This window comes from Schistocerca nitens, chromosome 1, assembly GCF_023898315.1.
Source record: "Schistocerca nitens isolate TAMUIC-IGC-003100 chromosome 1, iqSchNite1.1, whole genome shotgun sequence".
Lineage (NCBI taxonomy): Eukaryota > Metazoa > Arthropoda > Insecta > Orthoptera > Acrididae > Schistocerca > Schistocerca nitens.
In genome coordinates this window covers 550,442,943-550,731,300 of record NC_064614.1, presented here as the reverse complement: position 1 = coordinate 550,731,300, position 288,358 = coordinate 550,442,943, and the positions used below count along the sequence as shown (strand labels likewise).

Below are 288,358 nucleotides of genomic sequence, written 5' to 3'. Positions count from 1 at the left end.
ATTTGTGGATATTGACAGACCCTTAACGCAATTACTGAAGGAAGGTTCAAAATTTGTGTGGACAGAGGATTGTCATCGTACTTGTGAAAAACTGAAAGAAGCATTCACACCTAGTCCAATCTTAGTCCTTAAAGTCAGTACCGCCATTAGACTGTTGTTTATTTACGGTGTTACATTTACACTTACACAATCGTGTTTTCGGCTTCAAAGTGCCACTATCAAGTGTTTTAAGTGTTATAAATTGCCTAAGATGGCAAAATGTCGTATTAAAATACACTATTAGACACGCTATCTAAGAGTCGATATTTCTGGCAGAGCCTACTGCTTTGTTTAATTACTGAGTACACCCTCAGTAATGAAGCAAAGCAGTAGGCTCTGCCAGAAATATCGACTCTTAGACAATGTGTCTTATAGTGTATTTTAATATGACAATATGCCATCTTAGGCAACTTATAACACTTAAAACACTTGATAATGGCACGTTGAAGCCGAAATCGTGATTATGTAAGTGTAAATATAACACTGTAAATAAACAACAGTTTAATGGCGGTACTGACTTTAAAGAAATATATTATGACTGTGGCTCCGCATTATGAAACAATTATACAATCTTAGTGCTTGCAAATTTCAATAGGGAATTAATACGGTCATGTGAGGCATCGAATCATGCACTTGGTTGTGTGTTGTCTCAAGAGTCGAGGACACAGATCGAGGGAGTAGAACATTCAGTGGCCTATGCATCAAAGCAAATAGCAGAATTACTCTATGACAGAAAAGCATACGTCGAGCCTTATCCATGAAACCACCTACTTCAAGTGTTATCTCTATGGGAAAAAAATTTCGAGTGATAATAGATCATGCACCGTTGAAATGATTGATGGGGTTGAAGGATCCATCTAGCAGGTTGACACGATCAGCAGTAAGACTGAGTGAATTTGATTTTCAGGTCATACACTACTCGGAAAGAAACACAGAAAAGCGGATGGATTTGCAGGAAAGTAGTCGTATTACAAATAGAAGATAATGAGCTTAAGGGATGGAAGACAGTACAGAGAACAGATGGCGAATGTAAGCAGTTTTGTGTGAAGTCACAGTTTTGTGTACAGGATGGCTTGCCGTGCAAGAAAACTGTGAGCGCAACTGGTGATGCCAGCAAAGCTGAGAGATAGAGTATTACAGGAGGCACATGATCACGTGTTAGGCATGTCATGAGGGATGTAGCTCTACCAACAGAAGAGTAGCAGGGAGATACTAGTGGAGGAATTGGAAGGCAGACATGGACCAATATCTGTGAAAATGCTTACAGTGTGCAGAGAGCAGATTTGTGTCAGACAAGAGTGCCATGGCAGCGGTTATCTGGAACGTTAACACTGTTTCAATTGCTCGGGACTAGCGTCTTTGGTCCATTTAAGGATACAGGGTACTTATAAATGGTGCAAAATCGAAATTTTTTTATGACTATTAAATTATATAGTCTTTCCTGACTACAATGATATAAACATTATAGGGTTTCAAATGAAAAATGACCTATATGTATCAAATTTTAAAGTTACGATCATGTATGCCGCCACGCCCCCTTTCTTTCTGTTACAGAAACCAGTATTATTTCGAAAAGAACTGTGAACTTTCTGTTTGCAACAGTTATACGTATGATACATTGTGTATGTTGGTAACAGTGCAGGTTTCTAGTGTCTGTAAATGATTATCTTTGCTAGTATTTACTTTTGTTTCGCTGAAGCAATTTGTTCACTTGTTACTGAATGTTTGTTGCCCAAGTGCTACATATACACTCCTGGAAATGGAAAAAAGAACACATTGACACCGGTGTGTCAGACCCACCATACTTGCTCCGGACACTGCGAGAGGGCTGTACAAGCAATGATCACACGCACGGCACAGCGGACACACCAGGAACCGCGGTGTTGGCCGTCGAATGGCGCTAGCTGCGCAGCATTTGTGCACCGCCGCCGTCAGTGTCAGCCAGTTTGCCGTGGCATACGGAGCTCCATCGCAGTCTTTAACACTGGTAGCATGCCGCGACAGCGTGGACGTGAACCGTATGTGCAGTTGACGGACTTTGAGCGAGGGCGTATAGTGGGCATGCGGGAGGCCGGGTGGACGTACCGCCGAATTGCTCAACACGTGGGGCGTGAGGTCTCCACAGTACATCGATGTTGTCACCAGTGGTCGGCGGAAGGTGCACGTGCCCGTCGACCTGGGACCGGACCGCAGCGACGCACGGATGCACGCCAAGACCGTAGGATCCTACGCAGTGCCGTAGGGGACCGCACCGCCACTTCCCAGCAAATTAGGGACGCTGTTGCTCCTGGGGTATCGGCGAGGACCATTCGCAACCGTCTCCATGAAGCTGTGCTACGGTCCCGCACACCGTTAGGCCGTCTTCCGCTCACGCCCCAACATCGTGCAGCCCGCCTCCAGTGGTGTCGCGACAGGCGTGAATGGAGGGACGATTGGAGACGTGTTATCTTCAGTGATGAGAGTCTCTTCTGCCTTGGTGCCAATGATGGTCGTATGCGTGTTTGGCGCCGTGCAGGTGAGCGCCACAATCAGGACTGCATACGACCGAGGCACACAGGGCCAACACCCGGCATCATGGTGTGGGGAGCGATCTCCTACACTGGCCGTACACCACTGGTGATCGTCGAGGGGACACTGAATAGTGCACGGTACATCCAAACCGTCATCGAACCCATCGTTCTACCATTCCTAGACCGGCAAGGGAACTTGCTGTTCCAACAGGACAATGCACGTCCGCATGTATCCCGTGCCACCCAACGTGCTCTAGAAGGTGTAAGTCAACTACCCTGGCCAGCAAGCTCTCCGGATCTGTCCCCCATTGAGCATGTTTGGGACTGGATGAAGCGTCGTCTCACGCGGTCTGCACGTCCAGCACGAACGCTGGTCCAACTGAGGCGCCAGGTGGAAATGGCATGGCAAGCCGTTCCACAGGACTACATCCAGCATCTCTACGATCGTCTCCATGGGAGAATAGCAGCCTGCATTGCTGCGAAAGGTGGATATACACTGTACTAGTTCCGACATTGTGCATGCTCTGTTGCCTGTGTCTATGTGCCTGTGGTTCTGTCAGTGTGATCATATGATGTATATGACCCCAGGAATGTGTCAATAAAGTTTCCCCTTCCTGGGACAATGAATTCACAGTGTTCTTATTTCAATTTCCAGGAGTGTATTTGTGGAAGTACATATCTTTCAGTGTGCAATAAATACGAAGTATGGCATGCATCAAGAAATTCAATAAAAGGAAATTCCGTGGTAACCAGTTCACAAACAAAGCAAGCCACACTGTTGAAAGTAACCTATGTATCAGTTCTTCTAGGAAGAAACTCCCACATGGCACCCCTCCTGGTGATTCAAATTTTTGTGTTAACAATGAGGCTGTTTGCAGTGGGTTTGTTGTTGTTGATGTGGACATCTTATCTTCTTTGATAAAGGAAGTGGCGAAATGTAAACAATGTGATGGTGTAGGCTGTCTGGAAATAACTGAACAACACAGTAGCAGGAAGGGTTTAGCGTAAAAATTAGTTGTTCTGTGTAGAGCCTGCAATAAATCTACCTCGAAAATGACTTCGAACATTGTGCATCATTCATATGATGTGAATTTGAAGTAAGTGTATGCAATGCATGAAATAGGAAATCGAAAAAAGGCTGCTCAAACGTTTTGTGGTTTGATGGACATTCCTCCTCCTCGCGGTAGGTTCAGCAAGTACATAAAAATACTTTTAGGTGCCTTGACGGTTGCGTCTAAAGTATCAATAAAACGTGCAGTAGATGAAACTGTAAATATTAGTGGAATCATGGACATTGCTGTTGCACTTGATGGGATATAGCAACGTAGAGGACATCGTTTCTTGAATGGTGTTGTAAGTGCTACTTCTCTGTATAATGGAAAAGTTGTTGATGCTGAGTGCTTATCTAAGTACTGCCACACCTCCCATGGTAACACTGAAGGACATATTGAACATCAGTGTTCTAAGAATTATGATGGTTACATGGAGGTATGGAGTGTGATGGAGCTCTACAAATATTTCAGAAGTCTATGCCCGTTAATAACGTTAGATACATGAAGTACCTAGGCGATGGGGGCTCTAAAGCTTTCAATAAAATTAATGAGTTCAATGTTTATGGTGATACCTTGGTAGCAAAACTGGAGTGTTGTGGACGTGTGCAAAAGAGGATGGTTGCTAGATGAGGAAGCTACGAAGAGAAATGAAAGAAAAATTGCTGTCTGATGCAAAATCTCTGTCTGGCCGAGGCAGATTGACAGAAACTGAAATAGACCTTCTTCAGAGTTATTATGGACTGGGCATTAGACGAACTGCACCTCTGAATGATGTTACAGCAGTAAGAAAAGCTGTATGGGCCACCTACATCCATAAGTTGTCCACAGGTGACCACCCAGTTCACGGACTTCGCCCTAAAGGAGCAGATTCTGGGTGTGATTACCAAAAAGCAAAAGAAAGTGGTCAAATACACCATCATAAGCATTCTCTTCCTGAACCTCTTATGAATGAAACAAAACCAATTTTTAGAGACCTGAGTGACCCTGTTTTGCTTAGTAAATGTTTTCATGGGGGCACTCAGAATGCAGATGAAAGTTTCAAGCCGGCCGAAGTGGCCGTGCGGTTAAAGGCGCTGCAGTCTGGAACCGCAAGACCGCTACGGTCGCAGGTTCGAATCCTGCCTCGGGCATGGATGTTTGTGATGTCCTTAGGTTAGTTAGGTTTAACTAGTTGTAAGTTCTAGGGGACTAATGACCTCAGCAGTTGAGTCCCATAGTGCTCAGAGCCATTTGAACCATTTTTTTTGAAAGTTTCAACCATTGCATATGGGTAAGATTACCCAATAATGTTTTTGTAGGACTAAATACATTAAAAGTTGGTGCACTAGGTGCAGTGATGTGTTTCAATGATGGAATGATAGGAAGGTTGGAAGTCCTGAGAAATTTAGGCATAAAATGTGGCTCTAATATGGAAGATCAATTGTTTGTGTGTGACAGACAATGGGTGCATGAAGCTGAAAGATTAGCTCTTCAGGTTACCAAAGAAGCAAGAAGTGCTAAAAGAAATGCCAGGAAGAAGCCTGAAGATGAAGAAATGCTGAAGGATGAAGACTATGCTTGAGGAATGTTCTGAGGCACAGTTTAATTGGACTCATATCTTCATTCGCAATTTGCACAAGTTGTATTTTTCAAAATTCAGGTACAAATATTTCCTAAAGTTTATAACGCATTGCACTAATTTTTGCTGTAACTTGCAATAGTCCTTACTTATGTAGTAGACCTAAGCTTTATTGCAGAATCAAGTAAATTATAGAAAAAATAACATTTTTATTAGGAAAAATATTATAAAAATTACAATGTAAGCTGTGATATTTTTTATCCTTGTAATATACATAATAGGTAAAATTAAATAGGTCTAGTACCTCAGCCATCATGTCATGCATATCTCGTAAAAATTTGGTCTTCTTCAAATGTATAACATTGGATTAAATGGTACCTTAATTTGAGGAAGCATTTTGGAAAAATTGCATCAATTTCTTTGTAATTTTTTAATAACCCTAAGTAGTTTCAAAAATATTCAAAATACTTCTAATTTGTTTAGAAAGTGTGCTGCATTACCTGATATCAACAAAAAATCTGTAAAACATATACATTATAAACAGCGCCTGAAAGAAATAGGTGTTGATTTTTACATAATATTGAGCCAGAAAAGTACCCTGTATCCTTAACAAAATAAATGCAAGGAATAAATATGTGCTCGTGATTATAGATAGTTTTTCGAGATACATGGAAATGGTCGCAACGCCCAACCGACAGGCAGCAAGAGTAGGGCAAGGTGTAGTAAACAACTGCGTATTGAAGTCTGAAATACGTGAGATGATAGTGACGGGTCAGCAAACAAACGTTATGATGGAGTCATTCAAGGAATTGAATGAGTTGTTGTGATTGAGGAAAAATCTGAGAGTTCATATAACTATAACATATAACTATAGGGAAGACGATAGGTTGCTATGTGGAAGCACACCATACCAATTTGGATGTTTATTTAAGGTATGCGGTCTCAACGTGCAACTTGAAGCTGAAAAAAAACAAAAAGAAGTGAGTAAGACAGCAAGAATGTCACATTACAAAATTGGACAGTAGATAATGTTATCGACTTTTTTACTCCGAAGAGAAGGACGAAGAAATTTTTCACAAATTATCAAGGGGCATATCAAGTTGTGGAAACTACTTCACCAGTAAACGTCAATATCCAATTTCTGATGAGGACAAGGACCGTACACGTGGGACATTTGAAACCATTTAATTGAGTCCGGAAGTTATCCCAGGAATTGTGGGTTTGGAATAGAAGGAACATGTTAAAAAGAAGGTGCAAAGGAATGAGTGAGAAGTTTTAGATGGAACAATAAGAAGGCGTCCGTACGAGTCAAGACCTAGGAGATAAGAGTAGATTTACGTTTTGTTTTTGTTAGGTATGAGTATAGTGTAGACAGGATGAATTGGTGGGGGACGGCATGGGACATAAGGCGGAGGAAGTGTAATGGGTATGCCTGTCCTCGCGCTGGATATGTCAAGAGACAAGATGAAGAGGATGCAGACCATAATTGTGTTACTGGTCATCGTCAGAGTAAATGCAAGGTGGAGTGATGTTGGCGAAGCAGGAAGATGTGGGGACTACTAGTCATCACTGAGTAGCACAGGTGGTATTTGAAGCATGGGTAACGTGGAACGAGTTGAGACAACTATAGGAAGCATTCGACAGTTTCTTGCAGGGTGTGGAGATTCACAGTGTTCAAGGAATTTAAGGGGGTATGTATGAAAATATATGGGACTTATGAGAAACTGAGAGGCGAGATGACACAAGTTCTGGGGATTATGTCGGATACAAGGAGGAGAAGAGATTGGATCACCGAGGGATGCCGACGTCTGAAAATTGTTTTTGGGACAACTGACAAAGAGGAGACGGTGGAAGTAGTAATGCAATGGGTAAAAGAAAAGAAGCGCAAAAGTGAGTGGCACACAACACAAATCGAAATTTCGAGAAAACAATACACCAGCTGTCTGAGGAAGTGATGAACTACACGAAGACTGTGGAAGAAACAATGCACTGGTACATTGAGATGGTACTAGCCGAAGCAGAAATATTGGATAGGGAACTAGTGATAATGAAGTAGTTACAGTTCTTGCAGAAAAGTGTGTGGGGGATATGCAGAGAGGCATCGGAATTGCGGGAAACTATGCAACAGGCTGTGTGAGGATTTTTTTTTTTGTGGGGTTTAAAGGCGCTCAACTACTGAGGTCATTAGCGCTCAGTCACTGTTGTTAGAGCACATGGAATCTAGTAAAACTCAAGGGGAGGGGGGACACCAGAAAGACCTGACAAAGATGTAGATAAAATAAGTAAAAAGGTTAGATGTCTTTGGACAAGCCAGTCAAAGTTATAAAACGCAGAACACGAGCAGCTGCTCGAGCGTCATCAACTAAAATATCCGGTAAAGTAGATGGCAGGGACAGGACAACACGAGATTCACTAAAGCGGGGACACGACAATAAAACATGGCGCACTGTTAATGCCTGACCACAAGGGCACTGCGGGGCTGGGTCACCAGAGAGCAGGTAGCGGTGGCTAAACCGGCAATGCCCAATCCGCAACCTGGTCAGAAGGACCTCCTCTCGCCGAGATGGTCGGGAGGAGGTTGTCCAAGCAGTTGGGAGCGGTTTTACTGCCCGGAGCTTGTTTCCTTGGAGGGATGACCAAGCATCCCACCACAACGACACAAGCCTCTTACAAACATCCCCACGAACGTCAGATGACGGGACACAATGGGAGGCTGGCCGAGGCAGGAGGACTGCAGCCTTGGCTGCAGCATCCGCAGCCTCATTCCCAGGCACTCCTACATGTCCGGGAATCCACAGAAAGCTGACAGGAGAACCATTATCAGCGAAAGAATGGAGGGACTGCTGTATCCGTTGAACCAAGGGATGGACCGGATAGGGAGCTCCAAGGCTCTGAAGAGCGCTGAGTGAGTCAGAGCAGAGTACATACGATGAATGGCGGTGGCGGCGGGCATACTGAACGGCCTGATGGAGAGCAAAAAGCTCGGCCGTAAAGCTCGAACATTGGTCGAGGAGCCGGTATTTAAAGGTGGCGGCCCCGACGACAAAGGCACAGCCGACACCATCGTCAGTTTTGGAGCCATCGGTGTAAATAAAGGTGTGACCGGCAAGTCGAGCACGAAGTTCGACAAACCGTGAGCAATACACTGCAGCCGGAGTACCCTCCTTCGGGAGTGAGCTGAGGTCGAGATAAATATGAACCGGAGCCTGGAGCCAAGGTGGTGTCGGGCTCTCACCCTCTCTGAAGGTGGTACGGAGGGCAAAATCCAATTGTCGAAGCAGGCGACGGAAGCGGACTCCGGGGGGGGGGGGGGGGGGGGGGGAGCAGCAGGGTAGACACATACAACCCGTACTGACGGTCGAGAGAATCGGCGAAGAAGGACTGGTAAGAGGGGTGGTCGGGCATAGACAACAGCCGGCAGGAATACCGACACAGCAGTACGTCGCGCCGGTAGGTCAATGGTAATTCGGCAGCTTCAGCATAAAGACTCTCGACAGGACTAGTGTAGAAGGCTCTGGTCGCAAGACGTAACCCCCGATGGTGGATGGAGTTGAGACGGCGTAAGAGGGATGGCCGAGCAGACGATTAGACGAAGCTCCCATAATCCAGCTTCGATCGGACTATGGACCGATACAAGCGAAGCAGGACAGTGCGATCCGCTCCCCAAGATGAACCATGAACCACTAAGAACTCTGAGGACATTAAGGGAACGTGTACAACGGGCCGCCAAATAAGAGACATGCGGAGACCAACACAGTTTCCTGTCCAACGTGAGCCCTAGAAACTTAGTTGTTTCCATGAATGGGAGAACAACGGGACCGAGATGTAAGGATGGCGGAAGGAACGCTTTATATCGCCAAAAGTTAATACAAACCGTCTTCTCTTCAGAGAACCGGAAGCCATTTGCCATGCTCCATGAGTATAGGCTGTCTAGACAACACTGAAGGCAGCGCTCCAGGAGGCATGTTCTCTGGGCACTGCAGTAGATCGCGAAGTCATCGACAAAGAGAGAGCCTGAGACATTAGGTGGAATGCAATCCATAATTGGATTGATCGTGATGGCAAAAAGGGCTACGCTCAAGACGGAGCCCTGAGGCACTCCGTTCTCCTGGAGGAAGACGTCGGACAATACGGAACCCACACGTACCCTAAACTTTCGATCCGTTAAAAAGGAATCAATAAAAAGGGGCAGGCGACCGCGTAGGTCCCACCTGTGCATAGTGCGGAGGATACCTCCTCTCCAACAGGTATCATAAGCCTTCTTCAAATCGAAGAACACGGCTACCGTTTGGCGCCTTCGCAAAAAGTTGTTCATGATGAATGTCGACAAGGTCACAAGGTGGTCAACAGCGGAGCGGCGGCGACGAAAGCCGCATTGGACATTGGTAAGTAGCCGTCGAGATTCAAGAATCCAAACTAACCGAGCATGAACCATGCGCTCCATCACCTTACAGACACAGCTTGTAAGAGAAATGGGGCGGTAACTAGAAGGAAGGTGTCTATCCTTCCCGGGTTTGGGTATAGGAACAACGACGGCGTAACGCCAACGCATGGGGACCTGACCTTCGGTCCAGACGCGATTGTAGGTACGGAGAAGGAAGCTTTTGCCCGCCGGTGAAAGGTGTGCCAGCATCTGAACGTGAATGGCATCTGGCCCCGGAGCAGAGGACCGGGACAGTGCAAGCGCACGTTCGAGTTCTCGCATAGTAGAGGGGGCATTATAAGTTTCCAGATTCAGCGAGTGGAAGGAAGGTCGCTGAGCCTCTTCTGCCTCTTTCCTGGGAAGGAAGGCAGGGTGGTAATGGGCGGAGCTTGGAACCTTCGCGAAAAACCGGCCGAAGGCGTTGGAGACAGCCACAGGATCAACGAGGACCTCATTACCTGAGGTCAGGCCAGGTACCGAGGAGTGGGCCTTAATGCCCGACAGCCGGCGCAGGCCACCCCAGACGACAGAAGAGCGAGTAAAACTGTTAAAGGAGCTGGTGAAAGAGGCCCAACAAGCTTTTTTGCTGTCTTTGATGACTCTACGGCATTGCGCTCGGAGTCGTTTGTATCCAATACAATTCGCCAACGTAGGATGGCGGCGAAAGGTGGGTAAAGCACGTCGTCGAGCACGGATAGCGTCTCTACAAGCCTCGTTCCACCAGGGGACGGAAACGCGACGTGAAGAAGAGGTAGTACGAGGAATGGAACGTTCGGCAGCATTGATGATAACAGCCGCGAGGTATTCGACCTGACTGTCTTAACTGAGAAAATCGTGGTCTGGAAAGGTCGCCAGGGAGGAGTAAAGTCCCCAGTCAGCTTTCGGTATGTTCCAGCTCGAAGGACGTGGGGATGGGGTGCGGTGCAGGAGACGAACGACACAGGGGAAGTGGTCGCTCGAATAGGTGTCAGAAAGGACATACCACTCGAACCGACGGGCAAGAGTGGTAGAACAGATCGAGAGGTCCAAGTGGGAGTAGGTATGAGTAGAGTCCGAGAGGAAAGTTGGGGCGCCAGTATTGAGGCAGAGAAGATTGAGATGGTTGAAGACATCCGCCAAGAGTGAGCCTCTTTGACAGGATGCAGGAAAGCCCCAAAGGGGATGATGGGCATTGAAGTCGCCAAACAATAAAAACGGCGGGGGAAGCTGAACAATCAGGTGCATCATGTCAGCCCGACTAACAGCGGATGACGATGGAGTGTAGATGGTACAAACGGAAAAAGTAAAAGCAGAAAGAGTAATACGGGCAGCTATTGCTTGGAGTGGGGTGGTCAATGGGATGGGATGGTAATAGACATCGTCCCAAACGAGCAACATGACCCCACCATGAGCTGGGATACCGTCCACAGGGGTAAGGTCATACCGCTCCGAGGTATAGTGGGTAAAGGCAATACGGTCAGTCGGGCGCAACTTGGTTTCCTGGAGACCAAGGACGAGCGGACAGTGCAGGCGGAGGAGCAGTTGTAATTCCTCCCGATTAGATCGAATACCTCTTATGTTCCAATGTAACAAGGCCATCGCTAGTCAAAAAAGAGGGGGAACGAGATGGGGGAAGAGCTGGTCACCTCGACGGACGCGGAGGGCCAGGTTTCGAGGGAACTACGCTACAACCGGCGGGAGGCGGATCCTGTTCCATCGAGTCGTCGCCAGCTGCGGCCGCTGTCCCTGGTGGTGTAGGAGGGGCAGCATCATTTGCCGACGAGAGGCCAGCTGAGCGCCTAGCAGCAGAGCGTCCCGGCGAAACTGAGGACGGCCGGGAGCAGCGACTCACGGATGGAGCGTCAGACGAAATGCGCCGGGGTGGAGAGGGGGATAGAGACTAATTCTTGGAGGACTTCTTGGAAGTCCGAGGAGGCACAGGGGTGGTGGGCTGGACCTGAAGAAGGTCCTCACGCGCGGGGTCCGTTTTGGAACGCCGGACCTCAGAAGCTGGGGTCCGGAATGTTTCCCCGATGGACGCCTGAGAAGAGGATCGCTTCTCAGGCGGCGGGGGGGGGGGGGAGGAGGAGGAGGAGGAATGGTGGCCCCTGGGGCAGAGGGGCCGGGGGCCACGGGGGAGGAGGATTTGGAAGGGAGGGATTTGGGAGACGGAGGCAGAGACCCCGGATGGGGGGAGGAGGCGGAGGGGGGACAGGATAGGGGTGAGGATACCGCGGAAGGAGGGGACACAACTGAGGCAAACGAAGTGGTCAACGGCACGGGATGGAGGCGGTCATACTTCTTCCTGGCCTCAGAATAAGAGAGCCGATCCAAAGTTTTGAGTTCTTGTATCTTCTTCTCCTTCTGATATGCGGGGCAGTGAGGATCTAGGCGAGTGGATGCCAGGACAATTAACACACCGATGTGGTGGGGTGCATGTATGTTCCTCACGAAGAGGACGTCCACAATCGCCACAAAGGGGCTCGGCCTCACACCGTGACGACATGTGCCCAAAGCGCAAACACCGAAAACAGCGCATAGGAGGCGGGACGTAAGGTCGCACGTCGCACCAGTAGCACACATCACCTTTACCTTCTCCGGGAGAACGTCCCCCTCGAAGGCGACGATAAAGGCCCCGGTGTCGATGCGACGGTCTTTGGAGCAGCGCTGGACTCGCCGGACGAAATGCACGCCACTGCGCTCCAGGTTGGCCCTGAGCTCCTCATCAGATTGCAGCAGGAGGTCCCGATGAAAAATAACCCCCTGCGTCCTATTTAGTGCCAGATGCGGGACAATGGACACTGGGATATCCCCTAGGCGGCCGCACGCCTGGAGCGCCGCCGACTGTGTGGCGGAGGTGGTCTTTATAAGAACGGACCCCGAACGCATCTTACTGAGAGCCTCGATTTCCCCGAAGATGTCCTCAATGTGCTGAACAAAGAACATGGGCTTGGAGGTGGCGAACGTCCCCCCATCGGTTCGAGAACAGACCAAATAGCGGGGGAAGTACTTCGCCCCAAGCCGGCGGGCCTGTACCTCCTCCCAGGGAGTGGCCAAGGGGGAAAGGGCAGGAGAACCAGAACTAGAGACAGTACCTTTCCTTTTGAAAGACTCGGCCGCAGAGCGACCTGATACGTGTTGACGTTTCATCTGCGAAACGTCCGCCCCGATACCACCCACTTCGACTAGGGGCTCTCCCCACGGGCGCCACCCAGCCTCAGCAAGGGCCACCTGGCAGGATGACCGTTGCCGGGAGTCCTGATGCCCCAAGGAGATGGGCATCTACTCTTTGGCCGGCGTGGGGAGAGTGCAGCTCAGGTATCGGCAGTACGATCCCTGTGTTGTCAGGGGGCTACAACCTAGAGGGTACATGACGACCCCACCACAACGGGCTGGCTACCGTGCTGGATTTCTGGTGCCATGGAATGTCCATCATGATCGTAGGTGCAGATGGGGACGCACTATGGCGTAACTTGTACAACCCATCAGGTGTTTAGGCCCAATTTGAGGAATAGTGGGTATGGTTACAACACCAGTACAATGCTGAGTGCCAAGGTCTTAGTGCACTGAGGACCAGTGGTACACCACGTAAGGCGTCCTTCCCCAAAAGGCTCGTACTTCTGTAGAATTTTGAAAAATGAGGTCAAACCCCAAGGGGGACCATCACATGGAAGGCCGAAACGGTTGAAACTCCTTTTAGTCACCTCTTACGACAGGCAGGAATACCTCGGGCCTATTCTTACCCCGGACCCGCAGGGGGTACTGTGTGAGGATGATTGCGAGTAAACTTGTCATCAGATCAGTACCCAGAGGAGCTACATCTTCATCTATCTACATCTACATTTACGTGATTACTCTGCTATTCACAATAAAGTGTCTGGCAAAGGGCACAGAAAGTGCAAAAAAAAAAAAAATCGAAAATAAAGTTGGTCTTGGAATCTAGACATAAAAGGATTACCTTTCTATTTTAACTTAGCTAGATTGGAAGCAAGGAACGGAGTAAAAGTCAACATTTCAGTTTTCTTTCCAGTGGCAGGCACTATACCAAAGTGGTGTAGTCTACACGTATCCTGTTAAGTGAGGAGGAGGAGGAAGTTTAGCCGGCCGAAGTGGCCGTGCGGTTAAAGGCGCTGCAGTCTGGAACCGCAAGACCGCTACGGTCGCAGGTTCGAATCCTGCCTCGGGCATGGATGTTTGTGATGTCCTTAGGTTAGTTAGGTTTAACTAGTTCTAAGTTCTAGGGGACTAATGACCTCAGAAGTTGAGTCCCATAGTGCTCAGAGCCACTTGAGGAGGAAGTTTATCAGGGTTAGAATGCAGCAGCTGTTACTAGTTGCAGATGACAAGAACTGGCATGTGGAAATGGTGGGAGAGGAGTTACAGAAGTATTACACGGTTGAGCTTACGGTTTGTCCAAACAGAGTAATGAGAGAGAGTCAAAAATCTTGTGCAATAAAGTTACTTCTGGGTCAGGAAACGGATTGCAAGAAAGAGGTGATTAGGCCGGAGGTGTACTACCAGCAGGTTGAGGAACATTGGTTGTACTCTACTTCGATAAAATGATAGTAGCAGCCAGTTGCTACGAACAGGAGAAGCTCACGGCAGAAAAGGCTAGGGCTAGATGGAAGTGAGTTCTACCTGCCACAGTTTCGAGAATAACCCATTTGAGCATTTTGCCTTCTCGGTTGTACTGGCCAGAGGAACCCATGGAAGTTTTACCAGCCGAGAATCTGAACATATTAAACCATATTTAGTACCTGAAAATTCGTTAACGAGCAGGATGGACGAATCTCCATGGAGACGTTGATGCAGCATGTGGATCAGTACAGGGAGAACCAGTGCCAGAGAGAAACGATCTTGACCATTGTCATACCAGGTACCACTGGCACTTCACGTGTACAAGAAGCGAAACACAAGGTAAAGTTCAGTGAACACAATTTCCAGAGCCTAAGAGGCAATAGCAAGACCTATAACTGTATTTTAAGCTAAGCTAAAACGGAACTAATGGAGTGTAGGATACATAAAGCATAAGGAAACGTAGTGGTAAGAGCAATCTGGAGTAAAGAGCGGACTAGTGCCAACTGGGCCAGTCACCAGGAAAATTGTCACCCTAGTCTGCATTCAGGTAATCTAGTTTAAGCTGACCAAGGGACAGGGTCTTGTTAAGGAGGAGGGCAGTGTAGCTTAGGAACTATATTGGGTCAGAAATGAGCATAGTAGGAAGTGGTTTGCAGCAGCGCCAAGCGTAGCCAAGCGTGAGTGTTATGCCTTACAAAGTATAACACAACCGTCCCAGTGCTGTGAGGTAAGCCAGTCTGGCAGTGTAAATAATTGACACAGAAGTACCTAAGCGGAAGAGGGTGGAAGCCTTTCCACACCGGAAACCGCCGAAATGTTTAGTATTCATACCACAATACATACCAAAACCCAAGCAAGCGCAGCTCGAAAGCTTATAAATACCAAGCCAGTTTACAGTAAAGTCACTTCCGTTAGTATCGCAGCACCGTCACCACAGGGCTATGACGCTTGAGCACCGCCCAGACTGCTGTTCGTGGGCCACAGTTCACTTCTTTTATCAAGCCAGTCCACCCCGAAACCACGAGACGTGCAGCCACCACCTCATCGGACAGCACCGGCCCTTGGAAGCAGCTGGCCGGCCATCAACATGGGTCAGTGAGTCACTGCCGTTGCATCAACTTCTTGCCACCTGCTGGACAGTGCAGGGTGTAGGAGCCGTGCCACAATATACGCCGTCACAGCTAGCCGAGTCCGCCTGGACCCAGACTTAGAGTTGCAGCTGACAGGGCAGCTGCCTCACGAGCCACTGCATGATCGACACTGCGCTCTCTCAGATTGTGGGGCGACAAATACAAAGGAGGCTGCTGGATGCTTTAGCCACACTGCTGCTTCCTTTATTGAGCCACAGCAGGGAGCTGTAATAAAGCATGCTGGAATTTCAAGAGGTTTGATTGGCGTTACACGGCGTTCCCCTACACCCCCAGCTATTCACTACCTACTACAGGTATTTCAGGTAGAGACATACTTGTCATTTATATAGCTGCCTGTCAGTTCGTGAGACAGTTTTTATGTTGGCAATGCTTATTACAGTCATACCGGGTTTTCAAAAAAGAAAAAAAAAATGTTCAAATGGTTCTGAGCACTATGCGACTTAACTTCTGAGGTCACCAGTCGCCTAGAACTTAGAACTACTTACACCTAACTATCCTAAGGACATCACACACATCCATGCCCGAGGCAGGATTCGAACCTGCGACCGTAGGGGTCGCTCGGCTCCAGACTGTAGCGCCTAGAACCGCTTGGCCGGCCCGGGTTTTCAACCAATACCAAGGTTATCATCTGTTTTGTCTGGAAAGGGTAAGTAAACAAACATATTACGCAAGATTATCATTTATTCATTGGCCATACTAACAAAAACAAGTTTAAAAGTGAAGGGGCACTGTGGGTAGTGACGTGAAAAAGTAAAGCGATACGTAGTTTTCGTCGATGTACATATTTACACTACTGGACATTAAAATTGCTACACCACGAAGATGACGTGCTACAGACGCGAAATTTAACCGACAGGAAGAAGATGCTGTAATAGCAAATGATTGGCTTTTCAGAGTATTCACACAAGGTTGGCGCCGGTGGCGACACCTACAACGTGCTGACATGAGGAAAGTTTCCAACCGATTTCTCATACACAAACACCAGCTGACCGGCGTTGCCTGGTGAAACGTTGTTGTGATGCCTCGTGTAAGGAGGAGAAATGCGAACTATCCGACTTTGATAAAGGTCGGATTGTAGCCTATCGCGACTGCGGTTTATCGTATCGCGACATTGCTGCTTGCGTTGGTCGAGATCCAATGACTGTTAGCAGAATATGGAATCGGTGGATTCAGGGGGGTAATACGGAACGTCGTGCTGGATCCCAACGGCCTTGTATCACTAGCAGTCGAGATGACAGGCATCTTATCCGCTTGGCTGTAACGGATCGTGCAGCCACGTCTCGATCCCTGAGTCAGCAGATGGGGACGTTTGCAAGACAACAACCACCTGCACGAACAGTTCGACGACGTTTGCAGCAGCATGGACAATCAGCTCGGAGACCATGGCTGTGGTTACCCTTGACGCTGCATCACAGACAGGAGCGCCTGCGATGGTGTACTCAACGACGAACCTAGGTGCACGAATGGCAAAATGTCATATTTTCGGATGAATCCAGGTTCTGTTTACAGCATCATGATGGTCACATCCGTGTTTGGCGACATCGCGGTGAACGCACATTAGAAGCGTGTATTCGTCATCGCCATACTGGCGTGATGGTATGGGGTGCCACTGGTTACACCTCTTGTTCGCATTGACGGCACTTTAAAAAGTGGACGTTACATTTCAGATGTGGTACGACCTGTGGCTCTACCCGTCATTCGATCCCTGCGAAACCCTACATTTCAGCAGGATAATGCACAACCGCATGTTGCAGGTCCTGTACAGGCCTTTCTGGATACAGAAAAAGTTCGACTGCTGTCCTGGCCGGTACATTCTCCAGATCTCTCACCAATTGAAAACGTCTGGTCAATGGTGGCCGAGCAACTGGCTCGTCACAATACGCCAGTCACTACTCTTGATGTACTGTGGTATCGTGTTGAAGCTGCATGGGCAGTTGAGCTGGCCGCGGTGTCCGTGCGGTTCTAGGCGCTGCAGTCCGGAACCGCGGGACTGCTACTGTCGCAGGTTCGAATCCTGCGTCGGACATGGATGTGTGTGATGTCCTTAGGTTAGTTACGTTTAAGTAGTTCTAAGTTCTAGGGGACTGATGACCTAAGATGTTAAGTCCCGCCGGCCGAAGTGGCCGTGCGGTTAAAGGCGCTGCAGTCTGGAACCGCAAGACCGCTACGGTCGCAGGTTCGAATCCTGCCTCGGGCATGGATATTTGTGATGTCCTTAGGTTAGTTAGGTTTAACTAGTTCTAAGTTCTAGGGGACTAATGACCTCAGCAGTTGAGTCCCATAGTGCTCAGAGCCATTTGAACCATTTTTTGTTAAGTCCAATAGTGCTCAGAACCTTTTTTTTTTTTTGGGCAGCTGTATCGGGTACACGCCATCCAAGCTCTGTTTGACTCAATGCCTTGGCGTATCAAGGCCGTTATTACGGCCAGAGGTGGTTGTTCTGGGTACTGATTTCTCAGGATCTATGCACCCAAACTGCGTGAAAATGTAATCACATGTCAGTTCTAGTATTATATTTGTCCAATGAATACCCGTTTATCATCTGCATTTCTTTTTGGTGTAGCAATTTCAATAGCCAGTAGTGTATATTCATGAGAGCATGAAAAACTTTACAAGGAACAGTAAAAGTTAAGGCAACAGTTTATTTGAACACATGTTCTACATCTAGAACTACATGTGACAGTGGTACTATATATTTATTTTCGTCTAATCCGCCATTTCTTTAATTTCTGTCTGCGAGAAAGAGCTTACAATGTGATGCCTGCTGCCACTATCACTGCACGCAACACAATTTAAGAGGTACAATATTCTGAATGGTCTGCACAGCTCTACTCGATAGGGTTGCCAGATTGGAATCGAGGCAGCTCGGATCCAACAAATGTGCCGCGGACATTTGTGTGATTGGGGACAGAATTTGTTAAACAGACGTTTGTTTATTATTGTGGTCACAATTTTTACTAACATAACAAAATTAACTGCTATTACTGTAACTACTAATCATCTACTAATGCCGGCATTACTAATAACCGAACCTACACCAGACCAAATAGAAATAATATTCCAGAACGAAATTTTCACTCTGCAGCGGAGCGTGCGCTGATCTGAAACTTCCAGGCCAGTTTGTCGGACAGACACTCGAACTCGGGAACTTTAACGTTTGCGGGCAAGGGCTCTACTGACTGATTTACCCAAGCAATACTCACGAATCTTCCTCATGGCTTTACTTCCGCCGGTACATCATTCCTACCTTCCAAACTTCATAGAAGTTGTCCTCTGAACCTTGCAATACTAGCAACTATTTTTATATCAGCGCACACTCCATGGCAGAGCGAAAATTTCATTCTCGAAACATCCCCCCCCCCCCCCCTCCCAGGCTGTGACTAAGCCATTCTCCGCTACATCCTTCCTTCCATGGGTGCTAGTCTTGCAAGGTTCGCAGGAGAACTTCTGTGGCGTTTGGAAAGTAGGAAACGAGGTACAGGCGGAAGTCATTGAAGAAGAGCTACGCCTGGACTCACAAGAGGTAATATATATTCACTTCTCTCTCACAGGCAGCGTCGTCTACATTAAAATGATGACGGAGGGAGGATGCACTGACGTAGATCGAAAACACGCACACGGACAGAAGTTTAGACATTCTGACGGGCCTACTAGCGAGGTGACGGTAGACCACGGTCGTTTCAGTCTTCGAACAATTCGGGTGTTTTAGCTGTCTTTTGAGTGTCACAAGACATGGTCGCTGAAGCCCTCCGAACCTACGGCAACGTTATTGGTCACATCGTGGAAAAATGGCAGACGTTAACAACATACCACGTGATAAATGGTGTCCGACAGATCAAGGTTGATCTGTCCAAATACGTACCATCTTATCTGCTGATAGGTGGTGTGTAAGCCATCGTAATGTATGATGGTCATCCATGGACATATCTAGGATGTATACAAGAGGGCCAGGTCAGGTCCACTGTCCCTGTCACTTCTCTAGATCCCTAATGGTGACGCAACGCCCAAAGCGATGGTCAGAAATCTATACCTCAGCCATTAGCAACCTGGATATGTCACTTCAGAAAGTGCCTGTTCTCTGCTGGAACACCCTCTCTGGAATGACAATGCGGATGGGCCTCACTGGTGCCACGTCCTCTAATGGCAACGACGCCAACAACTCTCCAGAGCTTGACGAATGATCAGCACAACGCAATGAACTTCGAACCGAGTGTGGCGCCTACCTCTGCTTTCCTTCAGATGGGCACGACTTCAGACGACAAACGACCACATCCCAACACGGAACAGCACTTCTGAAAGCAGCCAAAACGGAAGAAGTGAAGTTGAATGTCCTCCGACGCACACTCCTTCATATGGCCTCATGGGTAGTGGGGCATATACCAGACTGTGATCTCCTTTCAAGCGCTCTGACAAAAGGAGTGGCCACTCCCGAGGTTTCATCTGGGAAGCGTCATTTCCACAACCTTTGATCCCGCCCAACAACTATGGATCCCAATGAGGGATGTTCTCGAGATCTCACAGTGGCACTGTCACCACCCCCAGCCACTGATAGAGGCAACAGTCGACTGCCACCATTTCTAATCTGTTGGCCTGACGATATGGACGACGGAACAGATCGGGATGGTTGAAATGGCTCTGAGCACTATGGGACTCAACTGCTGTGGTCATAAGTCCCCTAGAACTTAGAACTACTTAAACCTAACTAACCTAAGGACAGCACACAACACCCAGCCATCACGAGGCAGAGAAAATCCCTGACCCCGCCGGGAATCGAACCCGGGAACCCGGGCGTGGGAAGCGAGAACGCTACCGCACGACCACGAGATGCGGGCAACAGATCGGGATACTAGCCCACCCACTGGGGAGTGCCCCACGGTGGTACCCAACCCAGCTTCCACCGAGTGGCTGGGGCCCCCGAGGCTTTTAATGCTTACATTTTGTTTGCTACACTGTTGTGACAGACCCTTAAAGTAGTAATTACTTTCCAGACAAAATAATCATCCTTTATGCAATTCCAAGTCTACGGTAATGTATCCATGTTTTTATATACTTTTAATTTTATAGCTCTAAAGACAGAGCGAAGCTATTGGGGTTCTGATCCACTGTGCAGTCAGGGTCTTTACAGGCAAATACCAGTCGTATTGTTAACGGGGCAAAGGCTGTCGCAATAAGGAATATTTTGGATGAGATTTTCAGTTTTCAGCATTTGCCTTACAATCTAGGGAAATCTGCCGAAAATCTTGGTCATGACCAGGTTATTTTTGGCTTAATGCTGTGACAATATGCCCCAGACAAAAAATACGGAAGTCTGATGTCTATGTAAGCATATTTGTTTACGTATATAGAGAGCGCAGATGATGATGTGAGTTATATCTATGGTCCGAACGACGAAATTATTCGTGTTTTCCTGTAATATTAATATTTAACGACTCCTAAGGATGCGTATGAGAGAGTGAAAATCACACTTCGCTTGCTCGGGTACCCAGAATGCAGGTGACTCCGATTAGTTAATTTTGTGTGTAAAGACAGCATAACTCGCTGTTCCGTGATCCAAACCTAGAATATGAATGAAGTGTCAGCAACAAGATGTTTCTTTCCAGGTTGCAACGTACAAATTTTGGTATGGCTCCCCCTACGTCAGTGGCACGCATTCAACGATATTAATTCGAGACTTAAATAATTAATGATTTTCAAAATATTATTTTAGTTTAACAGTCGGCTTCTTATCTCAAATTGAATGCAGCATTGGTCCTTGTAAACTCAGTGTAGATACTGTAATGCTTTATTCTTTAATTTGATGTGAAATTTCTAGTCCTACGGTGCCCGAAAGAAATACTGCAACGAAAATGTTCAGTTCATATGAAATTTCTTCCAGCATGAGTAACGAAGTTTACTTTCGCTAACTCGCCTTGTATTACTGACTCGTGAGTAACATAGCGTATTATTTATTGAAAGGGAATCACAAATGTTAGCTGGCAGAAACAAAATTTAAGTTGCTATGAATGTAAATCATGTAGGGCGTACTGCTTAGCCGGAAACGGAGAAACTTAATGGCTTTATAGGTATGTCTATAGATCGGTTTTTCCTTAGTTCTCCATTACTTTCGTTCACCCAATCAAATCTACCACCTGTAATCGATATACTCTGCAGTTTAGAAGTGCAGAGACTACTCAATTCAATGCTATGGCGGGTGTGGTGGCATCAGAGTTGTCGACAACACCGGGGACTCTCATTCAGGTAACTGCGGTGACTTCCTCTCGTGTCCCGACGCTGCCACCCATGGCGCTGCACAGAGCTGCAGCGCCAGGATTGGATTCCACAGGTTGCCTACACACAGCAGACTAACTCCAAGCAGTGCTTTACTGCGGCTTATACAAAATGTGCTCTAAACCTTAATTTTCACTCCATGCTCATACATCTGCCCCTCCTCATAGCCGGACGGAGCGGCCGTGCGGTTCTAGGCACTTCAAAAATGGCTCTGACCACTAGAACTTAGAACTACTTAAACCTAACTAACCTAAGGACATCACACACATCCATGCCCGAGGCAGGATTCGAACCTGCGACCGTAGCAGTCCCGCGGTTCCGGACTGCAGCGCCTAGAACCGCACGGACACCGCGGCCGGCTCAGCTGCCCATGCAGCTTCAACACGATACTACAGTTCATCAAGAGTAGTGACTGGCGTATTGTGACGAGCCAGTTGCTCGGCCACCATTGACCAGGCGTTTTCAGTTGGTGAGAGATCTGGAGAATGTACCGGCCAGGACAGCAGTCGAACTTTTTCTGTATCCAGAAAGGCCTGTACAGGACCTGCAACATGCGGTTGTGCATTATCCTGCTGAAATGTAGGGTTTCGCAGGGATCGAATGACGGTTAGAGCCACAGGTCGTACCACATCTGAAATGTAACGTCCATTTTTCAAAGTGCCGTCAATGCGAACAAGAGGTGTAACCAGTGGCACCCCATACCGTCACGCTGGGTGATACGCCAGTATGGTCGGAGTGGCCGAGCGGTTCTAGGCGCTTCAGTCTGGAACCGCGCGACCGCTACGGTCGCAGGTTCGAATCCTGCCTCGAGCATGGATGTGTGTGATGTCCTTAGGTTAATGCAATTTTGTCATATGATGACATGATTGAGACCGTGGCTGTTGTTTGAAGACAAATGGTTCAAATGGTTCAAATGGCTCTGAGCACTATGGGACCTAACATCTGAGGTCATCAGTCCCCTAGAACTTAGAACTACTTAAACCTAACTAACCGAAGGACATCACACACGTCCATGCCCGAGGCAGGATTCGAACCTGCGACCGTAGCGGCCACCCGGTTCCAGACTGAAATGCCTAGAACCGTACGGCCACAAAGGCCGGCTTGAAGACAAATGTTGATGATGTTGGGACAGCAACCAGCCACAAATTTACTTTCAGATCCTTTATTGAAATGAGAAAAATTTACGTGTGCTACAATAAGAATGCAGTGGAAATGTATTTACATCTGTTGGACGAATGTTATGAAAACAAACACTCCAAACGGACATTTCACGTAACTCACATGCAACGAAAATCTGTGACGCAACCATCTGTGTGTGGCGTGTTTATAATTATGTATTATTTATATTTTAGGACAAATAATCTGTAAAAAACACACCACCATCAACATTTGTCCTTAGGTTAGTTGGGTTTAAGTAGCTCTAAGTTCTAGGGGACTGATGACCTTAGATGTTAAGTCCCATAGTGCTCAGAGCCATTTTGAACCCTCCTCATACACACACAAAAATAAAATGGCGTCCCCTGACTTTTCACTGGGAAGTTCTAACAATAAACAACTTAGAGGTATTATGAGTCAGATAATCATAGATTTTTTATTCCTTGAATAAACAAGATGGGAACTTGCTCTCCGGTTGACCTTCTGCAAACAGTCAGTTACAGAAAGTTTAAAAAAAAAGATCAAATAAACACATTCTGTACGTACTACATCGGTATCGTGCAGCAAAAAAGACTGGTAAAGTTATAGAGTTCGGGTGGTTAAAATCTCGTATCGGCATTACATACAATGAAACAGCACATCAACTAGCGAAAGGTGCAGTCAGGAGCGAAAGACACTTTAACATCAATCTCCCACACACAGCCTACTTTCTGAAAATCAAACAACAAACGATTCTGTCGCGGCAGGAGGGATATAACGAAAGTCAGAAAACAAGAGGTAAAAGCTGTGCAAGTCTACAACCTTTGATAACAAGACAGCCATTGTCTGCAAACTCTAACGTATCAAGGGAAACAACAGCGTCCATTGTTAGAATACCTCTCAGTCACGACTCTTTCTACGTCCACATGCATAAAATTGGCGTATTGTTAATGTGGGGCGTAGCAATATGTGACGCAGGTCCCAGCGTCTTTCGGTACAAACGCTATGAGAAAAGCGGCGTCAAATTTTTAAAGGAGTTCCCGAGACTCGGTCACTGCCTCTCTCTTGGAGATATAACCCGGGGTGCATATTATGACGCCATAGTCATGTTTACAGCATAAGAAGATAACAGTGTAAAAGGAAATACAGGTGTTGAATTTAGTGAAAGGACTGAATTAAATATTTTTAATACATTCAAATGGTTAACTATCAATTTATTTCTAGCAGTATAATTGTTTTCCATAATAATTACGACATAATGCTAAATTGAAGAATGTGTATTCTAATATTAACGTATGAAGCCAAATGTTATTTTTTTATGTTCATTCAAGCTCTTAACTTGTGATGGCTAAAAGGAATGCATCTTATGAGGCAATAATAAACAAATAGGTGCTAGGTATTTCATTTTTATTGAGATACACTTTAATGGTGATGCTATAACGAGTGTTTGTAATTTACTATTTCAGAATTTTTTTAGGATAAACAAGTTGGCATAGGCCTACAGCTTCTTTCAAAGCGTGATGTAAGAGTTCGAGCTTAGGTAATTGCCAGTTAATTGTGGTTTGTAGTTTATTTTTTGTGTTTTTTCCTTAACCTAGAAACTCATCTGACATTTCTCTGGCTGACTCGTATTATATGATATGGAATTCAAGAAGTAACAGAGACAATTGCACAATATCAGTAGGAATGCCTCTCTTATCTCTGTCTTTCCGCTGTTGAATCTCCCGGAAGAGGGAGCGCAGGTACAATTTTTATTCATCGTTAAAAAAGGAAATATGTTTCCATTTGCTAACTAAATGGATGATTTTATCTAGGAACTGGCTTGGGCTTAATTAAGGGCAGCATGCGGCCTTTGTGGAGTAACACCGATGGGAACGTTTTCTTTTCCCACGGGCGGGGACACGTAATGGATTCCTCCCATGCGTGAATTCTGTAAAACGACGACGCAAGAACGACCAAAGTCCGCGAAGTCGCAGACAGGGTCCATGCTTCGCTGTGAAGTATGCGCTCCGGAAACAAAACACTGATAGTCCGCCTAGTCTCCTCTTGTGTGTACGAAAGGACTCGTCAGTGACAAATATGGGAATTGTTTACGTGGTGGTACGCCGAGACGAACCGGCGCCCCGATGCTCCTTACTGGCCAATTCTCCGTTATTGTGAAGACTCGCCGGCCCTGGTGACCGAGCGGTTCTAGGCGCTACAGTCTGGAACCGCGTGACTGCTAGGGTCGCAGATTCGAATTCTGCCTCGGGCATGGATGTGTTTGATGTCCTTAGGTTAGTTAGGTTTAACTAGTTCTAAGTTCTAGGGGACTGATGACCTCAGAAGTTAAGTCCCATAGTGCTCAGAGCCATTTGAACCTCTCTCTCTCTCTCTCTCTCTCTCTCTCTCTCTCTCTCTCTCTCCCTCCCTCTCTCCCGCCCTCTCCCTATCCCTCTCTCCTTCCTTATGTGCAAATTTCCACAGAGACATTTTTTCTCAAAATTTAGCTACAAGGGGGCTTTGAACTTCCTATCTCTAATCGTCATTGACTGACCACGAGTTAGCAGTCTTGATTGGCTGAGGAAGTTTCTGATTCAGCTGCTTTCTTGGTGGAATGCCCGGGACGAACGAGGAGCGAAATTCTGCAGTCACTCTGGTAGTAGTTTGTGACAAGACAAGACTTCGGGCTCTGGTAGTAGTCTCCTTGAAGAGAACACTTCCAACACCTGGGTGCTACATTCCAGCGGAGGCAGATATTTGCTCTAAAGTGCCAGACTTCGATGGGAGCGGACTTCACCTCCAGTGCGGGTTCTTGATGGACGCAGAGTTGCCTTCAGACTTCTGATGGCTTCTCTTCATTTGTGAGCATGCTCAGCCCTGTGATCGATATACATTCAGAAAAGAATTAGGAATTTGGTCGAAGTTCGTGCTGGAAATTTCTTGAGGGTTTTATAGGGATCGGTGATTGTTTGTAATCTTACGCTAATGATTGTATTTTAACATTTTAATTTCTGACTGAACTTATCCCAGTGGACCGTTGTCTGCTCATTTCTTGGTAAAGTAGTTCTTACAGTGCCGGCCGGAGTGGCCGTGCGGTTCTAGGCGCTACGGTTTGGAACCGCGTGACCGTTACGGTCGCAGGTTCGAATCCTGCCTCGGGCATGGATGTGTGTGATGTCCTTAGGATAGTTAGGTGTAAGTAGTTCTAAGTTCTAGGGGACTGATGACCACAGCAGTTCAGTCCCATAGTGCTCAGAGCCATTTGAACCACTTTTGAGCTCTTACAGTGCCCAGTCCGAACTGTAAACTCCTTGCAGGATTGATTCATATTATCATATAGCATGATCGGTGCAGTTTTTTCTTTGAGGATTGAATCGGTGATGTAATGGACGCTATGAAAAGCATGGAAGTCATTATTAGATTAATCAAGGTTAGTGTGAACACCTCATACAGACATACAGAGACATGAATCACATCCATGAGAAAATGGGATCTTATGGATAAGATACAAGATTCCAAACCTATGTGTGAAGTGTTTACCTTAATCTTGGTTGATCTGATGATGATGCATGCATCTAAATGCGTCATTGAAGAAAGTAGTTGAGCTATGGAGGGGTAGCTGGCGTCGCCTTTCGAATTCCTGGCGCCACTAATTCGATCTGTCGCGTGATGTCCCTCTGGTTTCAGGCCACTAATATCTTTGCTCGACGTTGTTGATGGGGACGGGGCGTGTTATGGAGTGGCGAGTTGAGGAGTGCCAACGGAGCGAGGAGGACGGCGTGAGAGGTCCGCCCGGCGAGTAAGGCGAGCACTTGCGCAACACTCTTGGCACAGAGTCCCATGTACCATCATGTGCCATTTCCTGTTACAGCCTTATTGATATAAATACCTTTGGGTCAGGTAGGCCTTTGGCAATCACAATTTCAGTTAACAACACAGATTGAGTAAGAGATCAGATAATAATAGGGCAATAAAACAGGTAGGACTTGATTAATAAGATTTTCAGCTAACGCAAATTATGAACCAGCTCTTAATTTAATTAAAGGGGAACAGGAAAGCCTTCAATAATAACAGCTTCAATTAAGTAAACCAAATAGAAAACAGGCAGGCCTTCTATAATAACATCTTCAGTTAAATAAAATTACGAAACAAAAAACGGGCAGGTTCTCTTTAATAGCAGCTTCAGTTAAGTAAACTTAACAAATTGAAAACAAGCAGGCCTTCTTTAATCACAGCTTCAATTAAATACAATTACCAAACAGAAAACAGGAGGCCTTCAATGATAATAGCTTGAGTTAAGTAAAATTACCAAATAGAAAACAGGGAAGCCTTCAATAATAACAGCTGCAGTTACGTAAAATAACCAAATAGAAAACAGGCAAGCTTTCAGTAATAACAGCTTCAATAAGTAAAATTACCAAATAGATAACAGGCAGGTCTTCTTTAAAAGCAACTTCAGTTAAGTAAAATTACCAAATAGAAAAAGGCCGTCCTGCAATAATAACAGCTTCAGTTAAGTAAAATCACTGATTACAAAGCCGACCGGAGTGGTCGAGCGATTCTAGGCGCTACAGCCTGGAACCGCGCGACCACTACGGTCGCAGGTTCGAATCCTGATTCGGGCATTGATGTGTGTGATGTCCTTAGGTTGGTTAGGTTTAAGTAGTTCTAAGTTCTAGGGGACGGATGACCTCAGAAGTTAAGTCCCATAGTGCTCAGAGCCATTTGAACCATTGAACTAATTACAAAACAGGCAGGCCTTCAATGACAACAGATTCAGTTAATTGACGTTACCAAATAGAAAACAGGCTAGCCTACTTTAATAACAGCTTCAGTTATGTAAAACTACCAAATAGGAAACAGGTAAGCCTTCATGAATAATTGCTTCAGTTAAGGAACCAAGAGTTTGCATTGCCTCCTCACAAGGGATGCACCAGAAGGCTTCTATGTAAGGAACATAAGACTATGCCAAATAGGAAGGCTAAGATAGGTTACAATGAGAGGACAGGCCTTACAAGTGCCTTTTCGTCGGGTCCAGACCAGCAAAAGAAATATTAAGACAGCGAGGTTAATTACTTGAAAGCGCCAATAACTAGCCAAACGGTAAAAATGCGTCACTGCCAGAGGAAGAATTGGAAACTTGTGGTAAGTTCTATGGGACCTAGCTACTGAGGTCATCGGTCCCTAAGGTTACACACTACTTAATCTAACTTAAACTAACTTACGCTAAGGACAACACACACACACACACACACACACACACACACACACACACACACACCCATGCCCGAGGGAGGACTCGAACTTCCGACGGGGGGGAGCCGCACGAACCGTAGCAAGGTGCCTAAGACCGCAAGGCTACTCCAAGAGGAGCTGGTGGTGAAATAGATCAGCTAAGAAATCGTAATCATCGCAATAGACCTATAGGTATCAATAACAAAATAACAATAATGATCGGAGCAGACGAAATGAATCAAAATTTTTGCTGCGGTCGGGACTCAAACCCGTGTCTTCTTGGTTGCTAGGCAGAAATGCTAACCATAACACCACCGCAGTATGGTGAGCAACATTACTGCACGAACTACCTAAGCCGAGTGCCTTCCTCAACACTCACTTCATTTTTCCCTTACATATTGTCACTGCTGCCAGGGCCCTCCGATATTGGCAAGCACTCCAGCATTGGACGTAATGGGACGTCCTTGTACCACTGATGATCTTATAGATCTTATAATTAAATGTTTCTGTGAGACATTTAATTCATTTTGTCTGCTTCGATCATTATCGTAAATAATAAAAAGAGACTTAAATGTCTCAGGAAAACATTTAATTATAACAAAATAACAGTTAAGTCCTCAAAATCCAAAACTTAACTGAAGTTCATGAATCGAAGTTGAAGCTTGCCGGTTCCAAAGGAGTCTCAGCACAGTGAAACTGGCTTCAACTCTCTCATCGGTGTGTCACGTCCCAGAGCTGGCTGGCCAGGCTATGTACGAAGACGGCACTCGAAGTCATCCATGGATTCAAATCGACCCACAAATATGCCCAGCGACCTACTCACCGGACTCCATGCCCAAGACTCTTGTGGAAGTGCCTGCCTTACTCGATGTACGGACGTTTCACACCGTCCTCCTCACTCCGTTGCCACTCACCAAATCGCCACGTCACAACATGCACCGTCCCTATCAACAACCTCGAGCAAAGATCTTAGTGGCCTCAAACCAGAGGGACATCACATGACAGATCGAGCTAGTGGCGCCAGGAATTCGAAAGACGACAGCCGCGCGGGATTAGCCGAGTCGTCTTAGGCGCTGCAGTCATGGACTGTGCGGCTGGTCCCGGCAGAGGTTCGAGTCCTCCCTCGGGCATGGGTGTGTGTGTGTTTGTGCTTCGGATAATTTAGGTTGAGTGGTGAGTAAGCTTAGGGACTGATGACCTTAGCAGTTAAGTCCCATAAGATTTCACAAACATTTGAACATTTTTTTTGAAAGGCGACGCCAGCAACCCCAGTAAAGTATACCTCCCCCCCCCTCCCCCTTAAACCAATGGATCCCAGTCCAGCCTACGGAAGCAGAAGGGGAAGGTTGATTAAGGTAAGCTCTGAGGACCTTACCAGTGGTCAGATGCCTGACAAGCAATTTAACCAGCCCCAGAACTTTGATGATAGAGCATGGGCATATGAAACGATAAATGAACTTCCCGAACTTTCGCCTTATATGCTTATTCAACGTGGACCAAATGAGGTGAGCCTTAACCTTTTCCAAGGTTTTACAGAGGCCCAGATGTCCTTCCACTAGAAAATTATGAAAATAATGGAAAACGAGAGGCACCAGCTTCTGAGCCAAACAAATTTTAAAGTCCTGAGCTTCGTTAACTCGTTTACAAAGTATGCAATTCCTGATGGAGTCGTCGCTAGCCTCACCACCGGATAAGAGCTGCTTTCTTAACGGACACTAGAACGGATCTTGAGCGTGTTCGGTTTTAAGGTCCTTAAACAACTAGGAAACTGCAGCTAAAGTGGTACACACAACCAGGTGAGACTCACTAACGCCCTTACTCTGCCAGCTCCTCCTTCTGAAACATGCGACTTGGGGCGTCGGCGACTTTGTTTTCAGTGTAGTCATCACACATCCTGTGACATCCTGCATCTTTTATAGTGCCTACTATGGCACTGATACAGCCTTCAAATTACATAAAAATGGGCGCATTCCTCTTGCGTGACTTCACGTCACACCTGTTGGCAGTTGTTTCTGTCCCATAGCCGAGGGGTGGTTTGAGCAAGGTCTTTAGAGATGATGATTTTGCCTATCTATTTTCCCAGTCCGATGGAGCCCACTTGACAGCAGCATTTAAAGCGTATTGAAGTAAATTCTCCTTGTGATTATTACTGGATCATTTATTCTCTCTGCCGGCCAGTGTGGCCGAGCGGTTCTAGGCACTTCAGTCTGGAATCGCATGACCGTTACGGTCGCAGGTTCGAATCCTGCCTCTGGCATGGATGTGTGTGATGTCCTTAGGTTAGTTAGATTTAAGTAGTTCTAAGTTCTAGGGGACTGATGACCTCAGATGTTAAGTCCCATAGTGCTCAGAGCCTTTGACCATTTATTCTCTCTGTTTTGTTCAACGTATAAGTACCTTTCATGTGGCTTCTTACTTGTGTGCTCATGAGAGCAAATAAATTGGAGAATCTGGACCTATTGTGTCTTTTCGTAGCTTAGACAAATTTTGCCTCCTTTCTTATTTAAATGATTGTGCAAGACCAGCGTTCATGATTCATTTGCGAAGGCTTTTGCATTATTCATTGCGGTACTTATTTCCAGTAAAGTCCGGAGGCGACCAGTTGCAGAACTGACTAGTTTAAGTCCACGACCAGCTTCTTCCAACCCGACTTGGTATCACCAGCATCTAGAAAACTATTCATTCACGGCATCATCAGCTCAGTAAAATTTGTGTTGATGAGGTACTTATCGTGATTTTCGGTTGTCCAGTCAGACGTGGAAACACTGTCTGATGTGGAAACATTATCTATGAGGACTACGCATGTACACGATGCCGCGTAGGTCTGCACAAAACTCCAGTCTGTGACAGAATTCATCCCATTGTTCTTGATCTGTGTATGTCCGATAGATCACACTCATGCCTAAATGATTAGCATCACTTGCTACTGATCCTCAGGTAAAGTGATCGAGTCCCAGAGACTATGGCTCATTTTGCTTGCGTGGGAAAATTGGTAGAGGTATCTACACAGCCATTTCAGGCCAAATAAGAAATTTTTAGAGTAAGTAAACAATGTTACTGACACCCAAGTCGTCGAAGTAGCGTCATATTGGAAACTTGCATCAGCCTGAGAGTAACAAAAAGTTTGTTTACATTTTACACCTACATTTACATCTACATGACTACTCTGCAATTCACATTTAAGTGCTTGGCAGAGGGTTCATCGAACCACAATCATACTATCTCTCTACCATTCAACTCCCGAACAGCGCGCGGGAAAAACGAACACCTATACCTTTCTGTTCGAGCTCTGATTTCTCTTATTTTATTTTGATGATCATTCCTACCTATGTAGGTTGGGCTCAACAAAATATTTTCGCATTCTGAAGAGAATGTTGGTGACTGAAATTTCGTAAATAGATCTCGCCGCGACGAAAAACGTCTTTGCTTTAATGACTTCCATCCCAATTCGCGTATCATATCTGCCACACTCTCTCCCCTATTACGTGATAATACAAAATGAGCTGCCCTTTTTTGCACCCTTTCGATGTCCTCTGTCAATCCCACCTGGTAAGGATCCCACACCGCGCAGCAATATTCTAACAGAGGACGAACGAGTGTAGTGTAAGCTGTCTCTTTAGTGGACTTGTTGCATCTTCTAAGTGCCCTGCCAATGAAACGCAACCTTTGGCTCGCCTTCCCCAAAATATTATCTATGTGGTCTTTCCAACTGAAGTTGTTCGTAATTTTAACACCCAGGTACTTAGTTGAATTGACAGCCTTGAGAATTGTACTATTTATCGAGTAATCGAATCCCAACGGATTTCGTTTGGAACTCATGTGGATCTCCTCGCACTTTTCGTTATTTAGCGTCAACTGCCACCTGCCACACCATACAGCAATCTTTTCTAAATCGCTTTGCAACTGACACTGGTCTTCGGATGACCTTACTAGACAGTAAATTACAGCATCATCTGCGAAGAACCTAAGAGGACTGCTCAGATTGTCACCCAGGTCATTTATATAGATCAGGAACAGCAGAGGTCCCAGGACGCTTCCCTGGGGAACACCTGATATCACTTCAGTTTTACTCGATGATTTGCCGTCTATTACTACGAACTGCGACCTTCCTGACAGGAAATCACGAATCCAGTCGCACAACTGAGACGATACCCCACAGGCCCGCAGCTTGATTAGAAGTCGCTTGTGAGGAACGGTGTCAAAAGCTCTCCGGAAATCTAGAAATACGGAATCAACTTGAGATCTCCTGTCGATAGCGGCCATTACTTCGTGCGAATAAAGAGCTAGCTGCGTTGCACAAGAACGATGTTTTCTGAAACCATGCTGATTACGTATCAATAGATCGTTCCCTTCGATGTGATTCATAATGTTTGAATACAGTATATGCTCCAAAACCTACTGCAAACCAACGTCAATGATATAGGTCTGTAGTTCGATGGATTACTCCTACTACCCTTCTTAAACACTGGTGCGACCTGCGCAATTTTCCAATCTGTAGGTACAGATCTATCGGTGAGCGAGCGGTTGTATATGATTGCTAAGTAGGGAGCTATTGTATCAGCGTAATCTGAAAGGAACCTAATCGGTATACAATCTGGACCTGAAGACTTGCCCGTATCAAGCGATTTGCGTTGCTTCGCAACCCCTAAGGTATCTACTTCTAAGAAACTCATGCTAGCAGCTGTCCGTGTTTTCAAATTCTGGAATATTCCATTCGTCTTCCCTGGTGAAAATTTCGGAAAACTGCGTTCAATAACTCCGCTTTAGCGGCACAGTCGTCGGTAACAGTACCATCGGCACTGCGCAGCGAAGGTATTGACTGCGTCTTGCCGCTTGTGTACTTTACATACGACCAGAATTTCTTCGGATTTTCTACCAAATTTCGAGACAATGTTTCGTTGTGGAACCTATTAAAGGCATCTCGCATTGAAGTCCGTGCCAAATTTTGCGCGTCTGTAAATTTTAGCCAATCTTCGGGATTTCGCGTTCTTCTGAACTTCGCATGCTTTTTCCGTTGCCTGTGCAACAGCGTTCGGACCTGTTTTGTGTACCACGGGGGATCAGTTCCATCTCTTACCAATTTATTCGGTTTGAATCTCTCAATTGCTGTTGCTACTATATCTTTGAATTTGAGCCACATCTCGTCTACATTTGCATAGTCAGTTCGGAAGGAATTTAGATTGTCTCTTAGGAAGGCTTCTAGTGACACTTTATCCGCTTTTTTAAATAAAATTATTTTGCGTTTGTTTCTGGTGGATTTGGAAGAAATGGTATTGAGCCTAGCTACAACGACCTTGTGATCACTAATCTCTGTATCAGTCATGATGCTCTGTATCAGCTCTGGATTGTCTGTGGCTAAGAGGTCAAGTGTGTTTTCGCAACCATTTACCATTCGCGTGGGTTCGTGGACTAGCTGCTCGAAATAATTTTCGGAGAAAGGATTTAGGACAATCTCGGAAGACGTTTTCTGCCTACCACCGGTTTTGAACAAATATTTTTGCCAGCATACCGAGGGAAGGTTGAAGTCCCCACCAACTATAACCGTATGAGTGGGGTATTTATTTGTTACGAGACTCAAATTTTCTCTGAACTGTTCAGTAACTATATCATCGGAGTCTGGGGGTCGGTAGAAGGAGCCAATTATTAACGTAGTTCGGCTGTTAAGTATAACCTCCACCCATACCAATTCGCACGGAGTATCTACTTCGACTTCACTACAAGATAAACCACTACTGACAGACACAAACACTCCACCACCAATTCTGCCTAATCTATCTTTCCTGAACACCGTCTGAGACTTCGTAAAAATTTCTGCAGAACTTATTTCAGGCTTTAGCCAGCTTTCTGTACCTATAACGATTTCAGCTTCTGTGCTTTCTATTAGCGCTTGTAGCTCAGGGACTTTCCCAGCACAACTACAACAATTTGCAACTACAATTCCGACTGTTCCTTGATCCAAGCACGTCCTGTATTAGCCATGCACCCTTTGAGATTGCAGCCCACCGCGTACTTTCCCGAGGCCTTCTAACCTAAAAAACAGCCCAGTCCACGCCACGCAGCCTCCGCAACACGTGTAGCCACCAGCTGAGTGCAGTGAACTCCTGGCCTATTCAGCGGAACCCGAAACCCCACCACCCTATGGCGCAAGTCAAGGAATCTGCAGCCAACACGGTTGCAAAACCGTCTGAGCCTCTGATTCAGACCCTCCACCCGGCTCTCCACCAAAGGTCCGCAGTCGGTTCTGTCAACGATGCTGCAGATGGTGAGCTCTGCCTTCATCTCGTAAGCAAGACCGGCAGCCTTCACCAAATCAGATAGCCGCTGGAATCCAGAGAGAATTTCCTCATATCCAAAGCGACACACGTCATTAGTGCCGACATGTGCCACCACCTGCAGCTGGCTGCACCCTGTGCTCTTCATGGTATCCGGAAGGACCCTTTCCACATCAGGAGTGACTCCACCCGGAATGCACACGGAGTGCACACTGGATTTCTTCCCCTCTTTAGCCGCCATATCCCTAAGGGGCCCCATTACGCGCCTAACATTGAAGCTCCCAACTACCAATAAGCCCACCTTCTGTGATTGCCCGGACCTTGAAGGTTGAGAATCATCCTCTGAAACAGGGCAGGCAGCTGCATCTGGCTCAGCCAGAGACAGTGCCTGAAACCTGTTTGTCAGACGCACCGGGGAGGCTTTCTGATCAGCCTCCGGGGATGTCTTTCGCTGCCTGCCACGCCTTGGAACGACCTCCCAATCAACCACAGGCGAGGGCTCAGCCCCACTGCGGGCAGCAACCGGGGCAACCACAGCGGCAGACCGATCTGGGGACAGACGGGACGAGGTTGACATCCCCGTGATACCCAAGTCCGGCTCCCCACAGTGGTGCTCATTGGCAACAGCCTCAAGCTGCGCGACCGAAGTCAGCGCCGCTTGCAGCTGTGAGCGAAGGGATGCCAACTCAGCCCTCATCCGAACACAGCAATCACAGTCCCTGCCCATTCTAACAACAGTTACTGAAACACGAGTCCGTGCCTAGAAAACGCAAGGGAAACACGCAAAGAATGTAATAACTAACCTGTACAAATGCCTAACGACTGCGCTACAATCTGCCTGAATTTACGATTACAGTAACTAAAACTCGAAATTACACCTCCTATACGAAACTCACACGCAATTTAAGTAATAATCTACGAAGTAAACATTAAAGCGCGTTGCTAGAACTCTCAAATACTACAATACGTCCGAAATTTATGAATTAAACAATGCAAGTACCCAAAAACACGCAAAGAAATTAAGAATTGAACTATGTAACAAATAAGTAAGCACGGGGTATACGACTTGCTGCTGCAGCTGCTTATCCAACGGCGGCAGGGAGCATCAACGAGAAAAATAATATGTTCCCAGAAAATACAAACAAAATTTAAGAAAAAAAATCCAATTGTAACACATTAACTCAATGTGTGTATATTCCCGTACCTTTCCTTAGTGTATTATTTTGACTTGTGTAAAGATGAAAGTCGCACAGCCCTGATCCCAAGTCCACATACCTCGTAGTCAACACCTGTTTACTACATACACATTCTACTACACACACCAAAAAAAGTTTTGCATTACCTCGGATCCAAGAGTTCTGGAACCTGTATAGAAAATTGGAATAGAGATCAACATAAACATCATTTCCACCTTCAATAAAATTCTTCAGGGTATCAGACCGCATCGTCATAATTTTAAAATGCGCCAACGTTTCGGCCAGCGTTGCAGCTAGCCTTCATCAGGGCCTTACGTTGAACGTAAGGCCCTGATGAAGGCTAGCTGCAACGCTGGCCGAAACGTTGGCGCATTTTAAAATTATGACGATGCGGTCTGATACCCTGAAGAATTTTATTGAAGAAGACAACGGCCGCGGAAGCCTACGCTTACATCATTTCCACCCTTTTTATTGCTCATGAAAACCACACATTACATGTTGTACCACCATACAGCGAGACCTTCAGAGGTGGTGGTCCAGATTGCTGTACACACTGGTACCTCTAATACCCAGTAGCACATCCTCTTGCATTGATGCATGCCTGTATTCGTCGTGGCATTCCACCATTTCATCAAGGCACTGTTGGTCCAGATTATCCCACTCCTCAACGACGATTGGGCGTAGATCCCTCAGAGTGGTTGGTGGGTCACGTCGTCCATAAACATTTTTCAATCTATCCCAGGCATGTTCGATAGGGTTCAAGTCTGGAGAACATGCTGGCCATTCTAGTCGAGCGATGTCGTTATCCTGAATGAAGTCATTCACAAGACGTGCACGATGGGGGCGCGAATTGTCGTCCATGAAGACGAATGTCTCGCCAATAGGCTGCCGATATGGTCCCACTATCGGACGGAGGATGGCATTCACGTATCGTACAGCCGTTACGGTGCCTTCCTTGATCACCAGCGGCGTACGTCGGCCCCACATAATGTCACCCCAAAACAGCAGGGATCCTCCACCTTGCTGCACTCGCTGGATAGTGTGTCTAAGGTGTTCAGCCTGACCGGGTTGCCTCCAAACGTCTCCGATCAGAGAAGAAGATACTAACCCCTGTCTCACACATCTCCCAGAATTACAACGACGGGAAAATCAGAGATATGAGAGGTGAAACAGAGGCATGCCGACATTCTTTTTTCCCACGTATTGTTCGTGAATGGAATAGCCATGAGCGGAAATGTTAGTGGTACCAGAAATATCCTTTGCCTCATGCCGTAATGTAGGTTTTGCTAAATCTTTCCAACCGATGTTTGCGGATCCTTGGTGACTATGCTGAAAAGTAGTGTCATGTATCTGTGTAATGCAGCATTCAATAAAAGTTATCTGTCATGCCATAATTATGAGTAACTTACTTTAAGAACTTTCCTAGTATATCACATCTTACGGATGGTTATCCAAAACTGTTTATTCCAGTACGTAAACTTGTAGAACTACTGACACTTCTACAGCTTTCTTACATATCTGGCAAATTTTTGCACCTGTAAGAAAAGCCAGTTGATATTGTGGTTCAGAAATCACGTTAAACTGTAGATCCCTCAACAATTATCTGAATAAGTTAGTTCGCAGATCGGAGGAAATTCCCAGCTAATCCTGGTAAAGTACTGTGGTATTATAACCCACCTCTCCACTGTCTACATCTACATCTACATACATACTCCGCAATCCACCATATGGTACGTGGCGGAGGGTACCTCGTACCACAACTAGCATCTTCTCTCCCTGTTCCACTCCCAAACAGAACGAGGGAAAAATGACTGCCTACATGCCTCTGTAGGAGCCCTAATCTCTCTTATCTTATCTTTGTGGTCTTTCCGCGAAATGTAAGTTGGCGGCAGTAAAATTGTACTGCAGTCAGCCTCAAATGCTGGTTCTCTAAATTTCCTAAGTAGCGATTCACGAAAAGAACGCCTCCTTTCCTCCAGAGACTCCTACCCGAGTTCCTGAAGCATTTCCGTAACACTCGCGTGATGATCAAACCTACCAGTAACAAATCTAGCAGCCCGCCTCTGAATTGCTTCTATGTCCTCCCTCAATCCGACCTGATAGGGATCCCAAACGCTCGAGCAGTACTCAAGAATAGGTCGTATTAGTGTTTTATAAGCGGTCTCCTTTACAGATGAACCACATCTTCCCAAAATTCTACCAATGAACCGAAGACGACTATCCGCCTTCCCCACAACTGCCATTACATGCTTGTCCCACTTCATATTGCTCTGCAATGTTACGCCCAAATATTTAATCGACGTGACTGTGTCAAGCGCTACACTACTAGTGGAGTATTCAAACATTACGAGATTCTTTTTCCTATTCATCTGCATTAATTTGCATTTGTCTATATTTAGAGTTAGCTGCCATTCTTTATACCAATCACAAATCCTGTCCAAGTCATCTTGTATCCTCCTACAGTCACTCAACGACGACACCTTCCCGTACACCACAGCATCATCAGCAAACAGCCGCACATTGCTATCCACCCTGTCCAAAATATCATTTATGTAGATAGAAAACAACAGCGGACCTACCACACTTCCCTGGGGCACTCCAGATGAGAAGCTCACCTCCGATGAACACTCACCATCGAGGACAACGTACTGGGTTCTATTACTTAAGAAGTCTTCGAGCCACTCACATATTTGGGAACCAATCCCATATGCTCGTACCTTAGGAGTCTGCAGTGGGGCACCGAGTCAAACGCTTTCCGGAAGTCAAGGAATATGGCATCCGTCTGATACCCTTCATCCATGGTTCGTAAGATATCATGTGAAAACAGGGCGAGTTGCGTTTCGTAGGAGCGATGCTTTCTAAAGCCATGCTGATGCATGGACAGCAACTTCTCTGTCTCAAGGAAATTCATTATATTCGAACTGAGAATATGTTCGAGAATCCTGCAACAAATCGATGTTAAGGATATTGGTCTGTAATTTTGAGGATCTGTCCTTCTACCCTTCTTATATACAGGCGTCACCAGCGCTTTTTTCCAGTCGCTCGGGACTTTACGTTGGGCATGAGATACGCGATAAATGCAAGCTAAGTAAGGAGCCAATGTAGTAGAGTACTCTCTGTAAAACCGAATTGGAATACCATTAGGACCTGGCGATTTATTTGTTTTCAACCCACTCAGCTGCTTCACAACCCCAGGAATGTCTATAACTCTGAAAATTTACTGCTAATATCTTGATAGCTGAAGTGTCTTTACACTGAGCGCGTCCTGATTTTCCTGCCTGCACGTCGACTGGTGAGTGTTCATCAGGACACCTCGCACTACTGCCTAGCCTAAAAAACCCCCATGTGCACGCCACAAGTACTCTGCTACCCGAGTAGCTACTTCCTTTGTGTAGTGCACCCTTGACCTATCTAGGGGAGTCCTACAATTCCCCACCCAATAGCGCGTCTAGAAATCTGCAGCCAAGACCGTCACAGAGTCGACGAAGCCTCTGGTTGAGACCCTCCACTCGGCTCCAAACCAAAGGACCCCGATTCACTGTGGGAACGATGCTGCAAATAGTGAGCTCTGCTTGCACCCCGTGTGCGAGGCTAGTGGTCTTTACCAAATCCGCCAGCCGCCTGTACGAACTAAGGATCGCCTCAGAACCCAAGCGACAGGCATCATTGGTGCCGACGTGGGCAACTACTTGCAGACGACTGCACCCCGTACGCTCGATAGCCGCAGGCAAGGTCGCCTCCACATCTTGGATGAGGGCCCCCGGCAGACAAACCGGGTGAACGTTGGAATTCTTTCCAGCCCTGTACGCTGTTTCCCTAAGGGGCTCCATCACCCGCCTAACGTTGGAGCTCCCAATAACCAGCAAGCCTTTGCCCCCATCTGCCTGCTGGGCCCCTGCTGAAGGAGCGGCCACCTGCCCACTGACAGGATGAACGGGCGAGGCCAGCCGGCCAGCCTCCACATTGACCATCGGCCTCGAGCGACGCGAAGGCGTTGCAGTCCACCACTCACCCTGAGGTGAGGGCGGCCCCAACGCGCCGGGTACACTAGAAGGTGCCTCGGCGGCTGAGTCAGCGGACGCAGCAAGTGACACCTGGGGTGTCTCAAGCGACGCGCCAGACCCTCCCCCGTCGCTGCACCTCGAGGCAGCAGCCTGAAGGCGGCTGACCGTGGCCAACAGCACGCTCAGCTGCTCGCGAACCGAGGCCAGTTCCTCCTGCGCCCACACACAGCACGCACACACCATATCCATCCTACTGCTAATATCTGGACGTATAGAGTTGCGACAAATAAAACAGCAATATGCGACTGCACCGTTCCATCACCAGCGCCAGATTGAGTTCCGATATATGAACAATTACTTATGAACTAAGCAATCAAATGAGCACGACCACGCCACTATACAGATATTACAGTGCGATCCTACCCCTGTCTTAGTACAGCATCACTTATGCGAGAAAGACATGATATCATCTCTCGTATTAGATATATACACATTATGTTTTCTATTCAAGCTAGCTGCGACTTCTAAGTCACTAAGAAAAATAAAAACATTGACTACTCTGCGAAAGTATGCTTAATACTTCCGCCCAGTACGAATCGCAGCTATGTCTCGTTGAATTAATTCTAGTCGTCTCAACGCTCCATGCCATAGATATGCGCTGACTTTGGTCACTTTAAGCTCAGGAAAACCACCACGTCCGGCAGGAGAAACAATGATGTGGACCACATCATCGACACCAATAGTTACCCAAACCAGTTCAAATGGTTCAAATGGCTCTGAGCACTACAGGACTTATCTTCTGAGGTCATCAGTCCCCTAGAACTTAGAACTACTTAAACCTAACTAACCTAAGGACATCACACACATCCATGCGCGAGGCAGGATTCGAACCTGCGACCGTAGCGGTCGCACGTTTCCAGACTATAGCGCCTAGAACCGCACGGCCACCTCGGCCAGCGCAAACTAGTCCTCCTTGTTTTTGGATGGGACGCATTGCCTGATAAATAAAAATGTTCAACCTTCTGTTTAGATCAAGGTTTTTCACAGATTTGCCTCTGTCGTGATCCCAACTGGGATCCATGCTGGCCCGCTACCCGCTCACCTGGTACTCCGTTGAAAAGATTTAGTCGCTAGTACGAGGACGGCCACAAGCAGTCTATTTTAACTTTCTGTGATAGAGGAAAGAAAGACGGTCACATGCTACACTAATAGGAAATGCACATCCCTGATCTGTTCCAAGTTTACGTCACGAAAACGATGGAACACAACATTCAGGATTCTACTGCAACATCATGCCACCCTGGCCTCAATCGATCAAACTCCTTGGCTTGTAGTGGAGGCTGCCTATTCCTTAACTGATTCTTGTTCATAATACGTGCCATTAACATATCTGCGGGCACTGTAAAGTTTTCAAAGGGCCGTTGCATGGCAGCACCGCACTGCATCACTCAGTGAGGCGGTGGTAGCTTCCACGTGATGAACTTTCATGATATGATGTTCGTTTTTTGAACGGTATTCCTGGTACGCATCTCCAGTCTTGACACTGAGAGTGGTGCTCGAAGCCAGTTGCCTATGAAGGCACACTAAAGGACAGTTCAACAGACGAGAGCTTAGGTAATAAAGTATTCGCAGCAGTATTTATCAACGGCCTGCACGCACAACGTTATCCTTATGTTGCTTCAATAATTCCCTGTCGAGGGACGGGTTGATCTTTGGCTAAAGCCCTTTGGCTTTGCACTTCGTTTTGTGTGTGTGTGTTTACAAAAATTATGGGAATTTAGGTGACGTGTAATATACATACGGCCAATGGCCTTGCCGCAGTGGTAACACCGATTCCCGTCAGATCACCGAAGTTTACCACTGTCGCGCTTAGGTAGCGCTTGGTTGGGTCTCCGTGCAGGTCTGCCGAGTACTGTTGGCCAGCGGGGTGCACTCAGCCCTTGTGAGGCCAATGTAGGAGCTACTTTATTGAGAAGTAGCAGCTCCGGTCATGGAAACTGACAACGGCCAGGAGAGCTACCTGCTGACCATTTGCTCCTACGTTTCCGTATCCAGTGACGTCCATGGCTGAAGATGACGCGGCGGACGATCGGTATCCAGAGGGACTTCTGAGACCTGTTCGAACGGGATTTAGTTTTAGTTGGTATTATTTATACAGTGTACGTGGACATGTTATGAGGCCCTCACACGTTCAATACCATTGTCATTATATTGAGCATCTGTGGGTGAGTATTGACGTATTGTCGATAATGGAAATATTGACAGAGCAAAAATATTCTCTGGTTTGACATTATTTGACGTTCAGTTGTTTACAGTGTTTCGTGCAACAGCCTCAGGGCGCTAGCGTGTATCACATAACCACTGTTCACACTTGCATTTCCTAACAGACTTGAATCCACATAGAATGTTAGGTAGAGAAACGAACACACAGTTAACATTGCACGTTATTGAATATTACTGAATTAATCCTTGTCTATGGAATCAAAGGTCACCAGATTAATTCGACAGGAGCGGAAACCTTGATGGGTGTCAGCAGTTATTAGACATTTATCGCTTGCAATATCCGGAAGCGGAGACAGATGGTATGAAAAAGAAAATTAATAGACTGCGAACAAGTTTCTAAAAGGAGCTGAAAGAAGCGACGAATAGAAAGTGCTTAGGTGCTGGAACGTCAGACATTTATACACCGAAGTGCTGAACATTCAGCGAGCTTGGTTATTTATTTTTTCCCATGTAGTCATAAGTTATTTGTCGTATAGTTTAAGGAATCATCGGCTCAATGGTTCGGATTTCTGTCAACAGATTCACATGTGGAAAGTCACTCCTTTTTTCTTAACCACTCACGAACCAATTTCATCTATTTCATTGTTTCCTCTTGTTTGTTTTTACCAACCAGTGGCAATACAATTATAGCACACTATTTCTCTTGGTTCGACATGTCTTCACGAAATCGTATCGCCAACTGAAAATAATGACAATATTATTGATGGTGTGAGGCTCACTAAAATATGTTGAAGGTTTGACATTATATTGTTGACAATATTATAGTCAGTAAATATTGAGGGTCCCTTAATTTTCACCTCAAATAACTTTTTATTCGTTAAAGATATTTCAAATCTCTTTTTACTTTGACGAATAGTGACCTGGGGCTCATGAAATCACCAATATTTAGCCAGAATGAGATTTTCACTCTGCAGCGGAGTGTGCGCTGATATGAAACTTCCTAGCAGAGAGCTTCTGTAAAGTTTGGAAGGTAGGAGACGAGGTACTGGCAGAAGTAAAGCTGTGAGTAGCCGGCCTGAGTCGTGCTTCGGTAGCTCAGTTGGTAGAGCACTCGCCCGCGAAAGGCAAAGGTCCCGAGTTCGAGTCCCGGTTGGGCACACAGTTTTAATCTGCTAGGAAGTTTCATACCAATATTTAGTTTCGCAAAAACGTTGATTACCAAGATCCAGATATGAACTTCTTAAAATGGAACGATGAAATTTTTTGCTCCTGAATAGCTCTCCGGAAACTATTGCAAACGGTACACGATGTTAACGCCTCGCTCAGCGGAGTTTGGAGGACGGAGGTAAACTTCCAAGCGACGCTCCATACAAACAGCCGCAACTTCAGCACAAAGATCCCCGCAAATTCTCGGTGATCCTAGGAAAGGGTTGTGGCACTACATCCGACTCAACAGGTTTGCTGTTATGTCGTAAAAATATCATATTTCCATTTTTTAAATATCTCTATCTCAGTGAGTAATAGAATTGAGCAAACTCGTTTTGTTTCTTGAGCTCTTGGTCGCTATTCAAGCGGGTGAAACGTTATTACGTTATCATGTGTAACTCTTCAGATTTTATCCAAGGTGTAAAAGTTAGTAGCATAGCACTGTGTATTTCGAAACAAACATAAAAAATTAAAATTAAAAAATGTAAACTACACGATATGTCCGCTGCAAATCTGAAGGATAGGTTAAGTCGATTAATGGGCAATGTATCCTCTCATCGTAGACATTAATGAATGTAGCATAGTACGTATATGATTTGACTGAAGATGTGTAGTGTCGTGGGCCCACTTATACGGGACGTCGAAATGGCCGATAGATCGCGGGTCACGTTGCAGAAGGGTATTGGTTCAAATGGCTCTGAGCACTATGGGACTTAACTTCTGTGGTCATCAGTCCCCTAGAACTTAGAACTACTTAAACCTAACTAACCTAAGGACATCACACACATACATGCCCGAAGCAGGATTCGAACCTGCGACCGTAGCGGTCACGCGGTTCCAGACTGAAGCGCCTTTAACCGCACGGCCACAACGGCCGGCGTAGAAGGATATTGTAAGGTTCTTTCGCTCACCACTATCGCAGTTTCTTCGCTGAGGACCGGCTGGACAGAGCACGACTAGCAGACGTGCTCCGAGAAATGCCAGCGGCCGAGCATCCCAGCGAAGTGGCTGAAATCACCATAGATGATCTGGACGCTGCCCTAAAGTTAAACAAATCTCATGGGCCGGATAGACTCCCTCTTGAGTTCTACAGCACTTCTGCTCCTTTTGTGGGACCGACGTGGGTACAGATGTACAAAAAACTCTTAACACCTACCTCACGGGTCTCAACCGATTTTACAGAGGGTATCATGATACCCATTCCAAAACCAAGTGGTGGTCGTAGACCACAAGACTACCGGCCTTTGACGTTACTGAACGGAGACTACAAAATCTTTGCACATAGGCTTCGTGCCCGGCTTCAAGTGGCGATAAAGGACACAATACATCTAGATCAAACGTGTTTAGGTGGGAAGAACAAGATACACATGGAGCTAGGAAATATAGGGATGTCATAGCAATGACGTCAGCATATAGATTACGAGGAGGCCTGGTGGCAGTGGATTTCTATCACGCTTTCGATCGAGAGGACCATGTGTTTCTACGCGTGGTCATGGAACGTGTGGGAATCTACCTTACATTTGTGGACACGATCTTGCCTTTGGCTCATGGCGTGCATTCGAGAGTGGACGGTGGTAGCTCATAACTTATCACGATCCAGCACTCATTGCGACAAGATTGGCCCCTTTCGGCCATATTATTGGCAGTCGCTCTTGAACCTGCACTACACGGCTGCCGACGGTACCTTCAAGGCGTCCAACTACGGAACGCATCTTCCCAATGCCGCGCATACGCCGACGCTGTCGTTCTTTTGGTCAAGGCGAAATCGAGGCGGCGCTGAGATGGCTTCATCTGTGTGGAACAGTTGCGGGCAGTGTCACTGACCTACGAAAGACCCGATGTATGGAAGTGGGCAGAGAGCTGCTACCAGGGGCAGAAGTGCACATCACCAAGGTCTCCACTCTCAAATGTTTGGGAGTGGAGCTCTATGGAAACATATGACGTACCGCGGCGGATAATTATCGACAGCTACTACGACAGATTCTCACATTAGTCCGGCAAAACGCGTTTTGCGCCACAGATAAGTTCCAGCGCTCACATTGTGAACGTCTATTTGGCGCCAGAAATAGGTCACTAGGCGCACATACTGCCGCTGCCTACCACGATCGCACCAAGACTACAGTCGGCCTTCGGACATTTCGTGACTGCTGACCTCCTCTTTAAAATCCGCTACGACAATTTGACGCTGCCACTGAGAGGAGGACGCATCGGACAATGCGCTTGTGATATTTCTTAGTACAATACAACGCTATCGGAGTACCCAGCTCGTAACCTTAATGGGCGCTGTGGTCAACGAAGTGGGCCCCCATTCGCTCCGTCCAGCAGTCAACGTTGGCACATTACGGCACCACTCGCACACCGTCAATTGCCGTTACGTTCAGGGCAATTTGTCGGAGACCAGGCTGCCCACAACGAAAGATGCATATCTAAGCTTCCTTCGATAACAATCTCGCAGTTTATTCGAACAGAAGTACGCAGCGATACGGTGACAGAGAATAAGGAGAGCAGTGGTACGTGCATTCTGGTACGCAGTGGTCAACGGCAAATTCCCAAACCATCAACGACTGGACACTCACCTAGTGGACACGCCGGTGTGTCCCCAGTGCGCGATCGTCGACTCCGACGTGCATCGTTTGCTTTGTGGCAGGGCAATCGACTTTTTCTCTCTCACGAAGTAATTGCTGGCCCTTTTATTGCGTGCGGCGCACACGGCGATCAAAGCTGACGACCTACTGTTCTCGGACAAAGTATACTTTCCCACCGCCAAGACAAACGCAGTAATCTGGGTAAAGGGGATAGTGACGTATTACCTGTATCACGCCGATGACAAGGACGTCATAGACTGCTGCTACATACGGCAAGAGCAACATGTGGTCTTGCGGCGGCTCGCGAAATACAGAACATGTTTTTCCAATTACTTGGGTTCGTTATTCACGGAACCTCTGACTAGCTGGGGTGTTCTGGGAGAGAGAAGTGAAATGAGAAGATAGATCAACGTTCAGGAACTTACGTTCATACCTTATGTACTCAGGGGACTATATATTTTCTTAAGTTAGCGAGAAGCCGACCTGGATACATATGAACTGGACCATTGCAGGGTACCGTTTTTCTCTTGAATTCTTTAAATCTAGAGGCGTGTTGGGAGCCGTTTTACGTTTGGCTGTGTTGAGCGACTCCACTGGTTTCTGTATGTTGTGTTGTGCCCTATAAAAGGAACAAAATAAATAAATAAAAAATAAAATAAAAATAAAAATAAAAAAAACACCATTTCACCCCTTGGACGACATCCTCAGGAACGGGAGGGAGGGAACATTGTGGCCAGCACTAGGGTTGCGACCCTGCCTTCGCCAACCCAGGAATGGATCCCGTTTTTTATACATATATATAAAATAAACAAAAAACTTAAAAGGAAAGAAATAAAAAGTATAGAGTTATGCTTCGGATCCTCGACAGGTTCCTTCTCTTATTTTATAGATAAACGTTACCCATTTCTCTTAGTTTATAAGTAGGTCATTATTTTGTTACACGACAATAGCCTGTCACACGGCAGTAGGATCATTAATTAAACTGCATACAAGTGTCTACTAACCATGCAGTGCACAACGGTAACAGGTCCGGTCTAGTTCATGTAGTCTTGCTCAGGGGTCGCGGTCGCAAGAGAAAGTAGTTGCAGCATGGCTGGTAGAGTATGTTTCATGACTATCATCTGCTATGGAATAAATGTCACACGGAAGTGAAAAGGTTTTGTGAAAGCTCCTTGCACATTCGCTCACTTTCAGATCTGTAACTTCTTATAATAGTGACTATGAATTTAATTTAAACCTGTAGAAGAGTTCAAATATGCATACACTTGCAGCAGTGTGAAGCAATAAGATGTCTATCTTTAGCGACTGCTTTAGCGACTCGGAATGCGATTCGCTAGCTAGCTAGTAATGCTTTCTTGTTGACACTGGCTACCTAAAATTAGATAAAAAATATTGTTAAATCAGAAAAACTATTAAAAAATCAGAAACATTAATACTATTTTAAATCAACAAATGATCATAGTAGTTTGCTGCTGGCTAAGTGTTTTTAGTTTCCTTTCGAAGAAATCCAACGGTTTATCAGTTTCCTTGGAATTTTTAGCGAGAGGTGACGCAGAAGCTTTGATTGTTTCATACTCTCACTTGACAATACTTCGCCGAAAATTACACATTGAGTAATAAATGAAAAGCACCAGTTTGATTTTGTTCTACAATATTATTTTTATTGCTAACCGGTTTTCGGCTTACTCAGTAAATGTCTGAAGATGGCCTTGTAAGCCGAAAACCGGTTAGCAATAAAAATAATATTGTAGAAGAAAAGCAAACTGGTGCTTTTCATTTATTATTATAATGTTATTCTACCAAGAACCGACGGGAGATTCTATTAATATGATTACACATTGAGGTTTATTGTTCATGTCAGTAAAACTATACTTCAGATAACTGTCGTCGTGAAGTCTATTTTTTTTTCGATTTTGATTCGCTTCCGTCACTGGACAACTGATTGTAGTGACCGAAACCGCGCGACTATGCCCCCGCTGACCCCTTCTCACCCCCACGACTTTACTGCGGTAAAGGATAGAATTATATCTCTGCCCACAGAGCACTGCAACTTCTCTTCACATTGTACTTGAATTCTCGATCAGTATAGTATCAATAGAAAGAAACTTAAATACATAGCCTTTGAAATCGTTGGCATACTTTTATTATGGTTCTAGGGGTCGCAAGAATATTTTTACTTCGAAAGGGGGTCGTAAAATCAAAAAGGTTGAAACACACTGGCGTACACGAACGATGAATACGTCAATATGCTTTTGTGCTGAGTGCATCCAATAACCAAGCTGCTGCTGCTACTGCTTCTGCTCGTGTGTATGCTGCACGGTACCCTCAAAAGGCGCCATCCCGATAACAATGGTTTTTGTCGCCTGGAGAAAATCCTTCGGGAAACCGGTAACTTCGTCCATAGGTAATGGGCAGAGGCCCTCTAAGAACTAGACGTACTCCACAAACAAAGACGCGATTCTTGAAACCTCGGCGAAGTACTGCATTCATATCATTATACATTAACTCAACACCAACTGTCAGAAGACCGCATTCGACGAGTACAGTTGCACCAAATGGAAGATAACGAAAATTTTATAAATAACATGATATGGACTGAGGAATCAAACTTCACTCGTGGAGACATTTTCACCCTTCAAAACGGCCATAATTGGTCGGGACAGAGCCCACGTGTCACCCATGAACGTGGCTTTCATGTCCTTTGGTATAGACGTGTGGGCTGGAATCGTGGTAGGAGTGCTTTTGGGCCTTTACCTATTGCGGGAAATTTGAACTCATCCCTGCATCATACTTTTCTTTGGATAACTTTTCCTGACGCATTAGAAAACGTTGCACTGGCTGTTCGGTGACAGCTATGGTTTCAGCACCATGGCGTACCGCCACACTTCGGAATGAATGTGGATAACCGTTTAAATAAAGGTAAATGGTTTGGTCATGGAGGTTGAATGTTCTGGTCTCCACGTTCCCCAGGCCTTAATACACCAAATTTTTATTTGTGGGGCCACTTAAAGGAACACGTTTACAGTACTCTACCCATGAATGTACACCACCTAATAGCTCAAGCGTATGCCGCTTTGGCAATTGCGGATGAAAGTGTATTGCGTAGGTTTCAGCAGGATATGGTGAAGTGAATGGCGACGTGTCTGCAAATGCAAGGTGATCCTTTGAACATCTTCTCTGAAGTGAACGTTGCTCGTACATGTAATGTACATACGGGCTCTGTGAAGATAAGCCTCGACGTCAGACGAACAGAATGTAATTATTGTGTGTAGCATAATGAGCAGCCGGCCGGTGTGGCCGATCGGTTCTAGGCGCTTCAGTCTGGAACCGCGCGACCGCTACGGTCGCAGGTTCGAATCCTGCCTCGGGCTTGGATGTGTGTGATGTCCTTAGGTTTGTTACGTTTAAGTAGTTCTGGGGGACTGATGACCTCAGATGTTAAGTCCCATAGTGCTCAGAGCCATTTGAACCATTTTTGAACTATAATGAGCAATCTAGTGTAGCCTACCTACTGTGTTTTTTGTACCTTATTGAATACGGACGATGTTATTGAATTTTCTGTTGGCTTAATTTGTGTCGTGGACGAAACAAGGTGGCCATTTACGCCGGTAAGAAGTTCATATCACGTCTTAATGTTTAAATAGCGGTAACAGTACCAGAAAGAATTTCACAAGTTATCTTATTTTTCAGGTGTAAACTGAATACAATTTGATTTTTTAAGTGAAAAAAAAGTTTGACATGAACGCGACTCGAACGTCGGTGAGTCTGCATTTTTGTTTGTGCCGGCATTGCCTTTTTCTCCATTTTTGATCTCATTTTGTTCGTTATTGTTTGTTCAATTTGTTTCGGGCGGACGTCCCATGATGCATGTTCAAGTTCATCGTGGATCCATTAACTCAGTTTTTATTATAGAAGGCATCTAATTCTCTTTTTCATTTTTTTTATAGATTTGAATGTAGTGTTAAGACCTACTTCAGGCGTTGGCTCCTATCATCCATACTACCCCCAAAAACCTATCTAACCTAAAACAAAACAAAGCTATGCCACCGCCACTTTCACCCTGAAGCTAACTAGGACGGTCGTACGCCACCACTTCAGGCTCCGCCCACGAACAAAAATTAAATATGCCTCTGAACATTTTATTAAAAAAAGGGTAAAGGAAGGGTTGAAATACTTTATTATATTTTATTTGCTGTTCATTTTGTTCTTATGTTTTTATTTGTAATTCTTTTTTATTCCATGTTTTCTTTCCGCGGTTATCCTCAGCAGCCAGACGGCGGAATGTACTGGGCGACTTCTCGTTCAGCGAGGGTGAAACACCCTATAATTACCGTTGAGGTCTCTCATCAGTCCATCATGTGCAGTATCTCAGTCTCTTCTCACACCCGGTACACCCCAATGGTCTGGAGGTCCGCGTAAACAACGACTCCAAGTAATTCGCAAAGAGCGTGCCACACGACGCTTTGCACCATAAAATCGTGTAGTTACTCGTTAAATAATGCCAGAAATCTAACAACCCTGAAACGCTCTCATTAAAAAAGTAAGACAATGCCATACCCTTAACCCACACCGTGGCGTAATGACGAGTAGCAGGTAAGTAAGTGACGTCGGGATGGATCAGTTGGGTGGGCTCTTAAGTCTCTGACCAAACACGCTGAGCTACCGTGCCGGCAGCCTCGTATCACTGAGCTAATGGGACAGCTCCGGCAGAGCACTGCGTTTATTCTACCTATTCTTGGTCACGCTGCACGCAGAGCCATGCCAGAGACTCGTTTTTTAAAGCCCATTTCTGTTAAGCTTATTGGCGGGACTATGTTTTGCTAGACACACTTTTGTCTTGAATTGTGATGAGGAATGTCATACCGACGGCCAAGTGACGCGTTATTTCTTTACCCTGTATACGATGACATGCTGAAAAGTAATGCCTCTATTTTTTTTCTATTCTCAGTATTATTTGAGGTATTACATGTCATTACTTGGCCGCGTTTTGCTCTTCGTTGATGCAAGTTGAAGCCTTCTCCCGCTAGTGGGCTCCGAATTGTAGCATTTGACATGGCGGTGTGTAACGTAACTACGCCGAGGTGTACAGACTGCAGGAGTTCGTCCACACAGGGAGCAGCCTCTCTCTCAGCACTACAACGTCAGACCACACACGAGCGCTGCGACATATGTAACAACCCAACGCCTTGGGTTATCTGTCAACGATCATCAGTCATTCGACCCATCTGATTATAATCTGTTTCCGAACTTAAAGAACGCCTTCGAGAACTTCACTTTGATAGTCATGAAGCGTTACAAGCTGAAGTGAGATTGTGGCTCCGTCAACGAAGTTAAACATTCTACACTGACAGTATCAAGAAACTGGTCTCTCGTTTGGAGAAAAATGATGGTCGCCAGGGTGATTACGTTGGGAAATAAATATGTAAACATGAAGAATGAAGACAGAGAATGATAACAACGTTTGTTTTATTTAAAAAGCTTTAAGAACTTTGACATAAAAAACTCGGAAGCATTACTTTTCAGCACGACTTTGCAGCTCAAGTGTATTTTCCGGTACTAGCTTCGATTTATAGCTTAGATTTATTGATAAATATATTTTTTTAGTTCGTACCGTGTATCATGGTCTCGACTACGGCTGTAGATCTATTTTCACGGTACTCGATTTAGTTTCTTCCCTACAAGTAGTTAACTTCTTTTCGTTGAACTGAAATGAAAAAAAAAAAGATCGATGGCATTGATGGCCGGGAGCCCCACGTGGGAAATATGGGTGACCGAGTTGCAAGTCTTCTCCGGTGAAGCCACAGAGGGCGACGTGTGTTGAAAATAGCTCTGAGCACTATGGGACTTAACATCTGTGATCATCAGTCCCCTAGAACTTAGAACTACTTAAACCTAACTAACCTAAGGACATCACACACATCCATGCCCGAAGCAGGATTCGAACCTGCGACCGTAGCAGTCGCGCGGTTCCGGACTGAGCGCCTAGAACCGCTAGACCACCGCGGCCGGCGGGCGACGTGTGTGTCGATGATAATTTTCGAGTTCTTACTGTGTGTCTCGATGTCCATTACATTGTCATTATGTTTTTTACAAACCTCGCATTGTTTTATTTTGAAGTATAGTTTATTCAATTTTTATGTGATTGATCATGAGAGTTGTAATTCGAACTATCTTGTCCCTCTGTAACAAAATTCCATAACCAGTACTACCTATACTTTTTAGCTTCCAACATAATGCCAATGATACGGCCTTGTATTAGTCATGTTGTTTAAGACGTTTGTCGCACTGGTCTACGCCTATGATTAGTATCGCAATTTACTCTTTATTTATTTTTTATTTATTTATTTATTTTTTTTTTTGAGTCATCGATCGTCTGACCGGTTTGGTGCGGCCCTTCCTCTACAGTTCTTTCCATCTACAGGCCCCTCTAATACCATGAGAGTTACAACCTGATGTCTTAACGGATGTCCTATCACGCTGTTCCTTCTTCTTGACAGTGTTTTCCACATATTCCTTTCCTCGCCGATTCTACAGACCCTCCTCATTTCTTACCTTACTAGTACCTTCTGTAGCCCCACATCTCAAATGCTTCAATTATTTTGTGTTCTGGTTTCCCCATAGTCCATGTCTCACTGTCAAGCTGTGCTGCAAACGTACATTCTCAGAAATTCCTTTCTCAAATTAAGACCTATGTTTGATACCTGCAGACTTCTCTTGACCAAAAATCCCCTTTTTGCTAGCGCTAGTCTGCTTTTTATGTCTTGCTCGCTCTGTCCGTCACGGGTCATTTTGCTGCTTAGCTATCAGAATTCCCTAACTTTACCTACTTTGTGATCACCAATACTGATGTAAGTTTATCGCTGTTATCACTTCTGCTGCTTCTCATTACTTTCGTCTTTCTTGTATTTACTCTCAATCCATATTTTGTACTCATTAGACTGTTCATTCCATTCAACAGATCCTGCAATTTTTCATCACTTTCACTGAGGATAGCAATGTCATCAGTGAATGTTATGATTGATATCCTTTCACCCTGAATTTTAATCCCACTCATGAATCTTCCTTTTATTGCCTTCATTGTTTCTTCAATGTACAGACTGAATAGTAGGGGCAAACGTTCAGCCCCTGTCTTACACTCTTAATAATATGAGCACATCGATCTTAGTTTTTCAGTCTTACAGGGTGTTTGAAAAATAACTTCCTAATTTTACGTATAAATTTAATGTGGTGATTAATGAAAAATTACATCAGTATGCATATACCTTGAAAGAGGATTCCTTCAAGTTTTGTTTAATGTTAGTAGACGTCAACGTGGGATCCATTTGTTGCTCTGCACACGTCGACTCGATACTTCACTTCTCGCCTCGTATTCACCAACATTTCAGTTGTAACTGTCCCAACCGCCTCGACGATTCTTTCCCGTAAATGTTTGATGTCTCTGATCTTTTCACTGTACGCAACACTTTGTATGTGGCCCCAAAAGAAAAAGTCCGGTGGGGTTACGTTTGGGCTTCGTGGTGGCCGAAGTATTGAGCCATCCCTGCCTCTCCACGTTCTTAGAAAACGAGTGTCAACAGCCGCACACACATGGTTACTGCAATGAGGTGGGGCGCCATCTTGTTGCAAGAACACAAGCCCCTTCTACGCCTCAATATCGTCCATTTGGGGAAAGATGTATTCTGTCAACATGTCACAGTAAACGTAACCGTTTATTGGTTGTTCTACAAAAATGAAAGGACCAATCACACGATCCTCCATCAAAGTGCTCCAGACATTAACTTTGGGAGAGTCACGCTGATGCTGAATAACTTCATGTAGATGCTCTGCGCCGCCCCCCCCCCCCCGCCCCCAAATTCTGCAGTTATGACCATATGACTATTAACTGTTCCACTGACATGAAATGTAGCCTCATAGAAAAGAGAATCTTTTTTAAAAAATTTACATCATCATCAATTCTGTGTAGAAAAGAGCAAACTCATACCTTAAGATTTTGTCAGTAGGTTAGCAGACCTGCCAACTGCAGGGGAGCCTAGCTTGGAGAGTTGATGAACGAAACACCACAATCTAGAATAGTGTATGTCACTTTGTACAGATTCTAGGACACATTAAAATTACTGAGTTGTTTTTCAAACACACTGTATAATATATTACCCCATCTGAGGATGGTCATTACAGACTGAAACCGGTCATTGTCTAAAGAATTCATATTGTGATCAGAGACTGGAATAAAAAAAGCATTTTACCGATCTTTCCCTATAGCTTACCCCCTTTGTCTCAGAATTTAGAATATCTTGCACTATTTGAGATTGTTGAACGGTTTGTCCAGGTCGACAGATCCGGTGAACGTGTCTTGGTTTTTCTTTAGTCTTGCTTCCATTATCAACTGCAACGTCAGAACTCTTCGTAAAGCCAAACTGGTCGACATTTAGTAACTCCTCAATTTTCTTTTTCATTCTTCTTTGTGTTATTCTTATCAGCAACTTTGATGCAACAGTTGTTAAGCTGATTGCGCGATAATTCTCGCTCTTGTCGGCTCTTGCTGTCTTCGGAACTGTGTGAATGATTTTTTTCCGACAGTCTGTTGGTATACCGCCAGTCTACACACCAATGTTCAAATGGCTCTGAGCACTATGGGACTTGACTTCTGAGGTCATCAGTCCCCTAGAACTTAGAACTACTTAAACCTAACTAACCTAAGGACATCACACACATCCATGTCCGAGGCAGGATTCGAACCTGCGACCGTAGCGGTCGCGCGTTTCCAGACTGTAGCGCCTAGAACCGCTCAGCCACTCCGGCCGGCCACACCAATGTGAATAGTCGTTTTGTTACCACTTCTGCCAATGAGTTTAGAAATTCCGAAGGAGTGTTATCTATCCGTATAGCGAGTGCAGTCATAATGGCGATGTGACAAGAAAGGAGAGGAAGATACACGGTTTAGACACACAGCCTACTCCACCGGAATAACGCTGAGGAGCCACCGAGCGTCATCCCTAGCCAATGGAAGGGTTCACATCGACAGTATCTGTAGCGGGACTTTGAATTTGGCCCGCTACACTCGTTCCCTCAGATATAAATTATACCGTCGCAGCTGTATGAGCGCTCGACGGCAGTGAAAATATATAAGAAAATGAAGGTACTAAAATTGTAACTCTTTTTGTTTTCTACCCGCTTTTGTCTTTGAGAGCGGAAGCTTAACTTACTTATTAGCTAGACTTGATCGGATGAAGACGAAAAAACTTATTGATGTGCAGACGTATTGTGGAAGTTGGAGGATGGATGCAGCAACGTAAATTACATTGCATTCAACACCAAGATGATTTTAATTTGTATACCTTAGTAATTCCTGGACAATGAAATTTATTGCAAAATTTCGGAGCAGCTACGACTTTTCACGCAGAAACGAAGCACGAGATTTTTGGATAACAGGACCTGGACGCCGCACGAGAGAAGCCATGTTAACATGGTAAAGGACGGACTCTTATCTATGCCATTTCCCCCTGTTAATCACATTTTGTTACTCTCTGTTCTCTTTCAAATAATTTTTGTAGTGGAAATTGGTTTGACTTTTGCTCAGAAACGCCACAAGGACCACCCCAACAATAGCTTTTCCGAATCACGAAGTCCGATAACTTTTCTGTAATACGAAGTCCGATTTGCATTTCATTCTTTCCCTTTTTCACGCTCATTAACGATTTTAAAACCCCCTTTTTATTCACCATTTCGTCCCACATTTTCAATCTTTTCTTTTCTTCTCTTCTCTTTGTCTTTTTTATTAGCCACCACATCTCTTCTCTTTTTCTTTTTTATTAACCACTACATATCGTACGCCCTCGCTCCAAAGGGCACCGTGGACAAGTCTGCGATTGTAGCCAGTGGCATGGTCCGCCATTTCACGATCAGGAACTGCAAGCTACCACTTCTCCAAGCAGCAGCGTGGAGAGACGAGCTCGGAAGTCACCGGCTACGGCCGCACAACGCCGCGTCAGGTGTTGCACCGCCTGCGTCAGCGGCCGTGTGAGCGGAAGCGCACTCCTCAGCTTTCCGACCGGCGTCGCCGTCTCTCCGGCCGGTCATCAGTCGGCCGCAGCCGAAGCGTGGCGCCCGCGTCGCCGCCGCTGCGCGCTCCTCACGTAGCGCCAGTGCCGCCCAGAGCTCATGGTGCGCGCCTAGCAGAGCAGTCCGCGCACGATGGTGGCCGCCAGCAAGCCGGTGCTGGAGCTGCTGGCCAGCCGCGACTGCCGCCACATCGTCCACCCGTGGACGCCCAGCTGCTGGAGGGCGTCGCTGCGCGTCTTCACCATCTTCCTGTTCGGCTCATCGCGCCTCATGCTGCCCGCCTACGCCGTGAGTACACGTGGCACATGTATTGAACGTACCGATACCACCAGTCTGCGGCGAGCCCTAAGTTCTCAAAACGGCGGTCGTAGGCCACCCATGGAAATCAATTATGCCCTGGCGAATTATAGTGGGAATATTGAAACTACCAATGCTACACATCTGCTTTGATCCATGACGTCCCGAAAACTGCAGGTGGAAACCACTCATTTAAATCAAACACGCGTAGAATACTCGCAGTAATTAGAATGTCGAGGGATATGAAAGGCAAGCAGTGGTTGGGAAGGGAGTGACACAGGGTTGTAGCCTCTCCCCGTTGCTATTCAATCTGTATATAGAGCAAGCAGTAAAGGAAACGAAAGAAAAGTTTAAAGTAGGTATTAAAATCCATGGAGAACAAATAAAAACTTTGAGGTTCGCCGATGACATTGTAATTCTGTCAGAGACAGCAAAGGACTTGGAAGAGCAGTTGAACGGAATGGACAGTGTCTTGAAAGGAGGATACAAGAGGAACATCAACAAAAGCAAAACGAGGATAATGGAATGTAGTCGAATTAAGTCGGGTGATGCTGAGGGAATTAGATTAGGAAATGAGACACTTCAAGTAGTAAAGGAGTTTTGCTATTTGGGACCAAAATAACTGTGATGATGGTCGAAGTAGAGAGGACATAAAATGTAGACTGGCAATGGCAAGGAAAGCGTTTCTGAAGAAGAGAAATTTGTCAACATCGAGTATTGATTTAAGTGTCAGGAAGTCGTTTCTGAAAGTATTTGTATGGAGTGTAGCCATGTATGGAAGTGAAACGTGGACGATAAATAGTTTAGACAAGAAGAGAATAGAAGCTTTCGAAATGTGGTGCTACAGAAGAATGCTGAAGATTAGATGGGTAGATCATATAACTAATGAGGAGGTATTGAATAGAATTGGGGAGAAGAGGAGTTTGTGGCACAACTTGACTAGTAGAAGGGATCGGTTGGTAGGACATGTTCTGAGGCATCAAGGGATCACCAATTTAGTACTGGAGGGCAGCGTGGAGGGTAAAAATCGTAGAGGGAGACCAAGAGATGAATACACTAAGCAGATTCAGAAGGATGTAGGCTGCAGTAGGTACTGGGAGATGAAGAGGCTTGCACAGGATAGAGTAGCATGGAGAGCTGCATCAACCAGTCTCAGGAATGAAGACCACAACAACAACAACAACAACTAGAATTACAGTTACGCTCATGACGTCACATTTGTTGGTGACTTCAAATCACCACCAAGCTGTCACATTCCAACCTAATCTACATTGGAAATACTGAATCTACCAATGCCCCCATTCTGCATTAATCTATGACGTCCTTAAATGATGGACATACGCCACCCACTCTGTTGTATGGCTCATATACTACAACCCTTTTCTAATTGAAATTCGCATTGAGGCGGTTAGCCAACAACAAATGAAAAAAAAAAAGATTTTCCTCTGTTTTTGCTACAAGCCGATGTGCAATGGCTTGCGCAACCTTTCGATTATTTTGAGAAAGACTTTATTTACTTGAAATTTTTCAGTGGATATTCATATTCGTAGCTAGGCTCACCATATGTTTGAAATCGATACGTTTTGAAATTGCGTACACACACGATAACAAAATGATATTCTCTGGAAATTAATTTAAACTGAAAGGCAGGCGGACTTCTTTTGCAAAATATGGCAGGTTCTATTTCGTGCGTACTAATAATGTGAAATTGGAGCAAAATAGTGCTGAATAATGACTTATTATGAATTGATGCCGTTTATGAAAGACGGTGACTTTTACATTTATTCAGAAAACCATTGCACTGACGGGGAAGGGTAACTGTAGATCAGTAACGCGACACATATTTAAAAAAAAATATTATTTCAATAATGTTAATCACTTACACACAGGATGACACCCGAGACAATACAAGAGTCTAATCAGCTTTACAGTCAGAGTCGGAGAGACGTCAACGCTGATAATGTTATCGGTTTTATAGACCAAAATAAAACTCATTTTCGTGGTTTAGATACATGTACTATGCTTGTCCGTTATCGCTTTGGGTTTATTACATTGATTACTCTCCTATGACATTTATATTACATAATATATATGTTAATACGAAAAAAGGGACGCTAGACCATCGAAATCGAATACGTGTAAAATACGCACCGTAACCAGAATTACAGATATTCTCATGACACTAGATTGGTTAGATTCGCTAAATCACCAAGTCAGCTGTCAACTTAATCTTGAGCGAAAGTATCGAACCTACGGATACAACACGTCTATACTAACCCACGACGAATATAAACCACTCATCGATATTCAATATGCATAAAATGCGTGCAATAACAAGGGTTACTGTTTTTAAAACTTTCCATCGAGATGAAAGGCGGGACGCAGTTGAGTGCTGAGTAGAAACCTCTATATACATACGTATATGTATAAAAGGAAGTGTCTTGCCTGACTCATCATCGCCCAGACCAAGCGGCTAGGGACAGAAACTTGAAACTTGGGGACGGTTTCGATCTTCCACTGTAGGTTTCGTATCGTTTAAGAAGGGATTTTTCGAAATTCCACTCCTAAGAGGGCGAAATAAGGGATGAAAGGTTAGTTATAGCTATATCACTATGCAGGCAATTTTGAAGCTGTAACTACGAAAATTGATATTTGGTATCTCGGTCAGAACTAAAACAATGTGTGTTCCAGCGTTTTTTTTAAATTCAGCTTCTAACAGGGTGAGTAGTGGGTGAAAGTTTTTTGAAAATAAATAATTACTAAAGAACTACTAAAGCATTTTTAAAGCTACATCTATGAAAATTGCTATGACTTCTCACTTGGAAATAAAAAACTTTTGTCTGTGTTCCTGGAAATTGAAGCCTTGGGGGGGGGGGGGGGTTAGAGGATGAAAAGTTCTATGAAAGTATTTCATTATGCAAGCATTTTTGAAGCTAAATCTATGAAAATTTGTATTTGGCTCCTCCGTTAGAAATTAAAAGAAATTACGCATTATTCGAAATTCCACCACTAACAGGGTGAAATAGGAGATTAAAGATTCTTTGGAAACATGGAATAGGGGATGAAAATTTTTATGAAAATATTTCGTTATGTTAAATCATTTACAAAGCTAAATCTATGAAAATTAGTATTTGACTTCTCGACTAAAAATAAAGAAATATGTGTAAGGGATGAAAGTTATGTATGGAAACGTCATCATTAGAGATCAAAAGGCAGGATTAACAAAAACCTCCGACTGTAGCTACCAGAATCGTTTTTTGGTCAGAAATAAGTTTAGAAGAGACCATACTTTTATGGCAATGATTAGCGTGAAAAGTTTTTGTTTTGGAAATTTGTGGGAAGTTCCTATGGGACCAAACTGCTAAGGTTATCGGCCCCTAGGCTTCCACACTACTTAATCTAACTTAAACTAACTTATGCTAAGGACAACACACATACATCCATATCCGAGGGAGGACTAGAACCTCCGACGGGGGCAGCAGCGCGGACCGTGGCAAGGCGCCCTAGACCGCACTGCTACCCCGCCCGGCGCCAAAAGTTTAGAAGGTGTTGTAGTATATGAGCTGAAGTGGCTTAATGTATGTTTATACAATTATTTTTGTTGTAACTGCTACGTAGACAAATCATTACGGTGACAATATATAGATACCACTGTGTGTAGATACACTATGTGATCAAAAGTATTCGAACACACCCAAAGACATACGTTTCTCATATTAGGTGCATTGTGCTGCCCCCTGCAGCCAGGTACTCCATATGAGTGACCTCAGCAGTCATTAGAAGTTGTGAGAGAGCAGAATGGATCGCTCTGCGGAACTCATGGACTTTGAACGTGGTCAGGTCATTGGTTGTCACTTGTGTCATACGTCTGTGCGTGACATTTCCACACTCCTAAACATCCCTAGGGCCACTGTTTCCCATGTGATAGTGAAGTGGAAACGTGAAGGGAGACGTACAGCACAAAAGCATATAGGCCGACCTCATCTGTTGACTGACAGAGACAGCCGACAGTTGCAGAGGGTCGTAATGTTTAATAGGCAGACATCTATCCAGACCATCAGACAGGAATTCCAAACTGCATCAAGATCCACTGCAAGTACTATGAAAGTTAGGCGAGAGGTGAGAAAACTTGGATTTCATGGTCGAGGCTCTGCCTCGTGATGACTGGGTGTTGTGTGATGTCCTTAGGTTAGTTAGCTTTAAGTAGTTCTAATTTCTAGGGGACTGATGACCATAGATGTTAAGTCCCATAGTGCTCAGAGCCATTTGAACCATTTGAACCATCATGGTCGAGGCGGTGGTGTTATGGTGTGGTCGTGTTTTTCATGAGGAGGCTTGCACCCCTCGTTGTTTTGCGTGTCAGTATGACAGCACAGGCATATACTGATGTTTTAAGCACCTTCTTGCTTCCCACTGTTGAGGAAGAATTCTGGATTGGCGATTGTATTCATAATGCACGGCCTGTGGCGGAGTGGTTACACGACAATAACATCCATGTAATGGACCTCTCTTCAGTGCAGCACTCCTTGAAGAATGGGCTGCCATTCCCCAAGAAATCTTCGAGCAACTGATTGAACGTATGCCTGCGAGAGTGGAAGCTGCCATCAAGGCTAAGGGTGGGCCAACACCATAATGAATTCCAACATTACCGATGGAGGGCGCCACGAACTTGTAAGTCATTTTCAGCCAGGTGCCCGGATGCGTCACATAGTGTACCACATCTAAAAGCGATTTCGTGTACAAGAATATCCGTTTGAAATGAGAGAATTTGGCACTGGGTGTAGGACTGGTGGTAATAACCATAGAAACACTTATCCGATTTGTCTCTTTTTTTTAACTCTCTATATTAAAACCTGTTGGAACGCTTCAGTTATCTAAGGACTGGCAGTCACCAACACTTTTCTTAAATTCTGATACACTTTCGGCACGATGTGAAGATTTTCACGAGAGCAATAGCCATAACAGTGCACAAATTCGATTCAAGAAAAAACAAAAAATATCTGCAGACTATGCAGTCTATGCGAGTGAAGCAACGGGTGTTAAGCTAGCTATAAAAAGTTTGCCTCTGGCTTCAAGGATGGTTTTTAGTTCTTTTTTAGTGTCGGTTTCGGGACTGCCGCCCTGTCTTCAGATGCACCTGTTCCATTTAAAAAAATATTTTACAAAATTACGTTACAGCAGTGTATATGCAAAATGACAGCAATACTCACAGAAGACGTGTCACTATTAGTCGTGAGATCAGATGATGTTCTTACTCTCGGTCAAACTGTACGTGAAATCACAGTTGCTGATAGTCATGCGCAAAACATTAATACAGCATATGGACCTGGATTTGAACCCTGGTCTCCTACTAATGTCCGACATAAATTTTCAATTTTCTCAATTGATTTCAGTCAACGCCCCTTCGCAGTCAATGCCTGAAATTGCTTCGTGTTTTAATTAATACAATAATATTTTCTGCCTTACGTATGTTAAGTGTCGTCATATAATGTTGGCATAAAATTTAGATCTGAACTGAGAAGTTTGCATTGGAAAGGTTTATATCACACTATCATTATGAACGATTTATGGCGTTAAGAACGAAGTGTGATGACCTTGTGATGACAGCGATGACTTTGTTTTTAAAGCTGTACATGGGTGATGATAGTCGAGAATGATATTACACGCCCACTGTAAAATGTCTGTAATTCAAATGTAAACTGTTTACTGGCGTTGTATGGTGACACTTAACATGCAGAAGTTAGCAAATATCACTATATTAGTGCTTTTCACATGTGTATGAATAATTTCACGTACAGCTGTACCGAGCATAAGAACATTAATCTGATCTCACGATCATATAGTCTACGAGTAATACTGTTAATACGTATACGTTCTCCTGTGATGTAAAAAAAAAAAAAAATGATAATGTGAGTAGCTGCATCTGAAGACCCCGGTAGTTCCGAAATCGATAACGCAATAATTTATTGATAATTAGAGTCAAACCCGGCATTGTCCGTGTATTCAACCAGCCAGTTTTCTATTGCAAACGAAACATTAACGGTACGCCTGCAGTAGACTCGATGTGAGATGATACTGGATAGTTTCTGTAGGCCGGATGCAGCTGCTTCCCATGTCTACAGCGCGATTTTTTAAACGTCTGTGTGACAATCCCTGTTCGAATCTCTATAGCCGGCATTTGTTTTCGGTTACAAACGTTTGCGCTTCGCAGTTGAATCCTGTCAACACTACTGCCACGTGCCAAGGATTTCCTTAATTTGACTCGACTCTAGGAGTGCCTTAGCAGTGAAGAATAAACGTGTTAAAACTTCATACATTATGCAATATTTTTTCAAGTATCTCAGCGTTTATGACGTCACATCTCTTGAATTGTGTGTCTTGCAATAATACACTGAAGCGCCAAAGAAGCTGGTGTAGGCACTCGTATTCAAATACAGAGATACGTAGACAGGCAGAATACGTCGCCGCAGTCGGAAACGCTTATATAAGACAAGCTTTCTGGCGCAATTGTTAGATTGGTTACTGCTGCTACAATAGTAGGTTATCAAGATTTAATTGAGTTTGAACGTGATGTTATAGTCGGCGCACGAGCGGTGCGACACATCATCTTCAAGGTAGTGATGAAGTCGGGATTTTCTCGTGCGACCATTTCACAAGTGTGTTGTGAATATCAGGAATCCGGTAAAACATCAAATCTCCGACATCGCTGCGGCCGGAAAAAGATCCTGCAAGGACGGGACAAACGACGACTGAACAGATTCGTTCACCGTCACAGAGATACACCTTTCCGAAAATTGCTGCAGATTTCAATGCGGGCCATCAACAAGTGTCAGCCTGCGAGCCATTCAACGAGAAATCATCGATATGAGCTTTCGGAGCCGAAGGCCCACGCGTGTACCCTTAATGACTGCACGACACAAGACATTACGCCTCGCCTGGGCCCGTCAACGCCGACATTGGACTGTTGATGATTGGAAACGTGTTGCGTGGTCGGACGAGCCTCGTTTCAAATTGTATCGAGCGGCTGGACATGTACGGCTATGGAGACAGTCTCATGAATCCATGGAACCCCATGTCAGCAGGGGACTGTTCAAGCTAGTAGAGGCTCTGTAATGGTGTGCGGCGTGTACAGATGGAGTGATATGGGAGCCTTGATACGTCTAGATATGACTCTGATAGATGACAAGTACGTAAGCATCCGGTCTGATCACCTGCATCCATTCATGTCCATTGTGCTTTCCGGCGGACTTGGACAATTCCAGCAGGACAACGTGACACCCCACATGTCAAGAATTGCTACAGAGTGGCTCCAGGAACACTCCTCTGAGTTTAAAGACTTCCACTGGCCATCAAACTCCATTATTGAACATATCTGGGATGCCTTGCAACGTGATGTTCAGAAGAGATCTCCAGTCCCTTGTACTCTTACGGATTTATGGACAGCCCTGCAGGATTCATGATATCATTTCCCTCGAGCACTACTTCAGACATTCGTCGAGTCCATGCCATGTCACGTAGCGGCACTTCTGCGTGCTCGCTGGGGCCCCACACGATATTAGGCAGATATACATTTGTGTAGGTACATTCAGCTGCATATATGGAGACTGTCTGCGAAATATGTTGCGAATAGAGTTAGTAACAAAACGGTAATTTAAACGTTATGCATTATTGGGCAGTTTTTCACGCATCTTAGTGTTTATGAAGTCTTGTTTCCTGATCTATCTGTCATACAATGATGTAATTTAGTAGGTACATTCGCCGCGTGGAATGACCGCGTGGTTTGAGGCGCCATGTCACGGATTGCACGGCCCCTCCTACCGGAGGTACGAGTCCTCCCTCGGGCATGGGTGTGAGTGTGTTGTTCTTAGCATAAGTTAGCTTAAGTTAGTTTAAATAGAGTGTAAGTCTAGCAAACGTAGACCTCAGCATTTTTTTTTTTTTTTTGAGTATGTACATTCAACGATATATGTGACTACTTTCTGCAAAGTGTGATGCGAATGGAGTTAGAAGCAAAGATGTAATAAATGTGAACGCCATAGACAATGTGGCAGTTTTCCACGCATCTCATTGTTCATGACGTCATATCTTCTGCACTATGATAGGTAGATGGTTATTAGCCCCACATCGATTGTTGCCTATGTGTACGAATTTTAGTTGAAAACGGTGTAGTGCTTTAGGAGAAGATGTGGAAAACACACACACACACACAAACACACACGTGCATAGACCCAGTTTTATAATATGTGTAGATTATTTATAGCTCAGACAGTTATTCTCGCGGCCTCATACTTTCTGACTTTGCCGATTCATACGAAAGTGTCAGCTTCCAGCCTTAGCTACAGATCAATCTTCAACCGCAGCCTATAGTCCTAAAATTAATATAGTAACAAAATATGTTTGCAGTGTTACGTTTTATCTCTGTTTTCGAACGTATAACATCACACGCCACAACATTATTATGTCCCGCTCAAAATTAAGTTGCAGTATCGGTAGGTCCAAGCCGCCCCACGGAACATTACCACTGAGCGCCCAACCGCGCACTCCTTTCTTCCTCACTTCATCCCGTTTCCAGCACAGTCTTGTTCACTGAAATTGAGGCACTCGCTTCTGTGGACGTGTGCCCTCACAAGCGACGTCAGCCGGCAGACTGCGAAACTGAGGAAAACATAAACTAGTTTGGTCGGATTCGTTCGCCGTTTGTGCCCAATAGGAGGCCAGTGATTAGATTAGTTTTTCGTTCCATAGATCCGTGCTGAGGAGATCTTCGTGGATGTGGAACATCTCAATATACAGGGTGATTCAAAAAGAATACCACAAATTTAGGAATTTAAAACTCTGCAACGACAAAAGGCAGAGCTAAGCACTATCTGTCGGCGAATTAAGGGAGCTATAAAGTTTCATTTAGTTGTACATTTGTTCGCCATTTCAGCCGATAAAGTTTTTGGTCCCTTTTTCTTCGAAGGTGCTACTGTAACTGGACTACAGTATCTGGAGATGTTAGAGAATTGGCTGTTCCCTCAGCTCGAACAAGAAGCACAACAATTCATATTTCAGCAGGATGGAGCGCCACAACATTGGCACTTATCTGTCCGTAACTACCTGAACGTCAACTACCCGAGGCGATGGATCGGCCGCCAGGCAGCCCGTGACAGAGCACTTCATCACTGGCCTCCAAGAAGCCCTGATCTTACCCCCTGCGATTTTTTCTTATGGGGGTATGTTAAGGATATGGTGTTTCGGCCACCTCTCCCAGCCACCATTGATGATTTGAAAAGAGAAATAACAGCAGCTATCCAAACTGTTACGCCTGATATGCTACAGAGAGTGTGCAACGAGTTGGAGTATCGGGTTGATATTGCTCGTGTGTCTGGAGGGGGCCATATTGAACATCTCTGAACTTGTTTTTGAGTGAAAAAAACCTTTTTAAATACTCTTTGTAATGATGTATAACAGAAGGTTATATTATGTTTCTTTCATTAAATACACATTTTTAAAGTTGTGGTATTCTTTTTGAATCACCCTGTATTTTTTTAAGCTGAAATAACAATACTAATAGTATCAATATATACATCATTTGTTTCTATTAAAAAATTCGTCAATGGAGTAGAAGGAGTTGGCCACTAGTAAGTCTTTCAGGCTCCTTTTAAACTGATCTTTATTTGTAACTAAATTTTTTATGTTTGCTGGCAAATTATTGGAGATGAGTGTTCCTGAGTAGTGGACCCATTTTGAACTAAAGTAAGTGCCTCTGTAGGATCTGGCTTCTCACTTCTGTCACAATGGATTCGCTCTACGATATACGAGCAGGGAGTGACGGAACATCAAGTTAAAACTGTGTTTCGAAACGGTACTCGAACCTAAACCCTTGACATTTCCATACATTATTAGTATAATAACAGAGATGGACGAGCGTAGTACACGTCTTGCGGAGTGTCCAGTCGCCTGAAACGGAAGAGTACTCATAACCCACACATATTACAAAACTGGGTGTATGTAAGTTCCACATCTCATCCTAAACCACTGGACCGGTTTCAACCAAAAGTTGTACACACATCACTTAATGTAAGGCAACAACCGCTGTGTCTGTAATAACCACGTATCTCCAAAGGGTTGAGGGTGGCGGTGGCGGTGAAAAACAAGTGCAGTACGACGAGCGAGTGCCCAGATTTTATTCATCCAGTACCTAAAAATGAGAGCGCTTTGTGACTTGCAACAAGCTTTACATACAATTTCAAACCTTTACGAAACTTTTTCTCGCTAACAGCCCCCACAAAATGATGTAAGGCGAAAAGTTTATCGCTTATGGACACACAGTCAACACGCATTTAGAAAACATCGTTCTTGTGAAACACAACTAGCTCTTTACTCGTATGAAGTGTTGAGTGCTGTTAACAAGGCATTTCAGATTGATTCCGTATTTCTGGATTTCCGGAAGGCTTTTGACACTGTAACACACAAGCGCCTTGTAGTGAAACTGCTTGATTATGGAATTTCGTCTCAGTTATGTAACTGGATTCGTGATTTCCTGTCAGAGAGGTCACAGTTCGTAGTAATTAACGGAAAGTCATCGAGTAAAACAGAAGTGATTTCTGGCGTTCCACAAGGTAGTGTCATAGGCCATTTGTTGTTTCTTATCTATATAAACGATTTGGGAGACAATCTGAGCAGCCGTCTTAGGTTGTTTGCAGATGACACTGTCGTTTATCGATTTATGAAGTCATCAGAAGATTAAAACAAATTGCAAAACGATTTAGAAAAAAATATATGAATGATGCGAAAATTGGCAGTTGACCTTGAATAACGAAAGGTGTGAGGTCATACACTTAAGTGCTAAAAGGAATTCGTTAAACTTCTGTTACAAGATAAAGCAGTCTAATCTAAAAGCCGTAAATTCAACTAAATACCTAGATATTACAATTACGAACAACTTAAATTGGAAGGAACACATAGAAAATGTAGTGGGGAAAGCTAGCCAAAGACTGCGATTCATTAGCAGGACACTTAGAAAGTGTAACAGATCTACTAAGGAGACTGCCTACACTATGCTTGTGCGTCCTCTTTTAGAATACTGCTGCGTGGTGTGGGATCCTTACCAGACAGGACTGACGGAGTACATCGAAAAAGTTCAAAGAAGGGCAGCACGTTTTGTATTATCGCGAAATAGGGGAGAGAGCGTCACTGAAATGATACAGTATTTGGGCTGGACATCATTAGAAAATGGCGTTTTTCATTGTGGCGGAATCTTCTCACGAAATTCCAATCACCAACTTTCTCCTCCGAATGCGAAAATATTTTGCTGACGCCGATCTACGTAGGGAGAAATGATCACCATGATAAAATAAGGTAAACCAGTGCTCGTAAGGAAAGATATAGGTGTTCGTTCTTCCCGCGTGCTATACGAGATTTAAATAATAGAGAATTGTAAACGTGGTTCGATGAACCCTCGCCAGGCACTTAAATGTAATTTGCAGTGTCCATGTAGACGTAGCTGTACATGTGCTACATTTTCACTGTTCATGCAGTAAAACTGCTGCATGACGGATTAATTTATTATTTCTTTACTACTAACTGAGTTCGCGACGCATTTTTCAGACAGTATACACATATACCACTGAATGTACCTGCACAATTATTCACCGTACGACACACGATTCAGGAGATATGACGTCTTAAAAACTGAGCTATGTGAAAAACTGCCTCACCATGCATATCGTTTTAATTTATTACGTCTTTGGTGAAAACTCTGTCTGCAACACATTTCGCAGACAGTACTCAAATATAGCACTGAATGTATCTGCAAAATTATGTCATTGTAGGTCACATTGTTTAGTAGATATGACGTCATAATGTAAGCTGCGTGAAAACGAAACTGCAGGGCGAATTGCTCTACAGATACAGGTCAAATATGTGTGAAACGGGCTGAATATACGTAAAATACATGTGACACGTGCGTACTGTAACATAGCCGCGGGGGTCCGCAGCTCGTGGTCGTGCGGTAGCGTTCTCGCTTCCCGCGCCCGGGTTCCCGGGTTCGATTCCCGGCGGGGTCAGGGATTTTCTCTGCTTCGTGATGACTGGGTGTTGTGTGCTGTCCTTAGGTTAGTTAGGTTTAAGTTCTAGGGGACTGATGACCATAGATGTTAAGTCTCATAGTGCTCAGAGCCATTTGAACCATAGCCGCGGGTAAAAAGCTCCTCCTAAGCCCCAATCAAACTTGTTGCACATATTACTAACTGTCTGGAAAGAAATCCAGTGGAGGCAAGAACCACCAGTCTGTTACTTGGGTGGGGGTGATGACTTGTGATGGAGAGAGAAGGTGCGGAGGAGAATAAGCGTAGATAGGGGGAAGCAGGAGACACAAATAGGAGGGAGAAGAACGTGGACAGGGTGAGGAGGAGGAAAGCAAGGAGGATGAGACGGGAAAGGATAAACATAGAGATAAAGGGGAAGAACAGATAGAGTGAGGAAATGAGAAGATGGATAGAGGGAAAAGGAGGTAATAATCTAACAGAAGACTGGAAAAAATACGTCCCCGGGCGACGCTAATACTGAACTAGTAATTACACACATGAGAAAAAGTTTTTCGTCACCTCGGTTCCGAGAGTTACGGAACCTGCACAGAAACTTGGAATAGAGATCAACATAAACATCATTTCCGCCCATTTTATTGCTCATGAAAAACCACACATTGCATGTTGTACCACCATAGAGCGAGAGCTTCAGAGGTGGTGGTCCAGATTTCTGTACATACCGGTACCTCTAATACCCGGTAGCACGTCCTCTTGCATTGATGCATGCCTGTATTCGTCGTGGCATACTATCCACAAGTTCATCAAGGCACTGTTGGCCCAGATTGTCCCACTCCTCAACGGCGATTTGGCGTAGATCCCTCAGAGTGGTTGGTGTGTCACGTCGTTCATAAACAGCTATTTTCAATCTATCCCAGGCATGTTCGATAGGGTTCATGTCTGGAGAACATGCTCGCCACTCTAGTCGAGTGATGTCGTTATCCTGAAGGAAGTCTTTCACAAGATGCTGCCAATGTAGTTGCACTATCGGTCGGAGGATGGCATTCACGTATCGTACAGCCGTTACGGCACCTTCCATGACCACCAGTGGCCTACGTCTGCCCATATAATGCCACCCCAAAACAGCAGGAACCTCCATCTTGCTGCACTCGCTGGACAGTGTGTCTAAGGCCCCAACGATTGTCTGGTTGAAGGCATATGCGACATTCCTCGGCGAAGAGAACGTGATGTCAATCCTGAGCGATCCATATGGCATATGGCCACACGGCAGCGACACGCTGCAGCAGTTCGTTGAACATTTAAATGGTGTACATCCAAACATAAAATTTACATTGGAGGTAGAGAAGGAAGGGAAGTTACCTTTTTTAGATGTGTTGGTGGAGCGAAAGCCGGATGGACGACTGGGCCATTCTGTGTACAGGAAGCCAACCCATACAGACTTATATCTGCATAGCCACAGCTTCCATCATCCGTCTCAGAAGAGAGCTATGCTGAATACTTTAGTACACAGAGCCAGGACTATTTCCGACAAGGAGCACCTCGGTCCCGAGATTAACCATTTCACTACTGTTTTCAAGAGGAATGGTTATTCTGCCGGTGAAATTAAATCAGTATTGTCCAAGAAAGTAAGGCACGATGCCGGCCATATACAAGAAGAGGACCAACACATAGCGCGGCTTCCTTTTTGCGGTGCTACAACGAGCAAGATAGTCAGAGTCCTGAAGGGGCAAGGAATAAAACCAGTTTTCCGACCACCTAGGAAAATTAAGGAAATGTTGAGATCAGTCGAAGATAGTCTCGGCTTAAGAGTGCCGGGAATTTATACTATTCCTTGCAAATGCGGCAAGAATTACGTGGGCCAGTCTGTAAGAACCGTTGCCGATCGCTGCATCGAGCACCAGCGCCACCTGAAATACAGGTATTTGGAAAAATCAGCGGTGGATGAACACAGCCTTCTTAACAAGCATAAGACTTTATTTGAAGAAACCAGAGTAACAGCCCACGCATCGAATTACTGGGACTCTGTGATCCGGGAAGCAGTCGAAATTAGACTTAGCGATAATAACTTTAACAGAGACAACGGCTATGCACTTAGCAACACTTGGAAGAGTGCACTGGATAAAGGAAAATCGCAGAGAAAGACTTCCCGCACATTACCTCCTGATTCAAGGGATGGCGCTGCAAGCAACGCGGGATAGAAACTACATCAATGGAAGTAGAGGGCACTACTTCACTACGCGCCATATCGCTGTTGCTATGACGTATTCCAGCCAATCAGAAGCCGTCCTTCGCATATAAAAGTGGGAACCTCGATAGTTCACGACAGTCAGTTTTAGCCCTGACGGCGACCATGGAGGTAGTGGTCGAAAGCTTGAAGTTTTATCCTGAATTGACGCGGAATGTACACCGAGAGATTTTTATTCATATGGCATATTGTTGGGCCCATCTGTACCGCGCTGCATGGTGTCGTGGTTGTAAAGATGCATGGACGTCGGGAGTGAAGTTGCGCATCATGTAACCTATTTCGCACAGTTTGAGCCGTAACACGACGTCCTGTGGTTTAAATGGCTCTAGGCACTATGGGACAACATCTGAGGTCATCAGTCTCCTAGACTTAGAACTACTTAAATCTAACTAACCTAAGGACATCACACACACCCATGCCCGAGGCAGGATTCGAACCTGCGACCGTAGCAGCTGCGCGGTTCCTGACTGAAGCGTCGAGAACCGCTCGGGCACAACGGCCGGCTGTGGTTGCAAGAAAAGCATTATTCAACATGGTGGTGTTGCTATAAGTGTTCCTCCGAGCCATAATCCGTAGGTAGCGGTCATCCACTGTAGTAGTAGCCCTTGGGCGGCCTGAGCGAGGAATGTCATCGACAGTTCCTGTCTCTCTGTATCTCCTCCATGTCGGAACAACATCGCTCTGGTTCACTCCGAGACGCCTGGACACTCCCCTTATTGAGAGCCCTTCCTGGCACAAAGTAACAATGCGGGCGCAATCGAACCGCGGTATTGACCGTCTAGGCAAGGTTGAACTACAGACAACACGAGCCGTTTACCTTCTTCCTGAGGAATGACTAGTTCTGATCGGCTGTCGCACCCCCTCCGTCTAATAGACGCTGCTAGTGCATGGTAGTTTACATCTTTCGGGGGCTTTAGCAGCAGCTCTGAACAGTCAAAGGGACTGTGTCTGTGATACAATATCCACAGTCAACGTCTATATTCTGGTGTTCTGGGAACCGGGATGATGCAAAACTGTTTTGATGTGTGTGTATGAAGCAGAGACCTGAGTTAACGGCTAATTCCAATAAACTTGATCTTCCACGAAGTTTTAACCAAATGGACAATGATATGTAAAAAAAAAAAAAAAACATTATCTCCGACGGCCCTCTCTCTTTGAAAAATGTATTCTGATAAATTAATCTCTTTTTCTGCACTGCTGTTGAAACCATAAGCGTAGTGACAACTGGTTAAAAAGGGTAGTAACTGAATACTTAGTCAGTGCCTGGCAGAAAATGATAACAATAAGATATAAGGGAACTCTTCCTTTACGTTCTACAATATTATTTCTGTTTCCGGCATCAAGTGGCAACTTAACATCACAACACAGATCAAAGTACTTTCGGATTACACAGATTTTAAAGATATACCTACATTGTTCTTACAAAGAAAGAGAATTACATTTAAAAAATTGCAAAGGAAATAATGGCATTTAAAAACACGAATAATAATGTTGACTTTAGTATTGCTTCTCTCACATACACTTAAAATGAAACTTAAATTAACAGAGAGGAAAAAAGAAATTATGTCTGTTCCCTTAACATTACGTTAGCAATCTAAGTCGCAAGTTTATTGATCTCAAATATTTCCAGGAGGGCCATCTTTCAGCTACCGTTACCAGCACGTTGGTGTTCATAGTGGCGTTGTACACACTGTTACTGGAAAAAAAACTTGACATCGGTAAAGATATGAAACAGTTTTAAATGAACAGACACAACTGATTTTTTCCGTTGTTAAATTAAGTTCAGTTAGGCATATATGAGAGAACCAGATTATGATACTGACATCAACTGTTTAACTGTAATGATGTCCTATGACATTTTTAAAGTAATACTTTCCTTTGTAAGAACTCTGTATTGGTGTCACTAACACTGTACAAATCGTCATAGAATAGGAATATGTATGAAGCGAGCATTCAGACGCACAGAACGGAACGTTTTCCGTCAACGTACATAGAGTCTAAAAATTTCTCGACTGTGGTGCGGTGTAATAATTGCCCACAAACATTCTGCGGGTTTTGAACTTAATTACGTCGTTAGAGCACACAGATCCGGCTCAAAAGTGTCATGCATAACGCACACACGTTTCCAAGGCATTCGACGTCTGGAATGAACTTATCATACAGCTTTAAAGGGATAAAAACATTTCACTTGTTGTGATGTCAAGCTGAGATGTCGCAAATTGTTTTACTGCAGGAAAGGAAGGGGCAGCCGCCACCAGTTTTTAGTTTTTGTACTGCTCTTTACCGTATTACCGAATGTGCGATTTAATGACTTGTACCGAGAAACGGAATCCTAGAACACCGAAGTCGTAAGTCCCAAAAATAGCGAACCTGGAGTTATTGCATGCAGAAAATTTGCGTTTTATTACAAATTGAAATATTTTTTAGAACGAAATTCTTTTGTTTTCACGTTCCAGTGAAAAATGTTAAATCTCCTTCCTGTTGTCGGGGATTAAATTATTAATTGTATAATGTCATTCTCAGTGACCTAATCACGACTTCTACTATTTCCTATTGCGACTGTATTAAAATAAATCCATTGGTTTGGAGATTTGTGTAATCCAGAGGTAATGACTCAGACTGCGTACAAATCTTATCGGAAAATGAAAATAGCCAAAATATATATAAATGCGAGACTCACTTCAAAAGTATTACACGCTTTACAAATGTGTTCGTTACGATGGTGTGATCAAGTAGAAACTAATATCAATTCTGAGTGAGACTTTAAGCGCGACGGCCATATATGTGTTTGCTGCTTCGCGTGACTGCGTCGTGAGCGGAAACCGAGTCAGGTCGCATTACACGTAGTGACCAGCGTTCCTTCATTAAACTGGAATCCCTATACGGAAATAACCCAACATAAATTTACAATGCTTTGAGAGAGGTGTGTGGGAATGGTGTAGTTCATTGTATCACAGTATCAAGATCGTCTGCTCGTCTCCGTGAAGGTCGGGTAAGCACTGAGGACAACACAGGAGTGGAAGGCCATCAACTGCAACAGACTACGCCTCTCAGGTTATAGTTAATAACGTTTTGAGAGAGGATCGACGAAAAACATGTGAGAAAATTGCATATGAGGCCAGACTGTCTGTCACTTCAGTTTACAGAATCATAAATGAAAAGTTAAAGATGAGTTGCTGTGAGATGGTTTCAGCATGATCTGAAAGAAGAGCAGAAAGCAGATCGCAAAACAATCGCAGAAGAATAGCTTCAATGCTGTCGAACGTAAGGAGAGTTTCTGAAAGGATTGGTGCTCTTGATGAAACCCAGATACGAGATTCTCAGACGGAAATGAAGTCTCAGTCGGCATAATGGAAAAGTCTGACTCTCGACGCTCGAAAAAAATTTCTCCGACATGAATCAAAGATGAAACTGCTGACGATCGTTGCATATTACACGAATGGAATCATAGCTACAACTAGTGCCGCAAGGGACCTCTGTAACAGGTGCTTACTGCAAGCTGTTTCTGCAATATGTTTTGTGCCCGAATATTCATCAAAGAAGGCCTGACTTGCTTACAGCTGGTATCCTTATTTTGCACGATAATGCGAGACCGTATACTGCCCTACTAGTGAGAAGAACGCTCAACAAATATAGATGGGAAATAGTTCCCAGCTCGCCGTACAGTCCTGATATGAGCCCACAAGACTTTGATTTATTTTCCGAATTGAGGAAACGACCCTATGGAAAACGTTTTTATACGACTGATGAAACGTCCAGTGAGGTGATCCGAGTAATCACATAGCTCAACAATGAAGTTCACCCATTCGGAATACAGAAGTTACCAGAACGTTGGGAAGCTGTCGTAAGCAATAATATAGATTATATTGAAGGCCTATAAAGCTGTTTTGTAAAGCAAATTATTTTCTGCACTTCTGTCTTACAAGCGCAGAACGTTTGAAATGAGCCTCGTACAACGCCAGCGCGCTCACTCTCTACCGAATTTGTCGTAAATACACTTATGAACCAAAACACTACGACCACTGCCCAGCGCGAGGTTGTATGATGTCTGCTAACGCAGTGGGCACGTGATGCGCTAAGACAGGTCTTAACAACTGGCCGGTTTTGAGCGCGAGTACTCGCGTCTGCTCATGCACGTGCTCGCGAGCAGGTGCAAGGTCGCTGAGTAGGGAGGGAGGGGAGGGAGGGGAAATGCGCGCGCACGTTTGAATGTGATCTCGCGTTCTTAGCAGATTTAACTAGCCATCTGAATGCTTTGAACATTTTACTACAAGGTAAAGATCTGCTAATTACTCATTTCATAGATCGAATACGAGATTTTAAAATGAAATTGACACTTTGGGTGAGTCAGCTGTAAACAGGAAACCTAGCTCATTTTTCTAAATTATCATCCATGCAAGATGTTCACAAAGACTGTGAACGTTATTCACATAGTTTAGTTGATCAGCGCTTTCAAGATCTGACAGCACTAGACAGTGATTTTGATCTGTTCTCTCCATATTCAGCGAATATTTAAGAGATTCGTCCTGAGCTGCAGCAAGAAATTATTGACCTGCAGTGGGACAGAGAATACAGAGACAAATTTCAGAACGAAAAAAACATTTTGGAATTCTACAGACACTTCCCTCAGGATAGATTTCCTCGTTTGCACAAAGTGACGGCTACAATAATATCAATGTTCGGTTCCACGTATGTTTGTGAACAACTGTTCTCTGCAATGAAATGTAACAAGACGCGCCTGAGAAACGCGTTGTCTGATCGAAATTTAAACTGCACGCTGCGTCTAAAATGCACAAGAACAATTACTCCGAACATAGACGCAATTGTAAAGGGCAAAAAGTACAAGATAACCGAGAATCCCTCACTTCAGTGACATCTTTTATTGTGTAACAGTTCACAAATTAATGCGAATGTAGAGGCATACACTAAGCTAATAAAATTATGTGGCACGTGTACATTCTCCTTTATTTGTTTCATTTGTCGCAGTAATAATTCGTGAGTGATATCCCTGCAGGTGGCCGCGGATTTACATTGACTGGCGGCAGCTGTTGTGTGCCCCACGTGACTCTCCCCACTCTCCGCTCTGGTCCGGTATTGGGGGTAGCGCGCTCGCGCTGCTCCGTGCTCGCGCCTTGCTGCTCACAGCTTGCTCCTGCGCTAAGAGAAGTATATGAGTGGAGCAGAGACGAGTGGGGAACCATTCTAGCAACGATAAGTGGCGCAAATGTCGAAATCCGCCGACTTGCGACTTTGGCAAAAGCCAGATTGTTGTGGCGCAGTGCTTGGGAGCGAGCATTACGGAAGCGGCGAAGCTGGTAGGCTGTTCGCGTGCTACTGACGTGAGCATCTCTAGAACGTGGTGGAAGAATGCTGAAAGCATTAATAGGCGACAAGAGGTTGGACGTCGATACTCATCAAACAACATGGGGTTCGGGGGCTTGCCTATCTCTAAAGCAGGACGGGCGGCGATAGGTCCCAGATCTGACGACAGAGTACAGTGCTGGCGGAGGCACGAGTGTTTTGGAGCACACCGTTCAGAGCACAGCGTTGAGCACGGTGTTCCGCAGTAGAGGACCCCTACATGTTTCCACGTTGACCCAACAACGTCGTCAGTTAAGATTACAGTGGGCAGCGAATTATCGGGATTGGGCCACAGACCAGTGGACTCGTATCGCCTGGTGGCATGAATCCCATTTATTGTTAAATCAGGTCGATGGTCGTGTCCAGACATGCCGTTATCCAGGAGAAGAGCTGCTCGGAACATGCAATGTGTCATGGACGCAGGCCGATGAGAGCATTATTATGTTATGGGGGACATTCACCTGCCGGCCGGAGTGGCCGTGCGGTTCTAGGCGCTACAGTCTGGAACCGAGCGACCGCTACGGTCGCAGGTTCAAATCCTGCCTCGGGCATGGATGTGGGTGATGTCCTTAGGTTATTTAGGTTCAATTAGTTCTAAGTTCTAGGCGACTGATGACCTCAGAAGTTAAGTCTCATAGCGCTCAGAGCCATTTGAACCATTTTTGACATTCACCTGGGCTTCCACGGGAGCTGCGGCAGTAACAGAAGGCACCATGACAGCTGTGGACTACGTGAACATTATTATGGGCCACTTGCAACCCCTTATGCTTGATGTCTTCGCTAACAGCGATGTTAATTGTCCGTATCAAAGGCCAGAATCGTGCTGCAGTAGTTTGAGGAGCCTGATAGTGAACTCACGTTGATGTCTTGGCCATCAAAATCGGCTTATCTGAATCCGATGAAACCCAACCGGAACACCGTCGGGCAACTGCTCCGTGCCTACAAACTAACCGCCTGTAATTTATGGGAATGTGCAACCTGGGCGTAGGCATTCTGAGTGTCATCATCTGTTTGTATGATTATTTCTAATGTCGTCCATCATTATCTTCCTACTTCTTCCTCTCATTCCATCCATTATTCTTTGCTGCAGACAGTTGCTACAGCCAAGATCCTTTTTTCTCGTTCTGATCACTTCCAGTAATCTTCATTCCACTATTTATTTCATTACTTCTTCATTCATAAGTTCGTCAGTCCATTTCACTTCATGCATTCTTTTCCGTAGCCAGATTTTAAAACTTACTAAATATCTATCGTCTCTCTTATTAATTGGCGACGTTTCACGGCTTTATGACATTACACTCTGTACGCAACATTTAGCAAATTTTTTCTCAGCCCCATTGGAATTCGTCTAGCTGTTAGTGACTGCTTCACCTTTTCAAATATTCTCTTTCCCATATGTATGCTCCTCCTTATTTCTCCTGAACAGTTTCACTTCCATGTCGTTGATCTTACCAGACACAGAAAGGATATTACTTGTTCTATCATTTTTCCATCTAAGATCTTATTCTTATTTTCTTCGTTTTTGTCTTTGCTATATTTATTTTCGTTCCATACTCCTCGTCCATTCTTGAAATACTCCTCAACAGTTGAACAGTGGAAGTAGAAAACCATCTGAGTACCAAATCCACATTTGTTAGGAGAATTAAAAAACAATGCACCTGTTTTTGTACATTACTTATTTGTACCCAAAAACTGAGAAAGTATTTCTATATCAGAGAATTATGCTGCCAACCTCATAGCTGCAAAATGTAATGAGCAAACTGGAAAATAAATAATTTATTAATAACGTTCTAAGTGTCATGCCTGAAATCCGGCTGGTTGTAGGTACCAGTAACAAAGTTTTTGTTCCAAGTGCCATTAAAACAGAGCCACTACGTTTTATTTGTCATAATAGAAGTTTAGAAATATACTGAGGTGACAAATGTCATGGGTTACCTCCTAATATCGTGTCGAAGATCCTTTTGCCCGGCGTAGTGCAGAAACTCAACATGATGTGGACTCAAGTCGTTGGAAGTCCCCTGTAGAAATACTGAGCCAAGCTACCTCCATAGCCGTCAATAATTGCGAAAGTGCTGCCGGTACAGGATTTTATGCACGAACTGACCTCTCCATTATGTTCCATAAATGATCGATTGTGTTTATATCGGGCGATCTGGGTGGTAAAATCATTCGCGCGAACTGTCCGGAATGTTCTTCAAACAAATCGCGAACATTTTTGGCCCGATGACATGGCGCTTTGTTATCCATAAAAATTTCATCGTTGTTTGGGAACATGAAATCAATGAATGGCTCCAAATGATCTACAAGTAGCCGAACATAGCCATTTCCAGTCAATGATCGATTTAATTGGACCAGAGGATCCAGTCCATTGCATGTAGACACAGCCCACACCATTATGGAGCCACCACCACGGAGCAGAGTGCCTTATTGACAACGTGGGTCCAAGGCTTCGTGCGGTCTGCACCACACTCGAACCCTATTATCAGCTCGTAGCAAATGAAATCAGAACTCACCTGACCAGACCACGGTTTATCAGTTATCTAAGGTCCAATCGATATGGTCATGAGCTCAGAACAAGAGCTGAAGGCGATGTGCTGTTGGCAACGCCACTCGCGTCGGTCGTCTGCTGCCATAGTCCATTAATGTCAAAATTCAATGCACTGTCCTAACGGATACGATCGTCGTATGCTCCACGTTGATTCCTGCGGTTATTTCAAGCAGTGTTGCCTGTCTGACAAGTCAGCGTCTGCGCAAACGCCGCTGCTCTCGGTCGTTTTGTGAAGACCATCTGCCACTGCGTTGTTCGTGATGAGAGGTAATGCCTGAAATTTGGTATTCTCCGAACACTCTTCACACTGTGGACGTCTTAATATTGAATTACCTAACGATATCCGAAATGGAACGTCCCATGCGTCTAGCACCGACTACCGCCATTCCTCGTTAAAAGTCTGTTAATTCCCGTCGTGCGGCCATAATGACGTCGGAGACCTTTTCACGTGAATCACCGAGCGAGGTGGCGCAGTGGTTAGCACACTGGACTCGCATTCGCGAGGACGACGGTTCAATCCCGTCTCCGGCCATCCTGATTTAGGTTTTCCGTGATTTCCCTAAATCGCTTCAGGCAAATGCCGGGATGGATCCTTTGAAAGGGCACGGCCGATTTCCTTCGCCATCCTTCCCTAACCCGAGCTTGCGCTCCGTCCCTAATGACCTCGTTGTCGACGGGACGATAAACACTAAATCTCCTCCTCCTCCTCACGTGAATCACCTGAGTACAAGTGACAGCTTCGCCAGTGCATTGAGCTTTTGTACCTTGTGTACGCGATACTAACGCCATTGTATATGTGCATACCGTTATACGAGGGTGAGTCAAATGAAAACCTTAAATGTGTAATAACAAATCGAAATTTTGTGCCGTTATCCTGTAAGTTGGTAAGCGTGCTACAAACAGTGTGCAGAATGGCCTACAGGTGGCAGCACAGTGCAGATGCACACATACCGTCGCACACAGAACACCAATATAGCCGTCGCAGTACAGTATAAAGATGGCTGCCCAACTTGCGACTTGCACCAGGGAAGAACAGCGTCCTGTTATTCGGTTTTTTTGTAGTGAAGGTGTGAAACCTATTGAAATTTATCGACGAACGAAGGTGCAGTACTGTGACGCACGTTTGTCACAGCAGCAAGTCTGCGAATGGAGTAGGAAGTTCGCAAATGATTTGAGTTCAGTGGAAGATGCTCCTCGTCCAGGTCAGGCACAACGAGTTGTGACTCCACAGAACATTGCAGCAGTTGAAGCCATAGTGAAGGAAATCCGCTGAGTGACACTGAATGACATTGCAGCATATTTACAGATTAGTCATGGGTCAGCATATGTGTTCCATTTTCACAAAGTGTCTGCAAGATGGGTGCCACGGCAATTGACTCCTGAAATGAGAGAACGACGTGTTGGTGCTTGTAAAGAACTTCTTCGGCGCTTCGAACGAGAAGGTGATGGCTTCCTTGCAAGAATCGTTACTGGGAACGAAACCTGGGTTCACTTCCACCAACCGGAAACGAAGAGAGCGAGCAAGGAATGGTGCCATTCCTCATCAGCAAGTGATTTCCATATGTTTGGACCTCTCAAAGACGCAATGGGACGAAAGAAGTTCCGTTATGATGAAGAGGTACGCCGCGCGGTGCATGAGAAGTTGCGAGGACTACCAAAAGAATTTTTTCTGAAGGAATTTATGCACTTTGTAAGTGCTGGAGGACTTTGATTGCGCGTGGGGGAGACTATGTGGAAAAGTGATACAGCTTTGTACCACTTATGCACAATAAATAATATTTAAAAAATATTTAAGGTTTTCATTTGACTCACCCTCTTATTTTATTACTTCAATGTACAGGGTAATGCTTTACCTTGTAGAGCAGTAGTCAACGAAAACCATTTATCATCTCTCATAAATTTTTACCTGTGTTCACTTCATTCTTGGGGTTAGATTTTGCGAAGTTTACAGCAAGACTCCCTGTCCTCTTGAGGGAGAAATGGCAACATCGTCATCTGGGCTTTGTATTTTGCAACTAATATACATAGCTAGTCTTTTAGATGATGTATGGCATGGCATATATCTGCAATGGCCTTCCCTCTTATGAATATGCTGGAATTTTTCCATTCTTCTGTTTGAGAGTAATAATTTTGAATAGCTATTTTGAGATGGATAAAAGACACTTTGATCATACTGCATGCGGAGATCTTTTGTACCTGCACTGTCAACAATGTTCCAGCAGAAACTTTAAATTCAATGAAGTCAGCTGTATGCACTGGAGTGGTATTTGGAACTCCTGAGGCAAGCACTGCTTGGCACAAAGGTAAGGAACCTTCTCATAATGAATGTTTGGAACATTTTCTCCACCATTTGATACTCTGATCAAGTCTAAGGATACGTGGCAGATGACCGAGAACACAATATCAGTAAAAGCGTGGTTTTGAAAAAGAATAAGAACGTTTTCCATTTTTACTGTTCATACGATATTACAGCGCCCATGTTGTTAAGAAGAATGATGTAGTTTTTCTTCGGGAATGCATGCATGCGTGTGAGAAGGAACACATCGTTCTTCTTAACAACACACGCATTGCAGTATAGTATTTATCTGCCGATCCCAGGTAGCGACTTTCAATTAAAATGTCCGCTCCTGTACGGGAATTCCATAATGCGTGTACGACTACAGGCTGTGACGCAGCAACAACGACATATGAAAGTCGGGTCTGGCCGTGAGTCGTTCATAGATAGCCAAAGCGATTAAAGGTCGGGACACACACGTCCGGGCCGTGTCAGGGCCGAGCGTCGGACGAGTGACGGCCGTGCTGCGGTCCGTTCCTGCAGGGGCCACACATGACCGGGGCACGTCCGTGTGTCTGTTGTTCCTTGTAGTGACGAGGACGCGGTGATCTGTGTTTCTGTTTGTGAAAGCTGTAAAACATGTTCACTAATTTTCGTAATAGTGAATTAGGACTTATAGCACTTGCTTTAGACGAAGAGGAAACAAGAAAAAGAAAATTATGGATCCACAGTGCCTGGAAAACAAGACCAGTACATGGAGAGTTTCGAACATTATTTTCTCATCTCATAGATGATGAGACTAAGTTTTATGAATATTTTAGGATGACGCAGTACACCTTCTGTGAACTTTTGAAGAAACTAGAACCAAGACTGAGAAAAAACGATGCTTTCTGGAGAGTATCAGTTTCACCCAAAGAACGACTGGCTGTTTTTTTAAGGTAGGCTAAAGAAAAGTACACAGAACACAAATAAATAAGAAGTTTTAACGACAGCATTTTTATTTTATTACTTTAGTAATTGAAAGATAAATACATAAGTTAGTAAATAATACAGTTAAATTTCTACTACCCTAAAAAAAAAAAAAAAATGAGGACTATTCAGTGAATTAGTTTCCGAAGCTGATGAGTATGCAGGGGAACTTGGAGGATGATGGCTTTGGTTATTTATATACGAATTGTGGGAATCCCTTTGCAGATCCAAAAGCTGTTGTGTAGGTTCTGCTGACTCGTTTTCCACAGGTGAAGGATATGGCGTTGAAACATATTTTGCTGAGGAATTGGAGGATGATGGAGTGAATTGATGGACTGATACGTCATTTATGAGTTGCTTCCGTTCAAAGTCTTGTACAATTGAAAAAATCCTATTTTTAGCTTGATGAAAAAGTAGTGGATGCAACGATTTTAGGGCTGGTGCTATACCAGCCAAAAAAGCATCAACTGGGTTTAGTATTTCTCTCTGTTTTTCAGCTTTTTTCTGCCAAAATGTAAGCCATGAGCTGGCTTGATGCAGATTCTTGTGGTTTAACCTCACGCTGAAATTTTCGTTTCAGTGGTGGTTTCATAAACGTGTTCTTATTTGAAGTGACGGACGAATGAGCTGAGGACGTCTGGGAATGCCGAGTGCGCTCTATCAAATTCTCTGTTTCACTACCCTGGGTTTTAATGATCCATTCTTCATCTGCAATGTCTTCTTGTGTAGACTCTTTTTCGTTTTCAGCAATAGACTGCTCCTCTTGGGAATCTGTATTTGATTCTTGTTTATTCTCATTATTGTCTTGCGTGTAAGGAGCATTGGAAACTGTTTCTCGTTCTACTATGTAAGGTAGCAGGAACTTTAAGAGATCTTCATACTTATATTTATGTTGATGAACAGCAGCTTGTCCTGAAACAGTTTTCCTTTTATGCAGGGTCTTCCTTAGTTGGTCACGAACAGATTCCCATTTATTTTTTTTATTTATTTTTTTTTCATTCCTCTATTCCACCTGTAGCAAAAATATTTCAAATCGCGTATTCGCGTATTTCTCATCTTATACAGTTCAATTTTTTTCAGGTTCCTTGCTACAGGAGATTCCTTTAAAACTATTTCCTTCAGCTACAGGTGGGGAAAATCCACAGTTGGAGCTATCGTCCATGACACCTCTAGAGCAGTTATCGATTTATTGTTAGAAGAGGTGATGCCTGTGCCGAATGAAGAAAAATGGAATGCTATAGCTGAGGAGTTTTGGGCAAAATGGCAGTTTCCAAACTGCATTGGATCTTTAGATGGAAAGCGCGTAACAATACGGGCTCCAAAAAACTCAGGAAGTCTCTATTGGAATTACAAAAAAAAAAAAAAAAACATATTCCATTGTGCTTCTTGCTCTGGTTGACCCATGTTATAATTTTATTGCGATAGACGTGGGAGCGTACGGAAGAAACTCTGATGGAGGCATTCTAGTAAATTCAGACCTTGGAAAGTCATTGGAAAACAATACGCTTAGCGTCCCAAAGAGTAAAACTTTACCCGGAACTGATGTTGAACTTCCAGTGGTAATTGTAGGCGATTACGCTTTTCCTCTCAAAACATACTTGATGCGACCATATCCTGGCAGGAACTTAACAAATGACAAGGCTGTATTTAATTATTGTTTGAGTCGGGCAAAAAGAATATCCGAAAATGCATTCGGTATATTGCAACAGAAATTTCGAATATTTAGAAGAATCCTTCAGGGAGATCCTAATAACCTTGCAATGGTTGTGACGGCTGAGTGTGTACTGTACAACTTTATTCGAAAAATGGAAGGTTATAGGGTGCCCGAACAGAGGATGGATCAAAAGGAAACTACTGTGGGATCTGGAAGATCATCAAATCTTCGAAACCTACCTCGAATTCGTGGGAGATCAACAGATGCTGCATTTGCTGTACGAGAGCAACTCAAAAATTCCCTGAATTCTCCACAAGGGACTGTGGAATGGCAAGAACATGTCGCCTTGGCGATATAACGATGACATAAACCAAACATCTATTTGTAAAATAAATAGTTTTTGAATATCTTTCGGGTATTAAAACTTGTATAGTTTTTATCTTATCTTTGGCTTGTAGATCTGTTGCAATTGTCTTCCAAACTCTGTCTTTGTACTCGATATTCCTGTAGTTTTCACTTCCCTGATCGTAATGAATAGGAAACTTACGAACTACTTCTATTAGTCGTTCCACATCCGTGTTTTGTACACAGAACAGTCTTGCGCAGTTGCACAGCTCACGAGACAGTTCTACCATCAGGCCGTGTCCGTCACGTGAAAAACTAAACACGTCGAATCCCGCCCGGCCCGGCCCCGATCCGTTGACGTTCCCCGTGCACGGCCCGGTCAAGTGGGGCCCGCCACGCTACATTTGTTTTAATGATGTATTTCGTTGCCAGGGTGACGGCCGATGCACGGACGTGTCTCGGCACGGACACGGTCCGGACATGTGTGTCCCGACCTTTAAGAGTGCATTGCGGTCGCAGGCGCGCGTGTTGCGTACGGGCCGCGAGGTGCCGCCACGAGCGCAACCGTATATAAGTGCCGACCGAGTTCGGCCAGCTCTCATTTTGTTGGCATCTGATTTTTGCCTGTTCTCTTATTTGCTTAGTTGCTTAGCTGTCATTCGTTTATGGCTCATGTTATTTTGCTCTCTTTCAGCCATTCTGATTGTTTTGAGTTACTTCCAATTGAGAAGTGCTCATTTTGGCATTTCACTTTTGCATATTTCTCATTTTGTTAATAATATGCTCCTTAGCTTTTTACAGTTAAATTGATTAACAAAGTCTCATGTACTGTTTGTTCATTTCAGCCTGTTCATATTTTGATGTTCTTTAAATACTGTAATAATTATCGGAAGCATTTCTTCACTTAAACTTGTGTAAAGTATTCTCGATGTAGAATTTGTTCTGTGACACAGGTATAAGGTTTTGAATATAAATTATATACGAAACTGTGCTTTAAAAGGAATTTATTTTTTCAGTTTGTACTACATCAAACGACAATTTTGTGATATGAGGGAGGAATTTGAGGGGCGAAACCATGGAAATAGTCTTAAGTGATACCCTTTAAAAATAAAAATTTGTGTGACCCTGAAAGACGTGACACTGTAGGCACAAAAAATTTTTATACGTCACAGCTGGTAAGGCAGTTTTAAATCTAGAGCTATGAAAATTAATATTTGGTTTCTCAGTCAGAAACAAAGAAATACATGTTTCAGCATTTTTGGAAATTTAACAACTATAGGAGTGAACTAGTGGTCGAAAAATTTTTCTGAAAATAAATCATTATTAAAGAACTGCTAAAGTATTTTTAAAGTTGCGTCTATGACTTCTCGTTTTGAAATTTAAAAAAAATTGTGTCTTAGAGTTTTCGGAAATACAACCCCTAAGGGGGTGAAATAGGAGATGAAAAGTTTTATGAAAGTATTTCGTTATGAAAGCGTTTTTAGAACTAACACTATGAAAATTTGAATAGACTTATTTTTAAGAAACTGAAAAATACATGTTTCACTGTTTTTGGAAATTCAATCCCTAAGGGGTAAAATAGGGGATGAACATTTTTAAGAAAGTATTTCATTGTATAAAAATTTTTTAAGCTAAATCTATGAAAACTGGTATTTCGCTTATCAGTTACATATAAAAAATAAGTGTTAGAGAATAAAAATTTCTTTGAAAATATTACCAAAAGTCAGCAAAAGGCGTGATTCAAAAATCGTGGACTCTAGTTACCAAATTCGCTGTCTGGTCAGAAGTGAATTAGAAAAAGACCGTGTGTCTATGGCCTTAATTAGCGTGGAAAGTTTAGAAGGTGTTGCAATTCGTGAACAACATAAAAATTCGATTAAAGAAAAACAAAAATATTTGAGCTTCCCATTGAGTCTTCGCGAGCGAGACAGCGGGTGCTAGCACCTCATAAAAAGTACCTACATCCAACGTTTCTACTGTGACGTCAAAAAAAAAAAATGAACCGTGCGCGCAGTATAAGATGTAAATTGTATTCAGTGAGCTTATGAATAGCACAGTGAATTTGACGTTTTGGCGTTAATCTCATTCTAATTTACTATCGGGCCCTCCGATAACTACGTACGTATACTTCTCAGTCTTAGACATTTCTTGCCTTTTTTCGCGAGAATTCCAACACAACCTTTAATTACGTTGAAATACATAACATGCAGGGTGTTTCAAAATGATTCGTCCTTGTCGCGCTCACATGGTCTACAGGTAGTTTCTCATTTTCGCCGTCGGACATCCGTTGATCCGTTCCATTGGACAATGACACCAACCGCAATCTGGAAATATTTTTACGAAGGGACTCCTTTTTTTTTTTTTTTTTTTTTTTAGTCGCCAGTCTTCTGACTGGTTTTATGCTACGCGCCAGGAAATGTGCCAATATGTGCCAACGTCTTCATCTCAAAGTAGCACTTGCAGCATAATTCCTCAATTACTTGCCAGATGTATTCCAATCTCTGATTTCCTCTACAGTTTTTACTCTCTACAGCTCACTCTAGGATCATGAAAATTATTTCCTGATGTCTTAACAGCTGTCCTACCATCCTTCCCTTCCCGTTGTCAGTGTTTTCCATATATCCCTTTCCTTTCTGATTCTGAGCAGAACCTCCTCATTCCTTACCTTATCAATTCATCTAATTTTCAACATTCGTCTGCAGCACCACATCTCAAATGCTTCAACTATCTTCTGTTCTGGTGTTCCCGCAGTCCATGTTTCACTGCCATGGAATGCTGTGCTCCAAACGTACTTTCTCAGAAATTTCTTCCTCAATTTGAGGCCTATGTTTGATACTAATAGACCTCTCTTGTCCAGGAACGCCCTTTTTACTAATGCTAGTCTGCTTTTTATGTCCTCCTAACTCCGTCCGTCATGGGTTACTTTGTTGCCTAGGTAGCAGAATTTCCTAACTTCGTCTACTTCGAGACGATCAATCCTGATGTTAAGTTTCTCGCTGTTCTCATTGTAGCTACTTCTTATTACTTTGGTCTTTCTTCCATTTGACTGACGAAGTCTGCCATTTATAAGGTACGCGATCATCCAGATTTGGCATGTAGTGATTCCGTGGAAACATCTTGATCGTTAAAAACTTCTTTTTTTCTTTCAACGATCAAGATGTTTCCATGGGATTACTACATGCCACTTTCGCCTTTCTTCTATTTACTCTCAATCCATATTCCTTAGTCATTAGACTGTTCATTCCATTCAGCAGATCCTGTAATTCTTCTTCACTTTCACTGAGGATAGCAATGTCATCATCGAATCTTGTCATTGATATCTTTTCACCTTGAATTTTAATTCCACTCTTGAAACATTTTTTTTTTTGTTTCCATCATTGCTTCTGCGAAGTACAGATCGAACAGTAGGGATGAAAGACTACATCCCTGTCTTGCACCCCTTTTAATCTGAGTACTTCGTTCTTGGTCGTCCACTCTTATTATTCCTTCTTGGCTGTTGTACAAGTTTTATATTACCGGTCTTTCTCCATAACTTACTCCTATTTTACTCAGAACTCGAACATCTTGCAACGTTTGACGTTGTTCGAACTCCTTTTCCAGGTCGATACTTCCTATGAACGTGTCTTGATTTCTCTTCAGTCTTGCTTCCATTATCAACCGCAACGTCAGAACTGCTTCTCTGGCGCCTTTACCTTTCTTAATGCCAAAGTGATAAGTCGTCGAGCATATCCCCAATTTTCTTTTCCATTTTGCTACATATTATTCTTGTCAGCAACTTGGATGCCTGGGCTGTTAAGCTTACTGTGCAATAATTCTTGCACTTGCAGTCTTCGGAAATGTGTGTATGATATTTTTCCGGAAGTCGGATGGTATATCGCGAGACTCACACATTCTACATACCAACGTGAATAGTCGTTTTGTCAGTTCACGCAATGATTTTAGAAATTCTGAAGGAATGTTATCTACCCCTTCTGCTTTATTTGAACTTAAGTCCTCCAAAGCTCTCTTAAATTCTGATTCCAATACTAGATCCCCTACCTCTTCTAAATCCACTCTTATTTCTTCTTCTATCACATCAGACAAATATTCCCCTTCACAGAGGCTTTCAATGTATTCTTTCCACCTATTCGCTCTTCCCTCTGCTTTTAACAGTGGAATTCCCATTGCGCTCCTGATGCTTTTAATTTCATCAAAAGTTGTTTTGACTTTTCTGTGTGCTAAGTCAGTCCTTCCGACAATCATTCCTTTTTCGATATTTTCACATTTTTCATGCAGCCATTTCGTCTTAGCTTCATGTTAATTTCAATCCTAAGCGACTTGTATTTCTGTAGTGCTGAGTTTCCCGGAACATTTTTGTACTTCCTTCTTTCCTCGATCAACTAAACTATTTCTTCTGTTAGCCATGGTTTCTTCGCAGGTAACTTCTATGTAACTATGTGTTTCTTTCTAACTTCTGCGACTGCCTTTTTAGAGATGTCTATTCCTCTTCAACTGAAAACCCGACTGAGCTGTTCGTTATATTAGTATCTATATCGTTACAGAACTTCGAGCGTATCTCTTCACCCCGTAGCACCTCTGTATTCCACTTCTTTGCGTGCTAATTCTTCATGGCTAGTCTCTTAAACTTCATTTCTACTAAATCATGATCTGAGTCTATATCTGCTCCTAGGTAAATACAATATCGGATTTCGGAATCTTTGCCTGACCACGTGTAATCTAAATCAAATCTTCCCGTCTCTCCAGGCCTTTTCCAAGTGTACCTCCTCCTCTTCTTGTCATTCTGAACAGAATGTTAACTATTCCTAGTTGAAATTTACTGCAGAACTTATTTAGTCTTTCTCCGCTCTCATTTGTAGTACTAAGCCCATATTCTCCCATAGCCCTTTCGTCTACTCCTTCCCCTACAACCGCACTCCAATCTCCCATGACGATTAGATCTTTATCTCCATTTACGTAGTGTGCTGCCCTTTCACTGTTCTTACAAACTTTTTCTATCTCTTCATCTTCAGCTTGCGACATCGACTCGTATACCCGAACTATAGATGTCGGTGCTGGTTTCCTCTCAGTTCTGACGAGAACAACCCTATCGCTGACCTCACATAATTCACTCTCTGCCCTGACCACCTATTCATAACGAATCCTACTCCCATTATATCGTTTTCTGTTGCTGTTGATATTAACCTATACTTATCCGACAAGAAATATTTGTTTTCTCTCCGTTTCACTTCACTAACACCCGCTATATCTAGATTGAGCCTATGCATTTCCCTTTACAGATTTTATAGTTTCCCTACCACTTTCAAACTTCTGACAGTCCACGCCCCGACTCGTAGGACGTTATGATTTCGTTGGCCATTCTATCTTTTGCTCATGGTCACCTCCCCCTTGGCAGTCCCCTGCCGGAGATCCGAATAGGGGACTTGTCCAGAATCTTTTGCCAATGGAGAGATCATGATGACACTTTTTCAATTACTGTCCACGTGTCCTGAGCATACACATTATGTGTGTTCAATTTTGTGGTTTCCACTGCCTTCTGCATCCTCATGCCGTTGATCATTTCTGAGTCTTCCACCTTTAGGGGCAATTTCCCACCCTAAGGGCGACAGAGGGCACTAAACCTGTGTCCGCTCCTACGCCCTCTCTGCCACCGGCGTTGGCAGAATGAGAGTGACTTCTTCGGCCGACAATGATGATGATTTTTATTTGAAATTGAAGCGAGGAAGTTGTAATGAGTAATCAAAGACGCTACCCCTAGACCACGGTGACCTTAGCAATGTTTCATTTCCTTTAAAAGACTAAAGATTTGTCTGTCATTTCCATGAAATAGTAAGAGTAAAGAAATCATCGTAACATTAATAAATTAAAGAAAGGTGAACACCTGTGATTTTTTGTAGTATTTGTCCACTTATCATTTTTCGAGAAAAGCAACGAACAGTGGACGAACTAAGTTTTCCGTTGTTTGCCTATTTAATTTTATATTGGATTCTGTGAATTTTCAACCTGAGTGAATCAAAATTTTTCAATCTTTGTTCGATTTCTACGTATATTACTGGAAATAATGGGAAACACCGAAGAAACGTTATTACAGAAACCAGTTATTCTGAACGGTTTTAACAGTCAGTTTAAACTGACGAGGGAAAAGCCGATGTAACCGGAAATCGGTTGTTTCGGCGTTAACCACCATCCCTAATAGAAAATACGTTTTGCGTTCTCCGTTTCAACAGACGCAATTCAGCTATAGCTGTGTTGCGTGGTTTTCGTTGAGAGTACAACAGTGCAAACACGGATCGGCGGTGGTGAGCCGTACCGATCTCACACTGCACCACTGACCTCACACGGTCTGAGTATTTTGTGGTGGTGGTTTGTGAAAGACTCCGTCTGCGTGCCTCCCCTCTTAAAATACCTTTGGGCCCACTGTGACGCTGTATAGCAACAGCAGTGAATACAGTTCACTTCAGACACGTTCGCAGAAGTATGGAACAGTTTGATTATCATCTGGAGGTTTGTTGTTCGTCCGGAGGAGGGCACATTGAACATTTATGAAACTTCAGTCCGAAACGTAACTGTAAACAGTACCTCAAGTTTGTATATATTGACTCGTTGCTCTTCTACGGAAATTTAGTTATAGCCATTTGAACCATTTTTTTTAGTTATAGCTTGGACTGAACTTGACGTTCATAAACGTGGAGATCGATTTAATTTTATAGTAATTGAAATAAATTAATTTCTTCGACAGTAGTGCAGCTATCACAAGGAGGCAGAGCAATACGTTATTTAGATATTGGTAACGTGACTTTAATAACGCAGTGGATGGTATGACAACGTAATATGCCCAGCAAAAATCGTAGACAGGTTGCTAACAGGTACCTGCCAGTTTATGTCAGCCGCCATCTATCAAAATTGTTTAGTGGTACCGGTATGCTGACGGGGTCGAGGGCCGACGGAATCATTGATTACAGACGAATGACCGAATCATGCACAACAATTCCTTGCACAAAGTAAGCGCAAAACACACAAAAATGATCGGCGTCTAATCTCAGGGGCGCAGTTTGCTAAGAGCAGTAAAAAATTGATGACTGAATGCAGTGCGCGTTCCGCCACAACGTTTTTCAAAATGATATGCCTACTTCGCCATTTCAGCCAAAAGTTTTGTGAAACTGGGTTATGCAGACATGTAAATATCCACGCTGGGAGAATTTATGATAAGAATAATAGCTAAATGTCTTTTACGTCTGGTTCATATTTAATTCTAAGAATGAATCTGACATATATCGAGTTGACTTGCAATATACGTCTGTTCGCTAAGGCAGGATGAGAAAAAAAAATAAGAAAAATATGCAGAACTACACTTCTACTAGCAGAAAAACAGAAGACACCTTTGAATTTCTGTTTTGTTTCTGCTACAGGCTCATTTTATGTCGCTGATTTTCTTTAGGGTTACTTATACATTAAAAAGCTCTTGATCTACGGAGATTTTATGAAAATTTTTGATGTATTCAAATAAAATAAAGCGTACACACACATGTGAAAGAGGTTCTTACTGAATGTTACGAGAAAAGTAAACCTTTTACCTAAAGTAATACTTTAGTATGTGCATTGTAAAAATATGGTCTCGTGAAATTGGGTGATTCTTTTGAAAATAAAAGCTTTCTATTCCTATGCGTAAATTAAAAATTACTCCAGATTTTTACATTCGTTCATGCGGTAATTATAGTCTTGTATTGGTGGGTGATGAGTTTTGAAACACACACTATGTACCACTCTGACATCCTTTACTTCAAAAATCATGTATCACTTAGGATGTTTGAGATTAACGTGATTGAAGACAAAGAATAAAAATGGTTCAAATGGCTCTGAGCACTATGGGACTTAACTTCTGAGGTCATCAGTCCCCTAGAACTTAGAACTACTTAAACCTAACTAAGCTAAGGACATCACACACATCCATGCCCGAGGCAGGATTCGAACCTGCGACCGTAGCGATCGCGCGGTTCCAGACTGTAGCGCCTAGAACCGCTCGGCCACCACGGCCGGCACTACTTTATTAATACCATGTCCAATGTTAAACCAGGAAACTAACTGGTTCTAAGTGCAAGTAAGGAAGTATTTGTTCCAAGTGCAATTAATACAGAGGCAGTATGACTTATATGTGTTTGTACAAGAACAGAAATACAGCAGTAATATTTTAACTAGTGTAACTGTAGTTAGAAAACCATTTCTGATTTCTTTTATATTTATTTAAAGAGAATATCAAACTCAAATTCATAAAGAAATCTCTCAGTACTGACACTGTTTCTTAAACAATTCCATTCTTGGGATCAGATGGTGCAAATTTTATTGTAAAATTTTATGTCCTATTGAGGAAGAAATAGAAACGTCGTCGACTGGTCTTTCTGTACTGCAGTTAATAAACGTGGCTAGTCTTTGAAACGAACTCTTTTGAGTAGAATGACAGTTTTCTGTTCTTCTGTTTGAGAGTAAGAATTTTTATATAGCTCTTTGATGAGTATCAGACACATTCGATCACTATACCTGTGGAGATGTTACACGCTTGCATCGACAACAGTGATTCGGTAGCAAATTTAAAATCAAAGAAGTCAGTCGTATGCACTGGAATTAAACGGAACGGGTTCAGAGCTTAGTTGACGCAACTGCTGAGGGAAGCACTGCTTGCCACAACCACGATGCACCTCATAGTCAAGAATGGCTGAAATATTGTCTCCACGATTTGACACTTGGAACAAGTCTAGGGACATGCAGCAGAGCACGGAGAACACAACTGCGGTGAAAACGTGATTTTGAAACAAACCTCACTTAGAAAGTTTTCCATTTTCATTGTTCGATTCAGTATCTGCCGTCTTTCTTACCAACGTATATATGTAGGCCAAGGTACTGCGTCCTCAATAATTAACGGTTATCTCCAACCGCAAAATTCTCATCAGTGTCTATACAGATTTCGCGATATTTCTTTTACTCAGCGTCATAATTTTTATAGTCTCCTCCTATTTCGATCCGTATCACTAAGACAGAAGTATACAACAGTTCGCTAATAAGTATCCATGTTTATTGCCGACACAGTCTCAGAAAAATAAACGAAATGTTTCTAACCTTGATATTTCATATCGAATTTCGTAAAACTCATGGAACTGCAGTTAAGGGAGAATGGCGTAGACATGTGACGCTGTACATGGCGTCAAAGAAGAGTGAACTATAGAGAATCATAATGCATAGAAGCAAAGAAGGTAAGCGACTCGTCCGTCGTTACGGATTCACTGTCGTCTTGAAGAATTGTATGAGACAATGTGTAGCTGACTCTTAGAAGTCTCCTGTTTGCAGACGCTGCACAAGCCAGTCCGGCCGCAGCGCAGTGCTCTCGACCTACGCAACCCAGCCTAGTCCACTTCCCGCTATTGTTTCACTCGTCACCTAAACATTTATTCTGTAGTCCGTTACGCGACCAGTGTTTCACGACAATGTTTCCCGCGCAGCTGGTGTTGGCTGACGATTACATAGACTGAGGTCCTGTAAACCTACCTTCTTCCAAACGTAAGTGTTGACATTGTGTTAATTTTCAAGTAAGAAAATGAAATGTTAACGAAGGGAAGGCGCATCACATAGACTACAGCAAGAGAATGGCAATAACATATCTAAAAGAAGACATGAATTTTGATGAGGTGAACGATTATTAAACTCTCGTGCTGCGTGATTAATTTTGTTCTCATGATATACATTTATCATTATGTTGTTAACGTGTCAGGCTCAGAAGTCGTTAGTGAGTGACAGGCTTGGTGATACAAAACAGTGTTATTGTTAAGTTTTAATGCAGAGAAATAGGAATAATGATGATCGGACTTTGTTAAAGACATGGTTTGATGACTTGACTTACAAATACTGAAATGGGCGATCGTTGCGTCAACAAGCAGACCACTTACAACGTATTTACAAGGCTGAAAATTATACAAAAAAATGGTATCATTAGTCATTACCAAAAACAGACTCACTACTACTAAAATAAAACGCATTTAAGATAAAAGTAGAAATCATTTCACGATAATTTACGAAAAAAAACAATAAGTAACATTCTAATAGCGAGGTCCAAGAAAGAAGAAGGAAGCAGACGCCTATTTGCCTTTCCATCGTTTTGACAGGAGACGGTCAAAATTGGCATAGATATTAATTATGCATCGAAATAAATGTCGTATGATGTACCATAATTTCCATCGCTGACTTTTTCGTATAAAGATTTATCTCATCACCCCTCTGAATGTCAGAGACAACGCGTTCAATATATCTTCAATCAGGGGCTAATTGCTCGACATGTGATAATAAGTACATTGCTTGAGTTAACCGAACATGAAATGGTTTTATTAAACCGATTAGCTTCTTGAAGATGAATAATGGCTTCTTGTTAACATGTTAGTTGATCAATGTGAGAGAACTGGTCTCTCGGTTACGATATTTAGGCAAGTGGTTTAATGAGAACAGCTTTGGCATACTAGCGTTAATGTCTGGAATAATATCTACGCTCAGTCATATTTCAGGAAGTATTTGCCTCCCCGTCCCCCTCCCCCTCCCCTTCCAACCATCCACCATATGAGCATAGTCGACAGAAAACCCGTTAAACTGCGACAGGGCATTCAAACTTTAACAATTTACTGAATTAAAGAAGTTATGCATCATTACAGAAGAATATGGTGTGAAATTCAGTACATGTGTCAGGTTTTTGACTATGGTTCTTGCCAAGATAACCGATCAGAATATAACGCTCGGTAAAAATGTCATTCAATGCACGGTTTTAAAGTTTTCAGTAATCTACAGTTTACAATTGTTTTGAATTTCTGCTTTTTTAGCTATGTCCTTTTATCGAGTCTTCGTTTTTTACGCTCTTTCGTTAATTGATACAGTAGTGTGGTACAGATACAATAGAAACGAGTTCAGTTTGTGCTGGATAACAGTAGGTACCAGAAATTAGGACATACTGAATTTTGGTAATGGCTGAATGGTTGATCTGGCGATGACATGGTACCGTAGACTCAAGAACAGGTTGCAGGCGGTGTTGTCAGCCGTTTTGGGACCCATCTTTGTGGCCAAGATCCGGACAGAGGTCGAGGACCGGAAAATCAGCTGTGAGATCGCCGCGCAGTCTGAGTTGCATCTCAGAGTGGCATCAGACATCTCGTCGTTATCAGGTAACACGAAACAGTTGTATAGTGGAATTAAAATTACGTAATTTCACGACTTGCATAGGTTATGCCGAGATAAAATCTTTGTTAATATGCTAGTAACTTTTCGTATAAGTGGAAATAACAAAGAATAACTTGACTTAAACACATGAAATGGATCCGTGTTTAGCTGGAGGGAGGAGGGGACGGGAGGGGAGGGGGGGAGGGGGAGGGACATTTTCTACAGACATTCAATTATTTTAAAACATTACTCATTGTTCAATACACGGTACTTTAAACCGTTAACTTACGATTTAAATTGTCTGATGAAGTTAGCAGTTGTTAGTGTCTACAACATGCACTGAGAGAATAGCTCTGTCCGGCAAATTTTCATTTATGTTTACTATGCAGTTCAAATCAATAATCACAGTGCGCACAGCAAGGACGTCAAGGGGACGTCCGATTTGTTAAAGAGCATCTCAAAAAGACTCACGTTTTTCATTTATTCTTAAAATTTCCATTTATAACGACAAACCATTTTATTCGATAATGAAATCGGAATTTTCACCAATCGGAAATATGATTTCGTTACTAAGCAGTGCCGTATTTTGGCAAACCTGTAAGAAGCAGTTATTTTACGATCTTCCTCCACCCTCCAACCCTCCAAGGTCATTTTACACTCTTCTTCTTTCAGTCTGGATTGGAGCTGAGGAAGTGATCAGGAGAGGACGAGCGATATATATATATATATATATATATATATATATATATATATATATATATATATATATATACGAGGTGTGGCTAGAAAAAAACCGGACTACTACTGGTGAAACAATAAAACGAATGCAATAAGGCTGAAAGTCGCGTGGCCTGTCACGTGACTCTCGCTCCGCCTACTGCTCGAGTTTCATCTGCCTCCTGCACTCAGTCTGCCCGTGGCGTCTGTTTTAAGTAGTTGACGTTTTGTCTGTGCGTCGGAAAATGTTGAGTGTACAGAAAGAACAGCGTGTTAACATCAAATTTTGTTTCAAACTAGGAAAATCTGCAAGTGAAACGTTTGTAATGTTACAACAAGTGTACGGCGATGATTGTTTATCGCGAACACAAGTGTTTGAGTGGTTTAAACGATTTAAAGATGGCCGCGAAGACACCAGTGATGACACTCGCACTGGCAGACCATTGTCAGCAAAAACTGATGCAAACATTGAAAAAATCGGTGAACTTGTTCGACACTTTCCTTGTCAACTCCTGTTAACTCAGGCACTGCTCTGATTGTTCAACGGCGATCTTGTTCTAAGGAATAAACCATGTTGTCTACAGCACACTTGCACGTTGTGAACAGCACACGCTTACAGCAGAAAGACGACGTACAGAATGGCGCACCCACAGACTGCGTTGTCTTCTATATCTTTCACATCACTTGCAGCGCCATCTGTTGTTGAAAATTGTAACTACTGTAATTTCGAAAGTTTGTCCGCCTGAAAATGTACTGTTGTCCCAAGCATATTGCAACAAACGGTGTATTTCTATCGCTGCTCGTTTAGTTTTTATTGCCGTTTCAAACATACCGGTCATTTTTGAAACACCGAGCATCTCTCGGAGGTGTCAGCCCCCCCTCCAAATATATGAGAGATGCTCGGTTCACCTTCGATTCAGCTTTTTCCGTTTGAGCAGAGGTCCTGCTTCTTTAATGTAACTGGAATCTGTCAGGAAAGAAGGATATTCGGAATGAGTTGTCTATGATCTATGGTAAGGGAGCAACCCCGGCATTTGCCTAAATTGAAAATGGGAAACCACAGATCATTTTCAAGGCTGCCGGTGGACGAACTCAATCCACCTCGCCTTCCGAATGCGGATTAAAAGTTCAGCGGGTCAACATGCAGAGCTGCCACAAGTCGGTGGAGAAGTTCGAAAAAACTGGTTGTTCTACATTCTTTTAAAATAAAATAAAATGGATCGCAACAAAAGATTGAATTCTGACATTGCAATTTTTTAATTTACTTGCGCATTTTTAGTCACTTGATAGTGCATGAATGATGCATATTTTAAGATCTAATTGTGCATGGAATTGCTGGCTTCAGTTATTATAGTATTACAAGAGCGTAAATATATTTTGAACGAAAGGGGGAGGGAGGGATACGGAGTGTTGGATACAGGGTACAGTTGCTCGGAAAATTAAAGCAGTTTCCTGACAAAATCTCATAGAAACGAACGAACAACAAAATGTGCTGTCATCACTACCCCTTCTGCTCTCCACAAACCGCTCCCCATCTTTCCGTATTGGAACTTGGTTTCATAACTGAGTACCGCCCGGGTGACGAGATTGGGCGATATCTTGCCATTTGAGCTGCTAATGGTAGAATATGAGCAAACTTTTTAAAGAAATACAACGATCGCCGGTTGTGCGATATTTTTATCGATCAACGCGATTTGTTGGGCGACACAGACAAATCCAGTGTATTTTTAGCACTGATTTTAATTTAATGTTATTTGTAGTAATATTTAGTAGTGATATTTTGCTCTCCACTGCCTTGTGAGATATTGAAATATTGCAGTCCCAGAGTTCTATCAGCCTCAAAATAACGACGCCAGTGCTAACAATACATTGTTATAGATAGGTAATAATGCATCATAACAGTGCGCACGTATTTTTAACTTACCAAAACGCTAGCGGACGGAACAAAATCGGTTTCCCTCCTCTTCCTTGGTACAAACGTATCCATAATTAGAAACTATCATAACGGCGCACAGCACAAAAACAATAAACAGTAGCAGTTACATTAAATTCAGCTGAAAGTAAGAACTGAACTGATTAAAAAAATAACTGGGCTCAAGGAAGGCCAATAATTTGCGTTAGCGAAAATAGGGAAGGGCAATAGTCGATAGCACTATGGATTCTTAGACAGTTTAAATCTATCGTTGACCTTGCTGACTATCGATAGTGCTTCTCTGTTCTTCGTCGTATGATTTAAGATCAAAATACCTTTCAATTTCTTTATACAGCATAATTTCGTTTAGGTGACTGAGGGGTCCGGACCTCCTCGACTTCCCCCCCCCCCCTCCCCCGCCATCCCTTTGGCTACGTCCTTGCGCACAGTGCTCCACGACAGTCACCTTTCGCCGCAGACAGACAGGATTGTCGGCCTTGCCACGCCGGCCGAAACACAATTTCCGTGACGTGTCTGTCATGACCACTTAGTGAGCGTGAGTGCAAGTAACTGGTTCCTCTCACTCAAAGAAAACCACAGTTGATGTATCACTACTAGTGGATAGCAATTTGCTGATCCCAAGTAAGGTAAGTGCAAAAACTTCCACACGATTTTTACTTAACGTTTTCTTGTTATTTACCAAGAGGTGGCTCATCCTAAGCTTCCATCTTATGACCTCAAAGCACTATAGCAGTCTCATTTATATGAAGGAAGATTAATATATAAATAATATAATTACCTCATCTTGGACCTACTGATAACAAACAAGCCCGAACGTTTCGACTCTGTAAGCGCAGAACAGGGAATCAGTGATCATAAGGCCGTTGCAGCATCCCTGGATATGGAAGTAAATAGGAATATAAGAAAAGGGAGGAAGGTTTGTCTGTTTAGCAAGAGTAATAGGAGGCAGATTTCAGACTACCTAACATATCAAAACGAAAATTTCTGTTCCGACACTGGACATGTTGAGGGTTAATGGAAAAAGTTCAAGGCAATCGTAAAATGCGTTTTAGACAGGTACGTGCCGAGTAAAACTGTGAGGGACGGGAAAAACCCACCGTGGTTCAACAACAGTTAGGAAACTACTGCGAAAGCAAAGAGAGCATCACTGCAAATTTAAACGCAGCCAAAACCTCTCAGACAAACAGAAGCTAAACGATGTCAAAGTTAGCGTAAGGAGGGCTATGCGTGAAGCGTTCAGTGAATTCGGAAGTAAAATTCTATGTACCGACTTGACAGAAAATCCTAGGAAGTTCTGGTCTTACGTTAAATCAGTAAGTGGCTCGAAACAGCATATCCAGACACTCTGGGATGATAATGGCATTGAAACAGGGGATGACACGCGTAAAGCTGAAATACTAAACACCTTTTTCCAAAGCTGTTTCTCAGAGGAAGACCGCACTGCAGTTCCTTCTCTAAATCCACGCACAAACGAAAAAAAGGCTGACATCGAAATAAGTATCCAAGGAATAGAAAAGCAACTGAAATCACTCAACAGATGAAAGTCCACTGGACCTGACGGGATACCAATTCGATTCTACACAGAGTACGCGAAAGAACTTGCCTCCCTTCTAACAGCCGTGTACCGCAAGTCTCTAGAGGAACGGAAGGTTCCAAATGATTGGAAAAGAGCACAGGTAGTTCCAGTTTTCAAGAAGGGTCGTCGAGCAGATGCGCAAAACTATATACCTATATCCCTGACATCGATCTGTTGTAGAATTTTAGAACATGTTTTTTGCCCGAGTATCATGTCATTTCTGGAAACCCAGAATCTACTCTGTAGGAATCAACATGGATTCCGGAAACAGTGATCGTGTGAGACCCAACTCCGTTTATTTGCTCATGAGACCCAGAAAATATTAGATACAGGCTCCCAGGTAGATGCCATTTTCCTTGACTTTCGGAAGGCGTTCGATACAGTTCCGCACTGTCGCCTGATAAACAAAGTAAGAGCGTACGGAATATCAGACCAGCTGTATGGCTGGATTGAAGAGTTTTTACCAAACAGAACACAGCATGTTGTTCTCAATGGAGAGACGTCTACAGACGTTAAAGTAACCTCTGGCGTGCCACAGGGGAGTGTTATGGGACCATTGCTTTTCACAATACATATAAATGACCTAGTAGATAGTGTCGGAAGTTCCATGCGGCTTTTCGAGGATGATGCTATAATATACAGAGAAGTTGCAGCATTAGAAAATTGCAGCGAAATGCAGGAAGATCTGCAGCGGATAGGCACTTGGTGCAGGGAGTGGCAACTGACCCTTAACATAAACAAATTTAATGTATTGCGAATACATAGAAAGAAGGATCCTTTATTGTATGATTATATGATAGCGGAACAAACACTGGTAGCGGTTACTTCTGTAAAATATGTGGGAGTATGCGTACGGAACGATTTGAAGTGGAATGATCATATAAAATTAATTGTTGGTAAGGCGTGTGCCATGTTGAGATTCATTGGGAGAGTCCTTAGAAAATGTAGTCCATCAACAAAGGAGGTGGCTTACAAAACACTCGTTGGACCTATACTTGAGTATTGCACATCAGTGTGGGATCTGTACCAGGTCGGGTTGACAGAGAAGAGCGGCGCGTTTCGTCACAGGGCTATTTGGTAAGCGTGATAGCGTTACGGAGATGTTTAGCAAACTCAAGTGGCAGACTCTGCAAGAGAGGCGCTCTGCATCGCGGTGTAGCCTGCTGTCCATGTTTCGAGAGGGTGCGTTTCTAGATGAGGTATCGAATATATTGCTTCCCCCTACTTATATCGCCCGAGGAGATCACGAATATAAATTAGAGAGATTCGAGCGCGCACGGAGGCTTTCCGGCAGTCGTTCTTCCCACGAACCATACGCGACTGGAACAGGAAAGGGGGGGTAATGACAGTGGCACGTAAAGTGCCCTCCGCCACACACCGTTGGGTGGCTTGCGGAGTATGAATGTAGATGAAGATTTTGGCTTTTTATTATGTCAGACACCATAAGATGGTCTGTTAGTGATTGGAAACGGTTGTCTAATAAACTTTGGGGTAATACTGGAAGCGAACTGAGGTTTTCCTTAATGCTTCGGTAACGCCCAGAGGTGTCTGGCGGTGTATAGGAAGATCCAATTACAAGTTTATGCCTACACTTCATACAAACACTGAGCGTTGCTTTGAAAAATCTCACATTCAGTTTCAATTTCTATTGCGATAAATTGCACTTTCTTGTCTGCTGCAACAAATAACCAACTCCATTTCCCCTCATTCGGTTATTTTGATGTGCACTTGCCCAAAAATGTCGTTGTTGCTAACTTTGGGTTTTGACCAGTTTTCTGTGCCTAGTATTACATGAGTTCAATTGCTGTTCAGGACTGCATCAAACTCTGGGACTGTGGTGGCAGTGCTTCGCCAACTTTTCACTAGAATGCTTATATTTTATTTTGTAAGAGGCATTTCTTCGAGTTTTACGTTAATACTCTGGGGTCTCCTATGACTTTCGTTGTTTCGATTGAATGGAGACTGGCTTAAGCCACAAAAACCCTAGTGTACACTCCTTCCACAGTCTGAGTATGAAGTCGGAGCCCACACGACAGGCATAATTTATTTCAACATACGCTCACAACGCGCATTTCATTGCTCGCTAATCCCTCAGCAGCTGCCGGAAAAGCTTCTTCACCATGTTAAATCATGCCTCCAAGCATACATAAAGAGTGTTCTAGGTGTTCCTTCCCATCTCTTCCTGTCATTTCCCTAAAGAGTAACATCAGTGGCCGTACATTTGAACTGCTACGCTTAACGAACCCTTTTGTGCTGTCCTCCATCTGGCACTGGTTACAGCTGTTTTCCGATAAGGGAAAGAGTGTCTCACTGGCTGTGTCGGTTCCATTGGGAGACAGCATTACATAGCTTTTTGTTTAAGAGATTGGGTGTAACACCCTGCTCGCTGCCTCTTCTGTTCAGGGCTCTCAGACCCACCACTGACACGCCACTCACATTCAAGTAGACGAGTTGTGACGAGTCGTGTACTTCTTGAAAAGAGAAAGGAAGGAAGTTCAGTGTTTAACGTCCCGTCGATAACGACGCTATTAGAAACGGAGCTCAAGCTTGAATGGGAAAGACTTGCGCTTTGAAACGAACCACCTTGGAATTCACCTTAAGCGAGTTAGAGAAATCACGGAGAATGCAAATCGGAATGACTAGATGGGTATTTGAACCAATGTTCTCCGGAATATGACCCCAGTACCTCAGCATTGTGTCTTTCCTCTTGCTTCTGCTTACGTGAGAGCTGGTGCAGTAGTTCGTTCAGTGGACTCGCATTTGGGAGGACGACGGTTCAAATCCCAGTCCGGCCATCCAGATTTAGGTTTTGCACAGTTTCGAAAATCGCTAAAAGTAAATACCGGGCTGTTGTTTTGAAATGACACGGCCAATTTATCTCGTCATAATTTTCCAACCTCATCTCGTTTTCCGCCTTAACGACTTCGTTATCGACAGAGTGTTATACACTTGTCCTCCTTCTTCTTAGAGGACAGAGTGTCCCTTGCAGAGAATAGTACTTTAGGTATGTTTGTTGTCTCTGCTACATGACTCTAGTCATTTTGACCGATATACCTACTCGAAGCAGCTTCCACTCTCTTGACAGGAGTCAGAGCGATTTCCAGTTGGTTACGAAGTGGAACTAACTCATCCTGTGCTGGAGAACAGCACTCACAATAGGGCTACATTCAGACTGGTGCCATATTTATTTAAATATTAAACAACTTCTTTCTTCTTCTTCTTCTTCTTCTTCTTCTTTATCGTCGCCTTGTCCCACGTCACGTAGGGTCGGCGTTGTTCTTCTGGATCCTTCTCCACCATAGTACTCTATCCATTGCCTCTTCCTTCTTCCATCCTTTCTCCCTTAGGTCCCCGGATATCTTATCCTTCCACTTCATCTTCGGTCTTCTTCTGCTTCTCGCTCCTTCAATCTTTATATCTTCAACTCTGTTTCCGATATACTCTTCCCCTTTTCTTTGTAAGTGTCCGTACCTCCTCTGTCTGCTCTCTTGTATCTTTTTCCCCATGGGTCCCACTTTCACAGCTCCTCTAACAAATTCATTTCTAATCCTGTCCTTCCTTGTTACCCCACACATCCACCCTCAGCATCCTCATTTCCGCCACTTCCATCTTCCTTTCCTGGGCTACTGTGATTGGCCATGTCTCTGCCCCGTATATCATAGCAAGCCTTACCACCAACTTGTACACTTTCCCTTTCAACCCAATGCTCACCTTCTTGTCACACAACACTCCACTCATTTTCCTCCAGTTGTTCCAACCGCAATTTATTCGGTGTTGTATCTCGCTTTCCAGTCCCCCGTCCCTATGTATGTACGACCCCAGGTATTTAAATTTGCAGACCGATTTCAGCTCATCATCCTGGATCTTGCAAGACCTCATCCTTCAGTGCTAAATATTCTGACTTTGTCCTAAGCATCTAAATATTAAACAACTAACCATAAACTATATTACTTGATATTTTTTTAAATTTCAGTGTCTATTGGCTACAAGGACCTGAAGCTGCAAAAGCCGAAAATGTGGTTTGCGTAAATAATAAGAGAAAAATGTGGGATCAAACTTACCGATTCCCTAAAGCTAACTTCGTATCTCGAGCTGTTGTGGAGCTTATACTTACCAATAGATCCGTGTAACTGTCCAAAACGGTGACAGTGTACTGTAAATATCGATAATATTCACTATTCCCGAAGCGAGAAACAAAATGGAACACGATAAGACAAATGTAAAACGCACAAAGTGCACAGATACAACGATACAGTTGAATTCGGTGTTAAATTTACATCGCGATCGGAAAATTTCAAACACTCAGAAGATATGGATAAGAACCCTTAATAAGTTTTTAAAATGGTTCAAAGTCAACTTGCTTTAAATATACACAAATGTAAATTTATGCATTTCACGAACGAAAGAACTTAATACCGTACCCTATGACTTCCATATCCCTGATTCATAGTTGCAGTCAAGTCATAAAAATACCTGAGTGTAACAGTCTGTGGGGATATGAGATTGTTGGCACCCGTGGTCGAAGTGTAGCGTCTTTGAGTAGTAATCGACTTGTGTTCCACACAAGTCAGATGATTTTTGACAGGTCAGTCAGCCTTCGATAGTGGAGCGGCGCGGACGAGATGTTTACTGTGAGTTCGGGGAGTGGCTTCACCACTAGTTCGAGTCCATCACAGACGACATAATATGGCGCACTCATACAGACAAACCACTATAAGGATCGGGTTTCAACCCGACCATGCACGGCCGCGAGTTTCTGATGTTAAACGTTTTATACTCTGACGATTTTAAAACCGATCAACAGGAGATGATTGGTATCTACCTCTCTCTTACGAGCAGCGTCGTCTATATCAAGTTAGTGGCGAGGTGTGCAACAGAATCCTGCGCGAAAATGCGAACAATCTGAAATTCAAACACTCCGAGGGCCATATTGGGCCAGTCTCTATCGATCATGTGCGACTCGGCTTCGGTACGCTATGAGTTTTCGAACTCCCGTTCTAAGTACCATTGGACGTCATCACCTCAGCTTTCCAGCTTTATGGCAAAGTGGTCAGCCACGTGGCCAAAAAATGGACCTCTTTTACGATATACCCGGTTCTCGACAGACAGATTAAAATTATATTGACAGATTAAAATTATTTCGACGAAACACGTGCCGTCCTACCTCGTCATCGCCGTCTCTATGGTGATTATTACGTACGACGGACAGCCGCGTACTTAAGCCGGTTGCAGCCGCGAAGGACTCGTCAGGTAGGGGTGTCTACAACGCCGACTTGCTCAAATACCGACAGGTGAAATTGTGACTCCTCGTACGATCACGAACCTCCCTCTCCATTGTGCAGAAGTTGCATAGACGGTCGCCGCTTCCGAAGTCTACCACACTCGTCGAATAGACGCTCTTGAGGTGGTGACAACTGCAGCCTTTCTTCCCAACAACAGAGTATTCCAAGAGATCCATCCCTATACGGATACTGAAACACACGTCTGCAAACAGCATTATCTGCGAAGATACAAGAAACAGCGAAGTTGTCTGTCAGATGACTGCCTCCTGGGAACATCTGAAGAGGGTTGTGGACAGTCTCACTGTGTTGACACTCCAATAAAGAGGTCACAGTAGCACCACACCCTGTAAGATAAGATCGCATAGAAGTATCTGTTGCAGATTAGCAGCCAGTAGTGACGGCGGGATCTGTGCCAAGAGCCGCAGCTGAGATATCCTGTCGACTCTCTCTCATGGAAGCTGGGCAGGCGATTATGAAGAAGACTCATCACATGTAGCATCAGACACCATGTGAGTAGTAGTGGGGCAAAGAGAGCATCAGGAAAATTTGTTAGTGCGGATTGCATACATTCAGGGGCAAACATACATTTAGGGACAAACCTGTTGTTCTCTTTTGCCAGGTCCTTAACTTATCGTTATGCTAAGTGGACTACGACTCTCTAGGGATAATCTAGCCTTCTGAGAAATCCCCCACCCCTCCACCTCCTCCTCCCCACCCCCTTTCCCTTCTCCTTCTCCTTCCACACCCATCTGGAAACTCCTCTCACCAATACAAGTACACTTCCAAACCTGAGTTATTCAAATAGCTCCTAATTAATTAAGCCAATCAGTTAACCACTCCCCCTCTGGGAAATACTCCAGGCCTCCCCATCCCCTCCCCTAACTGGAAATTGATTAGAAAAAGTCAGCTGATCACTCATTTGGCGGGAAATCGAGTGCACTATATGGAATATTGTTCAAAGAATTTCTGGTAGAGAAGGCAATATGAGGTATATTGTCTATATAAACAATTTAAACAATTTATAGGATACAAGGAGGTGTATGGAATACAATTTATTTATTTATTTTAAAAATTTGATGAAAATCGGTTCCATTGTATAGAATATTGTTTAAACGATTTATGGTAGACAAGGCAATATGTGGAATATTGTTAATTCAACAGTTTATAGGAGACACAGCAATGTTTGGAATATAGTTTATTTATTTAAAGAATTTGTCGATAAATTGATTGCTCTGTGTGATATACTGTTTATTGAAACAATTTGTGAGCGACTATGTGACAGGGATTATTTAAACAACTGCAGCACTTCTATATTCTGATTGCACACGGAAACCCTCAACGGCCTTAGTTTGTATTTGCTGATGGAAACATGGATATTCAGGCACTTATTTCTTATTTTCCTCACTTTTTGAAGCACGCCAGTGTCTAAGCACAGACGGCATAATCGGAAAAATTACATGTCTAAAAGTTCATGACATATTTCGGAACTCACATCAGATCGTGAAAAAAATACAAACACAAAGCAGATCAGATGTCTAAAAGATTCCCATAGAATTTGAAGCACTGTGCTTCAGACAAGAGAAATTGCTATAATTTTCTGTGAATTTTCGATACCCTGCATACGATGGTGTTGAAATGTCCTGAAGCAACAATCGCAGGTGGGGGCAGCATCCCACCTGCCTGAACCAGAGGAGCCTGGTCTGCCTGGACTTGTCTCTGAACACACAAACAAAGAAGATGTCACATGACTCTAAAACATCACGGAAATTTCACCCCCATCTTGATCAAAGCGGTCTGTGGAGACACAACCAGCTACTGTATGTCCTAATTACATAATAGCACTGCTCTGGACCGGAGGTGTTGTCTTGTTGCGAAATTTTCGTGTGTGTGCTCACCTTGACATGCAGGGATCGACTGACCTACTGCACAGTGCCACCACCAGAGGACATCCCACCCCCATTCCTCGACCCCATCCCCTCTCACCCCTCCCAAAAGAAGTTGGTGGGAAAAAGAATCACTCTGTGCTGTAGAGGAAGAAACTCACGACATGAAACTCAAGCCGAAGTCAATTAGATATTGATGCATATTCTTTATTTAATCAGTTTGCGGAAGACAGGGCTCTCCCAGTTGGGTGGAGCTCATGTCTGCAGCCCCACCACCGCTTTCGTTGACGTAATAACTGTATGCACTGAGGAATGGAATGAAGTGCGATATAGTAGCCGCTGTTTGAGGCCTCCTGCATGTGTGTATCATCAGCGAATGTCAAAACCGCCCAGTGTCCTAACTACAGATCACTTAACTAAATACCACCGACCTGAAAAAAGCTTCAAGTAGCTGCACTCTGTTTGCTGGGAAATTCCAGACTCACTTCCTGTCTGTGTCTCTCACGATGCCACTTCCTGTTCGTTTGTGTGAACCAACGCTTCCAAACACGCAGACAGAGGTTTTGGCTAATTCTGCAGACAAAGAGAGAACTGACACAATTAAGATATAAGAAATAGAGTGAAATAATCCATTTACACTATCAAATTAATTGCTTAACAATAAACAGGGTTAAATACGAGGTGTGGCTAGAAAAAAACCGGACTAGTACTGGTGAAACAATAAAACGAATGCAATAAGGCTGAAAGTCGCGTGGCCTGTCACGTGACTCTCGCTCCGCCTACTGCTCGAGTTTCATCTGCCTCCTGCACTCAGTCTGCCCGTGGCGTCTGTTTTAAGTAGTTGACGTTTTGTCTGTGCGTCGGAAAATGTTGAGTGTACAGAAAGAACAGCGTGTTAACATCAAATTTTGTTTCAAACTAGGAAAATCTGCAAGTGAAACGTTTGTAATGTTACAACAAGTGTACGGCGATGATTGTTTATCGCGAACACAAGTGTTTGAGTGGTTTAAACGATTTAAAGATGGCCGCGAAGACACCAGTGATGACACTCGCACTGGCAGACCATTGTCAGCAAAAACTGATGCAAACACTGAAAAAATCGGTAAACTTGTTCGACAAGATCACCGTTTAACAATCAGAGCAGTGTCTGAGTTAACAGGAGTTGACAAGGAAAGTGTTAGGCAGATTCTTCATGAAAGTTTCAACATGAACAAAGTGTGTTCAAAAATGGTTCCAAAGTGTCTCACAATTGAACAGAAGGAACGCCGAAGAATGATTTGTTCTGACACCCTGGAAAACATTGAAAGTGATCCCACCTTCTTACAAAATGTTATTACTTGCGATGAATCGTGGTTTTTTACTTACGATCCCGAAACTAAACGCCAATCGATGCATTGGAAAACTCCTGGTTCTCCACGACAAAAAAAAGCACGAATGTCAAAATCGAAATTCAAGGCAATGGTGATTGTTTTTTTTTTTTTTTGACATCAAAGGGATTGTGCACATTGATTGGGTTCCAGAGGGACAATCAGTGAATCAGCATTACTACATTAGTGTCCTGGCTACCCTACGTGAGCGAGTACGGAGAAAACGGAACGATTTGTGGAGAAAAAAGTCATGGATCCTTCACCAAGACAATGCCCCAGCTCACAGTGCGTTGTCAGTGAAGACGTTTTTGGCAAAACACAACATTCCCATCTTAGATCATCCACCCTACTCACCTGATTTGGCCCCCTGTGACTTTTTTCTTTTCCCTAAAGTCAAGTCAGCTTTGAAAGGAACTAGATTTGAGACTGTTGAAGCAGTAAAAGAAAAAGCGACGGAAGTAATGTATGGACTTACCGAAAATGATCTGCAGCATTGCTATGAACAGTGGAAAATTCGTATGGAGCGGTGTAGAGACCGAGGAGGAGAGTACATTGAAGGAGATAACATGAAATTGTAAATAATTGTAAATAAATGTTTTTTCCAGCATCAGTCCGGTTTTTTTTCTAGCCGCACCTCGTAGATCACTTAAAACACTCACCTCCACCATACAATTATTCTTCTGTGTAATAAAACATATTTTCAACGTTTGAGTATAACACACAAACATTATGAAACTCAAGTAATGAAATTTCCGCCACAAACAGATCTTAGCGGTAAACGTATCCGAGATCTGGTATCCACCGACGTTTGAGAACACAAACACCCTACTCCGCCACACCATTTCCACTAAACATATTTGGTGAAAAAAAAATCCTACCGATCACAGCACTGGCTGATGGCAGCTACCCTCCATCCCCCAGCCAGCTGCATCGAATGCTCAGAGCTCGGAGGGACTGTCACCATGCAGTCAATCGATCAATTTACATGTGCGTAACAATCCTCAAGTACAGTCGCCTGTCATTTTGAACCTTCTTACGCAACACACACGTCTGCTTCTGTTGCCACTCACTCAGCACACTGGTCACTTCGCTAGCCCCCACTGCCATCGGCAAGATCAGACAGGTAGGCGCATTCTTTGCACCTAACCACCACGCACAGGCTAAGCTGATCCCTTATTTCTGGTTGCCGAAGCCTCGTGACTACTACTGTCACCAACCGTGATGCACTGTGAGACAAACACCTGTGTCTTGTATGTCTACAGCAGATCTAATCAATTCCACCTCAACATAGATCTACTCCCCTCCCCCCCCTCCCCCACCAGTTTATAAAATTCGTATTGGATTTATACAGTAGATCTAATCAATTCCAACCCAACATAGACTTCCCCCTCCAGTTTATAAAATCTTGTATGTATACAACAGATCTAATCAATTCCACCTCAACATAGATCTACTCCCCCCCACTCCCCCACCAGTTTATAAAATTCGTATTGGATTTATACAGTAGATCTAATCAATTCCAACCCAACATAGACTTCCCCCTCCAGTTTATAAAATCCACTTTACCCAATCTGAGACAGCGATCTTGTTGACCATACACCTCGAATTTCTCACGCGAAATATTGATTTCTCCCTTTTATACAAGGTTTTTCGAAGACAGAAGAAAACAGAGAGTACAAGCGTTTTTCCATCGTTAAAGTATCATTACTTGCGAAAATCCTGTACAACGCTATGCAATAGACTACATTTCCTCTAAGCATTTTCCCAACAGATAGAAAAAAAATCTGTTTTAATCAGCTTAATATCTATTATGTCCTGCCTCACAGGAGTTTAACATTAAAATAATTACTGACTCATGACAGAGTACTAATACCATGTTCTACCTCTGTTATAGGATGCCTCCGTGGTTTCGAAATCCTTGAAGTAAACAAATCCTGCACCACATACAAACTCTCTGAAGGCAACAGCACAGAGAAGCTGTAAATATCAGACTTATAGTATGTATGTCTTCGTAAATTCAATAATAGATCAGATTTTACTGCGACGGTCATCTCCCCCCTGTATAGGTGGAAAAGTGAAATTTCTTTAAAATATTTCGCCGCAACGAAAAAAACGCCTGATTACCTCTCCCACCCCAGAAACGTATCTGTGGTGCCACAGCCATCGCTTCCACCCGCCAGACAAGACGTCATTGATATCAAATTGATAGGCATCTTGCCGGCCGCTGTGGCCGATCGGTTCTAGGCGGTTCAGTTCGGAACCACGCTGTTGCTACTGTCGCAGGTTCGAATCCTGCCTTGGGCATGGAAGTGTGTGGTGTCCTTAGGTTAATTAGGTTTAAGTAGTTCTAAGTTTAGCGGACTGATGACCTCAAATATCAAGTCCCATAGTGCTTAGACCATATTTCGTCCTACAATTTCATTTATAGGATCGTTAGCCCACACGGAGCCTCTAGCGCTGCGGAGACTAAAGCGAGTGAAGATATGGCGCGAATGAAAAGTCCGCATATTCCGAAAACCTGAATTCTGAAGAACAAGCATGACACACTCATTTCAGAGTTATTCTGGCAGATAACGCTTCCACTTCGGTCCTTCCCTGAGCTGGAAATAGCACGGAAGGAGGAACGAGACCCTTCTTGTCACGGAGGTCCTACAGCTGTCGATGCATCCCTTGATCCCGCCACACTTCCTCGTTCTCATCTACTCCTTTTCTCTCCATCGCTTCTAGGATATCCTGTAACCACTCTTCTCGTGGTCTTCCTCTTCAAGGATGTTGCCATGACAGTGTTCTCTTTGGCCATCTGTATTTTTCCGTTCTTTTGGTATGCCATAATCATCCTAGCTGTCTTTCTTCTTTCCTGTCCGTTGTAGAGTTGGGTAGTTCGCGAACGAACGGGTGCAAAGGAACGGTTCACCAAGATGAACGAAAGGACCGAGGAACTAATTCCAAGGAACGATCGGTTCATAGTTCACTTCGGTCGCGGCGGTCTACTTATAGTTCCCGGGAACGAGGAACGATCGGTTCATAGTTCACTTCGGTCGCGGTGGTCTACTTATAGTTGCCGAGAACGAGGAACGATCGGTTCATAGTTCGCTAGTTCACTTCCGTCGCGGCGGTCACTTCGGCAGTTCTGGTTCCAGCCTCGGTCGCGTGCTCGTCTCAGTCTCGGTTTCCCTCGGCCGCACTCGTTCTTCGCATGACCACCTGTCTCAGTTCCACTTCCGACTGCTCCTAGTTAGTTCAGTATCCAGTTGCTCGTTTCGTTCACTGCGCTCGCCCATTTTACATGTGTTCCAAACTGTTCTTGCACTTGGCTCTGGCTATTCAGCGTCCACGAACGGTAATCAAAAAGTATTTTATTGTCACGTAAATTACACTCCTGGAAATTGAAATAAGAACACCGTGAATTCATTGTCCCAGGAAGGGGAAACTTTATTGACACATTCCTGGGGTCAGATACATCACATGATCACACTGACAGAACCACAGGCACATAGACACAGGCAACAGAGCATGCACAATGTCGGCACTAGTACAGTGTATATCCACCTTTCGCAGCAATGCAGGCTGCTATTCTCCCATGGAGACGGTCGTAGAGATGCTGGATGTAGTCCTGCGGAACGGCTTGCCATGCCATTTCCACCTGGCGCCTCAGTTGGACCAGCGTTCGTGCTGGACGTGCAGACCGCGTGAGACGACGCTTCATCCAGTCCCAAACATGCTCAATGGGGGACAGATCCGGAGATCTTGCTGGCCAGGGTAGTTGACTTACACCTTCTAGAGCACGTTGGGTGGCACGGGATACATGCGGGCGTGCATTGTCCTGTTGGAACAGCAAGTTCCCTTGCCGGTCTAGGAATGGTAGAACGATGGGTTCGATGACGGTTTGGATGTACCGTGCACTATTCAGTGTCCCCTCGACGATCACCAGTGGTGTACGGCCAGTGTAGGAGATCGCTCCCCACACCATGATGCCGGGTGTTGGCCCTGTGTGCCTCGGTCGTATGCAGTCCTGATTGTGGCGCTCACCTGCACGGCGCCAAACACGCATACGACCATCATTGGCACCAAGGCAGAAGCGACTCTCATCGCTGAAGACGACACGTCTCCATTCGTCCCTCCATTCACGCCTGTCGCGACACCACTGGAGGCGGGCTGCACGATGTTGGGGCGTGAGCGGAAGACGGCCTAACGGTGTGCGGGACCGTAGCCCAGCTTCATGGAGACGGTTGCGAATGGTCCTCGCCGATACCCCAGGAGCAACAGTGTCCCTAATTTGCTGGGAAGTGGCGGTGCGGTCCCCTACGGCACTGCGTAGGATCCTACGGTCTTGGCGTGCATCCGTGCGTAGCTGCGATGGAGCTCCGTATGCCACGGCAAACTGGCTGACACTGACGGCGGCGGTGCACAAATGCTGCGCAGCTAGCGCCATTCGACGGCCAACACCGCGGTTCCTGGTGTGTCCGCTGTGCCGTGCGTGTGATCATTGCTTGTACAGCCCTCTCCCAGTGTCCGGAGCAAGTATGGTGGGTCTGACACACCGGTGTCAATGTGTTCTTTTTTCCATTTCCAGGAGTGTACATAAAAATTACGTTGTATGTAATAGGTACGTCTTTTCAGGTAAAAAAAGGGCATATCAGCTCACTTCATTATACCGATGACCAGCAGAAGACATACTTATAATAAGGCAAGTTTTTTTGTTATTCATATATTTTTTGGTTTCATCGACTTTGATTTAGCAACTATCTTTCAATAATTTGCTTAATTTTTAGTGTAAGAAAATTCATATAAAACGATTTTCGTTTGTCTTTCATATACAAAAGATTACATTTAGGAAGGCTCTTATTATTTTTATGTTCGGTTGTTTCCAATTTGCATTACCTGCTAGTTTGGTTTCTTTGAAAAAGAAAAAAAGTGGGTTGTGGGTCATTTTGGCTCAGTAGGAAAAGCGGTGCCTCTCCATTTGAAAAGACAAAGATTGCCATAAAATCGTATTTACTTATTATCTGCCCGCATCTCGTGGTCGTGCGGTAGCGTTCTCGCTTCCCACGCCCGGGTTCCCGGGTTCGATTCCCGGCGGGGTCAGGGATTTTCTCTGCCTCGTGATGGCTGGGTGTTGTGTGATGTCCTTAGGTTAGTTAGGTTTAAGTAGTTCTAAGTTCTAGGGGACTTATGACCACAGCAGTTGAGTCCCATAGTGCTCAGAGCCATTTGAACTTATTATCTCAAAAACATTTGTTCAGAAGGAGCTTTCAAACCAAAAACTTTATTACTGCGAACTTAATTATTGTTATTATTGCTGCATTAACTTTAATAATGCAACATAAAAATCTAATTTTTACTAAGCATGTGACGCAAGTGTGATGAGAAAACCATATTTTATTTTATGCTTCCATAAAGTCTCTACTTCGCCTACGAACTCAGAGACAACGTGAAATATATATAAGGTGTAAACGATTATTGTTTACAACGTAGCATAGCTATGTAGTGGAAGTCGAAACGAAGAATTTTATACAAGACACTTGTGGTCTGTTAAGTTGGGAAACAGCCACCAACAGGTTTACAAGACTACATGAGCCATAGCCCATGCGCGTCGCTTGAGGATTTCATGTTCTCTTCTCCAGCTCTCTACACATCGTCATCGATTGTTTCGCAATTGTTGCTCGCATTAGCTTGTTATTTCTTCACTGCCTAATTATTACATGTTTGTTTGTTGTATCTGCTCGGAACGGGCAACACATCGTCCGTAATTGGCGAGCAGTCTATCTCTAGTCCGTTGAGTCCCCACCCTTAGTTGAGTGACCAGTCTGTCTTTGGCAGAGCAACGGTACGGACACGATGTAGAGTTTCCGTGTGCGGATCGAGAACTAGCCGTGATTACATTCTGACGGCCGTTGCTTACGTGCTGGCTTAGCGTCTACGATACATTGCGAATCTTTACTGTGAATCTAAACTCTGATTTACTTTCTGCAACGACTATGCCCGACCCAAGGCACTCGAGGTGGAGCGTCTTTTCAAAGATGAAATCAAGATCCCGGCGACCGGCAGCATAGGAAGACACTTGTCGATCGTGAACACTACGGTGTATGCAAAAATCGTTAACGACGCGGCGAGCAAACGCATCCTACGCGAGACCAAACAGGGGTTCCGCTTCTGTCATGCCGACGGCAAAGTCGGGGAGGTGACCGTCAACCACGCTGGCTTAGGCATGCATACCATACGCGTTTTCGAGCTGTCATTCGAACTTCCAGCAGAGGACACAGTTCACGGCCATACTGCGGAGAAATGCACTCAGTTTCGGACAAATCCTGTCCTAAATGGCATCCGACAGGTCACCATTGATCTGTGAAGCCATGTTCCGTCCTACCTACAGATCGGTGGATGACGCCAGCCTCGGACCTGTTTCGGGTGCGGCCCAGAAGACCACCATAGGATGCGCACGGAAAGAAAGCGGGCTCCTGCTCATGGAGTCCCAGCAACAGGCGACTTGACCCAGCGCGGAAAATACCCTCTGTTATCTAATAGGCAGCACACAATGGTAGCCGGAGGGCAGCGCCGACCGGCGCGGACCCGCAACTGCCGGCGATCCTGAACGAGCGCGACATTCTTTCCCCGCTTCCGGTGTGCCGGTTGACGACGCGGTGCACTGACAGACTCGAAAGGCCCGCACACAGTCTTTTTCAGACGATTTTACAGAAACTAATAGGTAAAAAAATAGATTTGCTCGTTACTTATAGCTTCATATGTCGTCTTCACAGTGAAGTACACAAAATTTCGATAATTGTCATACTTGCTGTGATATTCTCAAGAAGTAAAACCCTTCGTGAAATTCGAAAACGTTTGTAATGGAAAATATGTGTCGCTATGATTTTGCGTTTGTTGCATATTACATCGTATGTTTCTGTGACTGAAATTTAGCCAAAATATTCAACTTTTCTTTAGACTTGGGAGGCGATCTCTATCTGTCTCCAATCTCGAGAAAGTGGAATTCACACCTTGTGATCAAAAGTATCCGGACACCTGGCTCAAAATGACTTACAAGTTCGTGGTGCCCTCCATCGGTAATCCTAGAATCCAATATGGTGTTGGCCCACCCTTAGCCTTGATGACAGCTTCCACTCTTGCAGGAAGCCCATTGTTCATGGAGTGCTGCACTGAGGAGAGGTATCGATGTCTGTCGGTGAGGCCTGGCACGAAGTCGGCGTTCCAAAACATCACAAATGTTTGCTATAGGATTCAGGTCAGGACTCAGTGCAGGCCAGTCCATTACAGGGATGTTATTATCGTGTAATCACTCCGTCACAGGCCGTGCATCATGAACAGGTGCTCGATCGTGTTGAAAGATGCAGTCGCCATTCCCGAATTGCTCTTCAACAGTGGAAAGCAAGAAGGTGTTTAAAATAACAGTGTAGTCCTATGCTGTGATAGTGTCACCCAAAACAACAAGGGGTGCAAGGCCCCTCCATGAAAAACATGACTACATCATAACACCACCGTCTCCGAATTTTATTGCTGGCACTACACACGCTGGCAGATGACGTTCACCGGGCATTCGCCATACCCACACCCTGCCATCGGATCACCACATTGTGTCATTCCACACAACGTTTTTCCACTGTTCAGCCGTACAAGGCGTGGCGTCGTTTGTCATTTACCGGCGTGATGTGTGTCTTATGGGTAGCCGCTCGACCATGAAATCAAAGTTTTTTCACCTCTCGCCTAACTGTCATAGTACTTGCAGTGGATCCTGATGCAGTTTGGAATACCTCTTAGATGGTTTGGATAGATGTCTGCCTATTACACGTTATGACCCTCTTTAACCATCGGCGGTCTCTGTCAGTCAACAGACGAGGTCGGCCTGTACGCCTTTGTGCTGCACTTCACGTTTCCACTTCACTATCACATCGGAAACAGTGGACCTAGGGATGTTTAGGAATGTGGAAATCTCACGTACAGACGTATGATACAAGTGACACCCAATCACCTGACCACGTCCGAAGTCCGTGAGTTCTGCGGAGCGCCCCATTCTTCTCTCTCACGATGTCTAATGACTACTGTGGTCGGTGATATGGAGTACCTAGCAGCAGGTGGCAGCACAATGCACCTTATATCAAAAACGTATGTTTTTGGGGGTCCCCGGATGCTTTTGATCACATAGTGTATGACACGGGGTGAATCAGTCTCCAGCGGTTCACCAGTAGGCCCGTCAGATAACAACAATCAACACCAACAATATCCATTCACACCTTACGCGGGAGATGTTATGAGCTGCAGGAAGCTCACGTGGCCAGTCTCCCGGATATCAATGGCTATACCACCCTCCCTTGGTCTAGGGGTAGCGTCTTTCATTAGTAATCAAAAAGTCCTCGGTTCTGGGCTCGAAACTTCCACCGCTTAAATTATGATTAATAATCAGCATTGGCAGTCGCAGACTTCCAGCATAAGCAGTCATCTTCATACTGCCTACATCCTTGTCAAAGAGAGCTGAGGGGCGGACAAAGGTTCAGCGCACACTCTTGACGTTTGGGGTGGGAAACTGCCCCTAAAGGTGGAAGAATCAGCAATGATCAACGGCATGAGGATGAAGAAGGCAATGGAAACGACAGCATTAAGGATGCGTATCGTGTATCCACAGGACATTTGACCTGCAATTGAAAAAAAAGATTCAAGAATAGTTCTCCATTCGAATCTCAGGGAGGTGGCTGCCAGAGCAGAAGTGACCATAAGAAAAAGACTGAATAACCAACGAGAGAATAACGTTCTACGAGTCAAGGCGTGGAACGTCAGAAGCTTGAACGAGGTAGGGAAACTAGAAAATCTGAAAAGGGAAATGCTAAGTGTAAATCTAGATATAGTAAAGGTCAGTGAAGTGAAATTTAAAGAAGACAAGGATTTCTGGTAAGATGAGTTTAGGATAATACCAATAACAGTATAAAATGGTGTGACGGGAGTAGGATTCGTCATATCTAGGAAGGTTGGGCAGAGAGTGTGTTACTGTGAACAGTTCAATGATAGTGTTGTTCGTATCAGAATCGACAGCAAACCAACAGCGACAACGAGAGCTCAAGTATACATGCCGACGTTGCAAGCTGAAGATGAAGAGACAGAGAAAGTATATGAGGATATTGAACGGGTAATTCAGTACGTAAGGGAGATGAAAATCTAATAGTCATGGGAGAATGGAATGCAGATGTACGGGAAGGAGTAGAAGGAAAGGTTACAGGAGAATATATGCTTGGGACAAGGAATTAGAGTAAAGAAAGGCTAATGGAGTTCTGCAATAAATTTCAGCTAGTAATAGCGAACACTGTGTTGAAGAATCACACGAGGAGGATGTAGAAAGTACTTGGAAAAGGCGGGGTGAGACAGGAAGATTTCGTTTAGATTACGTCATGGTCAGAGAGAGACCGAAATCAGATACTGGATTGTAAGGCGAACCCAGGCGCAGATATAGACTCAGAACACAATAAAGTAGTGATGAAGAGTGAGCTGACGTTTTAGAGGTTAGGCAGGAAGAATCGATACGGAAAGAAATGGAATAGGAAAGTACTAGGGAATGTCGAGATACGATTGGCTATAGATACAGCAATAGCGAATACCTCAGTAGGCAGTACAGCTGTAGAGGAATGAACATCTCTGAAAAGTACAATCACAGAATTTAGAAAGAAAAACATAGATACAAAGAAGGTCACTGCAAAGAAATATTTCAGCTGAGCGATGAAAGAAGGAAGTACATAAATGTTCAGGGAATTTCAGTAATACAGACATACAAGTCGCTGAGGAATGAAATAAACAGGAATTTGCAGGGAAGCTAAGACGAAATGGTTGAATGAAAAATGTGAAGAAATCGAAAAATAAATAATTGTCGGAAGGAGTGACTCAGCACATATAAAAGTCAAAACAACCTACGTTGAAATTAGAAGCAAAATCATTGGGGGAAGTGGCAACAAAACGACTTTTCAACTTGGTGTGTAGGGTGTATGAGTCTAGCGACATACCATCTGAATTTCGAAAAAATATTATTTACACTATTCCGAAGACTGCAAGAGCTGAAAATTATAAGAATTATCGCACAGTCAGCTTAACGGCTCATGCATCCAAGTAGCTGACAATAATAATATACAGAAGAATGGAAAAGAAAAATCAGGATGTGTAGATGACGATCAGTTTAGCTTTACGAAAGGTAAAGGCACGAAAGAGGTAATTCTGACGTTGCGTTTGATAATATAAGCAAGACTAAAGAAACATCAAGACACGTTCATAGCCTTTATCGACCTGTAAAAAGCGTTCGGCAATGTAAAATGGTTCAAGATGTTTCAATTCTGAGTGAAACAATATCTACAAGAACCAAGTGGGAATAATAAGAGTGGGGAACCAAGAGCGAAGTGCTTGGATTAAAAAAGGTGTAAGACGGGTATGCAGTCTATCGCCCCTACTGTTCAATCATTACATCGAAGAAGCAATGATGAAATTAAAAGAAAGGTTCAGGAGTGGTATTAAAATTCAAGGTTAAAGTATATCAGTGATACGATTCGCTGATGATATTGCTATCCTGAGTGAAAGGGAAGAAGAATTACATGATCTGCTGAGTGGAATGTACATTATAAAGTGAGCAGAGGCGCCATTGATTTAGAAGACTGTTCTGTCTGGCGCTACTGGCTCAGGTGTAGTATCGACTACCCCTCTTGCGGCCACATTGCCAGTATCTATGAGGAAGAGTTGCTATCTGAGGGTTGTGCTCTTAGAAGGTCTTTGCTTGCCGGTATTTACACGGGGTTTGCTGGCTCGAGAGGGAGAGGCACGAAGTTGGGGATTGGTAGTAGCGTCGCGACAAGACGTGGTCACGAGGTCCGAGCGGCCGGAGCCACGTGCTGCGCAAGGAGGGCCTGCGCAGAGCGAAGATACCGGAGGACTTCACCGGGGTCAGCGTCGGCTACAAGCAGCACGCTGACATCCCATTGGTTGGTTGGCAACAATCGTGTCGGACGACCGCTCCTGGCTGTCCTCTTCTACCTGGCTGAGACGCACCGTGAATCAATGGAACTGCTTGCTGATAAAGGGGAAATGGTTCTGAGCACTATGGAACTTAACTTCTGAGGTCATCAGTCCCCACTGATAAAGGGGAGTAACATTCTGTAATCCTCATGGTGATTTGTGTCATTGCCTACCTGCCTTCCATATTATTCTGTGGTTTGTGCCCCACCCTCAGAGTTTTACTCGGTCGGCTCTTTGGTCGTAAATATAGGCCGTATTATTGTATTCAGACACTAGTTGTCGTTTGAAAATTTGTCCCGCTATTATATTGTCTTTGTACCCGACATTAACGTTCTAATGGCTCAGCTCCTGGTCATAAATACAGCCGCAAAAATTGTGTAAGGCACAGGTTGCCGTTAAACAGAAGAGGGACTTTGCTGTTCGATTTACTGGACAACCCGTTGTACTAAGCTGTTCGTTGCTGTGTTTCAAAGACCGGGTCATTATTGGTGTATTTTAGCTGGAGCTGGTGATTTCGCCGAGTTAGATCTCTTGTATTAAGTGTTCACAGGTAATGTTTTAAAACGTTGCTTCAGAGCAGTCTTAATAACTGACAATGAATTTAACTTTAGACAAAATAAAATTGTCAGAAGGGACGGGTTGGGATCCAGTCGCACATTGGTTACCGACTGAAATTAAGTGGTTGGTTGCTTTGAAGTAAGCCTTATCATTGTCATATTGTTTTCTAATCTGTTTAACCTTTAAGCACAGGTGCGCATCTTAACCCAAAACCTTTCGACATACAGCTTTCAAATTAAAAGTACCGTCTTCTGTTTTGAATAACTGAATCACTCTTGTCGTCAGTGGTGCTTATATAGTTTTCATGTGTTGCAGAAGGGCATTTAATAAGACAGACTGTGTCCAGCCCAGTAGTAAACACCGCTGTTTCACCCGATAACAGGTGGGCTAAAGCTCCAGCCGTCTTGTAATCAAATGGCTCTGAGCACTATGCGACTTAACTTCTGAGGTCATCAGTCAATCATTGTCATACTGTTTGCTGTTTTGCACTACAGCACTTCAGATTTCTTTTGTAAAAGCTTATTCAACTTGAGGTTTAAGGTCTAAAGAATTTTGTAAATTTATTCATTTTGTTAAAGAAAATTTTAATAGTTATATATTGTTAAATAAACAGGTTGTGTGAAAAGAAAATTATATTGGTTGGTCCTCCCTTCCACGTTTTCCTTAATTCCAATAAGTACCACGTATCATAATGAGTACAGAACATGGACTAGGAGCAATTTCGAAGAAAGACAAAAGTAAAGAGAAGTAGCAGAAACAGGAACAGAGAGAAACTTAACATCAAGATTGATGGTCACGAAGTAGATGAAGTTAAGAAATTCTACTACCTAGGCAGCAAAATAACCAGTGAGGGATGGAGCAAGGAGGACATAAAAAGCAGACTAGCACTGGCAAAAAGGGCGTTCCTGGCTAAGAGAAGTCTGATAGTGTCAAACATTGGCCTTAATTTCCAGAAGAAATTTCTGAGAATGTACGTTTGAAGCACAGCATTGAATGGTAGTGAAATATGGACTATGGGAAAACCGGAATAGAAGACAATCGAAGCACTGACGTGTCGTACTACAGAAATGTTGAAAATTTGGTGGACTAATAAGATAAGAAATGAGGAGGATCCGGACAGAATCGGAGAGGAAAGGAATATGTGGAAAACGCTGAGAAGGAAAAGGGACAGGATGATTAGACATCTGTTAAGACATGAGGTAAAACTTTCATGGTACTATAGGAAGCGGTAGATGACAAAAGCTGTAGAGGAACACACAGACTGAAATACATCAAGCAAAAAACTGAGGACGTATATTGCAAATGCTACTCTGTTACGAAGAGGTTGTTACAGGAGAGGAATTCGTGGCCGAGAGCATCAAACCAGTTAGTAGACTGATGAATCATAAAAAAGAAAAAAAAACACTCATGCCCATGGACTGTGTAGTGGCCGTCTACGCCAGCGACGGGATTCCTGGCACTGATATCTTTCTTCCATCAGCTCGGGGCATGGCATTCACAGCCAAGGGAATATGTTTCAGTAATGTCAACACCCCATCGAGCACCAACCAACAACATGAACGAGCCTGGTTTTATTCTGGGTACGTCGCCCCCTATTTTTAGGGCCATATGAGCAATGCCTGGTAGGGAGTGATTTTAAATGCATTTTGCACCCGAAAATTCAGGCTCCCCACCATAGTACGTACTATGTAAAGTGGAGTAGAATTTCATGCTCCACGATACCTGGGAAGTCCATCATGTGCGAGCGTTCTGGCCATACCTATCTACAGGTCATTTTGCAAACCGTCGACAGGACAAATATCTCGTGGGATCTTATATCTAATGAGATATGGAAACGACTTTGTCGAATGGTATCGCAACACCATCAGCTTCTACTATGCAATCCTCCGAGATCTCGACGCCCAGCCGCCAATCCCAGACATCCAGATGGAACGGCACAGGCCTAAGTCGCGGATAACTGCGCTGCTACGCCGTAAACTGCAGGGGATGTTTATACAGACGTGACGCCACGACCAGGTAGGACTGAAAATTCCATCCATGCATCACGTAGTGTTCGATGGCGTCGTCGATAGCTTATCAACACTCTGGTCAGACCTCATGACCTGCAGGCGATCAGTCAGGTCGTTAACGCTTTCGTTGAACATTACGATATACTTACAATGAAGAGGTTGCCTACGTCAGTGCGGATGGCACAGTCTTGCATTACATTACGTGCGCCCTCACCCATTTGGAGGCGGACACTTCACCGGTGGCGGTCGCGCAATATGAAGTCGACGACGCAATCGATAAGGGCGTAGTCAACAGATTGCGTGGCATTGACGGCTTACTGATTGGGGTTTTACTGAGCCTTCCGGGGGCTATGGCAGTGTGGTGGACGACTATGTTCCAGGGACTGATGACATCTGACCACGCAGTCCCACCCTCCGTTGTTGAGGCCATCATCATTCCGGTCCACAAACTAGCTCACTGTTTGACGGTCACAGATTATCGATCGCTCACTCTACTCAAAGCAGATTAAAAGAACTTTACCTGCTTACTTGCATTGTGTCGCTGCATCTGCGTCTTTGCTCCAGAGAAAAGGACGCCTTGGGTACAAATTAAGATACAGACTGCCACAGGTGAATGCTAAAACTTAATTGTGATGGTGGCGACCTGCAGACTCTCTGCTACAGTCGTTGCTATAGATTTCTATGTCAATTTCGATACAGTGTGCTACATTTTTTTGTTTTCGGTGGCAGCCAATAAGGGAAATCCACCTCCCTTCATCGACGTCCTCTAGCGCCTTTAGTGGTGCCAGTTCAACAGTCTAAGTCAACGGACATTTGGCAGCGCTGGTACACATCCACAACTTGATTCGGTTAGGGAGCCCCCTTTCTACCCTTCTGTATGATATTTCCCTAGAGTCCCTCTTTGGGGGCCTGTCGACGGAGCTTTCTGGACTCACCTTTCACCACCACACCTTTTGCTGCCAGGGAGACGCTGAGGACCTCCTCTACCTTGTGCACCCCAGCTCCGAGATTCAAACAGTTCCCAAACTGATTACGCATTATGGGGCTATGAAAGGCAGTGCCATTAACATGCCTAAATCTTCTTCGATGTCTATTGGACAAGGCCTAAGCACCCCTGCTGCTAGTGCGGACAACTGGTCATTACCTTTAACCACACCATCACACATACAGACGTGACGAATTTTCGTCGCCTGCTACACATCATCTGCAACGGCGTCTGCCAGAACCTTCTGCGCCGCCAGGACACCCTTCAAGCCGGCCGGAGTGGCCGAGCGGTTCTAGGCGCTACAGTCTGGAACCGCGCGACCACTACGGTCGCAGGTTCGAATCCTGCCTTGGGCATGGATGTGTGTGATGTCCTTAGGTTATTTAGGTTTAAGTAGTGCTAAGTTCTAGGGGACTGATGACCTCAGCAGTTAAGTCCCATAGTGCTCAGAGCCATTTGAACCATTTGAACACCCTTCAATGTCGAGTTACGTAATTCTTATGTGGCATGAAAACTGATCCAGTTGCTCCCTCTATGACTGCGATTGGACACAATCTTAGGCGACCTTTGGCTATTATCTTCTGACAGGTTCCAAGTTTAAAGTCCTTTGAGATTCTTACCTTGCCTCCATGCGATGGTGGCCTCAGTCTCATCAACATACAGATGCAAGCTGCGGCCTCATATGTGCGTGCTAAGAGAAAACAATAGACTGCTTGGGACACATCCTTACACATCCTGCCTGAGGTCCTCCTGCATGCATCTACCTCACCAGTGGTTTCCGTTGGCCACATCGTGCCTCACCTAGCACCCTTCTCGACCTCTTTCATCGACTACAGTTACACACACACACACACACACACACACACACACACACACTAATCTCCCAGACACATGTACCCCAAGACCAAGAATTTTTACATACTACTGTTGTGCCATGTTACCCATAACGTACTGGAGACCAAACACTCCTCCATCTGGTGGCCCATAATGTGAACTACCATCTACCAGCCCTTACAGTCTAAGGACATTAGGTCCATGTGGTATCACATATACAGCAGGAAATTTGCCACAAAACAGGGACTACACAAGATCAGTTTGTCAGGTTTCCCTCTTCGACTACTTTGCCGGCATCTAGACATTGATGCTAGCTGCCTGACGTGTGACTCTTTGCACGATGTCTGGCGATTCGCTACACATGCAGCAAATGACTGCCTGTTGCATCCGAGTGCCACTGGATGCGAGCTTTCCGCGAAAGTTTCTATACCTGGAGGACACATATTTTCCTGCCGCCAAACATCATGCTATTCCGTGGGTCACGGGTTGGGTGGTCAGTTATCTATTCTATGAGGGAGCGAACCCCGCCTCGACTTCTGGACCTATTTATAAATAGCCCACATGCTCTGGAACACATGTCACGTTACCGACGTTTATTTTCGAACTGTTTGCGAGGGGATCTTTGTTACATCTACACTTAGTTGGGGGAGTGCTGGGAGGTGAGAGCATCTACTCCCCTTCCATCTCCGGCGTTCTCTGAGTTTCAACCACCTTCGATCGATTCTATCGCTGACCTCATTAAGTGCGTGTATTTTTTTACCCATTAAGTGTAGGTGATGTTTGTTTCATGTAATTTCATAATAATAGTAAAAATTAAAATAACCAAAATAAAAATGGTCAGATGGCGTCTGGGCTGTCTGCACTAGTCGCTTCCCTCTTGTGCTGTCCAGCGGGCGCTTTAGTTGCTAGCCCTGTGCTCCCATGCAACTATTTGACATGCGTGTGACATTGTTTCCACAGGCTCGGTAGGAGGCAGTCACTGTGGGCAGGTCTCGAGATTCGACCTTCGACCCATGCCCTCTCTGCCTCCCCCCACCCTGCCCCCTTTCGAGCCTCCACTGGTCTGTTCCTACAAAAAAAAAAAAAATAAGGTGGTCATTACATCTGACTGCCATGCAGTGGGCGCAGTTTCGATTCCCAGTCCAGAAATTATCTCCACTCGCGGTTTTGGTGCTGTGTTGTCCTCAGCATCATTTCATCATCATCGACAATCAAGTCACGCAATGTGACGTCAAAGGAAAAGCCTTGCAGCTCGGCTGCCGAAGTTCCCCCATGGGGACGTCCAGCCCTCAGTGCCATACGATCATTTCATTTCACTGTCATGGCCCGGCGTCCCATATTTTCTCATTTCTTAAGGGGTCAAGTCGGGAAATGCTACATCCTCTGCTCAAGAAGTGCATTTCTAAATCTCTACGTCCCTTTTATTTCCTTCTGCGAGTTTCCAGCACTCACTCACACAACTTGTTACCTGTTCCATGATGGATTTGTATAATTGCATTTGAACTTTTGAGCTCAATTTTAAAGGCCAAAGTCTGGGATTTAATTTTTTGATATCCGCCTTTCTCTTGCTTATCTGGTGATGGATAACTCTGTCACATCTTCTATCAAGTGGCAAGATACTATCTACATACTTAAAGAGTGTACGCACTTTAATTTGATAAGTGCCCAAGTACAAGCGACTGCTCTCTTCTCTGCAACGTAGATATTTCGTCTTCTCAAAATTAATTTTAAACACCGACTTTTTATATTCATCCAACAACTTTGAAGTTGTATCCTCTTAATTGTTTGCTTCAACGACCTGATCATCAGGTTCCAAAGTACATGCATTTCCTACACCCGAGATCCAATGCTTTATGCCGACATACATCATAAAGAGTGTGGGCAACAGAAGCACCCTCGTTTCAGCCCTTCAGTTATTGTGAGGGAATTAGAAACTTCTTTCCCCATTTTAATGACATATTATGCCGAGTTTTACATTCATGATACTTCTTACATAATTGTTTTGAAATTTCCCTAACCACAGAACCTCGAGGGAAATCTTTAGTGGCATTGTGTCATATGCTTTCTTGAGATCTATGAAGACCAAAGACTGGTCATTAACTGCAGTCAACGATTTACCTACTCTGTACTGACATCATCGATCGAGGTGGAACAGTGGTAAGAAAGACACTGGACTCACATTCAGGAGGAAAACAGTTGAAATCCCCACTCGGTGAGACAGATTTAGGCTTTCCATGGCTGCCCTGAACCAACTACGACAAAGACTGGGGATAGTTCCTTTTGGAAGAAAATGTTTCATCCAGTAAACATCGGCAAATGAAAAACGTATTTATCATATAAAAATCGATTTAATTTGCCAGTAATTTCTAAATTTATTGAACAGCCCGTTTCGAGCATAAATCTTCATCTTCAGGTGGCACCGTATAATTATGGGAACATAAACCAGTGACTGTCAGGCCAGTCAGTCCTGGGAGGTCACACGCATGTCAAATAGTTGCATGGGAGCATAGGGCTAGCAACTAAAGCGCCCGCTGGACAACACAAGAGGGAAGCGACTAGTGCAGACAGCCCAGAAGCCATCTGACCATGGCGGCCTAAACAGCACGACATGGGAGTGTCTACTGCAGACGGCCCAGATGCCAGCTGATCACAGAGGCCTTGACAGCGTGATACGGAAGGGACCAGTGCAGACGGCCCAGAAGCAGCGGTCACCTGGCTTCTGAGCTGTTTGTGTTCTAGTTGCTCGTCGTACGCTCTCGTGGGTATTTTTATGTGAATCTGCCCCCAGGACTGACTGGCCCGAGTACCACACATTTATCTTCCCATAATTACGTATTTTTCACTTGAAGTTGAATCTCTATGCTTCGAAACTGGCCGTGCAATAAGTTAAGAAATTACTGGCAACTGAAGCGGATTTTTATTCTACAAGTAACTCTTTTATGAAGAACAAGGACGAATTTCTTGCCCAATCTTTCCAAATTCTAGCTTGTATTTGTTTCTAATAATCTCATCAGTGGCTAGCCGTTAAAGCTTAATCTTCCTTCATCTACATCTACATCTACATACATACTCCGCAATCCACCATACGGTGCGTGGCGGAGGGTACCTCGTACCACAACTAGCATCTTCTCTCCCTGTTCCACTCCCAAATAGAACGAGGGAAAAATGACTGCCTATATGCCTCTGTACGAGACCTAATCTCTCTTATCTTATCTTTTTGGTCTTTCCGCGAAATATAAGTTGGCGGCAGTAAAATTGTACTGCAGTCAGCCTCAAATGCTGGTTCTCTAAATTTCCTCAGTAGCGATTCACGAAAAGAACGCCTCCTTTCCTCCAGAGACTCCCACCCGAGTTCCTGAAGCATTTCCGTAACACTCGCGTGATGGTCAAACCTACCAGTAACAAATCTAGCAGCCCGCCTCTGAATTGCTTCTATGTCCTCCCTCAATGCGACCTGATAGGGATCCCAAACGCCCGAGCAGTACTCAAGAATAGGTCGTATTAGTGTTTTATAAGCGGTCTCCTTTACAGATGAACCACATCTTCCCAAAATTCTACCAATGAACCGAAGACGACTATCCGCCTTCCCCACAACTGCCTTTACATGCTTGTCCCACTTCATATCGCTCTGCAATGTTACGCCCAAATATTTAATCGACGTGACTGTGTCAAGCGTTACACTACTAATGGAGTATTCAAACATTACGAGACTCTTTTTCCTATTTATCCGCATTAATTTACATTTATCAGTATTTAGAGTTAGCTGCCATTCTTTACGCCAATCAAAAATCCTGTCCAAGTCATCTTGTATCCTCCTACAGTCACTCAACGGCGACACCTTCCCGTACATCACAGCATCATCAGCAAACAGCCGCACATTGCTATCCACCCTACCCAAAAGATCATTTATGTAGATAGAAACCAACAGCGGACCTACCACACTTCCTTGGGGCACTCCAGATGATACCCTCACCTCCGATGAACACTCACCATCGAGGACAACGTACTGGGTTCTACTACTTAAGAAGTCTTCGAGCCACTCACATATTTGGGAACCAATCCCATATGCTCGTACCTTAGGAGTCTGCAGTGGGGCACTGAGTCAAACGCTTCCTTCTTTCCTTCCATTTTAAATTAGTGTCGTGCTTGGGGCTTGGAGGGAGGGGGGAGTGACGACTCTTGTAATCACATGATGCTGCACCGAGTGTGCCGGCTCGCTGTTGTCGTCCACCAGTGGCGCGACAGTGGTGTCTCTGGCAGCCGCTCGCGACGTGTGCGTGACGTGTGAGTCGCGGTGTGTTGCAGGCGCAGGTCGCGGTCGGCGGCTGGCGGCCGAGCCTGGCGTCGGCGCTGCGCGCTTTACTGCGCTCCCTCTGCTTCGGCACCTCAGTCACAACGGGCATATTCGTCTTCCACTGCCTCTTCAGGTGAGTCCGTCCGACACTCCTCACACCTCTCCAGCAGCAAAGTTCGTGCAACGCTGTAAAGTTGATGCATTCAAAATAATAAAAGCGGGTTAAAAGCTGTGGGCTACCTGGGGAAGTTAGCCTTGGATTACTGCGCAACTGTTTTTTTTTTTTTTACCAGGAATCCAGTCTAGTTTACCACATTGCCAACCAGACTAACATTAATTGTAATCTTTCAATAGGCATCTTACATATATCATAACTGAACTGGTGCCTCATTTAGGATTGTGAAAATGAAGAGTTTGTAACCTTACGGAACACATCAAATATTGAGCCAAGATTGGGAGACTCCATACAACACTGCATTCATAAAATAACACACGAAGAACGTTGAAACATATGCAAGAGGAAATTAACCACAACCAACCGATTCAATTTTTACCCAAAGAAGTTAGAGTCGTAGTGCAATCCTGTCCGTCACGAAATTACCACACACTGATATACTAAATTCATACTAATTGTGTGTGAAATCCTCTCGAAAAGAATAGCTGAGGGCTACTTTGATGATTACACCACATGCTTCACATGGTCAACTTGGTTTACACAAAGAGTGTAACTCCACAATAATTTTGATGATTAAAATAAATTACATCGAAACGCAATTTACAAAAGAAAAACCTTGAACTAGTTACTATCGTCATACTATTAACCTGATGGGTCAAACAATTATATAAGCACGTGGTACTGGTCTCACAAAGTACACCCCACGCGGGTTGAACGTAAAGAAAAGTTTCTATATTGAAAAAATATTGTCAAGACGAGACGTTATAATGTCACACACATTCACATTTAAGATTGATGATCTTAGTTAGGGTTACGGATCATCAAGATGTGGTTCCACTTTGCTCACAAAGTAGTGACAAAGCAACTACTGGAAGATATTCTGAACTTCACACTCGAATTACACTGCGTTGCAATTTAAGATAACATATTTTAGATATAAACCTGAAACAAAGGTGATTAAATTTTCAGTTAGGCTGAAGTTAACAAATCCATTGTCCTACAGACTTAGCAGAGACGCGCTTAGCCAGGGATCTTACCACTTCAGACACTCGCCATGGACAGCCTGGCGTGAGCCCCTACCGAGGGTGCCTCACAGACACAATCGGAAGTGACCAGAGAGGCAGCTTCCTATACCAACATGACAAGGGACGGACAGGACCATACCAAGAATAGAAACCTCTTTACTTTTACAAAGCGTAGCTACCTGTTCCGACGTTAGTCCTACTGTTCTCTAGCAGACAGGCTTGTCTGCTACCATCAAGCATGCAACAAAAAATACATTTGCTCATTCATCCTTTCACACAGGAGGGAAGGGAGATGACAGTATCATATCATATACACTACATAAAAGAAAGCGGGTGTAGGTTCCATTGCGACTGTGTGACATGAATTACATGTAAACTGTGTTTTAAATTGTAGTAGTGTGACAGATCGTTTTTGTTTATGTGTAAACGTAACACGTTCCACTGCTTAGTCTCCTCCCAGATAGAGTCAGAAACACCACAGTAAATTTAGAAGTGGAATGTATGCCGTAAATGACAACAGATTTAACAAATTAACATGAAAGGAATCCAACATAATCCTTTCAACGCCAGAAGAATTTAGAGAATTACAGGAGCATATGCGGAGGATTATGATTGGTAAACAAAGCATTTGTAAGGCAGATTCTTGAGTGCCGCTCATCGGTCTCGCAACTACATCATTTCATCAAATCGAAAATTAGAAGATCGAACGGAGCGTGGAGCACTTCGGCACACGCTCGTCTACTCGGCGCGAGTGTCTTTCGAAGATGCATAACAAACTCCAGTGGTAGACGCTACAAGAGAGGTATTGTGCATCACAGAGAGGTTCAATGGCAGTAGCAATAACAGTTTTATTTACCCGTGGAACACCATGCGAGGCAATACTGTCCCTACGACTGATGTTAGAAAATAGTGTAAGCAAACGCAGATATACGTTTATAACATTTTTCGACTAGGAGAAAGTTTTTGACAATGATGACTTGGCACTCTCTTCGAAATACTGGAGATGCAGGGATAAAATAGAGGGAGTGAAAGGCTTTTTACAACTTGTACGGAAACCAGACAGCATTTATAAGAGTCGAGGGGGCTGAAGAGGAAGCAGTGGTTGAGAAGGGAGGGCGAAAGCGTTGTAGTCTACCCTCGATGTTATTCAATCTCTACATTGAGTAAGCAGGAAAGGAAACCAAAGGAAAAACTGGAGTAGGAATTAATGTTTAGGGAGAAGAAATGAAAACTTTGAGGTTTGCCGATGACATTATAGTTCTGTCAGAAACAGCAAAGGACTAGTAAGACAGTTGAACGGAATGGACAATCTCTTGAGAGGAAGATTAGTTTGATAGATCACGTAACTAATGAGGAGGTACTGAATAGAATTGGGAGAAAAGAAATTTGTGTTGCAACATGGTTAGAAGAAGGGAGCGCTTGGTAGGACACATTCTGAGGCATAAAGGGATCACTAATTTAGTATTATGGGGAAGTGTGGGTGGTAAAAAATCGTAGTGAGAGACCAAGACATGAGTACGATAAGCACTATCAGAAGGCTGTATGTTCCAGTAGTTATTTGAAGACGAAGGGCCTTGCACGGGATAGAGCAGCATGGAGAGCTGCATCAAACCTGTCTTCACATTTCAGACCAAAACAACAACAACAGATAACTTCTACTATGATATTCGACATGTCGTGGTACTACAATTTAAAAGAAAAAGTAATTCATATACACGATGGTCAGAAATACTTGCAAGGGTGTTGCTGGGTAGACTGTGCTGGTAAATGGAAATGTCGTGTGGCTAGGGTCTCCTGGAGAGTAGACCGTTCGCCGGGTGCAAGTCTTTCTATTTGACGCCACTTTGGCGACTTGCGTTCGATGGGGATGAAATGTTGATGATTAGGACAACACAACACCCAGTCCCTGAGCGGAGAAAATCCCCGACCCAGCCGGGAATCGAACCCGGGCCGTTAGAAATGACATTCCGTCGCGCAGACCACTCAGCTACCAGTGACGGACGACTGTGCTGCTGGTGGCACTTGAAGATAGGCTGGAAACAGTGTTTACCGTTCCAGCAGCGGATTTTCATTTCAAATGCAGGCCACTTGGGCTGAAGAATGCACTGGCAACATTTCAGCGTTTGTTAGTTGGGGTAGTCTATCCCGATGATATAATTGTCTGTTCAAAGAATTTACTGGAGCCTGTGAGACATTTGGATGGTGTCTGTGGTACATTACGATAGGCACATTTAACGTAAAGTTCATTTTGCGCAAACTCAAGTAAACTGTTTGGGGCACGTGATTAGTGAGCGTGGCGTACAGACTGAACCTCGTCTTACAGATGCAATTCAAAATTATCCGATATGTCAAATAACTAAGCAGGTACAGTCGTTCATTGACCTCTGTAATTATTATAGACGGTTCGCGATAGACTTTGCGAAAACAGCCGGACCACTGAACAAGCTGCTGAAGAAGGGGACGAAATTCTGTTGGTCGCAGGAGTATCAGGAAGCATTTGAAAAACTGAAAGAAATATTAGTTTCAGATCCAGTATTTCGAGAAAGAGTTTATCCTTTCGTGTATTGTTTCAAATGAGGTTGTGTTTTGAGACAGATCGTAGATGTTCAGGGAACATCCGGTAGCTTACGCTTCAAGGCACTTAAACATGGCCGAGCGTAACTATTCAATAACGGAGAAAGAGATGTTGACGGTCATATACGGTATTACATATTTTTGGTATTACCTGTATGGTAGAAAGTTTATGATCGTGACAGATCATGCCACATTGAAATGGTTGCTTGGTTTCAAAGATCCATCTAGTACTCGTAGATTAACTCGGTGGCACTTAAGCTTAGTGAATTCGAGCACGAGGCAATCCACAAGCCAGGGAGATCACACGCAAATGCAGATTCGTTAAACCGCAGCGTAGCAATGTTAAGTATGCTAGGGAAGGGCGTTGAAGAGTGGCAGCAGGCACAGGCAAGGGATAAAGAGTGCCAGGCAGCTGGGGAGGGGGGAGGGGGTTGTAGCATCTTCTTTAGGCAGCTGTGGAAGTGTGTTTAGCTAACCGTTTAATTCTTTACTGTCCACTAAGAGATACGAGGGTGTACAAGATGTTATGTAAATAGGCCAGTTGTTTACTACACTACTGGCCATTAAAATTGCTACACCACGAAGATGACGTCCTACAGACGCGAAATTTAACCGACAAGAAGAAGATGCTGTGATATGCAAATGATTAGCTTTTCAGAGCATTCACACAAGGTTGGCGGCGGTGGTGACACCTACAACGTGCTGACATGAGGAAAGTTTCCAACCGATTTCTCGTACACAAACACCAGTTGACCGGCGTTGCCTGGTGAAACGTTGCGTGATGCCTCGTGTAAGGAGGAGAAACGCGTACCATCACGTTTTCGACTTTGATAAAGGTCGGACTGTAGCCTATCGCGATTGCAGTTTATCGTATCGCGACATTGCTGCTAGCGTTGATGGAGATCCAATGACTGTTAGCAGCATATGGAATCGGTGGGTTCAGTAGGGTAATACGGAACGCCGTGCTGGATCCCAACGGCCTCGTACCGCTAGCAGTGGAGATGACAGGCATCTTATCCGCATAGCTGTAACGGATCGTGCAGCCATGTCTCGATCCCTGAGCCAACAGATGGGGACGTTTGCAAGACAACAACCATTTGCACGTATAGTTCGACGACGTTTGCAGCAGCATGGACTATCAGCTCGGAGAACATGGCTGCTGTTACCCTTGAAGCTGCATCACAGACAGGAGCGCCTGCGATGGTGTACTCAACGACGAAGCTGGGTGCACGAATGGCAAAACGTCATTTTTTCGGATGAATCCAGGGGTTCTGTTTACAGCATCATCATGGTCGCATCCGTGTTTGGCGACATCGCGGTGAACGCAAATGGGAAGCGTGTATTCGTCATTGCCATACTGGCGTATCACCCGACGTGATGGTATGAGGTGCCATTGGTTACACGTCTCAGTCACCTCTTGTTCACATTGACAGCACTTTGAACAGTGAACGTTACATATCAGATGTGTTACGATCCGTGGCTATACCCTTAATTCGATCCCTGTGAAACCCTACATTTCAGCAGGATAATGCACGACCGTATGTTGCAGGTCCTCTAGGGCCTTTCTGGATACAGAAAATGTTCGACTGCTGCCCTGGCCAGCACATTCTCCAGATCTCTCACAAACTGAAAACGGCTGGTCAATGGTGGCCGAGGAACTGGCTCGTCACAATACGCCAGTCACTACTCTTGATGAACTGTGGTATCGTGTTGAAGCTGCATGGGCAGCTGTATCTGTACACGCCATCCAAGCTCTGTTTGACTCAATGCCCAGGCGTATCAAGACAATGCCCAGGATCTATGCACCCAAATTGCGTCAAAATGTAATCACATGTCAGTTCTAGTATAACATATTTGTCCAATGAATACCCGTTTATCATCTGCATTTCTTCTTGGTGTAGCAATTTTAATGGCCAGTAGTGTATGTGTTCAAATAGTGCAGTAAAGTCTGCTCAACGTATACGTTGCATACAAAACGATTAAATTTTCAGAAAATACGTTCATTTGGCTTACTTTGTGGATGAGATTTTGATATCAGAATATGCTTGCTGTTACAATCGCGCAGAAAACCTTTCCATTTCTTGCATTTAAAGTTTGGAGTAATATCTGTTAGAAATGCAATGTAATCCCTAAGAATTCTTCTGACGATGACAGGCGCTGCTGTCGTCTTCGTAGCATACAGTTCGACATATTTAGAAAAAAAGATCATAAAGAACCACTAAGCACTTATACTGGACTGGCAATTTCAATATTTACATTTTTGTTCGATTCTCTCCCAAATACTTGCATTTCATGTATAAGTAAATATAATATTGTCACATAGTCGACAAAATGTTAGAAAATGTTAGTCCTCTCGGCGAATTGTTCGCAACAAGATAGTATCCTCCAGTCACCTATTGCGATTTTTATCAAGTGTGTCATTATGTATTCTAATTTTAACACTCGTAACCGGAAGTAGCGTTTTGAACATGTTAGCAACTTATAAACATACATTGCTGTTTGTAAGGCTCGAGAGATAATTGCTGTCATCAATATGTAATCAGTGTTTATACCGCGATACTCACTTGCAGTCTTCAGTATTCTCTGCTAATATGGAGTTGGATTGCTGGAGAAATGGCAGTGCATGTTATCTTAATGTACGAGGCAACACACATCGACACTACAGTGTGTGGTTAAATTCTATAAACTAATGACACTATGGTATGCTCTGTGAAATGGCAGTAACGAATACGCGCCTATCCCATGTGAAACAAGTACCACAATGCAACAAATACGTACTAAGTATTCATTATCCCTACAATATGAGTGTGTGACTTCGCTTTAATACTATCCCTGGTATACTAGTAAATAAACGATGAAAAACAAATCCAGTCACAACACAATTATTTTTATTGTAAAACAATTACTCCTACCGGCGGAGGATGGGAATAGGATAGACAAGCATTTTACTTAAAACAAATTAAAAGCGGGAAATGTTGGAAGCCTACACGTAACCCTTCACAATAGATGAAGACCAACGTGCAGACAAACCAACAGTATGCAGGCAACCTCAAAAATTATATATTCCACATTTCTTTAAATACCGAGAATATTTCCAGCAACGATGTGGCATTGTGAACATTCGTTGTTTGCAGGGTGTGATATGTGTTGCAGTGGACAGACCAACTCAGTCGGTAACTGTATAAGCACATGGAGTGGAAGTTCAATGCAAGATGCTCCACCTACACCAATAGGTTTGAATGGAATACATGTGGAATTCAAAGCATACAAAAAGCAATTGCGGAATACTGTTGTACAGCGAATGTGGTCGATGTGGAACGAAGAAGAATAACAATTTTTTCATAATGCGGGGCCACAGTCAAGATGGTATACTCAGTGATGAAACAAAGCAGTAGGCTTTACCAGAAATATTGATTCATAGACAATGTGTCTAATAGTGTATTTTAAATACGACAGTATTCCATCTTAGGCACTGTATAACACTTAAAACACTTGATAATGGCACTTTGGAGCCGAAATCATGATTTCGTAAGTGTAAATGTAACACTGCAAATAAAAAACAGTCAAATGGCGATACTGACTTTAAAGAAGGAGAATAAGTGTGTTTTAAAGTGCAATGTATGTAATAAGTGTAGTCGCTATGTCAGAACATTGAATGTGTATATAATATATGGGATGAAATTAAAAACGTTTTCATTAATTGTTATTTTTATAAGTTGCAACATGTGGTAAATTACATCATGCATATTATTATTATGTTTTCGTGGAAATGGATGTATGTTAACAGAGCTTAATACCAAACTCTTTATTCAGGAACATGTGTATCGGGGTATTTTTTGTTTTTTTTTTTTGTTTTGTTTTATAAAAAAAAATGGTTCAAATGGTTCTGAGCACTATGGGACTTAACATCTGTGGTCATCAGTCCCCTAGAACTTAGAACTACTTAAACCTAACTAACCTAAGGACATCACACACATCCATGCCCGAGGCAGGATTCGAACCTGCGACCGTAGCAGTCGCGCGGTTCCGGACTGCGCGCCTAGAACCGCTAGACCACCGCGGCCGGCTTTGTTTTATAAGATGGGTACCGGAACGTAATCTTAAATTCATCCTATGTAAACTAGTGTGCACTGCCATATGTCACGGTACCACGGGAACACATACAATAAGATGTTGGCAATCTGTTAAACAGCTACTGCGCACGTGACGCTTGCGAGTGTATGTATACTGCCACTCGCTACCCCGGTGGTGTCATATGTATTTTTTTTTTATACTGCTATAGAGAACATTTAATAGGGAGTGATTTAAGCATGTTCTACACACTGGCTCTTTTTCTTAAGATCTATGAATAATATTGCTTGTAGACTCAATAACATTGCAGTAATATCCTTGTTTGACGGTTTTGTGGTGAAAACTATATCACACCCTGTCCTTCCTTTCACGCTGCTACCATTTAATACATTTAGTCAGCCCTCCACAGGGTGAAATTCGAACGATCCATTCCATAATTATGAACAATGTTCTTTAGGGTAGGAAATTATACATGTATGATATCTTTTAAAAATTAATAATTTATTACATTTTTTCATGTGTACAGACTTCTAAATATGCTCATTTTTCTTGCTTGGAAACCGTTTGCCATAAGACAATGTTTGCCAAATAATGTTTTGTTTCACATGTTAACCTCAGCATGTACGTGATCTTGCCTGTATGCATCCATAAAGTCGCCCAACTCGGGACTAACGCACAGGGGATATTTCATTATACCTCTCAAAATGTCATTGAACACAGTGTTCACATTTTCAATTACTTGATATATATGATAAGCAGCGAAAACTATCACATAAGTAATGCCTGGATGTTTGTGACACTCTGTTGTTTTGACAGCATCCTATTCGTCGTTGACCCTATGCTACAATTTAATGCTGCGCCGCTGAAAACGCTTACTGTCGCGGCACAAAGACGGCTGCTGCTGCTGTTGCTGGTGTTGACTGACGTTGCTGCTTGATTTGGCCTGGTTTCTGCTCGTTGGTTAACTGGCTCTTGATATACGATAGTCAGTCACACAAGTGCTTCCACTCTATCTGAATCAGTTGTACCTTCCTACAAAGCAATGCATTCTCTATCTCAGTTAGCATCTCGAACTCGATGTCTGACGAAATACCGACACTGACACGCTGCAAAGTACGGTCAGTCAAATTGAAACGTTCTCGTGAATAGCAACAATGCACTGATGACTGTGTGAGCTGTTGGGTTCATATACATGCAGCTATCTAGCAATCATAATAGCCTGTATCGGCCTAGGGTGGTAGGGAAGGTTACCGGGTTGAAAGCCACTTTGGATGCTGCACTATTCTCACATCCCAGTACCCTTGTTAACAGACGATGATACAGAACTGTGTAGACAGACCTAAATGTATTATCAGTAGCACTCTTACGGGGAATGAAAGGATGTTTTTAACCCTAAGAAGGAATGCCGTTACCGTCGAACATCGATACTGTCTACCAGTTCAACACTGCGCCGACGCGGACTCTTCGAGTATTTGCTGCACTAAATAATTATAAAAAGCGTTGTTATTAAGCTATTTTTAAACGTCTGCAGGTGTTATAAATATAATATAAGTGTTGTTAAATTAGTGGAAGTGTTAGTGAAGTATAAAATAAGATTAAACGGTGTAAGAAGCGTATTTTTCTTCTCGCGACTATAGCACGAATCCTAGGCCTAATTTCACGCGCGCGAATCGTAAGCAGTGAATTAAACTTATAGGTAAACGTTTCCAGTTGGTATAAATATATTATAAGGGTTGTTACATTAGTGGAAGTGTTAGTGAAGTGTTAAATAAGATTAAACGGGGTAAGAAGTTTATTTTCCGTCTTGCGCCTATAGCACAGACTTTAGGTTTAATTTCACGTGCGCGTATCGTAAGTAAACAGTGACTTAAACTTATATGTAATCACCAGTGTTTTTTATTCATTACTCTTTCAACTTATTTATATCTGCCTGAATAGTTTCTAGGGTCCTTTGTTTACGTATTAGCCAGTACTTAAATGCCCGCATCTCGTGGTCGTGCGGTAGCGTTCTCGCTTCCCACGCCCGGGTTGCCGGGTTCGATTCCCGGCAGGGTCAGGGATTTTCTCTGCCTCGTGGTGGCTGGGTGTTGTGTGATGTCCTTAGGTTAGTTAGGTTTAAGTAGTTCTAAGTTCTAGGGGACTGATGACCATAGATGTTAAGTCCCATAGTGCTCAGAGCCATTTGAACCATTTTTTGAACCAGTACTTAAATCAGTTTATACGATTTCTGTTTTTGCCATGAGTGAGAAGTGTGTGATACGCCGTAGGATCGTTAGTTCCGGGGTATGGTGTGATGGGTGTTGTAGTTTCTTTCATTGGGGTGAATGTAGTGGCGTGGAAATGGGGACATAAATGAGGTTCACCAGTGGTATTGTAGAATCTGCAGTAGAGATAGGAAAATACTGGAACAGGAAGGGAAAATAGCAGCTCTTCAAGCTGACCTAGACAAGGCAAGGGAGGATCTGGACAGGTTAAAGAGGGAGAAGGGTGAACAGAGGTGGGAAGTGGCAACAGGTAATAGGGGGAACAGGCCAAGGAGATCAGCTTTGTGATAAATCTTGAAAATAGATTTGACCTGTTGCCTCAGTCAGAATCGGATGAGCCTCATGTAGCTGAAGCTGTAGAAAGGGCACAACAAGCTTTCAAGGACTTGAAAAAGGTAGGGAAATTTGTAAAGAGAAAGAAAGTTCTGTTGTTAGGTAGTTCCCATGGTAGAGGTGTTGGCCAACTATTGCAGGAAAATCTAGGTCCAGAGTACCAGGTCACAAACTTTTTCAAGCCTAGTGCAGATCTGGGTCAGGTAACAGAGGATGTAGGTGATTTATGCAAGGATTTCACGAAGGAGGATGCCGTGGTTATAGTGGGTGGTCCGGGAAACAGCACTGACAGAGACTCTGAATATTCCATAGAGAGTGACCTGGTGAAGATAGCATCAGCAACGAAGCATACGAGTGTGGGATTTGTGTCTGTTGAGACGCCATGATCGGCCTCATTTGAACTCTTCCGTAGGGAGGGTGAACTTGGAGTTGGAGTGGCTGCTTAGGACGGATATAGAGTCCCATATTGGTTTGATTCCTGTGGATGCTATTGATAGGTGGGACTACACTAGGCATGGCCTTCACCTCAATAGGAAAGGGAAGGGAAAACTGTCTGGCTTGATTGCAGAAAACTTAAGGGGGGACACTGTCACAAGTGGTGAAATACCAGTGGTCACAGGTGTCAGAGGGATGCCTTTTTTTAGGATAGGGAAGAGGGATGGAAAACGAGTTTTAAGAGAGACTGGCAGACACACTCCGTTTGAGAAAACAGATGAACAGGAGTCAGATTTTAGCATACAGCCTCCATTTAAACAATATTTAACTGAAAGTAATCAGAAACTGCCAGTTCATCTTCACCAAAGCAGTTATAATCCCATTACTATGCAGTATCAGTTATCTTTATTACACCAGAACATTCCGGGACTCAGAAATAAAGTTGATGAACTACTCATTTGTATCGATGAAATGAATTCATCTAACAAAATTGACATGCTCTGCCTCTCTGAAAATCAAGTGACCACTGGTATAAATATGTTAGACATTTCAGGATTTAAGCTAGCTTCCTACTTCTGCAGAGTAGATATGGATGGAGGAGGAGTTGCCACATTTATTAAAAACTGCCATAAATTCAAGAACATTGACATTAATAAATTCTGTTTAGAGCAGCATCTAGAAGCATGTGCAACAGAAGTAGAGTTCCATAACAGATCCTATGTAAAAGTAACTATTTACCGAGCACCTGCAGGAAATTATAATCTATTCATAAATCATCTAGAAGCTCTTTTGGGTTATTTAACAGTAAGAAACAAAGAAATTTTGATTGCTGGAGACTTTAATACAGATTTTCTAATTCAATCTTCCAGTAAACATTTACTGCAGTTAGCAATGTTGTCTTTCAATCTAACTCACACTGTAAACTTTCCAACTAGGATCACTAAATCCTCAAGGACAGCCATTGATAACATTTTTATAGACAAATCAAAGGAACAAAATCATGTCATAAAACCTGTTATAAATGGACTATCAGATCATGACATGCAGCTCCTTGTTTTAGATGTAAATTCTAAGCAGATTATCAAGACTGCTAAATCTGAGTACAGGAGAGTAGTCAATCAACCAAAAATCGAGTGTTTTAGAAAACTGCTCAAAGATATGAACTGGAAAGATGTTTATAGTGCTCATGACATGAATGAAAAATATAACACATTCATGAACAATGTCATTACCATGTTTGAAAACTGCTTTCCTCTAAAAGTTACTCAAATTAAACAGAAGTCTATAATAAAACCATGGATCACACAAGGAATAAAGATTTCCTGTAAGACAAAAAGGAAAATGTATCTGTCGACCAAGAATAGCTCCAATGCTGATGATTTAGCTAAATACAAGGAATACTGTAAAATATTAAAAAAAGTAATTCAGACATCTAAACAAATACACTATGAGAAGAAGATAGCAATGTCAGGGAACAAAATAAAAACAATATGGGATATAGTGAAAGAGGAGACTGGTAGAACCAGAAAGGAACAGGAGCAAATAGCACTAAGGGTAGATGACACATTAGTAACCGATGGGCATAGTGTTGCAAATCTATTTAACAAGTACTTTATATCCGTTACTGATATAATGGGATTGTCAGGATCACTAAATAATGCCCTTGAATATCTGAAACTAGCCTTTACAAATAGCTTCAGGTACATGAATATGTCACTCACTTCACCAAAAGAAATAACTTCCATAATAAAATCTTTAAAAACAAAGCATTCTAGTGGTTACGATGAAATATCAACAAAGTTAAGTAAGGCTTGTTCTTGTGAGTTTAGTACAATTCTAATTTACTTGTGTAACCAGTCAATTATAACTGGGACATTTCCTGACTGGCCGAAATATGCAGATGTTAAGCCTCTATTCAAGAAAGGGGATAAAGAGATGCCATCAAACTACAGACCGATTTCACTTTTACCAGCATTCTCAAAAATTTTAGAAAAAGTAATGTACAGGCAGCTTCTCAACCATCTGACCACAAATAACATGTTATCAAGAACACAGTTTGGATTTCTGAAGGGTTCTGATACCGAAAAGGCTATTTATACCTACAGTGAAAATGTACTTAATTCATTAAATAACAAGTTACAAGCAGCAGGTATTTTCTGTGATTTGTCAAAGGCATTCGATTGTGTAAACCACAACATCCTTTTAAATAAATTAGAATTCTATGGTGTCACGGGCAGTGCTGCAAAATATTTCAAGTCATACCTCACTAACAGGAAACAAAGGGTGTCAGTGCAAGGGACTAGTGAATTAAGTCATCAGTCATCATCAGAATGGGAAGAAATTACATGTGGTGTCCCACAAGGATCCATCTTAGGGCCATTGCTTTTTCTTGTGTACATTAATGATCTCTCATCAGTTACACTGCCAGAAGCAGAGTTCGTTTGTTTGCAGATGACACAAGTATTGCAATAAATAGTATGTTGAGTGTAGTTCTAGAAAGATCTGCTAATGATATTTTCATGGATATTAATAAATGGTTTAAAGCCAACTCACTGACATTAAACTTTGAAAAGACTCACTATATGCAATTCAGAACCTGTAAGAGGTTTCCACCCAGCATATGCATAAAGTACGAAGAAGAGCAGATAGAAGAGGTTGACAGTCTTAAATTCCTGGGATTACAACTTGATAATAAATTCAGTTGGGAGGAGCACACCACAGAACTGCAGAAACGCCTTAACAAATCTGTATTTGCAATTCGAGTGTTAGCAGACATAGGCGACATAAAAGTGAAAAAGCTTGCATACTTTGCCTACTTTCATTCCATAATGTCATATGGTATAATATTTTGGGGTAACTCTTCAAGTCAAACAAAAGTTTTCAGAGTCCAAAAGCGTGTAATACGTATTATTTGTGGAGTCAACTCACGGACGTCTTGTAGAAACCTCTTCAAAGAACTGGGTATACTAACTACTGCCTCTCAGAATATTTACTCCTTAATGAAATTTGTCCTAAATAATATATCTCTTTTTCCAACAAACAGCTCAGTTCATACATACAATACCAGGAACAAAAATGATCTGCACAAGGACTTAAAAGCACTTACTTTAGCTCAAAAGGGGGTCCACTACTCAGGAACAATCATCTTCAATAATTTGCCAGCAAACATAAAAAATTTAGTTACAAATAAAGATCAGTTTAAAAGGAGCCTGAAAGACTTACTAGTGGCCAACTCCTTCTACTCCATTGACGAATTTTTTAATAGAAACAAATGATGTGTTGTATGTATTCATAGTATTAGTATTGTTATTTCAGCAAAAAAAAAAGTGACATGTTCCAGATCCACGAGGATCTCCTCAACACGGATCTATGGAACAAAAAACTAATCTAATCTAAAAGTTCTATGTGTGGTGACCAGTTTTTTGTTAGTGTTAAGATAACTATTTATTCAATAGGATTTTTTTAGCGACACCAAATCTGGAAATTGGTAGAATACGTTGTAAAATTGATATATTGGTGGTATAGGCTGCAGAAATAGGAAATTTTGCCGGATAGAATGTAGAATTGGCACATTGGGAGGATAGGCCGTACAATAGACAGGCAATTGATAGAATAGGTTGTAAAATTGGCTGGAAATTGGTAAGAAAGGCTATAAAATTGGCAACAAAAACTGGAAAATTTATATGCTACGCCATAAAATTGATGGAATAAACTGCAGAATTGGCAGATTGGCAGGACAGGCCTCAAACTGGCAAACTGATAGGGAAAATTGGCAGATACGAAGGAAAAATTGGCAAATTCGTAGTGTTAAGGTAACTATGCATTCCATAGGTTTTTTCGTAGTTTCTTCTAAATGGTTTCCAGCGCTTCCCTGCTAAATATTTTCTGATATACCTACTGCCGATGCAGTATAATCCACTTGTAAGAGAATATAGCAGTTTCATCTTGACATAATATTTTTCTGCTGTTACAACACTTACACAGAGTGCCATCCCTTCTCTATTGGCTAAATTAAAAGTCCGGCCACTAATTCCAGTTACTCTGTGTATTGATTTTTTTCTAAGTGTATGTGTTGTGTCATTCATCTACTATATATCCAGTGTTTATGTTGCAAATTTCGATTACTTTCTTCGTATAAATACAGAATATCCTGTTTTCCCTTATGTATCCATACTTTTACGACATATTTACCACTTTTTCAGCATTTTCCATATTTCTCCAAATTTTCCGTGTTTTTCTGTGTTTTACCCGTATTTTTATATGTATTTTAAGCTAAATGTATAAGAATATATTATGCTCTTATTGTGTATCCTACCAAGCTTCTACACCACCCAGTAGTAATTTGGACCTCTCTACAGAGCTACACAGATTCTACAAAATGCGTGCAGGATCACTTCTTCCTCCAAATGACAACGTAGTAAGATACCTTCCATCAACATAAAACGCAAACAACCAAACACAACCCTTATATACACAAAGGAACACATAAAGGCTCATGGGCTGCTGAATTTAGATATCATATATACAGATTTATGTCTACTGATATTTAAAAAAATCATTTTATGATCACCCAAAAACGATGACATCCACTTATACTTTCTCCTATTTTAATAACGCAGAATACAATCCAACTACAGATGGTCAAACACTATATATGTACTCTAAACCCATAACAACTGCTGAACAGATGGAAATAATGAGTATAATACACTAAAGACCCAAAGAAACTGGTACACCTGCACCAACATGAGCACGCAAAAGTGCCACAAGACGACGTGGCATGGACTATACTTATGTTAGAAGTAGTGCTGGAGGGAACTGACGCCATGAATGGTGCAGGGCTGTCCATAAATCCCTAAGAATACTAGGGGGTGGAGATCTCTTCTGAACAGCACGTTGCAAAGCATCCCAGATATGCTCAATAATGTTCATGTCTGGTGACTTTGGTAGCCAGCAGAAGCGTGTATACTCAGGAGAGTGTTCCTGGACCCACTCTGTAGCGATTCTGGCCGTGTAGGATGTCGCATTGTCCTGCTGGAATTGCACAATGGACATGAATAGATGCAGGTGATCAGACAGGATACTTACATACGTGTCAACTGTCAGAGTCGTATCTAGACATGTCAGGGGTCCCATATCACCCCAACTGCACACGCCCCACATCACTGCAGAGCCTCCACTAGCTTGAAAAGTCCCCAGCTGACATGCAGGGTCAATGGATTCATGAGGTTGTCTCCATACCCGTACACATCCACCCGCTCGATACGATTTGAAACGAGACTCGTCCGACCAGGCAACATATTTCCAGTCATCGACAGTCCAGTGTTGGTGTTGACGGGCCCAGGCAAGGCATATAGCTTCGTGTCGCGCAATCTTCAAGGGTATACGAGTGGGCCTTTGGCTCCGAAAGCCCATATCGATGATGTTTCGTTGAATGGTTCGCACGCTGACACTTATTGATGGCCAAGCACTGAAGTCTGCAGCAGTTTGCGGAAAGGTTGCACTTCTATCACGTTAACGATTATCTTCAGTCGTCGTTGCTCCCGTTCTTGAAGGATCTTTTTCCGGCCACAGCGACGTTGGAGATTTGATGTTTTACCGAATTCTTGATATTCACGGCACACTCATGTAATGGTCGTACAGGAAATTTCCCACTTCATTACTGTCTCGAAGATGCTTTGTCCATCGCTCGTGCGCCGACTCAGTAACCGATCTAGCAACTGCTCCAGACACTTGTTTTCTGATATAGGTGTTAGCGATTGCAGCTCCGTATTCTGCCTGTTTACATATCTCTGTATTTGGAAAATGTGTGGTAAGTTCCTATGGGAGCAAACTGCTAAAAAGGTCATCGGTCCCTAGTCTTAAACACTACTGAACTAACTTACGTTAAGGACAATACACACACACCCATGCCCGAGGAAGGACTCGAACCTCTGACGGGAGTAGACGCGAGAAGCGTGGCAAGGCGCGTAAGACCGCACGGCCACCCCGCCGGCTCTCTGTATTTGAATACGCATACCTACACCAGTTTTTTGCCGCTTCAGTGTATATATAGCCAACATCACTCAACAGGAATTTCAGCGTTATTTGTAGGAAACTCATACGAAAAGTCCACTTGTCACTTTTCCGAACAAATTTTTACATGATTGACAAATTATGGTGACGTCACCACAAGACAATTCGTCTTGAACATTGAGATGTTCTGGTCGAAGTATACATTGATTCAAAGCTGGTGAAACTCAATCAGCGAATAAACCTTGAAGATGGTAATCGTACATTAGTAGCATTTATCTTAGACCATCAACTACCTAAAAAGTGATGTAAGTCGTGTGATCAGTGCAGTGTTACTAGTTTAGTTATTGGTTCCACATAGAGTTGTGGTAACATGTCCGTTCAACACACGCAAAGAATCTTCTGTTCTAGCAAGATACTAACATTAGGTTCCGGACCCTCAGATACAGCAGCAATACGTCGATGACACTTTTTTCATGTAGTTATCAACACTGCATTGTGAAATAAATATGTATACCTTCGATAGGTACAATTTCAGTTTGCAACAAGCGATTGGCGCGGTTACATCACCATTATGAAACGTCAGGCTCCACCTAAACAGTCAGCATCACTTAAGCATCATCTATGTTCCTGCATATACGTGTCGGTGTAGTGTACTACATTTCTGTGATTTGAATCGTTTTATTCTTCCATTTCCAGACAATGTGGTGGAGTACTTTCTAACGAAAATGTCTCAGTAGGAGTACATATCCATTTTTCGTATGTCTTTTACTCTAAATTCAAGTAGATGTAAACATGTTAGCATTGTAATGTTCTCTGTTCACGAATTCAACTCACCAGTGTTTTTGAAAATCCACGTTACTGTGGTACAAAAGTAATATTAAATCTTACAGAGTCGTGCAGGCTGTGTGACAACTCAGTAGCCATTGCAGACATGTTTACTCAAAATACTCAAAGAACACCTAGTGTGATACTAGGTGATCAGAAGATCAATGCTGGTGACTTCCCACGAGAGATAAAAACTTTTAACGAAACGGAATCGACTCATATGCAGGAACAGGACCTCCACACGCGCACACACACTCGACCGGAGACTGAGCTGGCAGCCTTGTGTTTATAGTTTCTGCGAAACATTATGGATCAATTTACTGAGACTTTCGTCTCAAACTCTATATCCCGTGGCAGAAGATGTAGCTCATTATTTCGATGCATGTTGCATGTCAATACACGGAAATATGTATGTGTTTATGACATTTGATGTTTGCATAGAATTGCTATCTTATTTGATTATGTGTATATACCTAAGCATGAAATATGTGCTTGACATTTGTCTTCTTATTTTACTCTACAAAACCCCCTTTATTCTAGTGTAGTTATATAGTATACAACATGAGCAAATTGACGAAGCGTCCTCTCCATAATGACTGCGAAACGGCTTCACTCTGAAAAGGGAAATGCAAAGGCTCAATACAGATATAGTAGGGGTCAGTGAAGCGAAATGGAAAGAGGCCAAGGATTTTTCGTCAGAAAAGTATAGGATAATATCAACAGCAGCAGAAAGTGGTATAACGGGAGTAGGATTCTTTATGAATAGGAAGGTAGGGCAGAGAGTGTGTTACTGTGAACAATTTAATGATAGGCTTGTTCTTACCAGAATCGACAAAAAACCAACACCGACAGGTATCCATGTCGACGTCGCAAGCCGAAGATGAAGAGATAGAGTATATGAGGATGTTGAAAGGGCAATGCAGTACGTAAAGGGAGACGAAAGTCTAATAGTTATGGAGAACTAGAATGCAGTTGTAGGGGAAAGAAATGGAAGAAAATTTACAGAAAAATATGGGCTTGGGGCAAGGAATGAGAGCGGAGAAAGACTAATTGAGTTCTGTAATAAATTTCAGCTAGTAATAACCAATAATCTGTTCAAGAATCACAAGAGGAGGAGGTATACTTGGAAAAGGCCGGATGCTACAGGAAGATTTCTATTAGATTACATCATGGTCAGACAGAGATTCCGAAATCAGATACTGGATTGTAAGGCGTACCCAGGAGCAGATATAGACTCAGATCACAATATAGTAGTGATGAAGAGTACGCTGACGTTTAAGACATTAGTCAGGAAGAATTAATATGCAAAGAACTGGGATACAGAGGTACTAAGGAATGACGAGATACGTTTGAAGTTCTCTAAGGTTATACTGCAATAAAGGAAAGTTAAATAGGCAGTACAGTTGAAGATGAATGGACATCTGTAAAAAGGTCCATCAGAGAAGTTGGAAAGAAACACGTAAGTACAAAGAAGGTAACTGCGAAACAACCGTGGCGAAGGGAAGAAATACTTCAGTTGATCGATGAAAGGAGAAAGTACAAGAATGTTCAGGGAAACTCAGGAATACAGCAATACAAGTCGCTGAGGAAGGAAATAAACAGGAAGTGTAGGGAAGCTAAGAAAAAGTGATTCAATGAAAAATGTGAAGAAACTGAAGAAGAATGATTGTCGGAAGGACAGATTCAGCATACAGCAAAGTCAAAACGATCTTCGGTGACATTAAAAGCAAGGCTGTTAAGATTAAGAGCGCAACGGGAATTCCTTTATTAAATGCAGAGGAGAGAGCAGGTAGATGGAAAGGATACATTGAAAGCCGCCTCTATGAGGGGTAAGATTTGTCTGATGTGATAGAAGAAGAAAGAGGAGTCGATTTAGAAGAGATACGGAAACCAATATTAGAGTAAGAACTCAAAAGAGTTTTGGAGGAATTAAGTTCAAATAAGGCAGAAGGGATAGACAACATTCCATCAGAATTTCTAAAATCATGGGGTAAGGTGGCAACAAAACGACTGCTCACGTTTGTGTGTAGGATGTATGAGTCTAGCTACATACCACCTGACTTTCGGAAAAATATCATGCACTGCAAGAGCTGGCAAGTGCGAGAATTATCGCACAATCAGCTTAACACCGCATGCATCCAAGCTGCTGACAATAATAATATACATCAAAATGGAAAAGAATATTGAGGATGTGCCAGGTGACGATCAGTTTGGTTTTATTAAAGGTAAAGGCACGAGAGAGGCAATTATGACGTAATAGAACCAAGACTAAAGAAAAATCAAAGCACGTTCATAGGATTTGTCGACCTGTAAAAAGCGTTCGAAATTGTTACATGGTGCAAGATGTTCGGAATTCTGAGAAAAATAGGTTTAAGTTATATGGATAGATGGTTAATATACAACATGTACAAGGGCCACGAGGGAATAGTAAGAGTGGACAAACAAGAACGAAGTGCTCGGATTAAAAAGGGTGTAAGACAGGGATGTAGTCTTTCGCCCCTACTGCTCAATCTGTACTCCGAAGAAGCAATGATGGAAATAAAAGAAAGATTCAGTAGTGGAATTAAAATTCAAGGTGAAAGGCTATCAATGATGCGTGTTGCTGCTGACACTGTTATCCTCAGTGAAAGTGGAGAAGAATTACATGAGCTGCTGAATGTAATGATCAGCCTAATGAATACAGAATATGGACAGATAGTAAATCGAAGAAAGACGAAAATAATGAAAAGTAGCTGAAATAGGAAAAGTGAGAAACTTAACATCAGAATTCATGGTCTTGAAGTAGATGAAGTTAATAATTCTTCTACCTAGTCAGTCAAATAACCAGTGACGGATGGAGAAAGAAGAACATCTAAAGTAAACTAGCACTGGCAAAAAAGGCATTCCTGGACAAGAGAAATCTGCTAGTATCAAATATAGGCCTTAATTTGAGGAATAAATTTCTGAGAATGTACGTCTGGAGCACAGCACTGTGTGGTAGTGAAACATTGACTGTGGGGAAACCGAAAGAGAAGAGAATCGAAGCATTTGAGATGTGGTGCAACAGACGAATGTTGAAAATTAGGTGGAATGATAAGGTAAGGAATGAGGAGGTACTGCGCACAATCGGAAAGGAAAGGAATACGTGGAAAACACTGACAAGGTGAAGGAACAGGACGAGAGGACATGTATTAAGACATCAGGGAATAACTTCCGTAGTACTAGAGGACGCTGTGTAGGGTGAAAACTGTGGAGGAAGTCAAAAACTGGAATACTTCCAGCAAATAACTGAGGACGTAAGTTGCAAGTGCCACAGTCGGATGAAGAGTTTGTCACAGGAGAGGAATTCGTGGCGGGCCACATCAAACCAGTCAGAAGATTGATGACCAAAAAGCTTTGGTCTTACGTAAAATTAGTAAGCGGGTCAAAATTATCTATTCAGTTACTCAGTGATCATAAAGGAGCCGAAAAAGAAGATAACAGCGAGAAGGCCGAATTGCTGAATTCGGTCTTCGAGAATTATTTAATTGCGGAAAACAGAAACTCGGTCCTTCCTTTGAGTAATCGTATGAACCTCGGAATGGCAGATATTGAGATAACCGTTGGACGGACAGGGAAGAACTACAGGTGATTAGTAGTGGAAAGGCATCAGGACCAGGTGAGACACCCGTAAGATTCTACAAAGATTATGCGAAAGAAATTGCTCCCCTTTTAGCAGCGGTTTACCCTAATACGCTGGAACAAAGAAGGGTACCCAACAGTAGAAAAGGACGCAGGTCATTCCCGTTTTCAAGAAGAGTCGTAGGACAGATGCACGTAATTATAGGCCTATATCGTTGACATCAATCTGCTATAGAATTATTTTGCACTAAAAATGATGATGTTTTTGGAGAACGAAAGTCTCCTCTATAAAAATCAAAAGGCATTCCGCAAACAGAGATGTTGCGAAACACTACTTGCTCTGTTCCTCTATGAAGTCCACAAGAGCTGTAGACAACGGCGCTCAGGTTGACGCCGTGTTCCGTGACATCAGGAAGGCATTTGCTGGCGTCCAAAGCCATCGTCTACAGAAAGAAGTACCTGCTCACCGAAAATCGGACCCGATTTGCGTGTGGATTCAGGAATTCCTTGCAGATAGAACTCAACATGTCGTTCTGTGTGGAACATGTAAAGCTTATTTCCGGAGCACCCCAAGGAAGTGTGATGGGACCATTACTGTTTACTATGTATGTAACGATCTAGTAGCAAGCGTCGGAAACTCCTTAAGACTGTTCACACATGATGTGGTTGTGTATAATACAGTAGCAACACTAGAAGACAGTATCGAATAGCAAAATAACCTACAGAAGACTGATGAATGGAGCAAGTCTCTGGCAGTTGACCCTGGGTGTAAATTCATGCAACATATTGCGCATACGCAGGAAAAGAAATCCACTACTGTACAACTAGATTATTGATGAAAAATTGCTGAAAACAGTATCTACCGATAAATATCCTGGAGTAACTATCCAGAACGACCTAAACATAAACAATATAGTAGGGAGAGCAGACGCCACACTGAGATTCGTAGGAAGAATCTTAAGGAAATGTAATCCACGAAATAAGTGGCTCATAAGGCGCTTGTTCTACCAATTTTTGAGTATGGTTCACCAATATGGAATCCTTACCAAATGACAGAAGAGATCGAGAAGGTCCAACTAAAAGCGGTGCGTTTCGTCACGGGGTGCTGTAAACTTACTGCGGATGACAACCAAGGGGGTCTTGCTATGAAAAGCAATTGCACCCCACACCATCATTCCTGGTTGTCGGGTCGTATGGCGGCCGACATACGAGATGGTATCCCACAGTTGTCCGGGGCGTGTCCAGACAAATCTTTGATGATCATCGGGGCTGAGCTCGAACCGGGACTCATCACTGAAGACAATTCTACTCCATTCAGTGACATTACAGGCCGAAGGCGTGTCTGGAGACACCCCAGACAGCGACGGGATACCGATCTGACTGTCGCCCGCCGTTCAGTCCGACAACTAGGAGTGATGGTATGGTGTACCATTTCATTTTATAGCAGAATCCCTTTGCTTGTCGTACGCGGTACCCTTACAGCACGGCGGTAGGTCGACGATATTCTACGCCCCGCTTTGTTGCTCTTCATGGCAAGCCTTTCTGGGCTTACACTTTAGCAGGATAATGCCCGATGGAGAAGGCGATGGAAACCACTGCATTAAAGACACATACTGTGTATCCGCAGGACATGTGACCTGTAACTCAAAAGTGTCATGTTGATCTCTCCATTGGCGAAAGATTCCGAACTAGTCACCCATTCGGATCTCTGGGACTAGGAGAAATAGATTAAAATACCAACGCAAGGATCATTTTCTACGATTCGGGACGTGGAATGTCAGAAGTTGAACGCGGTAGGAAAACTAGGAAATATGAAAAAGGAAAAGTTAATGCAACATATAGATATGGTATGGGTTGTTGTTGTTGTGGTCTTCAGTCCTGAGACTGGTTTGATGCAGCTCACCATGCTACTCTATCCTGTGCAAGCTTCTTCGTCTCCCAGTACCTACTTAAACCTACATCCTTCTGAATTTGCTTGGTGTATTCATCTCTTGGTCTCCCTCTACGATTTTTACCCTCCACGCTGCCCTCCAATGCTAAATTTGTGATCCCTTGATGCCTCAGAACATGTCCTACCAACCGATCCCTTCTTCTAGTCAAGTTGTGCCACACACTTCTCTTCTCCCCAATCCTATTCAACACCTCATTAGTTATGTGATCTACCCATCTAATCTTCAGCATTCTTCTGTAGCACCACATTTCGAAAGCTTCTATTCTCTACTTGTCTAAACTATTTATTGTCCATGTTTCACTTCCATACATGGCTACACTCCATACAAATACTTTCAGAAACGACTTCCTGACACTTAAATCTATACTCGATGTTAACAAATTTCTCTTCTTCAGAAACGCTTTCCTTCCCATTGCCAGTCTACATTTTATATCCTCTCTACTCTCTGACAGAATTACAATGTCATCGGCGAACCTTAAAGTTTTAATTTCTTCTCCATGGATTTTAATACCTACTCGGAATTTTTCTTTTGTTTCCTTCACTGCTTGCTCAATATACAGATTGAATAACATTGGGGAGAGGCTACAACCCTGTCTCACTCCCTTCCCAACCACTGCTTCCCTTTCATGCCCCTCAACTCTTATAACTGCCATTTGGTTTCTATACAAATTGTAAATAGCCTTTCGCTCCCTATATTTTACCCCTGACACTTTCAGAATTTGAAAGAGAGTATTCCAGTCAACATTGTCAAAAGCTTTCTCTAAGTCTAGATATGCTAGAAACGTAGGTTTGTCTTTCCTTAATCTTTCTTCTAAGATACGTCGTAGGGTCAGTATGGCCTCACGTGTTCCAACATTTCCAAGGAATCCAAACAGATATTCCCCGAGGTCGGCTTCTACCAGTTTTTCCATTCGTCTGTAAGGAATTCGGATTAGCATTTTGCAGCCGTGACTTATTAAACTGATAGTTCGGTAATTTTCACATCTGTCAACACCTGCTTTCTTTGGAATTGGAATTACTACATTCTTCTTGAAGTCTGAGGGTATTTCGCCTGTCTCATACATCTTGCTCACCAGATGGTAGAGTTTTGTCAGGACTGGCTCTCCCTAAGCCGTCAGTAGTTCTAATGGAATGTTGTCTACTCCCGGGGCCTCGTTTCGACTCAGGTCTTTCAGTGGTCTGTCAAACTATACACGCAGTATTGTATCTCCCATTTCATCTTCATCTACATCCTCTTCCATTTCCATAATATTGTCCTCAATTACATCGCCCTTGTACAGACCCTCTATATACTCCTTCCACCTTTCTGCTTTCCCTTCTTTGCTTAGAACTGGGTTTCCATCTGAGCTCTTAATATTCATACAAGTGGTTCTCTTTTCTCCAAAGGTCTCTTTAATTTTCCTGTAGGCAGTATCTTTCTTACCCCTAGTGAGATAAGCCTCTACATCCTTACATTTATCCTCTAGCCATCCCTGCTTAGCCATTTTGCACTTCCTGTCGATCTCATTTTTGAGACGTTTGTATTCCTTTTTGCCTGCTTCATTTACTGCATTTTTATATTTGCTCCTTTCATCCATTAAATTTAATATTTCTTCTGTTACCCAAGGATTTATATTAGCTCTCGTCTTTTTACCTACTTGATCCTCTGCTGCCTTAAACTACATCATCCCTCAAAGCTACCCATTCTTCTTCTACTGTATTTCTTCCTGCCATTTTTTCCCTTACGCTCTCCCTGAAACTCTGTACAACCTCTGGTTTAGTCAGTTTATCCAGATCCCATCTCCCTAACTTCCTAACTGTTTTGCAGTTTCTTCAGTTTTAATCTACAGTTCATAGCCAATAGATTGTGGCCAGAGTCCACATCTGCCCCGGTAAATGTCTTACAATTAAAACCTGGTTCCTAAATCTCTGTCTTACCATTATATAACCTATCTGAAATCTGTCAATATCTCCAGGGTTCTTCCATGTATACACCCTTCTTTCATGATTCTTGAACCAAGTGTTAGCTATGATTAAGTTGTGCTCTTGCAAAATTCTACCAGGCGGCTTCCTCTTTCATTTCTTACCCCCGATCCATATTCAGCTACTACGTTTCCTTCTCTCCCTTTTCCTACTACCGAATTCCAGTCACCCATGACTATTAAATTTTCTTCTCCCTTCACTGTCTGAATAATTTCTTTTATTTCGTCATACATTTCTTCAATTTCTTCGTCATCTGCAGAGCTAGTTGCCATATAAACTTGTACTACTGTAGTAGGCGTGGGCTTCGTGTCTATCTTGGCCACAATTATGCGTTCACTATGCTGTTTGTAGTAACTTACCCGCATTCCTATTTTTTTTTATTCGTTATTAAACCTACTCCTGCATTTCCCCTATTTGACTTTGTACTTATAACCCTGTATTCGCCTGACCAAAAGCCTTGTTCCTCCTGCCACCGAACTTCACTAATTCCCACTATATCTAACTTTAACCTATCCATTTCCCTATTTAAATTTTCTAACCTACCTGCCCGATTAAGGGATCTGACATTTCACCCTCCGATCTGTAGAACGCCAGTTTTCTTTCTCCTGATAACAACGTCCTCTTGAGTAGTGAAATGGAAAGATGAAGAGTATAGGGTATTATCAATAGCAGCAGAAAATGGTATAGCGGGAGCGTTATCGTTACGAATAGGAATGCAGGGCAGAGAAGGATGGTTCGGTGATAAGCTTTTTCTCATCAGAATCGACAGCAAATCAACACCGACAACATTAGTTCAGGTATGCATACCTACGTCGCCAGCAGAAAACGAAAATGTAGAAAAAGCGTATGATGATATTGACCGGATAATTCAGTTCGTAAATGGAGATGAAAATCCAATAATAATATCTGATTGGAATGTGGTTGTAGGGGAACAAGTAGAAGACATGGTTACGGGAGGGCGTGGGATTGGTAGTTGGAATGAGATAGGAACGAGACTAATCGAGTCCTGCAGTAATTTTCAGTCACTTACTGCGAATATTTTGTTCAAGAATCACATGAAGAAGAGGGATACGTGGGAAAGGCCAGGAGATGCGAGAAGAGTTCAATTAGACTACATCATGATCAGGCCGAGATTCCGAAATCAGATATTGGATTGTAAGGCGTATCCAGGGGCAGATATACACTTAGATCACAATTTAGTAATGATGAAGAGTAGGCTGAAGTTTAAGACACTAACCATAGAGAATCAATGTGCACAGAAGTGGGATACGAAAATATGAAGCATTGAAGAGGTACGCGTGAATTTACCTGAGGATATAGATGCTGTGATAATGAGTAGTTCTGTTGGCAACTCATTTGAAGAGAAATGGACATTTATAAAAAGGGCAATCACAGAAGCTGGAAGGAAAGACATGGGTACAAGGAAGTTAACTGTGATGAAACCATAGGAACAGAAGACACACTTCAGTCAAGCGACGAAAGAAGGAGGTAAAAACGCTTAGGATAATTCAGGAATACAGAAATAGAAGTCTGTTAAGAATGAAATTAATAGGAAGTGCAACGAAGCTAAGATTGAATTTCTGCAAGAAAAATGTGAAGAAATCGAGAAAGAAATGATTGTCGGCAGGACTGACTCAGCTTTCAGAAGAGTCAAAACAACATTCGTTGAAATTAAAAGCAAGGATGATAACGTTAAGATTGCAATGGGAATTCCACTGTTAAATGCCTCTAGAAGGGAGCGGATATGTGGAAATAATACATTGAACGCATAGAGCCAATTGTAAGATTCCGCTTTATAATAGAAGCGGAACTGAAGAAAAATCGACACAATCTCAGTATTTGTCGTCCTGGAAAAAGCGTTCGACAATGTCAAATGGTGCAAGATGTTCGAAATTCTGGGAAGAATAGGTGTAAGATATAGGGAAAGACGGGAAATATACAATATGTGCAAGGACCAAGAGCTAACAATAAGTCTGTAGGACCAAGAACGATGTGTTCGGATTAAAAAAGGTATAAGACAGGGTTGTAGTTTTTCGCTCTTGCTGTTCAATCCATAAATCGAAGAAGCAATGACGTAAATAAAATAAAGGTTACAGAGTAGGTTTAAAATTCGTGGTGAAAGGACGTCAGTGATTAGATATGCTGATGACATTTCTATGCTCAGTGGAAATGAAGAAGAATTACAGGATGTGTTGAAGGGAAAGCACTGTGTAATGAGCATAGAATATGGACTGAGAGTAAATCGAAGAAAGATGAAACCATTGAAGAGTAGCTGAAATGAGAACAGCGAAGAACTTAACATCGGAACTGGTGATCACAATATACGTAGATAGCAGAATAACGCGTGACAGACAGCGCAAGGAGGACATGAAAAACAGTCTAGCGCTAGGACTTTTCTGGCCAAGTGAAGTCTGTTAGTATGAAAAATAGGCCTCAACTGGAGGAAGACATTACCAAGAACGTACGTCTGAAGCAAAGCATTGTACAATGGTGGTACATGGACGGTGGGAAAACTGGCACAGAAGAGCGAAGCATTTGAGATGTGGTGCTACAGAAGAATGTTGAAAATTAGGTGGATTGGTAAGGGGAGGAACGAGGAGATTCTCCAGAGAATAGACGAAGAAAGGAACAATTGTATGGAAAACACTTACAACAAGAACGGACAGGATAATATGACATCTGGAATTACTTCTATGGTACTAGAGAGAGCTGTAGAAAAACTGTAGAGGATGACAGAGATTTGAATACATTCAGCAAATAACTGAGAACGTATGTTGCAAATGGTACTCTGAGATGAAAAGGTTGGCAGAGTATAGGAATTTGTAGTGGGCTGCATCAAACGAGTCAGAAGACCATTGACACAAATAAAAAAAAATTGCCAGTTGGACCGAATCTGGCACGATATCTCTAAAGGGGACATCCAACAATTTTATCAGGCAATGCCAAGCCGAATACGTAACTGCTTGGATAATGGCCACAGGTGGACCAATCCAAAATTGCCTTGCTCAACTTCTGAAGCTCCTTTTCTTGAATGAACCTTCCAATTTTTGTGAAAGTCTAATCATTTGTTTGTCTGTAAGTGTACATTCTACGGATTTCCGTCCCATCCGGATAATTCTCCCGTGGTGCGTCTCTTTTTTTGTAGACTGTGTGGTGCCACTTGCTAGAGTGAGCATGCCAAGGAGACGAATCGTGATATGAATGCGACACCTGTACCCGCCTTTCGTCGCCATGCCCTCCTGCCCTCCGCCAGGCAACCTAAATAGTACTAATAGTGTAAATAACATTTAATTGATTCATATGCGATGGTGCATAATGGTAAGCTCTGTTGACTCCTAGCGCCTCGCTAGTAAATGTCTTAAGATTAATGATCCTGACTCCTTGAGGTACATGAGTGGAATAATCGGAAAGTTTTAATTAACACTTCTAAAAAATAAGTGATATAATTAATTCTTTTGTTCGTCCTCGGGTAAATGTCTGCAGTCCTCGCTGCACAGTACCGTAACAAGTTACTAGAAAAGGCAAAGCATAATGCCGCTGTCCACTGATAATGAGGAATATCGTCACGTAATTAGTTTTCAGCAGTAGCAGAAATGTTGTACCTGTGACAGGCAAATACAGACGGACAAAAAAGTCATCACCTTCGGCCTAACAAAGCTGCAGTATTTCTGCCGCTGCCGTAAACTAAGCACCCGACGATATTTCTCCTAATCGATGGACAATGCCATTGTGCTCCTACAGCGACGTGCCAAGGTTCTGGGGCGTGAGTATTTCATTGTATAACTGTACCTCGAATCAAACAAAACAGTTAGTTTGTCACTTTATTTGTTCGATTTGATAGTTAAAACTTTATGGCTAGCACTCCTTTACAGCTTCTAACAACCCTACCACAACAAAGGTCAAAATTTTAATAACGATTGTGGTGTTGCTCACGCTGCAAAATACTGCATTTTCGGGCAACAACAGTCATATTATGTGGCAGGTGTCATTAGAGCACGGTTAATAGTCATTTCATGTAATAATGAAAAAAATTGGCACTCATCTTTTTGTGTTTCCCACGCTGGTCTCGCCGTAAAATCATGGCTCAATCGTTGAAAATCTAGGTGGTTATGATTCCAAGCTCGGATGCAAAGAGGCCTAGGTTTTATTCTGCTATATTCAAAAGTTTTGTGGATGCGCTTCACAAAACATTCTTCAAGATGAAACCTTTCAAAGTTAGCACAATGGTGATGTAAAAAAATAATCAGCACTCCGAATTTAAGTTTCACTTCATTTTAATTGCTTTTATTGCAATATGACGTAAACACACAAAACATCACTTCACAATACAAAACATACTTGATAACATCTTCCTCACATTTTATAAGCCAACTACAATATGCATCTTTCCAACATGACGTCCAAGACTTGACTTTTTCAACGTCCGACTCTCTAACAAGTTAACAACTAACTAACTATCGCTTACGCGCCCAAAAATCAGCTTTACAAGTATGTCAAAGATCATAGTGACAAAAGAGCGAATACACATAAGAATAATATCATTGCAATATAAACATATCAATGTATCAAAAATGAAATCAAATCTGAATGTTGTCTCAGAAATATGTTAAGTAGTTAACAGAAATATAGTAGGATATTACTGGTATCGAGAGGTTCAGGTGAGGTACCATAATGGTTACGTAATTCAAGTACCATTACAAGCTCCTTCTTGCTTTGACGCTTCTGGAGGTTGCATATCTACCATACGCCAAAACTGTCTTTTACTGCCCAATTACCAGTTTGTGATGTTAAAAAATTTATTTTCTTGTTTCAGATATTTACTTGGCGGCTATCACGGGTCAACCGCATTATTTTGGCCAGCTTTTCTCGCTGGCTTGTCGGTATACATTGAAGATGACAGACGAAAACCAATTACAGCATTTTACTACTACACGTGGGTAAGTGAAATAGTGTGCTTTTGCCGTGAATGGTTTTGTATCTTAAGTGGACTACTCATAATTAGAACAATTAACACACTGCTTGTGACATTTATAATTTAGTGATACGGATATTTTGATTCATCATCACAACACAAGACATGAACCACTGTCGTAATGATTATATGCAGGGTGTAGCAGAAATGTTGCGACATACGTCGAGGATTTGTAAAGAGTGTGTTGAGGAACAAATCGAGGATAGGAACCCGTGTTCGGAAACGTCATCCATTGACGCTACAGAGCGTCGAAGAGACAGGCCCCAGAGCCTACCATTAAGCCACCTCTTCGACGCTGATGGACCGTAGACGGAACGTCTTGCAATCTTATTTGTTAGTCTTAGCGACTGATTGCCACGATCGCCAGTGGAGAAGATGGAGCTAGCTGCTGCGTAGAAAGGCCTTGTCTCCTACGAATGCGAAGTTCTATTGCCAGGGCGGATGACCGTTTCAGACAAGGGTTTCCATCCACAGTTTATTTTTCTCCTGGAACCATCTAAAATGTTAAATGTTTTTCTGTATGCAGGAGAAAAGTAAACTGCAGATGAAAATCCGTGCCGTGTACGAAACTGTCATCCACCAAGGCAATAGAGCATCGCATCCGCGTGAGACAGGGCTTTTTACGCTGCAGCTAGCTCCTCCATCTCGACTGGCGATCATGGCAGTCAGTCGCGGTCACAGAATAACAAACAACATTGTGAGACTTTCCTCCTGTGTCCGTGTGTGTGGAAGTCACGTTTGCTGCCGAAGTGGTTGCCTAGTGGTAGGCGACAGCGCCTATAACTTCGACGCTACGTAGCGTCGTTGGATAACGTTTCTGGACATGGGTTTCTACCCTCGATTTGTTCCTCAAGACATCCTCTATAACCTCTAGAAGTTTGTCGCAACATCCTGGGACTACCTGTATATACAGGGGGTGAACAAAAATATGGAAATATCTCAAATACACCACATTTCTATGCCGAATATCGCGTAGGAAAGCCTTTGGCACTCGGAACAGCCTCCAGTCATCTCGGAATGGATGAACACAGATCCCGTATGGTTTTCAAGGGAGTCTCATACCAGCCAAACACTGGCAAGTTCAGCAAACGATGCTTGAGTTGTATATCAATCAAACACCCTTTTCTCCAAAGCAGACCACACTGGGTTGATAACACTGTGATCTAGTGACTGTGAAAGCCAGAGGTGATGCAGAATTCATCATGGCGCTCACTAAACCAATAATGGGTCATGCAGGCTGTGTGAACAGGGGCCCTGTCATCTTGGAACGCAACATTACCATCGGGATAGTACGGTAACCTTCACACCTCTCGAGACCTGCTTTCTTTGGGATTCGAATTATTATATTCTTCTTGAAGTCTGAGGGTATTTCGCCTGTCTCATACATCTTGCTCAGTAGATGGGAGAGTTTTGTCGTGGGTGGCTCTCCCAAGCCTGTCAGTAGTTCAAATGGAATGTTGTCCACTCTCGGGGACTTATTTCGACTTATGGCTCAGTGCCCTGTCAGATTGTTCTCGCAGCATTATATCTCCCATTCATCTTCATCTACGTCCTCATCCATTTCCATAATGTTGCCCTCAATGAAATCACCCTTGTATAGCCCCTCCATGTACTCCTTCCACCTTTTTGCTTTCTCTTCTTTGCTTAGAACTGGGTTTCCATCTGAGCTCTTGATACTCATACAAGTGGTTCTCTTTTCTCCAAAGGTCTCTTTAATTTTCCTGTAGGCAGTATCCATCTTACACCTAGTGGGATAAGCCTTTACATCCTTACATTTGTCCTCTAGCCATCCTTGCTTAGCCATCTTGCACATCCTGTCGATCTCATTCTTGAGACATTTGTATTCCTTTTATATTTTCTCCTTTCGTCAGTTAAATTCAATATCTCTTCTGTTACCCAAGGATTTCTACTAGCCCTCGTTTTCTTACCTATCTGATCGTCTGCTGCCTTCACTACGTCATCTCTCAAAGGTACCCATTCTACTTCTAATGTATTTCTTTCCCCCGTTCTTGTCAGTCGTCCCCTATTGCTCTCTCTGAAACTCTCTACAATCTCTAGTTCTTTCAGTTTATCCAGGTCCCATCTCCTTAAATTCCTACCTCTTTGCAGTTTCTTCAGTTTTAACCTACAGTTCATAACCAATAAACTGTGGACAGTATCCACATCTGCCCCTGGAAATGTCTTACAATCTAAAACATGGTTCCTAAATCTCTGTCTTACCATTATATAATCTATCTGAAGCCATCCAGAGTCTCCAGGTCCCTTCCGCGTGTACAACCTTCTTTCATGATTCTTAAATGAAGTGTTAGCTATGATTAAGTTATGCTTTTTGCGAAGTTCTACCAGGTGGCTTCCTCTTTCATTCCTTACGCCCAGTCCTTCTCTTCCTTTTTCTACAATAGAATTCCAGTCCCCCATGACTATTAATTTTTCGTCTCCCTTCACTATCTACATAATTTCTTTTGTCACTTCATACACTTCTTCAGTCTCTTCATCATCTGCAGAGCTGGTTGGCATATAAGGTTTGCTACCGTGGTAGGTGTGAGATTTATGTCTACGTTGGCTACAATAATGCGTTCACTATACTGTTCATAGTAACTTATCCGCGCTCCTATTTTCTTATTCATTATTAAACATACTCTTGCATTACCCCTATTGATTTTGTATTTATAGCCCTATGTTCAATTAACCAGAGGTCTTGTTCCTCCTGCCACCGAACTTCACTAATTACCACTATATCAAACTTAAACTCATCCATTTCCCTTTTTAAATTTTCTAACCTACCTGCCCGATTAAGGGATCTGACATTCCACACTCCAACCCGTAGAACGCCATTTTTTTCTCCTGATAACGACGTCCTCCTGAGAAGTCCCCGCTTGGAGATGCGAATGGGGGACTGTTTTACCTCCGGAACATTTTACCGAAGAGGACGCCATAATCATGTAAGCATACAGTAAAACTGCATGCCCTGGGGAAAAATAACGGCTGTAGTTTCTCCTTGCTTTCAGCCATTCGCAGTACCAGCACAGCAAGGCCGTCTTGGTTAATATTACAAGGCCTGATCAGTCCGTCCAGGCTGTTGCCCCTGCAGTTACTGAAAAGGCTGCTGCCCCTCTTCAGGAACCACACGTTTGTCTGGCCCCTCAACAGATACCCCTCCATTGTGGTTGTTCCCATGGTACGGCTATCCGTATCGCTGAGGCTTGGTTAAAGTGTTAAAGTATTAGGTGTGTGGAAACAAAGGAAAACTGGAAATGGGGATTTAGAAATCAGTAAACGAAAATTGGAGTATATGGCTAAGATAATTTCAATAAAGGGATGAAAAGTGAGCTTAGTCTGCTCGACTCACTGACTCCTTTAGCTACAAGGGGCGTGTTTTTAAGTGAGCACTGTTTTGAAATAAAAATAAAACTAGTAGACTTTTCTTAGAAGTTTCATTTTTCATGAAAGTCTGTACTTCACTTTTGTACATAATTCCCACCAACTTTTCGCCACTTAGCGCATATACAGCCAGCTTTTGGATACCATCCTCGTAGAAATCTGCTATGTGACTGTACAACCGCTGCAACTCAGTTGTTTTGACTTTTCTTCATCGTCGTGGCGCTGATGCCTCGTGAAATGCTGGAACACATCGAAGTCACTGGGTGCTAGATCGAAGCTGTACGCAATTTGATCAAGTTGTTCACAGCCAAGCGATCGGATGACCTCTTGATTTCGGTTGGCCACGTGTGTGCGGGCATTGTCATGGAGCAAAACGATCCGCTTACTCAGCATGACATGTCTTCTGTTTTGGATTGCAAGACGCAGTTTTCTTAAGGTCTCACAACAAGTCGCAGACTTTAAGTTGATCACCAAGAGGCAAAAAATCCACAAGGAACATCGCGTTCCTGTTCCAAAAAAGTAACACATTATTTTCTGGACTGAAATTGTTTGCTTGAACTTCACTTTATTGGGTGATGCTGAATGCTGCCATCCTAGGATATAACATAAACTACCCATGTTTCATTGCCTATGACAATTCGGCTTAAAAAATCGTCACTCTCCTCAGTGCATCACTCTAAGAAAGTCAAAGAACTGGCTAAACGTTTTCTTTTGTGCAACTCGGTCAGCAAAAGTACCCAGTGTGAGCTTAACTTTTGGTAATTTAAACATTCGGTAACAAATGCATAAAAGTAGTAGAGTTACAGGGGTGCCACCCCACTCTGCATTGTTGCCAAATGTATCCAAGATGGCGGCGATGACGTCATCTAATATGGCGTAGTGTAGGACTGGCAACACCGGATATGACGTGCTGCGGATCCACACTTGAACGCTAACTCAGGTGTACTGCATGCCCTGGGAGCCATCTGCAACACAAGCATATACACAGACATACAGGAAACAGAGCAAGCGTTCTCCAAATGTGGAGGTGACTGGATACAATCGAGTACAGTGCTATAATACACCTCCCGATCAGTGCATTTGCGCTAGGTGTTGGGAGCTGTGTTACATTTACAAGCAGTTTTAGAACACAGAACGATAGGTTATGTCATGATCGCATGGACAGAACTGACATTAAAAAAAATCGATAGAATTGTGAAAAATGACGAGGAATAGCTATGAATTGACCGAACATACATTGAAATGCGGGGAAATTGAGGAAGTACTTGCATATCTTCTGGTTTGCACAGAACAATTTCTACATGGAGGCGACTATGCGGCAGCGAGAGGAATCTGAGAAAATGTCGACATGGAAGCTAAGGGAATCAGGGAAGCAGTTGATATTTTCTCTGTCGAGGTAGCATTAAACTGTATGTCTATTGAGGAACCAGTGATACACGTGAGTTGACTGCTGTATTTGACATTTTTTTGGAAGACATAGGACCACCCACTTCTAAGCCTACTTACACCTGCATTAAAGGATAACAGAGAGTGGACGGGGTGATCGATTGAGATGGAGCTGTAATGAGGTACCAGTTAATGGTAGACTGATGATGCATTCTAGAGAGGGAGAAGATGCTGCAAATCAATTTTTCCACTGTTGTATCAGGATGCATCAGTCACGTGACATAGCCAGCATTCGACTCATATACAGCCATGTGTTCTGTATGTGATTTAAAGCACTGTCTACTTGCGATCGTCAGTCATCAGAGGACTTCCATCTCAAGTGTGATTAAACGTGACACATTCCTCTAAACGAACTTTGATTTTGCGATGTACTCCACCCCCTGTCGCATCTTGGATGTAAAATCGAGACTTCAGCTTCATAACTAAGTTAGCGATAGGTGCTTGTGAGGCGCTGCAATCCTCGTGTATACATTTGCCCAAAATATGTGGTGTTTATAGAGTTAGTGTCAGAATGACTTGTAATTTTCAAATGTCGGAAACTGCTGCTATGCGTTTATCTGTTTCCTCATAAGCGGTATCCCCCGTTACTAAAGATCATTTTATATAGGGATGATGCATGCATAGTATAATTTCTGAACCGTGATTGGATGTGAAAAGCGGACACCATACATCTCCAAAAGCTGTATTATGCTTGTATCACGCAGAGCAAATGTTTTATGGAAGTAGTTTTTTCGTTTTACGGTTCTATAACATAGTATCGTAGAGAAACCGGGAAGAAGGGTGTATGTCACGTGCTTGAAATACATTTCTTACATTGGAATATTCACACTGCTACATTCCATACCGCTGATAGGTTGTAAACGTAAGCGATCCAACATTATGGCCCGTTTTAAGTGCAGAACGTTGTAGCCTGAGGAGTGCCTGTGTTTATGTTCTCTCTTACCAATACCTTCCAGGTACCGATCCTAGACTCCAGAATAATACTTTAAAATTGATAGCTTGGTTGATTTACGCAAAAATTCTTTGAACTCCATCTCTCTGGACCTCCATCACGCATTAAAAATCATCCGTTTCTTCTTCTTCTTAACTGTCTGCTATTACATCATGACAATTTCAAATCTGTTCCTATACATAGCTTTTTAACACGGGTACTAGTGTACATCTCGAGAAATCTTGTGCACTTGCATGGATGAGGACTCGGCAAGCTCCATTCATTCACAAGACGTGGAATGAAGCAGTCTACTTCTGGTCGGTTGCAGATTAAATCGGTAATGGTGCTGCAGGGCGGGTTGGCCAATGACAGTGTGAGGGGGTCTTTCACTCTCTAATTTTACCCTAAGACAGCGAGAATGCTCTGTGACTCCCATATGCAGAGAGATATATCATAACTTAAGCACTATGCTCGAGGAGTTACAGATATGTAGAGTGCTGTCTGATATACTTTGATGGTGTATGTGTTCGAGAATTAACAATGAATGGACGTACTGCGCAGTCAGCTATCCACATTCGCAATGATACTCGCAAAGTGGAGAAGAGCTGAATTAGCTATGATACTGAAATTGGGAAACATGCTGTTACATCACTGGCCGGTGCTGAAATTACTGTAAAATTGCTAAAATTGTTCACACTATGATCAGTGATGCTTATTATTAGAGTACATCGATGGTGTCTTTTCCATCCCATCTGTCCACTGGCATGCTGTTGGTTACCATATAATGACTGACTGACATCGCTTGTTTGAAATGGAGAAAGAGTTTTGGTGAGGGGACAATACTTTCTGGGGTGGCTAGCATCGAAACAGTGATTGTGTACGTGACTACAATATGTCAGTCAGTCTAAACAGAATGTAGAGTCGTCAGCTATTCGGTCACTATGACAGATTACCTATTGGATTCTGTCTCGGGTTCTTCGGCCGACGTTCATATACGGTATATTCCCGACATTGCAAGTGGATCTCTTTTCTCCTTCGCCGATCTAAGACACTCTTTGATCTTCCTTGTCGGTTTGAAAATCGTCTTGCACATGCGGAAAAGTTTATGTCGGAATGAATGGACGATCCATTAACACCAGGATCAAAGAGCATAAGCGACATTGCAGGTTGGGGCAGGTGGAGAAATCGGCCGTGGCAGAGCACGCACTGAATGAGACCGACCACGTAATAAAATTCGCCGACACGGAAGTTCTGGCTGTAGAGAAGCACTATCACACGCGCTTGTTCAGAGAAGCTGTAGAAATCCAAAAACACGCGAACAGTTTCAACAAGAAAGAGGAAAGCCTTAAGGTAAACGGATCCTGGCTTCCCGTACTGCAGCGAACGACCGTCGCAGGTAGCAAGAGGAGAACCGCACCGGAAATGACCGCGGAGAAGCCCTCGGACGTTGGCGCGCCAGGTACATATAGTCTGCGGACGCGAGCTCGCCTCCAGTTCATCACCGGCAATGGAGGGTGAAGCTTTGACAATGCCAGCCACTCGTGCTGGCGAAACGTCAGAAAAATCATTAGATGAATGTCGGCCGAAGAACCCGAGACAGAAGCCAATAGGCAGTTTGTCAACAAGTGGCCACGAAAGCCTTAACATTTTGTATGACAGATTAGTTTAAATGTAGAGCTCGTGGATCACATTCGGACTGTAGTTTGGAAACTCTCCACAACGTGACCAAACTCTTCCAGTTTCCTTATGTTGTAACTGTCTTTTATTTAAAATCGTCCAGTGTGTATGGCGTGTTATGGTAACCGCAGTAACAATGTGATTTACACTGGATGACGTCCAGTTTTCTGCGAGAGGCCATTGATCAGAACGTCTTAATGTCATTTAGAGCCTGACACTGGTCTCGAAGTTATGGCATAAAAACAAAATTTATGGCAGTGTACAAAGCATGCTACAGCAGAAAAAAATAATGTCTCAAACAACAAGACATGACCACAGGGAGCGTCTCTTGCGATTTACAGTGTAGTCCGTGGGATGTGATCATCCTCCTACAGTACAAGTGCTGAAACTTTAAACTGCCCTCTGCAGTGGATCAAAAGCTGTATATTTAATAGGATCATTCCACATCAACAGTAGCAGTAGTTTAACACGCAAATACAGTGATGGACAGGGTGCCTCATTAGGATTGCTAGAAGGAATGTACCCCGTGCTATTCTGGGAAGCATTGCGACATCTCTCTCTCCGCGCTGGATCCGCACCGCAGCCATGCATCATCGCGCCAGGAATGGCGCCTAGGTGAGTTCTGTATCGGATGAAGTTAGTGGAGTTTTTATAGTTCGTAATTTTTTCTCTGTTGTATGGTACAGAATAACGATGATAGCATGTTGGGCTGATAGATGTGAATGGACATGGATCTCCTTCGGACTGTAGTATCTGTATGTAGTTTGGGGGCGCCCCACAATGCGCCCTTTTCCACCGAATGGTCAAAACATTGCCCTGTTGCACTAACTCAGGTCGCTCTGTTTCTACACGGTTTGCAGAAGGTGGTGGATATGGCTTTCTCCGACTTCTGCTCAGTTCCGACTTAAATTGGAGCGGTGCAATGCTGCATAAATGGGGGCAGTCACAAGATGTATAGAGACTGACTAAAACCACGTTGGATTTTTACTGTAGTACACAGGTTCGAGAAAGGTGACTCGTTTCGAGATATGAGAGTGCCAGAAGTATGATTCACTTGTGGCTGTGATCCAACGCAGTTATGTGGTTGAATGGGAGGACTTGATTCCAAATCATAGACATCATTTCTAGCGGATAGCGTAAGACTAGACATCTGAAAAACTAGTGTACATTTCTTGTGACCTCAATCAGCACACCCTCTACTACTGTTTGTGATCCTTCTCAGTCAGTCATCGCGTATAACTCATTGGATATATTGCAGAACCTCTGACATGGTATCGAGACAGAAAACATTACATATACTGGAGAAATATCTAAGAGCGTGAAAGGAGTTGTAAATAATGGTTACATACCATGTTCCTTAGCCAACTCACTTTCAAAATTCAGCGGTTTTATCACGAGGTTGCATTGTGGGTTACGTGTAATCGCACTGCTGGTCTGATAGTATACACTGCAGCGATCACTGTCTTGGTATTTGTCTGCATAGAAAAACCACCTCATTCAGAGGTAATGTCTTACCTAGATTTATAAAGCAAGTATAGCTTTTTAACACGGATACTTGTGTGCACCTCCAGAACCAAGACCGCTTGTGACAGTAACATACAGTAGTTGTTGCGATCGGGTTTTTTAACATCTAGCAGATTACGTCTCTCTTTCTAAGACAAAGTGGTAGCACTAGAGAGAAAAATGTTGTGGCGTAACAAGGCAGCCACGCCACTCGGAAGTAGCCGAAAGGCACGCGTTAACTCACGCAGGCTAGTAGATAGGTCTGAAACAGGATACGTAATGAATGCTATAAAGAAAAGTACGTAGCTCCTGGAATACTTAACTTTAATCCATCCTTGTGGTACATCGCTCTTGACGATACAAGTGAGACTCTTTAGATACAAGCTATGTAATGCTAATGGCGCCTTGCTAGGTCGTAGCCATTGACTTAGCTGAAGGCTATTCTAACTATCGGCTCTGCAAATGAGCGAGGCTTCGTCAGTGTGCATCGCTAGCTACGTCGTCCGTACAACTGGGGCGAGTGCTAGTAAGTCTCTCGAGACTCGGTCTGCGATCACTCACAGTGTCGACACGCGGGTCCGACATGTACTAATGGACCGCGGCCGATTTAAAGCTACCACCTAGCAAGTGTGGTGTCTGGCGGTGACACCACAAAAAACGTATGAGACATGTCCACCCAGCTCTGATTTTGTCTCAGTATTATTTCGTATTGTGGGCAATCAATTATTGGCGAAGAATTATACATGGTAGTGGCAGTAGGGGAAGCGTGATAGGTTTGCATTGAGCATCAGGCTTATGAAGTAAGTGTTGTGGTCAGACATGTGCAAAAAGGAAGGTATGGATTTGACGTGGGATACTGTGATAGCAGAGGGAAGAGTATGTCAAGTCATAAGAATGGTACAGATATTTCTATTTCCAGAGCCACAGCCGTCAGCAGGTTGTATTTCCGATACTTCGCTCATTGTCGAGTGTCGTTCAACTGAAACCGCAATCGTAACATTTCATTGTAAGTATAGCAATCAAATATATATGTGACTGATTTTGTAGGATGATTCCACCTATGCGTGGCCTGTGGTGGGAACGATTCACGTTTCCAGCTAACGGTAGAGGCCGTCTGAATGGAGACAGCCGAATAGCGAACTAATACTTAGTATGTGTTGGACGGCTTTCGTGATCAAGTAGAAGTTTGAGAATAGTGAAATGGACATGTGTTTGCTCTGGGCCATTATTCCTTCCCTTGTAAATTGTCAGATTGACTGTTTCTTCACATTTCCCATCTTTATTTAGTTGAGAGAATATCGATTGTGGTATGTGCATCTAACAGGTGGAAGACCTGTTTGCCAGTTCTCTAGATATGAGAAACACCTTATTTGACTTTGTAAATTATAGGGATGATTTGGAATCTCTTACATCATGGACATCGGTATTCATGTGTGGAAATATCTATTTCCTCTGTTTGGTTCAAGTTCTCACGTAAAGGTCTTCACAGACGGGATAAGTTTCTAGTTACTCAGTGGTCTAGAGCAACCTCCACCTCGCTAAAGTTTGGGGTTTGTAGAGAAATAATTTCCAGTCTATATGTTCGGAATTATGTTGCGCAAGCGATTGGTAGAATACTGCAGTGTACAAATCATGTGAAAATATATTTGTCCTTGTGATCCCAGAGTCTGGAGATGGGTGTAGTAAAGCAAGCAAGCAGGTCTGGACCAGAAACAGTAACGCGTTTGTGCAGAGGGGGAACGAGCCCGAATTTGTAGAACAGTTCTGAAAGTAACTTCGGTCCAGTGAGGGCGCGCTGGTCACCCGTCGGGACTGGATGACCGCTGACCTCGCAGGAAAATATCTAGTGCTGCACCGAATCGTCAGTAACAACCGAAGGTTGCACACTTCGTTCCTCACCTTGCACGTTCGTATGGTACTCTTTAAGCTGTCATCAATTTCCGTCATCACTCGTATTTCATAGTCGGTGGGGTTCTCAGTCAGAGGAGCCATTTCGAATACGAATGACTGTGTATTGGCGACTGCGGCTTGCCAACAGTGTGCTTTAGGCATCATGCATGCATCCACCAAGCGGTGGAATTTCAGAACGGTACTTACTTTAAAAACACGCCTCTTATATCTTTGCCAGTAAGATAGACAGGTGTCTAGAGATGTACTCATATAGCTATTTGTTTGCACCCCTTGACTTTGTCCTTATTCTTAATTCTCTGAGAAAGTGTTGCTTTTCCCGGCTGTAGTAACCGCAAATACCCACATGTTGGAGTGGTGTTCGAAAAATCTCAGATCGAGACCATTAACTGAATTAGGCATACACAAAAAAAAAAAAAAAAATCTAAGCATCTAAATGTGGTGAGAATCTTACAGCTGGGAACAGCATGGATCATATGTTTGACCCTGTGGAAAGACCAACAAACAGCATTTACAACTGCACTCTGTGCCAACCAGTTCCATGTAGTATCAGTTAGCGAGTAACTTTGTAACAGCTGCTGCGTGGTGTTTAACAGTGATCTGCAGTTTGTCTCTTGGGATAATAACGCCTATTACAAAATACGAGCAAGCAAGATTGTATTGTCTTAAACACAGTGGGATAGTAGCATTTACTGTAAACAAGCAATGGTAAGCAGCCATACATTGGAGTCCAGGTAGAAATGCAGGAATCGAGACTGTTTAAGTAAGGCGTCGCTATAAAAGTTGAATCTGCATCTTTCAGCACTTTCTTCCGGCATCATATTAGAACTGATGCAATTATGAATGTCATATTCGAAGTCAATCGTGACATGGTTCACTTCCTCCCCTCCCTTTCCCCTCTCCACTCGCCCACGCCTCTCCCCTACTTCCCATTTTTGCTCTCTCTCAATATGGATCATTTGATGTCTGTACACGAACCATGGACCTTATCGTTGGTGGAGAGGCTTGCGTGCTTCAGCGATACAGATAGCCATACTGTAGGTGCAACCACAAAAGAGGGGTATCTGTTGGGACGCCAGACAAACGTGTGGTTCTTGAAGACGGGCAGCAGCCTTTTCAGTAGGTGCAGGGGCAACAGTCTGGATGATTGACTGATCTGGCCTTGTAACATCATCCAAACCGGCCTTGCTGTGCTGGTACAGCGAAAGGCTGAAAGCATGGCGAAACTAAAGCTGTAATTTTTTTCTGAGGGAATGCAGCTTTACTGTGTGGTTAAATGATGATGGAGTCCTCTTGCGTAAAATATTCCGGAGGTAAAACTGTCTCCTCAATTTCGATCTCCGGACGGGAACTACCCTGGAGGTAGTTATCAGGAGAAAAAAAACTTGCATTATACGGAGAAGCAAGTTCCTCTGGGATGGAATCTTGCAGTCTCGCTCGAACCCGCATGCCGTCCAATCTGTCAGCCGTGATCTACAGAAATTGTACCTGTGTCTGGAGGACGGCCGTTTGGCGCTCTGGTGAAGGTTGTTGCGACGCTAGCTCTTGCAAGAGCGTGTAGTAAAACTCAGAGGTCGATCTGAGCCAAAGCCCCCTGTCTCGTCTATACATGAGCGTGTGGCGAAGAGCTCGTTTAGCGCAGTATGTCCTCCATTGTGTCGTGGAATCATAGGTATGACGCTGTCACTCACATTTGGCCAGGTAGTAGCGACGGCTACAAGGCAAGCCTCTTACTGGAGAATGCTGACGTTAAGTGTCCAAGGTCATCTACTAGGGCTCTTCTGTTGTCGTGGCAGAGTCACGGAGCAGATGAAGGCCTTACGGTCGATGAATGTAGTGGGCTACAGCTCGGCAACGACAGACGCTGCCCGAAGACCTCAAGAGATGTAAATCCTGTCCACCCTGATGGCCGAGTGGCTGGTGAAGTGTGTTTATACGCATCGGTCACCGTGGATGAGTGTCCATGTATCATGCAAAGCGAGATTCCGGACCATAGCGTGAAGGGCTGGACATGGGACATGGGATCTGATTCTCAGGGTGTAAGACGCTGTTTAAGTCCCCGCCCACCACGAAGTGCTCTGCAGCGCCTTGAAACAATTAAGCTACCTCAGTGGAGTAATAGAGTGTTCGCTCTCGACGCTTCGCAGACGGGGCATACAGATTCACAAGGCGGGCTGCGCCGATCGTGAGCGCAGTGCCTCTCGCTGATGGCAAATACTGAATATCTGTTGGTTCGATGCCATCGCGTAGTAATATGGCCGAACCACTACCGCCATCAGAAGTTGAGTTGACGTAACACGCGTATCCATAAACATCCAGGCGAAGATCAGGCCGTATCTCTTGAAGAAAGACGATATCATGTCCTTCAACAGCTGGGTTTTGATTGCGGAACTAATGCCGTTGATATTGACTGTACCTATCCGATACACCTGGGCCATTGGATATTGCGATGATGTATCCTGCAGTCGTTTAAACCAGTAAGCGACATGTCGCCCGTCCCACCGTCCCTGCCACCCGCACCATAGATATTACTGATCGGCAGAGGCAAGATGTCCGTCCGACGGACAGGTATTCATCTGCATTCAATTTCTTCTTCCTTCTAGTACTCAACACAAATGGCATACTTGGAACAAGTGTACCATACGGCTGTTTAGCCAAAAGTCCTGTTGTCTCTGCTATACTTCACGTCTTCCATGTAAGAATATTTGCATCTGGAAATGCTTCAAGGCCACCATAATCACAATGATTGCCCCATACTACTGCAAGTGTAAGCCATGTACTACCTCCAAACACAGCTTGTACATCACATGTAAAGTTCAAGCGGAGTCCTCGAAATACATTTGGACCTCCAATTAGTTGTTGTTTATTAAACTGTCCAGCAAGATCAATGTCTATCGCCTTCAAAGAACGATAAACAGGAACGCTGCGCCGCCAGCGACGACGGTAACCACGTCGCCCAGGCATTGCTGTCGGCCGCGGGCATCAGGTTGTCGCTCGAGTCTGATATCATTCTTTCCAATCTCTATCTGGGACGCCCAGTCACCAAGCTGAAGGTGTGATACGTTACATGACGTTCATTTGGTATCTTAGCCACAAAATCGCCAGGGGGCTCGTCAGTGAGTTGAGCATAGTGTGGCTTTGTCCTTGGACTGACGTTGCCAGCAGCGAACCAGGAGCCGTTGGAGTGGGCTCCACAGCCCGTGCCGCAGATGAATAGTCCTCATCCTCCTGCTACGTGCCACCATCTCGCGAAGCATTTCCTGCAGACAGCCTCCTCTTCTTTCGTCGCTTGGGCGACTTCTGCTTGTGGGAACGCGTGTCCGCGTCCTGCGGATCGTGATAAACAGAAGGCACCTCACGCATCTCCGTGTCCGAGCTCGAATCGATCTGCTGATGCTCTCCTTCTGCACACGGCTGGTCTCTGCTGTCGATTCCGATGACGGTTCCGATGAAGGCTGCGGCGTCGTGGGCTCGGAGACCGGTCCCACGGGGGTCGGTAACTGGAACGGAACAACGTCCGCGTCCGTCACGTTCCTCGCTGCCTCACCGTATGTAACAGGCAACGTTGTCGGTTGCCTTGTAGGCGTCGTGTCTGCACGTGGTGTCTGGAAGAGGCGTCTCTGTAAGCATTCAGAGCGTACATGCCCTTCCTGCCGGCACCCAGAGCAAGCCCGCAGTTGATCGTCATGTACGACGGGATGTGTTTGTGCAGTTCGATTCGCCCCTGACGCACTCCATTCAGAACAGGATATGTCTCGAACGTATGCCACTTTTCTTCCACGTGACTTAGTACTCCCCTGTAAGGCCGCAGCGCGTTCACGACAAGCGTGGCCGGCACTTCAAACGACATCTCGAAGATCCGTATGTTCCGAACGCCAAGTCCTGCTTGTTGCTGTTCGAGGGGTGGAAACGATATCCATCGGCGGAACGGCGAATGAGGCTTTCGCACCTGCTTCATCGACAAATTTCAGGTAAACTGTGCTTGATACGATCGAAAGATGTATAGCGAGAAGTTCCTGTCGATCGAGGTGCATTACTTCATACAGGAAACGCTCTACTTCGTATGCATTAGGTCTTGCATACTGGGCAAGGAACGTTAATTTAATCATGGCGTTTCTATAAGGAAGCGCCATGGTCGTTCGAGGTTATTTGTTTACACTGCAATACCACTACCCCCGCGAGTAAACAACGGCCTGCTTGCGGAGAGCCGCACAGAGCCCCGCGCACGTCCGCTTCGCAACACGGCGGAGAACCGACTGACCGACTGAGCTACGTAAGCACGATTCAGGGTTCGTCCTCACAGCTTTAGTTCCTCCAGTACCTCGTATCCTACCTTCCTACCTTGCACTAACTGACAGCGCCAGCAAGGTTCGGCTCTTTAATGCTTTAAGAATCATTATAATATTGTGGCATTTTTCTCAGAATTTTTGAATGAGTTGGGTGGCAACTGACAATTAAAGGGACTCGGAACGAAACTGACAGAAAAAAAGGAATACACCAGTAGGTTGTCCAATATCAAAGCGTTCTAAACCTGTAACCAGACTGCTTGACTTTTAATCATTAGGTGCCTCTTTACCTGAGGCCTAGGGCAGGAGTACATAACGCTTCCTGCCATGTGGCTAGCCTGCAGAGGTTCGTCGTGTTATGTGAGCTCTTATTTAAAGTAGCTGGCATTTGACAGCTAGCGTGTTGGACTGCTTCCCTATCAATATGCTAGTGGCATCCTGACGTTGCTGGCTCCCAACGCGTTGCCGCATACTCCCAAAACGGAAATCAGTGCAAGCTTTCCGGGATATACACTATTTCAAGAACACAACGTAATTCTGACCTCATTTAATATTCAGAACAGATTTTTGACACGTTTAAACGCTCTATGGAGATTTATACCCTATGTGCATTTCCTTTTTATAGGAAATAGAATATTTGTTAGTTAAGTATTGACAAAATTGCAAAAATAAGAAAATAGCCGCCGCCTTCCGATGCCTGTAGGTAGCAAACGCAATGTGACATGGAACTTCGGAAAGACCCGTTGATGAGTAAAGTTCACTACTGCCCATTAAAATTGCTACACCACGAAAATGACGTGCTACAGACGCGAAATTTAACCGACAGGAAGAAGATGCTGTGATATGCAAATGATTAGCGTTTCAGAGCATTCACACAAGGCTGTCGCCGGTGGCGACACCTACAACATGCTGACGTGAGGAAAGTTCCCAACCGATTTCTCATACACAAACAGCAGTTGACCTGCGTTGCCTGGTGAAACGTTGTTGTGATGCCTCGTGTAAGGAGGAGAAATGCGTACCATAACGTTTCCGACTCTGATAAAGGTCGGATTGTAGCCTATCGCGATTGCGGTTTATGGTATCGCGACATTGCTGCTCTTGTTGGTCTAGATCCAATGACTATTAGCAAAATATGGAATGGGTGGGTTCAGGAGGGTAATACGGAACGCCGTGCTGGATCCCAACGGCCTCTTATCACAAGCAGTCGAGATGACAGGCATCTTATCCGCATGGCTGTAACGGATCGGGCAGCCACGTCTCGATCCCTGAGTCACCAGATGGGGACGTTTGCAAGACAACAACCATCTGAACGAACAGTTCGACGACGTTTGCAGCAGCATGGACTATCAGCTCGGAGACCATGGCTGCGGTTACCCTTGACGCTGCATCATAGACAGGAGCGCCTGCGATGGTGCACTCAACAACGAACCTGGGTGCAGCAATGACAAAACGTCATTTTTTCGGATGAATCCAGGTTCTGTTTACAGCATCAGGATGGTCGCATCCGTGTTTGGCGACATCGCGGTGAACGCACATTGGAAGCGTGTATTCGTCATCGCCATACTGGTGTATCACCCAGCGTGATGGCATGGGGTGCCATTGGTTACACGTCTCGGTCACCTCTTGTTCGCATTGACGGCACTTTGAACAGTGGACGCTACATTTCAGATGTGTTACGACCCGTGGCTCTACCCTTCATTCGATCCCTGCGAAACCCTACATTTCAGCAGGATAATGCACGACCGCATGTCGCAGGTCCTGTACGGGCCTTTGTGGATACAGAAAATGTTCGACTGCTGCTCTGGCCAGTACATTATGCAGATCTCTCACCAACTGAAAACGTCTGGTCAATTGTGGCCGAGCAACTAGCTCGTCACAATACCCCAGTCATACTCTTGATGTACTGTCGTATCGTTTTGAAGCTGCATGGAGAGCTTGAAAGTCTACCCCTAGTTTGTTATGCTGATTATTTTTCATGTAAGAAGTATCTCCCTTTAATATAAGCGGACGCAGTGCTCCATGGTTCCCATTTCTAACGCTATGTGTCTAATTCTTTCAATTAGGCCCGATAAGTTGAGATATGGGTAATCAAACCCGCTAGAAAAGATAGTGTTCTAATTTAAAAATGAAGCAACGGATAACGCAACATAGGTAAATGGCCATGGAACAATACGTGCACATTAGGGACTGTAAGACTTTCTTTTTTTTATACTATGAATTCAGTTAGTTTGATAAAGTGCATAATGCGTACAATGGATATGCCTGGATTGAAAATTCATAGAATATAGTCATTATCTCAGTGGTATGGCTGACGGAATACTGAATAACGCTAAGGGAGAATTTCAATTATCATTCTGATTTATTTCGATAATATTTAAGAAAACTATTACCCTCTGTGACAAAACATACATGAAATCTATTATATTTAAGAAAACGACCACTCTCAGTGACAAAACATTCATGAAGCACTCACTATCTCTTGCATCTCGTCATACCGGAAACATAGACAACACTTCGTCGCCAGTTACATCTACTAATGATTAAAATGGGTGAAAATGAGTGTTATTGAATGGTGGCCTCTGAACACCATTTACTTATTGTCACACCTATTTAACGCGCGGAGTAGGGAAGGATATTACCTTTCACTCTCTCAAACATTACTTGGTTTACTACACATGCAGTACCATGCGGATAAGTTCATGTTGAAACCGGGTATTATGCAACCGCAATGCAACGTGAGCAAACCAGCCCAGACTTCATAACTCCACATTGTTCATGCTATGATTAACGAAAGGCAAATCCAGTGACTACCGTTATGAATGCTGGCAACACGTGGCCAAGTTCGACAACAAAGAAACAAGTAAAATAAACCGTTGAATCATGAAAAATTTATAGTGCTTGTATCCAGAACTAGACTAAGCAACAAATGAAAATTAATGAACCTATCCGCTATTGACCTAAGAACAAGAACCGTTGGTTAATGCCCTCAATCACCTCGCGCCCAAATCCGCTAGTTGAAACACATTAATCTGAAAAATTTAAACAAGTAAAATATCGCTGAACGTTTCCCGGTATTAATTCACACCCGAACATATTTTAGAATCAATGTTACCCCAAGAAACCTACATTATGAATAACTTTTCTCACGATCCATGACGAGCGGCGCACCCCTGCATCCGTCTCGTTCAATCGGCGGCCCCAGTGTCCTAACATGGCGCGTTCCAGGACCAACCGTCAACCGTTCAAAAAAAAAAACTGGTGGTGGGGGTAGGACGTCAGTGAGAACCAACCTCACAAACTCTGCCCTGCTCATCCCCACTATCTTTGGAATCACAAACTCTCTGCCGAATCTGCTCACGTTATGTTGGTGCTAAACTACCCTACTGCTACCATCTTTGACTAACCCAGATTGTTATATATTCCATACATAATTACGTTTATCCATCCACATACATCACGGGATCAAAGAATGAGAGAGGAGGTGTGACACCAACAGAAGAAAAAATATACACGGATGCATTCTTGAATCCAGAGGTTAATTAGCTAGACGAAACATTGAAAGGACGCTCTCGGCGTAAAATGAATTATTAAACATGTATAAATTAATCAGTTAGTTAAATGAAGCGTAAACCTGTGACGTTTCAAGCTGTACCTGTACACGCCATCCAAGCTCTGTTTGACTCAATGCCCAGGCGTATCATGGCCGTTATTACGGCCAGAGGTGGTTGTTCTCGGTACTGATTTCTCAGGATCTATGCACCGAAATTGCATGAAAATGTAATCACATGTCAGTTCTAGTATAATATATTTGTCCAATGAATACCCGTTTATCATCTGCACTTCTTCTTGGTGTAGCAGTTTTAATGGCCAGTAGTGTATTTTGGTTATCAAAGAAAAAAATTTTTCGTCTAACTCTAAATTTTTCGATGTATGACGCAATATAGTCGAAGCTGTTTCCCAGACGGAAAATTTCATCCATTCCAAAAAAGTATCATAACTGGCTGTAATTAAATTCTAGAAGAGATTTTTAACATGCTTTCGGGCATTGTAAAGATGTGTATTGTAAGTGAATTTAGAATTTTAGTATGCGTTTTGTAGGAGACAGAGGCTTTTCTATCGCCGCAGAAAGTGGAGCGCTGTGGTGGCCGCTTGCAGACGGTGCTTGTCACTACAGCGTCCACACGTGTGACCTCAGAAATCAGGTTGCAACTAATTTGTATAGGACTATTGTAAGGTGTCAGGCAAATCCAACACCTTCCATGAAAACCCTGACATGATAGCAAATCCGACAGTATGTCACATAGTTCCGAATAAATCCTGGCATTAAATTAACCAAAGTAATACGATCAATGAGTGAGCAAATGGAATACCACAGACTAACACAAGAAAGCCTACATGCGTGTCATACCTTTCCACCGTGAAACAGATGCAGTTCCGAGGGGAGAAACGAGAACAGAAGCCGAGAGCAGAGTCGTGTAAGCTAGAAGGCCCTATAATAAGGGACAGCTAGAAGGCCCTACGATAAGGGACACCCAAAATCCAGCCGACCGCCAAGACCACCCCCCAGCCCATGTTAAAAGATAGAGTCCTCCAGAAGAACAGTATAGATCTTACGATAACACTAAAAGGGCCACACCAGCTGCAAGTTTTATCGTGAGACTATAAGCGTCTCTGTTACGTAGCAAACGTTAAAAACATTGCCCCACCACGAAAAGTATAACGTTTCTCATTGGATACACAGAATTTTTGTAGATAGAGCTTAAGGTTAACATTGAGACCCTGATTGGTCAGTTGAAAACACAGCCAGATAGCTTTTCTTAAACCAACTTCGGTAAATTGTAGTAAGAAGAAGTTAGAAAAGAGTTGCTTCCGACACAGCGAGGTGTGTGGAGCTGCGCCGCCCGCCGCCCCCTGACGCTGCCTAAACACCGACAAGGTAATGAACGCACAGGATGCCGCTTAATAGCGCATAACGCTTCACTCAGAACTGCAGAAGTCTCATCTGTTACATCCCCTTTTTACCTAATACTAGTGTCGATCGTCAATTAAACTTCGTGGTATTCACATTTGCTATTAGAAGTTAAAAATCTGAAACGCGATGATTTTCCTGTTATGTAATTATTGATAAGCCACATCAGCCACTGTAATTTACGACAAGTTAGACCATTTTGATAGTTTTCTCTTTTATGAAACTTAACTTAAACCTAGATTATAGATTTGATATGGCGTAGGTCATCCTTCGATCCATTGTAGAACTTGGAAACCCATTCAGGGAATATTCATTCACATGTTTGTTGAACGCAGTTGGTTTTTATCATCCTGTATTAAAATATTTCCTTTTATCAATAGTGCAATTTATAAACAATGTTTTGTGAGTAGAATAAAAATTCCAATGGTAAACTTAACTACTTTCTCGACGTTATTTTACCAGCTAACTAAAAATAGGAAAGCCTTGAACCCCTTCCACTAAATTTAGTTAGTATTAAGATTCTTTTACAGGGAGTGCAGTGGAGCTGACGCTGAAATCATTAAGTATTTGATTATATCATCGCTAGTCTCACTGAACTCTACATGTCATGTGTGGTCTGGCGTCTCCTTACCAGCAACAGGTCCCAGTTTCAAACTAGTCAATTCCCTAAGAAACACACTCAGAACGTCGTTGCGCGAAAGTGGTAGGGAGACACGACTTAGAACAAACAGACACCACGCGGAATGTTAGACTATAAGCACACCAGTGCACTGATTGAGTGTAGCGACGGTTTCGCTCCCCTCGCCGCTTCCCACGTTACACGAGAACAGAAGCTGTTTTATTTGTTAGTTAATGTGTAGTGTAGCGTGGCTGGGTTGTGAGCTTATGTGGTGGTCCGCAGCTGCTGGAGTGGCTGTTCCGGCGGCTGTCCGCGCCCTGGCCGGCCGTGCGCTCCCGCGCCAGCCTCACGCTGCTCTTCACGGCTGCCAGCGGCGCCCTCATGTGGACGCTGCGGCGCGGCGACCACCCCAAGGACACGCCCATCTTCTGGTCAGCACCCACCTGCCCGGCTCTGCCAGCTGCGCTCGAGCTGATGCCGAGAAGCATACTGGTTGTCATCAGGAACCCCATGTTACGAATATTAATTTTTTGTGACAAACCTTGTACATCGTCTTTTGTATCGTGCTCTGATACTAAAATATTGAAGTCTGTTAAAGTGATCATTGCAGCTCAGCTACAGTAGCACCTTACACGTGTCAGTCGTACGGGGGTTGTCCAGAAAGTAAGTTCCGATCGGTCGCGAAATGGAAACCACTGGGAAAATCCGGTAAAGCTTTGCACAGATGTGTTGGGCAGAGTCTCTAGTGTGCCCGTCGATCGTGTCGCGTCGCTCTTTTCAGTTTTGAGTGAACAGTGAGCACTTAAAGCTGCGTAGGGAATAGCGTATACCGCCAAGTATGCGTGCCTCGTTACATATTCCGCCTGAGTCATGCAGCCCACATAACACAACTGTCGAGCAGTTCCTTCTTCATGCCAAATCTCGGCCGCACACTGCAGGGGCAATGAAGACGCTCCTGCGACGTTTCCGATGAGAAGTGTTTGATCACCCACAATACAGGGTGATTCAAAAAGAATACCACAACTTTAGGAATTTAAAACTCTGCAACGACAAAAGGCAGAGCTAAGCACTATCTGTCGGCGAATTAAGGGAGCTATAAAGTTTCATTTAGTTGTACATTTGTTCGCTTGAGGCGCTGTTGACTAGGCGTCACCGTCAGTTGATGCTAAGATGGCGACCGCTCAACAGAAAGCTTTTTGTGTTATTGAGTACGGCAGAAGTGAATAGACGACAGTTGTTCAGCGTGCATTTCGAACGAAGTATGGTGTTAAACCTCCTGATAGGTGGTGTATTAAACGTTGGTATAAACAGTTTACAGAGAATGGGTGTTTGTGCAAAGGGAAAAGTTCTGGACGGCCGAGAACGAGTGATGAAAATGTAGCACGCATCCAGCAAGCATTTGTTCGCAGCCCAGGAAAATCGACTCGCAGAGCTAGCAGAGAGCTGCAAATTCCACAATCAACTGTATGGAGAGTCCTACGAAAAAGGTTAGTTATGAAATCCTATCGTCTGAAATTGGTTCAACTACCCGAGGCGATGGATCGGCCGCCAGGCAGCCCGTGGCAGAGCACTTCATCACTGGCCTCCAAGAAGCCCTGATCTTACCCCCTGCGATTTTTTCTTATGGGGGTATGTTAAGGATATGGTGTTTCGGCCACCTCTCCCAGCCACCATTGATGATTTGAAACGAGAAATAACAGCAGCTATCCAAACTGTTACGCCTGATATGCTACAGAGAGTGTGGAACGAGTTGGAGTATCGGGTTGATATTGCTCGAGTGTCTGGAGGGGGCCATATTGAACATCTCTGAACTTGTTTTTGAGTGAAAAAAAACCTTTTTAAATACTCTTTGTAATGATGTATAACAGAAGGTTATATTATGTTTCTTTCATTAAATACACATTTTTAAAGTTGTGGTATTCTTTTTGAATCACCCTGTATAGTCCGTAATTGGGTGCCCCAGAGTCTTATCTCTGCTCACAAGAACCGCTGACTATGAAGACAAAATTTTTCCACAGACGTCGAGCTGCAGACCAGTGCAGACAACTGGCCGAAAGCACAGGCCAGTGCTTTCTATGACGAGGAGTTTGGAAAGTTGATACAACACTACGACAAAACTCGAAGCTGGAGCGCCGACTATATAGAGAAGCAGGTGGAAGATGTACCTAACTGTGGCAAATAAAACGTTTGTGGTTTTCTCTGTGGTTTCCATTTCCCGACTGATCGGAACTTACTTTCTGGACAACCCTCGTATTTGTTGTTGGTTCACAGTATCGTTGAATTTTTTAAATGACCTCGATTGTATTACCACATTTACACGAATCTAATGTGTCATCGATTTTAATGCGCACCCCAACTTTAAAAATTAAATTAATAAAAATAGGAATTTTGGGACAGCGCTGGTAGGATTCTTTGTATTGTTTAAATTTATTTTGCAATGCTAACTTTATTTCAAACGATAGTGAATGTATTTTTAAGTTACTCATTACCGTACTAAGTGACATTTTCAGTATTAAAACAGAACGCCTAATTTGATTACCTACATGATATACAAAGAAACATACAGTATATTACATTCGTTACTCATAATGTCCGCATTACTGGAATCCTCGCAAGAGTCTACTTCAGAAATCGATTAATTTCCTCCTTCCCTGCCATCCTCCGTGTCGTCCCAGAGCACATCATCTTCACTGCCATCCAGATTATTTGAAATACAGCATTTCTTGAATGATTTTACGATTATTGGTGCTTCAATGCGTTTACAGGCAGCCGAAACACAGTTTGCAATAATGTAAGCTGCAGCACGCTTAATTTTTCCTGTCGGAGTCAGTTCACGATTTGGTACGCAAAACCATTTTTTGTGCTGTTACGTTCTCCTGAACGTAACCTTCAGAAAGTTATTGATACTAACGTCCAGCGGTTGTAATACAGAATTCATTCCTGCACTAATAATAACAAGGTCACAAGATAGGGTGTGGATCGTCAGTGAGATGACCCCGAAATGCATCAACACATATCATTGATGGTTGCTTGGAAAGTCCACCAGGATGGCATTCCCACACGTTTAGTAGCCAGTCAAGAATTAAAGTTTCAGTCATCCATCCCTTTTCTTGATTCCGAACAATGACGTCATCAGGGAATAGCTTTTCATTTTGTGGAGTCTTGGGGCATATTTTTTGCTTGAAGATTAAAAAATATGGAAGTTTGCTCCCATCAGCTGTGGTTGCCAGCATTACTGTTACGCGCTGTTTTTCACACTCAGGTGTTTTGATGGTAACATCTTTTGTACCCTTCTCGTCAGTCGTGTAATTACGTGGCATATCAAACCAAACTGGGGTCTCGTCAGCGTTGCCTATTTGGTCCATCGAAAAGTGTGGTAACATACCGCTGACATTCTTGAAGTTTCTTCTCAAAATCCTGTGGATGCCTTCGGCATATTGTTGTGCGGCGTCGCAGAGATAAGCCTGTTTGTTTCATAAAGGGATCAATCCATCCCCGGCTAGCCTTAAACTCTTGCTTCGTTATGTTAGGAGCTGCAGCCACCTCTTTTGCTTTTTTTATTGTGTTGTCACTGGTCACAGGTTGCCCAATCTTCCACTTTTCTCGGACGAATTCCAAAACATTTACTTCAACGTCAGGAAGTCTTCCTTTTCGAGGTTAAGTGAATTTCTTTCTAGTAGTGGTAGTTGGAAATAATCCCAATTTCTGTTTCTTCCATAAGCGAACGTTTCTCTCAGTTACAATGAACTCTCTTTTGTCCGTCTGTTACCATATTTTTCAGCATAAAGAATCATTTAGCGCTTGAAAGTAGCTTCATACAACATTCTTCTCTGCTTGCTTTCGATTTCGTGCCTATCTAATGCAAACACAATGGGAAGTACTGTGGAAGGCCAACAATAATGAAACGAGGTTGAGAAGTACAACAATGCGTTGTAATGTACAGGACAGTACCTAAATTTCAACGAGCAAATAAAAACGAAAAAAAAACGACACGTTCTATTTTCGCCGACAACTCTCGTGCCTCTCGTGGCAGTAATGGATTTTGTTCTGGCGCCTGCGAACGGAACTCAGAACTTGAAATATACACCAGCTCTTTTAACTCAATAACCTCTTAACCAATTTACGTCTTCTTTTCTTTAATTCTCAGATACTATACCTATATTGTTTTGCTAGAGTTCTATAAATGCTTTGCTACTTCAGATCACATCGAGTAAGGAATACCGGTGAACGATTCAAGTTCGTACTGGAATCTAATGCGACATCGAATCTTATGCGCACCCTAATTTCGAGTACTTCGTATGGTAAAACAAAGTGCGCACTAGATTCACGTAAATACGGTATGTGTTTACGGAAGAACTGATGATGTGGCATTATGGGCCAGGAGCCCGAGTCTGCGGTTATTCTGCCACCTGGTCCAAGTTATTTTGGAGAAGATGAGGTGAAATGATTAGGCGAACACCAATAACCAGTCCCCTCCGAAGAAAATTTCCGACTCAGCCGGGAATAACACCTTGGTCCCTGTGATCCGATCTTAGCTCGTTCTTTATAGCTTTCCCATAAATGTGGCGACAACTTCGAGAGGTTGTGAAGGGTGTCTTGAGGAATAGAGCGAGGGTAGGAAGCCGTGTCCAGAAACGTCATCCAATGACCGTATAGCGTGCCATTAGGCCACCCCTTCGACAGAATGCATGATATTTTGCGCCGGTGGACCAATGGCGGAACGTTTCGCAATGCTGTTTGTTTCTCTGTGATCGCGACTGATTGCCACGATCGTCAGTGGAGAAGACGGAACTAGCTGGTGCATGCAGACGCCTTGTCTGCTATGAATGTGATACTCTGCTGCCTCGGTGGAAGATCGTTTCAGACACTGGCTTCCATCCACAATTTAATTTTCTCCTGCAAACATTTAAAATCTCCAACGCTTTTCGGTACACACGAGAAAATTGAACTGCAGATGCCGTGTCCGGAAGCGTCTTCTACAAAGGCAACAGAGCATCACATTCACAGCAGACAAGGCTTTTCTACGCAGCACTTAGCTCCACTGTCGATCGTGACAATCAGCCGCGATCACTGAATAACGAACAACATTTGCCAGACGTTCCGCCTATGGTCCATCAGCGTACAACGTCACGTTTTCTGCCGAAGTGGTTGCCTAGTGACAGGCGCCGGCGCCGGCGCCAATAACTTCGACGCTCTGTAGCGTCGCTAGATGACTTTTCTGGACATGGGTTTCTATCCTCAATTTTTTGCTCCTCAAGACACCGTCTACAGCCTCTCAAAGTTTGTCACGAGATTTCTGCGACACCGCGTAAGAAGGATGTCTCTGCTAAGAGGCGTCAAGTGCATTTTCTCTCGTGTATTGGCAGACATTTGCAATTTTGGTTTTTCATTCGCAGCCCACACAAATACCACTCATCGCGTCTTACATGCGACGCTCACTATCGACAGAAGCGTCGGTTTGTTCGCTGTTACTAACAAAATCATTTTTAGAGCGGAATTTTACGCCCCCATTCGATAGAACGGTCCCACATTGGCCTATTGCAATATTCGTTTTATCTATACTTGTTAACAGGGTCATTCAAACACGAAGAACAGCTACTACTACAGGAGCGACTGAGCACTGCTGCTGCATGGTGTGAGCAGTCAGTGTGGGCCAGGCCGATGCAGTAAGCACAAGTCTCGTTTCATGAGGAATCCATTTTGTAACATACCGATAAAATTATTTAGGAGTGTTGCATCTATCTGTTTGGTTAATTATGTGTTCTTGTACTGTGGTAATGTGTTTTATTCTCTGTACAGATGGTGTGTGTGACAAAGGCTGAAATGCGACATAGAGGCTAATGTCATTTTTATTCTTTTTGTGTTGCCACTTCTCCACTTCTGTTTTTTCACCACGTAATTAATTTTTAGTTTATTTTTAACCCAAATTATTCATCGTTGTACAGTGAAACATGTAATGTACGTATTTTTATGAGCAGTATATCTAATCTTTATGTATAACAATCGGACATGCTACTGATTACAACTGTGTCCACTTCGTCAGCAGTATGTTTAACCTTTAAGGTTAGACATACTGCTGATAAAAGTACGTACAGTACATGTTTCACAATATAGCCATGAAACATATAGTTCATACGAGGGTTGGAACTTTAATAGTGGCAACTATTTATTTACAGCTCGTACAAAATAGATACGTGTTTCAAAGTTTTATTAACCTTCAAAATAGTCACCAGCATTGTGTATAACCCGTTGCCAGCGATGTGGAAGTCGTAGGATACTGTTAGCAGTGCCAGTTGTATTGACAGTTCGAGCGGCGCGGTCTACTGCCCGACGAATTTGTAGCAGTTCTGAAGCGAATGCCGTGATTTGTTTCCTTCAGTTTAGAAATCGAGTTGAACTCACGAGGGCTTAAATCAGGGGAGTGCAGTAGGTGGTATAGCACTTAGCAGTCCCATTAGTCACACCAATCAGTAACAGCTTCCACTGAACGTGTTTGAGCATTGTCCTGCAAAATGATGGTCAGGTCCTGCAGAAAGTGTTATCACTTCTGTCTCTATGCTGCTCATTTTTGGAACACAACCTAATACCAGCTTAGAGACAGAAGTGATGACACTTTATGCAGGACCTGACCGTCATTTTGCAGGACAATGCTCAAACACGTACAGTGGAAGTTGTTTGACTGATGCGGCTGCTAAGTGCTATACCACCTACCCCTGACTTAAGGCCTCGTGAGTTCAACTCGATTTCTAAACTGAAGGAAACACATCACTGCATTCGCTTCAGTTTGAAGTATACACAGTTTGAACTCGATATGAATGTTAATTAATTGTCCTCTACACATGTGTATGCAATGATATGGTAGTGAAGTGGAAGTAGATGAAGAAGAAAGACTGATATCTGGTTACTAGCTTTGTCAAGATTTAACGTCAGAACGATCAAGAATGTTACAGTTTAGCGTCTGGAGCTAACACGACAATAAATATACTAGAATTTACTGGTAGATGTATATAGGAGCAATTCATTCTCGGTTGTCGATGCTCCAGCGATGGTGTGTATGTGTCCTTGCCGCAGGTTCTTCAGGCCGTCTCGGCGCTCAGGCGACATCGAGAGCAATAAGGGCTGTTCGCACCAGGGAACCTGCTGGAACCACGGCCGCACGGTACGTCTCTGCATTCTCACTGTGTCTCCTACATTTTTAGAAATTCTCGCCTACTTTGTGGGAGTGCAGTCCATACAGCTCTTTCGTAGCACAATTCTCCGCTGCTTAGAAGGAGCGTTTTGAGTTATAATGCGCTTCTATCGTGTGCTATACACAGAAAGCATGCAAATCCATACGTGAATTTTTTTTTTCCAGGTGTAAGCCATCAATTACTTAGTTTCGGAATGGTACCTCTTCGTGAGTTCTGCTGCTCTTTTTGTGTTTGATGTCATAAGTTGGCACTGTATCAGACATAGGCAATTCTTCATTAGTAAAAAAACTCATTTACAAATTAATCTCTATTCCGTGCTGTAAATATTGTCTGAGCAGCATAAATTAAATGAACTTTGGCACATATCCCAATATTCCTGATCTACACATACTTTAATTCCACAGTGCCTCATTCATTCCTCTGTGGAGAAATACACAGCTGACTTTTTCCTATCTAACATAAAACTAAGAGGAAATTACATGGTAAAAGTGCATTGAAAATATGAGTATATGGCGTACGAATTACTGACGAAATAGTATTCTCAGATGAAGCTTCTATGTAGAAATAATACACGAATCTCTATAGCTTTCAATGGTCTTACTTCTCCTCTGTCTGACTCGTAAAAAAATTGATATTTATGTTCTTTCATCTTCACAGCAGCTGGGTTCCTCTCGTAGTCAGGCCTGAGCGACCTAGCCTTCCTTTCTAGTCTTTCCCAGTATATATCTTTCTCCTCCCCGAGGATGAACTAATAGTTCGGAAAGGTAGGATAGTGTCGTGTACTTTTATACAACACCAGATCAAAAGTATCCAGACTCCCATTTGTGGACGTTACTACGGAGTGTGTCCACTCTTCGCCTTTATGACGGCTTAAACACTGCTGGGTACAGTTTCAGTGAGGTGTGTGAGTGTCTGTCGAGGAATGGCAGCCCATTCTTCCTAAAAAACGAAAACCAGAGAATCTGGTGATGTTGAACGCTGGAGGGAAGTCGACATTTTCACTCATCCGCAAGGTGTTCCATTTGGTTCATATCGGGGCTTTGGGTAGCGCAAAGCATTTCATGAGTGTTGTTGTCCACAAACCGTTATCACACAGATGCTACTTTATGACAGCATGCATTGTCACGCTGTTACAATCATCGCCTTCGAAATGTTTCTCTACTGTAACGCAGTACACAGTGCTGCACAATATATTCATATATTCCCGCATTTAGCGTTTTATGAAGCACAGTAAGAAGGCAGTGCACTAACCACGAAAACCACCACCTTACCGTAGCACCACCTCCTCCGTACTTCACTGTTCGCTTTACACGTGATGGCAGTTAACTTTCTTCTGACGTTTGCCTCACTTAGACCCTTCCATGGGTCTGCCAGAGAATGTAGTGTAATTCACCACTCCAAATCACTCGTTTGCAGCCATTTTCCGCCCAGTGGTGCATCTCTTTACACCCCTCAGTTTCGCTTAGCATTGACTACAGGAATGTGAGCAGCTGCTCGACCACTGTATGCGATTCTTTTTAACTCCCTATGTACAGTCACTGTGCTAGCTGGACTGCTGTAGCACTTTGGAAGTCACAAGTGGTTCCTTCCGCTAATATCATGCAATGTTTACAGCCGTCCTCCACAATGCTGCACTGTCCCTGTGTGTCATTAAATGAGATGTGCTTGTTCTTGGTTTAGCTATGGTTTTTCCTTCGAGTTTTCCCTTCACAACCAAATCACCAACAGTCTGGCTGAGCAGCTATACAAGAATTTAAATGTCTCTGATGGATCTGTTATTCATGTTGACATCCACTGATAGTCCACGTTGGGAGTCACTGATCTCTTCTGACCTCCCCATTCTGCTGTTATTGCTTCTCTGCTGGAAACGCAGTACTCCCCGCCTCCAGTGACATGCAGAGGTCTATTCCTCATTAAATAGGGAGTTCGGATACATTCAGTCAGGTAGTGTATGTGTCTGTCGATAGGACTAAATATTGCAGGTCCTAAAGATAAGTAACGTCATACCTGTACAGAGGCGCTCGCTTGCCTGTCGCTACCGACCGATCGCCGTGTCATCCTCCGCCAGTGGTGCCCTTGGATGCGTTATAGAGGGGCATGGGGTCGAGCACACCGCTCTCCATCAAGTACTGGCCACAAATTTGTCCTTATAATTTCAGATTTTTCAGTGGATTTTCGTTTGATACGTGAAGTTTACTGAAACACAGCATCTCAATGTCTGTCCTCTGTCTTTTACCAATAACCGCCTCATCCAGCTCCTTATCGCCTTCTAAGATAGTACTGAACGTAACTGGAAGGTGTACTGCAGTGGAAACTCCGACTTATTTGCCAGTAAAGCGCAGCCGCCGATCAATTGTGCTCCGATCAAACGATCGCTGCCTCCACATGCTCGTTTTCTTCTACGATGTTACCGAATAATATAAGAGGGAGAGCACCAACGCAGACTCCGACTTGCTCGTCGGTCTACCAGGTCCGCGGACCAGCCGTAGTTGCTCTGTTTCGCTAGTACGAGGGGCGTTTGAAAAGTCCGTGCAAAGTTCGAGAGATGGCATCACCGGTGCGTATCGAGTTCATGTTTAATTAGTAGCATCTTTGGAAAGAACGCACACCAAGTTTCAGCCATATTGGTCTATTTCTTTGTGTTTGGCATTCGTGCGAATCAAGGAAGTCGAGTGATCGTCAAAAAATGGACGAAGAAGAATTTCGTGTGGTGATTAAAGATTACTTTATGAAAGGCAAAACGCCTCAGAAGACTAAAGAGAAGCTTGACAAACATTACAGAGACTCTGCACCTTCGATTAGAACATTTTATAAGTGGTTTTAAAAATTTTTGGAGTGGCCATATGGGCTCAAGTGATGCTGAACGTTCTGGACGCCCTGTGGAGGTTACGACTCCAGAAATCATTGATAAAATCCATCATATTGTGATGGATGACAGAAGAGTTAAGGTGTGTGAGATTGCTAGTGCTGTGGGTATCTCAAATGAACGGGTACATAATATTTTGCATAAACATTTGGACATGAGAAAGCTATCCGGAAGATGGGTTCCGCGATTGCTCACGCTTGACCAATAACAGAATCGTGTGAAGTGTTGCAAGGATGGTTTGCAGCTGTTCAGGAAGAATCTGCAGGACTTTAAGCGTCGTTTCGTCAGTGCGGATCAAACATGGATACATTAGTATACTCCTGAGACCAAACAACAATCTAAACATGGTTTACCAAGGGAGGCCGGCCGGAGTGGCCGTGCGGGTCTGGGCGGTACAGTCTGGAACCGAGCGTCCGCTACGATCGCGGGTTCGAATCCTGCTTCTGGCATGGATGTGTGTGATGTCCTTAGGTTAGTTAGGTTTAATTAGTTCTAAGTTGTAGGCGACTGATGACCTCAGATGTTAAGTCGCATAGTGCTCAGAGCCATTTGAAACAACCAAGGGAGAATCTGCACCAAAAAAGGCGAAGACCAGTCATTCAGCTGCAAAGGTTATGGCGACTGTCTTTTGGGATTTTCAAGAATAATCCTCACGGACTATCTGGAAAAGGGTAAAACAATTACAGGTGCATATTATTCATCGTTATTGGAACGTTTGAAAACCGATCAGCAAGAAAAACGCCGGCGATTGAACCGCAAAAAAAGTCCTCTTCCATCACGACAGTGCACCAGCACACACCTCAGCAGTTGTGGTCGAAAAATTAATGGAAATACACTATTGGCCATTAAAATTGCTACACCATTAAGATGACGTGCTACAGACGCGAAATTTAACCGACAGGAAGAAGATACTGTGATATGCAAATGATTAGCTTTTCAGAGCATTCACACAAGGTTGACGCCGGTGGCGACACCTACAACGTGCCGACATGAGGAAAGTTTCAAACCGATTTCTCATACACAAACACCAGTTTACCGGCGTTGCCTGGCGAAACGTTGTTGTGATGCCTCGTGTAAGGAGGAGAAATGCGTACCATCACGTTTCCGACTTTCATAAAGGTCGTATTGTAGCGTATCGCGATTGCGGTTTATCGTATCGCGACATTGCTGCTCGCGTTGGTCGAGATCCAATGACTGTTAGCAGAATATGGAATCGGTGGGTTCATGAGGGTAATACGGAACGCCGTGCTGGATCCCAACGACCTCGTATCACTACCAGTCGAGATGACAGACATCTTATCCGCCTGGCTGTAACGGATCGTGCAGCCACGTCTCGATCCCTGAGTCAACAGATGGGGACGTTTGCAAGACAACAACCATCTGAACGAACAGTTCGACGACGTTAGCAGCAGCGTGGACTATCAGCTCGGAGACCATGGTTGCGGTTACCCTTGACGCTGCATCACAGACAGGAGCGCCTGCGATGGTGTACTCAACGACGAACCTGGGTGCACGAATGGCAAAACGTCATTTTTTCGGATGAATTCAGGTTCTGTTTACAGCATCATGATGGTCACACCAGTATTTGGCGACATCGCGGTGAACGCACATTGGAAGCGTGTATTCGTCATCGCCATACTGGCGTATCACCCGGCCTGACGATATGGGGTGCCATTGTTTACACGTCTCGGTCACCTCTTGTTCGCATTGACGGCACTTTGAACAGTGTACGTTACATTTCAGATGTGTTACGACCCGTGGCTCTAACCTTCATTCGTTCCCTGCGAAACCCTACATTTCAGTAGGATAATGCACGACCGCGTGTTGCAGGTCCTGTATGGGCCTTTCTGGTTACAGAAAATGTTCGACTGCTGCTCTGGCCAGCACATTCTCCAGATCTCTCACCAATTGAAAACGTCTGTTCAATAGTGACAGAGCAACTGGCTCGTCACAATACGCCAGTCACTACTCTTGATGAACTGTAGTATCGTGTTGAAGCTGTACGTGTACACGCCAGCCAAGCTCTGTTTGATTCAATGACCCGGCGTATCAAGGCCGTTATTACGGCTAGAGGTGGTTGTTCTGGGTACTGATTTCTCAGGATCTATGCACCCAAACTTCGTGAAAATGTAATCACATGTCAGTTCTAGTATAATATATTTGTCCATTGAATACCCGTTTATCATCTGCATTTCTTCATGCTGTAGCAATTTTAATGGTCAGTAGTGTAGGATTCCAACTCCTTTCACATCCCCCCTATTCTCCAGACGTGGCTCGCTCGGACCACTATTTGCTCCCCAATTTGAAGAAATGGCTGGCGGGACAAAGATTTTATTCAAACGAGGAGGTGATTGCCGCAACTAATAGCTATTTTGCAGACTTGGACAATTCCTGTTATTCGGATGGGATCAACAAATTAGAACTGCGTTGGACAAAGTGTATAAGTCTTAAAGGAGACTATATCGAAAAACAAAAAAGGTTTACCTCAACACATAAGTAGTTTTTATTTTTGCACGGACTTTTCAAATGCCCCTCGTATGCTCCTTATGGCGTTCTTCGCAACCCTGTAAATCACATTGTGAAAATATTTGGCATTTCCGTGTGAGACACAGGATGAGGGCAGTTGGCGTGTGTCGCAGCTGGCGGCGAAGTACCTGGCGGCGGGCGTGGCGCTGCAGGCGGCTCGCCACCTGCTGGCGCAGTGGAGGCGGCCCGCAGGCCCCGGGCGCGGGCTGGCGGCCCTGCTGGTGGGCGCCCTGTGCGCCGACAACTCGCTGGGGCTCTTCCTCGCCGCCTACGTCGCTCTCTACCAGGTACGCTAGGCTGCACCACACCACGCGCTCTTACTGGCTTAGAAACTCCCTCTGGTAAACGCAACAGTATTGTTGAGGCTTTTGCGGCCAATTTTTCATGTATTACTTGTTGCAATTGGTCCTGGGATCTTCAGGCGTTTGTTCTATCATTCTTCTGACGTTTCACCAGCACGAGTGGCTGTCATTGTCACAGGAACACATATACTTTCTCAAAGTCGTGGAATACCTCCTATATCGTGTCAGACCTACTTTATCCAGCGTAGTGTAGCAACTCCACATGTCATGGACTCAACTTCGTTGTAAGTCCTCTGCAGATATATTGAGCCATGTTGCCTCTATAGCCGTCCATAATTGCGAAAATGCTGCCATTGCAGTATGTTGTGCGAAAACTGACCCCTCGATAACGTCCCATAAATGTTTTATGGGATTCAAGTCGAACAGTCTGAGAGTAGCGCGATAAAGCGGGTGTCCACACTTTTGATCTCAAATTATTGTGCTAAATAATTAAATTGATCAATTAAAGCACACCTCCCCTTAACCTATTGTTCTTCTAAGTGGTTTATGACACCCTGGTGGTTGATTTATGGCCCCTTAGGTACGGGACAAAAGCTGCTTCTGAGAAACCCCCACCCCTACCCCTCCCTTATCTTCTGTGAAATCCACAACACTACGCCTCCCCCCTTCCCCTCACCAACATGAAAACAGTTTTGATATCAAATTACTCAACTAATTAGTTAAACTGATCAATTAACTACCTCTTTCCCCTCTGGGCAATCCCCCAGCCTTCCATTCCTCTCCACTACTCCCCCCCCCCCTCTCTTGCCCATCTGAAAATTGGCAGGAATAAGACTCAGTCTGCAGTCTGTGCTGAGCTGCTGGTGAGGAACGATCGCACGATACAAAATTCAGTTCATGTCAGTTGTCATAGCGATATAATGTTCAATTCAGTTTGTTACTTGGGCAGAGTTCACGTCTACAGCACCACTTTCCATGCCGTAATAACTGTAAGCACCGAGGAATGGAATGAAGTGTGACATTTTAGTCGCCGTTTTGGATCACCCGCTTGTTTTTATGCTGGCCAGGTCACAGAGTGTCAAGTGCACACATCTACACACCACGGGGGTCGGGCCGTGTCTGCCCCCCAAGCGCCACTGATAACTAACTGGAACGCCGAACACACATATCTGCATGCCATTGAGGTTGGAAACTGCCCAATGTCCTAATTACAGACCACAATACTACAGGGCTACTACAAATGATTGAAGCGATTTCATAAATTCACTGTAGCTCCATTCATTGACATATGGTCACGACACACTACAGATACGTAGAAAAACTCATAAAGTTTTGTTCGGCTGAAGCCGCACTTCAGATTTCTGCCGCCAGAGCGCTCGAGAGCGCAGTGAGACAAAATAGCGACAGGAGCCGAGAAACCGTATGTCGTGCTTGAAATGCACTCACATCAGTCAGTCATAACAGTGCAACGACACTTCAGGATGAAGTTCAACAAAGATCCACCAACTGCTAACTCCATTCGGCGATGGTACGCGCAGTTTAAAGCTTCTGGATGCCTCTTAAGGGGAAATCAACGGGTCGGCCTGCAGTGAGCGAAGAAACGGTTGAACGCGTGCGGGCAAGTTTCACGCGTAGCCCGCGGAAGTCGACGAATAAAGCAAGCAGGGAGCTAAACGTGCCACAGCCGACGGTTTGGAAAATCTTACGGAAAAGGCTAAAGCAGAAGCCTTACCGTTTACAATTGCTACAAGCCCTGACACCCGATGACAAAGTCAAACGCTTTGAATTTTCGGCGCGGTTGCAACAGCTCATGGAAGAGGATGCGTTCAGTGCGAAACTTGTTTTCAGTGATGAAGCAACATTTTTTCTTAATGGTGAAGCGAACAGACACAATGTGCGAATCTGGGCGGTAGAGAATCCTCACGCATTCGTGCAGCAAATTCGCAATTCACCAAAAGTTAACGTGTTTTGTGCAATCTCACGGTTTAAAGTTTACGGCCCCTTTTTCTTCTGCGAAAAAAACGTTACAGGACACGTGTATCTGGACATGCTGGAAAATTGGCTCATGCCACAACTGGAGACCGACAGCGCCGACTTCATCTTTCAACAGGATGGTGCTCCACCGCACTTCCATCATGATGTTCGGCATTTCTTAAAGAGGAAATTGGAAAACCGATGGATCGGTCGTGGTGGAGACAATCGACTGTGGAGCAGAAGTTGATGTCCTTTGATATTAGATACCCGGGAAACCATTTCTGCTGTCTCTGCTACTTTCTGTTGTAGCACCTGTGCCTCAAACCAGTAGACCAAGGTGATGTGCCTACCTGCCAGAGGGACGTTCGTTTGTTCTCATGGCCCCCAAACAAGGCACCAGGTGGCGACGTTCCTTTGATCAGGAAACTGCGGACTCGCTTCCTTTGTCCGTCTGTCTCAAGTGGTTCCTTCCTATTTGTGTGTACACTTGCATGAACCAGTGTGTTCAAACACACAGACAGAGATTTTCGTCCCACCTCAGAATACTGTGCTCCTATTGGCTGAGGACGAAAGGAGAGCTGGCGCAATTCCGATATCAAAAATGGCGGGAAATAGTCCGTCTGTACTACCCTATCAAAGCTCTGGAAGGTGTAAGCCAAATAGATCGCTTAAGCACTACCAGCACCTTACGATGATTCTTCTTCGCAATAAAACGCGTTTCCACCAATCGAGTATCACACACACACACATCTTGCAGATCAAGTAATAAAATTTCCGCGACAAATAGACTGCAGCCCTGAATACACTCCTGGAAATTGAAATAAGAACACCGTTAATTCATTGTCCCAGGAAGGGGAAACTTTATTGACACATTCCTGGGGTCAGATACATCACATGATCACACTGACAGAACCACAGGCACATAGACACAGGCAACAGAGCATGCACAATGTCGGCACTAGTACAGTGTATATCCACCTTTCGCAGCAATGCAGGCTGCTATTCTCCCATGGAGACGATCGTACAGATGCTGGATGTAGTCCTGTGGAACGGCTTGCCATGCCATTTCCACCTGGCGCCTCAGTTGGACCAGCGTTCGTGCTGGACGTGCAGACCACGTGAGACGACGCTTCATCCAGTCCCAAACATGCTCAATGGGGGACAGATCCGGAGATCTTGCTGGCCAGGGTAGTTGACTTACAACTTCTAGAGCACGTTGGGTGGCACGGGATACATGCGGACGTGCATTGTCCTATTGGAACAGCAAGTTCCCATGCCGGTCTAGGAATGGTAGAACGATGGGTTCGATGACGGTTTGGATGTACCGTGCACTATTCAGTGTCCCCTCGACGATCACCAGTGGTGTACGGCCAGTGTAGGAGATCGCTCCCCACACCATGATGCCGGGTGTTGGCCCTGTGTGCCTCGGTCGTATGCAGTCCTGATTGTGGCGCTCACCTGCACGGCGCCAAACACGCATACGACCATCATTGGCACCAAGGCAGAAGCGACTCTCATCGCTGAAGACGACACGTCTCCATTCGTCCCTCCATTCACGCCTGTCGCGACACCACTGGAGGCGGGCTGCACGATGTTGGGGCGTGAGCGGAAGACGGCCTAACGGTGTGCGGGACCGTAGCCCAGCTTCATGGAGACGGTTGCGAATGGTCCTCGCCGATACCCCAGGAGCAACAGTGTCCCTAATTTGCTGGGAAGTGGCGGTGCGGTCCCCTACGGCACTGCGTAGGATCCTACGGTCTTGGCGTGCATCCGTGCGTCGCTGCTGTCCGGTCCCAGGTCGACGGGCACGTGCACCTTCCGCCGACCACTGGCGACAACATCGATGTACTGTGGAGACCTCACGCCTCACGTGTTGAGCAATTCGGCGGTACGTCCACCCGGCCTCCCGCATGCCCACTATACGCCCTCGCTCAAAGTCCGTCAACTGCACATACGGTTCACGTCCACGCTGTCGTGGCATGCTACCAGTGTTCAAGACTGCGATGGAGCTACGTATGCCACGGCAAACTGGCTGACACTGACGGCGGCGGTGCACAAATGCTGCGCAGCTAGCGCCATTCGACGGCCAACACCGCGGTTCCTGGTGTGTCCGCTGTGCCGTGCGTGTGATCATTGCTTGTACAGCCCTCTCGCAGTGTCCGGAGCAAGTATGGTTGGTCTGACACATCGGTGTCAATGTGTTCTTTTTTCCATTTCCAGGAGTGTATATCTGAGGCCTTGCATGCACTGATGTTTGCAAACACAAGTATCTCCTCCATCACAATGTTTCCACTAAACGCATCTGGCGAGAAAACCTGCCGATTGCACACACTCCCGATAACGAAGAGCACACTGTGTGCTGACTGCAGGAGTGCCACGGGCTGCGGCTCTGCTAGCAGCACTGGCATTTGCGCTGCCAACTCCACACTCTCAGAAGCCGGAGAGACTGTCACCGTGACCGCCAAGCTGTCGCCTGATCATTCTACATGGGGTTAATAATCGTCTACTGCAAGCACTCGTTATATTGAATCTCCTCATGCAATGCAATATGTGCGGTGGTGTGTGCTTATTGAAATAAATGTTCATACTTCCTGTTTACTCAGGGGATCAGGAACTATTACTATAAATAAAAGTTTTGAGTTCTTACCGATTAATATATTTAATAAAAGTTCACATGCACAAGCATAGTAATAATCATCTAACCATTCTGAAATTTCGCAGTTTTAACATTAATGTACTGAAGCATATACACTCCTGGAAATGGAAAAAAGAACACATTGACACCGGTGTGTCAGACCCACCATACTTGCTCCGGACACTGCGAGAGGGCTGTACAAGCAATGATCACACGCACGGCACAGCGGACACACCAGGAACCGCGGTGTTGGCCGTCGAATGGCGCTAGCTGCGCAGCATTTGTGCACCGCCGCCGTCAGTGTCAGCCAGTTTGCCGTGGCATACGGAGCTCCATCGCAGTCTTGAACACTGGTAGCATGCCGCGACAGCGTGGACGTGAACCGTATGTGCAGTTGACGGACTTTGAGCGAGGGCGTATAGTGGGCATGCGGGAGGCCGGGTGGACGTACCGCCGAATTGCTCAACACGTGGGGCGTGAGGTCTCCACAGTACATCGATGTTGTCGCCAGTGGTCGGCGGAAGGTGCACGTGCCCGTCGACCTGGGACCGGACCGCAGCGACGCACGGATGCACGCCAAGACCGTAGGATCCTACGCAGTGCCGTAGGGGACCGCACCGCCACTTCCCAGCAAATTAGGGACACTGTTGCTCCTGGGGTATCGGCGAGGACCATTCGCAACCGTCTCCATGAAGCTGGGCTACGGTCCCGCACACCGTTAGGCCGTCTTCCGCTCACGCCCCAACATCGTGCAGCCCGCCTCCAGTGGTGTCGCGACAGGCGTGAACGGAGGGACGAATGGAGACGTGTCGTCTTCAGCGATGAGAGTCGCTTCTGCCTTGGTGCCAATGATGGTCGTATGCGTGTTTGGCGCCGTGCAGGTGAGCGCCACGATCAGGACTGCATACGACCGAGGCACACAGGGCCAACACCCGGCATCATGGTGTGGGGAGCGATCTCCTACACTGGCCGTACACCACTGGTGATCGTCGAGGGGACACTGAATAGTGCACGGTACATCCAAACCGTCATCGAACCCATCGTTCTACCATTCCTAGACCGGCAAGGGAACTTGCTGTTCCAACAGGACAATGCACGTCCGCATGTATCCCGTGCCACCCAACGTGCTCTAGAAGGTGTAAGTCAACTACCCTGGCCAGCAAGATCTCCGGATCTGTCCCCCATTGAGCATGTTTGGGACTGGATGAAGCGTCGTCTCACGCGGTCCGCACGTCCAGCACGAACGCTGGTCCAACTGAGGCGCCAGGTGGAAATGGCATGGCAAGCCGTTCCACAGAACTACATCCAGCATCTCTACGATCGTCTCCATGGGAGAATAGCAGCCTGCATTGCTGCGAAAGGTGGATATACACTGTACTAGTGCCGACATTGTGCATGCTCTGTTGCCTGTGTCTATGTGCCTGTGGTTCTATCAGTGTGATCATGTGATGTATCTGACCCCAGGAATGTGTCAATAAAGTTTCCCCTTCCTGGGACAATGAATTCACGGTGTTCTTATTTCAATTTCCAGGAGTGTATTAGTTTCATTCCTAGATTATGGCGCAATACTTTGTATGCTACGCACAGGCAGGTTATGATGACGTGGATTTAGTAGCAGTGACCTCACCTACATCTACATCTACATAATTACTCTGCTATTCACAATAAAGTGCCTGACAGAGGGTTCAATGAACCTCCTTCAAGCTGTCTCTCTACCGTTCCACTGTCGAACGGCGCGCGGGAAAAACGAGAACTTAATTTTTTCTGTGCGATCCCTGATTTCTCTTATTTTATCGTGATGATCATTTCTCCCCCTGTAGGCGGGTGCCAACAGAATGTTTTCGCAGTCGGAGGGAAAACTGGTGATTGACATTTGATGAGAAGATCCCGCCGCAACGAAAGGCGCCTTTGTTTTAATGACTGCCACTCCAATTCACGCATGGTGTCTGTGGCACTATCTACCCTATTTCGCGATAATACAAAACGATCCGCCCTTCTTTGTACTTTATCGATATCATCCGTCAGTTCCACCTGATGGGGATCCCACACCGCACAGCCATACTCTAGAATAGGGCGGACAAGCGTGGTGTAAGCAGTCTCTTTAGTAGACCTGTTGCACCTTCAAGTGTTCTGCCAATGAATCGCAGTCTTTGGTTTGCTCTACCCACAATATTATCTATGTGATCTTTCCAATTTAGGTTATTTGTAATTGTAATCCCTAAGTATTTAGTTGAATTCACAGTCTTAAGATTTGTGTGACTTATCGCGTAATCGACATTTAGTGGATTTCTTTTAGGACTCTTGTGAATAACGTCAAATTTTCTTTATTCAGGGCCAATTTCCACTTTTCGCACCTTACATATATCTTATATAAATTATTTTGCAATCACTTATTAATTAATGTGGTATGTGTCTCTCAATTGCTGAGATACTATCTCTCTGAAATCATTCCACAACATTTCTACGCTTACATGACCAGATCGGAAGGAGTGAAGAATAACTCTCAAAACGGCATTAAGAGCATTTTTATCAGCTTTTTTTTAAATGGATATACTTCGAGTTTATTTTTGATGGTTGTAGGTGTTACGGCCTTCAGCCTAGCAGCAACTGCCTTGTGGTCGCTAATCCCTGTATTCGTCACAACACTCAATATCTGTCCAGGATTATTTTATGCTAAGGGGTCAACTATGCCTTCTCAACCATTTACGCTTACAGTGGGGTGATGAACTAATTGTTCAAAATAATTTTCTGAGACAGCATTCAGTATAATTTCGGATGACGTTTTATGCCTGCCGCCGGCCTTAAACGTATACTTTTTCCAGCATATCAAGGGTAGATTGAAGTCTCCACCGACTACAACTTTATGAGTGGGGTACCTATTTGAAATGAGACTTAAGTTTTCTTCGAAATATTCAGCAACTATATCTTCTGAGTCGCGCGTTTGGTAAAACGATCCAATTAATGGTTGAGTCCGATTGTCAACTATAACCTCTACCCATACTATTTCGCAGGAACTATATACTTCAATTTCAGTAGAAGGCAAACTACTTCTGACGGCAATAAATACTCCACCGCCAACTCTATTTAATCTATCCTTTCTGAACACAGTTAGATCGTTTGAAAAAATTTCAGCTGAATTTATTTCCGGCTTTAGCCAGCTTGCTGTACCTATAACTATTTGAGCTTCAGTGCTTTCTTTTAGGGCTTGGAGCTCTGGTTCTTTCCCAACACAGCTACGACAATTTACAATACCGATCATTTCTACAACTAACTTACTGTGTTTTACCTGTACCCTTTTAGACGGACGCCCTTTCTGTGGTTCCCTGAGACCCTCTAACCTAAAAAAAACGCCCAGTCCCTTCCACACAGCCCCAGCTACCCGTGTAGCCGCTTGTTGTGTGTAGTGGACTCCTGACCTATTAAGTGGAATCCGGAAACCCACCACCCGATGGTGCAAGTCAAGGAATCTGTAGCCTACACGGTCACAAAACCGCCTGAGACTCCGATTCAGACCCTCCACTCGGCTCTGCACCAAAGGACCACAGTCGGTTCTATCGACGATGCTGCAGGTGGTGAGCTCCTCCTTAACCTCGCAAGCGAGATTGGCAGTCTTTACCGTTTCTGTTAGCCGCCAGAAACCAGAGAGAATCTCCTCCAATCCAAAGCGATACACGTCATTGGTACCGACATGAGCCACCACCCGCAGTTGGCTGCACCCTGTACTCTTCATGACATCCGGAAGCACCCTTTCCACATCCGGAATGACTCCCCCTGGTATGCACATGGAGTGCACACTGGCACCCTTCCCCTCCTTGTCAGCCAAGTTCATAAGGAGCCCCATTATGCGCCTAACGTTGGAGCTCCCAACTACCAGCAAACCCGCCCTATGTGAATGCCCAGACCTTGTGGGCCGAGAAGCTTCCTCTGGAACGGGGTGGACTACTGCATCCGGCTCAGAGACATCGTCAGCCACAGATAACGCCCGAAACGTGTTCGTCAAACGAACTGGGGAGGCCCTACGATCGGCCCCTTGGAAAGTTTTTCTCTGCCTGCCAGACTTTGGAATGATCTCCCATTTCACCACAGGTGAGGCGTCAACCTCAATGCAGGCAGTACCCAGGGCAGCCACAGCAGTGGACCGATCGAGTGGTACGTGGGATGTGCTCGACTTCCCTCGCTTTCCCATGTCCGACCCCCTACAGTGATGCCCCTTACCTGCAGCCTCAAGCTGTGTGATGGAAGCCAATGCAGCCTGGAGCTGTGAGCGAAGGGTCGCCAACTCAGTTCACATATGTAGACAGCAATCACTGTTCCAATCCATTACTGCAATCGCTCCTGTTTGCAGCCTGTAAAAATATATAACAAACTAATGGTGTACTCGCCTTATTAGCATCAGGAACACGAGGTGCTCTGTCTCTGATGGTCTATCCAACACTAGCATACTACTGCAACCCACATCCTTCTGAGTCAGTTTAGTGTATTCATGCCTTGGTCCCCCTCTACGATGTTTACCCTCCGCACTTCTTTCCAATATTAAATTGATTACAGCCATTGTGGCTGAGCGGGTCTAGGCGCTTCAGTCCAGAACCGTGCGACTGCTACAGTCGCAGGTTCGAATCCTGCCTCGGGCATGGATGTGAGTGATGTCCTCAGATGTTAAGTCCCATAGTGCTCAGAGCCATTTGAACCATTTAAACTAAATTGAAGTTCCCTTGATGCCTCATAATGTGTCCTACCAACCGATATCTTCTTCTAGTCAATTCCTCTTCTCTCCAATTCTATTCAGTACCTCTGCATTAGCTACATGATCTACGTATCTAATATTCAGCACTGTTCTGTAGCTCCACATTTCGAAATCTTCTATTCTCTTCCTGTCTAAACTATTTATCGACCATGTTTCCTTTCCATACATGGCTACACTACATAAAAATACTTTCAGAAAAGACCTCCTGATACTTAAATTTATACTCGATGTTAACAAATTTATCTTCTTCAGAAACTCTTTCCTTGCCATTACCAGTCGACATTTTATATCCTCCTTACTTCGACCATCATCATTTATTTTTCTCCCCAATTAGCAATACTCATTTACTACTTTAAGCGTCTCATTTGTTAATCTAATTCCTGCAGTATCACCCGATTTAATTCGACTACATTCCATTATCCTCGTTTTGGTTTTGTTGATGCTCATCTTATATCCTCCTTTCGAGACCATATCCATTCCGTTCATCTGCTCTTCCAGGTTCTTTGTTGTCTCTGACAGAATTACATCGTCATTGGAAAATCTCAAAGTTTTTATTTCTTCTCGATGGATTTTAATTCTACTCCAAATTTTTCTTTTGTTTCCTGTACTGCTTGCTCAATGTACAGATTGAATAACACTGTGGATAGGCTACAACCCTGTCTCACTCCCTTCCCAACTACTGCATCCCTTTCATGCCCCTCGACTCTTATAACTGCCATCTGGTTTCTGTACAAATTGTAAATAGCCTTCCCTTCCTGTTCAAAAAATGGTTCAAATGGCTTTAAGCACTATGGGACTTAACATCTGAGGTCATCAGTCCCCTAGACTTATAACTACTTAAACCTAACTAACCTAAGGACATCACACACATCCATGCCTAAGGCAGGATTCCAACCTGCGACCGTAGTAGAAGCGCGGTTCCGGACTTTCCCTCGACGTATTTTACCCCTGCCACCTTCAGAAGAGCACGAGAAATGGCCGACAGCTCTGCAGTCAAAACACTGTAGCCGTCTGGCAAGGAGTTCTGTTCAATATGTCTTCCATGAACATATGCGAAGCCAACGTGACCATTAGTCACCGAGCCGTCGGTGTAAACCACTTCATGGTCCCGGTACATGTCAGGAATCGAGAGGAAGTGACAGCGGAGAGCCGTGGGGTTAACCATGTGGAAGGTCCAGGCGAAGCTTTGGCCTGGGTGTACACGATGAAGGAGTACGTGAATGGGCCTCGAGTCTAGGTGGTAAAGACAAGGACTCTACTTCGGACAGATCGGACGCGAACCGCAATTGTAAGCCCTGACCTGCGCCTCCGATGCGGGAGATGAACCGCCGTGGGTGGGAAAAGGAGACTGCAGTTCGGATGCTCAGGAGAACTACCAATGTGTGCAACGTAACTGGTGACTTCTTGTGCACGCCTTACCTTCAATGGAGGGACTCCAGCCTCCACCTGGGCGCTGGCCACCGGACTCGTCCTAAAGGCTCCCGTTGCCAGTCTAACGCCACATTAGTGCACTGGGTCGAGTAAACGAAACGCTGAGGGCGCCGCCGAACCATTAACCAGACTCCCATAGTCAATGCGGGATTGAACAGGGCTCTGTAGAGCTGCAGCAGCGTAGAACGATCTGCACCTCAGTTGGTGTTGCTCAGTTGGTGCTTCCAGCACTTCCGCTTCAGCTGACAAAGATGAGGAAGCCACGTCAATCGGGCGTAGAAAACCAGTCCTAAGAATCGATATGTATCCACTACAGTGAGTGGATCGCCGTTAAGGTAAAGTTCTGGTTCCGGATGAACGGTACGACGCCGACAGAAGTGCATGACCCACGACTTCACGGCTGAAAACTGGAAGCCATGGGCTAGGGCCCATGACTGGGCCTTGTGGATGTTTCCCTCTAGGCGCCGCTCAGCAACACCAGTACTGGAGGAGCAGTACGAAATGCAGAAGCCGTCTGTATACAGAGAACGTTATCCAGGTCCCATCTCCTTAAGTTTCCACCTTTTTGCAGTTTCTTCAGTTTTAATCTGTAGTTCATCACCACTAGATTGTGCTAAGAGTCCACATCTGCCCCTGGGAATGTCTTACAATTTAAAACCTGGTTCCTAAATCTCTGTCTTACCATTATATAATCTATCTGAAACCTTCCAGTGTCTCCAGGCCTCTTCCACGTATACAACCTTCTTCCATAATTCTTAAAAGTGTTAGCTATGATTAAGTTGTGCTCTGTGCATAATTCTACCAAGCGACTTGCTCTTTCATTCCTTACTCCCGTTCCATATTCACCTACTACTTTTCCTTCTCTTCCTTATCCTACTATCTAATTCCATCCCCCATCACTATTAAATTTTCATCTCCCTTCACTATCTAAATAATTTCTTCTATTTCATCATACATGTCTTCAATCTCTTCGTCATCTGTACTATTGCGGCAGGCGTGGCCTTCCTGTCTGTCTTTGCTACTATAATGTGTTCACAATTCTGTTCGCAGTAGCTTATCCGCCCTCCTATTTTTGTATTCGTTATTAAATCTACTCCTGCATTATCGTTATTTGGTTCTGTATTTATAACCCTGTATTCATCTGACCAGAAGTCTTGTTCCTTCTGCCACCGAACTTCACTAATTCCCACTATGTCTGGCTTTAACCTATCCATTTCCCTTCTTAAATTTTCTAACTTGCCTGCCCGATTAAGGGATCTGGCATTCCACGCTCCGATTCATAGAAGATCCGAATGGGGGACTATTTTACCTCCGGAATATTTTACCCAAGAGGACGCCATCATCATTTAACCATACATTAAAGCTGCAAGTCCTCGGGAAAAAAATACGGCTGTAGTTTCCCCTTGCTTTCAGCCGTTCGCAGTACTAGCACAGCCAAGCCGCTGTGGTTAATGTTACAAGGCGAGATCAACTATCCAGACTGTTGCCCCTGTAACTACTGAAAAGGCTGCTGCCCCTCTTCAAAATGGTTCAAATGGCTCTGAGCACTATGGGACTCAACTGCTGTGGTCATAAGTCCCCTAGAACTTAGAAGTACTTAAACCTAACTAACCTATGGACAGCACACAACACCCAGCCATCACGAGGCAGAGAAAATCCCCGACCCCGCCGGGAATCGAACCCGGGAACCCGGGCGTGGGAAGCGAGAACGCTACCGCACGACCACGAGATGCGGGCCCCTCTTCAGGAACCTCACGTTTGTCGGGCCTCTCAACAGATACCCCTCCATTGTGGTTGCATCTATGGTACGGCTATCTGTATCGCTGAGGAAACCAAGCCTCCCCACTAACGATAAGTTACATGGTTCATGGGAGGAGGCAGAACCGATTATCGCTGGAAAAAATTAGTTCCATTTTTGACTACCAGGTACAAATCTGGCGCTGTGACTAAAAGAAATACGTAAAGAAATGTTTCCATAAGTAGCGGATTAGGAACGAGACCTGGAAGAACAGTTCATACAAGTGAGAAAGACGTAATATTGATTTTATTATTACCCGGCGCTTACGCAGCTTGCTCAGTATGAGCGCCAGACGAGGGGCTGTGCAGCTCCAGATTTGCAGATGGTGGTCAAACAGCAATTTTTTTCAGCATTAATGAACTCCGCATTAACGCATTATCATATCTACAAAGTTTCGCTGATAAACGGTAATTGCAGCAGACACTGGACCTCCGTGAGCAATTGTACTTTAATTATAACCTCCCGGTAGGGAAGCATCAGCACCTACTCTTTCAAGACGTTTCGGTTATAAGGAAGGGAGTGAACTTGAATCGCACGTCAATCGAAAACCGACATACATAGACAGATACTTGCACAAATTATTATATCATCACCCGAACCAGAAAAGAGCAATTATTAGTACACCCTTAGCGAACAAAGAAGATGCATATGCTATAGAGTCTCGGACGCCAGATGCAACACCTGGAAGTCGTACTGAGGAGCAAAGGGTACTTCACTACTTGAATATGCGTCATAAAGCCTAACACGCGAAGAGTGGTACGTCGGAAGAAGAAATGCCGGGAAGTGATGGACAGAATCGGTCGTACACGATTATACAGTGCATCAGATCGCTAAAGGAGAAAAGGGATCCACACCCAGTGTCGGGAATACGCAGCATGTCGTGTACATGTGGAAAATAGATTGGAAAGATTGGACATTCCATCAGTATTGCGACCATTGAACGGCACTGGAGGTTGTGGCAAGTGGAGAAATCGGCCGTGGCGGAGCGCAAGCTGTATGGGACCGACCACACAGTACTTCCGCGTCATGATTCACTGCCAAGTGACAAAGCTCGATAGAAATTGGAATATACATAGAAAGAATTGTTACAGAACGGGATTATTGACTTCCAGGTCTTTGAACAGGATGGAGCTGTTGTAACGCTGTACTCCTTTTCGTTGGTACATCTTTTCGTTGGTACATTCGGCCATGACTTCATTTTTATGCATGACAGCGCGCGGCTATATCGAACAGCGCAGGTGGAAGAGCTCTTGTAACGAGAGGATATTCGGCGACTGGACGGGCCTGCTCGTCTCCCCGACTTAAATCCATCGACCACGTGTGTAATGCGTTGGGGAGACGCACTGCAACACGCCCAGCGGCACCAACGACCGCCCAGTAGTCGTTAAGCGCGATGGCGGAAGGATGGGACGTCCTACCACAAGACCCAACCCTGTGGCCACCAGAGGAGCACTCTGCAGAGCATTCATTGCTGGCGACCGGACGCCCTATCAACAACCATTACCGCCTTTCAGAGGACCTTCATGAATCCCTTCAATGTAATTATCGTCTTTGAATAAAAGCATCATTTCCGTTCGTCTCATTGCGTATTCTCTCGGTTACCTTTCGTATCATACTGTAGTAAGTCTTTTATAAGTACGGTTCAAGTTTCATGGAGCTATGTTACTTGGCAGTGACCCATCATACGAACGTTACTTTCGTCGTTAACTTTTGTTCACAAGGGTAAAATTCGCCGACACGCAAGTTCTCGCTATTGAGAAGAGTTATCACAACCGTTTCCAGAATGAGATTTTCACTCTGCAGCGGAGTGTGCGCTGATATGAAACTTCCTGGCAGATTAAAACTGTGTGCCCGACCGAGACTCGAACTCGGGACCTTTGCCTTTCGCGGGCAAGTGCTCTACCAACTGAGCTACCGAAGCACGACTCACGCCCGGTACTCACAGCTTTACTTCTGCCAGTACCTCGTCTCCCACCTTCCAAACTTTACAGAAGCTCTCCTGCGAACCATGCAGAACTAGCACTCCTGAAAGAAAGGATATTGCGGAGACATGGCTTAGCCACAGCCTGGGGGATGTTTCCAGAATGAGATTTTCACTCTGCAGCGGAGTGTGCGCTGATATGAAACTTCCTGGCAGATTAAAACTGGTTCGCAGGAGAGCTTCTGTAAAGTTTGGAAGGTGGGAGACGAGGTACTGGCAGAAGTAAAGCTGTGAGTACCGGGCGTGAGTCGTGCTTCGGTAGCTCAGTTGGTAGAGCACTTGCCCTCGAAAGGCAAAGGTCCCGAGTTCGAGTCTCGGTCGGGCACACAGTTTTAATCTGCCAGGAAGTTTCATATCAGCGCACACTCCGCTGCAGAGTGAAAATCTCATTCTGGAAACATCCCCCAGGCTGTGGCTAAGCCATGTCTCCGCAATATCCTTTCTTTCAGGAGTGCTAGTTCTGCATGGCTCGCAGGAGAGCTTCTGTAAAGTTTGGAAGGTGGGAGACGAGGTACTGGCAGAAGTAAAGCTGTGAGTACCGGGCGTGAGTCGTGCTTCGGTAGCTCAGTTGGTAGAGCACTTGCCCGCGAAAGGCAAAGGTCCCGAGTTCGAGTCTCGGTCGGGCACACAGTTTTAATCTGCCAGGAAGTTTCATATCAGCGCACACTCCGCTGCAGAGTGAAAATCTCATTCTGGAAACATCCCCCAGGCTGTGGCTAAGCCATGTCTCCGCAATATCCTTTCTTTCAGGAGTGCTAGTTCTGCATGGTTCGCAGGAGAGCTTCTGTAAAGTTTGGAAGGTGGGAGACGAGGTACTGGCAGAAGTAAAGCTGTGAGTACCGGGCGTGAGTCGTGCTTCGGTAGCTCAGTTGGTAGAGCACTTGCCCGCGAAAGGCAAAGGTCCCGAGTTCGAGTCACGGTCGGGCACACAGTTTTAATCTGCCAGGAAGTTTCATCACAACCGTTGTTCAGGGACATCCTAGAAATTCACAAACGTGGTAACATATTTAACAAGAAAGAAGGAAGCGTTAAGGTAAATGAATTCCGTTACTGGTAACGGGGAAAGGCCATGAGACGTTGCCGCGAGAATACCTACACACAGGGTGAGGCAGCTAAGACAAGCCGCTTCAGATACATCCACAACGAATCAATATATCGGGGTGCGGTTTTCGCCAAATTATAGCGGAAAATATGATGAATTTGGGACATTCAGAAGTAATTTTTGTCGTTTATAATCGACCCACGCGAAGCTAAACTATTTCAAGGCGCAGCCTGAAGAGTAGCTATTACCTGTTTGAAAAACATCAATCGATATAAATCGTTCCATCAATGTTGCCTGTCATTATTTAAATCCAAATTGAAAATGTTATTCAACACTCTTCAAAATTCAATTTCTGTAAACCATTATAGGAAAATATATTTTAATATATCTTTAGGGGCGGCTCCACCTTAAGACCTTTAAAGACGAGTCGCACCTGCTCAAGCATATGCAGTGAATATCCAGAAGAAATGTGCTCCAAAATGAAGTAAACCGTGGAAAACATTGCAGAAACGAGGATTCCCGTGTAACAAATATAACATCACTAATGAGTCGGAACAGTTTCGAAACTGTTTGACAGGACGCTACCTGCAATAAGCAGACGCAAATCGCTGACGCATCAAACGCCGCGCGGGGTAGCCGCGCTGTCAGGGGCGCCTTGTCACGGTTCGCGCAGCTCCCCCCGTCGTAAGTTCGAGTCCTCCCTCTGGTATGGATGTGTGTGTTGTCCTTAGCGTAAGTTAGTTTAAAGTAAGATTAAGTAGTTTGTAAGCCAAGGGACCAATGACCTCAGCAGTTTGGTCCCACAGTACCTTACCACAAACTTATCAAACACTGACTGGAAATATGGAAAGAGCCATTCAACTTTTGCAGAACATTTGAGAGAAAGTAACCACAAACCTACTACAAGAGAAAATGATATGAAAATAATTAGAATAAATAATGAAAGACATCTCCTAACACTACAGGAAAATTATCATATATACAAAACAAAGGCTCAAAAGAAACAACTACTAAATGCCCAAATAAATATGACTAACAACTCACTGTTTACACTCATTGATCATACAATAGACAGAAATCTCAACAAAATATTACACATCTGATTCCTCTAATAAGTATACATAGGAAAATATAGTAATGATAATAATAATTATTATTTTTAAGATTAAATAAACGAATAGAAAATAGTAATAAAAATAAAATAAATAATTTTTATTTTATTAAAAAAAAGAAATCTCTCTCCCTCTCTAACACACACCCACACACACACACACACACACACACACACACACACACACACACACACATTCGCAAAACAGTTGAATGCAGAAAACTGAGAATGTTGGTAACACTTAGAAAAACAAATGAATCTCTGTATTAAAAAGATGGCAGTTACAGTGATGCGTAACGTAAACAGTAAACTGAAAGTGAACTGTAAGATGTCCACCTGGTTGCCAGACGAGAAAAAGCAGTTCGCTATGATGCAGTGAATTAGAAGTTACCTGTAAGTAACTTTCCATTTCATAAAAAAACGTTAAGGAACTGTTTTTAAATCTATAACGCAGATGTGAAACCATAACCTATGTGTGAAAAGGACAAATCATGTAATATTTCAGGACACCCACTGAAGATGCCTTGTAAAAAAGGCGAAACGTGTCTGGGTGCATAAATAAAAATAAAAATTTCGATGTACAGCATGCAAAAAAGTCATTTTCTTTTAAACAACTGCAATTTACTGATATTTTAAATACCTGACCTAACACTCAAGATTTTACTTTCTTCACTAACTGTAGTACTGTATTTTTAAGAGAGTATGTAGAAAGAAAGAAACGGCTTTCCTTACAGGCAAAATTAATATTATAAGGAAATGTATGTATATTTTGCAAATGTCTTTATAGATGGATTTAACATTCCTTGTTGAATTTTCGCACTCCACGTAGCCAATATTAAAACCGGCGTCCAAACAAGATTACCTTTCCGAAGTTTTCCTTCTCTCTGGAGATTGTAGTTTTTACCTTTCTGTCAATAATGGTTTTTATGTCGTGTGAAGTTGTAATGGAAGGCGATCGGACATTTTACCTGTGCTTTCTTCTCTTTCGCCGCTAGTTAATGTTTGAAAACTGGTTTTAAATAACTATCAACAATAACTACCAACTCAGTTAGTAGAGCACTTGCCCGCGAAAGGCAAAGGTCCCGAGTTCGAGTCTCGGTCGAGCACACAGTTTTAATCTGCCAGGAAGTTTCATATCAGCGCACACTCCGCTGCAGAGTGAAAATCTCATTCTGGAAACATCCCCCAGGCTGTGGCTAAGCCATGTCTCCGCAATATCCTTTCTTTCAGGAGTGCTAGTTCTGCAAGGTTCGCAAGAGAGCTTCTGTAAAGTTTGGAAGGTAGGAGACGAGGTACTGGCAGAAGTAAAGCTGTGAGTACCGGGCGTGAGTCGTGCTTCGGTAGCTCAGTTGGTAGAGCACTTGCCCGCGAAAGGCAAAGGTCCCGAGTTCGAGTCTCGGTCGGGCACACAGTTTTAATCTGCCAGGAAGTTTCATATCAGCGCACACTCCGCTGCAGAGTGAAAATCTCATTCTGGAAACTATCAGACAATTTTTCGACTTTCTTGAGACATATTTTGTCATGAATTATTCAGGCAAGCACTACTTAACGTGTCGCTCATACGAGAACACAAAACAGACGATAAAAGACAACAGAAGATCGAAAATATTCAATTTTAATTAAGAGTCCTTTGTCCTCTTCAGCGAAATTATATCTTAACTTTCTTATAGATCTTTATACAATGTAGTTTCAGATTATCAATAAAAAATTGTTTTTATCGTCGGTACTTGTATCATTTGTCATTAAAATTTTCATCTCACTTTTACCGCACGTACTTTACATCACATAACCTTGAAAAGTAGTCGTACTGGCTGTATTGTATCCAGCAAAAAGCCAACACAAATAAAAAATAAAAGTGTGGTGGCCGCAGGCGGTGCGCTGTGGGCTGTGCCGGCTGCGGGGCGAGGACCGGTCTGCGCATGCGCTCCTGGCCGGCCTGGCGAGCGGCGCCGCCTTCTGGCTCCACCCGGACCTCACCATCGCCTTCGCCGCCGTAACGACGCTCGTACAGGTAGCGCACGCAGCGACTGCAGCAGATGGCCTTCGTACGTGTTTGTACGCTTCTGGCCAGCGCAACTTTAACACAGTGCATTCACTCATGCCCTACAATTCCTTAACAGGAACGGTAATAAAATTCTTTGTACACAGGTATTTAGACGTCGGGAGTAGAAAGAAAGGAAGCTGACGTTATTTACGGATTGTAATTTAAGTTCGGATTGTACTCTACTTATAGATTCACGCAGTGCAGATGAATGTTATAGAAAGTGACTGAGGCACTGGAAGCATACGAACTTACACGTGGTTAAAATCGTTACCACTCCTAAGACACAGAGGCCTGCAAGCAGTCAGTCTAACTGCATCATTAAGACTCCACGATCAGGCTAACGTTAAATTGGAAAACATATAGCAACAACAGTCAACGCACCTCTATCTAGTGCATCCTTACAACTTCCACGGAAAAAAAGGACAGTAGCATAGTTAATGGCCACATATGACAAATGACACACTAAAATCAAAACCTTTCGATATTCTTCTACATTTACATCTAAATCTACATCCATACTCCGCAAGCCACCTGACATTGTGTGGTGGAGGGTACCTTGAGTTCCTCTATCGGTTCTCCCTTCTATTCCAGTCTCGTATTGTTCGTGGAAAGAAAGATTGTCGGTTTGCCTCTGTGTGGGCTCTCTCTCTGATTTTATCCTCATGGTCTCTTCGCGAGATATACGTAGGAGGGAGCAATATACTGCTTGACTCCTCGGTGAAGGTATGTTCTCGAAACTTCAACAAAAGCCCGTACCGAGCTACTGAGTGTCTCTCTTGCAGAGTCTTCCACCGGAGTTTATCCATCATCTCCGTAACGCTTTCGCGACTACTAAATGATCCTGTAACGAAGCGCGCTGCTCTCCGTTGGATCTTCTCTATCTCTTCTGTCAACCCCATCTGGTACGGATCCCACTCCGGTGAGCAGTACTCAAGCAGTGCGCGAACAAGTGTACTGTAACCTACTTCCTTTGTTTTCGGACTGCATTTCCTCAGGATTCTTCCAATGAATCTCAGTTTGGCATCCGCTTTACCGACGTTTAATTTTATATGGTCATTCCATTTTAAATCACTCCTAATGCCTACTCCCACATAATTGATGGAATTAACTTCTTCCAGTTGTTAACCTGATATATTGTAGTTAAATGATAAAGGATCTTTCTTTCCATGTATTCGCAGCACATTACACTTGTCTATATTGAAATTCAATTGCCATTCCCTGCACCATGAGTCAATTCGTTGCAGATCCACCTGCATTTCAGTACAATTTTCCATTGTTACAACCTCTCTATATACTGCAGCATCATTCGCAAAAAGCCTCAGTGAACTTCCGATGTCATCCACAAGGTCATTTATGTATATTGTGAATAGCAGCGGTCCTACGACACTCCCCTGAGGCACACCTGAAATCACTCTTACTTCGGAAGACCTCTCTCCATTGAGAATGACATGCTGAGTTCTGTTATCTAGGAACTCTTCAATCCAGTCACACAGTTAGCCTGATAGTCGATATGCTCTTACTTTGTTCATTAAACGTTTGTGGGGAACTGTATAAAACGCCTTGCGGAAGGCAAGAAACATGGCATCTACCTGGGAACCCGCGTCTATGGCCCTCTGAGTCTCGTGGACGAATACCGAGCTGTTCTAGGCGCTTCGGTACGGAACCGCGCTGTTGCTGCGGTCGCAGTTTCGAATCCTGCCTCGGCCATGGATGTGTGTGATGTCTTTAGGTTAGTTAGGTTTAATTAGTTCTAAGTCTAGGGGACTGATGACCTCGGATGTTAACTCCCATAGTGCTTGGAGCCATTTGAACCATTGGATGTTCAGAAGTACGATCCAAAATTTCTTCGGACATGCATGTAAGTCCGAAGGAACAGGCACTGCGTCGACTACAGCCATTATGAAAAACATGAGATGTGTTCGCGTTTGCGATTATGGGCAACCATCAGCTGTATAATGGAATGACGACAATGAAAATTTGTGCTGGACAGGCCTCGAACCCGGATTCCCCGCTTGTCGTACCGGTCGCGTTACCATTAAGGTTTGCGAGTACGATTCACAGCCGCACCCAAGCATCCGTATGTCATCAACCTCCACTCGTACATTCATTATGTGTATATTCCCGTAATAGCCTAAGTGTAATGCTGCCGCTCCTGATAAGCGGGAAATCCAGGTTCGAATGCCGGTTCGGCACGTATTTTCAAAAAATGGTTCAAATGGCTCTGAGCACTATGGGACTTAACATCTGAGGTCATCAGTCCCCTAGAACCTATAATTACTTAAACCTGACTAACCTAAGGACATCACACACATCCATGCCCGAGTCAGGATTCGAACCTGCGACCGTAGCGGTCGCGCGGTTCCAGACTGAAGCGCCTAGAACCGCTCGGCCGGACACGTATTTTCACTGTCGTCATTCCATTACAAAGCCGATGGTTGTCCATATTTGCAAATGCGAATACATTTCATAACGGCTGCCTGTAACAGCCGGAGTCTGTTCCTTCGGAGAGGCGTGCGTGTTCGAAGGATCTTTGCATCTTTGCATCTTAATTCTGTGCAATGCAGGCACTGCAATATCGTACACACTATCTTTTCAAAACTATCCGGACATCTATTAGCGGACATTAGAAAGGTGTACGGTGGGCATACTGTAACATGTGTTCATATCTTCCTGTATTTAGCGATTATTTAAGCGCAATAACGGGACTATACCATAACAACGAAACACACCCCCGTACCGTAACACCACCTCCCCTGTACTTCACTGTTCATCTACATCTACATATATACTCCTCTAGCCACCAAGCGGTGAGTGGTGGAGGGCACAATCCGCGCCAAAGTCGTATTTCCCCCCCTCTGTTCAACTCGCGGATGGCGCGAGGGAAAACCGACTGTCTGAACGCCTCAGTACGAGCTCTAATTTCCCTTATCTTTCAATGGTCATTGTGCAATTTGAAATTTGGTGGTAATAATATATGCTCTACATCCTCGGTGAAGATCGGAGTTCGGAATTTAGTGAGCAGCCCCTTCCGTTTAGCGCGCAGTCTATCTGCAAGTGTGTTGCAGTTCAAACATTCTATGAGATTTGTAACGCTCTCGCGATGGCTAAATGTACCAGTCACGAATCTTACCGCTCTTCTTTGGACCTTCTCAATCTCTTGAATCAGACCCAACCGGTAAGGGTCCCATACAGCCCAACAGTACTCTAAGACTGGACGAACTAACGTATTGTAAGCAATTTCCTTTGTTGAAGAACTGCATCGCTTCAGGATTCTACCAATAAACCGCAATCTAGAGTTTTGCCTTGCCCGTTACTTGTGTAATCTGATCATTCCGTTTGAGATCATTTCGAATAGTCACGCCCAGATACTAGACGGATGTTACCGCTTCCAAAGCGTACTCGTACATTAATGGGGATTTTCGCCTTGTTATACGCAGTAGGTTACACTTACTAATATTGAGAGATAACTGCCAGTCATTACACCACGCATTTATTTTCTGCAAATCCTCATTGATTTGTTCACAACCTTCGTGTGATACAACTTTCCTGTAGACTACAGCATCATCGGCAAACAGTCTAATGCCGCTGTCAATACCACCAACCAGATCTTTTATGTAAATCGTAAAAAGCAGAGGACCTATTACACTGCCCTGGAGCTCATCTGAAGTTACGCTTGTTTCTGTTGAAGTCGCCCCATTCAGCACGACATACTGCTCTCTGTCTATTAGAAAACTTTCTATCCAACCGCATATGTCATCGGATAGACCGTAAGCGCGCACGTTTTGGAGCAAGCGACAGTGCGGAACTGAGTCGAACGCCTTTTGCAAGTCTAGAAATATGGCATCAACCTGGGAGCCGGTATCTAGAGCCTGTTGTATATGATGTACAAAGAGGGCCAGCTGTGTCTCGCATGACCGCTGTTTCCTAAAACCGTGCTGGTTTCTGTAGATATTTTACAACCACCCTCCGCAATGTTGGCACTACATCTGATGGCAAGTAAAGCTCTCCAGGCATCTGCCGAACTCAAACACTTCCTTGGAATTGCCACAAAGTATAGTATGTTTCATCACTGACAATCACTCGTTTGCAGTCATTTTCTGCCCAGTGGCGCGGCTGTCTGCACCCCTCAAGTGTTCATAAGCACTGGCAGCATTAATGTGCGCTTTATGAGGGGCTGGTCGACCGCTGCACGCCTTTCTTTTTAACTCGGTACCCACAGTAACTGCGCTAGCTGGCCTGCTGGTGGCGGTTCCTTCCGCTGATTTCAAGCGATTTTTTACTAACACCCTCTGCAATGTTCGATGGTTCCTGTCCGACAGTAAATTAGGTATGCTTGGTATGCTAGTTTAGGTATGATTGCTCCTTCGTGTATCAGCATCAGAATCAGATCACAGACAGTCCAGTCGAAATGTCCCAGATGAATCTGTTACTCACGTGCCATCCAGTCATTTGTCCAGCTGCGAAGACAGTGAGCTCTCCTGGCCTGTGGATTCTGCTGTTACCGCTTCGTTACTCCTTTTACGCTGGCGGTCGCGCCTCTGGTGACATCTGGTGGTCAATTGCACAATACATGGGAGTGTCGAGCACGGGGTTTACTGTCCGCAGATCATGGTCTAGTGGCTAGCATTGCTGCGTATGAATCACGGGGTCCCGAGTTCGATTTCCGGCCGGGTTGGGAATTTTCTCTGCGCGGGGACTGGGTGTTTGTGTTGTCCTCATCATTTCATCATCATCATTCGTGACAGTGGCTAGATTGGACTGTGTAAACATTAAACTGTGTATAAGTTGAGCGCCCCACAAACCAAACATCATCATCATCATTATCGTCACGGGTTTTACTCACGACGAACAGCTCTCTGTTATGTGCGTCTTTGCACGTCCTCCGCAGCGTGTTCTTTCGACTTGCAGCAGCAGTTGTTCAATGAATGCATGTAACACAGTCCCACAGTTAAGCGGCCCACAATCACTGCCACTTACGACAGAATTAGTCACATAGCATTAACGTTTATGCTCACAAAGAGAAGCGTTGCATAGCGAATCCCAACCCTTCATGCCAAATTTGCCAATCGACAATTACTATTTACATGTTATAGCTGTTTTATTGAAGATATATTTTTGTATTATGTTGGAACATCATACTTCCATGCACGTTTCTTTGGCAATAAATCAATCGCTTCAATGAATATCCTTTCTCATTTCAAAACAGAATACACCTTGTTCAGATAATTTTTTGTCTTTTCTTTAAAAGTTTTATGTTATTTATTGTTTCATCACAAGCTGACAACTTGGGGGTTCGCTACTAGGACCAAATAAGATTAAGTGGAGACGTTCATCAAAAACATACAGTATTTAAAAAATGTACCAAATCCACAGTTTTGAAGACATAGCAATGAAATTTTGTACCATGCTTTACATGAATTTAACACATTAACTTTTAAGTTATTAGATTTCAGTTATTTACTTTTAAATTAAAAAAGAGTTAAACAAGTACATACACAATATTTCTAGAATTTAAAAGTTTTATTTTTAAAAAGTATCTATGTACCTTTTTCTCAGAGATTAGTACAAAAATTCCTCAGTTTAGTCTTTTTACATATAGTAAGCTTCAATCATTTTGTTTTTTGAATGTATCGAACAGGAGAATTTTAATAATTTTTGGATTATAATCCTCTGAGTATAATACAAAATTCATGCAAAATTCCAGCCACTTCGCCCCATATCTCAGCTTACAGTCACAATTTCAAAATTCACTCTTGAGGAAACATTTATTGGGTTTATAGAAATAAGTGAACACAATTTCATAACTCTAGTCTTCATCTATTCTGATAAAAAGATACATAATTAAAAAAACATAATTTTCAGGAAATGCAATTTAAAGTTCTATCTCAAGTTTTTTCTTGTCAGCTCATCAGAACGCCCTATATTTGTTCTGAGGGTCCTTTTTCCCTTCAAGGCTTCTCTTCTGGTTTCTTCTTTTCCGCCTTCTTTCCTTTAACAGGTCTACAACTCACTTTTCAGCTGTAGAGAGGTGCTGTAATCTATTTTTCTCGAGATGTCTGGCGTGAAATTACCTATCTTACAGCCCAACCTTTCTAATACTTTCATACTCCCTACGCTCCCATCAATGCTGACAACTATGGCAGAAGAAAATACCGTTTCAGGGCATTGCTTCTTCATAAACAAAGCAACCGGTTTGTTATTGTTTCTAAGATACGGAACAGAGTCAAAAAAAAAATGGTTCAAATGACTGAGCACTATGGGACTTAACATCTGAGGTCATCAGTCCCATAGAACTTAGAACTACTTAAACCTAACTAACCTAAGGACATCACACACATCCATGCCCGAGGCAGGATTCGAACCTGCGACCGTAGCAGTCGCGCGGTTCTGGACTGAAGCACCTACAACCGCTCGGCCACAGCGGCCGGCTAACAGAGTCACAGATGACTCATAAAATCAAATAGTATACGTATACCACAGCCTTCTAGAAGTATTCTGTGCAAGTTCGCTTGAAAATAATCCATGTGTGCTTCGTTCACCGAGCTAGTATTGAAGTGTTGCTTCAAAATGTGAGCGTGGCAGGGTCACGTCACACATTGAATTACTTTTCAGGCACTTCGGATGTGATTTCATCATTGAAACTTTGGGAATTTCATGTCCATGAGTTCTACTAACAAACAGAAAGAATGAGATTTTCACTCTGCAGCGGAGTGTGCGCTGATATGAAACTTCCTAGCAGATTAAAACTATGTGCCCGACCGAGACTCGAACTCGGGACCTTTGCCTTTCGCGGGCAAGTGCTCTACCATCTGCGCTACCGAAGCACGACTCACGCCCGGTACTCACAGCTTTACTTCTGCCAGTATCTCGTCTCCTACCTTTCTTTCAGGAGTGCTAGTTCTGCAAGGTTCGCAGGAGAGCTTCTGTAAAGTTTGGAAGGTAGGAGGCGAGATACTGGTAGAAGTAAAGCTGTGAGTACCGGGCGTGAGTCGTGCTTCGGTAGCTCAGATGGTAGAGCACTTGCCCGCGAAAGGCAAAGGTCCCGAGTTCGAGTCTCGGTCGGGCACACAGTTTTAATCTGCCAGGAAGTTTCAAAACAGAAAGAAAATGAAAATTGACATTTTCGGTCAATTTCACGAACGTCCCACTTTAATACGCGTTCAGATAGATCTTCGCACACAGATCTCAGTAGTGTATCCTAAAGTTGGATCTCTGTCAGAGGTCATTCTGATGCAGAAATTAATCACAGGTATTTCCCGCATTATTATATCACTGTGACACCTTGTAAGTCTCGATGAAAAGATTCACATCTACGTCTACGTGGATACTCCGCAATCCACCCTACTACTCGTGGCATAGGGTAACCCGTACCACTGCTGGTGATTTTCCTGCTCCACTAGTAAAGAGAGAGAGGGAAAAAATGACTGCCTGCGTGCGTGTTGGAGGCAGTAGAATCACTCTCCAGGCAGCTTCAAATGCCGGTGCTCTATATTTTCTCAAGTGCTCTTCGAAAAGAATATCGCCTTCTCTACAGGGATCCCCCTTTGAGTTCCCGAAGCATGTCCGTAACACTTGCCTGTTGTTCGAACCTACCAGTAACAAATCTAGTATCCCGCCTCTGAATTGCTTCGACGTCTCCCTTTAATCGGACTTGGTACGGATTCCAAACACTCGAGCAGTATTCAAGAATATGTCGCACCAGCGTCCTATATGCGGTCTTCTTTACAGATGAACCACATTTTCGTAGAATTCTCCCCAATAAACCGAAGGCGACCATTCGCCTTCCGTACCACAATTCTCAAATGCTCGTTCCACTCCATATCGCTTTGCAACGTTATGCCCAGATACACTACTGGCCATTAAAATTGCTACACCAAGAAGAAACGCAGATGATAAACGGGTACTCATTGGACAAATATATTATACTAGAACTGACATGTGATTACATTATCACGCAATTTGCGTGCATAGATCCTGAGAAATCAGTACCCAGAACAACCACCTCTGGCCGTAATAACGGCCTTGATACGCCTGGGCATTGAGTCAAACAGAGATTGAATGGCGTATACATTACAGCTGCCCATGCAGGTTCAACATGATACCACAGTTCATCAAGAGTAGTGACTGGCGTATTGCGACGAGCCAGTTGCTCCGCCACCATTGACCAGATGTTTTCAATTAGTGAGAGATATGGCCAGGGCAGCAGTCGAACATTTTCTGTATCCAGAAAGACCCGTACAGGACCTGCAACATGCGGTCGTGCGTTAGCCTGCTGAAATGTAGGGTTTCGCAGGGATCGAATGAAGGGTAGAGGCACGGGTCGTAACACATGTGAAATGTAACGTCCACTGTTCAAAGTACCGTCAATGCGAACAAGAGGTGACCGAGACGTGTGACCAATGGCACCCCATACCATCACGCCGGGTGATACGTCAGTATGGCGATGACGAATTCACGCTTCCAATGTGCGTTTCACCGCGATGTCGCCAAACACGGATGCGACCATCATGATGATGTAAACAGAACCTGGATTCATCCGAAAAAATGACGTTTTGTCATTCGTGCACCCAGGTTTGGTCGTCGACTACTCCATCGCAGGCGCTCCTGTCTGTGATGCAGCGTCAAGGGTAACCGCAGCCATGGTCTCCGAGCTGATAGTTCATGCTGCTGCAAACGTCGTCGAACTGTTCGGGCAGGTGGTTGTTGTCTCGCAAACGACCCCATGTGTTGACTCAGGGATCGAGACGTGGCTGCACGATCCGTTACAGCCATGCGGGTAAGATGGCTGTCATATTGACTGCTAGTGATACGCAGCCGTTGGGATCCAGCACGGCGTTCCCTATTACCCTCCTGAACCCACCGATTCGATATTCTACTAACAGTCATTGGATCTCGCCCAACACGAGCAGCAATGTCGCGATACGATAAACCGCATTCGCGATAGGCTGCAGTCCGACCTTTATCAAAGTCGGAAACGTGATGGTACAGATTTCTCCTCTTACACGAGGCATCACAACAACGTTTCACCAGGCAACGCCGGTCAACTGGTGTTTGTGTATGAGAAATCGGTTGGAAACATTCCTCATGTCAGCACTTTGTAGGTGTCGCCACCGGCGCCAACCTTGTGTGTATACTCTGAAAAGCTAATAATTTGCATATCACAGCATCTTCTTCCTGAAACTTCCTGGCAGATTAAAACTGTGTGCCCGACTGAGACTCAAATTCGGGACCTTTGCCTTTCGCGGGCAAGTGCTCTACCATCTGAGCTACCGAAGCACGACTCACGCTCGGTGCTCACAGCTTTACTTCTGCCAGTACCTCCTCTCCTACCTTCCAAACCTTACAGAAGCTCTCTTGCGAACCTTGCAGAACTAGCACTCCTCAAAGAAAGGATACTGCGGAGACATGGCTTAGCCACAGCCTGGGGGATGTTTCCAGAATGAGATTTTCACTCTGCAGCGGAGTGTGCGCTGATATGAAACTTCCTGGCAGATTAAAACTGTGTGCCCGACCGAGACTCGAACTCGGGACCTTTGCCTTTCGCGGGCAAGTGCTCTACCTGTCGGTTAAATTTCACGTCTGTAGCACGTCATCTTCGTGGTGTAGCAATTTTAATGGCCAGTAGTGTATTTAAACGACGTGTGTGAAGCTGGACACTACTAATGCCGTATCCGAACATTACGGATTTGTTTTTTCTACTCATCCTCAATGACACATTTTTCTTCATTTAGACTAGCTGCCATTCATCACGCCAATTAGAAACTTTGTCTAGCTCATGTTGTATCCTCCTACAGTCACTCAGCTAAGACAACTTGCTGTACACCACAGCATCATCAGCAAACAAGCGGGGAATGCTGCTCGCCCTGTCCGCCAAATCATTTCATCCTATCACACTCCCTTGGGACACTCCTGACGACACCCTTGTCTCTGATGATTCCTAGGTGTAATGCCAATTTTCTAGGCTGAATTTTATGTTCATGTTTAGACACTAAAATACATTTCCTTCTTTTTTCTGTCTGTGAATAAACCGCATCTCATTTATTTTGTTGTTATTGTAAGGTGAAACGGCTTGTCCGTAATTCTGCTACGAACCCCCTGCCCATGCAATATGCGTGAGTGGAGCATGTTCCTTCCTTCGCTCTGATACGGTCTTCCTCTCCATAGCAGAAAGCCAGCTGTAAGCAGAAAGGCGTGATATTCTGCCTGCTGAGTGCACATGCGTTTCTTGTAACGCGACTGGTGGAATGTTGCAGCTGCGGGTGGCGCACCTGTGCGACCGGCGCCTCCTCGAGCCCGTGTGGGCGCTGTGCCTGTCTGCGCTGCTGCACGTGGCCGTCCTGGACCGGCGCCACTGCCCCCCGGGCTTCATGGCCCTCACCGAGATTCTCGCTCCAGGCGTGTGAGTACTGCTGCTACTGCTCGCTCTCCGCACTGCGCTGTCACTGGCACTTACATGTGCAAGCCACTTGCCCAAATGTAGTGAGTAACCAGCGAACCCGAAAATGCTTTGCAGTTGCTAAATATGTATGTAGATTGGATATATGTCCTGATATCCTTCTCCCCCCTCTCTCTATCCTTCTCCTCCTCCCCACTCGCTTTTGTCCATCTGCTCCTCCCTCCGCCATCCCTGCGAATCACCTTCCGCCGCTCTTATATATTGCTTATCCCACATTCTCTCTATCCATCTGCTCCTGCATCATCTCTCTGTCCATATCCTCCTTCTCCGTTTTTATATCCGTTTCCTGCCCCCTTCTCTGTACATCTCCTCCTCCCCCTCTCTCTGACCTTATTTATTGTTCTTGGAAACGGAACCTTGATTGGGAATAGAAGTCAAAATGAATGGGTAAATTGGTTGAGTATCATTAGTACACGGGGTCTGTGAGAGACCTTCCCAGCTGTTGAATCTGCGAGGATAGTAGCTTTAATGACAGTGGTTTTAATCTGCGGACAGGTAGGATTAGAAGTTAGCCGTAGACACAACTTTCCTGTTTTCTGTTAAAAATGACTGAAAAGAAAAACAAAACCGAACTTTTTTCAGTATAGCTGAGCATCCTTTTTCTCGCAGACAGTTTAATACTATGTGTTTATAAATTGTCTATATCTGACAGGGTCAACGAGAAGACTTCAATTAAAGCATTAAGTTACAACTCACACACAGGCACAACGAGAACACCATCACAAGTAGATAAACCCTTTGGCAAGTAAGGCATGCGTCTAAAATAGATGACACACACACAGTCACGCAACGCATCTCAAACACACAAGTGCATGAGGTAACTGAAACCACACTGCGAGCAGCAGCACCAGTGCATGGTGGGAGTGATGACTGGGTGGGGGGCGAGTTGTGTGTGTGTGTGTGTGTGTGTGTGTGTGTCAGCAGCACCAGTGCATGATGGGAGTTCAGGTAACTGAAACCACACTACGAGCAGCAGCACCAGTGCGTGATGGGAGTGATGACTGGGTGGGGGGCGAGTTGTGTGTGTGTGTTTGTGTGTGTGTGTGTGTGTGTGTGTGTGTGTGTCTTTGACGAAGGCCGAAAGCTTTATTTATTTGTGCCGGCCTTTCTATTGTGCCTATCTGCGACTCAGCATCTCTGCTAAATGGTGAGTGGCAACTTTCCTTTTCAGAATATTGTTGCATTCCATCCTGGATTTTCGATTGTTTGATGTCTATATATGCAGTTGTTGAGGTTGCGCGCAGGCTGTCAGTCGGTACTTCGGTTGCAACATACCGAGCTGAACATTACCTTTAATTTCCGTGAACTGAAATACAACAATTACTCTAGGATCTTCATTGGTTAGACTGTCGTACAGACCCGCCGTTGCAATACATTTAGCCGAATCTTCCCTCAATTTGCCTGAATTGAAACATAACAGTTTCACTAAGATCGTGAATTTATTTAAATGAAAGAAATCGGAATTCATTATTTCGACAATAATTTGCCGGTGGTTTACCGACTGTGGAGCCGCCACGCACAACTGCCCGTGGGAGAAACTAGACAATTCAAGGTTCACTCCATAAACCTCCAACGACTGGCCTTTCGCTTTATTAATCGTCATTCCGAATGGAAGGCGAACCAGAGAATGGACATGCTTAAATTGAAACGGCAAGTCGATTGGAACACATCCAGCCCAACCTTACCTTTAATTTCCATGAACTGAAACATAACAATTTGCCTAGGATCATTTTTGTTAGTTTGTCAATCGACGCTCGGTTGCAATACATCTAGTCGAAACTTTATGTGAATTGAAACACAACAATTTTACTAAGATCATAAATTTATTGAAACGAAAGAAATCGGAATTGATTGTTTCGACAATGATTTGCCGATGGTTTACCGACGGTCGAGCACGCCACGCACAACTGACCACGGGAAAAACTTCGCAATTCAAGGTTTACTCCACAAACTTCCAACAATTGTGACCTTGCGATTTATTGATCGTCATTGCGAATGCAAGGCGAACCAGACAATGGACACGCTTCAATTGAAACAGGAAGTCGATTAGAATCAGTAGTATTCTTGGAATCAGAATGTCTTCGCCTTTGAACTTTCCTGTGATTATGGTTGCTTCAGTCACGTTGTTCATCAGCTTATTAACAGCGAGTATTTTCACATTGTATAGTTTCGGTTGGTTCACACTACGTAACACGATTATCACCGAGCCGACCTCGAGCTGCTTCATTTTTATGGATGACATTGCACGACGACATTGAACTCTGCAGGTGGAGGAGGAATGGATTGACCTGTGCGTCCCTTGACTTACATCCCGTTGAGCACATATGGAGACGTATTGGGGCACGTCCACATGCACTAGCGACCGTCCAGTAGTCGTCGATTGCGCCGATCGAGGAATGAAACGCCCTACAACCAGAACTCGTTACCAACCTTGTGGCCAGAATGTCAGCACGTTGCAAAGCGTGCGTTGCGACCGTGGTGATCACACACACTATTAAGAACCGCGTTCCGCCTTTTGTAATGTCCTGGGGACCATCATAAATCGCGGTGACTCTCGTATAACTATTGTCTTAGAATGAAAGTGTCATTTCTGTTCGCCTCATTGCGTATTTATTTCAGTTTCCTTCTGTACTATTCTGTAGCTTCGCTTTCTATGTACGTTCCTAGTTTCAACTAGTTTTATTATTTGGCACATCACGTGACAATTAATGTCGTCCTTAAGTTTTGTAAGCCGATGTGTATTGGTGCTGCAGACGGCTGAATGCGAGAGGAAACTACAACCATTATTTTTCCCCGAGATATGCAGCTCTAGTGTATGGCGTGATGTTGATGGCATCCTTTCTGGTATAATGTTCCGGAGTTAAAATTGTACCCAATTCGAATCTCCGGATGGGGACTACTGAGGAAGATGTTGTCATCACGAAAACATCACCACCAGTCACCAGACACTTAATCGATTCCACCTGCTCCACCCCTGTCCTGACGCATGGCGACAAGAAGAACGAAACATTTGCTCACGAACGTACACAGCTATGAATACAAAACAAAATAGGAGTAATACAGGAGGAGGTCTAATAGTGGGCCCATGCAAGATGTGACCAATAACGGGACTACTTAGGAGTAGGTCTACTAATGAATATATGAATGCGAATAATCTACCGTGAACAGTTTAGTCAATCCATGAACCCATCTACCATAGTAGCACAAGCTTATATGCCCGCTATATCGACACAGATGATGACGATAAGGAAATAACGTGTGACGAGATAATAAGTTAGTTTCGTGTTTCATGGATAATTTTCTCGATATAACGTAAAGCTGTGGAAGGAGTTATTTTATATTCACATCACAGTTTTATTTTGCAAATATGCCTACATGCTGATCATTTACAAGGGCTTTTTTTCTAAAGAACAGAAGACTTACAGGTGTGAGCTACTAAGTCCTACCCAGCATCTTTCACACGTTACAATAAGAGAAATTCTTCTATGGAACAGAAGTAGTTGTCAAGGAGAAACATTTCAGTTTCTTCTCAAGCTTTACTTGGCTGTCTGTCAGGCCTTTTATAACACTGGGCAAGTGATCAAAAATTTTGGCTCCAACGTTGTGTTAAACACAGCCTTAATGTGGCGTAATGAATATAATTATTTCTTGTGGCATTTTAATTATATATTATTGTTCCTTTTGAACTGCAGTAGATTATTTACAACTGGCTTCATGAGAGAACAAATATAGGACTACAGTAATCAGAATGCCTAACTCCCTAAACAGATCTCTACAAAATGATCGTGGGTGAGGACGACATATTATTCTTACAGCACGTTTCTTCCTTAAAGATGAGTTATCTCAAAACATTATATGTCATTATTGAATGAAAATATGCAAAATACGTCAACTTACTGATTTGTCTCCCCCTAAGATTCGCAATGATTCTAAGTGCGAATGTGGCTGACCTAAGTTGTTTTAGGAGTTCCAAAATGTTGTTTTCCAACTTTAAATACTGTTTAAATCTAGGGTTTCAGGCAGCCGCTGTGGCCGAGCGGTTCTACGCGCTTCAGTCTGGAACCGCGCGAACGCTACGGCCGCAGGTTCGAATCCTGCCTCGGGCATGGATTTGTGTTAAGTCCCATAGTACTCAGAGCCATTTGAACCATTTGAACCAGGGTTTCATCCCTGGATTAAAACCCACTAGAGAATCTGTAGGACCACCTCAATCAATCTGTTCGCGTCATGGATCCTCAGCGCAAAAACTGGCCACGGCACTGGAGTGGGAATGGCTCCACATCCCTGTCGGTGTCTTCCACAACCTCATTGACTCTCTTCCTGCACACCTCACAGCGGTCCACTTTGCAAAATCTGATTATTCAGGCTTTTGGTCATATTAAAGTGACTAGACATTGTATAACGGTAAGAAAAAATTTCGAAACCAGATTTTAAACTGTCAGACCTTTCCAACTGGAGATGCGGATCACGATCATAATTTATTAGCTATGAAACACGCTAACTGAAAGAACGGAGAAATCTACGAATTAAGATAGAATCTGGATAAACTGACAGAACGAAACGTTTCAGAAACGTATTTCCAAGCCGCAGCAACATACAAAAACGCGGTATTCACAAATGAGAAGGAGAAAACGTCAATCCAACTAAAAAGAAACGCGTTTGGCACCAAAAAAAACCATCACAGCTCATGTGTGGTCAAATATTACAGTGTGGCTGATTTCGGTTGACAGCCACAGGACACACACAATGTAAAATAAAAGGATGCCACAACTGTCGTGAAACATGGTGGTGGTGGTGGTGGTTAGTGTTTAACGTCCCGTCGACAACGAGGTCATTAGAGACGGAGCGCAAGCTCGGGTTAGGGAAGGATTGGGAAGGAAATCGGCCGTGCCCTTTCAAAGGAACCATCCCGGCATTTGCCTGAAACGATTTAGGGAAATCACGGAAAACCTAAATCAGGATGGCTGGAGACGGGATTGAACCGTCGTCCTCCCGAATGCGAGTCCGTGAAACATGTTTTGACGTATAAACAAAACAATAATTTGTGTACTTGAAAATAGGTGAACCCGTCCTTCATTCATTATTATTTTCTGCAAGCACGGGAACTGAAATCAAAATTGCAGAATGACTACAGTTTGCTTTGTCGATTTATATCCATCGGCGGAATTTGGACCCAACTGCCAATATTTCTGTGGTGTGACCGCCAGACACCACACTTGCTAGGTGGTAGCCTTTAAATCGGCCGCGGTCCGCTAGTATACGTCGGACCCGCGTGTCGCCACTGTCAGTGATTGCAGACCGAGCGCCACCACACGGCAGGTCTAGAGAGACTTACTAGCACTCGCCCAGTTGTACAGCCGACTTTGCTAGCGAAGCTACACTGACCAATACGCTCTCATTTGCCGAGACGATAGTTAGCTTAGCCTTCAGCTACGTCATTTGCTACGACCTAGCAAGGCGCCATTACCAGTTTATATTCAGTGTAATAATGTCTAAACAAGAGCGATGTTCTCCAATTGTGGATTAAAGTTAAGTATTCCAAGAACTACGTTCTTTTCTTTATAGGATAATTACTTTACCTTGTTCCAGACCTCACGCCAATCTGCGTGAGCTTAACGCGTGCCTTTCGGCTACCTCCGAGTGGCTTGGCTGTCTTGCTACGCCACTACAATTTCCTTGACATAGTATCATGACGTCTCAACAGAACACATGTTCATTTCAGTTACTAGCTCTGTGTGAAGATCTTATAGTCCTCTGTGAAGGTCGTTAATCTAGATCCTTGTGTTACGTGATTGTAACGTACAAGGGTCATTCAATAAAAAACCGGATTTTTTTAAAAAAAACATATAGCGTGAGATTGGAATACAACACTCGTTTATTTTTCAACGTAATCCACCTCGCATTCTCTCAGACTTACGCCAGCGCTGGACAAGCTTCTCAATTCCACCTGCAAAGAATTCTTGGGGCGTATGCGTAACCAGTTCCACGCTGCTGCCTACATTTCCTAAGTTCAGATTGGAATACTTATCGTAAGGATAGGTTAGTCACCAATGGCGGCGGCGTGTTTATTGCAGTAAAGAATTCGATAAAATCTAGTGAGGTTATCACGGATTGCGATTATGAATTAATCTGGGTGAAGTTAAGCATCAAAGATCGGTCACAAATGGTAATCGGATGCTTTTATAGATCACCCGGGTCAGGAGCTCTAGTGGCAGAGCGCTTCATACAGAACTTGCAGAATATCGTTACAGGGTGTGACTTCAACTTGCCAGGTATAGACTGGGAGTACCATGCTATCAAAGCTGATGCCATAGACAGGGATTCGTGTGACATTGTTCTGGATGTCTTGTCCGATAATTACTTTGAGCAGATAGTGAGAGAACCACCTTGTGAGGGTAACGTCTTAGACCTCCTGGTAACAAACAGACCTTAACTTAATAGAATTAGGTAACGTAGTGGAACGTATCAGTGACCATATAGCTGTGGTAGCATCTTTCAAAACGAGTCTTACAAAGAATGTTAAGAAAGGCAGGAAGATATTTTTGCTTAGCTAGAGTGACAGGATACAAATTTCAGAGTATCTGAGAAGACAGCATCAAATATTCGATGATGAGTACGAAGATGTGGACAACAAAAGGAAAAAAATCAAAGGCAACGTGCAATATGCTAAAAAAGTGTATTCTGGGTAAGGTCTTAACTGATGGGAAAGACCTATCATGGTCGTGTCAGAAATATGCTATGTAATCAAAGAGAACTTCGTTTCAGATTCAAGAGAATTAAAAACCTAGCTCAAGCTGAACGAAGCGCCAATGCGTGTAAGCACAGCAATGAGAGAAGCGTTCAATGACTGAAAGCAAAACTTTGTCAACCGATCTGAGTAAAAGTTCTAAGAGGTTTTGGTAGTTGAATGTCTCTTGCTGCCGGATCCTAAAATGAACTCGATTCGATATTTTGACGATCCAACTGTTTGATCGCCCAAATATCGAATCGAGTTGGTTTTAGGATCCGGCAGCAAACCCGAAGAAACTTTCAAGACTTATTGCGCCGGCAAAGCCTACGAAGTCACAGGTTTTCGTCGTATTTAAAATCAGCGAATGAGTCAAAATCATCTATTCATTCACTCAATGACCATACTGGCACCGAAACAGAAGATAACAGAGAGAAGGCCGAAATACTGAATTCGGTCTTCCGAAATTGTTTTACGGTGGAAGATCGTAACACTCTCCCTCCTTCCAATCATCGTACGAATTTCGACATGGCAAATATTAAGACAACCGATGGCGGAGTAGAAAAACAACCCCAATCGCTTAGTAGTATAAATGTATCAAGACCAGATGAGATACCTCTAAGATTCTATAAAGATTCTGCGAAAAAGCTTGCTCCCATTCTAACAGTAATTTATCGTAGATCGCTTGAGCAATGAAGAATACCTAGTGACTGGAAGAAAGCGCGGGTCATTACTGTTTTTAAGAAGAGCTGTAGGACAAAAAATGGTTCAAATGGCTGTGAGCACTATGGGACTTAACATCTGAGGTCATCAGTCCCCTGGAACTTAGAACTACTTAAACCTAACTAACCTAAGGACATCACACACATCCATGCCCGAGGCAGGATTCGAACCTGCGACCGTAGCGGTCGCGCGGTTCCAGAATGTAGCGCCTAGAACCGCTCGACCACCCCGGCCGGCCTGTAGGACAGATACAAACAATTACAGACCTATATCTTTGACGTCAATCTATTGTAGAATTATAGATCACGTTCTATGCTCAAGAACTATGACGTTTTTGGAAAATGAAAATCTCCTCTTTAAAAATCAACATGGATTCCGGAAACACAGATCCTGGGAAACTCAGCTTGCTCTGTTCCTCTATGATATCCACAGCGTGATGCCGTGTTCCTTGACTTCAGGAAGGCGTTTGACACCGTCCCGAAAAAAATACGAGCTTATCGAGTAGCGGAGCAGATTTGCGACTGGATTCAAGACTTCGTTCTCCATAGAAATCAATACGTCGCTCTTAAAGGAACAAAATCGACAGATGTAAAGGTAATTTCTGTAGTACCTGAAGGAAGTGTGATAGAACCGTTACTTTTTACGATATACAATCGCATAAATGATGTATTAGAAATCGTGGGATGCTCTTTAAGGCTGTTTGCAGGTGATGCGGCTGTCTATAACAAAGTAGCAGCGCCAGAAGATAGTAACGATTTGCAGAATGACCTCCAGAGAACTGATGAATGGTGCAGGCTCTGGCAGTTGACCTCGAACGTAAATAAATGCAACATATTGTGCATACGTAGGAAAAGAAATTTACTACACTATTTACGACAAACCACTGGAAACAGGATCTAGCTGTTCTGTGATGTCCTTAGGTTAGTTAGGTTTAAGTAGTTCTAAGTTCTAGGGGACTGATGACCAAAGATGTTAAGTCCCATAGTGCTCAGAGCCATTTGAACCATTTGAACCAGGATCTACCGTAAAATATCTAGGAGTACACATCCAGAACGACCTTAGGTGCAATGACCACATAACACAAATAGTGGAAAAAGCAGATGCCAGTGCCAGATTCATAGGCTGAACCTTAAGGAAATGTAACTCATCCACGAAGGAAGTGGCTTGTAAGGCGTTTGTTCGACCGATTTCTTAGTATTGTTCATCTATCTGGGATCCCTACCAGGTAGGACTGATAGAAGAGATAGAGAAGATCCAACGAAACGCTGCTCGTTTCGCCACGGAATCGTTTAGCTGTCGTGAGAACGTTACGGACAGGCTCAACAAACTCTATTGGCGGACGTTACAAAACTGGCGTTGTGCATCACGGAGGGATTTACTATTGAAATTTCGAGAGAACACTTTCCGGAAAGAGTCGGAAAACGTACTACATCCCCCACATAAGTCTCGCGTAATGACCACGAGAAGAAAACTCGAGAAATTGGAGCTTACCGACAATCATTCTTCATACGCATTATTCGCGAGTGGAACAGCGTTGGAGGGCTCAGTTAGTGGTACTTAAACCTAACTAACCTAAGGACAGCACACACATCCATGCCCGAGACAGGATTTGAACCGGCGACCGTAGCAGCACCGCGGTTCCGGACTGAAGCGCCTAAAACCTCTCGGCCACAACGGCCGGCAAAAGTACCCACAGCCACACATCATTAGGTGGCTTACGGAGTATGATGTAGATGTAGACGTAAATCATCAACGAACTTTGAGCCACTAAGATCTTCTTTTAGAAGGTTAAAAATGTGATAATCTGAAGGTTGCAGGCACTGGGAATACGGGCGATGGAGCAAGCAGACGAACGTCAGGTCTCCTTGCACACATCCATGAGCCTTTCTTCCATTTCCGATTTTAAATGTTTTGGGACACACCTCGCACACACTTTCTCAAAGATCAGTACATTATGAATAATCTACATCTACATCTACATTTATACTCCGCAAGCCACCCAACGGTGTGTGGCGGAGGGCACTTTACGTGCCACTGTCATTACCTCCCTTTCCCGTTCCAGTCGCGTATGGTTCGCGGGAAGAACGACTGTCTGAAAGCCTCCGTGCGCGCTCTAATCCCTCTAATTTTACATTCGTGATCTCCTCGGGAGGTATAAGTAGGGGGAAGCAATATATTCGATACCTCATCCAGAAACGCACCCTCTCGAAACCTGGCGAGCAAGCTACACCGCGATGCAGAGCGCCTCTCTTGCAGAGTCTGCCACTTGAGTTTATTAAACATCTCCGTAACGCTACCACGGTTACCAAATAACCCTGTGATGAAACGCGCCGCTCTTCTTTGGATCTTCTCTATCTCCTCCGTCAACCCGATCTGGTACGGATCCCACACTGATGAGCAATACTCAAGTATAGGTCGAACGAGTGTTTTGTAAGCCACCTCCTTTGTTGATGGACTACATTTTCTAAGCACTCTCCCAATGAATCTCAACCTGGTACCCGCCTTACCAACAATTAATTTTATATGATCATTCCACTTCAAATCGTTCCGCACGCATACTCCCAGATATTTTACAGAAGTAACTGCTACCAGTGTTTGTTCCGCTATCATATAATCATACAATAAAGGATCCTTCTTTCTATGTATTCGCAATACATTACATTTGTCTATGTTAAGGGACAGTTGCCACTCCCTGCACCAAGTGCCCATCCGCTGCAGATCTTCCTGCATTTCGCTACAATTTTCTAATGCTGCAACTTCTCTGTATACTACAGCATCATCCGCGAAAAGCCGCATGGAACTTCCGACACTATCTACTAGGTCATTTATATATATTGTGAAAAGCAATGGTCCCATAACACTCCCCTGTGGCACGCCAGAGGTTACTTTAACGTCTGTAGACGTCTCTCCATTGATAACAACATGCTGTGTTCTGTTTGCTAAAAACTCTTCAATCCAGCCACACAGCTGGTCTGATATTCCGTAGGCTCTCACTTTGTTTATCAGGCGACAGTGCGGAACTGTATCGAACGCCTTCCGGAAGTCAAGAAAATTAGCATCTACCTGGGAGCCTGTATCTAATATTTTCTGGGTCTCATGAACAAATAACGCGAGTTGGGTCTCACACGATCGCTGTTTCCGGAATCCATGTTGATTCCTACATAGTAGATTCTGGGTTTCCAAAAACGACATGATACTCGAGCATATGGTGGGCTGATACGATACTAGTGTTGATCGTTACTCCATTATCACTCATCCTAACACTCTTGTTTTCCCGTATCAGCTCACCAACTCTGATGTGTTGTTGTCCGTGACTTCACAGACAGATCGTCCTGGGCTTGGCTAATCTTGAACACTTCTTACACCCCGTTTGTACTTATCTGCCCACTCGTACTTGACTCAGACAACTTTTACAATGTTGCTCCACCATCCGACTTTGAATTTCTAGCAGGTTGAACCCTTCAGTTGACAGAAATCTAATGCACTACGCTGATCCACTTTGGTGCAAAACTGCAAAGGTGCCACCATCTTCTTCACTGATTTCAAGCATCACATTCGCGAGGCAGGTCTGCAGTCACTCTGATAATCTTTCTAAGACACCTACAAAAAATAAGAAAGAACCACAGGCTTTGTCGAAGTTTTATATTTTTATACCGTTTTTCCATTTACACATAAGCGCCAAAGAAACTGGTATAGGCATGCGTATTCACATACACAGATATGCAAACGGGCAGAATACGGCGCTGCGGTCGGCAACTCCTATATAAGACAACAAGAGTCTGGCGCAGTTGTTATATCGGTTACTGCTGCCACAATGGCAGGTTATCAAGATTTAAGTGAGTTTGAACGTGTGTTGTAGTCGGCTCACGAGCGATGGGACACAGCCTTGCGGAGTGGCCGTGCTGTTTGAGGCGCCATGTCACTGACATCGCGGCCCCTCCCGCCGGACGTTCGAGTCCTCCAAGAGCATGGGTGTGTATGCCGTTCTTGGTTAGTTTATGTAGGGTTTAAGTCTATGGACCGATGACCTCAGCAGTTTGGTCCCTTAGCAGTTCACAAACATTTTGATGGGACACAGCATCTCCGAAATAGCGATGAAGCCAGAATTTTCGCGTACCACCATTTCACGAGTGTACCGTGAGGATCAGGAATCTGGTAAAACATCAGACCTCCGACATCACTGCGGCCGGAAAAAGATCCTGCAAGAACGGAGCCAACGACGACTGAAGGGAATCGTTCAACGTGGCAGAAGTGCAACCCTTCCGCAAATTGCTGCAGACGTCAATGCTGGGCCATCAACAAGTGTCAGCGTCCGAACCATTCAACGAAACATCATCGATATGGGCTTTGGGAGCCGAAGGTCCACTCGTGTACCCTTGCTGACTGCACAACACAAAGCTTTACGACTCGTTTGGGCCCGTCGACACCGACATTGGACTGTAGATGACTGGTAACATGTTGAATACTCGGACGAGTCTCTTTTCAAATTGTATCGAGCGGATGTATGTGTACGGGTATGGAGACAACCTCATGAATCCATGGACCCTGCATGTCATCAGGGAACTGCTCAAGCTTGTGGTGGCTCTTTAATGGTACGGGGCGTGTGTAGTTGGTATGATACGTCTAGATACGACTCTGACGTGAGTCCTACGTAAGCATCCTGTCTGATCATCTGCATGCATTCGTGTCCATTGTTTCCTTGTGCAATCCGACGGACATGGGCAATTTCAGCAGGACAATGCGACATCCCACTCGTCCGGAATTGCTGCATAGTGGCTCCAGGAACACTCTTCTGACTTTAAATACTTCCGCTAACCACCAAACTCCCCAGGCATGAACATTACTGAGCATACCTGGGATACCTTGCAACATGCTGTTCAGAAGAGATTTCCACCCCCGCCCCCCCCCTCCCGTACTCTTATGGATTTATCGGCAGCCCTGCAGGATTCATGGTGTCAATTCCCTCCAGCAGTACTTCAGACATTTTCGAGTCCACGCCACGTCGTGCTGCGGAACTTCTGTTTGCTCGCGCGAGTCCTACACGATATTGGGTAGGTGTACCAGTTTCTCTGGCTCTTCAGTGTATCTACTGAATGACCCTTGTTGTACTACAAATATATATATCTTGGGTCTGCACAAAAGGGATAAGTTTATCTTTGAATCAGAACAGTGCGTTCTTTCTCCTAGTACATGTTACACTGAAGTACGAGATAGAATCAATTCGAGTAGAAACTGACTAAAACGAACAACTGTTCACTAAATGAAGCGATGTCAGTTTAAGTATGAAATGTGCGTACATGAAAGGTAATAATCACTTGTAGTGCATAAGATCGACTTGTTCCGACATCTATACTCCGAAAGTCACCTTATGGTGTACCACTATACAAAAACATTGGTAATGCGAAACCCAGGTCGCGCTCTTCACAAGTGATTTACAGAGAGTTAGGGATAGAGGTAGTTGTCTGTATTCGGTGTTTCTTGATTCCAAAGATGATTACTGTTGAGTACCATACCAATGCCTAGGAAAGAAAATACACTGCCTGGCAAGAGACGTGAGGTACACAGGAGACATTTTCGCATGTCAGTGTAACTTCGCACACGTACACACCATGGACTGGTATGTAAATCATTAGAGTTGCCGTTTCCTGTGACTGGTAGAACTGTCAGCACAGTGCATTAGCGCTGTTCATGTTCAGTGTTGTTACTAGGCCTGGTAGGGTATACAGACTGACTCAGCTGCCGCTACCGTTGTCGTTTTATGCAACCCGCAGTTGTACAGCTGTCCTTCATAAAACACAGGCGAGATTTTCATATGCTCTCGCTCACTATGCGGAAACTATTAGTCCTACAGGAAAAATTAGCAGGACCTTTCCGTAGGAAATTTAATGTAGCTAAATTTTGTACTGGGATACGTTGTCGATGAAGGCCACGATTTTTGAGTTATTCAAGAGAAATGTACACCAGTGATCTTCAAACACACCTCTACCCCCATTCATCCCTAACCAGTCAGGATTTCTAGTATGTTGTTCGTGGCATTCTCTACTATCACTGTCCAAAAATTTCAGACTGCAGGAATTATTCCCGATATTCGCCCTTTTCTGGTCTGTATCTGCATAGCCGGCTACTTCGTTAACATTACTAATTTAAACGTGCCCGTGAGGGCAATGAACGAAAAATTACTTTTGTAAACTAATTACGTTGACAATTCGATCCCTTAGAACCAGAGTACTTTCGTAGATAGATGGTCTGACAAACACAACGGTGTAATTGTTTACCCTAAACAACGAAAAATGTGAGGTCATCCACATGAGTGCTAAAAGGTTACACGATAAATCAGTCAAACCTAAAGGCAGTAAATTCAACTAAATACCTAAGAACTAGAATTACGAACTACTTAAATTGGAAGGAACACATAGAAAATGTTGAGGGGAAGGCAAACAAAAGACTACGTTTTATTGGCTGGACACTTAGAAAATGTAACAGATCTACTAAAGAGACTGCCCACACTACGCTTGTCCGTCCTCTTTTAGAGTACTGTTGCGCGGTGTGGGATCCTTACCAACAGGATTGACGGAGTACATCGAAAAGTTCAAAGAAAGGAGAACGTTTTGTTTTTTCACGAAATAGGGGAGAGATTGTCACTGAAATGGTACATAATTTGGGACGGACATCATTAAAACAAAGGCGTTATTCGGGGAGGAGGAATCTTCTCACGAAATTCCAATCACCAACTTTCTCCTCCGAATGCGAAAATATTTTGTTGACGATGACCTACATAGGGAGAGACGATCTCCATGATAAAATAAGGGAAATCAGAGCTCACGCGGAAACATATAGGTGTTGGTTCTTTCCGCGCGCTGTACGAGATTGGAATAATAGGGAACTGTGAAGGTGATTCTATTAACCGTCTGCCAGGAAATTAAATGAGATTTGGAGAGTATCCATGTAAATGTAGATGTACTTTATGCTATTAAAATTCACAAATTTGGCAACACAAATGAAGAATTTGTTACACAAACGTCAGATTTATAATTTGTAAGTGTCCGATGAAGGCGGTGACCTAAAAAGACCAGTGAATGAAGGCCAAAAAAGGTCGAACGTGTAAAATAATCCGTGCGATCGCAAATATTTGTACAGTGCTAGGAGTGGTTGCCATGAACAAGACAAGATAAATTCCGACCAGTGGCAGCTGTGTTTGGGAGTGGGGGTACATTTGAACGTCACCTTTGTACGTTTTTCTTGAATAGCACGAAAACTACGACATCTAGCGAAAATGTATCCCAGAACAAAATTTAACTACATTAAATTTCCGAAGAAAAGTTTGTTTATTTTTCTGTAGCAGGAACAGTTCACGCGTAGCGAGCGACAGTATGTGAAAATCTCAAGCGTGGTTTACGAACGCCAGCTATAACATTAAAGCTTGCATGAAACGAAGCGGCAGGGACAGCTAGATCACCCTGTATAAGGGGCATGAATAGCATCGGATGTTGAGAGATCACTGAGAAGAGCAGAGAGATGATGTGTACTCGTGTGTGAAAGCGTTATCAGGACGTGATAGCGTTTGGAAGGACCACATTGTAGGCCTGCATTTTGGCGGCTGGTCAAACTATGCAATATCCATATTTGTGTTCATTCGGATTTGACAATGGCCCAAAGTTAAATTGCATGAAATCGTGAGGCATACTCGCCGTCAAGTGTCTGATCGACCATGTCTCACCAGCACAAGGAAGAACTACCGAATTCCACCAAGCACAACGTAAGCCCTTCATATCAATGCCTACACTCCGAGGACAGGTAATGGACACCACGCTGTGTCATCCCGCCTCATTGGTCGCAACTAGCAGCAGCCGGGAATTGTCGTCCCATGCGTAGGGTGCCGTTAACACCACAACACAAGCGGCTGTTTTTGGAGTGGTGCCGTGACTATGAAGCGTGCACTGGCGTTGAATTGTGTTGTATTGTTTTCTGTGATGAACAGAGGTTCTATGCTACCCTGGATGATGATGTTTTGTTTATGGGGCATTCAACTGTGTGGTTATCAGCGCCCGTACAAATTCCCAAACTTTGCTCAGTCCAATCTCGCCACTATCATGAATGAGGATAAAATGATAAAGTCAACACGAACATCCAGTTATCTCCAGACAGGTGAAAATCCCTGACCCCGCCAGGAATAACCCGGGACCCCGTATTCGGGAAGCGACAGCACGACCGCGAGACCACGATCTGCGGACTCTCTGCTACCCTGGGAGATCACTGGCGGCGAGTAGGGCAGTGGGCTGGGGAGAGGTCCCATTATTTCAATGTTTTGGAGAGCCACAGGGTGTTATGTTGTAGAGAATCATCTGGGATAACTTAAGGGACGGCTGGTACTAATCGTGGCAATTCTGACGGCATATCGTATGTCTCGGATATCGTATGCTTTCATGTGTTACCCCTCGTGTGACTTTTTTGTGTTCCTTCACACATGTCACACTGTCTGCATGGTGCTGAGCTAACCTGTTTCCCCGGAATACGCCACATCTGCCTCCAATAGGACAGGTGTTCGACAACAGCTCCGTCCCAGTATCTGTATCAAGATATCAATGACCAGTTGCATAAGTTTTGGATCAGATTGGCTGGGGACGGGATACAATGTCTTTGTGACTCCCTTCCCAACGTAATCAGAGCATGCATCCAGCCATTTACACTATCAACCTGTGAAATTTCATTGCGTTTCCTCGAACACTTCTGGGTGCGTCGCCTTTCTTGTCGGTAGGTGTATGTTCTTATGGAGAATCTAGGCAGGTTCTTACTAGATTTAGAAACTTTCTGTTGCGTAGAACCGCTGTCTAATGAAACGAAAGTAACTTCACCTGCGTCCCACGAAAGTGTGACAGAACCGTTATAATTTGTAGTATACATATACCAGTGGTTTAGTGAACTCTGACTTTGAGCTGTTGTTGGGCTCTACGAGGAAGCATTAACCAAGAACCATATCGGGTCTGATCTCTACAAAATATGTGACTTTTACAAAGATAGGCTACTATGTTACCCCCAATCTAAGTTTCGTTAAGGAAAACTGGAGTCATTGATTTATTGGCTCTGAGCACTATGCGACTTAACTTCTGAGGTCATCAGTCGCGTAGAACTTAGAACTAATTAAAGCTAACTAACCTAAGGACATCACACACGTCCAAGCCCGAGGCAGGATTCGAACCTGCGACCGTAGCGGTCGCTCGGCTCCAGATTGTAGCGCCTAGTACCGCACGGCCACTCCGGCCGGCCATTATTTATTGATCACATGGTGAGAAGTTGGATTTCGGTTACAAAATATGTAGCTAAAAGTATTTTTACTGCCTATGGTAGGGTACTGTTCAAGTTCGAACCATATAAGGTTGGATTCAGAAGATGCATCAAGAGTATACCAACAAGGGCATTACTTGTTTTGTAATTACTCACTTGTTTTGCTCAACAGACTTTCTGTGCTAGTTCAGCTGGCAGATACCTTGCTCAAAACCTCTCAAAGATTTACTTCGAAAAATCTAAAATCTTTTTCAGTATCTAATTACTCAAATTTTTCAGCCTGCTAACACTCTTTAGCCTCGAATAGGACATGATGATAAAATTAGACTCATAATTTGTGGGACAGAGACATGGCAGTAGCCATACTTGCTTCGCTTCATCCGAGAATGGAACGGAATAACATTTAGTACAATAAAATGTATCATATGTCATTTAGTTTGCAGAGTACATACTGGGACCAGGATACAGCTCAGGTGCGCCAAATGACTATCCTGCCCAATTACAATGTGCAGTGGCATGAAACTTTTGTGTTTATTCTGTCATGGTAATAGCTTGTTTATTTACTGACATGGCTACTGGTTTAAGTAGAAATGTAGAAACCTGTTACTACCTGGGAATCTGTGCAGATTGCTTGTGTTTTCTTTTACAGAGTACTCGGAATCCACAAACGGTTGTTCTACCTCGAATAGTACGAGTAGATCGGCTGCCGGACCAATGAGCAGCGCAAGAAATGGGACTTCTGCTTGCGGTGTACCAAGATGCAGGAAATAGTCTTGGAACTCACGTGCTGGAGCTTCTGCTGTTATCCTACGGATTGGTGCGGAGATCATTGCCAAGGAATCTACTGTATAAAATACTTCATAAATGTGACCGAAACGTGACCTGTTAGCTATTCAATAGCGCACTCCCCGTTATCAATCTTACATACTATAAAAGCTTTATGTGGGTTTTTAAACCCCTGCCTATAAAAAAAAGTTAGACCAAAAATTACGTCCTAAGAAGTAGAAGCTGACAGTTTCATCCATAACTTCAAACATGTTTCTCCTCTTCTTTATACACAAGTCTAATTTGACTAATAGTAAATGCCATGAGAGCAATGAATTCAGTGTTTGACGCGTAGTCGTACACTTACAAAACAATTTACAGTGATTTTAAAGTATTCCAATATTTTGTTTTACAGCAAAGCACATTACCTTGGTCATAGCTTTGTAGTTTTATGTTCTACTTGGACGTTTCCCATATGCCTTAAATATCATGCACTTCTAAGCCCTTTATTATTGTTGCTGGACGAAAAGTAATGACATTTAACAGATGTGGTATGTTGCTCTCCTTGTTTCTTGTTCTGTTACTTAAGACCTCAACGTAGACAGAACGTCAAACACGAATCTCCTTTCCCTCCTACTGTCGAAGTTCATGTACAATTTATCTGCGATAGCACTTACTTTTATCGGATAATAAAAACATACATCCAAACTATCTTAGAGATTTATTTTCATTTATTAATAATTTCATATTGTTGCTCTTTGGCTTAGGTAGAACATAAAATATAAAATAGATATTTACAATTACATCGAATAAAATGACGAGTTTTAAGTACAACAAAAGATAATTAAAGTTCATATTTTTTAATGAAATACTGTCGAAACAAGCTTAAAATGCAGTAAAATATTACTATAATTCACAAATTTTTGTACATTGCATTCTTGACATTTGTGTGAATGATGTTATAATTTATAATTCAGTACTGCTTCGACGAGCAGGCAGTATATGCTATGAACGATGGGGAACTCCAGTTAAGATTGATGAAAGTAAGGAAGGGCGGGATGGTGAACCGCGGAGAAAGATTCCTGTATTGGCCGACAGGGAGCGAGATAAAGTGGCTGACAACTGAGAGAAGTGTGAACAAGAGACAGGACTCTGGATCGGACAGACTGAGTGTTGAGACGTGGTATTAGGAATCGGGGTAGCATACTGAAACCCTGATCGATAAAGCTTATTAGGTGAGGTGGAACTATGGTTAGTAATACAGATAGATGTCAACACAGAGATTTACGTTGGGTAGTGGTAGCTTGTTAAATTGGCTTGAGACAGATATGGAATGTGGTAAGTTGGAGCAAGGGGAGAATACGTTCTTAAGGGAAAATTTCAATACAGGGTTGGAAATAGTTAAAGAAAAATTGGATTTTATTCTTAGAGTTTGTATAATATACAGAATTCTAGAAATGTTCAAAGAATTTGAGGAGAAGAAATAATTTGGCTAGCTGGTGTGGGAAATAAAAGACAGATGTGGGTAATGGGGAAGTGCAAGGAGTTTGAGGACTTGAAGGACTGTACAATTTAAGCAATATGGATAGGCTATCTCAGCAAAGGTTATGATATAATAAATTGTGTAGGATGTGTGAATCCTGCATTAGTGATCTCTGTAGTTTCTGTTTACTGTAAGTTTTTTGTTGGGTTTTTAATATGTGTGGCAACCAGACTGGTTTATTGATTGGAGCTGAAAGAGAGACCTATATTTTCTAGTGTATTTGCAAGAAGTATGGGATAGTTGTGGACGGTGAGGTGGAAATTAGAGAGATGGAAACTGCATGTGGTACATTGTATGATTGTTGCTCGCATTTCGCGGAATTTAATTTAGAGTCCAGTGGTTATGCTTGGGGATGAAACAGTTGACACGTAATTGAAGGGAACTGAAGACGAAGGTGTTGGTGTTGGCATAACGGAGAAATCGAATGTGAGCAAGTGATTTAGATGTGTGAAGATAGAGAAATGGAAATTAGATCGATCTTTGGGGCATCCTTGCCTATGGATGGAGGAATGGGGCTGGTTATAATTGACAGTGATTGAAGGGGGATAACATACAGTAAAGCAAAACAGTCCTCCAAAGTGGTGAGCTATATTTACGATTTTAAAACTGCAAATTTTAGGGAAAGCTTGCAGCAGTTAGACTGGGATGAGGTGTACTGGGAAACTGATGCTAATTTAAAAATAACCTATTTCACGATACATTTGTGAGTATTTCTGAAAACAGTTTCTCTAAGAAAACAGTGAGATATAACTGTAAGAAATCACGTAAAAAATCATGGCTTACTAAAGAGATAAAAATATTTTGTAACCGGGAAATGGGAATATATCTAGTAGCAACAAAGAGTAATGACTCAGAAACAGTCAAATATTATACAAATTACTGTACTATGTTAAGGAAATTATTAAAAAGTTCAGAAATATGTGTATTACGTCTGAAATTAGCATCTATGACAATAAAATTAAAACGATCTGGAATATTATTGAAAGGGAAACAGGGCAACCAAGAGCGCAGGAAGACTATTTAACCATCAATCTGAATCAGAAGTTTACTTAAAAAACGTCAGAGGTTGAAAATACTTTTAATAATAATTTTTTAAATGTTTTGGAGAAAATAGGATCCAGATGTTCATTAGAAAAGGCAAAGCTATATATGGAAGAGGCAATACCTATGCAGTTTGATGAAACTGAAATTCTGTCCACTTCTCCTTCTGAAGTTACGAAAATAATAAACTCGCTCAGAAGTAAAAGCCCACAGGGAATTGACGTCATCTCCAACAAAGCACTAAAAGCCTCTTCCCAACAGATAAGTAGGATTCTCAGCCACATATGTAATAGCTCACTGAAACAGGCCATTTTCCCTGATAGACTGAAATAAGCTATTGTTAAACCATTGCATATAAAGGGGGCAGGTCTGATGCCACGAACTACCACCCAATCTCATTTCTGACAGCTTTTTCCTAAATTCATGTAAAAGTAATGTATTTAAGAGTCGCTTCACATATTTGTAAAAATAAAATACCAACAAAATGCCATTTTAGTTTTCAGAAAGTTCTCTACAGAAAATGCTATATATGCCTTCACTGATCAAGTATTAAATACTCTGGATAAACGGACATCATCAAATGAGATTTTTTGTAATCTCTCAAACGCTTTTGACTGTGTAAATCATGGAATGCTTCTATATAAACTTAAGTATTGTGGTATGCGTGGGACAGTGCACAAATGATGTAATTCATATTTAACTGGAAGAGTACAAAAGGTTGGAATAAATGGTTCACATAACGCACAATAATCAACAGGAATCAAGGATGGGGTCCCAGAAGGTTCAGTCTTGGGTCTCTTATTTTTCTTACTATACATTAATGACTTGCCACTCTTTATTCACGAAAATGCAAAGCTAGTTCTGTTTGCTGATGATAAAAGTATAGTAATCACACCCAGCAAACAAGAATTATCTGAGGAAATTGTAAACAATGTTTTTCAGAGAAATATAGCTAAGGCAGAATATTGCAAATTTTTGGGTATGTGCATTGATGAGAGATTGCGTTGGAAGAAACATATTGATGATCTACTGAAACGTTTGAGTCCAGCTAATTATGCTTTTATGGTTACTGCAAATTTTGGCTATAAACATATAAGTAAAATAGCTTACTATGCCTATTTTAATTCACTACTTTCGTTTGGGATCATTTTTGGGGTATTTCATCATTAAGGAAATAAGTATTCAGCGCACAGTACTTCATGTTTGCCTAATAGAATAAGGTTTCAATGGGCGATTTCTTATTCAGAAGGAACAGCAGCATTTCAAAGGTTCTGAATATCTCAAGATGCAAGCCATCCTATAGAATGTTAAAGCGTATCTGGCGCCTACAGAGAAGACTAACTTCACTTTGTGATTGTGGATAGTGAAATCATAATTAAATGCTGTGTAGCGTGTCTAAGGAAATGTGACTTAAATAACTCGTGCCGGCATGGGTAATATTAAATCAATCTCTGGCCTCTTACATATGTACTTTAAGCTGAGAACAAAGGGTAGTCATAAAAAGTTACAGCACATCTAACCTGGAGTTGTCGGATCATAGTTTGTTCTCATCGAGAAGAAGCTAATGAAAGCGGTTTGTGACGGTGAGGCATTTGATCGCTTACAGTTTCCCATTTTACTTTTGTTAATTGACAAATGTGTTTTAATTCCTTACATGTCTGTTGCCCAGAACGGCCTATCTTTGCCTATAGAAGATTGTAAATGAGTCACCGTAGTATCAATGACATGTAAAAGTAATTCAAATGAAGAACATTGTCCTGTTCTTGGGTAAAGCAACGATGACTCGCTCATAAACAGGTCTCATTTAAATTCACCATTGCCTCCACTAGTTTTAGCACAGAGAGTCATTACAGCCACTCATGTGTTAAGTTGAATAAACATTATTCGCATTACATTTGCGAATCGTGTTTATCTCTCACAGCATGCTCAGTTGCAAATCGAGAAGAGAGGTCATTTATGACACTAAATACCTTCAGGAGGATAATGCATAAAAACTGATTCTGAGAGATCTATATGACTGCTACGTGTAAGTTACGTGGAGAATAAAGTAATAAACTTCAGCTACGACTACTGGTGTCTCAAGTCACACAGCGAGGCGAAGGCAGATTTGAACGTCAGATGAATACACTAAGCAGATTCAGAAGGATGTGGGTTGCAGTAAGTACTGGGAGATGAAGAAGCTTGCACAGGATAGGGTAGCATGGAGAGCTGCATCAAACCAGTCTCAGGACTGAAGACCACAACAACAACAACAACGTTGCTTGCAGAACACTGGTATCATCGTCAACTACTTTGTGTGGGTACACTGAAATGGTAATAATCATTTGCTTTATCCAAGCACGTAGTACGCTTCATGCCAGTTTGATATTTATTGCAACCCGTCTTCATGGCGTGCACAAAGATAATTTCATATTGCTTGCAATTATTAATACAGGCAATACTAATTTAACAAAGTTATCCACAACTTGCCAGTGTCTCAGATAAAAACTGATGTATTCATCTCTACCTCCTACATTAGCCATGAGAAAACAAATGTAGCTGTTCTTATATTACTTTCATTCACTTCCATTATATAAAGCAACTGTGAGGTGGCGGTTGAGCTGTTTAGCATACCCCCAAGGTGCTGTAAGTCCGATTCCCGGTAATCCACAGGAAAGAGAAGCCACTCATAACATAATGCACATTTCAAAGAAACAAGGTCAAGCAATGGACAACATTTTATTAAAGGAAAATTACTACGAGTTGCCCAATTAAGGTGAAAATAGGAATACAATACCTCACACGGATATATTAAGGAAGAGACTCACCAAACTACAAAAGGAAACTAGCGGTCACTGTGGCAATCGGGTATATTGTCATAAGATATCAAACAAAATGATTTACTCACTGAATCAAACATATAAACATTTCATAATTTGACAAGGGAATACAAACTATAGCCTCGGCACAGGTGGGTGGCCTTATGAAGACATAATATGAATCTGTACTGCGGATACGGCCAATGACTGCCGCAGTGGCTAGTGATCTGGAGATAGTTATCCAGAAAAGCAAGAATAACCACCACTACTTTCGCCAAAGTACATGATGGGTGCGACTAGCTGGCTGCGAATGTTAAATCTGTGCAGTGACACCCTGGTGCAAATTAACTAGCTTCACGTCCCCCTTGCCGATGGCTCATGCTTACCACTGTTAAACTATGCTACTTTGAAAGACGGCTGCAGTAGTGGTTGGAAATTCTAATTCGGCCCGGTACTCTGCTCTAAGTCAGAGACATCTCCCTCTGTGCATATCTTCAACAGTTGCCTAAGATGAAGTGCGTTCTCAGTGATATCCCTGCAGTAAGTGTTTCTGATTTTACGAAACTTAGCAAGTTCTGCTAGCATAGAGATCCCACCGGACAGCTGCAGTAGACCTTGAGTTCTCACCAATAATAATTTTACCAGTGGAAAAAGCTGCTATTGGAACTCAAAAAAACGCTAATATGTTCGTGTTTATTTAAACGACTGGCTGAAAAGTGGGGAACTGGCTGCCTCATTCTGTATTGCTCAGCACCTTTAAAAATTTTCCCAAAAATTGTGGCATGCAAACTTATGCGCCCTTCTTTGAACATGCAACTCACCTCAAACTCCAACAAACTGTCTTAACTGTAACTCACTCACACCCACTAGTCCATTGCTGTAAGCGGCTCATATCCATCCGCTCTCAGTTATCCTTTCTCAATCACTCAATTAGCCCAGCTCAATTTTCATTATCTCTTTGTCCCTCTCTTTGTTTCCTGTGTCCCAGTCGCAGTCCCCTTCGTTCTGTCCTACTACTACAGTCTCCACTCTCTCTCTGCTAATGCATCATTCCTTCCTTTCCAATGCTGCTGCCTTTTCCCACTGTCACTACCTCTCTCTTCCTCGTTGTCGTTGTTATATACTCTGTCTCTCACTATCATTGGCTCTCATCCACTTCCACTTTCTGTTTCACTTAATTCCTCCCCCCCCCCCCCCAGGCAATCTGTCCTTCACTCTTTTCGTAGCTCTGTTCTGTCACTGTCAACTGTGTTCCACTGTCACCGTATCCCTGTCTTTCTCTCAAACTGTCATTGTCTCCTTCGCTCTTTCTATAACCCAACCACTGTCTGCTATCTTCCAGTATTTATTACTTGTCAGTCTCTTTGCCACTGCCACTGTCTTATTCTCTCTCTCAGCATACAAAGGCGCGAATATATTCGCATGCTAAATTTTTTAGATAATTTTTAAAGAGTCTGAGGAAGGCATAATGAGGCAGCTGATACCCCACTTTTCATTTAGAACCTTTTAAATAAACAGGAACATGTTAACATTTTTTGTGCTCTGATAGCTGAATTTTTCCGTTGACTCCCTTCTTTTCCCTGCTGTAGCAGAGCAAGTAACACATATGAAAAGAAATGCATTGGTTAGCACAGTTTAGGTAGTATATTTATCTGAAACTGAAATAACTTAAAACTAATTTTACATGTCAGACCGAATTTTATATGCAAAAAAGTTCCGAATATGCTCCAGTGCTACGAAATGGGATCGGCAGATGATAACCGAGACACTTTAGAGCATATTTCTCTGTGCAAAGTCACATTATAAACTACATTTCCGCCTCAAACCGGATTTTACGTGCGTATTTTACGTGTGGTAAGGTACCTTTGTAATTTGGAAACGGATAAAGATATGCAGAAAATTTTGGAGGCTGTTCGAGATCGTAACCTTAGGAATGCATCGTAAAAATTACAGCCAATTGCTGTCCATAGCCATCTCGGAATCCGTGTAGGGTTTTGGTACCAAATGACAAGTTTTTGGGGTGTTTCTTGATAAAGGACAAAGATTTTTGAAAACAGTGAGATGGCTCTTCTAGACAAATGCCTAGAGAATATACCGCTAAAATTTTAGCAATTTGCTATGTTTATTTATTACTTAGATCCCAGCTCATAGCGGATTTTACAAGTAGAATAGGCTAATTTTCGACCTCTGTATCTCGGAAACGGATAAAGATATCAATAAAATTTTCAAGGTAGTTCTAGATCGGAATCTTAGGAACATATCGTATGAATTTCAGCCATTTGCTGTACGTAGCTGCCTTGGAATCATAGGTTGGGTTTTGGTCCGCTGGTAACGGCGAAAATATGGTAAGAAATTGTTTTTATGGGGTTTTCCGAGGAGCCGCCCATGAAATAATGGTGCCTCCATAAGTCCCATCACCTACCGTAGACCAAATCAGATGCAAAAGGAGCCAACCGATTAGCTCCATTTGCCTAAGCAGGAGGAAGTGTGTGATATTCATGCTTTGATCCTGTACTGTATGACAGTGACAAAAATACGAACCTACTGTTGGGCATAAAAAGCCTTGCACCTATGAGCGTGCAGGAAAACACGCTCTCTGCCGAAATACCTGTAAATACTGTGAGCCCTTGCTCAGATTCCTCAGCTGCACAGCATCGTCCAATGTCTAGTCTCATGGTGTGAAGCGCCGTGTTTTAACCTGGCCTTCAGATCTTATCTATCCAAAAGGATTCCTTTTAGTCTCTCTCAAAATGCAGTGTTTACGGAACGCAGTCTGCCCTCTCCCGAGTTCCTGCTGCACGGACACGGGATGTTGCTATTTCCTTGTCCTATATCTGCACGGGGATGTTGTAGTATATCTATATATAAGCTATTATTATCTATATATGTGAAGACAGTAACTGTTCTTGAAAGAACAGGATACTGTTGATGACCGTGCAGCTTTTCCCTGGAATAAATGGTGACTAATTGAAACCCTCAGCTGCCGTCAGGTGTTGTTGATATACCTCGATGTGGACAGTTGAAAATGTGTGCCCCGACCGGGACTCGAAGCCGGGATCTCCTGCTTACATGGCAGACGCTCTATCCATCTGAGCCACCGAGGACACAGATGAACAGTGCGACTGCAGGGACTTATCCCTTGCACGCTTCCCGTGAGACTCACATTCCCAACTGTCCACAATTCTACATATGTAATGTATCATCATTTATTATTATCTAATTTATATTTTATTTTTATTTTTAATTTGATTTTGGGTTCCACTAGGAAGATATGCGAAGGCACATATCGTTCTTAGATTTTACTGACGCATAAATGTAGCGTGGGATCCTGTATAATTATTGAAATTACTTAGACGAATCAATGCTCAAAAACAGTTAATTATCATAGGCTATCTACATATACAAAAAAAATTATTTCGCCATTTTCAATACGTAAGGACCTACCTGTGATTTAATTACGTCTTACTGCAGGTCGAATATGTGCCTTATTGCACGTAACATAAATCGCTTGATTAAATGGTTAAGTACTTTGAAAATGTCAGTTTCCTACAGATCATGGATGAAAGAAATAATATCGCCGATCTCCAGCGTCGCCTGTGGAAATAAAAGGATAATAATTACAATCATTTGAAATTGCCGCTTAATGGTGGCCAATTGTCGCCGTCCAGCGATGTTCATCTTGCTGCCGGCATGGCGACTGAAATTCTTTTAAAAATGATGGAACAAGCAAACGGGATATGTGGTGCATGTTATAGTTAAAATTAACAACAGCAATAATTTAGACATCTATTAGAGCTCACTGATCAAATAATAAAACATGTACACACCTTATTATATAGATGGCGCATAATGGCTTTCTATTCGAACAAGAACAAGCAAGAGTGTGTCTGGCGCTTTTGTTTCACGTCGATACCAAAAAGAACAAAGATAATGATAATGCTTATGTTACAGACAATAGATTTTCTTTGTAATCGCATTTTTCATAGACTTCCAGTAGAGCTTCTCTTACATATGACAAATATAATTGCTCAATATAGTGGAAAAATATTTAAGAATTTATAGTTTTCCTAATTTGGGCCATGGGACGTCATAAGGCCCCCTCGAATGCCATAGTCACATGTTCTCATGACCGGGCATGACATTCCACAATATGTGCATGAAGCACTTTCACTATAGTTTTTCACTTCGCATCACAATATTTAACATAATTTCAGTCATAGATGTCTATGATTGTCTGATACCTTGAGTTCACATCAATACATTTTACATCGTTCAACAAGGTTACAAAATTTCAACATCATTGGTACATATATTTAAGAAATCTATTTTATTTTACCAGAGATAGTCTGTTATTAACTGAAGCTACGGACATTTATTATTATCGCTCTCCATTCGGACGAGGGTCCTAAGAGGAACCGCAGAAAACCTGGGTGGAGCGAAACAGACTATCCTTAATCTCTATCTGTTTAGATAATTTGACAAATGTATGACGATGCCGTTGGTCGATGGTGTCGCCAGCTGGTAGGCGCCGTCGTCAGCCGTCGGATGTTCGTGGGACATTGCAGGTACGGCATCGCGTAGTCGATGCTGCGTCATCATGGATACGCCCGGCGGGAACGTTCGTAGCGTCGGCTAGGAGGCAGGCAGCGCCCCCCGCGTTGATGTTTAACCGCGCTACCGTCCGCCAAGGCTTCATCGGTGTCGCCTCCTACGTTGTCGTCTCCCCAAACAGCTCGTAACGCAAAGGAGTGACCATGAAACAAGTTCCATTACGCAGTATTAATTGTTTAACACAGATGGTAATTCGCTGCGGGAAAAAATGCACGCATAATTAGTCACTGCTATTGTATAGTTCAGGGCCAGATCTGAAACTCCACGTGCTAAATTCCAGTAATCACGTAGTCCTGCAAACATGATTGATTTTTTCACTTTTTTAAAATATTCTTAATGTTTCGCGCTATATAAGCGTCGTAAAGTCGTCACACGCTGTACACTCCACGGTGTCTTAGAACGTTGACTATTCACTGTTTATAACCTGTTCTAAAAACATCACTCAGAGCGCGGCACGTCACTCGCCGACCAAGTGTCAGCTTCGCGTTGGAATGTTGATTGTTGTGGCGAGTGAAACGCTGTCTATTCCAAATACATCGTTCGCACAGTTGCCTGAGATGAAATTATACAGTTTTTCCATAATCATCACACTGTGTGCATTTAACCATATCTATTCGTTAAGGACGTCCGCCAAACTCTGTACAAAGTACGGCGATCGTTCACTTAACACTTCTGAGAATGGTTTAATTTCCAGTTATAAACTGGTTAACAAATGACAAAAGAAATGTTTTCTTCGTGTGATAAAACTATAAATTAACAACATTCAGATTTTTGAAGTTACTTGTACCGTGAAACCATTCTCCTTGCCAAATTACATGTTTCTGCGTGAAGTGGAAGTGCCATATAGGTTTTAACTTGTGAGTTTGCAAGAATCAAAATTTGTTACATAAATCGCCGTACCCTTTGCTTGCATTGACTTAGAACCTTACCATTTTTGCACGACAAAAGGACTATAGACCTTAGTATGTGATAGAAATTTCAAATAGATAGATTTGTCCGTTCCTGGGAAATCGGATGTTAAGATCAAAGTGACAGAATCGTCAGATTACAGTTGACATAAGATTTTTCGTGATGTATAATTACAAATTAATAATTTCGGATTTTTTCGTATATTTGTACTGTGAAAAATTTCTTCTCGCCAAATTTCATGATTCTGGGTCAATGGGCAGTACTCTGCAGGTTTTGATGAGAGAACTTGCGAGTATCAAAATATTTTATATAAACGACCGTATTTTCGATTGCATTGACTTAGACGATTCCCGTAACCAGGAAACCGTAGACGTTGATATGTGACGGAAATTTCAACATGATACGTGTACCTGTTGTTGCCCGCCCGGTTGGCCGTGCGGTCCAACGCACGGCTTTCCGGGCGGGAAGGAGCGCCTGGTCCTCGGCACGAATCCGCCCGGCGGATTTGTGTCGAGGTTCGGTGAACCGGCCAGCCTGTGGATGGTTTTTAGGCGGTTTTCCATCTGCCTCGGCGAATGCGGGCTGGTTCCCCTTACTCCGCCTCAGTTACACTATGTCGGCGATTGCTGCGCAAACAAGTTCTCCACGTACGCGTACACCACCATTACTCTACCACGCAAACATAGGGGTTACACTCGTCCGGTGTGAGACGTTCCCTGGGGGGTCCACCGGGGGCCGAAACGCATAATAACTTTGAGTTCGGTGAGGGGCGGCGGAGGTGTGAAGTGGACTGCGGTAGTCGTCGTGGGGTTGTGGACCACTGCGGCTGCGGCGGGGACGGAGCCTCTCCGTCGTTTCTAGGTCCCTGGTTAACATGTAATACATACAATACAATGTACCTGTTGTTTGGTAAAAGGGTTTTGAACAGGAGGACAGACAGACAGACACACACACACACAGACAGATGGACAACAGTGATCCTATAAGGGTTCCATATTCACGGATTACGGATTGAGGTACGGGACGCATTAAAAAAAAAAAACGGATTCTATCCGCATATGTGGTAAGTTTGCAGCCTCTAGAGCACCCAGAAACTGTAGTATAGTGTCTTGTTTACAGAAGAGTTGTAGTTCAGCCTGGAGAGAGAGTCTCACCTGGACCACCAGGCGCTTCCCTGGAAGAACCCTATAAACATATTAGTACGGTGCAAAGAGTCCGATATAACCGCAGCTGTGACCTCACCTGGTCTGGTACCACGTCACGAACGCAGACACCATTCTATATGTTGCCTAGGGCTACTGCGACATCTGCAATCTAAAAGGCCCAACTTGATACCTCGACTTGATGATGGGCTATCACTCGCTGACGATTACGATTGTCTTCTTCGAACTTCAGTTTCTATGGAAACTTAAGTGACTGTAAAGGCTAACCCTGGAGTTGCAGATTTTTCCACATTGTTGACACACATCTTTTCTGGTGGGGACTGGCAGCGGAGCGTTGCTTATTTTCAGGAGTTGCCGTTGTTTCCTAGCATTGAGCTTGTCAATTTATATTTCCGCCTCAGTTGCTCGAAGCTCTGAATATCTTCTCAAATGTTGTGACACCATGCTGGACGGTTAAGTGCAGTAGTTTCCCAGTTAACAGTTTCAGTTTGACAGCTTTTAATGTTGTTGTTTAATCTTTGTATCGCTTCTGTGATCATTCTAGTTTTCTTTGGCCATTCTTTAGCCGGGAATACATAATTTGTTTTGGAAGGCGGTAATCAGTCATACGAACAATGTGGCCCGTCCAGCGGAGTTGATGCTTGATGATCATGGCTCTGAGCACTATGGGACTCAACATCTTAGGTCATACGTCCCCTAGAACTTAGAACTACTTAAACCTAACTAACCTAAGGACACCACACACATCCATGCCCGAGGCAGGATTCGAACCTGCGACCGTAGCAGTCACGCGGTTCCGGACTGCAGCGGATGATCATGGTTTCAATGCTGGTAGAGTTTGCTTCTTCCAGAATACCTTAGGTTTCTTCTCAGGTAGCTCTGATAGTACTTTTCCTGACACTGTATGTGAATTATGTAAGTAGTCCATGTTTCGCACCGGTAAGTTAGAGATAGTATAACAGTGACCTGGTATACATAGAGCTTGGTCTTAATACTGATGTTACGGTCATGGGTGAAGACGCTTTCCTGAAAACGACCAAGAGCCGCATTGACACATTTGGGACGATATTGTATTTCAACATGAATTTGCTGAAAGGTGGCTGCCAACGTATGGGAAGTGTTCTGTGTTCTGCAGGACTTGGCCTTGGACTATGATTCTTGGGGAGGGGGAAGGGGGGGGGGTATGGCAATAAGTTGGGTGCAGGTTGGTGTAAGATCAGTGTCTTCTGGATGTTAAGGCTTAGACCATTGCTTGTGTATGCTTCATCAAATACATTTAGGATAGCTTTTAGATATTCTTCTCAGTTGACTAGAAAAACATTATCATCTGCATATTGAAGTTCAGTAATGATCGTAGTGGAAACTTTAATTTTTGGCTCGTAGTCTTTTGAGATTGAACAAACCACCACCATTCCTGTAGTCTACTTCTATGTCCTTTGGCAGCTTCGCGTCTACAAGATGAAGTAAAGTTCCAACAAATATTGAAAAAAAAGTGGGAGCCATCACACAACCAGGCTGCACACTCGTTGTGATTTCTAAATTCTCTCCAGGGCTATTGTTGACAAGAACCAAGCCATTCGTGTTATTGTGCAGTAGTCTAAGGATATTAATGTACTTCACATGACAACCTATTTTAGCTGAGATCTTCCAAAAGGCTTCTCTCATGACTGATATTGTTTTGATGATGATTTTTTGGTTTGTGGGGCGTTCAACGGCATGGTTCTCAGCACCCGTACAAATACCCAGTCTTTGCACTTTCCAGTATCACCAATTCCTGAATGACTAACAAATGATGAGGACTACACAAGCACTCAGTCCCCGGGCGGAGAAAATATCCGCCACAGCCGGGAATCGAACCCGGATTCCCCTGACCCAGGGCCAGCAACGCTATGCAGTAGACCATGAGCTGCAGATCTTTTGGCTGAGTCGGAAGTCTTGACAAGATCTATGAATGACATGTATACAGGATGCTGTGGTTCTTTACACTTCTCCTGTCTCTGTCTGGCACAGAAAATCATAATTGTGGTACTGCGATTAGGCCGAAATCCACATTGTGTTCAGGTAAACAAGCTTCAGCGAGAGGTATCAGGCGGTTGGATAGAATTCGAGCAAAAACTTTTCCAGCAGCAGCTGTTCTGTCATATTTTTCGTAGATGATAACTATCAGTGCATCTCTGAAATCAGGAGGAATGATTTCAGTGCTTCATATTTTGACAATGAGAATTAGCATTTGCTCAGCAAGGATACGTCCATCGTCCGTGAAACATTCAACAGGGATTCCATCTAATCCGGCGGCTTTGTTATTTTTGAGTTGCTTAATAGTTTTCTAAACTTTTTGTAGACAAGGACTTCGCCAAGAAGAGGTTTTATAGGTTCTTGGCGGAACTGTAGAAAGTGTTATTATTGAGGATATCTGGGATGCCTTGCAACGTGCTGTTCAGAAAACATCTCCACCTCCTGGTACTCTGGACAGCTCTGCAAGGTACAGTGTCAATTGACTCCAGCAGTACTTCAGACATTAGTTGATTCCATGCCACGTCGTGTTGCGGCAGTTCTGTGTGCTCGCGGTGGCCCTACAAGATATTAGGCAGGCGTACCAGTTTATCTGACTCTTCAGTATAGATCACGTCGTCCGGTGTGGTTTGTGGTAACATCTTCTGTTGCTGGCCAAGCGCACGCTACTGGTCAGCAGTGTCCCGTGGCGGCAGACATTCGATATAGACCGTCGTACACATTTTCCACGGGGTTTAAGTCTTCGCCATAGCCGGTCCCAAGCCCGGTTGAGAAAGAAGGAGGGGGAGGAGAAACACCTCTTTAAAAGACCTTATTCATCTAGCCCGGGTGGTAGCACCTCGTGAGGGCCCCTTGACAGGGTACGGCGAAGACCACAACGGCGGCGACGGCGGAGAACATGAAATTCAGAACGGCGGAGCTGGCGGAGGGGCAACCCGTCTTTCCGGGGTTAATACAGATGGAACCCACTGTCTTGTGGGATGAGGAGGGATCCTCGAAGGCTAAGGGAGTAAACTCTGACAGAAAATCCTCGATATACTCTCTGTATAAACCTCGAAGGGTAAGGGAGTAAACGTTGACAGAAAATCCTCGATATACTCTCAGTATAAAGCGCCCCTTCTACTACACCAATGGCTTCCTATGGAGGCGGATGAGCTGGCAGGGGCTTAAAATCACCAACAGTAGGCCATGCGCAGGGACAACCGAAGTTTTCCCCGTGATTGGAAAGGTGGGCGATGGCTGCAGCATGTTCGGAATCTCCAGTCGTCGTAACTACTATGGCACTGGGCACAGGTTACGAGTCTGCCAATAAAGGTGTGACTGTTGTTGTGCGGCAGCGTTCCCACTCTAAACGATATCACACACAGGCGTTTCTGAAGAACATAACACAACACCACAAGTTCTACGGCGAGCTGGAAGCTGTGACGGGAGCTAGATCGTGTAGTCTGGGAGCTCCTAGTGACGAACTGGCACGTAGGCGACGAATGTGTGATCCCGCTTTGCTTGAGGAGAGGCTATAAAGCAACTCGTGTGCTACATGCATTACTGAGCAGGCCTATTCTGGAATGACTCAGTTCACCTCGAACCATAAACAAAGTCACCCTGGGAAGCCGCACTCGGAGGGTACACCACATGCAGTCACAGAAAATAAAGATGAACTTTACTACTTGTAACATCCGAACGATACGGTTAATCAACCAGAAAGGCGAACAGCTACTGTTTCTCGTGAGCTTAAAAGATTGAAGATCGGTATTGCAGCACTGGCAGAAAACAGAACACCAGGTAGAGGACAAATCAAATAACAAGGAGGTGGCTACACTTTCTTTTGGAAAGGAAAATAAATTCATGAACTTCGCATTCATGGTTTGGCTTTGCTATCACAAACGATCTTGTTCCCCACCTTGACGTACTACCTTCTAGCATAAGCGAAAGACTCAAATTCACCGATAACCAACGCGTTATAGTTATCAATGCATACGCCCCGACCCTCACTTGTGAAGACGATGAAATGGAAGCCTTCTCCTCCCAACCTGAAATGCTTCGATCAAGAATACCCCAAGCTGACAAAATTATTCTTTCGGGAGACTTCAGTGCACGCGTTGGTAGAGACTCAACACTTTCCCCCAAGTGATTGGAAAGAGGGGTAGGGAAGTGCAGTTCTAACAGAACTCTTCTGCTCACGAAATGCTCAGAACACAGTTTAATTGCCACTAATACCATCGTCAGGCAGAAGGATAAATTTAAAACCTCATAGCAACATTATTGAGGATGCTAATGTTAGGGCCGTTTGGTGGCCTGCGTAATTGTTTAAACTCAGTAGAGTGTTCCTTGGAACCACTCTGTAGCAATTCTGGACGTGTGGGCTATTGCATTGTCCTGCTGAAATTGCCCATGTCCACGGACATGAATGGATGCAGTAATCAGACAGGATGCTTATATACGTGTCACCTGTCAGAGTCGTATTTAGACACATCAGGGATCGCATATCAATCCAACTGCACGTGCCCCACACCATTACAGAGACTCCACGAGCTTAAACAGTCCTCTGCTGACATACAAGATCCATGGAGTCATGAGTTTGTTTCCATACCCGTACACGTCCATCCGCTCGATACAATTTGAAACGAGACTCGTCCGACCAGGCAACATGTTTCCAGTCGTCAACAGTCCAGTGTTGGTGTTGCCAGACCCAGGAGAGGCGTAAAGCTTTGTGTCGTGCAGTCATCAAGAGTACACGAGTGGGTCTTCGGCTCCGAACGCCCATATCGATGATGTTTCGTTGAATGGTTCATACGTTGACACTTGTTGTTGGGCCAGCTCTGAAATCTGCAGCAGTTGGCGGAAGGGTTGCACTTATGTCACGTTGAACGATTCTCTTCAGTCGTCGTTGGTCCCATTCTTGCAGCATCTTTTTCCGGCCCCAGCGATGTCGGGGATTTGCTGTTTTATTGGATTCCTGATATTCACGGTACACTCGTGAAATGGTCGTAAGGGAAAATCCCCACTTCATCGTTACCTCGGAGGTGCTGTGTCCCATCGCTCGTGCGCCGACTATAAAACCACATTAAAACTCACTTAAATTTTGATAACCTGCAATTGTAGCAGCGGTAACCGATCTAACAATTGTGCCAGACACTTGTCTTATATAGCCGTTGCCGACAGCAGCGCCGTATTCTGCCTGTTTACAATTCTCTGTATTTGAATACGCATGCGTACATGCGTACACCAGTTTCTTTGGCGCTTCAGCGTCCTATACGTATGAGGAAACGCTGTGCATCCTGCATTTCCAGGTGAGAGCATCACACCTGGTGTTGATCTTCATGGCGCTCGAGTAGTGATGTAATACACGATGAGTGCTACCATGGTCCACGATTTCTTTTACGGTACGGTACACCTTGTATCTACATCATTGTGTCGCGTGTCTCGACGTTTTTGAAGGGACCTTTTAGTACTGTGTACACAGTATCAGGAACATGAGCATAGGACTATATGTGGATTATGGTTGCCTCTAGTTTGGTTCATATTCTGAATCTTTACCGTTCACAATTCACTTATGTTAGTACAAAGTGACTAAAATTTTCATGAGTGTACTGAAGCCAACTCTGAAAATTTTTGGACAACATGGTTGTGGAGATGAAGCAGCGATTAGTATGATTAATCGATTATTCAAAAATAGTCTTAATCGCATTTATTATTATTATACCGCCAACCGGTTTCAACCCGATGTAGGGGTCATCTTCTGGGCGTATACACCATTGGTCGACTGCTGGCGGTGTCACTCCTGTCTACATAACGGCAGGATACCATATGTAGACAGGAGACTATATGTAGACAGGAGTGACACCACCAGCAGTCGACCAGTGGTGTAAACGCCCACCGTCGGGTTGAAACCGGTTGGCGGTATAATAATAATAAATGCGATTAAGACTTTTTTTGAATAATTGATCAACTCTGAAAATGCCTGCGCAGTGGAAGCCAATAAGAGTCCATTCGACATCGGACTGCAATACAAAGTTTCCAGATATCTCTTCAGTCGAGTACAATCTAAGGCTCTGTAAACTCATGAGGAAAGATTTTGCCATAAGATACTGCTTTTTATAGAGTTTTCCTCTACTGGGATATATTTTTTACAATAATTTTACCATTACAGCATCATTCTATCATCACTGTTGGAAAGCAGGATGTTGGATTAGGATAATGGATTTAAACATTCGAACTCATACAACGTAGATGTATGCGACATGACTACAATGTTTTTATGAAATTTAATTGCTAAATGCTATGCTATAGTTGTAATCTGCGACCCCCCACCCCAAAGTACGGGCAAAAAACGTAAATTTGATAGCGGTGATAGCGCATATCACAGGCTGCTCTAAAATTCCCCTTACAAACTTCTAGGACTTGTCGAGGGGACTGAGTAGAAAATATTTTGAACTGGAGCCCAGTCCAGAGACGTACCGTATCCGTGCTGCAACCATTCGAAAACATGTTGTTAATGCGACCACTTTAACAAGTAACATATTACGAGTGACAGAGTACATAACTTCTTTAACAATTACACTCATTAATAGCCAAAGAAACAAATATGAAACTTAATCAGTTTTCACAAACTGCCAATAAAACGCAGCTTTGGTTCGCCTTCCCCAGAACATTTTCGTCGTATTCTTTCCAGTTTATGTTTTTCATAACTGTAATTCCTAGGTATTTAATTGAATTTACGGCCTTCAGATTTATTTGATTTATAGTGTAACTGAAGTTTAACGAACTCCTTTTAGCACTAATGTGGAAGACTTCACCCTTTCATTATTTCGGGTCAACTGCCGATTTTCGCACCATACAGATATCTTTTCTAAATCTTTCTGCAATTTGTTTTGACTTTCTGATGACTTTATTAGAAGATAAACTACAACATCATCTGCAAACAACCTAAGATGGGTGCTCAAATTGTCTCCTAAATCGTTTATACAGATAAGGAACAACAGAAGGCCTATAACACTACCCTGGGAAACGCCAAAAATCTCTTGTGTTTTACTCGATAACTTTCCGCCAGTTACTACGAACTGTGACCTCTGTGACAGGAAATCATGAATCCAGTCTCATATCTCGTACGATATTGCATAAGCACGCAATCAGATTACAAGCCGCTTGAGAGAAACGGTGGTAAATGCCTTCCGGAAATCTAGTAATACGGAATCACTTTGAAATTCCTTGTCGATAGCATTCAGTACTTAGTGTGAGTAGAAAGCTAGTTATGTTTCACAAGAACGATGTTTTCTAAATCCGTATTGATTATGTGTCAATAGACTGTTCACTTTGGATTCCTCCTATTGCATTTCTCGAATACTGGTGTGACTTGTGCAATTTTCCAGTTTTCGGGTACGGATCTTTCGTAGAGCGAGCGGTTGTATATGATTGCTAATTAAGGAGCTATTGCATCAGCATACTCTGAAAGGAACCCAACTGGTTTACAGTCTGGACCGGAAGTTTACATTTTACTTCAGTTTTTTTTTTTTTCCTTTTGAAAGGAGGGTTAACGTTCTGATCCACTATAAATAAGGTTCGATGTAGCGACCACCAAGTTCGGTGTACATATTGTACCTACGAATGATGTTGTGGTACACACACTCTATCACACCTTGTGTCTCTGAATTGTCCTACAGGAACCACAACTCGGGCCTCCGTGTCTTCTTCTTTCCGCCTGCTTAGCTTAGTGGTTCCACGCTTGCCTTCCATGTAGTGGGCCCAGGTTCGAATCCCGGCACTGTTGGAGCTTTTCTTCGCTCGTGGACCTTGTGTTGTGTTGTCCTCGTCATCATGCAACATCATCGACACGAGCATTGCCTAGTGTGACGTCACCTGAAATGAAACTTGCATCCCAGCGGCCGAACTTGCCCGGGTGGGGGCCTCCCGGCCAACAATGCCACACGATCATTTCATTTGTATTTTTTCTTGTCTCTTTATACAGGTCTCAGAAACCAAACAGCAGAACAAAAAGTCCATCGGCGTCAAATCTGGTGATTGTGAAGGCCACACGATTGGACCACCTCGGCCTATTACTCCGTGTCTGAATCGTTGGTACAAATGTTCCTGAACGTGGTATGAGATATGAGCGGATGTTCCGTCATGCTGAAACAGCATCCAACAACACGCCGGACACGTGTTGTAGGAAGGTCTAGTAGATGGGACCCGTGAGCTTGGGTGGAAGCATCTACAGTCCAAAAAGATGACCATCCAAAATGTCTGCCCACACATTGACACCAAATCTGTGTTGGAATCCCTAAACATACGTGGCATGTGAATGTGGGTTTTCGTCTGCCTGGACATGGCTGTTTCGAGAAATGGGGACACAATCCGTGGTAAATTTATATTCTTTTGTGGAGAGAATGCGCCGTGGTAATATACTAGGGGCTGGTTGATTCAGCGGCGCAAAAACTATGTATAGAACTCAATGCGTGCTGCAAAATCGGCTGGCATTAGTGACTGTATCGTTTGGAGATGGTATTGATGTAATTGTTGGTGGTGCACAAAATAATAGACGATGCTGGGAGAAATATCTCTAGCCCGCGCAATTTCTTGTGTACTCGTTGACCACTTCTCCTCAACTTGGTGCAGTACGGCCTCTTCCACTACGGGTGGGCGGCGTCTCCTTGGGGCACCACAGTCACGCCTCCTGACGGTGAAAGTACCTCGTTCGCGAAGGTGCTGCGTAATTGTGGCGAAATGGGTATTTGATGAAGTCGGACGTTGAGGATAAAGATCACGATAAAGGCGACGAGCAGCTCTGCCATTACCGTTAGCTTCGACGAACAGAAAGATAATGTCAGTGTTTTCTGCAAACGTGTGCTCTTGCACTCACAGACACGTGAATGAGACTCGAACTAGGTCAGAGAATTAGGAAGACGTCAAACGACATCATCCGACCCGGCGTAAGCACCCTCATCTATGACTACCCTGCTGCATACCTACCTAGCAAACATGTTTTCCAACGACTGTAGCACGGAAACGGTACATTTCCGGACATGGGTTCTAGTTCAAAATACTATTTACTCAGACCCATCTACAAGTCAAGAAGTTTTTAACGGCTGTTTTGGAGCATCCTACATAATACAAAGACAATAACGTCGATGATTCATATTTTCCCCAGTAGACTTCAGTATTAACAGCTTAATACACGACTATACTAGAAGGCCTTAATTACACTCACAACATGTGACATGAGAGAATAATTATCTAGCCAGACTTGCATTTATAGTTGATGCTGCAAAAGAAACATGTAGCCAATAATATCAAAAATTCTTGGCATAACGTATCAGTAGAAACGGTGGCAGTACTATGTTAATGATAAGAAGACTATTACTGAGCGAGCGAAGCAGGTCAGCAAAGAAGAGGAATTGTAGCTGTTGGCACTCTTGCGGAGAAAGCAGTTTGCAACGGGAGGAACAAATGTGATCAACAAGAACGCCTCGAGGCTGTGTAGCTTCAGTTAGAGACAAACAGAATCATAAGTTGCATTTTTCTACCGATACATGGGATGATTTGCAACCCACGGTGAACGCTATTACAGTGCGTCTTGCGTTGTATTGCGACCTTTCAGATACAGAACAGATCGCCTGACAAAAAAAGTGAAGCATCCAGAAGACATGTCAATGTAATCTTTATACAAGTAAATATAATCAGTGGGTATGTAAATTTCAATTCCGTGTGACAGGTACAACGGCCAGCAGAGTGCATTATTGTTGTTTGTGTTTAGGCCTGATAAGGGACACAACTGCGTCAGGTGTTGAGCGTTGACAGCGAAGGATACGTAGATGCTGCTACGCCTGTGACACAGCGTCATGAGCATCTGACAGAGTCTGAAAGGGACTTCATTGTGGGCCACCATTATGCGGGCTGGTCGAATCGTGCAGTATTCAGATTTTCGGGGCATTTAGGTGTAACAGTGGCCCATCGTTGGAGTGCCTGCAAACGTGAGAGCAGGTATAACTGTTGAAGTTCCTGTCGACCGCTTCTGACAACCAAAAACAAATATCGCCATTATGTGCACCAAACCCATCGTAACCCCTTCCCATCCGCGCCTACCATCCGAGAACAACCTATGTACTCCCTGCAACATTATGTCATCCCGCTCCATTGTTCACAGACTAGCAGCATTCGGAATAGGTAGCTACCGTTCCATTTGTAGGATTTTGTTAACAGTGCAACACAAACGGCTGCGTTTGGAGTGGTGTCGTGCTCAGGAACCATGGACTGTTTATGACTGCTGGCGTTGCATTATGTTCAAAGATGAACAGAGGCTCTGCACTTTCCCGTAAGATCATAGTCGGTGCATATGACGGTGACCGGGGGAGAGGTCCCATTCTTCCAGTGTTTTGGTCAGGCACAGCCGTGTTACTAATGGCGCCATCGTATGGGGAACCATCGTACACTAAGTGATCAAAAGTATCCGGACACCCTCAAAACATACGTTTTCCATATTAGGTGCATTTTTCTGGCATCTACTGCCAGGTACTCCATATCAGTGATCTCAGTAGTCATTAGACATCGTGAGAGAGCAGAATGGGCCGCTCCTGACTTCGAACGTGGTCAGGTGATTGGATGTCACTTGTGTCATACGTCTGCATGCGAGATTTCCACACCCTAAACATCCCTAGATCCACTGTTTCCGATGTGGTAGTGAAGTGGAAACGTGAAGGGACACTACAGCACAAAAGCGTACAGCCCGACCTCGTCTGTTGACTGACAGAGACCGCCGACAATTGAAGAGGGTCGTAATGTATAACAGGCAGACATCTGTCTAGACCGTCACACAAGAATTCCAAACTGTATCAGGATCAACTGCAAGTACTATGACAGGCGGGAGGTGAGAATTCTTGGATTTCATGGTCGAGTGGCTGCTCATTATCCACACACCACGGTGGTAAATGCCAAATGACGCCTCGCTTGATTTAAGGAGCGTGGACGAATGAACGGTGGAAAAACATTGTGTGGAGTGACGAATCACGGTACACAATGTGGTGATCCGACGACAGAGTGTGGGTATGGCGAATACCCGGTGCAGGTCATTTGCCAGCGTGTGTAGTGCCAACAGTAAATTTCGGAGACGGTGGTGTTATGGTGTGTTCGTGCTTTTCGTGGAGGGGGCTTGCACCCCTTGTTGTTTTGAGTGGCACTATCGCGTTACAGGCCTACATTGATGTTTTAAGCACATTCTTGCTCCCCACTGTTGAAGAGCAATTCGGGGATGGCGATTGCATCTTTCATCACGATCTAGCACCTGTTCATAATGCACGGCCTGTGGCGTAGTGGTTACACGACAATAACATCCCTGTAATGGACTGGCCTAAACAGAGTCCTAACCTGAATTCTATACAACAGCTTTGGGATGTTTTGGAACGCCGACTTCGTGCCAGCCCTCACCGACCGACATCGATACCTCTCCTCAGTGCAGCACTCCGTGAAGAATGGGCTGCGATTCCCCAAGAAACCTTCCAGAACCTGATTGAACGTATGCCTGCGAAAATGGAAGCTGTCAAGAAGGCTAAGGGTGAGCCAACAACATATTGAATTCCAGAATTACCGATGGAGGGCGCCACGAACTTGTAAGTCATTTTCAGCCAGGTGTCCAGATACTTTTGATCACATAGTGTATATGATTCAGATCACGGTTGGTAATGATTGAGGGAATTCTGACGGCACAACGGTACGTTACATACATTCTGCGTCCTCATGTGTTACCTGTCATGCGTCAATACCGTGGTGCCCGACAGAACAGGTGTGTTACCAATTCAGACGTCAGTTCCGCCCCAGTGCCAGTATTCGTGAAATCAAAGATCAGTTACAACAGTACTGGTCCTGCTTACCTCTGAAGAGGATGCAACGACTTTATGATACCCTTCAACAACAGAATCAGCGCACGCAGGCTAGAGCGGGTGCAACATCATACTGATAAATGGGCTGATACAGCCAAGTTGTTTGTAAATTTGACTCAGTTTTGTAATCACTGGAGTAACATCAAGTACTGCCTCAACCAGTGAAGTGTTATTTCGTTTTCTCTTCCCCTTCTGGGCGCTTCATCTTTTTTGTAAGTCAGTGTACGTACATGGTCTATCATTGTTGAGGCTAATGTCATACACACGTATAAACGAAGCTAAGAGTATGCAAATAAATCAAAGTAGCTTTCTGCAATAGCTCATAGTAATAATATTTACAAAAACCATGGAGTGGAGGTTCTTCTTTTTACTATAAGACTAAGACATTGCATCTAACTTGAACTCCTTTCTTTTCCTATGGCCAACGACTTGAGGAAATAGAAGAATTCGAACTTTAGACGCCTAGATTCTCGGTGGTGACCAACCGCAGGGGAGAGCAAAGTTGAGCTGATTGCACAAGTTCACACCCTAAAGTTTAAAATTTTAAGAACATGACTGTATGTGTGGTGTGGTGTGTGTGTGTGTGTGTGTGTGTGTGTGTGTGTGTGCGTGCGTGCGTGCGTGCGCGCGCAGAGTCCAGCATATTGTTTTCCAACTTTGTCATTTTAACTGGCTGAGTGAATAATGTACAGAGATAGTAAACAAAGGGCTGAAAAGTTTGTCGTAAGCAGTCTGTAAATGACAGTAACTAAAAATTCCTAAAGTAATTTATACTGAAATGTGAAAAGCAAATGTGTAAATTAATACGGAACTGCCATCAAAAGAAAATTAAAGATACAATTAAATTTTTATAAGCCTTGAAGCTTCTTGACACCGTATGTCTCCTGGAGAATACATTCTTAAATGTACACTCCTGGAAATGGTGACTGGCCGAGACAATGATGACATTGACATAACACTATTGGCTGAGAGCGAAGTAGGTGGTCAGGGGAGAAGGGATGACGAGGGGAGGTGGAGTGGAAGGAGCGGGGGTGGGGGGTGACCTTGAATATAGCAAGTACAACTGTGTCAGCTATTATGTGACACTGGATGCAAAAAACTGCTGTAGTCAGTGATTTTTGCCAGAATCTGCAGTGCCCTCCTTCTTGTGAGGACTTCGAACAGAGATGAAAATCTATTAATCATGGGGTATTGGAACGCTGTAGGAAGCGAGGGAACAGAAGCCATAGTAACAGGAGAACATGGGCTCGGTGATAGCCATGAGAGAGGAGAAACATTAAATGAGATCTGCAATAAATTTCAGTTAATAACAGCCGACGCCATTTAGAATCACGAGAGGGGGAGATACACGAGGAAAAGGCCTGGAGGCATGTGAATAGCGTTAGGGGTAACATCACGGTGTGACAGAGATTCCGAAATCAGACATTAGATTGTAAGATATACACAGATGCAGATATAGATGCAGATCACAATTTAGTATTGATGAAGAGCAAGCTGAAATTTAAGATGATTCCCTGGAAGAATATACGTGTAAAGAAGTGGGGTGCTGAACTACTGAATAATGATTATGTGAGTTTGAAGTTCCCCAAGCCGCTAGAAACTATGACAATGAATACCACAGTAGGCGATTCAGTTGAATAGGAATGGGAATCTCTAAAAAGGCAGTCACAGAAGTTGGACAGACAAGTACACTCCTGGAAATGGAAAAAAGAACACATTGACACCGGTGTGTCAGACCCACCATACTTGCTCCGGACACTGCGAGAGGGCTGTACAAGCAATGATCACACGCACGGCACAGCGGACACACCAGGAACCGCGGTGTTGGCCGTCGAATGGCGCTAGCTGCGCAGCATTTGTGCACCGCCGCCGTCAGTGTCAGCCAGTTTGCCGTGGCATACGGAGCTCCATCGCAGTCTTTAACACTGGTAGCATGCCGCGACAGCGTGGACGTGAACCGTAACGGACTTTGAGCGAGGGCGTATAGTGGGCATGCGGGAGGCCGGGTGGACGTACCGCCGAATTGCTCAACACGTGGGGCGTGAGGTCTCCACAGTACATCGATGTTGTCGCCAGTGGTCGGCGGAAGGTGCACGTGCCCGTCGACCTGGGACCGGACCGCAGCGACGCACGGATGCACGCCAAGACCGTAGGATCCTACGCAGTGCCGTAGGGGACCGCACCGCCACTTCCCAGCAAATTAGGGACACTGTTGCTCCTGGGGTATCGGCGAGGACCATTCGCAACCGTCTCCATGAAGCCGGGCTACGGTCCCGCACACCGTTAGGCCGTCTTCCGCTCACGCCCCAACATCGTGCAGCCCGCCTCCAGTGGTGTCGCGACAGGCGTGAATGGAGGGACGAATGGAGACGTGTCGTCTTCAGCGATGAGAGTCGCTTCTGCCTTGGTGCCAATGATGGTCGTATGCGTGTTTGGCGCCGTGCAGGTGAGCGCCACAATCAGGACTGCATACGACCGAGGCACACAGGGCCAACACCCGGCATCATGGTGTGGGGAGCGATCTCCTACACTGGCCGTACACCACTGGTGATCGTCGAGGGGACACTGAATAGTGCACGGTACATCCAAACCGTCATCGAACCCATCGTTCTACCATTCCTAGACCGGCAAGGGAACGTGCTGTTCCAACAGGACAATGCACGTCCGCATGTATCCCGTGCCATCCAACGTGCTCTAGAAGGTGTAAGTCAACTACCCTGGCCAGCAAGATCTCCGGATCTGTCCCCCATTGAGCATGTTTGGGACTGGATGAAGCGTCGTCTCACGCGGTCTGTACGTCCAGCACGAACGCTGGTCCAACTGAGGCGCCAGGTGGAAATGGCATGGCAAGCCGTTCCACAGGACTACATCCAGCATCTCTACGATCGTCTCCATGGGAGAATAGCAGCCTGCATTGCTGCGAAAGGTGGATATACACTGTACTAGTGCCGACATTGTGCATGCTCTGTTGCCTGTGTCTATGTGCCTGTGGTTCTGTCAGTGTGATCATGTGATGTATCTGACCCCAGGAATGTGTCAATAAAGTTTCCCCTTCCTGGGACAATGAATTCACGGTGTTCTTATTTCAATTTCCAGGAGTGTATGTACCTCAGTAATTCGTTATAACGGTGAAATTAGGCGAAATGGCTTCATCTTATGATCATGGTTCTCCAAGTTCGGGCTCCATCGTTAGCTTTGCTTCATAAAGAATCGTTAATTAATACATTTTAGAAAGCAGCACTGTAGCAACGTTTTGTGCACGTACCTTTTCACTATCATGATATACGCCCATTAACGAAGGAGGCCATTGCTTCGAGTTCGAAGAAAACCAGGTGAACTTGCCGGATTGTTCTGATCGAATACCAAAACTGAATTCCAGCGAGTACCTTTTGAATGGTGTATTAGATATACGTCATGTCACTTCGCTTAACAACAAACAGCTGCTCATTATGCGCCGTAAAGGGTGGTATTATCGGTAAAAGCCCTACAGCACACGCTATTAGCTACATGTTTGACACCCTTAGAACGACTAACAGTTAGTGACTTACGCCACACAGGGTTCGTGTTACAGAGTGGCTCCGATAAAAACGAGTGCCCAAGTGAATACCATGTGAACGGCTTTGATAACCTGAGTTCAATAGACGCAGGAACTTATATATTACCCTGAGCTATGTTTCATGGTTTTAAAGAGACCCATTAGTTCTATTGATCGCTCGGGCAACATGTAGGTCCTTCTGGAATATGTTAGACGGTAATGTGCTTCATCTCTGTGGCATGTTCTGAATGGGGTTCTCAATGTACTAGTTCTAGTGCTCGAAAGTAGGGTTATGGCACCGTCATTTGAATGATTACCGTGTCACCAGTGACTACGGAAGTCCAAAGCATCATGTAGGAAGCGATACGCACAACCTATTAGTATGAAATTTATTAAACCAACAATCACGCATCAGTCGTTGTTACAGGAAGAGTTTGGAAACAAACTGCACCGTTATTTTATTGGTATTCAGTGGCAAAGCTTTAACGAAGGCTAAACATAAACAAATATCCGGTAATTGACATTCGCCTCGTATAAACGTTCAATGTAATGCTGCAGATCAAACGCCATAACTTTCGTTGACACAGGGTGTTCCGAAAAACGTGTAGTTAGATAACTCTTCGTAATCAAAACCCAGGAAAATGTACACAAATACCAGATGAAAAACTGTACAAGCTGTGTTCTTTTCTTCATGTGAAACAAGAAGCATTGGTTAAATTTATTGTTGTTAACGAGGCATGCCCTTAAAGCAACATCACTCAAAAGCCAATGAAGTTTTTTCGATACTGAATTATTAACTCCTGTTAGCTCAAAATGCCTTTATGTACATGAAAAGTTTAAGCAGTTTAATTTCACTGCAAAGATTACAGAACGACGAATACAAAGAGTCTAACTGCTCTGTTTTATTCCGAGTAGTCTTTGTGTGCGCCAAATATAGTATCTCTGTGTTGAGTGAAGAGAAGTCGCTCCTCCGTTCGAACACTAGGAAATGCTTTACATCTCATGATTTCCGGCATCAAACATTATTTTTCAGTGTTGTGTGACGATGGAGCATTGTTTCGATTGACGGCAGATCCTGTTAATGGACGCTACACAAACCAAAGTAAGTCGTCAAATTTAGCGCTTACTTTTTGAGAGATGTTACCACAAACTGTCAACACTGTGCTTGAGTGATTATATTTGTATGGTTTTCCTACCTATGTTAATTTCCATGAATCATAAGAAAGTACATAACAGAAGTTACTAGTACCTATACAGTTTCCGCTGCTGTTTTGATTCGAGAGAGAGAAGTGATACCTTCCCAAAATTGAACCGCAGAGCCACTTGAAGAAATATGGCAACCAAATGACAGATTGCAGTATTTCTTCAACTGAGTTAATGAAATGTAGTGGTGTTAAATCACTATTACTGCAGTTCATATAATGAGTCAGAGAAGCATCAAAGCTGTATCTGTAAATAATAATAATTAGTGTGTAACTCATTAAAATGATAATTACACTAACTGTTAGAGGAAGAGTTGAAACAAACTCACAGATAGTTTATCGGTGCTCAGTGACAAGACTATCACGAGGATTAAGCATGAACAGAAATGCAATGGCTAGAACGAATCAGCCTACATAATCCGAGTGGAAATTAAATATAAAGCTAGTACGATGTAAATAAATAGAAACTTTAGTAGCACTTTGAAACAGGAGTATGACTGAATCCTGGAAAGAAATAGCAAAACAGGATATTTAAATTTCGCATAAAAGCCAATCAGATGTATACGTATTTTGTTATTCCATGGTTGTCCTATTCTTAATCGCAAGTAAGAATCTGGTGCTTTGGGTTTACTTAAAGCTCACAAATGATCATATCTGATACCTTTGGATGCCTGTTCACTCTTTAATTACTGTGATGCTCTGACTAACAGTAACATTTATTACTGTGTGGACAATATTAGGGACTGCTCCATCTGACACTATGTCTACAAGGGGCTACAAAACCGTTTCCGTAAACCGATTTCACAATACCAATCGTGGTTGGTCACTTGAAAGGTCCAAAATCGATTCTGTAAATCCGTTTCTAGATTCCAGTTTCCTGCTTCCACAATCGGCTGATATTAACATGACACAAGACATTGCTTTAATGTCGTATTGGAAAAGTCGCTTGAATCGAGATTCTCTGCCATAGATTGTGTGTCATCGCTGTAAACAGAATCGATACTGACTCCGTGACAGTCGCGGCTTCGATGCATATCGCTTGCAAGCGCTGTTGGAAATTACCGACACATACGAAAAAAGACGTCATTTACGTTTTTAGTGTGCTTCTACACTCCTTTTTCACAATAAAGAATCGTTTCCCACAGTGTTTATACACGCCAGCCACTTGCAAAAAAACTGCGTGAGTTTTGCGACTGTTTCTGATAGTTTTCGTTGAAAACTGAATGTCTTATTTTAGTAGTCTTATAGAGATAATTGAAGCCTCGGATAGTATTATTCTCACGTAACTAGATTTAGTTCTGTGCAAAATTACTTAGACTTCTGTTGGGAGTTCCATCTGCTGCCGATTTACGACATTAGAAATTGCGTGGATTGTAATGGTCAAACTGCGTTCAAAAATTAGCGATTTTGACTTCTCAATATTGTACCAAATGTCAAAAAAAAGATAAAGTATGAGTGAAAACACGTGGTTCGACACTTGCAAATTGGCAATACAGCATAGTAGCATCTTGGTTTCCTACTGTGCTTAAAGAACACTCATTGTGAAACATAGCTTCACAAACTGAATTACCGACTAACAGTGTTTGTGATTATTTCGGTTTTTGCTTATTGTGACTAATGACAGTGCTCCTATGAGCGGTGACAACAAGATTTTAGAAATTGATCACAACTCTAAATATGGGAAAGGACAGCTTCTCAAGAACTAAACTAAACATATCTGGGTGTTTAGAGGTATCTAAAGACAATTTAAGAAATGTTTCATTGTTAAATCCATTCCAGGAGAAACCGAACTTTAGTGCCTCTTAGTGAGAACTTTATCTTGCCTAGAACCAAAGTGATAGCAGATGGCTGTAAGTCGTATATACTTTGAAGAAAGAAAGATTTGATGTAGATTATATGTGGGGACAAGCGTTCAGTTTTACAAACAGGGGCATTTTATACATAGATAACCGTAAAAAATCAAAAAGCCCTATTTTTTAGGTAAAACAGAAGACAATTACCCCCACGTAAAACGACATTTTTATATATAAATAACTCACTTTACACACTCATTACAGTTCATGAGCGCAAACTGACGTATAAATTTAATAAGGAAGCTGAAATTATACTTTCATCTACTTTCGAAGTATAAAGAATGTAAATTTAATAAGGTAGCTGAAATTATACTTTCAACTACTTTCGAAGCATGAAGAATATAAATTTAATAAGTTAACTGAAATTATACTTTCAACTACTTTTGGAGTATAAAGAATATAAATTCTAGACCATATTTCGTACGAAATACGCAAGAAATCAACAGAATGAATTCAAGATCATAAAACTCATTATCACTGTTTTTAAATTTCTTCATTCTTTTAGATATTAGTTTAATTTTACCTTCTTCAGAAAACTGAAAATCCCAACTGGTAATTAATTTGTGATATCTGTTTGGTAAAATAATTTTAAATTTATTATACAGTTCCATACAAATTTTCCCCATATCTAGTTTTCAAATATTCACAACCCATAATGTAATACAATTCATTTGCTTCTGGCTCACCAGTCTTTTTAAACAAATTGGAATTGCTTGAATTATTGAGCTTCTTCACTAGAGTACCCACTTATACAGAATAAAAAATTAATAAGATTAAAAATTTCCGCTTAAAATCCTCCACTGATAATCATATGTGAGATTTTTGTTTCCGTGCATTATTATGTTCGCAACTGTGGCATTCGCAATGTTATCATGAAAAGTTTCAACTAATTTCATTGTAGTTTTCTGCGCGACTAACACACCATTCTCCTAGACATATTTATGACTAAAATAGTATAATTTTCAATAAAATTTAGTAGAGTTACGTTGACATCACCATTCAATTGAGTCTCTTAAAATCTAGGAAAGCATCACATGCTTTCAGATAATTATTTGGTGGATCTAGATTCAATATTTCTTGAGGAAAAATTGTGTTTGTTCCATTGTTTCTATAGATATTTTGTAATTTAACATGATCCGCTGTACTGCCACAATTTGTGATTATGTGGTGTAAAACTTCCTTGTGAGACTTCTCAAATTTTCTAAAGAGATACAGTTAAAGTGTACCCCCAGCTAGTATGTACTTAATACTGATTACTGGAACTTCACAAGTAGGCTTTCGGGGGATATTTGGAGTCTATCTTCAAGCGGTTGCCAGTTCATGGTTCAGCACTTCCATGACTCTCTCCCGTGGACCGGCCAAACCCGTGACCATTCGTGCTAAACTTCTTTGTATACATTCAATACCTCTGCTACTCCTGTATGTTATAAGGCTCACATACTTGAACAATATTCTAAGATCGCTAGGAAGAGCGTTTTGTAATAGATTTCCTTTGTAGACCGACTGCATTTTCCCAGTACCCTGCCAGTGAAGTGAAGTCTGCCCCCTGCTTTATCTACACTCCTGGAAATTGAAATAAGAACACCGTGAATTCATTGTCCCAGGAAGGGGAAACTTTATTGACACATTCCTCGGGTCAGATACATCGCATGATCACACTGACAGAACCACAGGCACATAGACACAGGCAACAGAGCATGCACAATGTCGGCACTAGTACAGTGTATATCCACCTTTCGCAGCAATGCAGGCTGCTATTTTCCCATGGAGACGATCGTAGAGATGCTGGATGTAGTCCTGTGGAACGGCTTGCCATGCCATTTCCACCTGGCGCCTCAGTTGGACCAGCGTTCGTGCTGGACGTGCAGACCACGTGAGACGACGCTTCATCCAGTCCCAAACATGCTCAATGGGGGACAGATCCGGAGATCTTGCTGGCCAGGGTAGTTGACTTACACCTTCTAGAGCACGTTGGGTGGCACGGGATACATGCGGACGTGCATTGTCCTGTTGGAACAGCAAGTTCCCTTGCCGGTCTAGGAATGGTAGAACGATGGGTTCGATGACGGTTTGGATGTACCGTGCACTATTCAGTGTCCCCTCGACGATCACCAGTGGTGTACGGCCAGTGTAGGAGATCGCTCCCCACACCATGATGCCGGGTGTTGGCCCTGTGTGCCTCGGTCGTATGCAGTCCTGATTGTGGCGCTCACCTGCACGGGGCCAAACACGCATACGACCATCATTGGCACCAAGGCAGAAGCGACACTCATCGCTGAAGACGACACGTCTCCATTCGTCCCTCCATTCACGCCTGTCGCGACACCACTGGAGGCGGGCTGCACGATGTTGGGGCGTGAGCGGAAGGCGGCCTAACGGTGTGCGGGACCGTAGCCCAGCTTCATGGAGACGGTTGCGAATGGTCCTCGCCGATACCCCAGGAGCAACAGTGTCCCTAATTTGCTGGGAAGTGGCGGTGCGGTCCCCTACGGCACTGCGTAGGATCCTACGGTCTTGGCGTGCATCCGTGCGTCGCTGCGGTCCGGTCCCAGGTCGACGGGCACGTGCACCTTCCGCCGACCACTGGCGACAACATCGATGTACTGTGGAGACCTCACGCCCCACGTGTTGAGCAATTCGGCGGTACGTCCACCCGGCCTCCCGCATGCCCACTATACGCCCTCGCTCAAAGTCCGTTACGGTTCACGTCCACGCTGTCGCGGCATGCTACCAGTGTTAAAGACTGCGATGGAGCTCCGTATGCCACGGCAAACTGGCTGACACTGACGGCGGCGGTGCACAAATGCTGCGCAGCTAGCGCCATTCGACGGCCAACACCGCGGTTCCTGGTGTGTCCGCTGTGCCGTGCGTGTGATCATTGCTTGTACAGCCCTCTCGCAGTGTCCGGAGCAAGTATGGTGGGTCTGACACACCGGTGTCAATGTGTTCTTTTTTCCATTTCCAGGAGTGTATGACTAAACCCATACGATCTTCCTATTTCATATTCCCATTACAATGTCACATTGATGTACTTGTAACAGTTAACTGCTTCTGATTGTGACTCATTGATACTGCAGTCACAGAGTACTATACTTGTGTAATAACGCGTTCAGTTTTACATTTGTCAACATTTAAAGTACATTGCCAATGGCGAAGAGTTCTCGGGCTTCCAGCCGGGTGGCGGTGTCTTCAAACTGCGACGTTTCGACGAGTGACATACTCATCATCTTCTGGCGAAGTGCCGAGACTTTGCGGATGCCGGTCCCTTTATACCTGCGGTGTGCCCCCCACCACCTGGCCGCGGGAGGCTGGGTCCAGTGGAGCCGGCTGGCGGGGTGGAGGGGGAAGCGGGTGCGCCGTTCGCGTCTCCGTCAGAGCATTCTGATCGCGTCTCGTGAGCTGGACGGTTCTTGTTGCGTTCCTGGCGTATTGCGGCTAATGCTGGATTCCAGGCCGCGCTCAGTTGATAGCCTTCGTCCCTGTTCACAAGATTCTCGTGGACCCGTATTTCTATTGATTCTTTAATGACGCTATCCCAATAGCTCCCGGCTCGGCACAGCACCCTGGTGTTTTCGAAATCAAAGGTGTGGTTTTCTTTGATGCTATGTTCAGCTATAGCAGATTTCTCCATCTGTCCAAGTCGAACATGCCTGATGTGTTCCTCGCACCTTTTAGAGATGCAGCGCTGCGTTTGACCAATGTACTGCACACCACATTCGCATGCAATGCTGTATATACCAGGTGTGTTTAGTTTGAGTGGGTCTTTAGCTGAGCCCAGCAGCTCTTTCGTCTTCGGCGGTGGTCGGAAGACGGTATTTATGTTTGATTTTCTTAATAGCCTCCCGATTTTGGCTGATGTGGGCCCCAAATATGGAAGAAAGGCGAGTCTCTTGTTAACTTCCTCTTCCTCTTCGTGAAACTTGTCAGCCTGTCTCCTCTTGAAGGCCCTGCTAATCTGTGTTTCACTGTACCCGTTTTCCGAAATACCTCTCTTAGGTGGTGTAACTCGTCTGAGAGGCTTTCTTTGTCACAAATGACGTGCGCCCTATGTACCAAGGTGGTCAGTACTGACTGTCGTTGCGCCGGATGGTGGCAGCTGGTTGCATGGAGGTACAGGTCTGTGTGCGTCTTTTTCTATATACTGAATGGCCCAGCGTGCCATCCGCTTTCTTTCTGATCAGTATGTCCAGGAATGGAATACAGCCATTCTCTTCTACTTCCATCGTGAAGGTGATATTCTCATGTATGCACTCTCCAAATCCTTTCCTATTCAAACTTTAGTCACCTTCTTATACTCGACAGCAAAATGCGCTCAGATACACTGTCCAGCAACATCAATGTGACTATCCGTTAAAAGCCTGAACAACCACTTTTTGAAAAGTGGACTGTCGCGAGATGTGCAGAAAGAGAGTCAGTGAGGTTGTGGAAGGGACCGAGTGGAATGTGAAGCCGTCTCCAGTGACGCGGCCAGGAGCAGTAGGTTTCTCAGTTGAGAATCCATGGGACAAAACAGCTGATCGAGGTGGCCCCACTGATTCTCGATTGGGTTAAAATCTGGAGAGTTTGGTAGCCAGGGGAGTACGGTAAACTCATCCTGGTGCACTTCGAACCACCCACGTATTCTACGAGCTGTGTGACGTATTGCATTATCCTGGTGGTAGATGCCATTGGCCGAGGAGAAACTAACTGCATATAGAAGTGTACATGATCCTCAAGGATAAATGCATACTTATGTTGATCCATTGTGCCTCAGTAATGATGAGAACATCCAGGAAATGTTCTCCAGCCTAAACCCCTCCAAGGATTGTCGTAGGGTGTTTGCTTTCTAATGTTTGACGCTGTAGACGTCACTCATCTGAAAAGACCACCTGTCGCCACTCAGTGGACGTCCAGTTGCGGTACTGGCGGGCAAATTCCAGCCTTCGTCGCCAATGAGCAGCGGTCAGCATGGGTGCATGAACCAGATGCCTGCTGCAGACGCCCATACACAGCAACATTCGCTGAATGGTGATTGAAATGACACTTCTGGTAGCACCTTGGTTCATCTGGGCGATTAGTCGCCTAGTTGTTGCACATCTATTAGCCTGTACACTGCTCCACAGCCTTCGTTCACCCCTGTCATCAATGGCCCGTGGTGGCCCACGGTGCATCACAGTTGCCTCAGTGCTCTTCACTTAAAACTTCCGGGCTGATAGGCCGTGGTCGAAGTATAAAACTGTCTCCTAACGTTTCGTCTCCGACTGCGGGAGACATCTTCGGAGGTAAAGCGGCGAACTGCGAAGAGGACTCGAGGAGGCGCTGATTATATAGGCAGTACAGAGGGCGCCACTGTCGATCACGTGGCGTCGGCTATGAGATTGTCTCTGGTAATGCCAACATTCTCGATTGAAAGAAATCGATCGTCACGCTTGCGGTGCAACGCTGACATCCAAATTTTATCCAGTTTAACACCTTCGTCTTTCCTGTTAAAATTATTACGATGTTTATCAATCTCGATAGCCTCTCTATACAAGCGTGCATAATAATACGAGGTTTTTGATATGACGCTCGTCTCGCTGAATTTTATTTCATGATCACCTTCCTGGTAAACATGTTCCGCTACGGCCGATTTATCCGTGTGACCTAGGCGGCAATTCCTCTTATGTTCGACAAGACGGGTGTTCACACTTCTCTTTGTAGTACCGATGTAAACCTGTCCACAACTACAAGGAATTTTATATACCCCCGGTGTAGCCAAAGGGTGCCGTGCATCTTTTGCCGACCTTAAAAATTCTTTTATTTTCCTAGTAGGTCTGAAAATAGTTTCCACCCCATACTTGCCTAAAACTTTCCCAATGCGATCTGTGACCGTGCTAATGAACGGAAGAAAAACTTTGCCCATGGACGACTGTTGTTCGTCGTTACCCCTGATTCTCTGCCTAGAGCGAAGTGCTCGATCTATATCCTTGCTAGAAAAGCCATTCTTCACGAAAGCTGACCGTAGATGTTCAATCTCATCTTTTAAATAAACAGGTTCACAAAGTTTGTGCGCCCTGTCTACCAATGTTTTCATTACACCTCTTTTTTGTCTAGGGTGGTGGTTTGAATCTTTGTGTAGATAACGATCAGTATGTGTGGGGTTTCTATACACCTTATGGCCCAACGTTCCGTCCGGTCGTTTAATCACAGACACATCCAGGAAGTTCAATTGCCCATTCCTTTCTGTCTCCATAGTGAACTGGATTTTCGGATTAATGCTGTTTAAATGTGTCAGGAAGGCATCCAAATCCTCTGCTCCGTGTGTCCATACTACGAACGTGTCATCGACATAGCGATACCATCTGGCTGGTCTCTTACTGGTCGTCTGCAACGCCCGTTGTTCAAAAGTCTCCATCAATAAGTTAGCCACAGCAGGACTGAGAGGACTGCCCATAGCCACCCCGTCAATCTGTTCATAAAAGTCACTATTGTATTGAAAGTAGGTTGTGGTGAGGCAGTGTCGGAATAATGCCACAATATCGGTGGGAAAAATATCCGCTATGCATAAGATAGCTTCGTTTACCGGAATCATGGTGCCGGCCACGGTGGTCTAGCGGTTCTGGCGCTGCAGTCCGGAACCGCGGGACTGCTACGGTCACAGGTTCGAATCCTGCCTCGGGCATGGGTGTGTGTGATGTCCTTCGGTTAGTTAGGTTTAAGTAGATCTAAGTTCTAGGGGACTTATGACCTAAGATGTTGAGTCCCATACTGCTCAGAGCCATTTTGAATCATGGTAAATAACGACACAACGTCAAAACTGACGAGGATATCATCCGGGCCCACGCTCGTTTCCTTTAACTTGTCAATGAAGTGAGCTGAATTTTTAATATGACTGTCCGTCCTACCAACATAAGGCTGCAGCATTGAGGCAAGGTGTCTAGCTAACTCGTGTGTTGGTCCGCCTATAGCACTGACAATTGGCCTCAACGGAATCCCAGGTTTATGAACTTTGGGTAAGCCATAAAGTCTAGGTGGGTACGCTTCTGTTTTACAAAGCAGCTTCTTATCGTCGGAGCCAAATGAAGACGCTTTCACCAGTCGATTTGTCATTCTTAAAATCTTCATAGTCGGATCTTTCTGGAGCTTTTTGTAATTGGAGGGAACCAAAATATCATTGATTTTTCCATGATAGTCCTCACTGTTCAGTATGACGGTGGCATTACCCTTATCTGCATTAAGAACGGCCGGCCGCGGTGGTCTAGCGGTTCTGGCGCTGCAGTCCGGAACCGCGGGACTGCTGCGGTCGCAGGTTCGAATCCTGCCTCGGGCATGGGTGTGTGTGATGTCCTTAGGTTAGTTAGGTTTAAGTAGTTCTAAGTTCTAGGGGACTTATGACCTAAGATGTTGAGTCCCATAGTGCTCAGAGCCATTTGAACCATTTTTTGCATTAAGAACAATAATATAAATGGAGATAAAAACATTATTGTTCTTAATGCAGATAAGGGTAATGTCACCGTCATACTCAACAGTGAGGACTATCATGGAAAAATCAATGATATTTTGGTTCCCTCCAATTACAAAAAGCTCCAGAAAGATCCGACTATGAAGATTTTAAGAATGACAAATCGACTGGTGAAAGCGTCTTCATTTGGCTCCGACGATAAGAAGCTGCTTTGTAAAACAGAAGCGTACCCCCCTAGACTTTATGGCTTACCCAAAGTTCATAAACCTGGGATTCCGTTGAGGCCAATTGTCAGTGCTATAGGCGGACCAACACACGAGTTAGCTAGACACCTTGCCTCAATGCTGCAGCCTTATGTTGGTAGGACGGACAGTCATATTAAAAATTCAGCTCACTTCATTGACAAGTTAAAGGAAACGAGCGTGGGCCCGGATGATATCTGTAGTGGACTGACAAGGCAGCCAGTCCACAGTGACGGGTAACCGAAAGGCACGCGTACACACACGCCGACTGGCGTTAAGTCTGAAACAGGATACGTGATGAAAGCTATAAAGAAAAGAACGGAGCTTCTCGTATACTTAACTTTAATTCATTGTGGTACATTTCTCTTGATAGTACAAGTGAGACTCTCTCCAGTTATGGTTAATGGCGCCTTGCTAGGTCGTAGCCATGGACTTAGCTGAAGGCTATTCTAACTGTCTCTCGGCAATTGAGAGAAAGGCTTCGTACGTGTAGTCGCTAGCAAAGTCGTCCGTACAACTGGCCGAGTGCTAGTACGTCTCTCGAGACCTGCCGTGTGGTGGCGCTCGGTCTGCGATCACTCACAGTGGTGACACGCGGGTCCGACATGTACTAATGGACCGCGGCCGATTTAAGCTACCACCTAGCAAGTGTGGTGTCTGGCGGTGACACCACATTCCTCCCCCGCAAATCGGCGAACGGTCGTGTGATAAGGCTTCCGCTCGCCGTGGGGAGGACCCCATGTTGACGTATGCGATGGGGTGGGGAGCCTAACAACAGGCGAGGCTGTGCCACCCGCACCCTGCCATTGGGTCCGAGGGGAGCTAGGAAACGCCTGAAAACCTAGTCCAGGGTGCACGTCAACATGCGATGTATGCGCCCATAATGAGAGAGGAGGGGCCGAAGGGTCGACCTCCATTGCGTCGGGGGATCCGACGCGCGATGACGACATCCGGTCCGGAGCGGGCAAGAGTTCCATGGCGGAGTACAGCTGGTCACGGGAAGCGATCGGCGGCGCGCGACCCAGGGAGGCGCTGGGCAGCTGCAGCGAAGCGTCCACTGCGGGCGGCGCCGGCAGGAGAACAGGCGGCGGCGGCGGCGGCGGCGGCGGCGGCAGCGGCGCGTCGCCATGGGGCAAAATGGAAGGCAGCGTCGGTAACACCTGGGGATGAGGCGAGCCAGTAGATGGGTCCCCAGGGCGCTGACCGGACGGCACCGTCGCTGAAAGCAGACGGGGAGCGGCAGAACCCGGGCGACAGAGGCGCAGCTGATTGAGATGCCGACGCACCTCACCAGAGGCCCCCAAAACCAAATACATCGCGCGGCCGAGGCAGCGAAGAATGCGCCCTGCGAGCCAACGCCGTGAACCTCGATAGTTGCGATAAAATACAACGTCGCCAGGAGCAAAAACAGGAGTCTGCCGCTGCACAGGAACCTGATGCGGCGGATGCAGCAAAGACATCAAGGTTCGATGAGGACGACCGTGGAGCAACTCAGCCGGCGAGCGACCATCTCGGGGCTGAGAGCGATACGAAGACAAAAAGAGCAACAACGCGTCCTCCCGAGAATGCGACTCTTTCAACTTCAACATCTGTGACTTGAAAGTCCAGACCAATCGTTCAGCGGCACCGTTTGACTGAGGCGAAAACGGCGCGGATGTCAGATGTTGAATACCATTGGCCTTGCAGAATGACTGAAATTCTGCGGACATGAATTGTGGGCCATTGTCGGAAACAATAGTCTGTGGAAGACCTTCAATGCAAAAAATAGCCGACAACGCTTGGATGGTGGCAGAAGACGTCGTGGAAGACATCCGGACAACAAAAGGAAAATTACTGAAAGAATCGACCACAACCAACCATCGAGCATTCCAGAATGGGCCAGCAAAATCTATGTGCAAGCGTTGCAAAGGGGAAGTGGCTTTCGGCCATGCAAAGAATTTCTGCGGCGGTGCGGATTGTTGTTCGGCACACGCCACGCAAGAAGAGCACATATTCGTAATCGCAGCATCGAGTCCGAACCAAGTACAGTGCTGATGAGCAAGTTGTTTCGTGCGTACTATACCCCAATGTCCTTGGTGAAGAAGCCGTAAGACCGAGGACTGTAACGAACGTGGGACCACGACTCTGGACTGATCATTATCAGAACGCAACAACAAAACACCACGTCGTACAAAAAGTCTCTCCTTGTGAGCAAAAAATCGGCGAACCAACGGATCCTCGATCCGTGACTTTGACAAGGGCCATTGCGTAGCAACAAAACGCAAAACAGTAGCAAGGACAGGGTCAGCAGCTGTGGCTGTAGCTACACGACGAAAATCAATCGGAAACGAGTCGACCACAGCATCGGTTTCCGAATCAATGAACATGCAAGCAAGTTCGGAAGAATCGAATGCTTTATCCGCAGCAACAGGCAAACGGGACAACGCATCGGCGTTTCCGTGCTTAGCAGTGGACTGATACAAGATATCGTAGCGGTACTGCGAGAGAAAAATAGACCAGCGAATGAATTTCTGCGCTGTACGTGGAGGTACAGGCTTGTGTGGATGAAAAAGCGATGTCAAAGGTTTGTGGTCTGTGATGATGGTAAAGTGACGACCATACAAGAAATCGTGAAACTTCGTAACACCAAACACGAGAGCCAAAGCTTCTTTCTCTATTTGTGAATAATTCCGTTGCGCTGACGAGAGCAATTTGGACGCAAAGGCAATAGGGCGATCATGCGAACCATCTTTGTGCGCAAGCACAGCACCGATCCCGAAATCCGATGCATCTACCATCAACAAAAGTGGTTTCTGGGGATCGAATGGCGTAAGGCAAGTATTAGAAAGCAACGCCGATTTCAACTGGCGAAAGGCGCGTTCGCATTCCGTCGTCCAGACGAACGGAACACCTTTACGGCGTAAGCGATGAAGCGGAGCTGAAATGGAAGAGGCATTGCGCAGAAAGCGATGATAATAGTTAATTTTTCCCAACACACTCTGTAGCTGCTTCACATTCTGTGGCGAAGGCAAGTCCTGTATGGCACGGAGGTGCCCTGGACTCGGATGTATGCCTTGGGCGTTGATTACATGTCCCAAATATGGTAAGTCACGAGCAAAAAACACACATTTGTCCTTCCTCAAGCGAAGACCATTTTGCGGCAATACCTGAAATAATGTTCGTAGGTTGGCTAAATGTTCGGCTTCTGTCTTGCCGGAGATCATAATATCGTCCAGATAGCTTGCTGCAGTAGGGACCGACGCACAAACAGTTTGTAAATATTGCTGAAACAATGCAGGGGCGGATGCACACCCGAACGGCAGTCTTTTGAATCGGTACAAACCAAGATGCGTGTTAACCACCAATACGCGCTGGGATTCTTCGTCCACCGGTATTTGCAAGTACGCATCTGCTAGGTCCAACTTTGAAAAATATGTTCCCGGGCACAGTTTGTCAAAAAGATCTTCCGGGTGGGGCAAAGGAAAAGTAGCAGTCACAAGTTGTGGATTCACAGTTGCCTTGAAGTCCACGCAAAGTCTCAGTTTTCCGGAAGGTTTTGGCAAAATTACTAAGGGTGATGCCCAGAGAGAAGCTTGCACACGTTCAATGACACCATGTGATTCTAAGTCGTTTAATGTTCTTGCGACCTCATCACGCAATGCGTGGGGAACATTGTGCGCTCTGAAAAACTTCGGTTGCGCGTTTACTTTCAGTTCCAAATGAGCTGCATAGTTCTTAGCGCAACCAAGGCCCGGTGCAAAAATGTCTGCAAATTCGTCACATAGACTAGAAACACTGGCTGAAGGCACAGTCTGATTCACTGATAGGACCTGATTGACGATAGACAAGTTAAACAATTGAAGTAAATCTAAACCAAACAAGTTCACTGCAGTAGAAGAACGAAGAACGTAAAATGACACAAGTTTTGTTTGTTCCTTGTATGTAGCAAGAAGAGTGCACTGTCCTAACACAGGGATAGCTTGTCCGGAATAACTATTGAACTGAACACGTGCAGCACGCAACGGAGGTTTGCCCAGTTGTTTGTACGTGTCGTGATTGAGTAGTGAAACTGCAGCACCGGTATCGGGCTGGAATGGGATCACTTTGCCTTCAAAGTCCAAGTCTACAAAAAGTTTATTGTCCTGCTGACGACAAGAGCGACTTTCTCGTGCAATTTGAACTGATACAGGTACAGAAGCACTTGCGACTTTACGAGATTTCCGGCGACGTCGACGCACACGGTGTGTGGGACGAACACAGTCACTGTTTGAGATAGTGGCACTGGACGGGGTGGAATTAACTACATGAATGTCCATGGGCGAAGGTTCACGAGCCTGATTGTCCTTGGTTCTATTCCAGCGCGAAGCAAAGGGCCGGGAATGGTTGTGATTGTCTGATCTGAGCTTTTTCTGGCAAACACTTTGAACATGTCCTTTCTTATGACAGTAAAAGCAAATAGCTTGGCGTGACGGGCAATTGTCACGCGAATGTCTAGTTACACACCGCGGGCATGATTTCACTGCATTTGCTTGCCTACGCGGCACACGTGTGTGAGAGCTAGGCCGCAGCTGCGCGGACGTGCGCGAGGGCTGATTAGCGGTCCGTGCAGCGCGCCCTGCGGGCCGGTTAATGTGACACACGGCTGGCGAAGTTTCAAATGAGTCCTGAGCAAAGTCAAGTGTGTCTTGCCGATCCAAAATGTCTATCACTTGTTGAAGGGAGGGATTAACTAGTTTCAAAATCTGTTCCCTTATGCGAACATCTGAAACGTTCTGTGCAATTGCGTCACGCACCATAGTATCTGAATAAGGGAGTCCACATTCACATTCAAAAGCACAATCCCTAGTAAGTCCTTGCAAAGTTGCAACCCACTCCCGATTAGTCTGACCGGCCGTACGTTTTGTACGAAAGAACGTATACCTTTTTGCAACGACATTTACTGTTTCTTTGAAATAGGCATCTAAAGCAGACAAAATTTCTTCATAGGACAGAGTTGCTACGTCGCGTCGGGGAAACAATTTCACTATAACACGGTAGGTGGACACACCTACACACGAAAGCAAAAACGGCTGCCGCTCATTACCTTGAATTCTGTAGGCGGCGAGATGAAATCCAAATTGTCGTGACCATTCCGTCCAAGACCCCTCGTCCGCTTTATACGGACGAAACGGTGGTGCAACTGCGTTTTATGGCTGCGGTAGCAATGAAGCGGCGGCGGCCGCATCGGTTTGCAGCGCACTTTGACCCTGGACGAGCTGTCCAAGGGCATCCAATAACGCCTGCGTCTGCTGATTCTGCAAGCGATAAAATTCGGACAGTACATCTGGAGAATGTGGCGAAGCCATGACACAAGCAAATTAGTGCAAAGTAGAAAGAACACGTTTACACTCGTCGCCAATGTAGTGGACTGACAAGGCAGCCATTCCACAGTGACGGGTAACCGAAAGGCACGCGTACACACACGCCGGCTGGCGTTAAGTCTGAAACAGTATACGTGATGAAAGCTATAAAGAAAAGAACGGAACTTCTCGTATACTTAACTTTAATTCATTGTGGTACATTCCTCTTGATAATACAAGTGAGACTCTCTCCAGATATGGTTAATGGCGCCTTGCTAGGTCGTAGCCATGGACTTAGCTGAAGGCTATTCTAACTGTCTCTTGGCAATTGAGAGAAAGGCTTCGTACGTGTAGTCGCTAGCAAAGTCGTCCGTACAACTGGGCCGAGTGCTAGTACGTCTCTCGAGACCTGCCGTGTAGTGGCACTCGGTCTGCGATCACTCACAGTGGCGACACGCGGGTCCGACATGTACTAATGGACCGCGGCCGATTTAAGCTACCACCTAGCAAGTGTGGTGTCTGGCGGTGACACCACAATATCCTCGTCAGTTTTGACGTTGTGTCGTTATTTACCATGATTCCGGTAAACGAAGCTATCTTATGCATAGCGGATATTTTTCCCACCGATATTGTGGCATTATTCCGACACTGCCTCACCACAACCTACTTTCAATACAATAGTGACTTTTATGAACAGATTGACGGGGTGGCTATGGGCAGTCCTCTCAGTCCTGCTGTGGCTAACTTATTTATGGAGACTTTTGAACAACGGGCGTTGCAGACGACCAGTAAGAGACCAGCCAGATGGTATCGCTATGTCGATGACACGTTCGTAGTATGGACACACGGAGCAGAGGATTTGGATGCCTTCCTGACACATTTAAACAGCATTAATCCGAAAATCCAGTTCACTATGGAGACAGAAAGGAATGGGCAATTGAACTTCCTGGATGTGTCTGTGATTAAACGACCGGACGGAACGTTGGGCTATAAGGTGTATAGAAAGCCCACACATACTGATCGTTATCTACACAAAGATTCAAACCACCACCCTAGACAAAAAAGAGGTGTAATGGAATCTTTGGAAGACAGAGCGCACAAACTTTGTGAACCTGTTTATTTAAAAGATGAGATTGAACATCTACGGTCAGCTTTCGTGAAGAATGGCTTTTCTAGCAAGGATATAGATCGAGCACTTCGCTCTAGGCAGAGAATCAGGGGTAACGACGAACAACAGTCGTCCATGGGCAAAGTTTTTCTTCCGTTCATTAGCACGGTCACAGATCGCATTGGGAAAGTTTTAGGCAAGTATGGGGTGGAAACTATTTTCAGACCTACTAGGAAAATAAAAGAATTTTTAAGGTCGGCAAAAGATGCACGGCACCCTTTGGCTACACCGGGGGTATATAAAATTCCTTGTAGTTGTGGACAGGTTTACATCGGTACTACAAAGAGAAGTGTGAACACCCGTCTTGTCGAACATAAGAGGAATTGCCGCCTAGGTCACACGGATAAATCGGCCGTAGCGGAACATGTTTACCTGGAAGGTGATCATGAAATAAAATTCAGCGAGACGAGCGTCATATCAAAAACCTCGTATTATTATGCACGCTTGTATAGAGAGGCTATCGAGATTGATAAACATCGTAATAATTTTAACAGGAAAGACGAAAGTGTTAAACTGGAAAAAATTTGGATGTCAACGTTGCACCGCAAGCGTGACGATCGATTACTTTCAATCGAGAATGTTGGCATTACCAGAGACAATCTCATAGCCGACGCCACGTGATTGACAGTGGCGCCCTCTGTACTGCCTATATAATCAGCGCCTCCTCGAGCCGTCAGAGGGTTGGATCCCCTCATTCGAAGGCGCCTGATTGTAAAGCTTGGGCTACTCTCAGGTTGGAATCTCCGCTTTCGAAGATTGTGTCCGTCTGTCTGTCTGTCTGTCTGTCTGTCTGCCCGTCTGCCCGCCGCTTACTGCTGTACCTGTTCGTTCGTTCGACCGTTCGTCCGTCCGTCCGCCTGCCTGCTCGCTGTCCGTCTCCGCCGCTACCGCTGCTGCCTGCTGTCATTCTGTTCGCCGCCGCCGTCGCCGCCGGCCGGTGCTCGCCGCCGCCGCCGGCCCCGCCAGCCGGTTCTCGCCGCCGCCGCCGCCAGCCGGTTCTCGCCGCCGCCGCCTGGTCGCCGCCGCCGCCGCCGCCGCCGCCGCCGTCCGACCCTGGTCTTCGGCCGTCCTCGTCTTCCTCCGTCTTTGTCTTCGTCTGCCCCGGTTTGTGTCCTTTCCTTTTCGTTCTGTGTGTTATTGTTTCTCCCTGTCATCATGTCCGCCCCCACCACCACCGCCACCATTACCACCACCGCCATAGTTTACACTTCCCCTTCCGCCGCCTCCACCACTATAACGTGGTGTGCCCAGTCCCACCCCCCCTCCTTCCATCCCGCCTCTTCTCACTCTCCCTTCGCCCTCGCTCTTTGTCGCCCCCTCTCCAGCTTCTTCCTCCTGCTCCTCTCGATCTGATCCTTTCCCCCCACTCCCCCAGCCTGTCACTGCAGCTCCGGCTAGGGTGGTGGCCCGTCGGGCCACAGTCCATGCCCAGCTCTCCCCGTCGCCTTCGCCATCACCGCCGCCACCGCCACCGTCATCGTCGCCTTCGCCTTTGCCTTCGCCATCACCGTCACCGTCACCATCTCCGGCGCCAACTCCTGCCCCGGGACCTGCCACTCCCCGCCATATTCCAGTTGTTCCCATCCCCCACACCTCCTCCGCCGCCGTCAAGCGCCCCAGGGGCACCCCTGCCTCGTCTGCTCCAAAAAAGGCTCCGCTTCGTCCCCCTTTCCCCGCCCCTGATGCCATGGATGTCTCCCCGCCCATCCCTGCCCCCTCCTCTTCCTCCTCTACCCCCTCCTCCTACCGCTACCTCCTCTCCCGTCCGGATCCCTCCCTCCTTGAAGCCCGGAACCCCACCCTCTTCCTTCGCCAGAATTGTCCTGGTGCCCCCATCTCCCTCCTCACTCCTCGCCATGATTCGGTACTCATCTCCTCCCCCAGCCCTACCCTCCACACAGACCTCCTTTCCCGCATCCCTGTCACCCGCTTTGGCCCTCATGCCTCTCTCACCCCTGCTCCCTCGCCACCTCCCTCCCGCTAACCCCAACCTCCACGTCGGCCGCCGACCCTCACCGCCGTGATCACTCGGCTCAGTCCAGTGATCACGGAGGAGGAGGTGTTGGCGGAGCTTCAGGCCCATCCCCATCTGGAGGTGCGTGCAGTTCGCCGGATCCATAACGCTGACGGCCCCACCCGCCTTATGTGGGTTTTTTCTGAGCACGCCCCCTCCACAGACCGTCTCCTGAAGGAGGGTGCGCTCCTTTTTAACCAGCGTTATAAGGTTGACCCCTCCCGTTCCCCTCCTCAATCCCTGCGCTGCCAGAGGTGTCTGCGCTATAACGCGCACCCCACAGCGGAGTGCCGCGAGGCCCCCACCTGCCCGCATTGTCGGCAAATGCACTTCCTCAGGCAGTGCCCTAACCTCCAATCCCCTCCTTCCTGCAATACCTGCAATCTCCCCCATCCCACCTACTCCCAAAAGTGTAAAGCCCGACTCCCTCCAACCACTCCTGAACTCACCGTCCCTGTCCATCCCATGGACGCCCCCACCCCTCCTGGCAATTCCCTTCGTCCCCCCCCCCCACCGCTGAGGACGTCATCAGGTTCATCACCATCGTCCTTCAAAATGTTCATCCCTTTCAGCGCCCCCACACCCTCCAGCAGATCTCCCTTGCCGCCCGTTCCATATTCCAACTCAAGATGTACGCCACCTACTCCAACAACCAGGCCCATTTCACCTTCTCCCGCCTTGACACCCTCGTCTAAATCCCTGTCATGGCGCGACAGCAACGTATCCTTTTCAACAATATCCGCTCCCTCTCCGCCAACAAGAACCTCTTCCTGCACACCCTTGCCACCCACCGCGTGGATGCCTTCCTCCTCAATGAAACCTTCCTCCAACCCCACCACTCCATCCACACCTCACCCTATCTCCTCCACCGCTCCGATAACCCCCTCCCAATTGCGCGTGGCGGAGTTGCCATTGGTCACCACCGCCAGATCCCCGTTCGGCCCCAACCTCTCCTTCCAGACCTCACCGAACACCTGATCCTTAGTCTCTTCTTCCCCGGCCTTACCGTTACCTGCGCCACCATCTATGTCCGCCCTAACGCCCCTATTCCCTTCGACTTCCTCTCCCACATTGACCGTACCTTCTCCTCCTACGTGATCGCCGCCGACCTCAACATCCATAGTCGTTCCGCCACCCAGTTACGGCGGTGGCATCGGTTCCTCTCCTCCCTTCAAGGCGACCTCATCCCCATCCCCCAGCACACCCGTCTCGAATCCAACTCCACTCCTGATGTTATCCTCTCCTCCCCCAACCTCCTTGGCCGCATAACGGTGGATGTCCTGGAGCCTATTGGTACCGACCATCTCCCTGCCCTCCTCACCGTTTAGGACGGTCGTCGCCCTCGCCCCGACCCTTGTACTGCCCCTCCCCCTAAGTATGTCCACGACTATTCCCGTGCCGACTGGAATGCCTACCGGGATACCCTTTCCACCCAGGTCGATAGCCACCCCTTCACCTACCACCACCCTGACGATGTCACCCATGCCGCCTCCTTTCTCCAGCAGACCTTGTCTGAGGCCGTGGAGGCCCACGTCCCTACTGTCGCCATCCACAACCACCTGCCTTCCTCCGCACGCGTGACCCGGACACACTACGACGCCACCGGCAACTCCAGCGACACATTCGTAATTTGCTCGCGGCTAAGAAACGCCGGGACTGGCGACAGACATGCACCCGTTTAAATGCTACCCTACCAATAAACTCGTCCAAGTTCTGGTCGGCCTTCCGTCGCCTTACCGAAACTAAACCCTCCCCCTATTATCCTCTTCTCCATGATGATCACCCTTTCCCTGACTCCCTTAGTAAGGCCAATCACTTTGCCTCCTACCTCTCCGATGTATTTTCCATCCCCGATGATCTGCAGTTCGATTACTCCCTCTTCCCGGATATCTGCGATCGAACTGACACCTCTGTCCCTCCCCTCGCTCCTGGTTTCCAGTACTTGGACAACATTGCACACACGGAACTCAATGTCCCTATCACTACACAGGATCTCATTGCTACACTCCGCACAAAACGCAACACCACTCCTGGTCACGATCGTGTCACCTACCGTCACCTTTGTGAAGCTCCTGTCTCTTTCCTCTCCACCCTGGCCAGGCTCTACAATGTAGTCCTGTCCACCGGTTACTACCCCGACCTGTGGAAAACCTCCCATATCCTCATGTTCCTTAAACCTGGCAAACCGCCATCCGCCGTCTCCTCCTACTGTCCCATCAGCCTTACCTCGGTCTTCAGCAAGGTCCTGGAATCTATCCTCACCCGACGCATCCACCAGCATCTCCGCCAGCACCGCCTCCTTCCCGTTACCCAGTGTGGCTTTCGGCCGTCCTTCTCTTCCGACGACCTTCTCCTTCACCTCACTCATCTCCTTTCCGAACAGCTTAATTCCCGTCGCTCCGCAATCTTCCTCTCCCTGGACCTCGAACGTGCATATGACCGCGTATGGCATTCCGGTCTCCTCTTCAAGCTCCAAACCTTCGCCCTTCCCATTAACTACGTCCGTCTGATCGGCTCCTTTCTCTCCCGCCGTCCTTCCTATGTCACCATCCATAACACGGATTCCTACACCTTTTTCCCCTCTGCCGGTGTGGCCCAAGGCTCCGTCCTCTCTCCCCTTCTGTACCTTTTGTACACGGCGGACATGCCGCCGCCGTCAGCCCCCGTCCACCTTCTCCAGTTTGCCGATGACACCGCCTTCCTTGCCCTTGCCCCCACCCTGCAGCGCTCCCAATACCTTCTCCAATCCCATCTTGACCGGTTGACCGCTTGGTGGAACCAGTGGTTGCTCAAGGTCAATCCCTCCAAAACCCAGGCGATCATTGTAGGCAAAACCACCCCTTCCTTCCGCCTCCTTGATTTCTACATCACCATCTATGGCCGTCCTATCACCCTCACTCCCACCCTTAAGTACCTTGGCGTCACCCTCGACCGTCGCCTCTCCTGGACTCCCCACCTCCGGACAATCCAAGCCAAGGCACGCTCCCGACTCAGTCTCCTCAAGCTCCTCTCCGGCCTTACGTGGGGTCTGGACCCCTCCACCATCCTCCACACCTATAAATCCCTCATCCGCCCTATCCTTTGTTATGCCCATCCGGCTTGGATCTCCGCCCCCCCTCCCTTTTATAAATCTCTCCAAATCCTTGAACGCCATGCTCTCCGCCTCGCCTATCGCATCCGTCTCCCCTCCCCCACGCGGATCCTGTATGATCTCATCCCCTTCCCCCACCTCCTCCATTTCCTTGAAAGGATACGGATCCTGTACACCTCCCGTAAACTCGACCCTCCTCACCCGCTTGTCTCCCCAATCCTCTCACACCCCCGCCCGCTGCCGCGCCTGTATTCCTACGTCCCACCCAGTCTCCATCTCTCAACCCTCCTTACCATCTCCCAAGGTGGCTTCCGCCAGCTCCCCCTCCCTGATGATGTCCTCCTCCCCTGCATCTACCCCTCCTATCAACTTTGATCCTTCCCCCCCGCCACCTGTGTCCTTTCCTTTAGGCACCCTCCCTCCCTCCCTTCCCTTCCCTTCTCTTTCCTTTCCCCCCTCCCTCCTCCCCTCTCCCCCGGGCTTCCCCTCCCCCTTCCTCCCTCCCCCTCTCTCCTTTTCCCATGCCATCTCTGCTCTCCCCTCTCCCATTCCCCTTCCCCTTCCTCCACCTCCTCTCTTGACAGGTCCCCGGACTCGTACACGCTCATTGAACATTCGCGCGCCGGAGATCATCGCCGTCAGTGTTTCGTGTGTGTGCCTTCGTTTGTGTGTAGTGTTGTTCGCCGTCACGCCACCACCGCTCACGTGCCGTCGCCATCATCCATGTTCTGTGCACCGTGTCGCCCAGTGTTAGTGATGTTTCTCGTCCAGCGTGAACGGCTCCATGTTTTTTCGATTTTTAGTGTCTACATTTTTTGCCCACCGTTTTTACTGTCTACTCTGTGCCACCTTTATGTACTACTTGTTGTCAAACTCAAGGCTGAAGAGCGGCGTATTGTGCTGCTGACAACCCGCCTTTGTATAAGGTGTTTAAAATCACAATAAAGAAAAAAAAAAAGAGTCCTCTTCGCAGTTCGCCGCTTTACCTCCGAAGATGTCTCCCGCAGCGTTAGGAGACAGTTTTATACTTCGACCACGGCCTATCAGCCCGGAAGTTTTAAGTGAAGACAATACCGACCGTGAGAGTTTACATTGTATGATGCCTCAGTGCTGTTTTTGGATAGCGCCGCTTTGCCATCCACGGAATACTTTGACAATGGTGGTATGCAAAGAGCCTACAAACGTAGCCATTTCGGAAATGGTTTCACCCTAGGCCTGAAAACCAATGACTATTCTCTTTTGGACGTCAAATCGCT

The 288,358-nt window shown here is 44.4% G+C and overlaps 1 protein-coding gene and 1 non-coding gene across 2 annotated transcripts; both read left to right on the top strand.

The window, feature by feature from the left end:
• The first annotated feature begins 55,554 nt into the window (after positions 1-55,554).
• Positions 55,555-238,002, top strand: LOC126254329 (uncharacterized). Its single transcript, XM_049955303.1, has 9 exons — positions 55,555-55,741; positions 126,805-126,926; positions 156,837-156,960; positions 177,998-178,146; positions 184,787-184,874; positions 190,411-190,584; positions 209,186-209,326; positions 219,613-219,758; positions 237,197-238,002. Exons 1-9 carry the CDS (start codon positions 55,586-55,588, stop codon positions 237,234-237,236), a joined length of 1,140 nt encoding a protein of 379 aa, XP_049811260.1. The 5' UTR covers positions 55,555-55,585; the 3' UTR covers positions 237,237-238,002.
• On the top strand, positions 205,414-205,488 carry Trnas-cga (transfer RNA serine (anticodon CGA)). The gene has a single exon. It is a non-coding gene; the product is annotated as a tRNA-Ser (tRNA).
• Positions 238,003-288,358: the final 50,356 nt, after the last annotated feature.

Bases quoted from the DNA above. Each gene is read 5' to 3' on its own strand.
- LOC126254329 (XM_049955303.1), top strand. From the start codon at position 55,586: ATGGTGGCCGCCAGCAAGCCGGTGCTGGAGCTGCTGGCCAGCCGCGAC. The intron at 156,961-177,997 runs GTAAGTGAAATA...GGTGGTCCGCAG, and splicing joins CATTTTACTACTACACGTGG to CTGCTGGAGTGGCTGTTCCG. The intron at 190,585-209,185 runs GTACGCTAGGCT...TGGTGGCCGCAG, and splicing joins CCTACGTCGCTCTCTACCAG to GCGGTGCGCTGTGGGCTGTG.